The sequence below is a fragment of the Rhipicephalus sanguineus genome, chromosome 1 (assembly GCF_013339695.2).
Source record: "Rhipicephalus sanguineus isolate Rsan-2018 chromosome 1, BIME_Rsan_1.4, whole genome shotgun sequence".
In the NCBI taxonomy this organism is placed as follows: Eukaryota; Metazoa; Arthropoda; class Arachnida; order Ixodida; family Ixodidae; genus Rhipicephalus; species Rhipicephalus sanguineus.
In genome coordinates, this window is record NC_051176.1 from 23,815,309 (window position 1) to 24,103,666 (window position 288,358).

The 288,358-nt window shown below is 47.7% G+C and overlaps 1 protein-coding gene across 1 annotated transcript; it reads right to left on the bottom strand.

Moving 5' to 3' along the window:
- Positions 1-26,067: 26,067 nt before the first annotated feature.
- On the bottom strand, positions 26,068-162,258 carry LOC119389835 (luciferin 4-monooxygenase-like). The gene is made up of 10 exons (XM_037657236.2): positions 162,114-162,258; positions 160,399-160,606; positions 160,148-160,254; positions 135,591-135,790; positions 67,146-67,314; positions 64,290-64,461; positions 40,609-40,709; positions 39,459-39,603; positions 32,135-32,392; positions 26,068-26,335 (listed from the first exon to the last, which is right to left on the bottom strand). Exons 1-10 carry the CDS (start codon positions 162,222-162,224, stop codon positions 26,196-26,198), a joined length of 1,611 nt encoding a protein of 536 aa, XP_037513164.2. The 5' UTR covers positions 162,225-162,258; the 3' UTR covers positions 26,068-26,195.
- Positions 162,259-288,358: the final 126,100 nt, after the last annotated feature.

Consider the following 288,358-nt stretch of genomic DNA (forward strand, 5'->3'; position numbering starts at 1 on the left):
TACTGCTGGAGGATGTGCTTGGGTGTCGGAATATGCTGGCGCAAAGCCGTGCTTACTCTGAAACCAAATTTGGAAGCGATTTCTCAGAAAAGAAGTGCTTTCATTCGTGCATAGCCAGTGCCTATTGCGAAAAGAGGTTCCCGCTGCCATTTACGTGAAAATTTGTTTGCGTTGCGAAATTATTTCGAACGAAACACTTGCGTCAGATGTGTGTACAATAACAGTGTGGTGAACAAAGGGTGGTTTTAAATACAAATAATCAGTGTCTATGTTTTGGTTATTCCCAGAATCCCGGATCATTTCTCCCGCCTCTGCACTCCAGTTGACAGCCACACTCGGAGGAACGAAGGTGTCGTTATGGTCTGGCGCATCACTGCTCGTGAAGGGACAATCAACAGCAGTGTTCGGCCTGTCACCGAGGCAGTCGGCCCTACATTTTCTTTGGTTGGACACGACGACTTAGGCAAAGAAGTGAGTGGAACCCACGCAAAGGAGCCTAACCCAATTTCGTTTGTTGTTTAAAGAGGCTCACACCATCTTGTGCTGCAAGCTTGTCGCCAAGTGACGCATTACAAAAGCTACTATTTGCAAGTTGTGTTTTACACGATAACGGCAAAAACCTTGGTTCCTTACCACGGTTGCTTGCACTTGTTGTTTGTTGTGAGCCTTCATTATGTCTGTGTGAACCACTTATTGTGAAGGTTTTGCAAACTTTTACTGCAATTCCATTTTCTCACCATACTATCACGTTCTGCTTTTCAGATACCGTTTATCATGGTGCTCCCGCTGAACAGGAGCGCCAACGTAACAAGTCACAAGTCTGATGCCTCCAGCCGTCACCACGTTTTCATTTATTGATAATCTTAAGGAATAAATATGGAAACAAGATGCCGATTTCTGCAGCTTATTTTGCACCATATGACACTATGCACATCACTGTCACACATTTTAATTGGCTATACTCATACAAGCCTGTAAATAAGGAGTACCTCAACGGCTTAATTGAAAATCACAGACCATGTTTTCACGCTTTCTAGATTACTCTGCTTGAAAAGGTGTGTTGTTTTGACGAGTTTGACTGAAATATTGCTAAAATTGAAATTTTTTTTTTGCAGTCGCTGGGCACAACGGCAAGTATTACTGGACTTGGTTAAAATGAATACTTCACTATTTCCAACAGTAGTCGCGCAAAAATAGAGATTGGGTCAATTGAGTAACCTAAAATAGTTGTGTAGTCGCTGGACGCTTCGGTGTGGGTCATCTGACCCACGTAGGAGTGTTACCGGCACGAGTCGTCTGACTCCCTCATAAGTGGTAATGTGATCTTTGGGATCCTTCGACTCTTCCTAGAGGGTCAGGGTACCCTCCTAGAGCGCGACGACTCTGACCCACCAGGAAAGTCTCTTTAAAGAGAGTCGTATACGTGGCAAGTCAGAACTCTCCGAAAAGAGTCACGCATACTCTTTTTTTTCTTAGAGTGTGCGCTGCCTTGTGTATGAGCCCCCAAGCACCTTCAAGCTGCATTTCGCCGCTTTTCGCCTGGGGTGACCCCCATCTGTTACGTTGGAAATAAACTTTCTTGATTCTTGAAGGAGGCAATTTTATGTCACACCGAAAATTTTTGACGGATAGCGAAGAACAAATAACCAACAATATGCCGTATTGAAAATAGTTTTTTTTTTGACGTAGTCGTGCGTAATTGGTCATTACGCAGTGGATACCTTACGCGTCATTCGTTGCGTCGTGTTACGAGCAGGTGCTGTGAGTATCACCAGAAAGTTTCGACCGACCATTAACGGCTAACGGCGTATACGGGCGGAAGGAAACAAATGCGGGGTAGTGTAACGTTACAATCGGCCACATTTTTCCAAAGAAAATTTGAGCTTACGCAGTTCACGTTGGCGTATTTGCTTGGAGGTGCCGGACGGGACGAGTAAAGGACCACTTCCCCTCTTTTCCCTCCAAGCTGGGAAAACGAGGGCAAGGAACGACACCTACTATATAAATTCGCAGTCACTAAAATTCTTATATACACAACAAGTTCAATGTGGCTCCCATAAAAATGAATCTACTGAACTTGGTGTTCTTCTTCAGCAAGGCTTGATATTTAGGGCTCTTTCTGTAAAAAAATCGCACTCGGCTTATTATGAAGACTTCTGCGAAGTACCTTGCTTTTAAAGCCGCATGTTTTGTTTAATAATAATAATATATTGGGTTTTACGTGCCAAAACCACGATATGATTATGATGCACACCGCAGTGGCGGGCTCCAGAAATTTTGACCGTCTGGTGTTCTTTAGCGTGCACTGACATCGCACAGCACACGAGCCTCTGTCACTTCGCCTCCATCGAAATGCGAGCGCCGAGACCGGGATCGAACCCGCGACCTTCGGGTCAGCAGCCGAGAACCGTAGCCGCTACATCACCGTGGCGGACTTATTGTTTAATAAGTGAGAATTTAAGGTACTAGGGTCATAGCAGGTTCTTCACACTCATCGTATTTACAACGCCGAACCGAGTCTGTGAACTTTGCAGATGGAAGGCACAGGCGCTTTTTTTAAAAAGCGCCTGGAAGGCGCTTTTTAAAATTGACAGTAATTTTTCCATAATGTCATCAAACACTGCTGTGATGTCGCGTTGCAGGGCGGCCCAGCTTACACAATCTGGTTGTGCAGCTGCCTTGAAAAGCAAAATATCTCTCTGTATATAAACAATCACCTCAAATTGAGACCAAATGTAGTTCTCCCTCTCTCTCTCTCTCTCTCTCTCTCTCTCTCTCTCTCTCTCTATATATATATATATATATATATATATATATATATATATATATGCACACACTACACACACGGCGGACAGAGTGAGTGACGCTTGCCCCCCCCCCCCCCCACACACACACACACACAACCCCCACACAACTCGCGAGCGAACGAGTTGGTACGCCACTGTACGCCACTGGTGGTGGGAACGTTTATGACCAGTGATGACTCTGGGAAGTGGGCGTGAAGTTTTGATGACTTTCTTAATGTGGTCGGAAATCGAACACTTGTTGTGCCTCGAAGTCTTCCAATACAAGCGACGAGACCGGCTGTCAAGACATGGCCTGCTGAAAATCGACAGGATGAACAGAGGACAATTCCGCATGTATTTTCGATTTGAAAGAGATGGTGCGCGAAGGCTGGGCCGTGCACTCCAAGTGCCGGAAATTGTGTCAACGCCGCGGGGCATGAAAATTTCAGGAGTTGAGGGACTTTGCCTAACGCTACGGTGGCTGGCTTATTCAAGTAGGCTGCGGGAACGGGAGCCTCTTCTGTTGGGCTGGTTGTGCTGTTGTTGCCTGCAGTTGCTTCTCGTCTCGCATAAGTTGACGGCTGAGTGTGCTCGTTCTCTTAGATAGACAACAGCAAGTCGGATGCAGTTGGCTCATTTGCACAGAAGAAACGAGAAACATGGATCCCAATGTTATTAGCACTATCAAAGGATCTCTAAAGTAGAAATTCATAAGCACTATAAACTAACTTCTTTCACCACACCTGTCAAGCTAGTTTTTTATGTTTTCAAAGTAATGAGCTTAATGCACAAATTTACATGCTGAAGTTATGTAAGAAAATCGGCAAGTTGAAATAGAGCGCTAGATTGCGTTTAAATCCCATCATTTCTAACTCTCTGTGAGCAGAATAATACGTCACACATCCATAACATGGGACTAAATATTGGGGTTCGGGATTTCGGCCGCTTGACGATCAGTGTCATGTAATGAGTAGGCACAACTGCCAGCACGTTACTGAATAATGTAATATTTATAGTGGAAATTTCCAAGCTAAGTCTGACTGCTCTGTCAGAAAAATTCATTCTGTGAGCACTACCTATGAACGGCATGCCGTCGATTCGGAAATCGCTACGTTGCTAAACTCCATGTGTGGAAGCGGCTTTCACAGTGAAAACACAGGTTGTGGGTTACTGCTAGCGCCCACTCCAGATTACTTGCCATTATTCTGCGCCTGGGCTACGGGCATAGACGCCATGGCCGAGTCTCTAATGTACATCACCACGTCTTTTCGCGCTTTAGCCGATGGCAACAATCCTGCAGCTCGCCGCGACCCGAAGCCGTTTTCCTTCCGCGGCGCGGTCCTTGGCACATAATCGGCCTCCCTTATAAGTCTCGATATATCTTGTAGCAGCTGCGCACGCTCCCCATACGGCTTCTCGGTGCCGGACGTACGGAGGAATTGAGCACGTTACGTTGCGTTTCATTTACAGCACTTGAACGGCGTTTAGTAGTCGAGAAGGCGCTTTCTCAGCTTCACCGCGTCTTGCTGCCTGATGTAGCCAAGAAGAAGGTCGACGCGCTCTTTCATACCGCGTATTGTGAGCGCACACCGGACAGCTCGCGTCACACCTCCTTCGGCAGGCAGTCAGGGCTGGGCAGTATCGCGATACAAGAGTATCGCGATAGTATTTCAGAGATACTTTTGAGTATCTGTATTTCTGTATCGAGATACATTTGAAAAATGTATTTGTATCTCAGTAGTGAAATACATTTACGATGTATCGCCTGTATCGCGATACTATGCAGGACACGGGTATCTCGTTACATTGTTTTTTTGTGTCGGAAATGAGTTGAGGCGTGTTTCCAATGGGGGAATGACGTTTTCTTTTTCTTTTTTGTGCCAAGACAAGCAAAGGCGCGCCGCCGGTCGCCGACAGATAGGGCGGCGATGGTTTCCCCTCAAGCACAGAATGGTCCATGTGGTAAAGCGCGACGCCGCGGACGGCAGAATCGCGGGGGCAGTGTTGTCGGCCTCTGCCTACGAAAGTCGCTGTCTCTCAAGGTCAGTGCAGCACGCCTAACTTTTTTCGGGTGGCAAGCCATTACTTCGCGACCCCCCGCGCGGATACCGCCTTGGAACAGGCTTTGCAATGCTTCGCGTGCGTTCAGTTTCCAAAGCGGCGGCACTTCCAAAAAGCAGTTCCCGAAGTCGCGGCGGAAGTGACTAGAAGATGGCTATCTTTGACGCGCTTTCAGCCACCTCTCCAATGTCAGGGTGCGTTCCTAATTGATTACATGCGTGAAACGGTCTTTTGTGGTAGCAGGCTCCCCCACCGCCGGAGCCGGCTTCGCCTGTTGCGGCTTTTTGAAATGGGTGCTGGTAGCGTCGGTGGTGGTGAAAGCTTCATTGAAGCCGACAGTGTCAGACGGCTGAGGATTCCGAAGATGGGGACCAACTTCGGATTCTGAACAGTCAGAACAACCCAAATGAGGGCGGAAGTGTTTCGGTAGTCTTGTGCTGAGGCTGAACCGACGCTGTTAGAAGACAGCCCATTTGAGAAGCCTACAAAGCAACCTTCTGAGCAAAGCAGATCTTCAAAATAAATGTGTGCTCTTTCTCAATTCACTGGTGTTCATTAGTGATTCGAGTGATTTGCTTAAAGTGTGCTATTTCTAGCATAGCTTAGTTTGTTCGCCAAGTATGTCGATTTCGGTGTCCAATCCTTGTTATTGTTGATGTGAAATAGTGTATTTTTATTGGAATTGATACTTGTAATTATGTCATTATTACTAATTATGTATTTTGTCCGCCCCCCCCCCTCCCCTGCAATGTCTTAATGGCGCTGAGGGTACTGTAATAAATAAATAAATGAACTTAACGTTTCGATGCGCTGTAAGTTTAAATACAACATTATGCTGCACTAATAGGTGTCTTTTGCGTAGTATGAGCATCCTTGAAATAAAAAAAGTATTCCAGTATCTGTATCGCTGTAACTGTATTCCGGAATACTTTTTTCTTCTTATTGCAAAAGTATCTCCGAAATATCCCGTTACGTTAAAGGCAAATGTATCTCAGTATCTGTATTTTAGGCTTCCAATTCATGTATTTCCATATCTGTATTCCGGAATACTTTTCTGAGTATCTCTGCCCAGCCCTGGGCAGGTTTCGTCTCTTCGTTCGTGCAGGGATGTGCATCCCTGCACCGCACGAGAGAGGGCGCGCGCTTCGTGCCTCTTCTAGAGTGGTGTCAGCTTTTGAAAGGGCAGGTGCCGCCTCCTCGTCCTTCGCGGCAGCGGGGCCGCCATTTTGAATCCCTTGCCCGGTGACGTGGCGTGCGTGCTGCTGTTAGGTCGGTGATCGTTTCCCTCCAGTTTTCTGCGCTCGCTACCGTCACCATGTGACGGTAGTGCGTGCCGGTATTGCGTGCCACAGTGCACCAATGATTCCAGGAACGCTGGAAGCTGTATAGTTCTCCAAGAGACCCGAAAAGAAGGCTTTTTGGACAGTAAAAATCAAACGTGACAAGTGGCATCCGAGGAAGGCAGCGTAAGTTACCAGCCGGTATTTCGAATGGACATGGAAGCAAAACTTGTGCCGGTGTCAACCTTGCGTAAGAAATGGATACAATGATATCAGCTGTATGCTTAAAAGATGTTGGTTATCGTTTGCATGAATCCTCCAATTTACTTCGTAAACATTCCTTACTGCGCTTGGTTGGTCCTGTATCTGCCTTTGATTTGGGGTTTCGCTTTTTTTGTGATGGAGATATACCATATACCATATTATATGCGTGTCTGTCTGCAGATGATAACCTTCTTTTCTTTCTAATAATAATTATTTTTGGGAATTTACGTCTCAAAATCGCAATATGATTAGGAGAAACGCCGTAGTGGAGGGCTGTGTTGTTCTCTAACCCGCACCTAAATACAAGTACACGGGCCTCTGGCATTTGCCTCCATGGAAATGGGGCCGCTGCGGCCGGGATTAGATCCCGCGACCGTTGGGTCAGCGGTCGAGCGCCATAACTACTAGAAAACTACGGCGGGTTCTTGTTTTCTATATTCCTTTCCGTGGTTTAAGTACGCCTTCTGTGCTGGTCTGAAGCCCATGTGTGTATGTGGGCAGTAAAATCTTTTTTATTCTTCACTGTTTCTGGGGATCAAGCTTACCTTTTCGTCCTGTCTAAATCATTACGCAGTTCTTGTTTTTTTTAATCATTCACGATTACTGTGAAGCGACTAGGGGCAGTCCTCAGCAAATTCTGCCGTGGAGCGTTTTATTTGTGCAATTGCTTCTGTCAGCGCAGCATTAATGCGCGCAAATAAATTACTTCTACCCTGGATATTAATAAGGGAACGGCAGGCGTTCACAGAGAGAGTGGTTCGAGAAAGAAGAAATGAAAAGGGAGCGCTATTTTCTGCCTCCCGTCGTGGGGGCACGGCTCAGCGCCCTTAGGGATGGGGAAGGGGAAGTAAAGATGATAGCAGAAAGGAAGATAGAAGGGAGTGAGTAGCGTGGTAAGAGTGTCTTGTATGCACACACACACACGCACACAAACACACAAATTCAGTACTTAAATTTTTGAGCTAGCAGAATTTATTTATTTATTTATTAATAATGTAAGCCCTGAAGGCTCATACAGGATTGCGCATACAAACGGTGCTCCCTAAGCGACTATACAACAAGACGGGGCAGCATTGTGTACAGTAGACACGCTACGTCACTAAAAATATACAAGAAACAAAGTTAAGTTGTGCAATGAGTACCCCATGGAAAACCAGTCAATACAATAAAAAGACACTTCCGCCTCGGTCGTATAGTGCTTGTGGTGCTCGGCTGCTCACCTGAAAGTCGCGGGTTCGATCCCAGCCACGGCGGTCGCATTTCGGTGGAGGCGAAATGCTAGAGGCCCGTGTACTGTGCGATGTCAGTGCAGGTTAAAGAACCCCGGGTGGTCGAAATTTCCGGAGCCCTCCCTACGGCGTGCCTCATAATCATATTGTGCTTTTGGCACATAAAACCCCTAATATTAGTATTAATAAAAAAGACAAATAAACGATGCAGTGGATCTGCCGCACAAAATTCAAAACAGTATTAGAAACACTCAATGACATGTGCGTGCAATTGGCCATGCAGAAAAAATAGCTGCAGATACAGAAAAGGAAAGTGCAGATACAAAAAAAAGGAAAAATTCACAGATGTTGCGCATATGCAAATTTTTATGGCATACTACATACAACCTACTCATCGTTCTGATAAGGACTCAAGGTTCAACTCGAGTACCGATACAAATGCGGCCACAGATTGTGAGCAAGAAATGTTAGCAATAGTTAGCAAAACAAGCTCTCATTTCATCTTAGCAGAATATTCGCACTATACTGCCCCTCGACCCTTTATTCTGTGTACAATATATATGATGCCATTATTAATGAATGGGCAAATTGTTTGTAAACTTTACAAAATTTATGTAGCTTCGCTGCGCTAAAATGTACATATATAAAGATACACATATTACTGACATTTATATAAATACTTTAAACAATTTTTTTGTGTATTTGGAATGCAGGGTTTACGAGAAAATTAAGTAAGGCGTTAGACGTCCGGCGTAAGGAAGATTCGTTTTGAACATAAGAGAGTCTTCGCCTACCTCTAGCGCAAAACACATGCACAGGCCGTCAGCTGACATGAATTGCATGCTCCCATAAAAAACATTTAGGCAGGAACAACACTAAAAGCTGTCCACGCTTCAAGAAAGAAAAGAAAAATAAAAAGCCCGCTAGCGTGCACTTATTTCCCGACGTATCCGTGCACCACAAGCGTGTTGTGTAGTGCGTTTCGCATGCTGCCTAGCTGCGGCGGGAGGCGCAATGGCGGCCGTCGTAGCAGACGACGCGGCTGTCCTCACCCTCCGCGGAGCGCGGAGCATCAAGGCACCCTAGCCCCTTCTGCTTGTGAAAAGGGCAGCATTAGGGCTCAACCCTAATGGGCGAGACACAAGGTAGAGAGAGAGAAAAAGGAATTCTAGGCTAAGGTATTCGTTCGAGACGCGAGATTCGAACCTGTGTACCCACGATCCCAAGGCGAGCGTCTTAACCGCTCGGCTATCCAGGCACGGTAGCAGATTATTGCATAACCTTGTATAGCATAGTGAAGCAAGAGGGTGGGAAAGGGAAGTTAGGGCGTGGAGAACAGATGTGAGGGTGAGGAGGAGAGACAATAGGCGAGAGTAAAGCATGGCATAGAAAGAAAGAGAGAAATAAAAATAACAATAGGCAGAAAGAGAAAGGCGGAGGGAAAGAGAGCGAAAAATACACAGAGAAAGGCTAGAAAGAGAAAGACAGCGAAGTAGATAGAAATAAATAGAGACAAAAAGAAAGAAAGAAATAGAGAAAGACTTAGCAAAACAGCCCGGACTATCGAGGTGCCCGTCAGCTCCGCAGTATGTTTAGCATTGCGCCTCCAGTGTGTAGCACGGCTGGGTGTGCAGCCGTCACCTAACACCTGTAATCACGTGACATGTTACGTCACGCTTCTTCTCTTTATATAGCACTAACCAAACGGCAATAAAGTTGTTCCAAGGTATATGTAAACTGGTAGCGTAACTTCGTAGAAGCCCACGTGCAAGCCGGTGGCTAGTTGTTGCAACAGTCGCCATCTATGTGAGGAGGGGACAAACAGAATTAAAAAAAAAGAAAAAGATGACGTCACAACCGGAAGCGGAAATGACGTCACGTTTTACCGCGATGGGTGCGAAATTATGAAATTTTTTGACAGGGCGCCGCTTCTTACTTTTTTTTTATAGCTGCACGTTCTTTTTCTTATCACTATGACGGCTCCATAATGGAAGCCTGCAAGATAACGGGAAGACGAAAAAGACAGATTTGATAAATAAGGTGTATTTTATTAGCGAAATATTGCAGTTGAACAGGATATTACCCCAAAATATATAACACCGAAATCAGAAGTAGCATAACAATTCAACGTGCACACAAACCTTGCACACGTGTTGCTCTTGCATCCGTAGACAGCGCAGCGTTTCTTCGCGTAGCGTGGCGGACTCATCGTCCCGAAAGGCGACAGCACGCCGGCCGTGCGCTGGCAAAACACAGCCACTGAAACGGTTCCCGATGGCTGCGATGGGCTATATTACCTTCTGCCAAGTACCACGACTAGAAAACAACGCTTATGCGGGGAAATCACCTACGGACGACAGGCACAAACCTACTGCGCAAAAATGAGCGACGCCATTTGCATCTGAAAATGCTCAAAACCGTTGGTCCATGTTACCAGACTGCTTGCATGTGCCCGCTGTTTCTGATAATAAACGAAAAAAATTGGCCACTCAACCATATACCTAACACTAAAGTTTGATTAAAGTAATCTACTAATTTAATTCGTGACAAATAAAATTAAAACTAATGAAAATAAACGTTTAATTTATTTTGTTTTCATTACTTGTCCCCCCCTCACCTAGTAGCGCTTTAATCGTCACGCGGGTGTTGATGTTTGTCGCAATAGGTTTCCGACCACTTTTCGTTCCGACTTTCGCGACCTATATTTAGATTTACCTTGGTTGTTCTTCACCCGACTGCCGGCCTCGCATGGTGGCAGCGAAACCCAGCGGATGCGTCGATGGCGTCCGCATTACTACCTCCCCCGAAGCCCATGGAGGCGTCACAGGACCCTTGGGTTGCCTGGAAAACTTGGAAAAGTGAGTTTCTGCTCTTTTCCATTGCTACAAAATTAAACGATCAGCCAAAGGATCTTCAAGCAGTCACGTTGCTAGTCGCCACAGGCGAAGAAGCTCGAAAGGCCTACAGTATACTTCAAGTTCGAGGAGGCGGAAGACAGAAATGACGTTGAAGTTCTAATTAAGAAATTTGAGGAGCACTACACGCCCGCAACCAACTTAACATATCAAGAATTTCTTTTTGGTTCAAGAAACCAAAAGGCAGGGGAAAACGTTTAACGAGTGGCTAATAGAAGTGCGTGTGTTAGCGAAGATTTGGGAATCTTGAAGACCGCATGTTGGGCAGCCGAATCATTTTGGGCACAACGGATAAGAGCCTGCAGCAAAGACTGATAGCCGAAAACCCGACGTGCGAAAAGACTATCGACATATGCCGTGCGCATGAACAAGGCAAAGAGCATTTTTTAGAGATAAGTGGAGCTACAGGATCCAGTGAAGGTACCTTTGTAAACGCAGTCGCAAGAGGAAGAAATGTTTGCTACAAATGCGGGGGTCAAATGCATCGCAGTGACAGCAAGAGGAAAAACCTGCCGAAAGTGCGGACGGCTGAACCATTTCGCTAGAGTATGCAGGTCGCCGCGAAACGTCAGTCAACAAATGCGAGAGCAGAAGACACTGATTTTTTTTTTACAAACGTTGACTGTCGGTGCAATCGCCACCGATGACTGGAGCGCAACTGTGTACATTGAGGGTCATCCCATCACATGCAAGCTAGATACTGGCGCCAACTGTTGTGTCATTTCAAGAAGCGATGTTGCAAAACTGACAGATAAACCCCAGCAAGCTTGCAATGTTAAGCTCACAGCATTTTTTGGGCACACAACAGCCGCGCATGCGCAAGTTCACTTGACACTTTCGGCCAATGCCACAACCAAAGAACAAATGTTTTTTATTGTCGAACAAGACTTTCCTGCCACTTTGAGTGGTGCAGCAGCTGAAAGCCTTGGCTTCATCTACCGTATGCCAGACATACAGCAAGAACTGTACCCGCCAGTGCAGCCTTTTGCAGACGCCTTCGAAGGACTCGGGCAGCTAAAAGACTTCGAGTACGACATGACGCTCAAGCCAGGCGCAGTGGGCGTCGTCGTTCCAGCGAGGAGAGTCCCCGTGGCTCTTCAGGACAAGGTCAAGGCCCAGCTGCAGCGCATAGAAACCCAAGGCGTCATAACAAAGGTAACGAAGCCAACCGAGTGGGCTAGCCATATGGTTACAGTCGTTAAGAAGGACAAGGTTAGAATTTGCCTGGATCCTACGGCGCTAAACAAAGTGCTGCTGCGGTAACATTACCCAATGCCAACCCTAGAAGACGCAGCGTCACAGATATCTGGTGCGAGGTCACTTCTCAACACTCGACGCGGCGTCAGGTTTCTGGCAAATTAAGCTAACAGAATCAAGCTCAAAACTGTGCACGATGAGCACGCCGTATGGGCGCTATCGGTTTCTTCGAATGCCATTTGGCATCACGTCAGCTCCAGAAATCTTTCAAGCAGCTATGCATCGCATTCTGGAAGGCTTGCCGTGCGTAGTCGTGATAATGGACGACATACTGCTTTGGGCCCGCACAAAAGAGGAGCACAACCGCAACCTGTCACTTTTGTTGTTACGCTTTCGCGAAAACAACCTCAAGCTTAATCTAAAAAAAATGCACTTTTTTGCAGCCTGAAGTCCGCTACCTCGGGCACATTCTTAGCACTGAAGGCCTCCGCCTGGATCCAGGTCGAGTGAAGGAGATACTGGAAATGGAAGCGCCAAAGAACTGTAAGGAACGCCAAGTCTTTTTAGGCATGATGAATTATGTACAACGTTCCATTCCTAACATGTCCGACGTGACTGCCCCTCTAAAAACATTGTTGCACAAAGACATTGTGTGTTTTTGGACTGACGCACAGCAGCGTGGTTATGAAACATTGCGTGAAAGCTTAGCAAATGCACGAGTTCTTGCTTTCTTCGACGCAAATAAGCCAGTCATCCTGTCAGTTGATGCCAGCCAAATGGGCGTTGGCGCTGTGCTCATTCAAGACGGCCGTCCCGTCGCATTTTCGTCACGTTCACTAACAGAGGCACAGCAGCGCTACGCTCAAATTGAAAAGGAAACATTAGCTATTGTGCATGGTTGCGTCAAGTTCCATGATTATATCTTCGGTCAAGAAACTGTGCTTGTTGAGACCGATCACCGCCCGTTGGTGCCCATATTCAGCAAACCACTTCATCAATGTCCACTTCGCCTGCAGCACATGCGTTTGATTTTGCAGCGATATCCCATTAACTTAATCTACAAGCCAGGGAAAGAGCTTTTCCTAGCTGACGCCTTATCTAGGTTTCCCAGCAAACAGCTCATGCAAGAAGAAACGGAGCAATTTCACGTGAATGTGCTTGAATACATTTCAGCTTCGCAGCAGCGCCTGAGGGACCTTCGTGCGGCAACGAATGACGATCCTGCCCTGGTCAAGCTTCGAGGTTATGCCGAAACAATCTGACCTGAAAAGAGCGAGGTGCCCGAAAGTGTTCGTCAGTACTGGTCCTACAAAGAGGAACTGCACACACAGGATGGTCTTGTTTTTCGCAGCAACAAGGTAGTTATACCAACTTCACAGAAACACGGAATTATGTTGCTGCTTCATGCTGCGTACCTGGGAGTTGAAAGGATGAAGGCGCGGGCTAGAGACATCATGTACTGGCCAAATATGTCGCGCGAGGTAGAGCAATTTTGCAAAAACTGTAGGGTCTGTCAGAAGTATCAACCGCGGAACGCCAAAATGCCTCTTCATAGCCGCGACATCCCAAAGCTTCCCTGGGAATTTGTTGGCATGGACCTGTTTTTCCATGAGGGCCGCGAATTTGCCATAATAGTGGGCTACTATTCTTTCTTTTTTGAAATCTGTGAACCCCGGCAGAGCACTGCTAGCGCTCTGACATCATGGTGCACAGAATTGTTCGCCACACATGGCTTACCGTTGCAGCTCTACAGTGATAACGGCCCGCAATTCAATAGCCAGCTTTTCAAAGAGTTCCTGCAACAACTAGGCGTTACCCATATTACGACAAGCCCTTATCATCCCTGCTCCAATGGTATGACTGAAGTAGCCGTACAAGAGGCAAAAAAGCTTCTAAAGAAATGTTCACGCAGCAGGGTTGAATTTTATATGGCGTTGCTGGAATGGCGCAACATCACCAGAGATGATGTTCTTAGGTCCCCTGTGCAGAGACTCATGGGACGGCAGACCAGGGCCCTATTGCCTGTACCAACCAGCCACCTGGAACCAGAGGGAGCAAAGCCGTTCACAGCAGGCTCCAGGAGATCCGTCAAAGCCAGAAGGCGTATTACAACCGTGGAACGAACGATCTACCGCCCCTTTCTCCAGGCCAGCCAGTGTCCACATACGACACCCTCCAGCGAACGTGGTCGCCTGCGGTTCTTCTGAGGCCAGCAAACACGCCCCGGTCAGCAATCGTAAGAACAGAAGATGGTCGAGAATTCAGGCGCACAAGAGAACACCTGAGGGAGAGGACGACGCACAGCGACGATGGCGCCAGAGAAGACCACTTTCCTCAAGAGCTACGCCGAAGCACCAGAACTCGCCGCCAGCCCTGTCGATACCCGCAGCCGGAAAGGCATAATTAATTTGTTTCCCAATTGAAGGAAGATGTAGCACGGCTGGGTGTGCAGCCGTCACCTAACACCTGTAATCACGTGACATGTTACGTCAAGCTTCTTCTCTTTATATAGCACTAACCAAACGGCAATAAAGTTGTTCTTCACCCGACTGCCGGCCTCGCTACACAGTGCACTAATTTTTTTAAAAGTGTGAGACGCTTCTGCCACGCTCATGAGAACCGAAATGCTCAGCAAATTGGACATAAATTTTTAATATGCAAGAAGGTTCCTTACCGACACCCAATAAGGCAGTGCACCCTTCGCATGACTTGTAGTCTACAAATAGGAAGGTTTGCAAGCATGCAGGTCTGGCAGGGAACGAAACCGAGCTGGTGGATGCTGCCGATCTGTGGCAGTGCCATGCTTTCGGGGTTGTGACACAGTCAGAGCTGCGATGTGATTGATCGCCAACGGCATTCGTCCCGCCGCCACCCGAGCGCATTACTGAGAACACCTTTAACCTTCCGAAGAACACGCCGCTGCAAGATGGAGACGGAACGTAGCCCTATATAACCAATAGACAGTTATAACGTAGCGTTAGCGTGATAGCGGGGGTTAAGGGAATAGTGTTACCGTGCCGCAAACGCTGGTTGCGGAAAGCGTGTTTTAGTTTAGCGGGATAGCGTTTACGTGCCCAAGCCGGGACGGTGGCACCACCTAGCGAAGGGTGAATGCTTTAAAAAAAGTGAAAAGAACAAAACCGAGAATGCTCGCCTGTATCCCCGCACGCAGCAGTATTACTCCTTTTTTAGTGGACATAAAAGTAAATAAATATGAACTAAGCACCAAAAGCGAAAATTTTCATGTTGCAGACTTGTTTACACCGATCTTTTAGATAGGCCTAGGGACGTTCGAAACGGGAAGCGATCTCAAAAACTACGCTAAGTTATCTCTATTACGGTGTCGTCGAAGCTACCCGAAGGCAAGCGAACCCATTTCGTACAGTCGTTTGCTACGAAAGAAGTGGATCCGCCCACATCAACGCTAAATTGAGTTCGAAGCGGGCGTCCAAAACGGCAGCAATGTTTTACGTGCACTACGTTAACCACGCAAACACGCTAACGCTAAATCTGAAAAATAGCGCGAGTAGGGTAAACGCTACGTGTCGATTACGATACTGCGCATGCGCACTTCGATCCCGCTATTCCGCTAAGCCCGCTATTCCGCTAAACCCGCTAAACTATAACTGTCTAATGATTGCCTCTGAATAGCGCTGGCGACCGTTCAAAGCAACAACTGGTGCATTTGTTTACATTTGGAGGTAAAGCGACCGTTAATCGCTCGCTGGGTATTTAAAAGAAGCCGTGCCTCAGTAACGTTCAGTGACGCCAGAACGTAGCAAAACAAGCATCTATTACGCACGTGAGCACCATTGCATTCCTGAAGAGCGACTTTACACGATGACGCATTTCTGAGGCGATCATGCTGGCGGCATGATTTTTTACTTGTGTCGCAGTGTTCGGTCGATAATCTGGACATGCAGTACCACTTTCCACAATGATTGCTCGTTTCTAGACCGTGTAGTTACATGGCGCAATCGTGGATATCAGTACTGACACGGATGACAACGAGCCTAGCTGGTTGTTTACGCTACTTTATCGAAGGGACCACCACTTGACATAACAACCAATGAATGTATCACGAATTGAATAATTAGTCAGTATAATTAAAAATATGCAAAAGCAGCTTCATGTGTGTAGTCGCCGTCTCTAACGCGCATATCACGTAAGGTGCCGAGCGCGGGGGATCGAGGGCGTGGGTTTCATTTTCGGCCACGTCGACTGCATTTCGATGGGGGCAAAGTGCAAAGAACACCCGCGTGCTGAGACTTCGGTGCACGTTAAGGAACGCTGGTGGTCAAAACTAATCCATCTAAAGCATCTCGCGTAAGCAGGCAACCAGAATACGCGAGGCCAGGTGAAGACACTGGTGGCACTGTCTGGCTGGCGTTGTCAAGCATAACGGACAGCAGATTGGGCTCCGCAATTCGAAGGTGTGCGAAAAACGCTTGAAGCCCCAGAAAAGTATTTTCTAACAAAAAAGAAATGTGGAGGCGACCTGAATTCTTGACAGTGGCATTCGTGTGCCCTTGTCCTTGACCGAGCGAAGGTAAATTTGAAGGGCCTCTTTTCTTTGTTAGACACATAATTAATCAAAACCAACAGAAAATAAACCCAAGGAAAGTATAGGGGACGTCATTCGTATTATCGTGATATTCATGTGAATAAATTAAAGTGTCCAAAAAAACAACTTGACGCCAGGAGGGATCAAATCTGCAACCTTCGAATAATGCATCCGATGCTCTACCGTGTGCTCCGGTGTATTCTTTCGTACCCAACGATACATCGGCAGCGTCATGCCAGTAAGCCCATTACCCCTCTTCTAGTTCGCAGTACCGCGGCACACCCAGAAGATCAACTGCTCACCTAACCAGGCAAACCGCCGCTGTCGTAGAAGTCGGAGCAGCGCACGCACAGATGTCCTTTCCACGGGTACAGTGAACTAGAAGTGGGCTAGTGGGCTCACTGCGCGGCAGCGGCAACGGGTAGGTGAAGCCGCTGATGCTATCCGTGGTCACAGACGCTACATTTATCACGACGGCCGCGACAGCTGGTGCGCAGCAGTGCTAGACGGGAGACGCGACGCGAAGGAATGAAGGGTGCTTCACTGCTGCGCACCACGTGTCACGACCAACCGAGTTAATTGTAGCGTCTGTGACCAACTCTTGCGCCGAAGCATACATCGCCGGCATCACGCGTTTGACGCCAGTGAGCCCGCTACCCCTCTTCTAGTTCACGATATCACGGCACACAGGCGCGCGCTTTTATGTGGGGGAGGAGGCACCCTACGCGAGCCCTGTCCTGTGATGCAACGTGAAGCGAACCTGTCGCACAGCTGGCGCAACGGGAGGGAGGACCGGGAGAGAGCGTGTGGCGAGGAAGATGTGACACAACAAATTTTCGCCTTTCTTTGTCGTACTTAAAGTTTTGTAATACGTTAATGTCTACTCTGTCACGTACATGTACAGCCAGTAGCTGTATCCATTTTATATACGTTTCGTGTGCTCAAGTGTATTCCTCAAGCGAACTTGGTTTCTCACGCTGCCAAAGCCACGTAGAGAGAAGCGCGTCGAGGAGCCCAATTCCATGGGGGCCCCTGAATAGGTGTTTATACGGCTCTAATCTCAATTCATCACATACCTTAGTGTCGATTCTATCGTATAGACAGCCCTTTGAGACATTTTTAACGGCGAGCTGTTTAAGTGCAGCGGCGTTCGCAGAAACATGTGCTTTCATCGCCGAGCGATGAAGGCACCCGTTGGAGGAGGAGCAAATTTCTTGGCGAGGAGGCACGGTCCGAAGGCGAGCGTCGTAACCGCTCGGCTATCCAGGCACGCCAGCAGGACAAGCAATTATGGTAACCACATGATTGCGTTGCTGTGGGCAAGAGAACGAGAGAGAAACATAACGGAGATAAAGACCGACACTCAAAGAAATGGAGGGAAAGAAAACACAGCAGGAGAGAGAGAAAGAATGGCCATTTGTTGTATAGTATGGGGTGGGAAAGGGAAGTGACGGTGAGGAGAACGCAGCACGGCCGTGCATCAAGGGAAAGGGTAGTGAGCGAATGAAGCAGGGAAAGGCTTCCGTCTTCACACCACTAGCACGTTTATCGGGGTTTCGGGCAACCGGCGCATGACAGGGTGGTCTGGCAAAAAGTGTCATGAGGTACTCGTTCCAAGATAAATGTAGCTGGTAGCGAAGCTTCCATAGAAGCCCATACGTTCACAAAATGGTGGCTCATCAGCTGCCCGTGGGGCTTAGCGCCATCTCTGTGAGGAGACTCCTTGTCTTTCCGCTTGTCTCTTCTTCTGTGAGGAGGGAACACTTGAGGCGGAACAAAAATAAAACGGATGTCACACAATATTTCACAAACAAGTGACGCCATTTTGTTGGTACTAGCGCGAAATTTGATATAAAAGTAGTTTTAGCAGGCCCCTGGTCGCTAAGGGCTCACGCTAAGGCAAGCCGAAATGTCCTTGACCAGCGCGCTTCAAGTCAATGCCAGCTAAACTAATATAGACAGTGGTGTTTAAGTGTACTGCCGTTTAATTCGCCTTGGTTTTACTATGAAACTTATTGTTGGAACTTTTATTTGGCGTTTGTGGCATCTTCGCAGATGAATTAAAGGAAGCAGCATAGTAGCTCTCATATATGCAGCATTCCTTATTTGCTTCGCGCATACGCAGGTTACCTAAAGTGCACAATTATTGTGTACTTGTGTTCTAAAAAAAGAAATGATGCCTAGTCAATTAGGACATTTCAGTTTTATTCAATGGCCACAATAGCGCGATTTTATTACCCTGCACACAATGCGCAACGTTTCCAAGTGTGGTAATAAGTACAAAATGTGCGCGGAGACAACGTCCACTATATTTTGGCTTATTCTCCGATAAATTACCGTACGTGTAACGTATACAGGTATGCGAATTTTAGCGTCATTCTGCCCACCGATAACAGGAATAACATTAGGCCCGGCGTGTTCACGAAGGAAACCGGACTGCGGAAGACATGATTCATGAAAATCCAGCGAGCACAGTAGTCCTTACCGCTGCCCAAGTTTCCTATCTAGAAGACAGGCGTACTTGTGATGCTATTGCATCCTGGCACAGCCCATTCGTTCCGCGGACACTGAGGCAAGCGCTCGGCATTCAATGTTGGCCGCATCGTCGCGTTGCCCGTTGGACACTGTACTAAACACATTCACCAATGATGAACAGACCTCACAAGCCCGCGCACAGCAGACGAGGTATATATGTAAACTGGTAGCGTAACTTCCGTAGAAGCCCACGTGTCAAGCCGGTGGCTAGTTGTTGCAACAGTCGCCATCATGTATGTGAGGAGGGGACAAACAGAATTAAAAAAAAGAGAAAAAGATGACGTCACAACAGGAAGCGGAAATGACGTCACGTATTAACGCGATGGGCGCGAAATTATGAAATTTTTTGACAGGGCGCCGCTTCTTACTTTTTTTTATAGCTGCACGTTCTTTTTCTTATCACTATGACGGCTCCATAATGGAAGCCTGCAAGATAACGGGAAGACGAAAAAGACAGATTTGATAAATAAGGTGTATTTTATTGGCGAAATATTGCAGTTGAACAGGATATTACCCCAAAATATATATAACACAGAAATCAGAAGTAGCATAACAATTCAACGTGCACACAAACCTTGCACACGTGTTGCTCTTGCATCCGTAGACAGCGCAGCGTTTCTTTGCGTAGCGTGGCGGACTCATCGTCCCGAAGGGCGACAGCACGCCGGCCGTGCGCTGGCAAAACACAGCCACTGAAACGGTTCCCGATGGCTGCGATGGGCTATATTACCTTCTGCCAAGTACCACGACTAGAAAACAACGCTTATGCGAGGAAATCACCTACGGACGACAGACACAAACCATCTGCGCAAAAACGAGCGACGCCATTTGCATCTGAAAATGCGCAAAACCGTTGGCCCATATTACCAGACTGCTTGCATGTGCCCGCTGTTTCAGAAAATAAACGAAAAAAATTGGCCACTCAACCACATACCCAAGACTAAAGTTTGATTAAAGTAATCTACTAATTTAATTCGTGACAAATAAAATCAAAACTAATGAAAATAAGCGTTTAATTTATTTTTTGTTTTCATTATTTGTCCCCCCCTCACCTAGTAGCGCTTTAATCGTCACGCGGGTGTTTGTCGCAATAGGTTTCCGACCACTTTTCGTTCCGACTTTCGCAACCTATTTAGATTGACCTTGCAGCAGAAATGAAAATGCTCACCACAACAATTCAGAGAACGCATGGAAGTGCGCAAGACCAATACACGTGAAGGGGCGTGTCGTCGCCGACGAACTTTACGAACGCTACTTTCCAGCACCGCAAGTGCTGCACTGAATAGTAATGGCTTGCGCCTCTCTTCAGAGGGCGCAAAGAAAGGAGTTTTTCGTAATAATTAAGCACTATCATAAATTCTTTGCACATTGCACCTACGTAATATTGTAGGGGAAATATAGATGTGATTTGTAAAACATAAGTATTGCTTCGCCCTTGAATGAAACTTGGTTTTTCACTCTTACTGTTTGTTCCCTGCACATCTAGAGACGCTTCAATTGCGCCACTAGATGTGGAGGGAACAACACATGTGTGACATAATGCGTATACCTTATGTGTCAGTAAACATGATAATCCTAGACAACCAGGAGAGCTAAGAATAATCAGCTAAGCCACCGCGGTTTTTTTATCGCTTCCAAGTTGTAGCCGGTCACTCCCCAGGAAGCAACCACGGACGATCACACCAGCTTGAGTTTGTTACTGTTGGGCGTGTTCTCCGTAGCTCTTCGCGATTCGGCACGGAAGCGATGTATCCGCGGCGTCCAGGCTCGGAGGCTTGTGCTCGTACACGCACGGCCGCTCGATGATAGAAGACACATGTGAGATCTAGCCCACTGTGCGCTGCCGGCGCGAGTTGAACTTGCCATCAGCGCAACCAGACACCCACAACGCAAGCTTCTTACACGCGCCTGTCTCCAGGGCCACTAGACCAACGATTTGCGAAAATGCGGCTTCCCAACAGGTTCTCTTTTTCTTCGAGTCACCCTTTCGTTCGCAGGCTGCTTTTCTCGCTCGTTGTGCTTCTGCAGCTCCCAGGGAATGTGCGTAGGCTGAGGGTCAACCACGAGGCGCGACGATGACATACCATTCATACTGAAGAACCAAAAAGACGCGTACCATCAAGGAAAAAGTAAGGACAGGACAGAAAGGGCGTCACTCGCAACTAACTTTATTCCCAGAACATCAGCGTCATATATAACCACAGCGACCCTGCGCGCGCACATCGCCTCACACGCTCGTCAAAAACCCGCGATAACAAGATTAACTAATCGAAAAATGAATCGAAACTAAAATCACCCCCACGCAGAGCAACAGATGTGTCACTAACACAGCATTGTTTTTTCTTTATAATATAGTATGCTTCCATAATTTCACGCGCTGAGACATCGTTACTCTTTCCAAGAACGGAAAAACTGGCAAACCCAGGCTCACACTTGCAGGAACCACAATGCACAGGCAAATGTGCTGAAAGTTTATTTTTCACCGAAAGTTCGTGCTCCCTCATCCTGTCGTTTAATCACCGGCCTGTTTGGCCGATATATACCCTACCGCAACTAAGCGGGATCTCGTACACCACGCCAACCGAGCAGGCGAAAAAGGGCCTTGCGTGCCTCTTCCCACACGGGGAGGGCCTCGGTGCAGAAGAAATTCGTGGGCACAGGCTAGCCAACTTGTGGGGCGCCGAGAACACCAAGGGTACCTTGTACCTGTTGGCCACATTCTTAAGGTTGTGAGCAACCTTGTGCACATATGCCATAACCATGGGCCTTTTTTCCATCGGCTGCCTATTTCTTCTCGATCCCTTCAGTTTCTGAAGGAGGGTTTCCGAGTCTGCAACAACGACATGACCAGGGTAGCCGGCAGAATACAGCCTCGTGACCTGATTATTGAAACTTTCCTGCATTCGATGAGGACAAGATTTCACCAGCGCTCCTTCCAGGCACATGGAAGCAACGGCCCTCTTGACAAGTTTCGAATGCGAGGCATCATAAGGAAGAAGTGCCTTGCGTGAACGTGGGCAATATGCCCAACATATGTGCGTCTCCGAGAAAGTGAGATTCAGGTCTAAAAATTGCAGCACACCACCAACAGGAAGCTCATGCGTGAATAAAAGACCCTTGGCGTGTTGTCTAAAAACAGCTAAAACCTCATCCACTGAGTTAGTGGTTGTCAAAGAAGGGTTAGCTTTAAAAATGATTAAAAAGTCATCAACATACCTAAAAATCTTCACTTCAGCATCGTCAATAACCTGAGCCACTTCTCTGTCAAAATCCGCTAAAAATATGTTACATAACACAGGTGCCACGCATGAACCTATGCAGATTCCTTTTCTTTGAATATAAAACTGATTATCGTGACACACAAACGTGGAACATAGATAAAATTCGAGAGCGCGGCTTCCCTTTGGTGTGCTGAGCGTCGTCCCTTGCTGGCCGTATTCGCCTGTCTCGCGCGCCTCGAGCCACTGCCGCTTTTGCCGAGGCCGGCTCGATTTCCTCGTGGGTACGAGCCAGTTTTTTGGAACAACCGTCGACGAGTCTGGAGGACCCTGCAGTTCGCGCCGCCGAAAGAGAAGCTCGTCGCAGCCGCCGAGATCAGCCAGAGATATCTTCTTTTCACTAATGAAAATTGATTGCTTTGTTGCAGACCCTAAACAAGCTGCCTCCGCCGTCAGAGTTGCGTGCCGCTAAACCAGGGCCGAGAAGAACGCGCAGTAGAAGCAGTTCAAGATTAGCGCCTGGATCTCTCAAATTATTTGCCGCAAAATGCAAACACGGGTGCAGCTGCACTTACATTTGGCATTAAGGAGTATCGTAATTTTTAAAGACGATAGTCTTTCTTGGGATACTTAAACGGAGAAATTTTGGTGTGTCTGTCTTTCTATTTGTCGGCACGTCACTCGATTCAGCCACTCGGCCAAAGCTGAACCACTTGCCCAAGGGCCAGCCATCTTGAACTGGTACGGCTGTTCCTACTTGTGAACGTTGTCGATCAAAAAGTAAATATCACGCATATCTGAGGCGCAACATCACTAGGTAAGTATTAGGTGGTGTGTTCCTTTAATAGAAAATGCATACATACGTAATTCTAAAGACCCTAGTTTCTTAAGCTGCGCAGAAAATGCGACTGCGCTGAAACTTGCCTTCCTCCGTGCCCTCTGCACGAGCTCATTGTTGTGTTTCGGTTTCGGTTCTGTATTGCACTGCACGAATGTCATGGGGCGCCGCTCTGGCATTGCTGTTTTACCCAGGCGACGTGTAAATAAAAGAGTGTGTGGAGAGTACTCGTTGAGTGCGGACGTTTCTTCTGCTTCAGCGCTTCGCGCCAAACCACGTGTTCGGGCTGGCTGGCGTCCCCGCCGGTCGCGTTGGTCACCGCCGGTCTTTGCCTGCTGCTGCGTCGGGACGACCAGCCCGCAACACAGCACTCATGTTTCCCGACGTAATGCCAGATGGCGTCCATATCTCACGCAGCGCCTCTTCTATCGTCTTTAGACGACATTTGCAGCGAAGCACGCAGATACGCGGCCAATTTTTTCTTCTGTGTTCAGTTATATACCAACCAGACCACTTTAGACGCTAATACCCCTTATTTTGCATCCTTGTTTTCGCAATACTAAAAGTATTTAGTAGAGTGTTCGACAAAGACTTGCTGTGCGGAACACGCTAATGGTTTTTACAGCCCAGTTGTTCATGGAGGCCAAAAAACTACCATCATCATGAACGGGTATGTGTAAGAGAAATTGGGCAAATTCCACTGCTCACCGCTGGTTCAATAAAGATGAGGAAGGCAAGAGACGGGCGGCAAACACCAATTAACATTTTTAGTCAGACGTAACCGGTAATTCAAAAAAGCTTTATTAAACCATCGGGATTAACCCAGTGATAAACACCGCGGCCGCACTTTTAAGCTTCGCTGAAGCATCTGTACGGAGTGCTTCAGCGGTACGTGCAACGAGAGAATACTAGGGAACGGGAAAGGCAATGACGGCTGCGAGAAGACCCCGAGGCGATGGAAGCCCTGCGCGAACGACGACGTGCCCGTAGATCTGTGGGAGGTGCGAAGGCTCGGTTTATAGCGCCAGTTTCTGACTTTGGACTGTGATTGTCTCTGGTTTAACTGCAACCTCTCTGCGCTGAGAAGCAAGACATGTTAAATATTATGCTTCCCAAGAGCAGAGTAGACCAAGAAGCGAGCGTGGACCCGAGCGCGCACCCACATTACGTTTTTAGTTTTCTACCCGCGTAAAATAAACAAGATGTTCTCTACTTGGGCTCCGCTTCCTGCTTTTCAGCAACCTAGCGTCGCCTAGCTAAAGCCTAGCATCGACCCGGAAGCAACCTAACATCACCTAGCTGAAGCAACCTAGAAAATTCAGAACCGTCCAGCTTCGCCGTGTCAAGCCTTGCGCGACTTAGTGGAAGCATTTTACGTCACGTGGGGGATAAAGGAAGCGCTATGTTGCGAAGGCCGGAAAAACAAAAGTAAACAAGGATGATCAAATGCCGACGACATCGGACAATCTGCTGCCTTATGTAATAGCATCACTTTGGAGAATTAAGCCTAGTTGTGTGTTGCGACGTGGCCAAATACTTCCGGGAGAACGCCTTTGTTTCCCACCGTGAACTTGAAGGGAAATAAATACATGTTCAACACAATCTGGTTATAAAAAAACATGTTTGATCCCTCCGTCATAGGAATCGGAATAACACGAAAGTAAAACGTGCCCTTATAGAAGTAACTGAATGTTTACTGTACATTGATATGAGAGAGTTGTATATTGACGTCTAGCAGCTATAGCACCGTTTAACGTGGATGCACCCACTTTGATGATGGTGGTACATCTCCATTCCGACGACTAACGTCCATGTTAAATGATTAAACAGACCCTTGTGGTAGTTATGGTAATTAACGGTGAAAGCGTAATCAGAGAACCAGGTGTGATAGCCAGAAAAGCGTCGCATATTAGACGCAGAACTTGGTCGCCATCCTGCGGCATGTTAAAATGTGATTGCACACCACGGCCGCACTAGGGGGAAACGCAAAGCGCGTCGTGCCACCTCGGTAGCCTGGCCGCAATTTTTCTCGGAGCGAGCGCGTTCGGGGAACGCGATGTGTGAGCCAGGTGAGGCAGGCGCGCGTCGCAGAGCTATTTTTGTTTTCATTAGCGTGATGCTATGAGCGAGGCCGACGCTTTTACGACGCTTGGGTTAAGGTCGCCACCTCGCGGTGTGTTAAAGCACTGACAAAATTGCATGTCTATCGAAAACGCGCCGAATCGGACGAACGTGTAACGCGTTGCAGGTGCTAATCGCGGAGGCCACAGTAATAATGAATTCCTTTACTTTGCCGCTTCCAGAGGGCAACACCACCCCGCCGACCACACACACACACACACACACACACACACACACACACACACACACACACACACACACACACACACACACACACACACACACACACGCACACACACACACACACACACACACACACACACACACACACACACACACGCACGCACGCACGCACGCACGCACGCACGCACGCACGCACGCACACACACACACACACACACACACACACACACACACACACACACACACACACACACACACACACACACACACACACACACACAGAAATGCTTATAAACGGGTGGCCAGATCTGTTTGGTCCATAAAGGTCAGCAGAGCTCGATGGGCCTGGTCGCGTCGAGATACACAACCTTTCGGAAAGAGGTAATTGTCAGTGGTCGCGTATTTAAATCCGAGGAATTTACATTCCTTAATCAGCAAAGCCCGCTGCGTAACAAACGCGGGGCAGTATATTATAGATGCTCAAGTGTTTCACAGGAGTGGTAGATGTAAAAGGCGCGTTTGTAAAGCCTCTGGAGTCTGTGACCGTGGCGCAGTGTATAGCGCGCCAGGCATCTGTTGTTGCGGACGGAGCGGTCATGGGTTCGAGGCCCGTTGACGGAACTTTTTTTCATTGCCATCTGATCGTGTACATTTTTTCGACGTTATTTCCGTGACGGAAGTTTGTCACTAAAGTCTTGGTGGAGCCCGGCATAAAACACTTTCGTGTTAAAAATGTCTGCCCGTTCGGACACTGGTGACTGCATACGCTTTCCACATCATGAACGCGTGTACTACACGTTTGCTTTATCTCTGTCAGAGATTGCAACCGCAAAAGCAGCAGCGTTTTAAAGAACTGACAGTCGTATTGATCGCAGTAACTTTATTACATGACGGAATGACATTGAATGCAAAGGATTCAAGGAGGCCTCGGTAGCTCGCCTTTAATCTGCCTCGTTACGGCAGTGGGCGGTAGACCAGTTCTCCAAGTAACCTTCGTTTGCTATTCAAGAGGACGTGGTCGCAGCAATGCGTTTGAGGTAAGCGTCGCGCAGTTCTCGACGGAGAGCCTTTCCTGTCTCGGTTGCCGGTAGCTCGTCGAGAAACTCAAGGCCACCGTGAAGTTGCTTGTGATAAGCAACCAGATCTGTAAGTCAGAAATAAACACCACTGACAATAAATTGACACTGTGGCCTACGTAAGATTATGTGGCCTTACTACTAAACATTTTAACGGTGAAGCTGCTGAAGCAAGCCGTAGTTTGTGCGCCAGAAAAACATGAACGCGCTCTCTTCGTCGTCTGCTTCGCTCCCAAAACACAAGCGCCGATATCTCCGGCGCGGTGTGCAATCAATCTGATGGGCGAGGCGGCGAGTACAGAGAGAGAAATCCTAGAGAAAAAAAAAATTTCTTAGCGAGGCGAGATTCGAACCCGCGTACACAACATCCGAGGCGACCGGCCAGCATATCACATCATAGCTTTGTACAGTATAGGATAGCAAGGGGGTGGGAGAGGGAGAGAGCGTGGAAAGAAAGAAATGAAAGAGAGAGAAAGGTATACAGAGATAGAAAGAGGAACTGAGAAGCACGGAGAGGTGGAGAAGTAGCTAGGTGAGGAGGGGCTCAGCCTTCACACCGCTAGTCTTTTTGTTTCGTATTACTGAATATAACGTGTGAATGATAAGCATGTGCTTACGGCTGTCATTCTGGTCATTATTTATTTTCACAGAGCACTTTCTTTAAAGGGACACTAAGAAAATTACACCATTATTTATTTGTTTGATTTGCATACATAGACACACAAGGATACAGAGAAAAGAGGGAGAGAGCAAGCCGACAACTGCCACCAAGAGGGGCACAACGCCTGCATGCTTTTTCGGGAGGAGGCAGAGGAAAGGAAGTTAGGAGGAGAAAAAATAGCAAAGAAGCTAGGAAAGTAAAGAAAAAAAATGACGAAGACTTGGACAAAAATAGGTAAACACACACGCACGCACGCACGCACGCACGCGCACACACACACACACACACACACACACACAGAGAGAGAAAGAAATGCTTATAAACGGGTGACCAGATCTGTTCGGTTCATAAAGGTCACCAGAGCTCGATGGGCCTGGTCGCGTCGAGATACACAACGTTTCGGAAAGAGGTAATCGTCAGTGGTCGCGCATTTAAATCCGAGGAATTTATATTCCTTAACAGCAAAGCCCGCTGCGTAACAAACGCGGGACAGTGTATTATAAGATGCTCAAGTGTTGAAGAAGCCACAAGAATAAGAAGAATAAGAAGCCACAAGATGCACACCACCTCCCGCTAAAGGGAACCATGTGTGGATGCAAAGCAACGGGGAGATGGTTCGCTTGAGCGGGAGATGGTGTAGTTTTGTTCAGGAGCTGGCTCGCCAGGTTTTTAAGCTGGGGTGAAGTCCCACGCCGTAAGCTGCATCCATCCATTCAAAGCATCGTGGAACGCGAAGAGGAACGCTACGCGCGTCGTGTGTTCCCTATAGCCTGGCCGTTAATTCTCACAGGGCGAGCGGGCAACGCGGTCGACAGGCGCGCTAGAGGGGGGAGCGTAGGAGAGGAGAGAGAGGGGGAGGGGACACGCATGCGCTGGCGCTCATCGCGGCGTTGCTCAGGAGCGAATGAGGCGCGCGAGAGGGGGAGCGTAGGAGAGTAGAGGAGAGAGAGTAGGCGCATGCGCAGTGGAGCGCCGACGCCACTGCCGGACACAGCCCCGAGCAAAAGCTGCTTCGCATCTAAAAGGAAAACAATTTTTCTCATATTATTAAAGTACCCTTTCACGATTCCAAAAACACTACGCTTGCTGCGAGAAGGCGCTTAGTAAGCGAGAAAACGCGCCACAACAAAATGTTGGTGGCGACGCCACCTTGAAGTTTCCGCACCATTCGCCGTGATGTCACGTGTTTGACGGCGCCTACTAGAGACTACGCAGTTCCTAACCGGTAAAAATGAAGTACATTGGCCTCTGAGAGGGCCATAGACTTAACATACCAAGTTTGGGGTTATTTTGTTGAGCCAATGGCGCCAAAATACGATAAGTACACTTTGAAATCCGTGAGGTCACGCGGGAGATTTCGGCGCAAAATTTCAAAATAAAACTTTGAACTTGATTTTCTTCTATATTAATAAACCTATGATGGCGAAATTAACGACATTAGAGTTCACAGAGCACAATTTATCGATCTAATGCGATTCATTGTTTCTCTTTAGTGTGCTTTTAAGGCATAGGATCTCTGTTCAGTGTACGCCTGTGTAGATCAAATAAGTGCCAGGGTGATCAACTTTCGGAAGGAAAATCATCGTAATTCAATAAATGAAAATAAATTCAATTCACTAAATAAATTCAATTTTATTTTGCCCATTTTGGGAAACAGACAGAGGAGCGGCGAATGAAAGCGGTCTCTCGAGACGAGCCCGCTGCACGCTTTCGAAAGGCTCACACAGACCCCATTACCGACTAATCACTAAGGTAGCAAAAGAGCTACATTATTGTGAACACGTAAATAGATCTAACATCGGTAAGATGGGGAATGTAATCACTAAGTTCGAAATATTATTGCGTTTACAAATGTCAAGCGTAATTTGCTTGATGCACAAGAGAACAAATCGAACAAGTATGTTTATCATGATCGGGAAGGCATGGCAAGTTATAGCACAGGCGTTGAAGTGACTAGTTTAAAGGCACGGCTAGTGCAATCCCGTGCTTCGCCTCCTCTTGTCTCATAAATGTTTCTTTAAAACAAGCAATCGCTCTTAAACATCAAGTTTTCTTTAATTTCAAATTTCAATGGCGCACTTAACCTATAGAGATACAGTAGATGAATCCTGATAATAGGAACAGCGGCACATAACTAAGCGGTTCGTGTCAAAAAAGGGGAATTATAAGCAAACCGAATGAACCTTGTTTTTGCATTGTTCATATTTATTTGCAGGTTGGAAAACCTTGTTGCACCCCATACTAGTACAGAACATATTAAGTGAGATTACAAGAAGGAATTGAACAATTTCTCCTGCGTGGAGAGAAGGTTTTATACTCCTGCGTGAAGAGAAGCAATATTTTGGAATACTACATTTACATGGCTATCCTGGGAGACTTTTGCAGGCACCACTCTTAGGCTCTTAAAATTATCAACAGGTTCAATGTTGCGACCGTTTAACATAATATCTGCATGTAGGGGATGTTCTTTGTTCTAAAATATACAGCCTTTGTTTTGCTCTTATTAATTTTCATGCCATTAGATAATGACCATAGCGCTAATTTTTGTAGTGTGTCATTACAGATGTCTATAAGGTCATCTAACTCTCAGAAAAGAAAATGCTGGCATCATCGACATATGCAATAAACATTGATCTACAAATAATAAGCACCACATTATTAATGCATAAAAGGAACAATAGCAGACCTAGTACACTCCCCTGCGGAGCCTCGCAAGTTATATTCATAGCCTAGATTTTGACTTATCTATTTCAACGATTTGTTGGAGATGGCACAGGTATTATTTTATTAGTTCAAGTGCGACAGTGAATATAAGCTTATTTATTAAACAAATAAATCAAATAATTGTTTTAATTGTGAATTTGCAAAGTGGACGCGATATGCTTATATCAGAAAGTTATAGCGCCACGGCGTTAATTCCTTCAGCATCTCAAAATGCCAGAGCGTGAATTTGTTACGTTACACGTCATTTGAGCTGCTTTAGGTTAATAGCCGGGGAGCCACTGCATATTCAGTTGAACGTTGAGAAAGGTCTAGAATTACTAATTCGCGTTGTGGCAAAATATGATCGACGTGACAAAAACACGTTTGCTGATAAAGACTTTCGTACTTCTTGGTATTGAAATGTTTCGACTTTTTAAAGCATTTTATATTATATATTTCTACTTCTATAGTTCAGGCTTACTGAATTCCCCTCCTTCCCTCTTCTACAATAAAGAGGAAGCGATTGGCCACTTCTTTATATCCTGTCGCCGACATTGAGGAAGAGAATAATTGTACCACCTCTTCGAAAGCTGGGCCTGGAAGTATCGGAACCAGTTGTTTTTTCTTTTGGGAACACTACTCTGGGCTAAAGCCACAGTGATCTTTTCTCCGCCAATGAGGCTAAAATCACTGACACTAAAAGAATATTTTGCTGAATTCTTCCGCTTTTATTATTTCATTGCTGATAATTGGTACTTCAAATCAATATAATAATTACTATAGCATGAATGACACGCTACCGAACATAATCGAGAAATCACCCACTATTCGGCCATGCACTGATCATGAAGCACGCTCAGAGGACAACAACAACAAAGTTCCGAAATGGAACAGATGAAATCGTACGCTATTTAACCTGCTGTTTCTAGTGTATTTCTTCTCTGTTTTCTTTTTCTTGCGCTTTGGTCACTGCCCCTTTATAATGCCTGTGGCCCTGATGGGTATAATAGGTGAAACAAAATACCGGATAGCAAACCTGACTGCATGCGCTGCCTTGCCTGGCCCCATCGCTTCCCTGCAGAAGTGGTGCCAACTCAAACTTGCTTTGACGAGATCTAGGCCAGTGTGGTGGAAAACAATTCAGTTTTGTTTTTATAATTTAAGCACCATTAGCTGTGTATTACTGATTGAAATCGTCGGGGTCATGCGCTCAGCGCCAGTGTGTAATGCGGTGCAACAAACACCGTAAAGACATCTCATGGCCCTGCTCATCCGGTTAGGAAGAGCGAATGATGAGGATAAATTATTTCCAAATGAATTATATCTTTTTCGCCATAATATCACTTTCTATGGTCACGTAATTTCCTTCCGCGCCTAAGTCGCCTTTCATTCATGCGAAATCACAACGTCAAATGACGTGTGCGAACTAAACAGAGCATTAATAGACAGAGGAACTACTAAAGGTCTCCGCAATCGCTGACAGTGCCTTGTGATTAGAAGATGGCAGGTCACTGATCATTTTGCAGCGGCTACTCGTAGCAGCTAGCAATAGTTTATTTATTTACGTATAATAAATATTTTTCGGTGGGGGTTCAATTCGTTTATGCGCGTGCACGAAAACGCTATACGAACTGGGCATTTCTGAAATAGCGTTTCTTTTATGCTTCTTCGCAAGCCGCCGCTACATTTTCTAGCCATCGCATTATTTTCAAGGCGAAATTTCGGTAAGGATTTTCTGCAAAGACGCAGAGTTTGTGAGCATATAATAATATTATCGGCGGTTTAACGTCCCATAACCACGATATGATTATGAGGGACGCCGTAGTGGAGGGCTCCGGAAATTTCGACCACCTGGGGTTCTTTAAAACGTGCACCTAAATTTAAGTACACGGACCTCAAACATTTTCGCCTCCATCGCAAATGCAGCCGCCGCGGCCGGGATTCGATCCCGCGACTTTCGGCTCAAGTGTTTGTGAGCAATATTCATGAAACTTTGCTCGGTCCTGCGAATGTACGCGTTGCCAGTGACGTAAATTTGACGTCAGGCAGAACACAATAAAAAGAAGACACAAAATAGTGTTACGATTATAGAGCACTTGCAGCGGCGGCCTCCTCGGCACTTCAGTGAGCTGCCGAAGATGATCGTTCCCCCCCTTACTTTTAACGGGGGGGGGGGGGGGAGGAGTTCGAGTGTCCCCCTTTCAGCCCGCACAGGAAGAACTTTCAACAGCTTTGGAGTCTGGAACACCTTGAGAATCGCCCTTTTCTGTTTTTTCTTTGTTTCGATGTGTGTCCTGTATTTTATTCCCTTTACCTTCTTGCCCACTACGATGGTACCCAGCCGACTGGCTAACATCCTAGTATGAACGTCCATTTGTTAGTCCTTTTGGACGGAATGGAGCGTAAAGGACGCTCTGCTAATAAGGTCGATCTGTAGCCTTACAGCAGAGTGGATCTACACTGACGACGTAAAAGATAAGGTCAAAGAAATCGGGAGCCATACCTTTCACAAACGTCTTTAGGCTTTCCTCCACGACTTTGCCTCCTTGACAGTCTTTTCGCAAAACAACAAACGCTCTAGCAGCTTCGCCATGTTCGGAATGTGGTACTCCAGTCACAACCACCTCTCTGACGTCGGGGTGTGAGAGGAGGAGCGTCTCAAGCTCTGCAGGTGCTACCTGCTGGTCCATGCACTTAATAAGGTCCTTGATGCGGCCAGCGACGTGGAAGTGACCGTCCGCCGTGAAATAGCCCGTGTCTCCTGCCAGAAGGCAACATAAAAATAGTCACCGCTTCTCTATGATATTCTTTGTAAAAACAACCCACCCCCATGGATCGAGCATTACGTGATTCCGGCAAGGCCGCAATGTAAGGCCAAACGTGCTCCATTTGCACATAACATGCGGATTGTTACGTTGTCACACAGTCATGAATAGGTATGGAACACAGCAACAATTTTCGCCTTTCTGTGGCGTGGTAGTACCCAGGTAGCACACATGTAAAACGTTTTTTTAGGGATAAAACGGATAAAACGGATTCTAAACCAATTTCGACGTTTTAAAAACGTCACAGAAAATCCGTATTATATCCGTTTTTGATAACGTCCAGAAAACGCATTTTCTAAGACCATTTTGGTCGGGAAGGTATATTTCAAGACGTTTGTTGGATTCTAAACCAATTTCGACGTTTTAAAAACGTCACAGAAAATCCGTATTATATCTGTTTTTGATAGCGTCTAGAAAACGCATTTTTAAAGACAATTTTGGCCTGGAACGTATATTTCAAGACGTTTGTTCGATCCTAAACCAATTTCAACGTTTTAAAAACGTCTTGTTCGTGACGTCTAGAAGACGCACTTTATAAGACGTTTTGTCGCCCAGCAGCGAAGCGCGCCACTTGGCCCATGCATGCGTGGGCATGCATGAACCACCGCGAATTGAAATTTGAACTCGAGCCTGCGCACGCCATCTTTCATTGCGATAAAGAAAGTAACGCGCAAAAGTATAAAGGCGTAGGGTGTCTACATTGCATCAGCAACAATGAAGACTTCAAAGTTCGTTAACCAGTAAACTTTACGTAATTTACTGTAATTCACTCGCAGCTATAACCATCTAACTTCCACACGAAGGCCTTGGCGCTGACTGTATCCATACGCGCGGCCGTTGCTCCTGCAAGGTCTAAGCTCGCCGATTTCGCATGGGCGGTCGAGCTGACCGGTCATGCACTCTTTTGCTATATTTCGTGCTTGTGTCGTGGTTCGTGGAGGCTATAAACGCAGCTGTGAAGAAACGATACTTCGCTGCGTGTTAAACTTGTGGACCCAAATGCAAGTATGTCTCTGTGGAGCGACTGTTACGCTGACTGACGGTTAGAGTCCCGTAAGATTGTCCGCAGAAAAATTCACTCATCAGCTTGCGCGCGGGACGCTCTCGCAACTTTCTTCTATGCTCGAGGGACGGGCGTGGTTACTTTGATGTGCGAATAGTTTTCTGTGGATTTGCGGATACTGTAGACCACGGGCTTCTGTCATTTTTGAAGGTAATTTCATTTTTACTGCATTTGCACTCACTATTTGAGAACTATGGCAAATGAAAAAAATTGGCAGATCCCACGTACCGTGGGAATCGATGTTATGCGAAGCATGCGTGGGATGGTGACTAATTGAGCGAAACGTTACGGAAGGACGCTAGAGGAATATGGAAGTGGTATACGCAGACTCATATGTTGAAGAGTCGCATATCTATTATATAACCAGTTGTTTACAGTTGCGTAGCGATGGCAACAGCCACATGGGTGTTACGTAGTGCTTATATTCATCAATACTGGATAGCGCAAATCCGAACAGGACAAAGAAGGAACGCAGACGCACAGGACAGGCGTAAGTCACAACTAAGCTTCATTCAGGAAAGTTTCCTTGTATATATATATATATATATATATATATATATATATATATATATATATATACGGCCGAATGGCACGCGCAGTCTCACTGCACGTACGTTACATGCACAGTTACAGTTGTAATGCTTATACTTGTCCGTTATGACGGAGAACGCGCGCACGTTTCGCGAACCCGTGTGTATGTGTAGAAGGGGTTTTTGACAGTTCTCGAACAAGGTCATCATCACTGTGATTAGTGAGCACCAGCAGCTCGACAGGACTTGTTAATCGGATCCGTTCGTGATTGCGGTTACGAGGGGTCTAAGTGTAGTTAAGTGCGAGGTATAGTACAGCTGGTGGAAACCCTGGATGCCTTTTACTATGAAATGATCCATGATGCCTCCTGTCGTGGGCGCGGCATCGAGGTCTTTTGATGCCCCCTCCACATCCAATCCGTCTTTCACGCAATATAAGGACCAAGCATTTTTGGGTCTTGATAAATAAATGTTCAAGACATGGGTAATGATGAGAGGCCTGGTTCTCTCAGCAGATTTATTGCAGGAAGCAGCGACGCCGGTTTTTTCGTAATCCCCGTGGTCCACGTTGCGGACCATGTAGACGAGTGGATGGTACTTGAGCGTCTTCCAGGGTGTTCTGTCTTCTGTTTCCTCACTTTCCCTGCGTTCGCCGCGGTGGTGTAGCGGTTAAGGTGCTGGGGGGCTGACCCGAAGGTCGCGGGTTCGATCCCGGCCGCGGTGGTCGCATTTGGATAGAGGCAAAATGCTAGATGCCCGTGTTCTGTGCGATCTCGGTACACGTTAAAGAATACGCAATGGTCAAAATTTCCGGAGCCATTCGCTACGGCGTCTCATATCACATCATGGTTTTCGGACATAAAGCCCCAACAATTATTATTATTATCACTTTCCTTGCGTGCCAATGTGTGTGTTCGCGGTTACTTCGTTGGTTGAGACTCTGTATTTCATGACGTACGCGACAGGTATTTTGCGTTATTCATGTCATGACCAGTGAATCGTGTTCCTCATACACTGACCCCCTGTTAGGTCAATTTTGGTATATTACAAATTATGGAGACGACCAGGAGAGCACCCACACGTAGGCGGCTAGATAGATAGATAGATAGATAGAAACGGCCGAAGTGACCGAGGTTCGCTAAGAGATGCTTCGCATTTAAAAGCCTGTTCCATTGCATCAAGGGCTGCATGTGCGACATCTTTCAGCAGTAGGTTACTGCGGAATTTATTCAGCATACATGATAAAGCTGTCTAAACGTAAATGCACGTCATGGTTTCCGTTCGTGCTCGAACGAACATGAGCGAAAACCATATTTATATTTGTTAACCTAATTTCAGTAAAATGACTGTCTTTTCTTGGCCGCTTGATGAGGCAGTTTCAAGAAACATTAGCTTAAGCTACGTGTGCCGTGTAAGAAGCAGTTTTAGAATAGGGTACGCAAAGATAGCGTTCGTTGAGCGCATATGCTATTTCCGCCACTTAACGTGAGTACGCAAGAGGATGGCGTACGACGCATGCGGAGTAGCCAGTTTTACAATGGGATACGCAGATAGCGTTTGTTGCGCACGTAGCGTATAATGCATGCGCAATGGTGATGAACGAACGCAAAGCTTCGCGCACCCAATTTTAAAACTGCATTGTTGGAATGCTACGGCATGTGTCATCTGTTTTATTGTGTCACTGAAGTTTGTGGATGAGAGAATCTTTGCAGCGACAGCGTACTGGTTCATGGTTTCTTCCACAGTACTACCTGCATATAACGAGAGGCTGGGCACGCTTTTCTGTTAGATGCGAATTTCTGAGGGCATGAGAGTCAAAGACGCGTTTCACGGGGAGGAGTTCGGCATATTTTCTCAGTGCTGCCTTGACTATCTCGATGCGCTTCCGGACTTGTGATTTATGTTTCCCCTACTATGTTAACCTCCTCCTTTCTCGGTAAAGCTTCAGCTCATAGCAGAACCAAGAGGTTCTCTTGCGCTTCTCTTGTGCCTGGTTAAATATAGCAGGCTCGCTCTCTGTCGCCGTACGACGTGTTATCGAGTTTTCAAATTTTCACAGCGTCCTATTTTAGATATAATATCAAATAATGAAATGATATTTTCTCCTATTTATTTCTGGTGGTACTTGCCCTAGATGTTTAGAAACAAAGGCTACACCAACTAAATTATTACTTTCTTCTTTTTGATGGGTGACTGACAGGTTTTAGTATGAAAAAAGATGGATGTCAGGAGATTGACATTTTTCTCTTTTCCTTGGAAACTTTCAAAAAGAAAAGGTCACAGTTTGTGAAACAGTTAACTTTTTTGAGCGTCTTTGTTTGTCGGCATCTTCAAGAAACCGTACTAGGGCTATTGCGCTAAAATATATTTGACGTGGAACGCTGCACCATGCTGCTAATGGCACAACAACTTTCTTGTGTATGCTATTTGTAGTGTTCTTTGCAGACCTGTGCCTAGTGATTTCCATCAAGTACCTGTCATGAAGCCATGTGTTCAGACTGACTAGCCACACATTGTGATATTTTGACACTGAGCAATGTGATGTACTAAGTGCAATACCCTGATCTCCCTCTGGCAATCCTGAGTTTACAGCTGTGTGCTTATTGAGTAAAAAATGAGGAAGAGTCCCAATTTCTTTAGCTGATCTGTCTTATCATTATATTAATTTGTTCTTTTAGCCTGACATTTTCTAATACTGGGCATCATAAAAGAAAGATGTTTTTTTTTATCAGGCTGGTATTTTCATATTCCTAAGTTTTATTTATTCATTTTAGTAAGTGGCTCATTCATTGTAATTTTAGTAGTCGTTTCGATTAGCTTTCTATTCAAACATTTTGTTTTCGCGCTACAGTTGGTTTAGTTGTACTTTTTGTTATATGTCACTATTATTTACAGCGTTCATATTTTCTGCTAGCCATTGCACATTTAAGCTTAACTGTGTGCTCTCTAGGGATGTCAGACCATAATTTCCGTGATAAGTTTTGTACGCTGCATTTCGAAGCCTGAAACCGTTACTTTTTTAGTGGGCGCCGTTTGAAACACGGATGCTGCATCCACAAATATTTTTAGCTAACGTCTAAAATGGCGCCTTTTGTTCCCAACGCCTAGTCTTACTTCTGTAATGATGCCAGAGTTTTTTGCCAACATTTTTTCAGTGAGAAATGTTCCAACAGAGGCGTGTTGTAAGAACGTTCCTAAAAGTTTCATTTTGTGAGCAATACACATCAGCAACAGTGATTTTGCAAGCTCTTTACGTCCTTTTTTCATTACGCATTCTTAGCTGGGTGGGCCAAATATAATTTTGCAGTTTTGTTTTGTTACTAGTGATTTCAACACATTGGAGTCGATTTACACTAACTGTGGTCTTAAGTAGCGACACTGAAGGATTGTTTTGAAACGAAGGGAGACACACACCAGGTGCTTGACGCATGCCTCCTTTCCTGCTTAGAATGCTGTGTTGGAGCAAGATGGCGAGTTGGGCCTGTTGGTTTACGTTCATGTTTGGAAAATTATGTTGAAGCACACTGAAAAAAAAAAAAACGTGGACAGTAGAAGTGGACAGGAGTAAGCGCTGTCCTGTCCACTTCTACTGTCCACGTCTTTTTGTTGTGATGCTGTGCTGGCTGTGGCTCGTTGTAGCGTCTTCTAACTCATTCACCTATCGGATTGGTAGGGCAGATTCATCAATGTGCGATAACTGCAACTGCATAGAGACTATCGATCATCATTTGTGCCGCTGTATGCTATTTCAAACACATCGCCGGACTCTCCAGTGTGCCTTTAGGAGACTTGACGGTCGGCCTTTTCCCGAAGGAAAGATCTTGGGAGTCTCTCTTCATAGCACATCAGCCCAGAAAACCACACGAGCCCTCCTGCAGTACTTCAAGGCAACAATGTTGAGTGACCACCTGTGATACACTCCTCTGTGTGTGTGTTGTGAAATGTGTCTCTCTCTATTTTTACTCCCTCATTCTCCTCCCATGAGTAGGGTAGCAAACTGGACGCTAGTTAACCTCCCTGCCTATCCTCTGTTCCTTCTCTCTCTCTCCTTCCTACAAGAAAAAAGTTCAGCGGATGATGAAGCGTTGAGGAAACGCTTCATCATGAATGCTTGTCTTCGTCAGGGCCCTGACGGCAGAGGCGTAGCCAAGGGGGGGGGGGGTCAACCCCGCTCCGAAAATTTTCAATTTTGCTCGCGTTTATATTCACTCACGCATGCAAATGCACGCACGAACATACATAAAGTATGGTTGAACCCCCCCTCCCCCGAAAAATATTTCTGGCTACGCCCCTGCCTGACGGAAACTAGTCCCCTTGTCGAGTCGTTGGCTTTAGCGACAGTCCCTTTTCGACAATTTCTCTTCACTTCATCCTTGCGTTTGATTAAGTAAAGCTAATGAGACGACGCTTACATATTGCAGAATAGCTGTGCCAGATCCCATATTTTGTCATATTGCACTGTTAGTTGTTTGACAACAATTGTGCGAATGATGAATCGTGCAACAAAAAGTGTTCTTGAAGGTTGGATACTATATAGCTGCATTTTAATTACCGCGATATTTTGTGATCTTTTGCCGCTTTAGAATAATGTTATAGAGTCGCATGCTATATCTCATTTCGTGGTTTTTACGTTTCTATGCTGTACAGGAATCGTTACTGTTTTACATAATAAGTTATGACATGACCACTTTTTTCTGTGAATCTACTGAGCTCTCACTCTGTAATAATAATTACAGAATAAAGTAACTGTAATTACTATAACAGAGAGGGCTTCCTAAAAACGTGCACTATTATAATAGCATGCGCAAAAACAAAACAGCTAAAAGAAAAGAGATCCTGCATGACGTCTTAAAAACGTTTAGAAAACGTCTTTTCAAAGAAGATGCAATGGGATATTTTTATTTTAAAAATGAGATTTTTTGGGACGTTTTTAAAACGTTTTCTAGATCGTCTTAAAAACATTTAGAAAACGTCTTTTGAAAGACGATGCAATGGGATATTTTTATGTGTTTTAAAAATGGGATTTTTTCGACGTTTTTAAAACGTTTTTAAAACGTTTCCTAGATCGTCCTTAAAAACGTTTTCTAGATGGTCTTAAAAACGGATTCTAGCCGGACATTAGATGAGATATAAAACGTTTTCTAGACCTTTAGCTTCTATTCCGTGACGTTTTCTAAACATTTTTATCGTCTCGGATAAGCGTTTATAAAACGTCAATTATCCGTTTTGTGCTACCTGGGTAGCGCACTAAACAATGGTTCCTGTACGTAAGCTGTCCAAGATCTTGATACCATGTATGGTCTGTGAGAAAATAAACCGATCTGTGAAGACGTATACTTTTTTGACAAAAGTTCTTTTCGATAACGGCAAATGTGCTGCCTATATCACCGCATTTGCTTTCCTTCTTACCAGTGCGGAAGAATCCTTCCTCGTCGAACGCCTTCGCCGTCGCTTCCGGCATGTTGAGGTAAGCCTTAAATACAGTTGGCCCTCGTATGCATATCTCGCCGCACTCCCGCGGGCCAAGTACTTGGTTCGTGATCACGTCAACCACCTTGAAGCGAGAGAGATTAACACAAAGAACTTAAACGGTGCAGGCGTTTCCTCTGATTCGTAAGAGTCAAATATACAAGGAGGAAATGCGTCCACGGAACAAATAAGGTTCAGCCACCACCTACAGCAGCGATGTGACCAGGTGTAATTATTTCGTTCTTCATAGCTTTGGTGAGAACACGCTAGCTTACTAATGAGACGACACAGTTGTACCGACAGGTGAGTCTGACTGCAAGTGAGATTGACTCAGTTTTAGAAGTGTGACACATTTTTAGAAGTGTGAGATTTTGGTGAACGTAGATGCATCAGCCGGCTGATCAAAATTTCTCAAGTCCTGTATCAGCCTTGAGGACAAAATATGTCAGCTGGGTAGAATGAACTTCGTTTAAATACCACTCTAACTCCATAAATGACTGGCAATTCGAAAGTTATTCAACTTCTTCCATAAAATACACAAGGTTTAGCTAACAAACGTTTAACTAAATATGGTAGCTAGTTCGCAAACAGCAATAGTTTTACTGCTTTTGTAATCGTCAAGAGCGAGCGAAACTATAATTTCTTATAGCAGCCACCAGGAACGTGAGACTGAAATTCAATTGCCTTGTTCCGTTCAAAGGTGCATCCAAGTTACATCACATTTTTTGTTCACATCCTTTAAATAGTTTCCATATGGTACAGTGTCTACAAAGCGTCGGTGCTATGGCATCAATACATTTTACCAGCGAGAATAGGACAGGGATGAAGAAAGATGCACACCTTTCTTCGTCCCTGTCTGGTGCAGTCGGCGCCAGCTCATTATGTGAGCTAGACAGCCGCGAGGAGACATTCTGGTGCTGCCCTATCGGCATTTACTCGGGTCGGCGGTGTCTGAATACACCTAACGCTTCCGCAGCAGACACCCCCGTACGGGGACAAGTACAACACTACAGGAAAGAACCGACGCCTGCTTGCTCACGTCCCCTTATGATGAAGCACTTGTCACTAGGCTACATCTGAAAGTTCTCACCTTCATCTCGAGAAACGGCACAGGCGGGCCGAGGCAGCTAGAGTCGTCGCAGGGCCGCCGACAGTATACAGCAGCGGCTGATACTTCCGTGAGACCATACCCTGATGGCAAGAAAGCACAACAATAGATACCGAGGATATCACCACTAGCTGGCTCTGTCAGACAGTTTAATGATAGAATCGTGAGTTTACCCCCGCTTGTTTAGGGAAACGCTGCTTTTAGCTTTCCGAAATGGCACAGTGGAATAATATGGGAGGACGTAATGGAAAGTACGTCGCAAGTTTTTAACACCTACAATTCCTTAACGAATGCGCACTCGTAAATATAAATACGAAAGCATTCTTCCACCATAAAAATGAAATGTGGCTGGTGCTGATGGCCATGGAGGCCACGACAACGTGCGACCCGCACGGTGGCTCCACGAAAGCAGCGGCTTCGATGCCATGGAGTGCGTTGAATCCAATAATATTCCAAGTTGGTGATTCCCGATTGGGAAGGCCGCGTCATAATAGGCAAACAGTATTCTATAAATAAGGCCACTCGCACAATCATATAAGAATTACTACAAAGCGGACACAATATTAACGAGAACTAACAGACAATAATGCCAAGGAAAGTATAGGAGATGTTATTTGTAATAAGTGGAATATAATTGTGAAGAAAGTAAAGTGGGCAAAAAGTTAACTTCCCTCCGGCAGGGACCGAACCTGCGACCTTCGAATAACGCGTCCGATGCTCTACCACTGAGCTACGGCTGCGGTCAACCCCCGTCCACTTTATAGGGTACATATGTGCATTTAAACCTAGCAGTGTTAGTCAGCGCCGATCGCAGCCATGGTGACTAGTGTGGAACACTTTTTTCGGCCTTTTTGGCGTCACGTAGCACGTGATCTTTTTACGAGCTGGAAGCTGACCAAGGAAAGTATAGGAGATGTTATTTGTAATAGGTGGAATATAATTGTGAAGAAAGTAAAGTGGACGAAAAGATAACTTGCCGCCGGCAGGGACCGCCATGGCTGCGATCGGCGCTGACTAACACTCCTGGGTTTAAATGCACATATATACCCTATAAAATGGACGGGGGATGACCGCCGCCGTAGCTGAGTGGTAGAGCATCGGACGCGTTATTCGAAGGTCGCAGGTTCGGTCCCTGCCGGCGGCAAGTTATCTTTTCGTCCACTTTACCTTCTTCACAAATACATTCAACTTATTAGAAATAACATCTATATTTTCCTTGGCATTATTGTCTGTTAGTTCTCGTTAATATTGTGTCTAACAAAGAAAAACGAGCGCTTAAAAGCCATCTTCTTTCCTACAGAACGGACAAGGAACATGCGAACTTTACTTTGAGTTATTTTATGAACGCCATCACGCTGCGTTCGTCACGAATATGGCTGGAAATAAGCATTTGCCTTTGAGCGGGGTTCGACGCTTCGACGAATGATTCAGACTGCATTGTTAGTTTTCGAGCAAAGGGAGAACAACGGAAGGGTGCTACATTTTAAAATGCAGTGTCACCGCATCATATTTTCATCATTTGTCGTAGAGAATAAGCTTGGTGTCACTAGTGCTCAAAGATGGTGTAAACGTGCGCCCGCTACCATGGCTCCAGGGTACTGTGTTTCAACCAATTAACAGTCCACAATGAACGGATGTCTGCACCGATATAGCAAGGATTGAAACGAAAAGGAGTTGTCGGTATATTGTGGAGGACAAGCTAAGCACGCGTCAGCGAGACTCTGTCAACAGAGTAATTTATTTTTTTCCTTCAGGGCGCTTTGCGATGTTTTATGAAGGGGTACTTGAGAAGTAACCAAGCTGAAATGTCGTAAAGCCAGTGCAATAATTGAGAGCATAGTATTTTTAGAAACAACTGCAACCCAAAATAGCTTCGTCTCTGTCAATGATATTTCATGTTACAAAAACATTTGGCGAAAATTTGTAGGAAACAGGTACTGACGATACACTTGGAACTTTTTTGAGAAATATTACCTATCTCAACCTTTGTTGTTCTTCGTTTTCCCTTTTCTAGCTGATTTTCCGTTATATAACATAGCATAATTATTTTCTACAGGCACCAGAACGTTAAGGTATGGAGGTATGTGGCGTATTTAAACGTTATACAAAGTTTAAACACGTGTTCCACTTTAACACTCGCTCCATTTTGGTTTAACACATGTGGGTTTGAAACAATGGTGATGGGATAAATAAACTGCGTCTGTACTATGTTTTAGCACAAACCTATGTATGCTGGAATGGTGTGAGTGCATGTATCCAGGCGTCCGTGCCTGTACGTATAGTTGATTGGTTGTTTTATAAAGTTCCAAAAACAACTGAGCTAGGCTATGAGAGACGCCCTAAGAGAGCGCTCCGGAGAATGTTAGACCACCGAGGGTTTTTGATGTCACATCGACGCTAGCCAACGTTACTAGAGCAGGCCATTGCAGTACACTCTACATGCTGAAAGGGTACAAGAGCAGAGATAATGTATGCCCCATCACGCAGTAGTTCGTTGGGACGCCGTAACAACGAAGCTTCGAGTGGTGTTTGATGCCTCAGCACATGAAGGTCTTTTCCTTAACGATGTCCTACCGAAGAGCATAAAACTTGGTGCCGACATCATCGAGCTACTACTGAACTTTCGCTGCCACCCCGCAGTTATCGCGGCTGCCATAAAGAAAGCATACTTCCAGCTTTTGATTAGGCTCGAAAATTGCGACTTATGCGGCTTTTGTGGCTGAAAAAACGGCACATCAAGGAAGAGCCCATACCACAAATTACAACTCGGAGGATGACCAGAGTCCCGTTTGGAGCTGCAGCGAGCCTGTTTCTTTTGGCCGCTACAATTCGTCATCGCCTGTTATCCTGTCAGCAGAACTATCCAGGCACTGATATTGAAGAAACCGAGCGCAACTTGACATTCCCTAATTCGCCATGGCCGTGCCGGAGAAACTGAAGAATGATCAAAGATTGTCCACAGGATCTGCGCCTGTTTGTTCATCCGCCATTAGTGTTCGCCAAGGCGTCGTGCCCCTGGAAAACTACAGAACTCTAACAAGACTATTGAGAGTAACTTCATGGATCCAGCGTTCCAGCCGCAACGCTAGACGCTTCTCGTCAGCTTCTGGACCTCTTACAGCGGAAGCATTACTGCAAGCTGAGCAATATTGGTTGCACATATTGCACGAAGACTCGTTCCGGATAGAAGTTCATGCGCTCAAGAAAGGTCGGCCGTTACCTTCCACATCCCTTCTGCTTCGTTTGGGCCCGCTTATGGATGAGAACGGCCTAATTCGCGTGGGTCGGCGACTGCAAGAGCTGCATGCTGAAAAGGACGTTCGTCACCCCATTTTACTATCTAGCGACCATAAGCTCGCCAGCCTACTTGTTTCAGCAGCACATTTGCGCACGATCAATGGTGAAGAAACTCTCGCGGAGCTTCGACAGCGTTTCTTAAGAGGGCACCAAACAGTGAAGAGGATCATTCTTCAGTGTAGAATATGCAAACGAAGGAAAACAACAGTGCAGACAGCACAAATGGCCCAACTTCTACGCGAAAGAATTTCGAAAAGCAGCCCTTCACAGTTGCAGGGATAGACTACTGTGGGCCGCTGTACGCCACGTCAGCAAGCAGTTCAACAAAGGCTTACATACTTCAGTGTTCCTGTGCCGTTACGCGTGCCGTTCACCGTGAGCTTACGGCGGACATGACCACTGCCACGACCTTGCTCCCTTTTCGTCGTTTCGTCGCACGCCGCGGAGTGCCCTCTGTAGTCTACTCTGACAACGCCCACACGTTCCGAGTTGTGTTAGGTCATTTGGATCTGCGCTACCCGCTCCTCCAGAGTTCGCCGCGGAGCTCAGGATACAAGTGTGTCGCAGAACGATCTTCTTGGTGGGGCGGATGGTGGAAGGGGTACGATAAAAATTGCTCTCAAGAAGTCACTGGGACGCTACAGTCTTAACATGGAAGGCCTCACAACGGTACTGTGTGAGCTGGAAGCAGTTATCAACACCAGACCGCTAACCCATCTCGACAGTGAGCCTAACGAGCTACAGCCCTACACACCATAGCATTTCTTGTTGGGTAAACGCAGCATATCATTATCGCAACAGGTCTGCACATCAGAACCTCGTACATCGGTTGATCTGCAACAAAAAAGCTCGTCATCGCTAGCGCCTAGCAGCAAAACTTTGGTAGAGCTGGAAACGAACGTACCTGCTATTGCTGCGGTCAGCGCGCAATCGCCCGACGAGCCCGACAACAAAACTACGAGTTGGTGATGTAGTACTCTTGCAAGAAGACATGGCACCGGCGACATCATGAAAATTGGGCAGAGTGCTCGAGTCACTGTCAGGGAGAGACAATCTAGTGCGCACTTGCTCCGTGTGTCTCGCCGATGGTTCAGTTGTGATTCCGCCCGGTACAAAGGCTCTCCGCGCTCGAAGCCTCTGATTCACCTTGACCCGCCCCGGATGATGTCGAAGGCGGAACGGAGCAACAAGGGGCACCCGAGAGAAGAGGAGAGAGCCGAAGTTGGGCAGAGCTCGTGATGGGACTGCGCGGCGGACCGTTCGCCATGATTGTCAGTTAAAGAAGCGTCTCTCTCTTTGGGAGTCACTCATTTCGCGATAGCCGACATCGCACAGTACACGGCCATTTCGTCTCCACCGATATGCGCCCGCCGGGGCCGGAACCCGCGCGTTTACGAAAGAGCAGCCGAGCACCGCAATCACCGCGGCGCCTTTACGAATTTACATTTCCTAAAATAGTTGGGATATTGTTGTAAAAAAAGCATGCGAGCCTTTATACGCAGTAATTCAAATATGAAGAATCTAGGTGAACCAGGTACAACGAATACCGGCATTATTCCGACAAAGAAGACTTCACGGTGAATGGCGACGCATTAGTAGAAATACCCGAAATTGTCGGGAAAAATGCACACTCTCATAACGAAATTCTGTCAGCAGGGTGCAGCGCAAGTATACGTGAATACAATAAAAGCGTGAAAATCTTAAGAGCTGCTCAATATTAAGGAGCGTTAAGATACTCAGATGGCGCTGCGGCAAGCTCGGTTTAGCGGAGGCTAGAAACAAGCATGTTCAAAGCACAGAATAGACTCACGTTTATTGTGCCACTAAAAACAGGTCCCTGGACAGCGAAAGGTGCTCTGCGAGAGCGAGGGAGGGGAAACAAAGCGAGAGGGAATGAAGCGAGGGAAGTTGCATGTCGGATTATCGCCTTGTTGCGACCAATAGACGGGCGAAAGGCTCTCTCCCAGAGTGGGGGAGCTGCATAGAAGAAAGGAGGAAGAAAAGGAAGAGCTAATCTTCAAGACAGGCTGACTTTATGGGGCTCACGTTTGCTCAATGCTTGCTCTGAACACGGAACCGCACAAAAGGCACCTCCATAGGAAAAAGTGAGCGGTTGTTTGACAAACTCACGTCGTACGAAAACTTTCGTGGCTGTGTTCATTGACGTTAATGATGCTAGTCGCGGGCCACACGAGCGGCGTAGATCGAAGCTAGTCGAGCCTAAAGTCACTGTAACGGGAAAAGTACCGCGTTCCTTTTCTCTTTGCCGCCGCGCCCTTTCGGCGGCTTCGCCACATAAATGGTCCAGCTCGCTCGCCTCGCTAGTGTCTCCCGGCCGCAGACGCACGGCGCTTTGGAGGGTGATTGTTTTTATAGGCTCAGGAAAGCGTGCAGGAACATTACGGCATCCCGTATCGTTTTGAGACTTCATCGAAAGCCTATCGAGGCATCGAAGAATGCCTGGGTGTTGCGCTTTTGGGTGCAGCAACCGGCGGGAAACGAGCAAGGCCCTCTTTGCCATTTCCAGCGGGAAAAAGGATGCCAAGCGACGGGCTATGTGGCTGCACAGAATAAGGCGGGAAAATTTTGTTCCCACGAGTGATACCCGCCTTTGTGAGGTAAACGCTTCATTGAGAATGCGCGAATGTTCTTCGGGGAATGCTTGCGCCTACCCTGCACTAGTGCAGCTTGTTTCGCGTGGTTGTCGCAGGAGGTTCATGCACAATACCATTGCCAGGCGGCTCTTTATTATGTTTGGCGTAAAGCTGACGCCTTTGGGCTCACATATAATTATCAGCGCACCATGCTAAATGACTGCTACAGATTGGTACTGCCTGACGTGACTGTATGACGAACACAAATAACAGGTGGTAGCATGAAAATAATGGCTGATGCTCTCGCAGCCGGTTCGCTTGTTTGATATGCACGAAAATCGGTATTGCGTGACGTGACTGTATGACGAACGTAAATACCCTGCGGTAACATGAAAATAATGGTATGCATGTCATGTAAGGCATGATTTACATGCCATGCTCATGATGCTCTTGCAGCCGGTTCGCTTGCTTGATACTCACCAAAATCGGTATTGCGTGACGTGACTGTATGACGAACATGAATACCCAGCGGTAACATGAAAATAATGGTACGCATGTCATGTAAATCATGTTTTACGTGTCATGTCTGTCATGATTTGCACGTTATAACCAGTCACTTATGTTCGTCATACACTCTTGTCACGCCATACCTATTTTGTTGTGTATCAAGCTATCGAAGCGGCCGCAAGCGCACCATGAGCGTGGCATGTAAATCATGCCGTACATGGCATGCATGTCATTATTTTCATGTTATCACCTGTAATTTATATTCGTCATACAGTCATGTTATGCCGTACCAAATTTGGTGTACATCCCATTAACGACGCGGCCAGGACAGCACAAAGTCGGGGGCGGCTAGATAGATAGATAGATAGATAGATAGATAGATAGATAGATAGATAGATAGATAGATAGATAGATAGATAGATAGATAGATAGATAGATAGATAGATAGATACGTACAAAGTCGCAGAAATTCGCTAATAAATGCTTCGCATTTAATAAATGCAGACAGCCGAGCGCGTAAATGCCGCGCAGTTCGCATTTCTTTATCGCGTTAGTACGCGTGCGTGCGCATCTAGGCAAGCGCTATTTCTTTCCTAATCAGTCAGAGAACAACGGTATGCTTCTCTCGGGGCTCCAAAAGCGCACGCAATGCGTAAAACATGCGTTACTCCACGTGAAATCAACACCGCACCGCCGCCGCTTCGGCCGCGCTGGACCAAATTAGGCGGCGCCCAGGACGGTCGCGGTACTTTTCCCGTTCCAGTGACTTTAGTCGAGCCATGGATGTAGCTCCTCTATGCGCTGCGAGAACGCCGACGGAGTGCCTTCCTGGGTGCCGAAGAACTCGCATGGGACGCGAATTGGTCTCTAGGTCAGCTCGGCTGCGCTGTCTGCGAGCTGAACCTAGAGTGGTGTAAGGAGCCCCTGTAGTAGTACAGACGCCTTGTCAACACAGTGCGTTCTGTCGAACGTGGCGGCAAACGGCGCCTTCAGTGTCGGTAGAGGCACCCGACCATGACGTTGCTCTCTGGGTGGTAAGCCACAGCGTTATGGAGGCGCATGCGGAGCAGTCGTGCCAGGGTAGAAAAAACCTACCTCTGGAACTTCCGGGCTCGGCCAGCTGTGATGCGGAGAGGGCAGCGTAGCTCGACCGCCACATAGCAACAAATGCTTCCCGCACGGTTTCCTCCGCGGTGTCTCGAAAAGAAGCTGCTTGCGACAACCTTTGGAGCCATTCGACGGAGGGGCGGATGCAGGCTGTTTCCCACTGAGGGGAAAACGTGCTCCGAGTTTTCCCCTAAGTGTGAAACAGCCTGTACATGAGTGTGTGGCAGGGAGGGAGAAGCCTCGTGGTGAAACGCCTCTTTGGCGGCCGGAATGGCTACACTGCTCTGCGCGGGTGCTGGACCACTTTCACGGCTCTAAGGGTTCTTGTCCAGCTTCGAACACCTTTGTCGATCCTAGCCAAACCTAGCGGTCTGTTATAAGCCCATGTGTCGCTGTAATGCCCACATCACGTGGATCCCTTCCCTCGTTGTTTCATTGCGCGAAAACAGCCATGCTCTTGTGGCTTGTAGTTGAGCAAATCGAATATTGGCCGCCTGAACTGATGGTGCACGAACGGGCGAGAAGCTGCCTGTGATGTGTTTAAGCGACCATGGTTGCGATACAAGGAAGCGGCACTCAAGACGCTGGAGTAACAAGCCTTCTTCCCGCGAATGGCGCATATCGCAGTCATTTTGCTGCGCTGCGGCTAGGGCTTGGAATTTAAAGAACTAAGAGGCAGTTCATCATCTCCCTCATTATCTGTCCTGGAGATGTGGCGCACACCCTTAGAAAATTCGCTCTTAAAAGAAAGTTGCCGGTGCTCACATTCTGAGTAAGAGAGACTATTGTTCTTAAAGACAGAGGTTAACGGCTTCTAGTTAGTCGCAATGTAAAAGATGCAGCCCTCATGTAATCTTCGCACACAGCGCGAACAAAACATCAAGGACACATAAGAAGCAACCACGTAACACGAAGGAAACGGAAGAATTGAAAATGCTCGACAACGCAGTAGATCGCTAGCGTCTCTCTCCCAAAGGTGTTGTAGCGAGCCTCTATACTTTTCATATGCTTTTAGAAGGAGCACAGCCGCCTACAATTTGTGTCATTGTGTTGCTGCAGTAGCGCAGGCGATGTCATGGTCGATGCGTCTGCCGTAAGGCGGGTCCTGACATTAGGCAGCGGATGAAAATGAGCAGTACTTCAGTCGCCAACATTCTGTATTGCTGAGTTTATGTTCCGCGCCAATAGAAGCCGCGTGATTTCATTGAGTCCACAAGGGATGCGATGTGGGCTTGTTGGTAGCACATCTTTTGTAGGTTCCTTGTAACACACATACAAGACAGGACAACATAAGGGCACATGTAGGCACACTTGAGTCCAGTGGCGTACCAACTCGTTCGCGAGTGGGGGGGCTGGCGTCGCGCACTCTGTCCGCCATATATACATACATATATATATATATATATATATATATATATATATATATATATATATATATATATATATATATATACTGAAGAAGCTTTTCCAATGGACAAACGTACTTGGGAAGAGAAGAGACACAACCGCTTAGTTGTGTATATATATATATATATATATATATATATATATATATATATATATATATATATAGTGAGAGAGAGAGCTAGCGACAGAGAACTGCATTTGCACTCAATTTGACGTGGTTTTTTATATTCATACAGATATCTGAAATCAAGGAAAGAGTCTGCACAAAGAGATTGTCCAGGCCGGGCCGCCCGATACCGCGACAACACAACAGTGTTTATTAACATTTCGGAAATATTTCCGCCAAGTTTAAAAAGTAGAGCCACCTTTAACCTGTTCTTCATCTGACCATTCCATCTGCAACATTCACAGTCTCAGTTTGGCGTTGTAAATATGGTGAGTATGAAGAACCTGCTATGACTCTAGTACCTTAAATTCTCACTTATTAAACAAAACAAGTGGCTGACAAAGCAAGGTATTTTGCAGAAGTCTTCAGAATAAGCCGCGTGCCAATTTCTTTACTGTTAGAGCCCTTTAATATAAAGTCTTTCTAAAGAAGACCAAGTTCAATCGATTAATATTTAGAGACACCACGTTTCGCTGGTTGTGTATACTGTGAGATTGTAAATGACTACGAATCTATATGCCAGGTGTCGTTCCTTCCCTCCTACTTTTCCCAGTTTGGGTGGGGGATGAACGGGAAAGCGGTGAAGTGGCTCTTTACTGCTCCCCTGCGGCTAGTCCAAGTTCAGTGTACTAGAATAGGGGTAGTGGGCTCAGATACATGCGCCGCCTGAGGCACCTCATGTTGCCTCCTAGTGATGGCGCCACTATCATTTCCTCTTGAAAGGTTATGCGGCTTTACAAGTTTCGCGGCTACGCTAGATGGGCGTTGCGAGTTATTTTAGCGGACTGTGTGTTTATAAACAAGTGCTTGCTATCCATACGGTCGAATTCCGTCCACACGCATTCGCTTTTCTCGTTAAGAAATACAAAAGAAACACGCTGCCGCTATGATTGCAGCGCAGGCTGGAGAGATCTCCGACAGAGCCACTATTAAGTGATGGCTTGTCAACGAATTAGCGCGATGTTTGCACTTGTTGACGCATAGCTCTATCAGCCATTTTCGAACGTTGCATGCGCCTTGAACGCATGCTCAACGCCTGCCAAGCGTTGGCGGTGACCGAAGTCGACCGAACTCGCCAGTCAAGTTACGAAAGACGGTGTGCTTTTCGCATAAGAAACCGCTTCACATGCACGTGAAAGTGCATGTTGTCAGAAAGATAATAAAAGGCACCCACAACATCCGGTTTATTTGTGGAAAATTACTACCCTGAAATTTCAAACAAGCGCAATTCCAGCTGTTAGAGTAAAAATGGATACATTCGAACGAAACATTCTTGTGGGGGCGCATTGCTAAACGACTTTATTTTCAAATCTGAATTTTACTTTATGAAATTTAAATTGTTTATGAACAGCATTGGCGTAAAGATTACACACAAGGCATCCACAAAACGCAAAAGCAGTCTAAAAGTTTAGATTCCAGAAATATCACAAATTTGCGTTCTAAAACGGTGTGGCAGTACATAATGTCAACTTTTCTTTCAATAACAACATTTACATAACAAGAACGTATCTGCTGCGAAGGCATATCTGTAATGTTTCGAGCAGGCCTTCGGCTTCTTACTAGCAACTCAAACAATGTTGTTCAACAAACCTCCACCTGATATACACCTTGGAGTGGGCATCGTGAGGCTTAAAGAAATACATGCCAACTTTTTTCGGTCGCTTCTTCGCATGATGTCCAAGTGCAATAAAGTACCGGAAAAAAGTGGAAAACAAAATTAGTGCTTCGTGTAGCACTAGAAAGGTGTTGAGGTGAAAAAAAAAGTTCAACTAGTTCCGTACCTCATTTGGGCAGGCTGCTTTTTGTGCTTCTTCGCTAGCGTAAAATGTATATGCGTTATTCGATGGCGACTGGTCGTTCGGGTCATTTTTGGCGGACGGCGCGTATTCTGCGATTCGAATTTTTGTTGCTGCTGGTCGTTTGGTCACCTTCTTGTCGCTTTGTTTTGATCCAGGGTTTGGGAGTCCTTTTGCTAAGGTACGCGGGGTGATTCGGAAGGATGGTCGGAACAGCGTCTGCTGACAGCGCTGGTCTAGCGCGAGGAATGCCATCTCTTTTGTAGTCCCTGATTACTTAAGGCAACTCAAAATGCAATTCGCAAACTGCACACGTTTCGTCAAGCTTCTTATCCTCGCGGTGCAGGTTCCTCACCGCTGTATTCTTCTTTCTTAGTCTTGAGGGACGTTGATAAAGGCGCCTTCGGCGCGCCCTTAACACGGCTGTAACCAGTTTGGCACCCAGGCACAATACAGTGATTGTGCCGCTAGTAGGCATACTTGCTTAGCATATCTTAGCATGAACACGTCAGCGGAAAACGAATACCGCGATCGTTGTTGATGCAAACCACTGAACCTCTTAATAGCACCAAAACCAATCGACTTGCCGCCTCGTTTAGCAAGTGTGCAGCAAGAGAGCGGCAGCGGCAGAAGGATACGAGCGCGAGAAACTTCAAGAGGAAACTGCTGCAGCACCCCTAGCGGCTCCCAGTACCGGCGACATGAGCGGCTTCAGAGCGCCACCTGCGTAGCATAGGCCGGAGAGCACACTGCCCCCTTCTAGCGCATTGTAGTCCAAGTAAATAGCCTATACGTAAACTGTGCAAGCTCAAACCTTCATAGAAAAATTGTGGGCGAATATAACGCTAAACTACCCCGCATTGCTTCCTTCCGTATAGGCCGTTAGCTGTTAATGATTGCTCAAACTTTTCTGGGTCATGCTCGCAGCACCTGCTCGTAACACGACGCAACAAAAGGCGCGTAAGTGATCTACCGCGTAATTACCACTTACGCATGAATACGTAAAAAATAATAAACTATTTTCAGTGCGGCTTATTGTTCGACATTGGTTGGTTCTTGGCTATTCGTCAAAAATTTTCGGTGTGCCACAAAATCGCCTTCTCATTAGGCGACGTCACAAGTCTGCGAAAACTTGTCAAACGGTTCACGGAAAAATGAACGGGTCACAGTAAAATGCTGAGACAATCCGTGAGCCACATAAACTCACACAAATACTCGCTATTTCCAGCCGCCATCGACTATTGGAATAAACTACCCGAAAGTGCAGTTTCCTCTGCTTCAGCAGATGCATTTGTTAACGTTATTGCAAATATCAACTTTGGTGTGTAAAGTGTTCACAATACAATATCGCACTATTTACTTTGTATCATTTTGAACTCATGTGTGCGGAAAGCAACGTTGTGTGATTATTATTTTTTTGTACTTTTACTTATTTTCTTTTTCAATGACCATGTACCATGTTTGCCACTTATGTATATGAAGATTTTTTCGTTACCACTCCTGCTTGGGTCCGAATGTGGCCTGCAGTATGTCCAGGCTGGGCATACTGCAGGCCACTGCAGGCATAAAAAAAACTCGCGGCGTTAAAATGAAGTGTGCACACTAAGCAGCGCATTACTGAGCTGAACAATAACTATTATTAAATGCGAAGCATTTCTTAGCGAACCTCAGGCACTTGGCCGTTTCTATCTACGTATCTATCTATCTATCTATCTATCTATCTAGCCGCTTACGTCTGGGCGCTCTCCAGGTCGTCTCCGTAACTTGTATTACACCAAAACTGGCATAGCAGGGGATCAATGTATGGCGAACAGGATGCACAGGTCATGAGAGGAATAACGCAAAATACCTGTCGCGTACGTCATGGAACCCTTTCTCTCAGTCACGTGTGGCACATACCCGCATACCAGAGTTCATGTTTTGCGGGTATGTGCCACAGGTGATAGTCTCAACCAACACAGTAACCGCGAACACACACACACTGACACTCAAGTAAAGTGATAATAATAATAATAATAATACGTGTTGGGGTTTTCTGTCCCAAAACAACGATATGATTATGAGAGACGCTGTAACGAAGGGCTCCGGAAATTTTGACCATCTGGTATTCTTGAACGTGTACCGAGATCGCACAGTACGCGGGCATATACATTTTGCCTCCATCGAAATTCGACTGCTGCGGCCGGGATCGAACCCGCGACCTTCGGGTCAGCAGCCGAGCACCGTAACCTCTACGCCACAGCGACGGACGCAAGGAAGGTGAGGAAGCTGAAGATAGAACAGCCCTGGAAGACGCTCAACTACCATCCACTCGTAAACGTGGTCCGCAACGTGGATTACTCAAAAACCTGGATCAATGCTTCCTAAAATAAACCTGTCGAGAGAACCAGGCATCTGATCATTACCGGTGACTTCAACATTGATTTATCAAGACCTAACAACGCCTGGTCTTTATACTGCGTGAAAGACGGCTTAGATGTGGACAGGGCATCAAAAGACCTCGCTGCCGCGTCCAGGGCAGGAGGCATCATAGAGCATTTCATCGTAAGAGACACACGATTTCCCCCAGCTGTACTATACCTCGCACTTAACTGCCCTTAGACCCCTCGTAGCCGCGATCACGAACGGATGCGAAGAACAAGTCCGGTCCAGCTGCTGGGGCTCACTGATCACGGTGATGATGACCTTCTTCAAAAACTATCAAGAACCCCTTCTACGCATACACACGGGTTCGTGCGTGCTTGCGTGCGTTCGTTCTCCGTGAGTGCGTTCTCCGTCCATAACGGACAAATGCAAGCATAACAAATTTAACAACTGCAACTGTGGCTGTAACGTACGTGCAGTGCGCCTGCGGGTGCTACTTGGCTGTGTATATATCTAGGAAAACTTTCTTGAATAAAGCTTAGTTGCGAGTAACGGCTGTCCTGCGCATCTGTGTTCCTTCTTTGTCTTGTTCGGATTCAAGCTATCCAGTATTGAAGAATATAAGCACTACATATCAGCTTACCACGTATGGTGTTGATAACATTCATGTTGCTGTTGGCATCGTTACGCAACAGTAAACAACTGGTTATATAATACATATGCAAGTCTTCAACATATGAGTGTGCGTATACCACTTACACATTTCTCTAGCGTCATTCCGTAACGTTTCGGTCAATGTGAAAAATTACGCCACAGTCACCGTCCCGCGCATGCTTCACATAACATAGATTCCCACGGTACGTGGGATCTGCCGAATTTTTTTTTTGGAATAGCCACACGGTGTCTCATTCTGAACGCAATTCAAAAAGGCTGCCCACCAATCACATTGGCAGCGGCTACTTGTTAGGTGGGCGAGATGGATTCATATGTGTATAACAGATACTTTCAGTCGTAGTATAAGGAGGTTGAGCTGTTTTTGCGCGTATACAGCTCTCTGTGAGCTCATCGTTGCCGACAGAGAGGTAGAGAGAGAAATAAACATTATTAGGAACAGACACAATCGTTCACAGGTGGAATGCCTTCTTAGTCCAGAAAACCGTGGACGCTGATCATCTCCCTGGTGAGGTAGATCAAGCTACGGGGCAAAATTGAAAGCTGGGCTTCTCATTGTGCTGAGTCCACTGCCTTGTTACAAGCCGCCGCGATCGCTGCAGGCTACCATATGATAAGCAACTTATGATGCAGGCTAATCGGAGACTAATGTTCCCGGGAATATTGTGGCCGGTAAGTTGGTGCCGTCTCGGATGTTGCAGTTGGGGATGGAGAGTGGCGGGGCGGCGGAGCGTAAGGTCGGTGTTGAAACGTGGCCCCGGCGGCACCATCATCCCGTTCGTATAGGCGTCGAATCCACGGCGCTCGTCCTGCTGGCGCTTACGACAAAAACGTGCAATGTGGCCACGATACCCGCAGTAATAGCAGACCGGACGAGGCGATCGCCATGGTGGGTGAAGGGCTGGCTAGGCGCACTCGGTGTCATCGAAACCAGGTGGACAGGCGTCGAATGTGCAGACATCGAATGCACGACGCCCGCTGAACCAGCGATGACTTGTGCGTACGCTGGCTGGAGTCGAGTGGTCAGAGAGTCCACATACGCTGGAGCGACCATGGACGCCAACTCCTCATTGATCACGTCGCGCAAAAGAGTGCTGGAGGCGTGAGGTGGACTCGGGGTCGCTGATGGGCCAAGAGATTGCAGCTCTTCCCGTATAATCGCGCGGATCCTAACACGCAACGAGGGATCGGCGGTGGCCGTGTTGTCAGGGCTGTCCGGCGGCAACCTCTGGGACTCGAGTTCCTCTAGGCGTTGGCACTTGGCAAGAACGTCGGCGACTGTTGTCGGGTTCTGTATGGCCAACGTATTGAAGGCGATAGTGCCGATGCCTTTCAGTAGATGGCGAACCCTCTCCGATTCGGTCATGGAGCTGTTGAAATGGCGACAAAGAGCAAGCACATCCTCGATGTATGAGGTGTAAGATTCGCCAAGTTGTTGCTTGCAAGGTCTTCTTTGCGAGGGCAGAACGAACTGCCGGAGTACCGAAAATTTGGCGAAGCTGTTGCTTGAAATGGGTCCAGTCCGTGAAAACAATTTCATGATTGAAATACCTCGTTTTCGCTACGTCCGTGAGGTAGAAAGAAACACGGCGAAGCTTGGCCGGATGATCCCAGTTTGTTGAACTCACTCGGTCGTAGTGATCCAACCAATCCTCCACATCTTCATCTCGAAGTCCGGCGAACATGGGGGGATCCCGCTGGTGCCCACTGATAATCCAGCGTGGATAGGCCGCGGTAGTCGGGGCCGTGGAGGCAGATGCAGGTGCGCCGGTTTGCTCGTCCTGAGGCATGTTAGCGGACACCTGGCACAGACGGCGACCTGAGCGGAATTCCAGGAGGTAGAGCAGGTTGGGAGAGGAAGGAAGATCGCCGAGCAGCCTCTACCACTTGTGACGCAACGGTTAACGTGACCTTTATTAGGCCCCACAGGCACGGTGAAGCAACCACACTTGAGGCACAGATCACACTCCAGCCGAGTTCCCACCACCGATGAAGACGACGAACACCCATGATCATGAACATTTATGAAGAAGGTAGATGTGTCTAATGAACTCCCACAATATTTTTTAACTGTCCTGGATCGGCATAACTATAGTACTCGACACTTCTGCACACTCATCAACTCATAGCAGCTTGGATATGAAGCAGTAGCGATGCTATTCGTTTTGAAAGAAACTAACTTTCCTGAAAAAGGAGAGCGTTTGATCGGGCATTAAAACGTTTACTGGTTCCCGCCCGTATTCGCGTCGCCGATTACATAATTTCAGGCAAGGCCGAACAAAATAAATCTTGACAAATTGCTGTAATCTTATAGAGCCCTTGCTGAACGATAGCCTCCTGTGCAATGCTCGAGCGCAAGGCGCGAAAGCGTGGAATAGGCAGCTTGCACCGCAGAGAGCCTACAATGCATGGTCATGACACACGGAGGACAGTCGTCACAGCAGAATTGTAGGTAACTTTTGTTTTTTACATAATTACCTTATTGCTGCGTTCAAGCAAAACTTTGCCTCACTTGTTAAATTCCCAGTCTGTAGCCGACAGTGACCACTGTCGAAAGATGGGGGGGGGGGCTCCGCCCCCTAACTTTTCTGAGTGGGGGGGCTAGCGCCCCCCTTGCCCCCCCGGTAGATACGCCTATGCTTGAGTCGCCCCGGAGTAGGGCGCTAAGCGGATCCAGAAATTGGGACAGGATGCTTCGAAGCGCCTGTGAAGAGCCCCACAATCTCGCTCAACTTTTTACAGCGAAAGCTGTTATGAGATCACAAAGGCAATTGCCTGCCGCCGCTGCCGCCGGTGTCCGTAACCACTATCGCGTGAAATAAAATAAAAATGAAATAAATGAAAAGCATCCAGGCTCGGACAGGATTTCAACCTGGGCCCACTGCGTAGCAGTCGAGTACTGCCACCACAGAGCTACGCTGGTGCTTTTTTTCTCTTTCATGATATTTATTACAAATGTGCGTAATTAGCATACATAGCGAAGAAAATACTCAAGGCGGCCTCTGAAAGCGTACAACAAGCGTTACATAGAAAGAAGTATAACATAACTCTGTGTCCAGAAAGGGCATTAAAGCAGTGCATTTCATGAAGAGTGGATACCAGTCCGGTTGAAACAGTAATTGTTGACAAAAGTCTTTTAGCTGTAGAGCCATTTGAATGAAATGCAACCGCGATGATACCATGCGTTCCGCATGCCTGTCTAACATGCGAGTTTCCATAAACTGTGCATACCCATTAGTAAGAGCATGTCAACAGGCATAGAATGGCTTTTGAGTGGCACGAGATAACATATGTTATACGAATTTAAATCGAGTTGTTTCTTAAAAGGCCCTTTGTAGAACGTCCCAAAAGTGTATAGCGTCTTTACAGCTGAGGAAGCAACGTTCTATAGATTCCAGAACTTCACAGAGGCGACAATTAACTGAAGATACAAAGATGCCTTTGCTGCTTAAGCAAGTCTTTACAGGCAGCGTCTGCGTATGCACTTTGTAGAAGAATGTCTTGAATATCGGTCCTCGAAACTCCATGGCAAATAGACCCTATACAGGCGTCATCTGGGGCAAAGAATCTCGTTGCCACGTGTTGTTTAGCGTGGCAGAAGAGGAAAATAACAACCAGGCAATTCTAGTCGCGCAACGAGCGTGTGGTTTAAAGCTGCGACAAAGTGGTCAACCATAATTCTTCATCGTCATCAGCCACATTTAGCATAAACAAAGTGCACATAATGCCTTACAGATGTGTAGTGGGTACCTCGATTATGCGCAGAAAGACGAATTATGGCATAGTGGGTGCTTCCATACTTGGCAGAAAAATTATGATTTGTGGCGTAGTGGATACCTTGCATGTCTATTTGCATTAGTTTCTGCAAGATAGTTTACAAGGGGCTTCAGAAAGGCCTCTCTTCCAGCTTTCGCTGTGACTGTGCTGCGCGCTCCGCGAAGGCCTGGCGTTTTCTGAGGGACGTTGGAGAGGGGAAGTCTTCTACTGCCCGTAACCCTGATCCCAGTGGTTTGGTGCATTTAGGTGATTGGCGATGTCCCAGAAAATTCAGGGGCTCCAAGAATCTGCTTCTGGGGCTTTAGGAATAGGCGGGGTTCACCAATTAGGTCAAAGCGGAATGAAAATATGCGCTGTATAATCTTCGGCTCGCAAAGACGTGAGAACATACAAAAACGAACGGGAGTCCGCGCGTTACCTCGTCCACGAAAATTTGAAATGTTTGTGCCGCAATCCCAGGCCGTAAGGCATGTGAACAAACTCAAACCGGGTGCAACCTGGTTAACCTCCCTGCCTTTCCTTCGCTTTTATCTCAAATAAGTAGGCAAATGAGTGTAGCAATGGCTATGTACTGAGAGCCATTGGGGTCGACAGGAATTTCGTCATATTCGGGGATCAAATCGATCTTTGAGCAGCTTTTATTTCCTGCGAGACGACCGCCAAAGTCATGTATGCGGGCAGGGGGACATTGATGCGGAACATTCAATGCCTGATCATCATGATAAGGTCACGCTTGTCCTCTTTAGCACAAGTATAACCGATTACTAGAGCAACGCCGAGCTGTAGCATGTGTTCAAACTCATGGCTGGTGACTTCCAACCAATTGCCAGCGAACCTGCGTGGGCGGACGACAGGTGGCGCGGCAATAGTGATATTGCCAGGCGCGCTTGTGTTGTTATTTTTATGTAACTAGTCCGTTCCACGCGTAGCCGCTGCCTTGCGCCAGGCGGGCCCTAATGTCTGGGAACCTTGCAGGTTATGTTAGAATCTTCTCATAGGGTTGAGCGCGAAAACACGAACAGTTTAAGTTATTCTGGATCTAACGCGGCGACCAGCGATAAGGCTGGAATGTTCGATGCCGCATGTATAAAAGCCGACGCGCCTTGCTGCAGAGAGTTTATCGACGGCCGATGCTCTGTTCGCCGCTGTCACTGTACAGTGTGTATACCTGTAGGTTGACTTTCCGCTTCGCGGCCACAAGTTCGGCCAAATTTAGTCTAACACGCAGACTGCTGCCTTCGTCGACGTCACGACCCGTGACAATATGACACGTCACCTCATGTTGCGCGGCTAGTCAATCATTTCGGGGCTTCCAGAGTTGCGGGTGCTCAGCAAGTACCTTGTCTTAGCAAGGTGCGGGTTCGCGCTAGTTGGTACTCCATGCTGTACTACTTCTTGTGCGAAAAAATTTTCTTATCCAAAGGGCGAAACAGACCAGGACAGGTGAAAACGTCCAACTGAATTGATTATCAAGGTGAGACATATCTGTATGTGACAGAACAGAAGAACCCATGACACAGGTGCGCAGTGCGGCTCAGCTCACCCACATATAGTACGCCCTCGAAGCATACTTTGGCAACAATATCGAGGTCATGCTTACGCAACTACTATCTTCACGCTGCAGCCCCGCCACGGTGGTCTAGTGGTTATGGCGCTCGGCTGCTGACCCGAAGGTCGCGGGATCGAATCCCGGCCGCGCCGGCTGCATTTTTGATGGAGGCGAAAATGTTTGAGGCCCGTGTACTTAGATTTAGGTGCACGTTAAAGAACCCCAGGTGGTCGAAATTTCCGGAGCCCTCCACTACGGTGTCTCTCATAATCATATCGTGGTTTTGGGACGTTAAACCCCAGATATTATTATTATGTTCACGTTGCATTTGGGCTGCCTCCACAATATGTGTCGTCCTTTGTGTAAGAAAGTGTTTTCGCTGAAGAAGTAGTAGAGCACAGTATCTTGTCGTGCGTTGAGACCAGCCGAAATGTACACACAAGGAGAGGTGTTGGACTTCAGGCAAGCACACAGAGGGATGTGGCGTGATCAATCAGGATCCTATCACAAACACTCACATCCTGGTTAAAATAAGCTCACCACCAGTGTGGAAAACCTGACGCCGGCAATCGCGAACAGGCATCTGCGCAGGCGCGTGAGTCCGATGTCCACCCTCATGGATTGGAGTCCGTATGTGACGCGATGACAGCGTTCATTACATGGAGAACGGATGGGGCCTTGCCGGCTAGGCACTCACCGGCCGCAGAGAGCTCGACTCCGATGTTGGCGATAAGACGCGTGCCGGTGATGCGGTCGACGATGATGAGCGGGGACGCGACGTCCGGTCCATGTCAAATGCCGCCGTTGGCGAATTGCCGGTGCGTTTACCCTTCGCGAATGTTTGTGCGAAGTGAGTGTTTGACATGTGAATGTTTGGATGAGTGCAGCGACTGGCTTCGCGAAATCGACGCTGTTACCCGCACAATCGCCGCGGCAGGTGTATAGATTCAGTTCGAGACTGCGAAAGCGAGCGATTTCGCCGATGCGTGATGGCGAGCTTAAGTGCGCAGGTCGGCTGTTTCTTCCAGACACGAGGCTCCATCTACCTTCTCTGAGAATCGAGTAGCGGTTATCGGTAGCGGTGTCCAATGCGATAAGCCGCAAATGCGGATGGCGAGTGTAGCTAGACGCTCGATACACGTAACGTGGGAGCCCGCGAGTACCCTGTGTACAGACAGTAGGAAGCGTTGCGAAAACTGTTCACGCAAAGGGATAGCTGACTCTCATTTCACGAGTGCTCATGAACTAAGTGTCGCATCCTGTGCAACTGTTCTGATGGTCGTGCATGCTACTGTGTTGCGATAACTCGAGGCGCTGCAGGTCGTCGTATATTGTCACAGAAGTGAACCCGGAGTCTACGGCGTCCGCGATGTCGCATGGTAGCGCAGCGACGACGCGTAGGTACCTAACGAATTGAAATCGATCCTTACTTGCATAAAAAAATTTGGGTATTCTTGAGCCAAAAGCTAGAGCGCCGTGGCCATGACAGGAGATGTGAGCATGGCGTCGCCAACACGTGTAGTGGCACCGTTATGATCAGTATTCAAGAAAAAAAAATCACACTATCTCCGGCTAAAGGGGACCATGAGGCGATGCGAACCAGCGTTTCGGCATGTCGAGCCCGCGTTTCAGAGAGGGAGTGGAGAGGGGGAGTGGTGGAGTGGAGAGGCGGTGTGTGGAGAGGGTATGCGCATGCGCAGTAAGGGTGGTCACGCCGCACACCACCACCGGTATGAACTCCGCCATAAGATGCTTCGCATTTAAAAGCAAACGTATTGGGTCATCACTAGTAAGGAGCTCAGTTTCGCAGAGGTTTGAAAAACGCACAATGTCAGCTTAAGGGTACAGTGCAGACTAGCGTTTACAGTTCTTGTAAAAACAGCTTCGTGCATTACGTGGAAAAGCAATGGGCATGCTCCACTCCGTGAGAGCCATCGAAAGAGCTTCGTGAGGCTGTCTATGTTTTTTGCAAGTCTTTCTTTCTGTTTTGCAACTATTATCTAATTATATGTTAAGCTATGGCTATGTTAGCTATGTTAACTATGTTAAGCTAGGGGGCGATTCATTCCACTCGACCAAAACGCCTCTCACGGCTTCACCGGAACACAAGCGGCGTTGCTGCTGTGAATGACATGCCTGTCTCGCCAAGGAGGTTGCCGAGACGTCGTCGCATGTGTCAAACGACGCTCATCACCTTCTCCCTCTTTCAGCGAGCCTGTCCCTCGCCACTCTCGGTGAGGCGCAGACCTTTTCCCTTCCTACTAAGCCTTACTCTCGCCACACCGCAAGGTCACGTGGCCAGCTGACCTCTCTCCCTACCAGCACCACTCTGAGGCAACTCGCCACACTAACGAGCTCTGCTAAGCGATACGACGGCTCACGGCGAAGGGTCGACTACGAAGAGCTTGGCTGTTAAAAGCGAGAGGAAAGACGGATAGGTGTGACGACACCGAATGCAAGAGGAAACCAAGTGTGGTAAAACGGCGGAAAAATCTGCTGAAAGCCTATGGGTTGGCTGCCTTGTTGAGACCAAGAGCTGTCATTTAGACGCGCGGTCGCTAAAACGCCGTTGAATGAAACACGGCCGTAGCAATAATATCTAACGAATCTTCAGGCTGGTTTCCGGCTCACATGGGAGAGGTATCAGAGACTCAACGCAACCTAAACGAGACGGCACACGCCAAGGCGCGCGAGCTCACAAACCGCACCGGCGACCGTCGTCTATGGGGCAACATCAAAGACCGCTTGACGAGCTATAATGAAATTACGAAGGCCTGGCCCGCCGAACCTTTCCTCCGACCAGCGACAAGCTGAACAGGACGCAGACGGCGGCCCTGAGACGACTGCAGACGCACACGTACCCCAACCCCGCACAGTGTAACAGACTCTACCCGTATACATACCCGACAAATATATGCAAGGTATGCCGCACTGAGGTCGCCACATTAAATCACATGCTCTGGGACTGTTACAAAAACCCGCTAGGTGCTAACTCCGGAACCCTTCCGCCGTGGTGGGCCGCTGCCTTGCGCAGACCCAGCCTCGGCGACGAACTTTGGACTGTCCAGCAGGCCCGCGAGGCGGCGGTGAGGCAAGGCCTCGACGTCCCCACGTGGGAGACCTAAAGGCCAGTCGGCGAAAGCTCTGCCGGACCATCAATAAAGTTGTTACCAACCAACCAACTCTCACATGGCGTTTTGTTGTTGTTATGCAGGAACCATTAGGGGTGAGATTTCAACGAAAAACATCTGAGGCCCGTGAAGCTGTACGTTACATTGTTGAAGCTGTCCAACAAGAATCGATGGAAGTGTACTTTCATTCAGGTTGAATAGAATCTGCGGAGTAATAAAATCAGGACGAATAAATGCAATGAGGACGAAGAATTGCATCTAGACACGGCGTATATATTGCGTAGGGCAGATAATTTGTCCTCTATGATGAGTTAAAAGATGGCTGACAAATGAAGAGAAGCAAATTCTCGGTTAAACGAAAATCTGGTCGTTTAGCGGAAATCGACAGCAAAGGACGTCTTTGTGAGGCATGAAATCACCAGCGGCCGCTGCACCTACTTCAGCTTCTGTTGCTGACGTATATAAGCAAATGTATATTGTCACGTGGTTGTGACGATGAAGAAGGCCCCGGCTAGAGTCGGAAATACGCAACACTTTATTCGGGTGAACTTGTGCCCAGGAATTGAACGGTCGAAGCGCGAGCTATTCGCGTTGTACACTGATAGCGGTGAGAACAGTCGTCGGCCGTCGAGTAATCTGAGGAGCAGGAAAGCGCGTCGGCATTTCATACCTGTGGCATCGAACGTTAGCGTTGGTGGCCACGTCAGTTCCAGAATAAACTCTAGTGTACTCATTCCGTGCTCAAGCGTATCTGAGGGCCCCCTATGCCTAAGCCGACTGGGAGGCGAAAGTCATCTTTTTCATCTCAGTCGATCCTCCGAAAGCTTTCTGCACCTAACGTGGTTGTCCACTGCCTCCAGGATCGGAGGCCCCTCACCTGGTTTTGTATTGCCTCTATGACCGGCCCACCTTTCACCAAGCTACGGTCTCATGTGACGTTACGCCACTGGGACGTCACGATGAAGCTATAATGACGTCACAAGTTTTGCCTCTATGTGACGTCGTGATGACGTCATATGTCGGCGTCATCACGTGATGATGATTTTTTGCATCACTCGTGTCGACGCGAGACGCCGGTCAATTTTCGCGTATGATGAGGCATCTAATATTCTTCCCAGACACTCACGCGCGAAGGGAGTGGTTATGTACGTGCTGATATTTTGAAGCAATGGATCAGCTGCATCGAAATATAAAAAGAAGCGAGCATGTCAGCATGCACATGTATACAATATGCATATGAAAATATTACGCGCACCGCAGAAACGGCTAGTCAGTAGCAGTGTTTCCGATACTCACCACAAACTACATTTGCGCGAGGGAACATCTTCGACAGCTTCTTCAGGTACATCGCGGGGGTCGTGCTGCCACCGATAAGGATGGCCCGCACGTCACTTAAGTCCAACTTCTTCGGTATTGGTGCCTCAATAAGGTAGCGAATATAAGTCGGGTACAGCAACAGCATCGAATTCTGAAATAAGAATATGTGTGGACTGTCACCAGCTCAAAAAATCGCACTCAAGCTTGTACACAACTCCGCACTGTATCCCTGTTTACCACACTGTGCCTTTTAGGGAACCCAAGCTCAAGTTTGCAGCGTGACGACAGCGCCACGCTGCGGCTCTGGAGAGAAGCTCCAGTGCAACTGGGTGCAAGCACAGCCGGCTCAACCTGTTTGTCGGCAGCTGGAACACGCGCGCGCGCGCGCTGTTCAGTCGGTGCGGGGAACTGGGGCGCCGTGCCGACAGCTTGGCACGCTGAACCGAGAGGTTTGCTGTGCGAAGCTGCATTTCCACGTTGGCAGAAGCGACCCCGCGGAAGCGCAAGCGAGGTCCGAAGTATTGCGGTGTCGTGGCCTGCCACAACAGTGCAGACAACACCAAGGCACGCGATTCACGTGTGATACTGTATCGGTTCCCGGGCGTGTCGCACGAGGAGTAAAGGCGGCAAGCGTGGATTTCTGACGGCGCTCTCTCGCCTTCTATTTTGGCTTCTGAGTTCATCGCTTTCATTCGTTTCGACTACATGAATCAGTACGTAACGCGGCGCATGCACGCAGCGACTACAGTAATGATTACTCGCTATGTTCTTGCATTGTAAAAGTCCTTTGTGTTTTGATTCCCCGTGTTCGTGATACCTAACCGTCGTTGTTGAACGTTCACACTCGCGTTATACCGTTAGCGTTGCGCGGTTAGTTGAATTCAACTGAGCTAGGCACATCGTCAGAAGTTCGGCGCCTGCAATTCACGCGTCGGGAAGGCTCCTTTACGACGCCGGAACGGACGTCTGTGTATTTTAAGCAAGCTTTGACATCGTTCTGCAGGTTTGCTTTGTTTTTGTCACTTGATTAGCGTGATATATATTTAAGCCTCTAAATATAACTGGCACTTAATATATGCTTTGCAATTGCAACCTTGAATTAACCACCTTCTGACTTTGTGCGATTTTCTAGCCACGTTGGCGCAGAAGGTTTTATACGCCTGCCAAGTCAATATCCCCATAAAAAGAGAGTGCAAGCATGACGCGAAAGCCGAGAAAACGAGGCGAGCAGTTCATCTTGCTTCACAGTGGTTAAAGCGTTAAAGCTCTGCTAGCTGCCTCGCGTCTTAATCGGCGGATGATTCTCCAGCGGCACGGAGGACTTGACTCTAACCTTCTCAGGAAACAGTGCCATGGCCGTATAATTTCTTTTTTTCGCACGCCGTTTCGTGAACTCATATGTTCACGAAAGTACACGGCTGCTACTGTAAGCATGCCATATCAAAACAACAGTCATATGATTCGTAGTCCCCACCGCAGGACATCGATATCGTGTTCGGCTTCATTTCGGAGTGCATCTTTAACATGACAGAATGAGACTTACCTCGAGGTATACGTCCTACACGGTGTGATCGCGACTTGGGAAATGCATTTCGCTTTGAGCCGGGCGTCGTTGTCGTCAATCGTCTGCTCTTCACCGTAAACGTGATTGACGAGCCTTTCTCCTTTTATCAAGTTCGCTTTACGGGAGTGCCAGTCAAGCTTGAAGATCCTTTTGAAGCCGCACTGCAAGCGGTACATTGTGAGGCGCCGCAAGTGCACCGCGAAAGCTCTGCACGTGCACGGAAGCGAGCGGCAGCGCGTTGGAGAGAAGGGAAAGCACGCGTTGCTTGCACCCAGTTTGTATTTTTACGCCAGAGATGGCGCTGCCTGTCAACAGCAGCAGCAGCACTGAGCATGCTTGGGGAGCCTATAGCAGCGCACATGGCGGATATGTCACGAGCCTGCCATCGTGTGGGCAAAGATGACGAGGCATTGCTTTTGGTGCAATGACCACAGGCGCGGACCCCCTCCCCCACCAAACTTTTGAATGGCTCAGTGAGTCATTGCCAAACTTTTGTGACTTGTGTCTAAAGTTTCTTTTCAGTTGACGCAAACCTTTAATTTCCATTTTTCTATATCTGAAAGGTCGTTTATCATTGTCGGCGCGATCTCGCTCACATTTTATGAAATGCTTTCACTAATACTTGGCGGAATCATGCATGTCTACGTCAAGGCAAACTTCAATGTACGTATTTACTAGGAGGAACCTGATGTCCTTTCCTAGACTAAATTTTCTGTGTGGAGCATGAAAATTCCAACATTTCCATGAATGCTTTTTACTGATGAAAAGCACGTACAATTCAGTGATCACAATAGCAGAGGTGCTTTGCACGCGCCGTGTACGTTTTATTTGCATACACAAGTCGCTTAGGTCCACAAAACAGACAAATGTTTAGCAAATTGAAAACATGACCAGTTCACTAACTATTAAATACATTATAAGGTCCAGTAAACTCTGGCTAAAGTTACAAGATGCAACCTGTATGTGTTCTTTCCTAAGACTATGAATGCTCAAACCATTTGCCTACGAACGCAGTTGAAAGCACTGCTGGGGCTCGTGAAATAAGTAAGTTTAATAGCCAGTTGATTTGTTTAGTCACATTTTATTTCTCGGTGTATTCACTCCCTGTTTGAACACCCTTTGCTCAAGCATCTTCAAAAGCATAAATAATAGATACAGCAAAAATAGCCTTTAGTTTGAAATGGCGTGTTGCGGCCTTTTACACCATGCCTCTTTCACAATAAAAGATAGGAGCGCATTGACTATATCAGATGATGGTACTTGCACTTTACCTTGTACTTCTGTGCTGCCATGAGCAAGCGCTCGATTGCCAGCGTGCGCAGTGCGACAGTCTTGGCTCCGAAGGCGAGCATGGTGCAGAACACACAGAAGCCCAACGGATGAGAGAACGGCAGCATGCCAATGTAAGCGTCCATCACAGTGAACATCGAGGTCTCCGACCTGTGTGTGCAATAAGACAGAATGTCTCAGTGCAGTGTAGTAAGGATCTCATAATATGAAATTCAGAAGACAGTAAATGAAGCCGAAGGAACAGGTTAAGTGTAGTAGTTCCTGCGAATCGCAAGATAATATAGAGCATTTTCCAAAATTATCTGTAGAAAGCTCGGTGCCACCTGTGACCATTGTATTTGTTATGAATGCCATTAAGCGATGAGTAGCATCGAAAGCATTCACTCTATAACGAAAAACTACCACTACTATCACTCGTAGCCATCGGGAGAGATTTTAGAAAGATACCTTTGTGGGCGTGTATTCGAATATAGCACTCACGTGACACAGAGAAATTTGACAGACACGAACGACGCCGAGGGGGCTTCTACTACAGACTGTTGATATTTAAAGGGATACTGACACGAAAATTGTCATTTGCCGTTTTGTTGCATCAAATGAAAGGCCAAGCCCTCAAGAGCCTAGAAAATGTACCGCTAAGCGTGAGCGCATCATGAAAAAGTAATTACAGTAGGTTTTTAAAAGCTGATTTTCGTTCCCTGACGTCACAACCCGGTATGAGCTTCTCGTCACGTGCTCGCGCAAGATATCGTGACGTTCCCACGGTCGTTCCGCACAAGCGGCCATTTTGGAAGTTTTGGTACTTGACATCATAAAAACTAGCCAGACTGCTGCGTGAAGCCAGAATTAGCACTGTAGCCTGGCGTCAAGCTAGTGCCGATGTCGGTAGGTGCTCCATGAAAAAGCTGACTTTAAAAAAACTTGGAGGACGCTTGAGCTTCACCTTCGAGAATAGAACGCGATAGCCTAATCGGGCCCCGTGCGGACCACCTTCTCCATCGCTAGCCTCGCTTCTCGGTGCATGCCTCAACCGTGCCGTAAGGAAACGAACGACTGTGCGCGTAACATTGGCCGTTTCAAAGTATCCTTGAATGCCCACTGCAAATGAAGTTGTTTAGTGCCCACTACGCCATAAGTATTCCTTTTGCGAATCAGTGAAATACCCAATACGCGTCCGTAAGGCAACACGTGATCCTACGCAGATGTTCACTTTGTTGATGCTTTTGTTGCTAATGATGATTAAACATGTCTGACAGCTTTGCAATGGGTGGGCGCCCATTCGTTGCGAATTCACATGTTTTGACGCCAGGCGCGACTCTACGCTTCTGTCACGCAATATTGCATGCGTTAAGGAGACTCCTTCCACTACATGAGTTTCATATAGTGTTTTTTCCGAAGCAGTTTCAAGAAAGAGCGTGGCTCTGTGGTAGAACACCTGCTTGCCACGCAGACGCCATTCGAACCTGAATATTTTTTATTATTTATTTACATCTTTCTCGATTTTTCGGTCATGGACAAGATGATGATTTTTTGCTCACAACCAACGACGCCGAGGCCAACACCGGAGTTACTGCGAAACGAACTCTGAAATATATTATCAGTATTTGCTGAGCTTCACACTTGCTCAGAGCCTTCTCTGTATACAGGAAATTAGTATGGCAGTGTAAACTCGCTTTCGAAAAATGGTGTCAGTACCCCTTTAAGGACCTTTGAGTAATAGGGAAAATGCACAAACGGTGCATCATATAAAGCCTGCGATAATACAGGTGCTAGGCATAGGATCGAAGTACGTGTTTGCTGTTCGTAGCACGATTCCAGCCAGTCAGGAATATACGGCCTTCGCACCATTCATTTTCAAGTATTGAGAAAATTTGTAGTTTTCATAATCGAAATAGTATTCTATTGTCCCATGTGTGGTCTCCAGCCAGTCGCAGTAAATTATTCGTTTACGAGACCTCGATTCCTTTGCGAACCAATCGACAGATGCCGCAGGGAAAGTCTCCGCGATTCCTTTTTTGCCTTGGAGTTATATTAGCGTGCACCAAATCCTTCGTACACACAGCGCAAGTAAACAACAGGGACACAGGAACTACACGACCCCACAAGGGCATCAGAATTGACCCAAACACTCCGTCACTCACCCTTTCAAAATCATTAACATTAATGCTAGAAGTATTTTAAATAAGTCGGATGAAATTGAAAGTGTCATCCTTGCACAAGACCCAGACATCATGGTAATAACCGAAATTGGCTTCATAGTGACATTCCAGATTCTGATGTTTTGCCCACCGGGTACTCTATTGTTAGAAAGGACCGTAGAGGGAGAGGTGGCGGTATAGCCCTTTGTTCAAAGAAAATATATTTGCCGAGTATTACCAAATCAAAGTGATATTGAGGCTATTTGGATCGAGACTGAACTTAGGAAAAGCAAAGCTTTCGTAGGTGGCATTTACAGGCCACCAAATTCACCAGCAGATGTGTCAGTAAAACTTGCAACCTACATTGAATCTAATTTTAGACACCATGATAACATTATATTAGTAGGCCATTTGAACTTACCGGGCATTGACTGACTTTCTTATTCCCCAGGTAACACTGAAGTGACGAGTAGCGAGCATCTTTTAGAGCTTGCGTTCTGCCACAATTTAAGTCAACTTCTTTCACAACCAACCAGGCAATCTGAGACCCGTGCGACGCTTCTAGACCTTATCTTTATGTCTGATCACATGATGCCCTTCGTTCAAAGCTGCGAAGTAGCTGGTGGCATATCTGATCACGAGCCTACCATACTCGCACTGAACTTGATATCTAATCTCTCGGCAAGTAATTCCGTCAAAACTGTTCCGAAATTTCAGGCGGCCGATGACGTGGGCGTTTTGGAATATCTCGAAAATTCGTATGACCTGATCTGTTCACTTTATCAGTCCGGGGCAACCGCGGACAATCTATGGGCGTATTTTTCGAACGTGGTCTCTCATTGCATGGAAGAATTTATTCCGGTGCGAAAAGTATCGAAAAAGAGAAACCATTGGATCACGAGAAAATCAATCCACGTGAAGCGGAAATTAAAGCGAAAAAGAAAAGCCCTTTCAACTAATCCTTCTCCAGTAAACAAACGCGCTATTCACAGCTTAAGCAAACAACTACGAAACATACTTACTCAATCTAAGTTCCGATTTTACAAAGTTACACTTGCCAAATTCCTGAAAGAGGCTCCGGCAAAGTTTTGGCGCTATGTCAATCTGCCCACAAGGTCAACAGCGTCACTGGCTTCCCAGAAAAACTCTGCGCGTACCGAAAAATTTAATTCTTTTTTTGCGTCTGTTTTCACCCGAGATAATGGTATGGCGGTTTCTTTTGCTGATACGTCGGTACGTTCTCCTCTCGAGGACTTAGAAATTGCAGAAGGAATTCTAAACATTTTGTTGCACATCGACATCAAGAAAAGTCCTGGGCCCGATCAGATCCCCAACGAATTTTTGTACAGATACGCAAGTTGGGTCGCGAAATAGTGAAGCTCATTTTTCAGACATCGCTCAACACAGGATGCTTTCTGTGTCAGTGGAAGCATGCGCAGATCATACCTATACACAAGTCTGCCTGCAAATCTGATGTTAAAAACTACAGGCCAATATCCCTGATTTCTACCTGCTCAAAAGTACTCGAACACATTGTTGCTAATCATCTGATGACCTATCTCGACTATCACAATCTGCTACACCCACATCAACACGGTTTCCGAAAAGGCCTATCAACCATTAGTCAGTTAATCGAACTAGTGCACAACTTCGCCCTAACCATAAATTCTCGAGGCCAAACAGATATAATAAGCTTAGATTTTTCTAAAGCTTTCGATAAGGTGTCACATCCTAAACTACTACAGAAAATGGCTGTCATTTTCAAAAACGCTTCCATAACCCAGTGGTTTCATTCATACCTCTATGGGCGCCATCAATTCGTCCGTTTTGGGAGTTCAAAATCAACCATGCGCCCTGTCCTCTCAGGAGTCCCTCAGGGGAGCGTCTTGGGGCCTGGTTTGTTTTTAATTTTCATAAATGACCTACCCCGCGATCTCACAGTGCCATTCAGGCTATATGCTGATGACTGCACATTGTATAAAGAAATGCGAACTCCTTCAGACCAAGTTGAACTGAATGCAAATCTGCAAAAAATAAACACTGGCGTGATAGCTGGCAAATGGAATTAAATTTAAATAAAACAGTATACATGTGCGTCTCTCCAAAAAAAAAATGTCTTCAACTTTCAATGCTCTATTGGCAACCACATTCTAATGAACGTCAAAGAATTTAAATATCTTGGTTTGACAATTACGCATGACCTCCGTTGTGATACTCACATCGATAATGTATCTTCTAAAGCCAATAAGGCTCTCTGGGCGCTCAGGCGAAATCTAAGATATGCCACTACAGATATTAAAAGCCTAGCATACAAAACATTGATACGCCCCACTCTTGAGTACGCCAGAATAGTATGGGACCCTTATACACAATCAAACAAAATCAAACTGGACAGAGTGCAAAGGCTTGCTTCGAGGTTTATTTTTAACAAGTACCAACGATGCCATTCGCCTTCTGAGCTGTGAAAACGTGCTGACCTTTCCTCGCTCGAGTTCCGATGCTCTTACGAACGATTGAAGTACCTCTATGAAATTATACACAAGATAAAAATAAATCACGACCAATACTTTGAAATTAAACACAATGATGTTTCTCGACATCGTCATAGTATGTTTATTCCCCCGCCGTTTGCTCGAAATAAATGCTTCAAGTTTAGCTTTTTCCCTAAAGCCATTGCTCAATGAAGCTTGCTACCCGACGACCTCGCCTACCTTAGACATCGTTTTGGACAGAATTAATGACTACCTGAAACCATGACCCCACTTCCTCTTGTGTATGCTTTCTGTATGTGTGTGTGTGTTTTCCTTAATTATTGCTCTACCATTTTGAACTGTTTCCAAGTGTCTGCAATATTCGTTACTGTTAGTACTTTAGTGTTATAAAATATGTTATAGATCATCAAAAGTGTGATATACCTTATTGTACCTTATTTTCTGAAAACTTTTTTTTTCTTTCTGTCTCTGTACGCACATTGCGAGAATGTTTACGTTGTACCTTCCACTTCTGTAATAGCCCTACAACAGGGCTGACAGTATTAATAAATGAAATGAAATGAAAAATGAAATGAAAAATGTATCAATGAAAGGTTCCGAGAGCATGCCAACAATGTCATGAAAGGATAGGGAGGCCTTCTCGCTCTGCATTGAAATGACTGCACGTGGAAACCAGTCTTTCAGGAAGCTGACGTGCTTTGTTAACATAGAAATAAGGATGTCCGAGAAATAATTGAAGCAGAGACGATTCAAAGGTTGGGGGACAAATGTTTCAGTTCGGCGTCATCTTTTTCCCGAATAAGGAATTGCAGGTTCTTCGTTCTGGTTCTCCAAGTTGATCAGAAGGTTATCTGCTATCACATGCGCAGTGGTTGGCTCATCTCCTGTATATATGTGAAGTGTTGCTTCAATAAATATTTGTTGTAAGTGAGCGCTGTGTGTGTTCCCTTCCTGTGTCTCCGTTGTTTAATTGCGCTGTGTGTTTCATCATGCTTAACCAACACGCCCAAGTGCGCTCCATTCTGCATTGCGCGTTCTGTATGAGTTCTTTTTATTACGCTGTACTACAGCGTATTAAAAAGAAAGGACTTCATGCTCCCTAAGCAAGCACAACCGGTCACTATTCACAAAAATCACTAATGTCTTACTTAGTGTCCGTACTAACACTTGTGGACAAGAAGAGGTTTACACCTACTTGGTTCATACATGGAAGGTCTATTACAATATCAAGTTGATTCTGCTACAAAAGCATTTATGACATGAAATTAAAGAAAAAAAAATCCAGCCAGCTTCTCTTCGCGAACACTGTCGAAACAGGAAAGCTGATGCGCCTCCTTCATCGGGCTATCGTATTTTTATGTTTGAAAAACATAAAAATACGTTTTTCAAACCTTCACTTCGTTGGCGCTTAGCTGCCTCTATTGCACGAACATCGCGGTTGGCTCGCCGAAGACATGCGCGTTCCCGCGTCAGCTCTCGCTGACGCTCACGCCGGGCGTCTTAATGCTTAGGAGCAGCCTTGGCCATTATGAAAGTGCATACTCACGAAGAACCAACGCCCTCCTTGATACTCCACCGAGACACTCACTGAGCGACTTCTGGCAGAACGGCTGGATTCATCCGCAGAGCCTCACTGTCGCCCCTCTTGACGCGCTTCTCACTGGCTCAGCTACCTACGGAACCTCATTCTCGCCACACTGCGATGCTACGGGATCAGCGCTACGCCATCGGAGCCTCGACTGAGAGCATTAAAGGGGTCATGAAGCACCCCTTGGGCTTGTTGAAAAAACACATCCTGCGGAAAGATGACACGGCTATGAACTGCTCAGCGAAATATTGTAGTCGTGCGCGCCGCGTAAAGGCTACAAGCGGAACGCGAAGTTGCTGTTTTCTCAGGCGCCCTCTTTTCAAACAGAGGCCGGTTCTCACTCTCGTCGGTGGGCGGGGCGTCTGCCGATTGACGTCGCGATCTGCATCGCTGCGTCGCAAAAAGCATAGCATCCTCATTGGCCGATAGCCGACGTAAATCGAGAGGGGCGCTCGGATCAGATGCGCTTCTTGCCACGGGGTGCCGCCACTTGCCGGCGCCGCACTCCTCAGTACACGGTAGCCGCGCTCGTGCACGCGAATCACAGCGGGAGAGCGATCGCGTTTCATGACGCGCGCTGACGTAACTTCTTACCCCCGTGCCATCCCTCCCTGTCTGGCTTCCAGTGCGCTCGTCGGTACGACAAAAGAGAGAAAGCGCTGAGAGCGTGCGCCCAAACCACGTAACTCCGCTCATTCTTGACGGATTCGAGAAATTTTTGCGGCAATCGATTCGGGAGGCAGTAAACTCCGATACTGAGGTCATTAAATCATTACTAGGAAAAGTGGTTCATGACCCCTTTAAAACTAAAGGCATTGTCCCGTTACACTAATTAATAACCGCTAATTACGTTCAGTAATTAACATGGTAAGTAGTGTGGTGCGCTGGCGCATGCCAGGAAGGGAAGGCAACGAAGAGCGCGCTCGGCTTGAAATGGCGGACGCTCTGGCGAAATGGCGGACGCTCTTTCAGTGGTCCGATACTCTCAATTGTTGCCACATCAGCACTCATAATCTGTGACAGATTTAGAAGGCGTGCCATAATTCAAGACTCTGTTAAAACACTAATCACTAATCTAAACGAATATCGAGACCTCTTGTTCCCTGGGCGTAGGAAGCTGTGTTCAACAAGAAAAGATAAAGTTATTTTGACATAGTTACGCTGTCGCGTTCCAAAACAAAACTTTTACATGCATAGCGCTGGTCTGGCTCGTTCCCCTCTTTGCCCGTTTTGCAACAAGGACGATATAGTCGACCGTCATTTTTATCATGCAACCGCTTCAATGTACTGAAGAAAAACATTCTAAAAGCAGTGTTTAATTGAATTAGATTGGACTTCATTGCTTTCCATATTCTATCCTTGGGAGCCTCCTCATGAGGTCAGTGTTACCCGGATGTCTGTGCCGCTGTAGAAGAATTATCAATTGAATCAGGGCGGTTTTGATTTGAAATTTCTAAATTAGCATTATTCATTCATTCTAACTAATATGTAATTCAATAGTAATACAATTCATACGTGACCACGTTTATGTACAAATTATTCGTTTCCTGACCAATCCCCCAGAGCGTGTGTGAGCCATTCATAAAGGCAATCATAATCGTCAGCTTCGCTCGTCGGAAGACTGGGCAGCCCGAGGCTCGGCCACTAAAGCTTTTCTCGCTCCACCTGGCTCCTTGCACCCCTCCTCCCACAGTACACTTAGAACAACGTGCACTGAGGCATGAACGGACCGCCAACGAGAAGACTCACACACGCAACACAGCATATCAAGGTTTCTACGTACGCGACAACTACTCTAACAGCAGCTTGACGGCGATTTATGCGCGTGCATTAGAATAGGACACCTTCAACCCGTTGAAAGGCATAGCAGTGGAATAGTGGATGTTTTCGATCCAGTATCGCGTACCCTATTTCTTGCATACATGTGTGCCATCATGTAGCATGAAACTGTTATGTCAACATATTCAAGAAAATTAGGCTTGTCAAAATTTTGCGCAATCCAGGCATAATATGCTACGGCATCTAAGAAGCATGCAGCACCGGCAGTGACAATGGTGAGGGGGCCCGTCAGCGCAATTGTGTGGTCGTTCGCGCTACTGCCGTTTGGCTTCGGTGGCTTAGTGGGCTGGCGAGCTCTCCAAGACGCGGTAGTGCTGCAGATCGTCAGTTAAAATCCCTTTTTGTCAACTTTTTTTTCAAGGTGTTGCATCAACAATTACGTTACCGCTCTGAAGGAGCCGTAATATTGGCCTTTTAAAAGGAAATCATGCCGGTGGTTGTTCGACACCCCCACCCTTCGGATTTCGCGGCGCAGTAGGGCTGTGCGATCTCGGTTCGAATCCCGCTGTCACAGCACACTTTTTTAAAGTATTGTTTGACGCAATATTTCGAACCACTAGCACGTAACCTCTCCTCTTCATTAGACATTGCACAGAGTTATATAGGCGCCCACTTTCCTTCAGGTGGACACAAACAGATGCCATCTACAAGTAGCACGCCTGCTGCAGCTCCGTCACTTGCATGTAAGCCACTAGCACGTAACCTCATCTCTTCATTAGAGATTGTACACAGTTACACATGCGCAAATTTTCCTTCAGGTGGACACCAACAGCTGCCATCTCAATGTAGCATGCCTGCTGCAGCCCCGTCACTTGTAGGTAAGCCACTAGCACGTAACATGATCTCTTCATTAGAGATTGCACACAGTTATACATGCGTCCATTTTCCTTCAGGTGGACACCAACCGCTCCCATCTGAAAGCAGCACGCCTGCTGCAGCTCCGTCACTTGCAGGTAAGCCACCAGCACGTAACATCATCTCTTCATTGGAGATTGCACACAGTTATACATACGTCCATTTTCCTTCAGGTGGACACCAACAGCTCCCACCTCAAAGCAGCACGCCTGCTGCAGCTCCGTCACTTGCAGGCAAGTCACTAGCACGTAACATCATCTTTTCATTAGCGATGGCACATAGTTATACGTGTGCCTATTTTCCTTCAGGTGGACGCTGACAGCTGCCATCTCAAAGTAACACGCGTGCTGCAGCTCCGTCGCATGCAGGCAAGCCACGGGCACGTAAGCTCATCTCTTCATTACAGATTTTACACAGTTACACATGCGCAAATTTCCCTTCAGGTGGACACCAACAGCCGCCATCTCAATGTAGCATGCCTGCTGCAGCTCATTCACTTGCAGGTAAGACAGTAGCACGTAACCTCATATGCTCATTAGATTTTGCACAGAGTTATACATGTGCCAATTTTAACGCGATAGCATTAAAGAGCTCGTTGTGCAGAAATTCCGCTGTCGGCGTCGTTGGTTGTGAGCGAAAAATCATCATCTTGCCCGTGACCGAAAAATCGAGAGCTGCAAATGAAATAAGTAATAAAAGTTTTGGGTCCGAGTGAGAATCGAACCCAGGGCGTCTGCGGGGCAAGCAGGTGTTCTATTACACACCCACGCCTCTGCTTGGAACTGTACTGAAAGTAACTTCCATGCTTCGCAAACATAGGCATCCTTTATACCAGTGTCACGGTACGAGATGTAATATCGCAGTAATATTGCGTGGTACAAGCGCACATTGCTAGTCGGGCGTCACACCATGTGAATATCTTAATGATTTGGTGGTTTAAAGCCAACTACCATTTACAATAGGCACACACATTACTGCGCATATTCCCTCAAGACCACGTAGTGGGTGCATCGCAACTTCGAAAAAGTTTCTCGCGCATAATTGCTCCTGGTTTTAAGCATGCTACCCATCACATAAGGAACACACCTTAGTGTGCGCATTCTGTTAAACAGACGTAGTGGGTGCACTAATACGTCTACAGAAATGTCACGCGCACAGACGTTCTCACACGCCACCGGGCACTTGACACGCTTGTGATGGATTCTGTGTAGTATACAAGCGCCAACCACAATGGGGTGTCTTCCTCATCGAGTTTTGGTTAGGCATCAGTGTCAAGTGGCGCGCGACAACGAGGGCGGCCACGCAAGACGGAGGCAGAGAAGGCAGATACCAAAGCTCGGTGTGCTGCGGCTATGCGACCACATTGTACTTCGTTAATTACATTGCAGTAATGCACAATGTGAACTTCTCGAGTAACAGCATACATTAAGAAGTATGCACTAAGTGGTCGAAGCACGCCCTAGGGGCAGGATATCGCTATCGCATTTAAATCTAAAAGGCGAAGCTTAGGCGTTCCCCAATTTTTCTTTCAGGCGGACACCAACAGCTGCCATCTCAAAGTAGCACGCCTGCTGCAGCTCCGTCACGTGCAGGTGAGCCACTGGCATGTAACCTCGTTTCTTCATTAGCGATCGCACATACATGTACATGTGCCTATTTTCCTTTAGGTGGACGCTGACAGGTGCCATCTGAAAGTAGCACGCCTGTTGCAGCTCCGTCACTTGTAGGTAAGCCAGTAGCATGTAACCTCATCTCTTCATTAGCTATGGCACATAATTATATATGTGCCTATTTTCCTTCAGGTGGACGCTGACAGCTGCCATCTCAAAGTAGCACGCCTGTAGCAGCTCCGTCACTTGCACGTAAGCCACTTGATGTAGCCTCATCTCTTCATTAGCGATGGCACATAATTATACATGTGCCTATTTTCCTTCACGTGGACACCAACAGGTACCATCTCAAAGTGGCGCGTCTGTAGCAGCTCCGTCACTTGCAGGTAAGAAACTAGCACGTAACCTCAACTCTTACTTAGAGATGGCACACAATTATACATGCGCCCATTTTCCTTCAAGTGGACACCAACAGCTGCCATCTCAAAGTAGCACGCCTGCTGTAGCTCCGTCACTTGCAGGTAAGCCACTAGCACGTAACCTCATCTCTTCATTAGAGATTCCACACAGTTGTACATGTGCACATTTTAACATGATAGCGCTAAAGAGCTCGTTTCGCAGAAATTCGGGTGTCGGCAGCGTTTGTTGTGAGCAAAAAATCATCATCCTTTTCTTGACCCAAAATTGAGAACGATGCAAATAAAATAAATAATAAAAATCTTAGGTTCGGGTGAGAATCGAACCCAGGCGTTCTGCCCGTCAAGGAGGTGTTCTTCAGTTTTTCCTTCAGGTGGACACCAACAGCTGCCATCTCAATGTAGCATGCCTGCTCCGTCACTTGCAGGTAAGCCGCTTGCACATAACATTAAAGGTTCCAAACACTTACACATGCACCCGTTTTCCTTCAGCTGCAATTCAAGGTGTTATCGTTCCCACAAGAATAAAACATCGTGGTTCACCAAAAGGGAGAGGTAAGGCAGAGGGAGAGATGGTCCTCCAAATAAGCAAAAGTATCTAAAACTAACAACGTTTTTAATAAAGGCGCCCCTTGTACTTGCCAGAACGCTGCTGCAGTGGATTGGCGAATGAGATGTAGGAGAAAATTCGTGCAGCAGAAATCGAAGTCGCCCCATGATAAAGTTCCTTCGGCATTTCCGGATGACAGACTGAAGATGGATGAAATCCGCGACTATTTTACCAATCTTAGCTCATAGACGTGTAGTGCATGCATTCCATGAGGATGCCACAGGGTGTGATGCAAGCCTGGAGGGGATGCACTTTAAGTGTGCATCTGTGACATCTGCACCAAGAAGTAAGCTGTGGTTTTCTTCAGATTGTTATGTGTAAAATCCTTCTGTGAAAACATGCAGACGTCTCCTTTGACATATGCATATATACGTTCATATTTTTGTCATATTTCTAGTGCACTAAAACTCTAATGTCATAGATATATTTCAACTCTCGTCCTGTCTAATGCCCTAGCACCATGGTACGGTTTCCAGTATGAGTGCAATATTGTCACGTGGTCGTGACGCTGACAAAGGCAGCAGTCGGCGTGTCCAAAATGAAACTCTATTTGGCCGAACTTGTGGCCGTGAAACGGAAAGTCAATCTACAGCAATACCCACTGCGCACTGATAGCGGCGAACAGAGCGTCGGCCGTCGATACACTGGTCATGGCTGGGACGCGCCGTCATTTATACATCACGCATCGAACTTTCCAATCTTATTACTGGTGGTCGCGCAAGCTCTGGAATAATCTAGGCTATTCGCGTCCTGCGCGCAATCTGAACAAAACGTACTACTACAATCGCGAAGCTTCTCGAACGCTGCGGCGCGGTCAGCGTCGAGCGTTGATAACCCTCCTTGCTGGTCAAACCCGAATACATCAAAATAAAACAAGAAGCGCGCGTGGCAATATAATATTTCTATCACGATTGCTTTCTCGGTGTAAACGCAGGAGGAAGCCCCAGTTATGGTAAGTTCCGGCTCAATCAAAAGTGTATTGTGTCACTTTTATATAAGCATAATGCATTGCAGCTTCCTCTTGATGCATGTGAACGTTTCACAATATTGAACACTAGCTGTACCCTCCTGTAATCTATCATCTGTAGAAAAATGGCTGCAAATTATTCTCTCTGCATTGAACCATTCATTACCTTCATGAGCCAAACTTATGAGGTGTGCTTTTGAAACATACTCTGCCAGGAGGACTACACAGGCAAGGGAATAAAAGCCCCTATAAACTTCCATAGACATGAAAAGTCCGTTTGCCACTAGCAAGGGTTAAATCAAGACAAACGCATATATGTGCAGTGAGACACCCTTTGTCTTGAAATCCACGACCGCACTGCAAGAAAACACGTGCAGTGTGCTGCAGCATAAACAGCGTTTATTTGTCGATCATAACCATCAGCCTTTTTGATGTCCAGGGTAGGATGAAGACCTTCATTTCTCACTTACACTGCGCTTTGCGAGTACACTACATTCTATGTCTCCTGATTTTATTATCCCACCCTCGGCTCCGTTTTCCTACTCCTTGGCATTCGTTCGTTGCTCCATCTAATCATTCACTATCTGTCCTACAATAATGTGATATCCATCGGTTCCACGCATTTTTCGTGTCGGTGCATAGACATGGGCTGATGCAAAACGCAGTGGAGGTCACCATAAAATGTGTTCGAACCCTGAGGGCAGTGGAGTTGGACGTTTCATTAAGTCCCACGACTACAATATACATGTGACTGATTTCGGGACTACTTCGTCTGCAATCATACATACAGACGTCATGTGATCAAATCGGCTGCTTTAAACAAGGGCGTATGCACATTGCTTCGTTTCGCCAATGTGTGGCTTTGCGATACAAATGTTCTTAGATATGCAAACTCTCCAAGGCGTGGTATATACCCGTGCTACGTATCGTGTGTACGTATAGGTGCCTTCCCACGGAAGCGAGGCGTGTCACGTATCGTCCTCGGCGATTCAAATGCGAACGCGTCGAAGAAGCGGGAGTGCCCCGTGGTCTGGCGGCTTTTAAGGGCGGAACGCGAGGATCATTTGTACCTTTTTAGTTTCTTAACCTAGGTTGATGACATTTGTCACACGCACTGAAAATTACGCGAAAAAGGCAAATTGATAATTTCATAAAGCTATCTTTACTAGTTTTCTATTTATAAAAATCCACAAGTTCCTTGCTCATGGAAAGCCTGGCACGGTGATGAAATAAGCTAGAAGGCTGGAACTACTTTGCATCTTTGCTAACATACTGTTTGCACTTGAACAAAGTTTTAGATTTTTTTTACAGCCCTAATAATTTTTTGCTGAACATTGCATGCAAACGGTTGTGTCTCAGGTAATCATGCCATGTAGTAATTGTAAAATAAGAAAAGAATAACAGCTTAAACGAAAATTCCAAGACTGTGTTGAAGTACAGCACTAGTCTATGGATTATAATAAATCAAATAGCATAAAATTCGGTCTAGCATTAGTTCTGCTATGCTTTCCACAAGCGAAGTGGCAGGCACAAAACACTCTTTTCAGACAATGGACAACAAAGCTTTGGTTGCAGTTGACCCTGTGCTAAAGTGTGCCAGGATAGTAATGGTGTCCTTGCCAGGAGGCAATCTTTCGGGCGTCTACTTCTTTCTCCGAAGTAAAGCCGGTAAAGCGGCACTTATGCGACATCTAATAAGTAGCAAGCATTTTGATGGTGAAGCGCTATGGTTTACATCGCTGTCGCTGTATTACCGTCCCAGCAAGGGATGACACTATTATGACTGTCCGTCGTTGGCGACGCGGTGACTATGAGAAGGGACGGGCGATGCGCTCTCACAATACTGGTGCACCAGCATCCATCCCAGAAACGGACTGCCCGCGACGGGAGGCGCGCCACAATGGGAAGAGCCTCGTACGAGTTCCGTTGGGCGGCAGAGATACAATGAACTAGCAGAGAGACGTCAAAGTTGGCGACGTCTTCACAATGGGCCACTTTGACATGGTTTGGTATGCTGCGGTGCCGACCGGTCCTGTATGTTTTGACAGGAGCCATTAGGTCGCCGTAAACCCGTTCCTGCCCTTCTGAGGAGAGGCAGGGGAACTTGCCCGAGTATCCTGTTCTCCCGGCTGACTCCACAAGGCGTGTCGTTGACCGCAGAAACTTTGTTGCTTCAGTGAGTGCAACGACCCCTCAGCGACAGTGTTATTGGCTGGTGCCATGGTGGGTGGTGTCGTGTGTGTGATTGGTTACAATCAAGAAGGAGGAGCCAGCCTGAGGGGTTATAACGACGGTGCTGAGTGAGAAAAAGGGCTCTGAGCCCTGGGTGAAAGGCTCATCCAGGTCGCTCGTCGCTGAATTCTTACCTTTTCACTATGTAAATACGTGTACAAAAAGTGCCTGTAACGCTGTTCTCATTTTCCCAACTTGCTAGCATCAGTTCCTCAACCCGGAGGCTCTGTCACGCTACCAAACGGAGTCTGGGTACGACGCAACCCTAACGTCGCAACAACTGGTTGCAGCGGTAGGACTGATCTAAAACCCGGTCGCAACAAGCGGTGATCAGCGGTGGGATCTGAAGCTACAAGCGGCAACAACAGTCGGCCTGCGGAAAAGCAGCTGTCTCGAGACATCGATCACGCGTGGGCGAGTGCTTGGCGTTTCCTTTGATGTGGACCAGGTTGTAAAAGAGTGCCCCGCCACAGTGGTCTAGTGGTTATGGCGCTCGACTGCTGACCCGAAGGTAGCGGGATCGAATCCCGGCCGCGGCGGCTGCATTTTCGATGAAGGCGAAAATGTTTGAGGCCCGTGTACTTAGATTTAGGTGCACGTTAAAGAACCCCAGGTGGTCGAAATTTCCGGAGTCCTTCACTACGGCGTCTCTCATAATCATATCTTGGTTTTGGGACGTTAAACCCCAGATATTATTACAGTTGTAAAAGATGGTTAAATTTTAGAACTGGTAAGATAACTTTGCCGAAAATTTCGAAGTTATGTACTTTCGGATAGTTGCTTTGGAAGTAGCGAGCACTCAGAACGATCATAGACTTAAAGAAGCTGCAGGAGCCGGACTTGTTGCTGTTGTGTGAGAAATTGGGGATCGATACGAAGGGTTTGGTACGAAAAGCCCTAATCATACAAGCAATCAATGATTTGTGGGCGGATGATCAGGAGCTCTGTGAAGAATGGGACCCTTATCATTCAAAAAAACGAAGAGCAACTCAGACAGCAGGAAGAGAAGAGGCGTGAGCGTGAAAGAAAGGAACGCCGCCTAAGATGCGAGAGCGAAATAAAAAGACTGGAGCGCGGGCTTGAGTTCCTTAGGTTGGAACTCCAGGAGTTGAATAAAAGTTCGGGAAGTTGTAAGTTGTCCCCAGCAAGTGGCACCTTTTTTCAACATGTAGGCAGAGTTCTGGATGTCTAGGTACATGCAGCGATATACGGTATCAGGGAATATTGGCCTGTATCTTAGGATGTTTGAACGAAAGTGTGAGGAAAGGTGATTTGAGCGAGACACTTGGACTCGGAGGCTGTTGATGATGTTGCGCGACTCAGTGAGCAGGACGCGAACTACGTGGTAGTTAAGGCAGCTGTATTCCGGAGGTTTGGAAGTTCAGTGTGGAGAAAGGAAAACAAGAGTAGCATGCTGACGGATCCTTCTCCTGAGAACAACGTGCAGCAGGTCGCCCTAAGGTGCGTATTTGGGCCGGTTGGTACATTGGTTGTAAGTGAGCGCTTGGTCCGTCTCATTCACTGTCCCGTGTTTCGAGCTGTTTCTCGTACTGTTGGACAGATCGCCATTTGCGAGATCGCGCCAGAGAAAGGCCGCGGTTTCAAGAGTGCATGAAGGTAGAGCATGTCGAGAACGAGGCCTAGGCCAGTCTGGAGTTAGGGACAATTCTGAAAGACGTTCCTTGAGGGGACGAGGTTGGTACCAGAAGCCCTAATGGGGTCAATGAGGAGCTGGAAGCCTTCCTCGTGCCTCGAAAGGGCGTTTCAGAATCGTCAAACGTACGCACGGATAGCGTGGTGGCTGACCATAGCAAGGACGTGACGCTTCAAGTGTTCGGCGATACCATCGGTGAGGGCCCAGCTTTAGATTTGATCAGCGCTGACGCAGATAATTTGGCCCGACAGTCCGACGTGGCGGAGAATTCAAAAAGTGTGAGCGGGATAGAAGGTGTAGCACAAGCACCAACGAGCTGCACAACTCCGCAAGTCATGACCCAAAGTAATGATCGAAGCATCGTGGGAAAGGACTTGCCGAAATCGCAGAAAAAGAAAGGCGAAAGCGTTCGGCACAGCGTAAGCTTAAGAAAGGTCGCACCTCGTCACGAAAAAGACGAAAGTGTAGGCCAACGGACAGTTTGCGGAAACCTCATTTGGGGCGGTCCTTAAGGCGCAAACAGCGAGAGAGGCGCAGTGGGGGAAATCAAGGTGCGCTCCCACGACAGAAGGCGAGGTTGAGACTGACAGCTTCGGGGAAGCAGCCGTGTGCGCGTCGTCAAAGTCGAAAGGCCAGAGTACGGCGAGTAGCTGAGCACCGCGCGCAGGGGCGAGCACAAATAGAGAATGGCCCTGTTTCCCCTACGTTTCTCGCGTTCCATTTACCTTGCTGAGGGGAGCCGGCCGAAGGGCCAAATGAGGTGTGAATGTAGAATGCAGCTGAGATCTCGTGCATGTTGTAGCCTCTGGCGAGCTAGAAAGCTGGCAGGACCGCGACCCCATCGGGTACGATTCAAGCGAATCTAATTGAGAAAAGGGGAACGGTCAGTTCGAGTAATTTTGCATGCGTGCAAACTAGGGTTATTCATGATTCATGATTGTGTTGGAGTGCACACGTTAGTCATATTAATTTTGTAAGTTAGGAGATGCGGTGTAAAGTTGTAAGGAGAAAAACGGAGCAGCACTGAGGGTTAAAAAGAGAGCATCGAAGTTCTTGAATCATTAGGATGAACTTCTCAACATGGTGTTTTAGCGCGAAAACTGTAATTTTTCTAGTTTTGAAAGGTTTAGTGCGATATCGTAGGAGTTCACTTTCATCTTGATCTGGGGTGAATAGGAATTTGAGGAGAGATATCAGCATAAGACCAAATCAGTTTGCGAAATGAGTTTGGCACTAAGCGGTGCAGTTTTCGTTACGCGCTATTAGGATTGCAAGGTTTTAGCATAAAACCTCGCAATTAGGTGCAAGGTTTTAGCATAAAACCAATGTAAACGTTTGAGGTGCCTTTGAAGTGTATTGCACCTGGGGTTATTTTTTGTTGTACAATGTGTGTTGTAACGTAACGTAAGGATAAGCTTTCAGAAGAACTTAGACGGATTAGGTGAGTGGTTAGTACTACTTTGTATTTTGCAACGCTATAGGAATGAGAGTAACTGAAGCGCTCAGGAGAGAACTTCTTTCTCCGAAGTAAAGCCGGTAAAGCGGCACTTATGCGACATCTAATAAGTAGCAAGCATTTTGATGGTGAAGCGCTATGGTTTACATCGCTGTCGCTGTATTACCGTCCCAGCAAGGGATGACACTATTATGACTGTCCGTCGTTGGCGACGCGGTGACTATGAGAAGGGACGGGCGATGCGCTCTCACAATACTGGTGCACCAGCATCCATCCCAGAAACGGACTGCCCGCGACGGGAGGCGCGCCACAATGGGAAGAGCCTCGTACGAGTTCCGTTGGGCGGCAGAGATACAATGAACTAGCAGAGAGACGTCAAAGTTGGCGACGTCTTCACAATGGGCCACTTTGACATGGTTTGGTATGCTGCGGTGCCGACCGGTCCTGTATGTTTTGACAGGAGCCATTAGGTCGCCGTAAACCCGTTCCTGCCCTTCTGAGGAGAGGCAGGTGAACTTGCCCGAGTATCCTGTTCTCCCGGCTGACCCCACAAGGCGTGTCGTTGACCGCAGAAACTTTGTTGCTTCAGTGAGTGCAACGACCCCTCAGCGACAGTGTTATTGGCTGGTGCCATGGTGGGTGGTGTCGTGTGTGTGATTGGTTACAATCAAGAAGGAGGAGCCAGCCTGAGGGGTTATAACGACGGTGCTGAGTGAGACAAGAGGCTCTGAGCCCTGGGTGAAAGGCTCATCCAGGTCGCTCGTCGCTGAATTCTTACCTTTTCACTATGTAAATACGTGTACAAAAAGTGCCTGTAACGCTGTTCTCATTTTCCCAACTTGCTAGCATCAGTTCCTCAACCCGGAGGCTCTGTCACGCTACCAAACGGAGTCTGGGTACGACGCAACCCTAACGTCGCAACAACTGGTTGCAGCTGTAGGACGGATCTAAAACCCGGTCGCAACAACACGACTTGCCGACAACCCAGTTGGTACGCCCCACTCGAGTCACTGGCTCGCCTGATCCATGCGATACCGTCCCCCGTTTTACTCCGTACGAAACTGAAGAGGCTTGCACTTTGCCTCCCGTACACGCGTCACCTTTCGAACAGCGGCGATTCACGTGCTTACGGCCGTGGAGTGATCAAGCAGCGAGCACTCCGCTCGTAAACACAGCGGCCGTCGCCGTGCCAACAACCAATAGAAAAGCCCCTCTCAACGGTGTCTTGCGTTCCGCCAATAGGAGCGCTGCCTACATTGCAAGGTTTGTGAGAACGCCTTCCGATTTTTTTGCTTGTTTGCGCTCTTTCTATGTAGTGATCGTAAGCGAGAAAGGCGGGAACGTAAAGGCGGCACATTGAGCTTTGAAACGACGACATGATGGCGGCGCTCTGTTGCAGGAACGACGAGATACGATACCGTGAATCGCGACGTATTAGCGCGTATTTGGGCTTCTTTTGCACCGACCTCACTTACGCAATTATTTTTTTTTCATGCACTAAGAGTGCGTTTTCAGTGTAATCGTTTAGATACTGCGTAAATAAGAGACCACAGATGCCAAAACGACCAAAAATTGTTTTTTTTTGGCTATTTTCGCGATTTGATAGCCGCGTCCCCCCTTAAGTTGCAAGCGCCAGCAGATGTGGCCGCGGGCTTGGGCAAACTGCAAGGTGTGACCGAATCGTGGAAACGAATACGCGAGAATGAACGTGCTTCTCGCAGCGTGGCCATATCCTACCCTGTGAGGAGGGAGCTTGAACTCCGTCACCTCTCGCAGCAGTAAATAATAAAAAAATGCGGCTAGCTCCACTTCGCTAACACTGTCGAAACACCGAAGGTGATGCCCTTCCTTCGTTAGGGTATGTCGTACATCTGCGTTTTTCCAGTATTCCCTTCGTTGGAACTTAGCTTCGGCCAGCCTTGCGCGAACATCGCGGTTGGCTCGGCGACGACATGCCCGTTCTCGCGTCGGGTGGCTTCTACATCGGGAGAACGAGAAATGCTCGCCATTCTGAAAGCGCGAACTCCTAAAAACTCACACGCGCACCGACACGCTTTTTTTTGTACACCAACTTCACAAGGAGGCCGCCATTTTTAATGCGCTTCACCGCCGCAGTGCCGTCTAGCGTTGGCGACGTTTCGCCGTCATTCCCTTGTGTGGGGTTCCGCAGCAGTGTATGCAGCGTGTACGCTCAGTTCACAAGGTATTGCTGTTCTTCGCGGTACACGGGCAAAACACAGCAACGTCTCTCGAGTGTAAAGGCGCTAGTAAGTAATCGCTAAGCTGTCAGCTTCAAAATGGCTGAAACAGCAAGCAGCGGCGGCCCACGAGACGTTCCCGCAGCAGCGCCGACGATGAGTAGAGAGGGAGAGAGCTCTTTATTGAAAAGCAGAGAATTCAGCCGGCGTATGCAAATAGCTGACTTCATACTCTGCGTGGGGAAGGTGATTGGGGACTGAAAGACAGGAAAAGAGAGAGAGAAATAAATGACAAAATATTTAAACTGTCAATGCAGTTCTTAAGCAGCACGTGTAAATTGGTAATTGCTTCGTATGTTTTGTTATAGCTGGCCATGCGGGGTTCTTGGAATATGCAATATAAAATAGCGTTAACTTTTAGGACAACTCTCGAAGTAATCGGTGAAACGTAAATGGAGACGAACGAACACGTACGCCATTGTCCGGCTGCACGCTAGGTGCGCGCATTAGTTTAGGTGTCTCTCGGGTTTCTTTGCCGTGATTATTCAAGTTCAACGTAACTCTAATCTCTAAGAGACGATTTGGTTCCGCTTGGCACGTTGCAATACAAACGTCGTGGAACGAAGTTAGCACGAACACCAATGCCTGTGTTGATTCGTGTCGTCGTCGTCGTAGTTAAAATCTTGTGGCCTCTCGTCGTTGTGCAGGATAAGAAACAGATAAACTGCATAAGAATGGAAGCTTGAGCGAGTTGGTATGCGTTCATCTTTGTGGAACAGCGCTCACGAGACGACGACGAAGTAAAAGAAGGCACAGGACAGGCGCTGACTCGCAACTAAAGTTTAATAGGAAAGACACGCATATATATAGGTGATGTGCAACAACAAAACAACAACTAAAAAACACCAAAAGCGAAAAAGACCCAAACAAGTCTCAGGCAAGTAAAAGCAAACAAAGCAGGTATCATACTCTGCAGGTGCTGCAAAGGTATGAAAATACTGAGTCACTCAGCGAAATCGATGGCATGCTAACACACATATCTCCTTTTCTTCTAATGTGGAACGCCTCGATCACTTCCCTTGCTACCTGTTCTTTATGATGCGATAAAATCATTGTGTCACAGAAGAAGGGTGCGCAGCCGCATTCGTGGCAAGGAGCGGCGAGAGAAAATGGCTTTGTTTCTGTCAATGATCGTTCGTGTTCACGAAGACGAACGTTAACGCATCTTCCGCTTTGGCCAATGTAAGTTTTTCCGCATGATAACGGTATTTGGTACACTATGGCCTCCTTGCAATCTGTATAGTGGTAGGTGTGGTTAATTGCACAGTTGCCAGGAACACTTTCCCTGTCGTTCCTCTGCCTGTCAATGTTTTGCTGTACCTTTGCGCAAATGGACACCAGCTTATGAGGAGATGAGAAAACTACGTCAACGCCATATCTTTTGGCCACGTTTCTTAAACCGTGTGCCACTCGGTGAGTGTACGGTATCACCGTGTACTTTCTTGCTCTGGCGGTCCGCTCATCATTCCCAGGCTGCGTTCCATTTGTTTTTAGGTGTTTGCGCATCTTCTCGCACGCTTGCGCAATTACGTGTTCCGGAAAACCCGCTTGCCTAAGTCTAACTACCTGTTCATCAAAGCTTAGTTGCAATCTATCCTGGCAGGACTTCTGCAATGCAGGACGGACACAAGAAAAGGCTAAACCGTGCTTTGTTATTTTTGAATGATTTGAAGTGAAGTTATGAAGTGGTTTCAGTGAGCGAGGATGGTAGCGCCAACAAACATGAGTGGGTAAAAATTCTAACTGCAGGCCTAGGAACTGGAGGGCTCCGTCCTTCATCATCTCAACCGTGAAGTTCAAGCCACTGCCGTTCTCGCGGAACACCTTCAGGATATTGACTGAATATCGACAATAATCACCAGCTTCGAACAGCACTAAATAATCATCAACATAGCGGAAAATATGTTGTGCCATTCCATCTAAACTTTATGCCAGCTTCCTGTCCACAAAGCTCAGAAATATTTCACACAGAATGGGCGCCACTGTAGAACCAATACAAATTCCTTTCTTTTGGATGTAGAGATCTTCTTCGTGTTTAACAAATGTGGACTTCAGGTAGAATGATACTAACTCTAGAAAGGATTCCAGAGGAACTTGACAACCACTAAAAAAGGCGTGTTCATCGTTGAAATCACATACGCACATTTTCACACTTCTCATTAATTCATCATGCGGTATTGAGTAGAATAAGTCTTCTACGTCAACACTAACAGCCTGACATTTACCAGGGTTATTTTGCTGCAGGAGCTCTACGAGGGCAGAAGAATTGGGAACACGAAACGGATCATCTACATTTAAGGTAGCTAAATGCCGCTGCAAGTATCCCGACACAGCATCTGGCCAAGCGCCCCTCTCTGTCACAATTGACCTAAACGGTATATCAGGTTTGTGCGTTTTCGCGGCAAAGAATACATGCAAGAAACTGTTTTTGGCCCTTTTGACTTCGGTGACAATTCTGTCTAGCTTCATGGCATTCAGCAACTTCACGGCAGTTTGTTTAACTTTAGTCATCTTATCTCTCGCTTTTTCGAAGTTCTTTTCAATAGCCTCATTGGCCTTTTCTCGGTACATCGCTTCAGGAAGCACGACAAAAAAAGCTTCTTTATCGGCAGTAACAAGTCTGAGCTGTTTTTTGCACAAGGAAGTGACTACAGATTTGGTGTTTTCGGACTTACGTTTTGGTTCACCTGTCCTCGCAACAACGTCCACGCACTCAGTCACACATCTAGCCCGAAACTCGTCAACCACCTTGGCGCCAATTTCTCTGGAGTGAACGACATTGTCCACCGGCGTAAGCAAAGGTGCTGTCGCGTACTTCGGTCCTTTGACCAACAGTCTTTTGCATTCCTCCGGCACAGTCACATCGCCCAGGACGAGTACCTTTCCCTCTTGGGTAGGCACCTTCTTTCTTTTTGGAGGAAGGCTCGGTCGTACTTGGTCCCAGATGAAATCCGTCGTTTTGTCGATGATGCGGCGCCACTCATGGTACGCACTTTGTCGGTGGTGCTTGTTGTGGCGTTGTGGCCATGTTGCCGTACGCCCGTACGGCAACATGGTACAAAAGACAAGGGTCTTGCCCACCAAATGCGCGGGGAGCCTTCGGACCCCTACAACCCTCTGCGACGCATGCCAAACGGGTATGCAGCATTTTGCGCACAGAATGGTGGCGTAACGCTCGGTTTTATCAGGAGCAACTACGATTGGTCTGCGAAAGGGAAGATGGCTTTCGCCACAACAAGCACCACCGACAAAGTGCGTACCATGAGTGGCGCCGCATCATCGACAAAACGACGGATTTCATCTGGGACCAAGTACGACCGAGCCTTCCTCCAAAAAGAAAGAAGGTGCCTACCCAAGAGGGAAAGGTACTCGTCCTGGGCGATGTGACTGTGCCGGAGGAATGCAAAAGACTGTTGGTCAAAGGACCGAAGTACGCGACAGCACCTTTGCTTACGCCGGTGGACAATGTCGTTCACTCCAGAGAAATTGGCGCCAAGGTGGTTGACGAGTTTCGGGCTAGATGTGTGACTGAGTGCGTGGACGTTGTTGCGAGGACAGGTGAACCAAAACGTAAGTCCGAAAACACCAAATCTGTAGTCACTTCCTTGTGCAAAAAACAGCTCAGACTTGTTACTGCCGATAAAGAAGCTTTTTTTGTCGTGCTTCCTGAAGCGATGTACCGAGAAAAGGCCAATGAGGCTATTGAAAAGAACTTCGAAAAAGCGAGAGATAAGATGACTAAAGTTAAACAAACTGCCGTGAAGTTGCTGAATGCCATGAAGCTAGACAGAATTGTCACCGAAGTCAAAAGGGCCAAAAACAGTTTCTTGCATGTATTCTTTGCCGCGAAAACGCACAAACCTGATATACCGTTTAGGTCAATTGTGACAGAGAGGGGCGCTTGGCCAGATGCTGTGTCGGGATACTTGCAGCGGCATTTAGCTACCTTAAATGTAGATGATCCGTTTCGTGTTCCCAATTCTTCTGCCCTCGTAGAGCTCCTGCAGCAAAATAACCCTGGTAAATGTCAGGCTGTTAGTGTTGACGTAGAAGACTTATTCTACTCAATACCGCATGATGAATTAATGAGAAGTGTGAAAATGTGCGTATGTGATTTCAACGATGAACACGCCTTTTTTAGTGGTTGTCAAGTTCTTCTGGAATCCTTTCTAGAGTTAGTATCATTCTACCTGAAGTCCACATTTGTTAAACACGAAGAAGATCTCTACATCCAAAAGAAAGGAATTTGTATAGGTTCTAGAGTGGCGCCCATTCTGTGTGAAATATTTCTGAGCTTTGTGGACAGGAAGCTGGCACAAAGTTTAGATGGAATGGCACAACATATTTTCCGCTATGTTGATGATTATTTAGTGCTGTTCGAAGCTGGTGATTATTGTCGATATTCAGTCAATATCCTGAAGGTGTTCCGCGAGAACGGCAGTGGCTTGAACTTCACGGTTGAGATGATGAAGGACGGAGCCCTCCAGTTCCTAGACCTGCAGTTAGAATTTTTACCCACTCATGTTTGTTGGCGCTACCATCCTCGCTCACTGAAACCACTTCTTAACTTCACTTCAAATCATTCAAAAATAATAAAGCACGGCTTAGCCTTTTCTTGTGTCCGTGCTGCATTGCAGAAGTCCTGCCAGGATAGATTGCAACTAAGCTTTGATGAACAGGTAGTTAGACTTAGGCAAGCGGGTTTTCCGGAACACGTAATTGCGCAAACACCTAAAAACAAATGGAACGCAGCCTGGGAATGATGAGCGGACCGCCAGAGCAAGAAAGTACACGGTGATACCGTACACTCACCGAGTGGCACACGGTTTAAAAAACGTGGCCAAAAGATATGGCGTTGACGTAGGTTTCTCATCTCCTCATAAGCTGGTGTCCATTTGCGCAAAGGTACAGCAAAACATTGACAGGCAGAGGAACGACAGGGAAAGTGTTCCTGGCAACTGTGCAATTAACCACACCTACCACTATACAGATTGCAAGGAGGCCATGGTGTACCAAATACCGTTATCATGCGAAAAAACTTACATTGGCCAAAGCGGAAGATGCGTTAACGTTCGTCTTCGTGAACACGAACGATCATTGACAGAAACAAAGCCATTTTCTCTCGCCACTCATTGCCACGAATGCGGCTGCGCACCCTTCTTCTGTGACACAATGATTTTATCGCATCATAAAGAACAGGTAGCAAGGGAAGTGATCGAGGCGTTCCACATTAGAAGAAAATGAGATATGTGTGTTAGCATGCCATCGATTTCGCTGAGTGACTCAGAATTTTCATACCTTTGCAGCACCTGCAGAGTATGATACCTGCTTTGTTTGCTCTTACTTGCCTGAGACTTGTTTGGGTCTTTTTCGCTTTTGGTGTTTTTTAGTTGTTGTTTTGTTGTTGCACATCACCTATATATATGCGCGTCTTTCCTAATAAACTTTAGTTGCGAGTCAGCGCCTGTCCTGTGCCTTCTTTTACTTCGTCGTCGTCTCGTGAGCGCTGTTCCACAAAGATAAGAAACAGATGTACGACGGGTGAGCTCAAAATTCGGAGTAGAAAGAACATGATTATAAAAGGAAAATAAGCCTGTTGCACACCTGGAAGCACGGCATGGTGTAAGTCTGCTTTGGCGCGAGCAGCCGTCACTAGAGGTACGCCGAAAGGGCGTCTGTTTTCGGTAACATTATTGTTAGTTTGTTTTATGGCGACCATTTGAAAAACATTACGACAAACGCACGTGTTCAGGTAACGACCTGGCTTTAACGAACGTGGGTCGAATATTCACGACACCCAGGTTGCCGCGCGAAAAAAATGTACGGTTGTCATAACGCTACCCCAGTTATCGTCAGAAAATTGACAAGTCGAGAAAGAACGTGCTCTCGACGAAACGTTAGAGGCGCGTACCTGCCCCAAAGAACACATGTCGTGCGGGCCCTTCTGTCATGTTGACTGGAAAGTGCTAATTCGATAATCTCGTAATTGCACGCACTAAGATGGAACATTTTCTAGCCGGAGGCATTGCAAATCATGTGCTGTAGCATAGAAATTAGATATGTTTATGTTATGAGAAAACAGCTCTTGACCAAACATTTTGTGTATTAATCGTCAGCTTTGACATCGGTTCTTCTTGGTGCAGATGACAAAGTGCACCAGCACCCAAGCACAATCACAAGCTGGTGTGACGACTTAAAGAAATGGCCATAGGTGCCGACACCACATATACTATACTATTTATTGGAGCAGAAGGCGTGCGACCTAAGAGATGCGAAGTCATTTTCAAGCTTGGTGCACTTCGCATGCCTCGGCTGCCAGTCTTTTACGCTTCCGATGGTTGTTGTCGCAGCGAAACACAGCGCAGTGGTAGCGTGTCGACCGGTTTCGATTTTCAGCAGCACAACGGCTTTACCGCGTCGAAAAATGGAAACACACTGACCTCTCACGCGCTACGCAATGCAAAGCGCGGGAATCCGCACACACTAGCGGCAGTGGCCGGACGGTCGAACACGCGGTGGAGAGAGAGAGAGAGTGGTGAAAATGCACCGGTTCGAGGCTACGCTCCTCCTCTCCGTGAAAACGGTCTATACTACGCTCAGCCTCACCATCGAAAATCTTGGCGCGTTTCTCGAAGATTCACGCCTCCTCCGAGCTTCGACATCGTCCACCCTCGCCCTAGCCTCTCGCAGCACGGCACAGCCCTCCTCTTCCTGCCGAGCCTCACTCTCGCCCCACTGCGAGGCCACGTGATCCCGCTACGCCTACCCCGGGCATGAAAGCCTCGACTGAGAAGAGCTTCGCTGTTCAAACTGCTCCAGTCACTTCCATAAGCGCACCGAGAGCACCACTGTGACAGACGTCATCACTTTCGCGGCGGCACCGCGAACTACGGGCACTACTGTACTTCCGACGACATCCCGTTTACATCACAGCGGGCCGTTGTTGCGGATGCCCTCACATGTTCAACAGTATACTAGAGTGCACTAGAAGGGGGGAGTGGGTACATACAGGGCTCCGCACTGCGGCGTTTATTTTTTTCTGAAAATCCAGACGGCTCCACCGTCGCCTTCATCTGAAGGTTACCATGGTTACCACTGTTGCCATGGTTACGTCCGCGCGTGGCTGTCGGCGGCGGCGGCAGCTTGGAAGTCGCTTCTAAAGCGTAGCCCGCAGCATTTGTGCAAGGCCGTGGACGGCGTGGTACCGCGTCTCAGGAATAATCCAACTAAATGACAGAGGAAAACGAAGTGAGGAGCACGAGCAGCAACCACCGTCTCTCTCTGAGGAAGACGACGTTCAAGCGTCTGCTCTTTTGATCTGTCTATACAGACCTTGTTTTTCCTTGGCGCACCGTGGTCCTGTGTCCTGTTATTTCCGCGTTGCGACATTGGTGGAGGTGCTGCGCTTGAACGCCTGATGCTCAACACTCCTCCCCGGAGTGGCACTGTCAATCCAATCCCGCAACCCGTTCCTGCAGTGGACACCCCTGTCCACCGCTACGAGTGCGAGGCCTAAGTCCCGAGGCAATCCCCCTGGAACTCCGTGTGGAGAAATGACAACCGCCGGCGCTCCACAGGTGACTGTTGAGCAGCCTCGGATTCCTGAGACCTTCTACGGTGAAGTTTATGAGCACGTCGAAGATTGGCTCGAACAGTATGAGCTAGTCGCCAAAGCAAATCATTGGACCGTAGAGCAGAAGCTGTCACGCGTGTACTTTGCCCTGGCAGGCAGCGGTCGTACGTGGTACGAGAACCGGGAAGCCACATTGTCATCCTGGGACGCATTTCGGCAGCAACTTCTCGGAACCTTTGCAAACAGCGACCGTCGCGATTCCGTTCAGCGACTCATCGAGTCGCGCATACAAAAGTCGAATGAGAGTGTCGCCATGTTTGCGGAGGATATGACCCGCCTGTTTCGCCAAGCTGACCCCGAGATGCCTGAAGCTAAGAAACTCCGCTATTTGAAGAGAGGCGTCAAAGAACAGATTTTTGCCGGTCTCCTTTGCAACCCCCCAACAACCGTAGCGGAATCCACCAAGGAGGCTAAAACCATCGAGCGAGCACTCCAGCAAATGTGCCGCTACCATGACCGATCAAACAGCGCATCGATAAACGTCTCTTGCTTTGACTGCTGGCAGCGAGTGTTCTTTGCGTGAGCTCATTCGCGAGGTCGTTCGTGAGGAGATCCGCAACCTCCATGTGACTCCGGAAGAACCTGCGATGGCTTCTGTCGCAGAAGTTGTGCGGCAAGAAATCCGCTAGGCATTGTCATTGCCCGAATCCCCATCACACCAGCGGTCTGTAGACTACGCATCTGCCGTCCGTCGTCAAGCTCCAGTGACACACAACTCGTCAACACTGCATTACTACAATGTCACCACTGGGCCTTACAACGAGTCATTGACACCAGCGTACAATCCGCCGCCGCTGACTCCACAGCCTAAGGTGCCTATGGAAGCATCACCGCTCTACCCTTCGCCGACATCTGCAACTTCGTTGCCAAGGATGCCCACCATTCGACCATTCGTTCGTAAGACAGACTTGTGGCGCACCGTCGACCGGCGTCCACTTTGCTTCCATTGCGGATGAGCTGGCATTGTTTACTGCATTAGCCCGTTTCGTGACCATAGATAAGAGACCTTTGCACCCACCTTCTCTAGTACTCGTTTTGATAACCGACGTGACAGCAATGCATGCCCGCAAGCACAGCCACTCGATACGCCGTATCGTCGATCCCGCTCTCCGTCTCCTGCACGAAACTCACCGCACCACCGCAGTTACGCCGATGCTGTCCGGGACAGATCGCCAAGCCCTCGTCGGGGAAACTAACAGCAGCGACCTTTGGGGGGGAGGTTGCCGCCCGTCGAGATGCTACAACACCCGCAATGTCTTCAGTACGACACAAAACGACGGACGATACGACGGATGATATGACGGACGATACGACGTTGCCGCAAGCAAAGGAAATCGTAAGCGCCAACTTAGACGTTCGAATAGACGGACGCCCAGTAACAGCGCTGATAGATAATGGTGCGGACTTCTCTATTATTAGCCGGAAATTTGCCGACTGTCTAAAGAAAGTAAAAACTTTATGAACGGGCCCCAACATTAGAGCCGCGGGGGGTCAATTGGTGACGCCAATAGGCAAATGTACCGCTCGAATTAATATCGGCAGTTCAGATTTAGTAGGGAATGGATTTCCTGTGTGAATACGGCGCCGTTATAAACATTCCTGACAGATCGGTTACGTTTTGGATGGCCCCTGGTAAGTTTTCGGATTGGCCCTGTACAGATCAACGACGTAAACCTCTGCGTGTCTTCGACGATGACGTCACCATCCGACCGCGGTAAAGCGCACTTGTGGCTGTGACATGTGACATGCCAAGCAACTCTGCCAACATCGCCGAGCAAATTTCGACGCTGCTATTCAGTCATGGATTGTCTATTGCAATAGTAATAATAATAATAATAATAATAATATCTGGGGTTTTACGTCCCAAAACGACGATATGATTATGAGAGACGCCGTAGTGGAGGGCTCCGGAAATTTCGGCCATCTGGTGTTCTTTAACGTGCACCTAAATCTAACTACACGGGCCTCTACCACCTATTGCAAGAGGCGTCGTTAACGTAAACTACGGACACACGCAAGTCCTTGTTACGAACTTCAGCTTCCACCGCCGACGCCTTACGAGAGGTGTGGCAGTCGCGTACGTGGAAGAGCTCGCTGAGGTGACCGACTGCTTGACTCTTCAGCAAGGTGATTCAACTGACCCGCCGCCCGGACCTCTATTCGCTGATGTGGGCCCAAGTTTGCCCAAGATGCTGTATGAAGTGAGGCTCGCCAATGGATACTCTCAGTTTGAACAGCGCAAAGGCGGGCGAAGCAGCGAAGGAAACTAGCGTGCTTCAAGTGTCGAGCTGTGACACTTGATAGTTCGCGCTCATCTTCTGTTTGTTCGTTTAGCGGCGTCCCTTGAGCTCGAGTGGCTTTCGTACGCTCCGTAACATGAGCGCGGACATCACCGTGAAAGCGTGAAACATCCCTCTTCCCCTCAGCACAAGAAAACCGCGTGAGCAGACAGCGGAAGGGCAAGGTTCTCCCTGCGCAAATATATGAAGAAGCGAGCGAGCTCGCCGACGACTTTTAAATGCGCCTGTCGCGCTCCTAACGCCATCTCGCTGGTAATGAAGAAACGCTTATAAGCGCAGCCGTCTCTGAGTCCGTCCAGCGTTGAAGGGTGTGTATATAACGCTCGCCGTTACACACGTGGAGGATCTGCCTTTCGTGGCGTAGTGGCTAGCGCCACTCGCTGCGGAGGAACAGGCCCCTGGTTCGATTCCGCGCTTCGGAAACATTTTTCTGAATTATTTTTCTTTGGGGCTTTTATATATATACATACTTATACATATACGGTGCATGACGGCGGCGACGGCGACGGCAAAATCCAGCAGAGACTGTCCATATAATTGCTATCGCAATAAAACGTTGCCGAGAGGAGCGATAAACATCGTAAGTACACGGAGGCACGATATCTGCCTGCGACGAGCGCCCCAATACGTATGATTTATTGCTGGCGTATCTCCGACGTGCAGCGCTGTTGGCGATCATGTAACCGTACATTTTCAATACTATGCGGCTGTAACGTGCCGCACTACCACTCGTTCACTATGCGGAACCACTTCTGAGGAAAGACAGTGAGCCACGTGACTGGTGGCGGACTGTAAGCACCTCCAGATACCCCAGTCTGGCAAAGCTTTGCCCAATGTAACTTCCTATACCAGCCACTTCTGTTCCAAGCGAGCGTGCCTTTTCAGTGGCAGGGGGGGCGGGGGGAGTTGTCTCTGTTAGAAGGGAGCGCCTGCTGCCTGATCATGTGGAGCAACTCATATTTCTTCACGATAACATCTAGTCATTACTTTCATTGTGCCGTGATATTTGCTTGTGTTGTGATGTGCATTGTGCTAGCCTGGACATTGTGTTCTGGAGATAGCAGTGTATGTTGTGTTGCCAGTCAGGCTGTTAATGTTTTTTTCTCCAAATAGCTACATATTAAATAAAATATTGTTACTGTGGAGGCATTTTTCCTTTGATATTCGATATTCGATTCGATATTCGAAGGTGGATATTCGTATTCGATTCGTATTCGAAAAATTTGATATTCGCACACCCCTAGTTTTTACACTTAGTGGCACATCTCACCGGTGAACAACGGCGTATCATCCGCAAACGAATGGTCTGACAGAGCGCCTCAACAGGACACTTGCGGATATGCTTTGCATGTACGTCGATGTGTGACATGCAAACTGGGACGAGATCTTGCCGTATGTCACGTTCGCATATAACACGGCTCACCAAGAAACAACACAAATGACACCATTCCGCCTTCTCCATGGTAGTGAAGTCAAAATTAGGCTAGATGCTATGCTGCCGCATGAGTGCACAGGAGCCGAAACGGATGCCGATTACATCACCCAGCTTGCTGACGCAGCCCGACAACTTGCGCGCATACGTATTCGTCGCCAGCAGGACTACGATTCAAGGCGATATAATCTTCGTCACCGACCAGTCTCATACACGCTGGGAGAGAAAGTTTGGGTCTGGACTCCAATTCGATGTCGGGGCCTCTCGCAAAAGCTGTTAAGACGGTACTTCGGGCCGTATAAAGTTCTCGGACGTCTCACTGACGTCAACTATGAGGTTGTTCTCGATTGTGTTCATGGCTCAAGGCGTCAAAGGCATGCACCAGAAGTCGTGCACGTGGTTCGGATGAAGCCCTATTTGTCCGAATGAAATCATACGCTGCCAGTGAGTACAAACCCCTATGGTTATGAAGCATCGGGACATGCTTTCTTGGAAGAGAGGCTGATGTCACGACTAAAAGCCGGCAGATTGACAGAGGACAACGAAGTGAGGAGCACGAGCAGCAACCACCGTCTCGCTACGAAGAAGACGACGTTGAAGCGTCAGCTTTTTTGATCTGTCAATACAGACTTTGTTTTTCCTTGTCGCACCGTGGTCCTGTGTCCTGTTATTTCCGCGTTGCGACAATATTACTTCTCTGACGGGCCCGCTTACCGTAGTCACTAGCATTGGCTACATAGGTGGCTTAGTAATTACCGAGTTAAAAACACTAAACGAAAGACTACCTGATTAGTAACGGCAAAATTTATTAGCTTTACTAGGTGCCGGCTCGAAAAGATATTGCCACGTGCGTTTCTTCTTATCACTTTTGCTGTATTAAGTTTTTGCCCACAAAGACTGTCAGCAACGCTCAGCGCAAACCGCACCTGATCGTTCGAGAAGCTTCGCGATTACTGTAGATCATTTTGTTAAGATTGCGCGCAAGACGCGAGCACTCGAGCTTATTCTAGAGATTGCACAACAAGTAGCGATACCGGTGGAAATTTCGATAGCAACCTGTATATAAGCCTACGCGCTTCACCTCTTGTCAGTTGAACGACGGTCGACGCTCTGTTTGCCGCTATCAGTGTATTGCTTTTCAGTTTCCCGGCCACAAGTTCGGTCAAATAAAAAGTTTCATCTCTGACGCGCTGACTGCTGCCTTCGTCGACGTCACGACCACGTGACATCTGGTGGAGGTGCTCGGTAGGTTCATGTTCCGGACGCCCCCATCAAGCCGTGAACCCAGCCCCGCTCGTGAAGAAGACACCGACACCATCAGGGACAGTCGAGAAAGCCGGAGACTCAAAGGACTACCCCCTCAATTTGGACTCCTACCGGACAAGCCAAGAGCCACGGTGACGAAGACAACGGGCACGATGACAGCCGCAGTGTCCCCTGCAGCTGTCGTGATGCAGCCGCCCAGAGAGCCGCCTATCTTCCATGGATCGCCAAGCGATGACCCCGAAACCTGGCTGGAGACGTTCGAAAGGGTCTCAGCATTCAACAACTGGAACACCGAGGACAAGCTGCGCCACGTGTATTTTACCTGGAAGACGCGGCAAGAACTTGGTTCGAGAATCAGGAATCCAATCTTCGAACCTGGGTAATCTTTCGCAGCGCTTTCCTGGAAACGTTCACAAGCGTCGTGCGACAGGAACGGGCCGCCGCATTACTGGAAACTCGGGTGCAGCTCCCGAATGAAAAGGTGACAATCTTCGCGGAAGAGATGAACCGACTGTTCCGCCATGCTGACCCTGACATGCCCGAAGAGAAGAACGTTCGTTTCCTCATGCGAGGAGTAAAGGAAAAGCTCTTCGCTGGACTTATGAGGAATCCACCGACTACCGTCCAGGAATTCGTCTCAGAAGCCACGGCCACCGAATAGACGCTGGAGATGCGCACCCGGCAGTACAATCGCCGCGCATTTCAAGACAGCGCAGCTGTTGATGCCCTCGGATTCGACGACTTGCGCGAAACGATCTGAGCCATCGTGCGAGAGGAGCTGCGAAAGTTCGCACCTTTTGCACCGCCCGAAGTGACGTCGCTTGCTGACGTTGTACGCGAGGAAATCCAACAGTCACTGTGTGTTCCTCAGCCGACACCGCCGCAGCTGCAAGCAATGAGCTATGCTGCTGCAGCCCGACGCAACGCCCCCCCTCCTCGCCCACGTCAAGACGCTGCGCTGCCCCAGCAGTTCCGCCACCAGGCACCAGCGCCGCCACCACCGACGTTATACCGCCCGCCAGACGGCCAGCGATACACGCCTAGGAAGACCGACGTTTGGCGCGCCCCTGACAACCGCCCGCTCTGCTACCACTGCGGGGAGGCCGGCCACACGTACCGCCGCTGCCAGTACCGACAGAGGGGGCTACGCGGATTCGCCGTCAACGCGCCGAGCCCGCAGCCGGGCGAACGGCCTCGCGACATCGACGACTACCTCACAGGCACACAGTGCCAAGAACGACGACCTTCCCGCTCGCCGTCGCCCGGCCGCTACATGTCCCCGCACCGACGGCAGTACACTGGCCCAAACCGGGGCCGGTCGCCTAGCCCATATCCGGAAAACTAAGGGCAGCAACCGATGGAGGTGCGGTTGCTGAACGACGAAATGCTGAAGATCCTCCGCCGTCGACGACGACACCGCGACGAAGTTCCGAGCCCCCGCCGCACGCCGAACGACATCGACGTCCTGAAGACAAAATCTTTGCGACCGAAAGCAGACCTGAAGACGCAACGCGGAAGCAGCAGTGCAAACCGACGTAGCCGTGATCCGACGCCGCGACGTAACCGCAACGCAAGACGGTGGACTAGCGACCTCGACGTTCTGATCGACGGCCACAACGTCACCGCTCTCGTCGATACTGGAGCCGACTATTCCGTCATCAGTGGGCCGTTCGCAGCAAAGTTGAAGAAAGTTAGGACTGCTTGGGAAGGCCCCGAGATCCGGACCGCTGGAGGCCACCTCATAACGCCGATTGGTGTCTGCACGGCGAGAGTCGCCATCAACAACCGGACTTATCCTGCGAGCTTCGTAATCCTACAAAACTAATCCAGGGATGTGATACTTGGAATGGACTTCCTAAGTGATCACGGCGCCGTTATCGACTTAAGAACCAAGTCGATAACCCTATCGTCGGAGAAAGCGACACCGCCGGATACGAACCCATGTCAACATGCCCTGAACGTGCTCGAGGATCAAATCACCATTCCTCCTAGATCCAGCATCATAATTCCCGTCGGCACCGAAACGGCTGAATACATCGAAGGTGTCATGGAGAGCGATCAGCGTTTGCTGCTAGACCGTGACATTTGCGTCGCAAGAGGCCTTGCTCGGCTGTATGAAGGAAAAGGGAGCGTGATGCCAACGAATTTCAGCCAAGAATACAGACACCTGAGCAGGGGCACGACGATTGCGTACATCGAAGAAGAAATCTTGGCTGTCAGCGATGCGTTTGCCTTTTCAGATTCTGACGAAGCTACAACGACAAGCGCAATGCCTGAGCCATCCTTCGACGTAAACCCAAGCCTTCCCGCCCGCCAACAACAATAGCTACGATGCCTTCTGAAGAAATACAAGGACTGTTTCTTGTCGTCATTACGGGTCCGGCAAACGCCCCTTGCTAAACACCGTATCGTAACGGAAGAAAATGCTCGACCACTCCGTAAGAGTCCCTACCGGGTTTCGACGCGAGAAAGGGACGACGTTAAGAAACAAGTCGACGAAATGCTACGCGACGACATCATCCAGCCGTCCAAGAGTCCTGTGGGCGTTTCCCGTAGTGTTAGTGCGGAAGAGGGATGGAACCCTACGTTTCTGCGTCGATTATCGTCGCCTGAACAAAATCACGAAGAAGGACGTGTACCCTCTTCCACGGATAGACGACGCCCTGGATCGACTCCACAACGCGAATTACTTTTCGTCGATGGACCTCAAGACCGGCTACTGGCAAATCGAAGTCGACGAGAGAGACCGAGAAAAGACGTCCTTTATAACACCAGACGGCCTCTTCGAGTTCAAGGTCATGCCTTTCGGTCTTTGTTCGGCACCTGCGACATTCCAACGTGTTATGGACATAATGATGGCTGGCTTGAAGTGGCAGACGTGCCTCGTGTACTTGGACGACGTCGTTGTGTTTGCCTCAAGCTTCGACGAACACCTCCGGAGCCTTGTAGCTGTACTTGAAGCAATCAAGACCTCCGGGCTCACCTTGAAGCCTGAAAAGTGCCAATTCGCGTACGAGGAGCTCTTGTTTTTAGGTCACGTTATCAGCAGGGATGGTGTTCGCCCAGTCCCACGGAAAACAGCTGCCATCGCTGCCTTCCCGCCACCCACCGACGCCAAAGCCGTGCGCCGTTTTCTCGGCTTGTGCGCCTACTACAGGTGCTTCGTCAAGAAATTTTCACGAATCACCGAGTCGCTAACTCACCTCACAAAGACCGACGTGCCATTCAAGTGGGAAACGGCGCAAATTGAAGCATTTGAAGAACTGAAACGACGCCTTCAGATGCCTCCAATACTAGCGCATTTCGATGAATACGCCGATACGGAAATCCACACCGACGCAAGCAGCGTAGGACTCGGCGCCGTCCTTGTGCAGAAGACTGACGGGCAGGAAAGGGTCATCAGTTATGCTAGCCGGTCGCTATCAAAGGCAGAAACGGACTATTTTACAACGGAAAAGGAGTGCCTAGCGATCATCTGGGCTACATCCATGTTTCGTCCCTACCTCTACGGCAGGCCCTTCAAAGTTGTGAGCGATCAGCACGCATTGTGTTGACTAGCTAACTTGAAGGACCCTTCAGGTCGGCTCGCACGGTGGAGCCTACGACTTCAAAAATTCGACATTACCGTCGTTTACAAGTTCGGAAGAAAACATTTCGGCGCTGACTGCCTGTCTCGCGCCCCCGTCGACCCACCGCCGCAGGACGACAAGGAGGACGACTGCTTATTGGGAACAATAAGTGCCGACGACTTCGCCGAACGACAGCGAGCGGACCCAGAACCCAGGGGCCTTGTAGAATACCTCGAGGGCAGGACCACCGTTGTTCCGAAGGTATTCACGCGGAGACTGACGTCGTTTTTCTTGCGCAACGGTGTTCTCCTAAAGAAGAACTTCTCACCGCTTCGAGCCGATTGCCTTCTCGTGGTACCCTCGATATTGCGGCCAGAGGTCCTCCAGGCTCTGCACGACGACCCGACGTCTGGACAGCTGGGTGTTTCTCGCACGCTAGCAAGAATACAGGAGAAGTACTACTGGCCGCGCCTTTCCACCGACGTCACCCGTTACGTAAAGACCTGCCGGGACTGTCAGCGACGCAAGACACCGCCCACTAGGCCAGCCGGACTTCTGCAGCCTCTGGAGCCACCTCGGCGGCCGTTCCAGCAAATAGGGATGGACTTACTGGGGCCGTTCCCGACGTCCAATACCGGAAACAAGTGGATCGTCGTGGCAACTGACTACCTCACCCGCTACGCCGAAAGAAAGGCCTTGCCCAAAGGCAGTGCCGCCGAGGTGGCCAAGTTCTTCGTGGAGCACATCGTCTTGCGTAATGCGCCCCAGAGGTTCGCATCACCGACAGAGGTACGGCGTTTACGGCTGTCCTAACTCAAGCGATCTTGGAATACAGCCACACAAGCCACCGCCGGACCACCGCGTACCACCCCAGACCAACGGCCTGACCGAGCGTCTCAATAAGACCATCGCCGACATGCTGGCCATGTACGTCGACGTCGAACACAAGACGTGGGACGCCATCATTCCATACGTGACCTTCGCGTACAACACGGCCGTACAAGAAACGACGCAGATGACGCCATACAAGTTGGTCTAGGGACGAAGACCGGCAACGACGCTCGACGCCTTGTTACCAAACGTGACCCACGAGGAAAATATCGACGTGACCACCTACCTACAGCGCGCCGAAGAAGCACGGCAGCTCGCCATCCTACGGATCAAGAACCAGCAGACGACTGACAGCCGCCGCTACAACCTTCGACGACGCCACATGGAATACCAACCCGGTGACCGTGTATGGGTATGGACGCCAATACGCCTTAGTGAGAAGCTTCTTCGACTTTACTTCGGACCGTACAGGGTACTTCGACGCCTCGGCGCACTCGACTACGAGGTTGTCTCTGACGGCATTACGAACTCTCAGCGGCACCGTGCGCGACCTGAAGTCGTCCATGTCGTGCGCCTCAAGCCATATTACGCGCGTTAGTTAATCTGAGGACTGTACTTTTGCTTTAGTATTGTACTTTAGTGCATGTGCTTATTGTTTATTGTACTATCTTGCTTTTTCATTGTACTTTCTTGCTTTATTGAGTTATTTATTGTTGCAGGCATTGGCCACCTCCCCCCCCCCCCCGGCCGTTCTGTTTTAGGCATCGGGACGGTGCTTTTTTTCAGAGGGGGGCATTGCCACGTGCGTTTATTATCACTTCTGCTGTATTCGGTTTTTGCCCACAAAGACTGTCAGCAACGCTCAGCGCAAACCGCACCTGATCGTTCATGAAGCTTCGCGATTATTGCAGATCATTTTGTTAAGATTGCGCGCAAGACGCGAACACTGGAGCTTATTCTAGAGATTGCGCAACAAGCAGCGATATCGCTGGAAATTTCGATAGCGCCTGTATAAAAGCCGACGCGCTTCACCGCTTCACCGCACGCTCTGTTCGCCGCTATCAGTGTATTGCTTTTCAGTTTCCCGGCCACAAGTTCGGCCAAATAAAGAGTTTCATCTCTGACGCGCTGACTGCTGCCTTCATCGACGTCACGACCACGTGACAATATGCCGTGAAGTAATAAAGTACGCTCAATACTAGTAAGTACATACCAGTTAGTAAGTCACTAACTGTTCAGTAACTTTATTTTTTGAATAGTGTGTAATTGTAGCCACGGCCTATGTCACAACACTAAAATGCTGAAGCAACTAAGACAACCCGTCGGGTTAATAAAGTCTAAACAGTTCGCTTGAAATAGTTCGCGAACATCTCTGACGCCAATTATAGCCTAAAGACCATTCTTGCCTAAAGCAGCGGCCTGCAGTTAACAACAGAATGCAAAAATGCTCCCATTTTGCCTATTTCACCAATATCACCCATTTTATTGGCGCGTCTTGGAATTTGAAGTTGCTGTAATGAACGCGGACGGAAATCTTAAGAGTGTTGTCCGAGTTGATATCAGATCTTTAACGAGTGCAATTTTTCTGATGAAATTTCCCGCTTTAAACCACACAAATTTCGCTACAGTAATGTCTAAAGCACTGTAAATTCAAATTTTCGATGACGTACCACCACTCGAGCGTGAGTGCCCACAAAGTTATATCACAGACCTTCAATACCTTTACTGGTCATGAAGCTTCGCCGTAACTCTATGGGGGAACTTTGTGCGCTGCAAGCGGCGGCCGCGGCGCGGCGCTGCGTCCAGTCTGTTGGACATAACACCAAAGAAACACTGCTGAAAGCCGTAGAAAAGTGCTTACAGGAGAGGGAAATACTAGACAGTTGGCGAAGAAGTAGAATGAACTTAATCTATAAAGGCAGGGGAGAAAAGGATAACATTCACTCGTATAGACCGCTAACCATTACATCGGTGCTATACAGGTTGGCGATGCAGGCAGTAAAATTAAGAATAGAAGCGTGGGTAGAACAAAATGATATTTTGGGAGAACCTCAGAATGGATTTCGAATCGACAGGCGGTTAGACGATAATCTGTTTGTTTTTACCCAATGTATAGAAATATTGAAAATAGAAAACAGGCCCTTATACGTAGCTTATCTAGATATCACCGGGGCGTATGGCAACGTTAATCAGGAAGTTTTGTGGGATATATTGAAAGAAGTGGGCATAGGTGACGACTGTATACAGCTTTTGAGGGAAATATACCGAGACAATACAGTTTGTATAGAATGGGAAGGAATAAGTAGCAAAGACCGCGTTGAAATTAGCAAGGGGCTGAGACAGGGCTGTCCTTTGTCCCCGCTGTTATTCATGCTGTACATGGGGAGGATGGAAAAAGCGCTAGAAGGTAGCAACATTGGATTTTATTTGTCACACAAACAGGTCGGCACGATGGTTGAGCAGAAGCTTCCAGGTCTATTTTATGCAGATGATATTGTCTTATTTGCGGACAGTCAAGATGATATACAGCGACAGGCAGATATATGCGGAAGGGAATGTGAGGCTCTAGGACTAGGATTTAGTGCAACAAAGTGTGGATTGATGGTATTCAATGATCACGAAGACCATGCGGTCTTAATACAGGGCCAAAAAATACCGAGGGTAATCGAGTACAAGTACCTCGGAGTCTGGGTAAATGAAGGGGATAGATATATGGAGGTACAAGAGAAAGCATCGGTAGCAAAGGGAAAGAGGAATGCTGCAATTATGAAGCACAGAGCTTTATGGGGATACAATAGATGCGAGGCGCTTCGAGGGCTGTGGAAGGGTGTGATGGTCCCGGGGCTTACATTTGGGAACTCAGTGGTGTGCATGAAGTCAGAGGTACAATCAGGAATGGATGTAAATCAAAGGACGGTGAGTCGCCTCGCGTTGGGTGCTCACGGGAAGACGACAAATGAGACTGTAAAGGGTGATATGGGATGGACAGGCTTTGAAGTGAGGGAAGCTCAGAGCCAAATGAGATTCGAAGAGAGGCTGAGGAAAATGAAGAAGAGTAGATGGGCAGAGAAGGTTTTCAGGTATTTGTATAGAAAAAGCGTTGACACGCAGTGGAGAAAAAGAACGAGGCTCACGAGTAAATATACGGCTAGCAGTGCGGGCGATATGGCAACAAGGAGCATTAAGCGGAAGGTCAGAGAGGCGGAGAGGACTTATTGGATGGCAGCGATGGAAAAGAAGCCGGCTCTGATTAACTACCGAGAGGGAAAAAAACGAAATAAGGAGGGAAAGGTGTTATGATAATTCAAGGGGAAGCGCTTTACTGTTTGAAGCAATGTCGGGCTGCCTTAGAACGCGTAGTTATAAAGCGAGATTCAGTAACCAAGAAGAACAATGTACAGGTGCTCCCAAAATAATTCGGAGCGCCGGAGCGGTGGCCGCTCGTTGGCGGAGCATACGCGCGGAAATATACAGCCATGGTCTGCGCATGCGTAGCGTCCCTGGCAAGCAAGATTCGTTCCCTAGTTTATGTATATAGGCGTTGCCTTGCGTTAAAAGCATATCGTTTGTCCCTGTTAGCGCTGCGACAACACATCCCATGCAGCCGCCCATCCGTTCTTCCTTGTCTCGCATGACTATCGTGTGCGATCAACTGATTTTACTTCAGTTTGTGTGTTTCCGCCTGCGCAATCTGCGTTCAAAAGCACTGATGCCCATTAACGCGCATGCACGCGCACGTATGCACCACGGCGTGCATACGCGCGCACAGAGCGTTGAGACCGCATCCGCAAAACGCTAAAAAGCACCAAGCTCTATTCTTCTGGAGCAAACCAACACATATTTAGATGCTTTGGGGAACGAGGCGCGCTTGCTAGGGAAACCGCGCACGCGCAGGCACTGGCACTACTTTTTCACCGGCGCGCTCCGCCAACGAGCGGCCACCGCTCCGGCGCTCCGAATTATTTTGGGAGCACCTGTACATGCTGCGGGGGAACTAAGGAAACGATGGAACATGTACTGATTGAATGTGGCGATATTCACCCAGGTATACGTGTGGGCACGAGTCTACATGAAGCCTTGGGTTTTAGGGACAACAATGGAAAGCTGAACACGCCCGCGATAGAAATAAGTAAGAGACGGTTAGAGTATTGGTGGCAGAAATGTAGAGATGAAGTACAAAAATAAATAATGGGGAAAAATGAGGTCTTTCTGCCTTAAGAGGCAGAGAGATGGACCGTGAATTTATATTTTTTGTATAGTGACATAGATTTAATCAATGTAGATAAGGTATTAGGCCAACATGAGCCTGGTGGCAGACATGTCACCGCCCCGTTGTAAAGGGGACGCTCATAGCATCCATCCATCCGGCATCGGGCAGACGGCAGCGAAGGCGGCTGCCGGTGTCATTGCAAAATATCGTGGCGAGTCAGCGCGCAGTTTTCACCTTATGTCCTGTATTGTGTCTAATATGTTGTGCCTGAGGGTCGGAAAGGATGCCGCGTACCTGCTGCGTACCCTGGATTAGATCAGGATACAAGGGAAATGACGAAAACATGTCGGAGCTCTGACCGCCTAGAGACAGCGAACTGCGGGAAATGTGGAAGCGCCCCATACCACGACGAGAAACCGGTAATTTGACATTTGACTGCCCTCATCAATGTGCGTGTCTGCGAAAAGCACTTCGATAAGAGTGACATTGGTCGCGTGCATCAATGGCAAGTCGGAGGTGCTGTTGTGACGTCGAAGCGAGATGTTCCGAAACTGTTGCCGGACGCTGTGCCGAGGATTTTGGACGGCCTCCCGGCGTATTTGTCTAGTGCAAAAAGGTCCAGAGCTTGCCCGTCTACACAACAAAAACGTAAAAGATACACACAAGGTATGTGCTGTGCATGTGTATCAGAGCAAACATCTGAACTAAAGAAAAATATTTGGTGGCGAGTGCAGGTATTATAAGGTTAGACTCTGGTAAGAATTCCTAACCGCCGTGCAAAACGAGCCTGGTTCTGACAGGCTAACTGTATGTAATCGACACCTCATGAAGACCGCGACGATTACGAATGCCGGAAACAAAGAAAAATAATTTAGTGCAAGTCGCAACTGAAGAGGGAAATAAACTCGCAGGGTCTCTTAAGCATTCGCCTTAGACTAATCGAATGTTTAAGACAATCTTCTTTTTTTTTCAGTCGATGTATTGATCCTCCCCCGCCCCCCTCCGAAAGCTGTGCGTAGGGTGATTTCGCACTGCCTCCAGGATAGGAGGCATGGCAAGGTTTCTGCATCTCGCCTGTTTTTGTACTGCCTCCGTGATCGGTCCAGCGATCACGGAGGCAATGCAAAGCGACGATGTCGTGTGATGACGTCATCGTGTGACGCCACGTTACGTGACGTCACACTGGACAACCTGCTAATGTTAGATTAAACGGGCATCACGCGGACACAGCGAAGAAGTTACCCAAAGCAGTGGCGCAGCATTTTAATGTAGCAGGACACAATTTCGAAGATCTCAAACTTGACACACTTCAGACAAACCTCCGGTCCCCAAGGGACAGAAAATATACAGTCATACCTTATTCACAAGTTCAATACACTCCAGCCAGCAGGTATATACACACAACGGAAACAGCAGGTACATACACAACGGAAACCAACGCAACACACAACAGCAGGTACATACACAACGGAAACCAACGAGGGTTAAGCCCTTCTTCTAGAAATTTCGAACCTACTATTGTTAAAATGCCACGTACTTCCACTGACAATCATTCAGCGAAACGTACACTCTTCTCTCTCCCCCCCGCTTTTTGTTCTTCTTTTTCGCCTTCCTTATGACTCACACAGTTCGTCACGGCGGCCTCTCCGCCCCCGTCCCCCACCCACACTCTGGAGAGGGCACGAAGCATATACACACGACAGCTAAGGAAATCAGTTCCAGCCTTGAAGAAGACAAGTCCACTTGTCGAAACATCAGCTCGAGCACCCACCCCCTGTTTACGGATTTTTTTATTGACTTATGTCTCACTATTAGGCAGAAGTTTGTTGCCTTCAAAATGAACATCGTAGTTATACATTTATATCATAAAATATTTTTTCAGTCCCCATTGTTGGTGGCTCGATGTTCAGACCTCTTTTTCTTGTTTTTTATTATTTCTTCATACTTGTCATCGGCTTCTGAAAATACGAGCGCTGGAGTTTTTAGCACATATCAGCTGTCCATTTTTACACGTAGCACGGTTGTAACAATCATCTGTATTTTTGTATGTTCCAGCAGTATCACGGGGTCAGGTGCCCCGCTGTCATATAATAGTACAGTGTATCTCGGACAAAACGCACAAGGCCGAAAAGTAGACAGCGACTGCCAGTGACTGTGTCCCGCTGTTCTAATTGCACGTCAACAGACAGAATGCATTGTGACGGCTGGAGCAGTTTGAATTGTATGGTGAGAATCTACACAGCTGCAGTTTAATTGTTGAGCAGTGCATTATTCAGCAATTCCTTGCACTTGAGGATTCAAAATTAATTAAATTCTGCATTTAATATAGCAACCATTGACATTATTGTAAAGCACACTGTAGTGGTAATGTGCAAATTAATTTCGGCTACCTTGAATTTTTTACATGCACGTAAATGAAATTGCATATGTGTCTCTGCATTTCACTGCCATTAGAAACAGCAGCCATGGTCGGCAACCAAAACCGTGTTTTCATGTTTGGTAGTGCAAGAATGAAATCACTGAAGCGGGTAATTTTGAACTTGGTCGATATTGTCGTTCAGCGTACAGGCATTAGTATAGCACAAATGATTTTATGTTTATATAAGCTCTGGAAAGTCCTTCTCCAGGGATTATTTAGATGCAAGAGGAGCGTCACTATTCCTAGTATGTCCAACAGGCTTTAGCACCTGTGTAATGTCATCCCATCGCCTGTCTGTCATCTTCAACAGTCGACCTTTCTGCATGTACTGTGTAAGTTTTAATTTTTTTTCATATAGTGTTTGCTGTCAAAGGTTTCTCCATAATGTAACTGTATAATCTGCAAAATAGTTTATCATCTATGCAGCTTTGCTCATATGACTGCTGAAAGTATTTATTGCTTTTTGTAGGGTGACTATAGCATGCATTTACTGATACCTTTTGATGCGTCTGTACAATGGTTTAGCCTGAAGAGGGCTGCTGGTGTGCTCTAATCTTGAAACTGTCGACTTCAAAGAAATTTGAAGGCTGATAACCATTACTACTATTTTATTACCATTACTACTACGTTATTACTACTAACCATTACTACTAGCTGTGATAGCTCCACGAAAATGTATTTAAGATTCTGTAAACTGTGCCAGGTAAACGTTCTTAAATTCTTTTATTATTGTCCATGTTTTATGTGCCTGAAACATAATTACTTGGAGTGGTACATTATAAAATGTTATTCTGCACATTTCTGCTGATAAACATTGCAGCTGAGGCCAGCAACAAGATATACATGCAATTGCTTGTGAGTGGGCAGCAGCAGAAACTATGCATCAAATAGTTCCAAGAGGGTTCGAGAAATGCCTAGTTGGCACATAAGAGTGGTGAGAGATTTCTCTCGTAAGTTACTGCCTTGAAACCTCATGTGCTCAAGACTTAGTGTATCGGCATTGTTGTTTTATAGCAGTTCATCCTATTAACTATACACTTCAATGTATGTATGTACGTACGTATGTATGTATGTGTATGCATGTATCATTTAGACAAAAACTTACGTTATTTTGTTTACTGTAACTGTTATAAGAATTTTGCTATTTGCTTTCTAGTTCTCCTTTTTCTATCTCATTTTCATTTCTCAAGTATGTTTCCTACTGCGCAAAAATAAATGTAACCTTACATAAAATGTGTACATTCAAACAAGATCTTTCATATTACAACGTACAGTTCTGAGCAAGAAGTTGGAAACTACGCAAACAACCAACAAAAATAAGCTTATAGGAGAGCTCATCTGTGTAACATTGCTTCTACACAATGCGTTAGTCGAATATACACAACAGACTAGTCGACTTCAACCAGCATAACCAAGCTTTCGCCCGTGGCTGTACATACTTTTACATATGTGCGTGGTATTTCTACGTATTGTCATACGTGTTGCCAATTACTATTAAGGGCACAAAACTAGTCAAGCTGAATACGCGGATTTTTGTCTGTCCACCTGTCATCTATACTGTAACTGCTGTTGATAAAGAATAAACTGGGGATTAAAGTTTTCAAGTACTTACCAAGGGAAGAGTAGCCCTTAATGACGCAAATGAATTTGCCGTAATCTCTTCCCAGGCCTACTGTTTTGCTCTGTCCTCAGAACTCGATAGCCTGCTGGAGTTCTTTAGAACCATTGACAGAGGCATTACACGGAGCTGCGCAACACGACAGAGACCGAGAGAGAAGACGCGTGTGTGTGTCTTTTCTCTCTGTCCCTGTCGTTTTGCGCTGCTGCGTGGAATGAATCCCACCCAACTAGCACGGAAACGTGTCCCGACAACGGCAGTCTTCTTGGCCGCAAGCAGTTGGGCCGCCGCGTGTCTCTTGATGCTCTTGAAAACACCGTGATGTCTGACCGGCGCTCGAATAGCCAGAGTCGTGACAGGTAATGCCTAGGTATGATAATTGGTTTTCGGGACTGGGCGCTCTTGCGACAGTAGTGGTTAGAGCAAAAAAATAAGATACTCTTATTTCTGTGATCCGTGAGGGAGCACGGCGCAGCGTTTTTGGGTCTAAAGGGTAGTGAAAGAAGAGAGCGGAAAGGCAACCTTCTCAAAAAAAAAAAAAAGAGTGCCCGCAACACATAACCTCAGGCCGTGGTATCCCGTTTTTCCATAAAAAAATACGTGGGTGCTGGGCGACACTGCGAATCGAACCCAGTACCTCCCGCATTGTAGTCGTACGCTGTAACAACTCGACCACCGCTGAAGTGTTCCAGAAGAGAGCTGGCCACTGTAACACTTACCTCATTGGATATATATTATCTTTCCCTCGAAAGATAATATATCTTTCCCTCGAAAGATCATCGACTTTCACTTCCGGTGAAAGTCGATAAAAAAAAGAAAGAGTAAAAACTCGGGATCCTAATGCATTTGCATAAGGTGACTCGAAGTTTAAATCCATCAAGTGTGGCTATATTACCGTGCACTTTGTATCGAGTACGACATCACTGAATAACTATCGCTAATTGGCTGTCACTAATGTCACTTTCATTAATTGAATATTCAATTTGTTTCGATTAGCGTCATTTAAATAAACTTTTACTAAGCAGATCACTACTCACTTAATTTGGTTCGATTTTCATATATAAGCACAATCACACTTTCGCTCGCTTTTGTATGGCTTTCGCTCCCATACACGTTAGTAAGTAACGAGAACGCCGTCTCCTTTTTTCTAAAGGGCGAAGCTCCTAAAGCCGTGGGTCTGTCCCTCCTAGCTCGTACGTGACCGTCGATGCCGCGCGTATGTGCCAGTGGTGATGGCAACGAAGCACCGCGAGTGTTCTTGGCCCAGCGCAGGGACGAAGAAGACGTTGCAGTTCTTTCTCTGATCGATAAAGCGTGTTTGTTTGTCGTGCTCCGTGTCCTCGTCGATCCCACGTCGTTACACTGGTGGAGGTGCGGGGTGAGCTTCATGCTTGGCACTCCATCACGGAGCTGACAATCGAGCCCGAAATCGCCACCACGCGTCGAAACACCGGTCCACCGATTCAGTCGCCGTCTGCTAGTCGCCGTCATGACCGTGTATCTTGCACCCAACCTGTCTATCGGAGACGTGAAGTCGTTTATAGACGCTGCGTTACGTGACTACGACAACAAGTACAAGAACCGTCCGCTTGTGCTGGTTGGGGACGTCAACGTGGACCTCATTACCAATGACTGGATCGTGCAGCACATGCTTTCCAAATACGCACTCAGATGTATCCATATGCAACCTACCACGATCCCAGGGACGTGCATAGACTAAGGCCCGTATTCACAAACACTCCTCGACTCGAAACTCGACTTCAAGGGATCCTTGAAGACTGTCTCGCGTTGCAGAAATCACTCTCGACTCGAAACGCTCCTCGAATGGAGAGAATCCTCAGTGTGGTCCTCGAGAATCTCGAGGTAGGTCAGAAGCTTTCTTGAGCGCTCCTCAGAACAGTTTGCAGGCAAACATGGCAGACGTACCATCCCTTGACTGCTTTTTGGAATTCGCTTTTCATGTTCATGATGTTTCCGACGAATTTGCAACTGTTGCAACCGACTGTTGTGTCGTCTGCCATACACAGGGGCCCTTGCACAGCATCGAGCACGCAAGAACGTTGCTAGTTAAAATAAACATTTGTATTATAATAACTACGTCGTGTAAATCAAGACTTTTCTCTTTTGTTGCTGTTAAAATTAACCAAAATCAACTACAGGTGCGAACGAATCATTTACAAACAGACGGCGCTTGCAGAGAAATGTGGTCGTCTGCAAAATTTGGTCGTCTGCTACATTTCGTTCGTCTGCGAAGCAATCGTTGCATCACATTTTCTGTGCGATGGGATCTATGCCGTTAGATATAAGTTGAGCAGGTCAAGGTAAGATTCAGTTGTTTTCGTCTTCTGTTTTACACAATTTTATACTTGTTTGCCACCTGACAGCAGAATATTTCTAGCAAGAACTAAAATAAGAGCACACTGCGTGTGTCTCCTTTCCAAATGGGTGTCGTTTCGGGCGAGCAATTACTGAACCCATTGCCCACAGAATAATATGCGGACGGCACGTACACGTGTTGGGATCTTCGATGCGTGTAAAGAAGTAATATCGTAACCTGCTATCGCTCGATCGCATACTAGGCTGTTATGTTGCCAGACACAACAACGTCAGGAACTCAGTCGCCACAACACACGATAACATCTCCTCCGCTGTATCACCGACTCAAGAAAAAAAAAAAAAACGTACAGCAATTGTTTAGAATGGAAAATAAAAAGAAACATTGTTGTTTTGAGGCTCAAGGCATGCTTTAGAGAGCATATTTTGCATATTCTCTTCTCCGTGCGTCCCTCAGGTGCGTTGAGGTGGAGCACGCCTTCGTGAAGGGCTCCTTGTCAGAGAAAACGTTGAGGGACATCCTTGAATGTCCCTCGCCCCTCGAGTTGAGGAGCAACATTTTCCTCAACTCCACGGAGTTGAGGTGGAGGGTCGAGTCGAGGAGCGTTTGTGAATACGGGCCTTAGTGTTCGCAAACTTCCCACTGCAGCCAGTACAAGAACCTCTCTCGCTTCATTTCACGGACCATAAAGCCGTCATAATGAAGGGACCTCGCAATCCAGCCGCCATGACAACGACGAAATGAAAAGAACAAACGAAGAAACGAAACAACAAACGAACAAGAACAAAATGAAAGTTGATTTTGTATAATATACGCACAGTCTTACGTCTTTCTAATGATGTAATTGGCTAACTTTCACGGGAGAGTTGCGGTTTACCGATGATCTCCCCCTCTCGAGCTTCGCTCACTTATCATCGTTCATTCCGTAGATAAGGCGTGATTTTTTTTTGTTAATCGTGCAAACGCGCAGCACGCGCGCCCTGTGAATACAGGCGCACGTGTAGTCATGTCACTTCAGGCCGAGACAACTGAACGCCGCTTCTTTTATGTTTGCTCACGCAAACTCCGCAAGGACGAAGTGACTGCGCCGTGTTTTCTGAAAAGCATTAGCTCGTAGAAACCTCCTGACGAATCTTCCTTGTTTTACGCGTTCACACACATAAGCGTATACGATTGCTCTGGCATTCCGGCCCTGTCAAAATGTTGCGGTTAATTGAACCTGTGGCATTACGCGCATGGTGTCTTTCTTACTGCTGCTTTATATTTCTGTACAGTTATCCGTAGGCTCAAAAGCCGCTCCTATGTCTTGTAGTGAGATCTTTGTAAGAAATGCAACATTTTACGTCTAGCTAGAAAACACCCTAATTGCAACAACCATACCGTGCTCGAACATGCCTAATTAGTTGCGTGGCAGCGCAGCTTCATGAAAATGTAACTGGTGTAGGTAAACAGGGGGAGACGTTCCGGTCGCATCTTCAAACCTTCAATGTTTCAATTTATGCGCGGTTTATAGATGCGGTGCATCTGGAGCGTTGTTCGCCTGCACTTGACGAGATAGCGCACGGATTATTAACGCCATCGAACAACTAGATTTTTGTTAGCTATGGTCATCGATGAAACAGGAGCACTTGGCTTCGCGCAAGACCCCAGGACGTCTGCTGCAACGCGGCAACGCGTAAGCGCTGTAGCAGACGCCCGGAAATGGAAGCTGAGATGCAGCAAAAATACATTCGCTATCATCGTATACCCTCGATGCTAGACGCTTCGCGTGCTGCCTTGCTATCACTTGTTTCTTTCCGTGTCGTTTCATCGGCTTTCGCGTTGCCTCCTTGCTCTCAAAAGTGGCGAGTAAGTTAAATTCGTACCTTTTCTATCGTACTCCCTCGAGATACGAGAATTATTGGCTAAGAAATTGCGTGGACAAGAGAAAGCTTTGTGAATTCGGTCCCAGGTGTATAGATTGAAAGATTTGATACGCGCGTTCAAGAGTTGCAGTCACTGCACTTCCGCGAGGCATTAAGATCCGCCAGAGCCCTTGAAGGACTCTGGATTGTCCACAGATTTCCACTAGATGCTTTGAGAAAATGGAAGAAACATGCTTTTATAGCGGTAGTATATCACACAGCGGAGGCAGCATGCGTTTGTTGCCGACTAATTTTGTGCTATAAGACCTCATTCGACGCTAAATTGCACGGTATTAGAACTTCCCCGAATGTACCTGAAGGTAATATTGCTCTGAATATGTGATCAACGTTCACGGGTACATTTAATCACGTTTTTCACTTCCGATGCGTGCCGTAGAACTGCAGCACCGGCTGCGCACGGATGCCCCCACAAGGGCGAGGGCGCACCTAGTGGCTGCTCCTGTCCCTATATCAAACTTTCGCGGAAGCTTCATGACCAGTAAAAGTATTGAAGGACTCTGGTTATACTGTGTTGATTTCGCGAGTTATTTACATAAGAAAACTGGTTTGCCATAGAACGCTGCTCTATTGCATAAATTAAAAAAAATGAAGTAGTTCTAATGCCATTAGTGCAGCGCAAACAAAAAAAGCTAAATGCCAGGAACACGTTGAGGTGACAGGCTGCAGTACGGCGAATCAATACGCAGGTAGTCAAGTAGATTTACGTGCACTAGTGCGCCAAATGTAGCTTGATAGGTTTACTGTACGTACTATCGCTTTCAGTATGAGCTGCTTTTGCGAATGGTTCATCACGACGATGCAGATATAGAAAGAGAGGATGCAGGAACACATCTACAAATTTAAACTGCACATGATAGCGCGCTCCTTTGTGATCCATAATATTAGACTGATTGCGCGCAATTCAAAAATACACAACAGGACCGAAAGCCTAACAGCGGGAACGTTAAACTTTAGTTGGAAGCTAGCGCTTATCTATGTCCGTCCTGTCTTTTTTGTTTTCATTCGCGCTTGAAATGTGTGAGTTACGAAGCTAAATGAACGGTGCACTTTGACCGAGCGCGCTCCGCCAAAGCCTAGAGGGACTTCGCGCAGCAGGGCGGTACGGTGTGTGAATGTTTTGCGAACTAAGCAGACGGCGGCAGCACGTGTCCGACAGCTTTCTGCCATTGCTGCAATAGCAGAATGCCAGAGCTTTGGGTAAGAAAGCTCTACGTTCTCTGTTTGCAACTCATATGATAATGACAATAATTGCTCGGCTGTCCGGAGCCAAAACCACGATACGATTATGAGGCACACCGTCTCTGGAATAATTTTGACGACCCGGGCTTCTATAAAGTGCACCTAAATGTTAGCACGCGCCTAAATCTAAGCATGCATGTAGCAGCGTACGTTCGGTCACTGATTCCAACTCATATAGAAACCAGCAGTGCAGAATTCTGCAACACTGCTGGTTAAAATTTGCAGCTGTGGCACAATAAAGAGAGTCGAATAAAAATCCAGCCAGTTCCACTTTGTGAACGCTGTCGAAACATTGAAGCCTACGCCCATCAGGCTATATCGTGCTTGTATGTTTTTCAAGTCTTCCCTTCGCTTCGGCCTGCCTTGCGCGAACATCGCGATTGGCTCGGCGACGACATGCCCGTTCTCGCGTCGGGTGGCTTCTACACCGGGAGAACGAGAGATGCTCCCCATTCTGAAAGCTCCCGAACACTGACACGCTATTTTACACTCCAGTGCGCCCCACCTTCTCCCTATCTTGGCGCGTTTGTCCAAGGTTCACGCCTCGACATCCTCCGGCCCCGCCTCTCGCAGCACGGCGCAGCCCTTCCCTTCCCAGCGAATCTGACTCTCGCCAGACTGCAAGGCCACGTGATCACTTCTACGACGACCCTCGACATGAAAGCCTCGACAAAAAACAGCTCCGCTGTTAAGAAGTTGTGCCAGTTCATACCACCCAGTTATATCGTTTTCCAAACTCGGCTATATTCCGGCTTCGTTTTTCTCTTTTTATAGGATTTTCTTTTGCCTAGCCGCCAACACCCCTCTCACAAATTAGCGCTGAATAAAGCACGCGCTTACGGTGCTCGGCTGCTGACCCGAAGGTCGCGGATTCGATCCCGGCCGCGGCGGTCGCATTTCGATGGAGGCGAAATGGTAGAGGCCCGTGTACTTAGATTTAGGTGCACGTTAAAGAACACCAGATGGTCGAAATTTCCGGAGCCCTCCACTACGGCGTCTCTCATAATCATATCGTGGTTTTGGGACGTTAAACCCCAGATATTATTATTATTATTATTATTATTATTATTATTATTATTATTATTATTATTATTATTATTATTATTATTATTATAAAGCACGCACGCGGCCGCTTTCAAACGGCTGCGCGACAGAACGGCGCGAGTCGCGCGCCCAAGAAGCGCGAACGACGAAAAAATAAGCAGCAAAAGACGCCGGCGCGCCGCATCCTCCTCACCCACTCGAGCCAGACGGAGACAACGCGATCAAACGCCCAGCAATGCCTGGAAACATCTGGAAGATAAGGGTGACGCATCGCCGATGACGCCGCCGCGATTCGAACCTACGACAAAGCTTTCGCCCTTTCCCCAGGCTTAGCTGTACTACGCGCCGGAGAACACTCCCAACGCTTCTAGAAACCGGGGAGAAGGGATAAAAGCGCGGTCAGTGAAGAAGTCGAGAGGTCAGTGAAGGAGTGAAGTGAAGGAGACAGGAGTGTGTCAGTCGACCCGGTGATGGTGAAGTTATGCTACGTGTGGCTCCGTTAGCCAAAGAAGACGTGTTTATGATGGTGTGCGGTCAGTCGATCGTCGATCTCGAAGAATCCGATGACGACACCGTGTGAGCCGTGACAAGTCACGACGACGGTTGAGCTGCGACGATCAACGCTGGAGCTGGCGTGAGTGTTTCCTTGAAGAGAAGCATTCGATTACCGTCCAAGTACTGTGGACTGGATACGCCATTGTTTATTCAGGACTTTAACTGTCGTTGAATAGTTGCAATGCATGCGATTGCATTCGTAGCGTGTGATCTGTTTGTTTAGCTCCCGTTGTGTAAACACCATCTGAATTATATTGTTAAGTTGTGACTGGTACCAGCCGAGTGTGCATGTGTTTGTGATATTTGTATTGCCTTAACCGAGAATATATTTCGTTTTCGTTTGTGTTATCGACTCTCGGCTCTCACTCGGTCTTTGGACCACAACCGGCGTTCGCTGTTGCACCAAAGGACCAACTCTAAATTGTCCGCGCTTTCGTGGTGCGTTTTCGGAGGGCCGTGACGCCAGCCCTTAGAATCCGCCCGGCGATTGCCAACCCGATTAACGGGACAAGTGACAATTATTCTGGCGTCCGCGACACAGGACCTTTTTGGTGCAAAAGTGTGTCCAAAGTAGGGAGGAAGAGCCTTGAGACGTTGATAGTGCTTGCGAACGATTTTTGAGTGTTGCACCGCGTTCTCGCTAACCTGTGTGCAGAGAGTGTTTTGGTATTCGAAGTTAGGCAGATATTTCGTGCACCCGGCTAGGTTTTGTTGACGGGCATTATTGATCTTGAGAAGTTAGTTGTTCTTGGCGAGAAGATGGGTCTTTCTGGGGCCGAACTACGAAAGTGGGTTAGCCAAAAGGAAAAAGAAGAAAGAGAAAGAGTTAAGGAAGAAAGAGAGGTGAAGGAACAACAGCTGAAAGCAGAGCTTGAAAGAGAGAGGTTGGCGGCTGAGAGGGAGAAAGAAGAAAGAGAGGCGCAAGAGAGACAGATGCAAGCTGAGATGGCTGAGAGAGAAAGGCAACGGCAGCACGAGTTGGAACTCGAACGGCTCCGTTTGCAGCAGCGCGCAGAAACTCCCGTCCAGGCTAGAGCGGAGAGCAGTGAAAGGGAAGATCATAGCTTCCGTTTGAACCCAAGCAATCTGCTTGTGGCGTTTGATGAGAGGAAAGATGACCTTGATGCATACCTGCACAGGTTTGAGACGATAGCTAGAAGCCAAGATTGGCCGGAGCAGCAATGGGCAACTGCTTTGTGCACTTGCTTGAGTGGCCAAGCGCTCAGTGTGTACGGTAGGCTCACACCTACCGATGGAGCTAATTACACGAAAGTGAAAGCTGCTTTGCTGAAGCGATTTAGATTCACAGTGGAAGGCTTCCGAGATCGGTTCCGTACGGGAAAGCCAGCTGATGGCGAGACGGCAACGCAGTATGCCGCGCGGCTCAGCCATCATTTTGACAGGTGGATCGAACTTTCAGAGACGGCACAGGAGTACGGTGAGCTTAGAGAGCTTTTATTAAAGAGCAATTTCTCACCAGTTGCCACCCGAGCCTGTCGCTGTATGTGAAAGAGAGGAGTGCTAAATAGCTTGAGGACATGCTTGAATTGGCCGATCAATTCTTGGAAGCGCAAGGTGGCACGAATCTGGCCAAAGTAAAAAAAGAGGTTCCTACTGATTCGAAGAAATCGGCACCCGAAGAAAAGAATTCTCAGGATGGTGCTGCGAGATGTTACTTGTGTAACCGAGTGGGCCGTCGCGCTAACAGCTGTCGGACCAACTTCTCACGCCTCAGTGTGATGAAGTGTTTTAAATGTGGTCAGACTGGGCACAAAGCAGACGCATGTCGAAACGATGCAAGTAAGGCCCACCAAGCAGGTTGTGCGTATGCCCCGCCAAACGAGGATGCAAAAGCGACCAATGATGAATTGGCCGAGCTGAAAAGCGGGAAGAAGGTGCATTTCATTGGTGCCGCGATGACAACAGACACAACGAAAGGAATGCCGACACTTAAGGGGAAGGTTAGTGGAAAAGAAGTCACAGTACTAAGAGATAGTGGATGCACCACTGTTATCGTACGTAAGAAATTGGTCCGAGAGAGTGAGTTCACAGGCAATACCCAACCGGTTTGCCTGCTTGATTGTTCGATCCGAATGCTTCCTGAAGCCAAGATTGAGGTTGAGACCCCTTACCTCAGCGGGAGAGTTACTGCCCTGTGCATGGACAATCCATTGTACGACCTAACCGTGGGAAACGTCGAGGGAGCCGGATCAGCAGATCACCCTGACCCTCAGGAATTGAATATTGATCCACCACGATGAAACGGTGACGGTCGAAGAGAATACCGCGGCAGTTGTAACCCGAGCTCAATCTAAAGCCCAGTCTGGGCCATTCCAGCCTCTTCTCACGCCCGAGGAGGATCCGGCCCAGAATTACGCTGAGGAACAAAAGCAGGACGGATCCTTAAAAATGTGCTACGCACAAATTGGAAAGGACTTGAAATGCTGCAACAGTAATTGCGCGATAGAGTTCAAGCAAGACGGTGGCCTACTCTACAGGTATTATACGGAGAAAAATGGACGACAGATACGACAACTTGTGGTGCCAAAGAACCGCCGGGAAACTGTGATGAAGCTGGCACACGATGGAATTATGGCAGGACACTTGGGAGCCGAGAAAACTAGGGACCGGATTCAAAAAGAATTCTTCTGGCCCGGAGTCACAGCCGACGTCAAACGCTTCGTGGCTTCATGCGATATTTGCCAACGAACAGTGCCGAAAGGAAGGGTGCCACACGTTTTCTTTGGCAAATCTCCTGTGATCGACATACCCTTCAAGCGAGTGGCCATTGATATAGTAGGCCCTATCCACCCACCATCCGGACGAGGGAACCGCTATATCTTAACACTCATGGATTGCTCATGGATTGCGCCACGCGCTACCCAGACGCCGTGGCACTGCCGAGCATAGAGACGGAACGAGTAGCAGAGGCTCTCGTCGAAATGTTCTCCCGTGTCGGCGTACCGAGAGAAATCCTCAGTGATAGGGGTACCAACTTTACGTCGGAGCTAATGAAGCAAGTGGCACGCCTTCTGTCAGTGCGACAGCTTCATACCACCCCCTATCACCCGATGGCGAACGGGATGGTAGAAAAATTTAATGACACACTAAAAATGATGCTGAAGCGAATGTGTGCGGAAAAACCGAAAAACTGGGATCGATTTCTAGGTCCGTTGCTATTTGCATATAGGGAAGTACCGCAAGCGAGCCTCGGTTTCTCACCGTTTGAACTACTATACGGGCGACACGTCCGAGGACCTCTGGCGATCCTAAAAGAAGTATGGACAAACCAAGAGCTGGATGACAACCTGAAGACAACCTACCAGTACGTATTGGATTTGCGAAATCGCTTGGAAGAAACGTGTCGTCTAGCTCACGCCGAAAGACGGGAGCACGGTATGCTAAAAACTACAATCGGAAGGCAAAAGATCGAACATTCAAACCAGGAGATAAAGTTCTCATCTTGCTCCCGACCGACAACAACAAGCTCTTGTTGCATTGGAAGGGACCGTTCGAAATCCAGGCGACCGTCGGAGACCTCGATTACGCCGTAAGGACACCAAGCGGGTCGAGGATTTTCCACGCCAACCTACTGAAAAGGTACGCGGAGCGAGAAGCGAACCAAGACACACCCAATCAATGCCATGCCATTGTAGGGGTCATCGACACGGGCGAAGAGCAAGAGATTCCCGTCCCGGAATTCGTGAAAACAGAAGGGATCGAGGACGTTAAAATCTCCCCCAAGTTGACTGTCCAACAAAAGGAGGAGTTGGAGGAAACCATGTCAGCGTACTCCCGAATATTTTCCAACGTCCCGGGCAAGACAGACTGGGTAGAGTGCCACCTCGAACTCACGACGGACACCCCGGTTCACGTCAAACAATACCCGTTACCATTTGCTACGTCAAAGGACATAGAGGCCGAGGTGCAACAAATGAAGGCTCTTGAGATAATCGAAGTCTCAAAGTCGCCCTATAATTCCCCAGTGTTGCTCGTGGACAAACCGGACAAAACCAAGCGTTTCGTGGTTGATTTCCGGCGCCTGAATAACGTCGTAATCGCAGACTCAGAACCCATGCCCAGGGCGGACGCCGTTTTTGCCAGTGCCGCGAACAAGAATTATTTCTCTAAGCTGGATTTTGTAAAGGGATACTGGCAAATCCCGCTTTCCCAACAATCCAAACCCAAGACTGCTTTTTCAACGAAGTCCGGCCTATACCAGTTTCGCTACATGTCCTTCGGCATCAAAACGGCACCCGCCGTTTTCGCCCGGCTGATGCGACTAATTACCGATGGAATACCCGGCGTCGAGCACTACTACGATGACGTGCTCATAACAAGCGCAACCTGGGAGGAACACCTGTCGTCCCTGAGACAGCTCTTCGTCCGAATTGAAGCAGCAGGATTGACAGCGAGGCCTAGCAAGTGCGAATTCGGAACGGACGAGATTGATTTCCTCGGACACCGCATTGGGCAAAACAAACTTGCACCACTTGGGAAAACCCTCAACAAAATCCAAGCCGCACCCGCACCGAAGACGAAGCGGCAGGTACGATCCTTCCTTGGGTTAACTAGTTCCTACAGGGAGTTCATTCCAAATTCCAAATCTGATGCAACCGTGAACATATCGGTGGCCAGATTGATAAGGAGATACGAATATATTTGGAACACGGTGTAAGAATATTCAGGTGTTGACACTGCGCGCGCCTAAGCGGCCAGAAAATGTTCGGTCGTCGGTCCGTTCAGCGGTGCGCCATCTAATGGCTTGAGGCGGAGAGCGCCCGCGAGTAGCCGAATCACGGTGGTGCTGCGTCATCGCCGCCGCGCTCGCCTTGTGATAATGCTAAAGCCGCTCATGTGCACACCGTGCGTGCATTTATCCGCCGGTGCGCTCCGCCGGCGAGCGGCTGCATGCTCGGCGTTCCGAAGTATTCTGGGAGCACCTGTACCTATACGGGGTGCCTTTCTTGGTACAGACAGACCACCAGCCGATCCGTTACATCAAGCAAGCTAAACAACTTAACGGCAGGGTTTTGAGGTGGAGTTTGCTTCTCCAGGAGTATCATTTCAGAGTCGAACATATCAAGGGAAGCGAGAACGTCGGGGCCGATTACCTTAGCCGAATTCGAATTTGAAAGCGTTTGAAGTGTTATACACTGTGGCATGTGTGTATGGCCAGTGAGACAAGTGTCGCTTGCGTAACATTATGTGTACGATGCTATTGATATATCTGTATAAGCGTTGTAAATGAAGAGCTTTGTTTTGTGCGTTCGCATTGTTTTATATGAAATGTGTGATGGTGTTTTGTACTTACGTACTTGAGTTTATCTTTCATATGTCGTGACATTGAAATGCCCTGTGGATTTTATTGATATTTCTCTTGTGAATGTGACGCGCATTGTGTGATGGACTGAGTTATGGACTCTGTATGTGGGACATTTTTGGTTGTATGTGTGCGCGCTCACTTGTGTTGTTCGAATATTATGTGATAATATTCTTGAAGTGGGGGGCAGTGTCACAAATTAGCGCTGAATAAAGCACGCGCGCGGCCGCTTTCAAACGGCTGCGCGACAGAACGGCGCCCAAGGAGCGCGAACGACGAAAAAACAAGCAGCAAAAGACGCCGGCGCGCCGCATCCTCCTCACCGACTCGAGCCAGACGGAGACAACGCGATCAAACACCCAGCAATGCCTGGAAACGTCTGGAAGATAAGGGTGACGCATCGCCGATGACGACGCCGCGATTCGAACCTACCAGAAAGCTCTCGCCCTTTCCCCAGGCTTAGCTGTTCTACGCGCCGGAGAACACTCCCGACGCTTCTAGAAACCGGGGGAGAAGGGATAAAAGCGTGGTCAGTGAAGAAGTCGAGAGGTCAGTGAAGGAGTGAAGTGAAGGAGACAGGAGTGTGTCAGTCGGCCCGGTGATGGTGAAGTTATGCTACGTGTGGCTCCGTTAGCCAAAGAAGACGTGTTTATGATGGTGTGCGGTCAGTCGATCGTCGATCTCGAAGAATCCGATGACGACACCGTGTGAGCCGTGACAAGTCACGACGACGGTTGAGCTGCGACGATCAACGCTGGAGCTGGCGTGAGTGTTTCCTTGAAGAGAAGCATTCGATTACCGTCCAAGTATTGTGGACTGGATACGCCATTGCTTATTCAGGACTTTAACTGTCGTTGAATAGTTGTAATGCATGCGATTGCATTCGTAGCGTGTGATCTGTTTGTTTAGCTCCCGTTGTGTAAACACCACCTGAATTATATTGTGAAGTTGTAACTCGTACCAGCCGAGTGTGCATGTGTTTGTGATATTTGTATTGCCTTAACCGAGAATATATTTCGTTTTCGTTTGTGTTATCGACTCTCGGCTCTGACTCGGTCTTTGGACCACAACCGGCGTTCGCTGGCGCACCAAAGGACCAACTCTAAATTGTCCGCGCTTTCGTGGTGCGTTTTCGGAGGGCCGAGACGCCAGCCCTTAGAATCCGCCCGGCGATTGCCAACCCGATTAACGGGACAAGTGACAATTATTCTGGCGTCCGCGACACAGGACCTTTTTGGTGCAAAAGTGTGTCCAAAGTAGGGAGGAAGAGCCTTGAGACGTTGATAGTGCTTGCGAACGATTTTTGAGTGTTGCACCGCGTTCTCGCTAACCTGTGTGCAGAGAGTGTTTTGGTATTCGAAGTTAGGCAGATATTTCGTGCACCCGGCTAGGTTTTGTTGACGGGCATTATTGATCTTGAGAAGTTAGTTGTTCTTGGCGAGAAGATGGGTCTTTCTGGGGCCGAACTACGAAAGTGGGTTAGCCAAAAGGAAAAAGAAGAAAGAGAAAGAGTTAAGGAAGAAAGAGAGGTGAAGGCACAACAGCTGAAAGCAGAGCTTGAAAGAGAGAGGTTGGCGGCTGAGAGGGAGAAAGAAGAAAGAGAGGCGCAAGAGAGACAGATGCAAGCTGAGATGGCTGAGAGAGAAAGGCAACGGCAGCACGAGTTGGAACTCGAACGGCTCCGTTGCAGCAGCGCGCAGAAACTCCCGTCCAGGCTAGAGCGGAGAGCAGTGAAAGGGAAGATCATAGCTTCCGTTTGAACCCAAGCAATCTGCTTGTGGCGTTTGATGAGAGGAAAGATGACCTTGATGCATACCTGCACAGGTTTGAGACGATAGCTAGAAGCCAAGATTGGCCGGAGCAGCAATGGGCAACTGCTTTGTGCACTTGCTTGAGTGGCCAAGCGCTCAGTGTGTACGGTAGGCTCACACCTACCGATGGAGCTAATTACACGAAAGTGAAAGCTGCTTTGCTGAAGCGATTTAGATTCACAGTGGAAGGCTTCCGAGATCGGTTCCGTACGGGAAAGCCAGCTGATGGCGAGACGGCAACGCAGTATGCCGCGCGGCTCAGCCATCATTTTGACAGGTGGATCGAACTTTCAGAGACGGCACAGGAGTACGGTGAGCTTGGAGAGCTTTTATTAAAGAGCAATTTCTCACCAGTTGCCACCCGAGCCTGTCGCTGTATGTGAAAGAGAGGAGTGCTAAATAGCTTGAGGACATGCTTGAATTGGCCGATCAATTCTTGGAAGCGCAAGGTGGCACGAATCTGGCCAAAGTAAAAAAGAGGTTCCTACTGATTCGAAGAAATCGGCACCCGAAGAAAAGAATTCTCAGGATGGTGCTGCGAGATGTTACTTGTGTAACCGAGTGGGCCGTCGCGCTAACAGCTGTCGGACCAACTTCTCACGCCTCAGTGTGATGAAGTGTTTTAAATGTGGTCAGACTGGGCACAAAGCAGACGCATGTCGAAACGATGCAAGTAAGGCCCACCAAGCAGGTTGTGCGTATGCCCCGCCAAACGAGGATGCAAAAGCGACCAATGATGAATTGGCCGAGCTGAAAAGCGGGAAGAAGGTGCATTTCATTGGTGCCGCGATGACAACAGACACAACGAAAGGAATGCCGACACTTAAGGGGAAGGTTAGTGGAAAGAAGTCACAGTACTAAGAGATAGTGGATGCACCACTGTTATCGTACGTAAGAAATTGGTCCGAGAGAGTGAGTTCACAGGCAATACCCAACCGGTTTGCCTGCTTGATTGTTCGATCCGAATGCTTCCTGAAGCCAAGATTGAGGTTGAGACCCCTTACCTCAGCGGGAGAGTTACTGCCCTGTGCATGGACAATCCATTGTACGACCTAACCGTGGGAAACGTCGAGGGAGCCGGATCAGCAGATCACCCTGACCCTCAGGAATTGAATATTGATCCACCACGATGAAACGGTGACGGTCGAAGAGAATACCGCGGCAGTTGTAACCCGAGCTCAATCTAAAGCCCAGTCTGGGCCATTCCAGCCTCTTCTCACGCCCGAGGAGGATCCGGCCCAGAATTACGCTGAGGAACAAAAGCAGGACGGATCCTTAAAAATGTGCTACGCACAAATTGGAAAGGACTTGAAATGCTGCAACAGTAATTGCGCGATAGAGTTCAAGCAAGACGGTGGCCTACTCTACAGGTATTATACGGAGAAAAATGGACGACAGATACGACAACTTGTGGTGCCAAAGAACCGCCGGGAAACTGTGATGAAGCTGGCACACGATGGAATTATGGCAGGACACTTGGGAGCCGAGAAAACTAGGGACCGGATTCAAAAAGAATTCTTCTGGCCCGGAGTCACAGCCGACGTCAAACGCTTCGTGGCTTCATGCGATATTTGCCAACGAACAGTGCCGAAAGGAAGGGTGCCACACGTTTTCCTTTGGCAAATCTCCTGTGATCGACATACCCTTCAAGCGAGTGGCCATTGATATAGTAGGCCCTATCCACCCACCATCCGGACGAGGGAACCGCTATATCTTAACACTCATGGATTGCTCATGGATTGCGCCACGCGCTACCCAGACGCCGTGGCACTGCCGAGCATAGAGACGGAACGAGTAGCAGAGGCTCTCGTCGAAATGTTCTCCCGTGTCGGCCGTACCGAGAGAAATCCTCAGTGATAGGGGTACCAACTTTACGTCGGAGCTAATGAAGCAAGTGGCACGCCTTCTGTCAGTGCGACAGCTTCATACCACCCCCTATCACCCGATGGCGAACGGGATGGTAGAAAAATTTAATGACACACTAAAAATGATGCTGAAGCGAATGTGTGCGGAAAAACCGAAAAACTGGGATCGATTTCTAGGTCCGTTGCTATTTGCATATAGGGAAGTACCGCAAGCGAGCCTCGGTTTCTCACCGTTTGAACTACTATACGGGCGACACGTCCGAGGACCTCTGGCGATCCTAAAGAAGTATGGACAAACCAAGAGCTGGATGACAACCTGAAGACAACCTACCAGTACGTATTGGATTTGCGAAATCGCTTGGAAGAAACGTGTCGTCTAGCTCACGCCGAAAGGCGGGAGCACGGTATGCTAAAAACTACAATCGGAAGGCAAAGGATCGAACATTCAAACCAGGAGATAAAGTTCTCATCTTGCTCCCGACCGACAACAACAAGCTCTTGTTGCATTGGAAGGGACCGTTCGAATCCAGGCGACCGTCGGAGACCTCGATTACGCCGTAAGGACACCAAGCGGGTCGAGGATTTTCCACGCCAACCTACTGAAAAGGTACTCGGAGCGAGAAGCGAAGCAAGACACACCCAATCAATGCCAAGCCATTGTAGGGGTCATCGACACGGGCGAAGAGCAAGAGATTCCCGTCCCGGAATTCGTGAAAACAGAAGGGATCGAGGACGTTAAAATCTCCCCCAAGTTGACTGTCCAACAAAAGGAGGAGTTGGAGGAAACCATGTCAGCGTACTCCCGAATATTTTCCAACGTCCCGGGCAAGACAGACTGGGTAGAGTGCCACCTCGAACTCACGACGGACACCCCGGTTCACGTCAAACAATACCCGTTACCATTTGCTACGTCAAAGGACATAGAGGCCGAGGTGCAACAAATGAAGGCTCTTGAGATAATCGAAGTCTCAAAGTCGCCCTATAATTCCCCAGTGTTGCTCGTGGACAAACCGGACAAAACCAAGCGTTTCGTGGTTGATTTCCGGCGCCTGAATAACGTCGTAATCGCAGACTCAGAACCCATGCCCAGGGCGGACGCCGTTTTTGCCAGTGCCGCGAACAAGAATTATTTCTCTAAGCTGGATTTTGTAAAGGGATACTGGCAAATCCCGCTTTCCCAACAATCCAAACCCAAGACTGCTTTTTCAACGAAGTCCGGCCTATACCAGTTTCGCTACATGTCCTTCGGCATCAAAACGGCACCCGCCGTTTTCGCCCGGCTGATGCGACTAATTACCGATGGAATACCCGGCGTCGAGCACTACTACGATGACGTGCTCATAACAAGCGCAACCTGGGAGGAACACCTGTCGTCCCTGAGACAGCTCTTCGTCCGAATTGAAGCAGCAGGATTGACAGCGAGGCCTAGCAAGTGCGAATTCGGAACGGACGAGATTGATTTCCTCGGACACCGCATTGGGCAAAACAAACTTGCACCACTTGGGAAAACCCTCAACAAAATCCAAGCCGCACCCGCACCGAAGACGAAGCGGCAGGTACGATCCTTCCTTGGGTTAACTAGTTCCTACAGGGAGTTCATTCCAAATTCCAAATCTGATGCAACCGTGAACATATCGGTGGCCAGATTGATAAGGAGATACGAATATATTTGGAACACGGTGTAAGAATATTCAGGTGTTGACACTGCGCGCGCCTAAGCGGCCAGAAAATGTTCGGTCGTCGGTCCGTTCAGCGGTGCGCCATCTAATGGCTTGAGGCGGAGAGCGCCCGCGAGTAGCCGAATCACGGTGGTGCTGCGTCATCGCCGCCGCGCTCGCCTTGTGATAATGCTAAAGCCGCTCATGTGCACACCGTGCGTGCATTTATCCGCCGGTGCGCTCCGCCGGCGAGCGGCTGCATGCTCGGCGTTCCGAAGTATTCTGGGAGCACCTGTACCTATACGGGGTGCCTTTCTTGGTACAGACAGACCACCAGCCGATCCGTTACATCAAGCAAGCTAAACAACTTAACGGCAGGGTTTTGAGGTGGAGTTTGCTTCTCCAGGAGTATCATTTCAGAGTCGAACATATCAAGGGAAGCGAGAACGTCGGGGCCGATTACCTTAGCCGAATTCGAATTTGAAAGCGTTTGAAGTGTTATACACTGTGGCATGTGTGTATGGCCAGTGAGACAAGTGTCGCTTGCGTAACATTATGTGTACGATGCTATTGATATATCTGTATAAGCGTTGTAAATGAAGAGCTTTGTTTTGTGCGTTCGCATTGTTTTATATGAAATGTGTGATGGTGTTTTGTACTTACGTACTTGAGTTTATCTTTCATATGTCGTGACATTGAAATGCCCTGTGGATTTTATTGATATTCTCTTGTGAATGTGACGCGCATTGTGTGATGGACTGAGTTATGGACTCTGTATGTGGGACATTTTTGGTTGTATGTGTGCGCGCTCACTTGTGTTGTTCGAATATTATGTGATAATATTCTTGAAGTGGGGGGCAGTGTCACGAATTAGCGCTGATAAAGCACGCGCGCGGCCGCTTTCAAACGGCTGCGCGACAGAACGGCGCCCAAGGAGCGCGAACGACGAAAAAACAAGCAGCAAAAGACGCCGGCGCGCCGCATCCTCCTCACCGACTCGAGCCAGACGGAGACAACGCGATCAAACACCCAGCAATGCCTGGAAACGTCTGGAAGATAAGGGTGACGCATCGCCGATGACGACGCCGCGATTCGAACCTACCAGAAAGCTCTCGCCCTTTCCCCAGGCTTAGCTGTTCTACGCGCCGGAGAACACTCCCGACGCTTCTAGAAACCGGGGGAGAAGGGATAAAAGCGTGGTCAGTGAAGAAGTCGAGAGGTCAGTGAAGGAGTGAAGTGAAGGAGACAGGAGTGTGTCAGTCGGCCCGGTGATGGTGAAGTTATGCTACGTGTGGCTCCGTTAGCCAAAGAAGACGTGTTTATGATGGTGTGCGGTCAGTCGATCGTCGATCTCGAAGAATCCGATGACGACACCGTGTGAGCCGTGACAAGTCACGACGACGGTTGAGCTGCGACGATCAACGCTGGAGCTGGCGTGAGTGTTTCCTTGAAGAGAAGCATTCGATTACCGTCCAAGTATTGTGGACTGGATACGCCATTGCTTATTCAGGACTTTAACTGTCGTTGAATAGTTGTAATGCATGCGATTGCATTCGTAGCGTGTGATCTGTTTGTTTAGCTCCCGTTGTGTAAACACCACCTGAATTATATTGTGAAGTTGTAACTCGTACCAGCCGAGTGTGCATGTGTTTGTGATATTTGTATTGCCTTAACCGAGAATATATTTCGTTTTCGTTTGTGTTATTGACTCTCGGCTCTGACTCGGTCTTTGGACCACAACCGGCGTTCGCTGGCGCACCAAAGGACCAACTCTAAATTGTCCGCGCTTTCGTGGTGCGTTTTCGGAGGGCCGAGACGCCAGCCCTTAGAATCCGCCCGGCGATTGCCAACCCGATTAACGGGACAAGTGACAACCCCGGACCAACGTTTCGCGCCACCATGTACCCCAAAAAACGTTCTGCTGTAGCGGAAGATTTCTGTAGCGGCAACAACTGCAAATTTCCTGTTATTAGCACAAAATTTCTCCGAACGCGATATACATATTTAAGGAATAGACAAACAACACGGTATCGTGCTTAGGGAATGCGCCTCTTTGTTTTTTTATGGCTCATTTTAAAGGGCTCGCGATTTGTGAGAAACATCCTGCAAAAAACAGACACTGCTCTAAGCAGCCAAATCTTGCAGCCTTAAGCGGCAAGGAAAGCATAGAAGCGTAGCCATTTTGTCAAGCACTCTCTCTTTATACAGAGGCCCATCGTCACTCTCTTCAATGGGCGTGGCGTTTGCTGTCTGATGTAGACCAACAGATAGCTCGCTATTGGCGAGCTATCTGTTGGCCCACGTCAGTCTCCAACATAGTCTCAGTCGCCAACATAAATCAAGAGCGGTGTTTGGATTAGGTGCGCTTCTTGCCGGGGGTCGCGCTCAGTGGAGTACTAACACTACACAGTGAGCCACCCTCGTGGAATTGAATCACAGCGCGAGAGAACGATCGCGCTCGATCGTTCTCACACCGCCATCCCTCACTGTGCAGCTTCCAGAAGACTCGTCGGGACGAGAGAATAGAGAAAGTGATGAAAGCGTGCCACAAATTCTTGTACCTCCGCTTGTTCTTGACGCATTCGAGAGATTTTTTGCGGCAATCGATTAGTGAGACAATAAATTCCTAGCTCCTTCGATGATTACTGGAAAAAGTGGTTGAGGACCTTTTAAGGCCTTGCAGTGCCGTCTTTCTATGGCATTACTCGCACAGTGGACGGTGTCAGTTGATGTCCGACTAGATTCTTGCATCCTGCGAATTCACAGCTGCGAGGACAGCAGTTACGAAGAACGAGCCGCAAAATTGGCTTATTGGTATTACCTGATGCATAGAGTAGTGGCGAAGCTAATGGAGGACACGGGAACGAAGCATACTGAAAATGGTTCTTTCGACCAGACTAAAAGCTGTCAAGCGCTGCTACAACTAAATAAGCTGTACAAGGAAGCATGGCATGCGGCCAGGCCGGATTCCTATATTTTGTATGTATTGGAACGCCACTACCGCGAATCTGCCTCTTTAACGAAGCAATTCGTACGTGCGCAGTCGCTGAATTGTTATTTGATAACGTGAACGATAAGCTGCCCACTTAATGCGCAGTGGCCAAAAGGAACGAAGTGGGACTGCAAAGTACAGTGGCGCTGCGTTGTGATTTAGCCTGGGACGTACCTACCACACCTCACACCCTGCCTCGCGCCGGTGGTGGTTTCGCATTCAGTAAGTGATTCTACTGTGTTACATTCAACGCTGCCCTGCTCGGCGAATCCGTGAAATTGGAGGGCAGGTTCGTGTGGAGCTGAGCCGAAAGACCAGCCTCGGCCAAATAATTTCCTGTTTGATCTTCGGAAGGGATATCCAGTCAATAATCTGAGACTTACCGAAGTACACGATGCCAAACGAAACAATTGCCTCCATTTGTATCCTGAGCTACCCTATATTACAGGAAAATGGGCGTGTTAGTCGGCTGCTGACCTCGCTGCGCTGATGTGGGGCTGCTATCACCCCCTGTAAAGCTGTTTGCGCCTCATGGCGCACGCGCGTCTCGCGGATAGACCGCAGTTAGGTTAAACGGCCGCCGAGCGAGCAGTGGCGCTGTGCTCGCGCGGGTTAGGGTTAGCGCGGTGGCACCGGCAGCGCAACCTGTGGGAGAAGCTAGGCCGGCGGACAGAAAATAGCAGCGAGTGTTTTTGGTTGTTTTGGTAGCGCCGTGGGTGGACGTCTCCCGCGGTGGGTCCGTGGGGGACGATACCGTGGCTCGTTTCCCGCGGGCCCGCCGTGGTGAGTCGAACACTGGCGACGCAGCATCCGCGGTGCATTGTATGTCTTGTGTTGTCTTGGTGTGCGTTATGTTGTCCGGGTAGTGTATTGGAATTGTATAAGGTTATTTAGCGTGGTACTAGTTGTGTATTCGTGTGTTTAGTTGCTCGACGGCGTGAAGTGTCTCGGTGCGTTCCGAGAGCGGCGATATCTTCGGAGCCCACAAAGTGTGCTCAGTCGCGGTCACTACAAAATAGTGACGAGCAGGCGCTCCTAAAGGTGCCATTTGTTTTTCAATGCTGCTCTGCAAATGCCTTAGCGCTGTGGGAGCGGGGCAAACGCGGCCGCCAGAAAGTGTTCCGTGACGACCTTGCTGGGCGTAAGCGATGGTCTCTCCGACCGGCTTAAACGACCGCTTGTAGGCATTCTAGTGGACAGGTGCATATGTACCCTGACAGTGTCTTCTTCCCTCTTCTTTTAATCCCTTCATCCCTTCCCCCCAGCGTAGGGTAGCAAACCGGACGCGCGTCTGGTTAACATCCCTGCCTTTCCTTCATTTCCTTCCTCCTCCTCCTCCTCTCCGACCGTTCGGAAGTTCAGTTTTGGGGCAGCTGAGGGTGGACCCAAGACCCGAATTCGCGAGAAAGTGTTTAAAAGAATTTTGGAAAGTGGGTAGAGTATCACATGAATTGTAACCGTGTTCAACGGCCGGAAGCGAATGACTGTAGGAAAAGTATGATTCAACATCACCGTAGTCAATTTCAGGCTGGCTCGCAATTTGCTGTATGAAAGGTGTAAGGCGTCGTATTTTGTTGTTGCCTTGTCAACGTCGCTAGAGCAGTTGACAATGCACATAAACGTAGATAATCCTTTGGCTCGTTCCTGTGCAGTTATTCACAGTGCACCGAAATGCCTGCGTGATCTTCAATCATGTATATTGTGTGCTTTTCTTTAGCTGAAGTGACTTGTCGCATGCAGTGTGACTCAAATCTGTAAAAACTGTTAGATTATACTGCAGTTTGCGCAGCGCAATTTCCTACATGTTTTTCCTTGGAGGTATTCCTTATAAAATTTAGGTTACCCACTGCTTGTAGGCGGCTGCAATATTATATTCCCTGTAAGGTAATAACAAAGTTCTATTTCGGAACGTGGGCTGTTGCAATTTTCGCATAGCTGATTCGTTACAACAATATGAAGAAAACCCACAGGAAGTCGGAGGGTTGTAACTTATGTAACAATTAGTGAAAAAAAATGGAGTCTTCCGAATGCCGATCTCTTGGTGGCTGAATACACAAGTGTAGTAGTTCGTAACACCGCTTACGTAATGCATGGCCACAGTGGGCGTTAACATACTTCATTACATATTAACATATTTCGATTGAGCTTTAACATATTTCAAAATTCTAGCAAGGTGCGTTGCCTGAGCATTATTTCGTTAGTCTGCCTCTGTGGCATGTCATGAAATCAATAATGAGAAAACGTTTTCTTTGTACTTATGTTAAGGGTCACCAATACTGCGCTCACATGAATCCAAACAGCTGGGCAATGTAGTTTCTGTTAGTGATTAAAGCCCCCTTTGGATGTCCCGTGGTGCCACTCGTGTAGAAGATGAACAGGTCGTCGTCCGGTTTTCTAGGTGCCGGGCATTGGAATTGGTCGGATGGCGCGCTGCGAAGGATTTCGAACTGCACCATGCCATTGAACTCGCCGAACACCACGAAAGCCTGTAAAAAATATACGCAACTGGTAGTCACCAAACCAGAGAACACGAACGGAAGCCGGGAATAATAAGAAATTACATTATGTCATAAAAAGTCTCAGTCTCTTCCGAAGACCGCATTACGGTATTATTTCTGATAGGAATGTGTCAGGGAACTGCACAAAATCAGGCCCGTCGATTCATCGGTCATTTAAGTTTATACAAAAATTCGCTTTGTAAATGAGCTGTGACGAGATGTGACGCGCGCACAGACGGACTGGACGTCACAAAACGAAAACGTCCATAAGCGGGCGTGATGAAGAGCGCGGGCTAGTCAGAACAAATGTTTCAGCGCGTCTTTGAAACTGGATAAAAAGATGGCTAATCCCTCCGTCATAGGAATCGGTATAACACGAAAGTGAAACCTGTCGTCACAGAAGTAGTTTATTGTTTATCGTGCATTGGTATATGAGAGCTTGTACAATGTTTACAGTTGTTTGGCAGATATAGCACCGCCTGATGTGGACGCATCGCACTCACGTTGACGCCTAGTGGCACATCTACGTACCGACGACTAACGCCAATGATCATGATTTAACCCTTGCGGTAGCTGAAGTTTTAAGATATACGTGGACACCGCCTATGGTGAATCCCGCGCAGATGGCATCAACAGGCACATTAATAAATACTGACACTCGATATGCACTCCTTCAAAGCGTCGTGAAAGGCGAAGAGAAACGCTAGGCGTGTCGTGTCTGCCCTCTAGCCTAGCCGTTACTTCTCAAAGGGCGAGCGTCGGAGAGCTATTTTTTGATATGGATGGATGCTATGAGCGAGGCTTGGGCTAAAGCCGCCATCTCACGGTGTGTTAAAGTGTTGACGAAATTAAACTTGTACTGGAAACGCGCCGAATGGGACGGTCTCAGCAACGGCGCGTTCTTTTTTTTTTCGAGCCTGGTGGCACAGATGTCACCGCCCCATTATAAAGGGGACGCTCATAGCATCCATTCATCCATCCATCCATCCATCCATCCACCCGTCCGTCCAAGAGCCCTGTGAGAGGAAAATGTGAATGATAAAAGGAGCGTTCATGTAGCATCCCGAATGTGTTTGGCGGTAGCTCAGTGGGCTCGCGGACGGAGAGGTCATGGGTTCGGCTCCCGTCAACGAAACTTTTTCTTATAGCTTCTTTTTCTTTGCCATCTGATAGCGCTCATTTTGCTGACGTACTTCCGCGATGGAAATGCGTCATGAAATTCTTGGTGGACCCCGGCACTTTTCGTGTTGAAATGTTAGCAGCCGCGGGGGAAAGCAACGCAAACAGCGGTGTGAGCTAGCTCTACCGCCCCGTGAGAGCGGGCCTCGTAGGCGCTCTACCACTGTGGTTGCAGCCAGCCGAACCGCCAGGTGCGCCCACACTTTTTCCCCAAACATCCGGATCGGCGACAAGTGAAGAACGATATTGCCACGCGCGTTTATAAACTTTATTTTGATGTATTCGGGTGTCGGCTACAAAAACTGTTCGCAACGCTCGGTGCAGTCGGCGCCGCATTGCTTAAGAAGCTTCGCGATAATTTGGGATCATTCTGTTAAGATTACGCGCAGGAAGCGAATGGCCAAGTTTATTCTAGAGCCTACACGAGCGCCAGCGATAACGCTGGAATGTTCTACGAGTTCCCTATACAAGACAACACGCTCCGCCGATGATCAGATTACTCGACAGCTGACGACTGTTCACGCCGCTATCAGTTCACAGTGTCAATCGCTTGCACGCTGCATTTTTATTTTCCGGGCAGAAGTTCACCGAAATAAAAAAGTTTTTCTTTTTGCAGCGAAGAACATGTTTAGGGCCAATTTTTTTTTTGCTTTTATACGGACTGGGCTAGGGCATCCAGATTAAGCTTAGTTAACAGAGAAATATCTGTTTTCTTGGCATCTTTCAGTTTTTTCTCTGACTCGGCATTAAATACACCTTCAATGGCAGCTTCAGGTTTGCAATTGAACGATGGTTTGTGAGCAACAAGAAACCCGCTTTTCTTGTCTGAGGCCGAAAGACAAAGGCTGTTTTGGTGAGGTAAGACACAACTTTTCCTACAGGAACACTTGCGTCACGCTGGGAATACTCATGAGTGGTACGCCTTTGCGAGTAATTATTTCTGAAAAGAAAACGTGGCAAAAGTCTATTGCCTGTTGGTTATAGTATCCCCTAAAAATGTTACAGGCCAGTGATTCTTTCTTAGTAAATTGTTCTTCTGATGTCATAGAGTATCTTAGTGAGCCTAACACTGTATTGTACAAAGGCATATCTATGAACGTTAAGGATCTTTATTATTCTATTCCCCATCGCGCTCTCATGAGTGTCATTGAACAAGCGATCCTTGATTTTGGCGCCGTTGCTTTCCAAAGTGAGTGCGGTGTTACGATAGCAGGCTTTCTTGATATACTCAAAGTGTACCTCACCTCTACCTTCGCTCAATAGAATGGTCGTGTTTATTTGCAGAAAAACGGTGTATGTATCGATTTGTGCATCGCTCCCAAACTTAGTGACTTGTTTCTAGCCCTTGTAGATAAGAAGATTGAAGCGAGATTGGAAGGAATCAATGCGGCAGAATGCTTCTGGTTTGTGCACGATTACCTAGCTTTGTTTGAATGTAACGATGGACACTTTTGGGTCCTTGTGTCAGCGCACTTTGTCAATTCTTGAGGAATGCCTTGACGCGCTCGTTATCACACGAGTTCGCTGCAGATGAAGTGCCCAAATATCTCGTCTTAAAACTGTTCTTTTTAACTGGCATGTGTGTTGTAGGTACGAGCCCCGCGCCAAAAAACCTCTCCTGCCTTACACTTCTGCACATAGTAAACTAGTCAAGCGGGGAATCATTCAAGCATGCTTGCATAACATGCATTCAAGCATGCTTGCCATTGTTAAGTCGTGTCATTACTCTATACAGGATAGCTTCTTCTCGCAGTTAGGTAGATTGAGGGGAGCCGGCTATCCCCGTCACCTTCTCGTCTCTGTTGCTGACAAGCTGAAGTTGAAGCAATCCAGTAGTTCTCCTGATCTTCAAGCAACAGCGAGAAGTAAGGTGGCGGCTATCCCGTATGAAGATGCCATTTCTCACAAGATCAAAAAGATATGTGAGAAGGCGGGCACCTTAGTCGTATTTTCGGCCCCGCACAAGCTATCTGAGCTGAGTGTCAGGAGCAACCCTATAAAACGGGATGAAAGCTCATGGAAAATTAAGCACAAGAATAAATTCGTTGACTGCTCTAGTAGCGTTGTGTATATGATACTACTTTCATGCGGACCGACTTATATCGGCCAGACGGGCAGGTGCCTTATACCCCTGTCACACGGCACGTGTAATGTCATTCGCTGCGAATGACATTCAAAACGAATGTCATTGCGTGCTTGCGTTCCGGGTCTACACGGCCATATGAAATGACATTCGCAATTGATGTCAATGTTTATTGGCAGGCGGCTGTGATAACAAAAAGTTACAAATTGTGCTTTTAATTTACATATTCTTTTCTTGATTCCAGGGTTCGCATCCATGGCGTGCAACTATCGGTACGGCTACTGCGGCGTCGCTTCACCAAAACAACAGCGAGCGTTTGTAAACATGGCCACATGGCTGAGAGGAGGTGGCGCTAGCGTCAAATCAGAGTATGGGAAAGAGAGTATAGCTGCACAAATTGCTTCCAACATCGCGTTGTACATAAAAAAGTTACCGAAAAGTTAACAACAACCTTTAACAAGAACGCTAACATCGTTTACATATTGCTTTAACATGCTTTAAGATATCGATGTCGCAATCTTTTGCCAAGCGCCTGTTGACGAGCGTACACATGTGGCGCCTGAATGAGTTCACCGAACTCATTCAACGGGCGAATGCCATTAGGTGTGAATGTCATTCGCTATGCCCGTGTAGCGGCAACAAAAATGGCATTAACGCCTAATGACATTCGCTGGGAATGACATTACATGTGCCGTGTGACAGGGGTGTTACTGTACGTTTGCAGGAGCACAACCAAAAGGTACGCAGAAGGACAGAAGGTTTTCTTGCAATTCACTGTTCACAATGCGGGTGCGCTCCAGCATTCGATAACACACAGATTTAGCTATATCGTCAGGATAGCGCGCGCATCATCATTGAAACCGCAGCTATCGCTAAAGGCAATTGCATCAGCAAACCTTCATCGGTCTTACTGACAAAGAAATAGATTACCTTAGTTAATCCGGGCCCAGAGATACGCCGGTTGCTTTTCCTGATGTCTTTTCGCGGTTTCCCATGGTTTCTGCCGTATTACTTCTTTGTGTCTCTAGGTTCCCTTTCCACGTCCCCCTTCATGCGCAATTGAATGAGCGGTGATCACGTGTGCTCTCTTGTTCTCGTTTTCCATGTTCGTGTTAATAAATTTCAGTTGGAAGTCAGCGCTTGTCCTCGTCGGTTATTCGTCCTTGTGTGTTTCACGAGCTGTTCACGTCGCCATGGAATACTAACTAGCCCGGTCACATGCCTTGTTTCGCAGACCGAAAGTGATACAGTTATCATAACAGCAGTCCAGCTTGAAGTAGCGAAAGGTAGCTTAAGATGACCGGCCAACTCCATTTTGTAGCCTATACAGTCGAACCCCATTATATCGATTATATCTGCGTAGCAATGAGCTACGCTGATGCAGTGCGTCGTAACGCTCCCCCTGCGCGCCCACGTGGAGACGCCGCACAGCCGCAGTTCCGTGGCCAGACACCGCCACCGATGTCATACCGTCCGCCTGTTGGCCAGCACTACGCCCTTATGAAAACCGACCTTTGGCGCGCCCTTGACAACCGCCCGCTCCCCTACCACTGCGGGGAAGCCAGTCACACCTACCGCCGCTGCCAGTACCGCCAGATGGACTACGCGGTCCGCCGTCAGAGTGCCGCGTCCGCCGCGTGGTGAGCGGCCGCGGACATCGCGGACTACCTGACCGACACTGAATGGACATCTCGACGTCCGTCGCGTTCCCCTAGCGTTCCCCCTAGCGACGATCCCCCTAGCGATGCGAATCCCTCGCGTTCCCCCTAGCGACGATCCCCCTAGCGAAGACCGCAGTAGAGCGGCCCTACGGGTGCCGTTCCGCGAGCCCATATTCGAAAAACTAAGGTCAGCAACCGATGGAGGTGCGGTTGCTGTACGACGAACTACCGAAGATCCTCCGCCGCCGGACTTATATCAAGATCCGGATTTAGACCGAGAGCTTTGTAATCCTACAAAATTGATCCAGGGATGTGATACTTGGGATGGACTTCCTAAGTAACCACGGTGCCGTCATCGACCTGAGATCTGAGTCGATAACACTAACCCTAGAAGAAGCGCTGCCGCCCCACATGACGTCAGGCAACCACGCCTTGAATGTGCTTGACGAGCAGATCACTGTTCCGCCTCTCTGCAGCGTCATAATTTCTATCGGCACCAACGAAACCACACAGTCAGAAGGCGTCATCGAGGGTGACCAGCACCTGTTGGTCGCTCGCGACGTATGCATTGCAAGAGGAACAGCCGAGCTTCGTGGACAGAAAACAGAGGTGATGCTCACAAATTTCCACAACGAATTCAAGCACGTCCACAAAGGCACGACAGTCGCCTTTATGGAGCGCATTGTGGAAGCCCCCAATTATTTAGCCCTCGTATATTTTACCGAGCCCTTTGCAACGACGCAATGGCCAGAAACCGCTTTTGACTTCAACCCGAGTCTCCCTCACCACGGGCAAGAGCAGATGAAAGTCCTGACAGGGGGATGAAACTTTGCGGTTTTTCTGTCCCGTGACCGCAGCGATCCTAATGTTTGGGGGCTGTACTACCTACGAGCATAAATGAACGTTGTTGTTCCATTTTATACTTATTACGAGGTTACTTATTAAACCCGGAGTTTTTAATACGCAAGTGAACCGAAAGGTTGCAGTTCGAAAATGCGAAAATACGAGCGCCACCCGGAGTGGAAAACGGGAACTGCGCCGTCATATCTCTCACGGTGAAAAAGGGGCGTTTCTAGTGGCGTTCCCATGTATGCTACGGCCTACGGTGTCCCAAAGGCCTCTTTTACCACTGTAAAGTTTGTTTCAGCGAAAGCCTTGCAAGCTTCAGCGAAACAGACGCATGGATGGATTCGCGCCGTTATCACAAATCGTGCTGTGCTGAGTGGTGTCGAAATACTTCACGCCACACGGGCATAAAATTCTTTCGGATCCCGGCGGACGAAAGGTACGATCTGCATGCTGCTCGTTTTGTTTTTCTACGCTTGCACGGCATATCAGCATCTGGTTGCAGCAGTAGCGTAAAATATTCAAGTTGTGTTTTTACTGTATAGATGGTACGTTTAGGCAATAAAACATTGAAACAAACTCTGCTCTTTATTCTTGTTTATTTATGTGTACACGTAAACAAAAACAATATCTTACTTAGAATAGCCCCGCCACGGTGGTCTAGTGGTTATGGCGCTCGGCTGCTAACCCGCAGGTCGCGGGATCGAATCCCGGCCGCGGCGGCTGCATTTTCGATGGAGGCGAAAATGTTTGAGGCCCGTGTACTTAGCTTTAGGTGCACGTTAAAGAACCCCAGGTGGTCGAAATTTCCGGAGCCCTCCACTACGGCGTCTCCCATAATCATATCGTGGTTTTGGGACGTTAAACCCCAGATATTATTATCTTACTTAGAATAAGTGGTGCAAGAATAGGTGGATGGGCAAACCTTCATCAATCAGAACGCAACGATTGCTGTTTTGATCATGTGGCGGGTTGCGCAACAGGAAGAAGGTCGCGCGCTCGCCATCTGAATGCCTTCCACTCGCTCAATTTGGCTTGCTGGTGCATCCCTATTGAGCTTGGCACTAAATCGCCCCCCGCCCCCCCTCCTCGGATCCTCAGTCCTCATCAAGATGGCGTCCTCCAGTGCGCGTGTGCAATGCGCCGCCATGTTTTTAGTACCGCCCCCAAACACCAGGCGTTCGTCCGGCGCTGCGAGCAAATATCGCGTTCCATGGATGGTATAGGAAGTTTCACTCCCCTGGTTATACTAGCTGGTCGCTATCCAAAGCGGAAGCCAACTACAAAGTCCATCCAAATAGGTCGCGAAACTTCCGGCGAAAAGCGGTTCAGAACCTAATGCCAGGGACCTCAGCAAGGGGAGTTATGGGTGCTGCGATTGAAGCGCGACTAGGTGTGGAGGGAACAAACACTAATAGCGAAAAACTAAGTTTGATTCAAGGGCGACGAAATTTTTATGTTTTAGAAATCAGATATTTATTTCCTCAACAATATTATGTAAGTGCAATGTGCAATGAATTTATAATAGTGTTTAATTATTACGAAACACCTTTTTCTTAGCGCCCTCTGAAGAGAGGGGCAAGCTATTATTCAGTGCAGCCCATGCGTGTGCATCGAAAGGCGCGCTCGTAATGTTTATCTGAGGCGACACGCCCCTTCACATGTTTTGCTGTTGCGCACGTGCATGCGTTCTCGGAATTATTGTGGTAAGAATTTAGTTTTTGCTGTGTGTGGGCTTGTGAGGTGCGTTTCATCGTTGGTGAACGTGTTGAGTATAGTGTCCAACGGGCAGCAGCACGATGCGGATGACACTTAACGCCAAGCGCTTGCCTCGGTATCCCCGGAAACGATGTGCTGTGCAAGGATGCAATAGCTACACACGAACGCCTGGCGACCCATGCCTTCTAGATGAGAAACCGGCACAACGGTTCGGAGTACTGTGCTCGCTGTATTTTCGTGAATCAGTATTCCTGCGGCCCGGTTTCCTTCGGGAACATGCAGGGCCTAGTGTTATTCCTGTTATCGGTGAGCAGAGCGCTAATTTATCTATCGTGCTACAAGTCGCATGTCTGTATACTTTACACGTAGCGGTAATTTATAGGAGCATAAGGCAAAAAATATTGCACGTTTTGTACTTATTACCACACTTGGAAACGATGCTCATTGTGTGCAGTACAATAAAATGGCGTTATTTTGACCATTGAATAAAATTGAAATGTCCTAATTTTGGCGTGACTAGACGTCATTTCTTCATGTGAGAACTGAAGCGCACAAGTAATATGCTTAAAGGAAAGTGCGCATGTGCAAAGCAAATCAGCAACGCCGCATGTATGAGAGCTACGCTGCTGCTTGCTTTAATCCGTCTGTGAATATGCCACGAACGCCAAATAAAAGTTCCAAGAATAAGTTTCATAGTATAACCAAGGCGAATTAAACGGCCGTACGCTTAAACACCACTTTCTATTCATGAGTCGTTATTAGTTTAGCTGGCGTTTACTTGAAGCGCAATCGACAAGGACTCGCCGGCTCGCCTTAGCGCGAGTCCTTTGTGATCAGGGGCCTACGAAAACAGCACATTGCAGAAATTACAACATTTCTGTGACAACAGCACATTGCAGAAATGTAATGAATGCATGCAACACTTGAAACGAAGTAATACGCGAGACAAAGATACTATTTCAATGAGAAAGAGAAAGTATGTATACATACATATTTATGCATACACACATTTCCCTAGCCCATACACAAGTATGGTATGATACAGATCGACATACACGCATGTACACGTTCTTTGCTAACATGGAGCACGCGATTTTAACACAAGTGACAAAAATAATTCATATAGAACATCAGTGATCTCTCTGGTACGACTAACAGAATATTCTTATTGCATGATTAGAATTGCGCAGAGGATCAAACTCTTCTTTTGCGAGTTTATTAAGTAAGATGGGCACATTGCGTGTTAATGATTGTCATATTTACTTCGAGGAGTAATGTGGGAATGAACATTTCACTGCGACTGCTATTGCGTACGAGTGCATCAATTTCTGAAAGTATTAAAGGGATGGCGGACAAAAAGTTTCTTAAAGGGATCGTGACACGGTTTGCGCAATTTGGTCAGCGTTTAGTTTATAGCATGATCACATGATTCGCACCATAAATAGGCGACGCACCATGTTTCAATGGGGCTACGGGCTATTATATATGTATATATTCAGTGAGAAAGTTCAGTGGGTCCGGTACGTATAAAAATACAAGCGGTTGCACGTACCGGAAAGCAACACTCTATGTCCAACGTTTCGGCCGTGGCACGGCCTTCGTCAGAGAATGAACATTCATTGCATGAATGAAGTGCATGTGAATGAAGTTCGTTCTTTGTCGAAGGCCGTGCGACGGCCGAAGCGGAAAGTCAAACAACAGCAATACACACTGTACACTGATATCGGTGATCAGAGCGTCGACCGTCGAAAAAACTGCTCATGACTGGGACGCGCCGTCTTTTATACATCACGCATCGAACTTTCCAGTCTTATCACTGGTGGTCGCGCAAGACCTTGAATAATCTAGACAATTCGCGTCCTGCGCGCAATCTTAAAAAAGTGAGCTACTGCAATCGCGAAGCTTCTCTACAGTTTAGCGCGGTCAGCGTCGAGCGTTGATAACCGCCCTTGCGGGTCAAACTCCAATACATCAAAATAAAACAAGAAGCGGGCGTGGCAATGCAACCCTCTGAAAAAGGATCGTCCCGATGCGTGAAACAGAACATGGAAGTAAAAAAAATCTGCATGTAAGTCGAAACAACAACAATGAAGCAAGCGAAAGCGCAGTCCTCAGGTTCCTCAACCCGCACAAAATGGCTTGAGGCGCACGACGTGAACGACTTCAGGTCGTGCGCTGCGCCGCTGAGAGTTTATGATGCCGTCCGGAACAACCTCGTAGTCCAGTGCACCGAGACCTCGTAGCACCTGGTATGGCCCGAAGTATCGCCGAAGAAGCTTTTCACCGAGTCCACGTCGGCGTATCGGCGTGCAGATCCAAACACGGCCGCCGTGCTGGTATTCCACGAAGCGTCGTCGAAGATTGTAACGGGGACTTTACGGTGACCTGCTGATTCTTCATGCGTTCGCGGCCAAGCTGTCAGGCTTCTTCGGCGCGCTGAAGGTAAACAGTGAAGCCGATGTTTTCTTCGTCAGGGACGTTGGGTAACATGGCGTCGAGCGTCGTGGCCGGGTTCCTTCCGTAGACCAACTTGTAGGGTGTCATCTGCGTCGTTTCTTGTGCGGCCGTGCTGTATGCGAAGGTCACGTACGGAAGGATGACATCCCAGGTCTTGTGTTCGACGTCGACTTACATGGCCGGCATGTCAGTGATGGTCTTATTTAGGCGCTCGGTGAGGCTGTGGGTGGTAGGCGGTAGTCCGGCGGTGGCATGTCTGGCTCTATCTCAGAATTGCGGGCGTTAGGTCTGCAGTAATGGCGATAGCTCAGTCCGTGATGAGGACCTCTGGGGCGCCATGACTTAGGACGATGTTCTGAACTAAGAACTTGCTAAATCGGCCACACTTCCTTTGGGCAAGGCCCATCTTTTGGCGTAGCGGGTCAGGTAGTCGATAGCTACGACGGTCCACTTATTACCGCAAGTCGACGTTTGGAATGGCCCCAGGAGGTCCATGCCGATATGCTGGAATGGTCGTCCAGGTGGCTCGATCGGCTGAAGAAAGCCTGCTGGTCTTATTGGAGGTGTCTTGCTTAGCTGACAGTCTCTGCATGTCCTTACGTAGCCGGTGACGTCGGCGGCCGGTAGTACTTTTCCTGTATTCTTGTCAGCGTTCGGGAAACACCGAGGTGCCCTGCTGTCGGTTCGTCGTGCAGGGCCTGTAGGACTTCTTGGCGCAATGCTGAAGGCACCACGAGAATATACTTGACTCGAAGTGGTGAGAAGGTCTTCTGTTGGAGAACGCCACTGCGTAAGAAAACGACGCCAGTGCTCGCTTGAATACTTTCGGAACGACGGCGGTCTTGCCCTCGACGTATTTCATAAGGCCTCTGAGTTCAGGATCGGATCGTTGTTGTTCAGCGAAGTCGCCGGCACTTATGGTTCCCAAGAAGTAGTCATCATCCTGGTCGTCTTGCGGCGGCGGGTCCACGGTGGCACGAGACAGGCAGTCGGCGTCAGAGTGTTTTCTTCCAGACTTGTAAACGACGGTAATGTCGAATTCTTGAAGTCTCAAGCTCCATCGTGCGAGACGACCTGAAGGTTCCTTCAAGTTAGCTAGCCAACACAAGGCGTGGTGGTCTGTGACAACTTTGAAGGGCCGGACGTAGAGATAGGGGCGAAACTTTGATGTAACCCAGATGATGGCAAGGCACTCCTTTTCTGTTGTGCAATAGTTTGCTTCCGCCTTAGATAGCGTCCGAGCACTACGCTGCTTGCGTCGGTGTGGATTTTCGTATCGGCGTATTCGTCTAAGTGCGCAAGTATCGGCGCGCGTGTGCAGGCGTCGTTTCGGTTCTTGAAATACTTCGATTTTGTGCCGTTTCCCACTTGAATTCCGCCTCTGTCTTCGTGAGTTGCGTCAGTGGCTCGGCGATCCGTGAAAAATCCTTGATAAAACGTCTGTAATACGCGCACAAGCCCAGAATTCGGTGTACGGTCTTCTTGTCGGTGGGCGGCGGGAAGGCAGCAATGACAACGGTTTTCCGCGGGTCTGGGCGAACTCCAGACCTCTAATGACATGACCCAAGAACAAGAGTTCGTCGTCCGCGAAGCGGCACTTTTCTGGCTTTAGGGTGAGTCTGGAGGTCTTGATTGATTGAAGTACTGCTTCAAGGCGCCAGAGGTATTCGTCGAAGTTTGAGGCATACACAACGATGTCGTCCAAGTACACAAGGCGCACGAATGCCACTTCAATCCAACCAGTACCGTGTCCATAACGCGCTCGAACGTCGCAGGTGCCGAGCAAAGACCAAAGGGCATTACCTTAACTCGAAGAGGCCGTCTGGTGTTCTAAAGGTAGTTTTCTCGAGGTCTCTCTAGTCGACATCGATTTGCCAGTAGCAGGTCTTGAGGTCCATCGAAGAAAAGTACCTCGCGTTGCAGAGCCGATCCAGGGTATCGTATATCTGTGGGAGAGTGTAGATGTCCTTCTTCGTGATTTTTTTAGGCGGCGATAATCGAAGCAGATGCGTAGGGTTCGGTCTTTCTTCTTCACTAACACCACGGATGACGCCCACGGACTCTTCGAAGGCTGGATGATGTCGTCGCATAGCATTTCGTGGACTTATTTCTTTAAGGCCTAGCGTTCTCGCGTCAATATTATGTACTGGCTCTGGCGGTGTGGCCTGGCATTTTCCTGTTATGATGGGGTGTTTTGGGACTGGGGTCTGCCGAATTCTTGATGACGAAAAGTAGTCCTTGTACTGCAGGAGCAGAGTTCTAAGCTGCTATTGCTTATGGTTCAGAAGGCTCGGGCTGATGTCTAAAGCTGGTTGAAGAGCTCAGTTCGTTGGAGTAGATTCGGCAGAATCGGTAAGGGCGAAAGCACTGGTGGCTTATTGGACAATTTATTCGATGTAGGCAACCGTCGTGCCTCTGTTCACGTGCTTGTACTCGTTGCTGAAATTCGTCAGCACCACTGTTGCTTTCTCTCCACGCAGCTCGGCTATTCCTGTTGCGACGCAAATCTCGCGGTTGATCTACAAGTGCTGGCCTCCTTCTAAGACGCCTTCAAGGTTTGCTGATTTTTTAGTGTCGATGGAAATGATGACTCTGGCGCGAAGGGGGAGCTTGACATGGTCTTCCAGCACATTCAATGCGCGTTTTGATGGTGGCGTGTGTGGTGGTAATGCTTTTTCTGCAGAGAGTGTTATCGATTCGGATCTCAGGTCGATGACTGCACCATGTAAGCTTAAGAAGTCCATACCTGGGATGACTTCTCTCGAGCAGAGCTGTAGCACTAGGAAGCTCGCGGGATAAATGCAGTTGTTAATGGTGACTCTCGCTGTGCAGATTCCGGCCAGCGTCACTAGGTGTGCTCCAGTGGTCCGAATTTCGGGGCCTTCCTAAGCTGTGCTGACTTTCATCAACTTCGCGGTGAACGGCCCACTGATGACGGAATAGTCGGCTCCAGTATCTACGAGAGCGGCGACGTTGTGACCGTCGATGAGAACGCCGAGGTCGCTAGTTCGTCGCCATGCGTTCCGGTTAGGTCGCGGCGTCAGATCACGGTCACGTCGGTTTGCTCCGCTCTTTCCACGTTGCATCGTCAGGTCTACCTCGGGCCTCGAAGTTTCGACGTCAGGGCTCCGTTCGGCTTGCGGCGTGTTCTTTAAATATCGTCCCGGCGTCGTCGGCGGCGGCGTAGAATCTTCGGTATTTCGTCGTACAGCAACCGCACCTCCATCGGTTGCTGCCCTTAGTTTTCCGGATACGGGCTAGGTGACGGGCCCCGGGTTGGGCCAGTGTATGGTCGGCGTTGGGGAGAGACGTGGCGGCCTGGCGACGGTGATCGGGAACGTCCTCGGGGTGTCCACTGCGCTCCTGCGAGGTAGTCGGCGATGTCGCGTGCTCGTTCACCCCGCTGTGGAGGCGGCGCGTCAATGGTACTGGTAGTGGCGGTAGGTGTGGCCAGCTCCTCCGCAATAGTAGCAGAGTGGGCGGTGGTCGGGGGCGCGCCAAACGTCGGTCTTCCTCGGGGTGTAACGCTGGCCGGTTGGCGGGCGGTATGGCGTCGGTGGTGGCGGCGGCGTCTGGCGACGGTACTGTGGCTCTGCGGCGTCTTGATGTGGGCGTGAAGGGGGGGGGGGTGCGTCGGGCTGCAGCTGCGTAGCTCAAGGCTTGCGGCTGTGGCGGCGCTTGCTGAAAAACACCCAGTGACTGTTGAATTTCCTCCCTCACAACGTCAGCAATCGAAGTCACTTCAGGCTGCGGAAAAGGTGCAGGCTTTAGCAGCTCTTCTCGCACGGTTGATCGGCTCAATTGGCGCAAATCGTGAGAGCCGAGGCCATGAACAGCTGTGCTGTCTTGGATTGAGCGGCGATTGCACTGCCCGGTGCGCATTTCCAGAGTCTTCTCGATCGTCGTTGCCTCCGACAGGAATTCCTGAACAGTCTTGGGTGGGTTGCGCATCAGCCCAAGCGAAGAGCTCCTGCTTGACTCCTCGCCTGAGAATGCGAACTTCTTTCACTTCGGGCATGTAAGGGTCTGCGTGGCAGAACAGCCTAGTCATCTCTTCCGTGAACAGCACGATGTTTTCGTTCGGCATCTGCACGCGGGTCTCGAACAGAGCCTCAGCCATCTCCTTGCGGACGACGCTCTTGAATGTGGCGAGGAACCTGGCGCGAAAAATGTCCCACGTTCTCAGGCTTCGCTCTTGGTTTTCGAACCAGGTACGAGCGGCGTCATCCAAAGCAAAATAGACACGCCCTAGCTTGTCTTCGCTGGTCCAGTCATTGAAAACGGCGACTCGGTCGTAGGCTTCGAGCCAGCTTTCCGGTTCTTCGAATGACGATCCGCGGAAGGTTGGCGGCTCCTTGGGCTGCCGGAGAAATATCGGTGCAGGCAGCACAGTGGCTGTCATCGTCGCTGTGGTCGAGGTCAGGGTCTGGTTTACCGGGTCTTTTCAGGTAGAGGCCCCTATTCTGGCGGTAGACCTTGTTGCCTGCGGCTTGCTGGCTGCTCGGCGTTTGCGTCGATGTCTTCTTTGGCGTCGATGTCTTGTAGATGGGGGCGTCCAGAACATGGTCGAACAGCACTCTACCAGATGTCACGTGATCGTGACGTCGACGAAGGCAGCAGTCAGCATGTCCGAGATGAAACTCTTTATTTGGCCGAACATGTGGCCGGGAAATCGAAAGTCAAACGACAGCAATACACACTGTAATATGATAGTGGAGGAGAAAGCGTCGGCCGTTGAAAAAAACGCTTATAGCTGGGACACGCCGTTTTTTATACATCACGCATCGAACATTCCAGTTTTATCATTGGTGGTAGCGCAAGCTCTGTAATAATATAGACCATTCGTGCCCTGCGCGCAATCTTAACAAAGTGATCTACTACAATCGCGAAGCTTCTCGAACACTGCGGCGCGGTCAGCGTCGAGTGTTGCTGACTGCCCTTCCGGGTCAATCCCGAATACATCAAAATGAAACATGAAGCGGGCGTGGCAATTTATATATACCGGGTGTCCCAGCTATCTTTAGCCAAGGGTTAAACATTACAATATTAGAGGCAGGCGACTGAAATCAGTTGCAAATTGCTGACAGCCACCTTGCGCGCTACAGACAATTTTTTGTTTTGTAATTAACTAATTTGTTAATTAGGACGATTTAACTAATTTGCTAAATATTGACTTTAGGCAACAAATGCTGCTTGCAAAGTTCGAGAGCGTCCTCAGAAACCCCAACTGCATTATTTGTGATAAAGAAAGTCTCACGTGTACCATTTTTTCCAAGCTGCAAAGAAAGCCCGCGAAATACAAAAAGAACCACGTGACTAGCGCGCTAGCGCGCCGCGAGAATGCTGCCCTCAGCCGAGGTTTGAACGAACGAACATCACCTGCGGCCGGGACTCGCCGGCTCCGTTGCAGCGGTAGGCCTATAAGTGGGCGGTGGTTTCTTGGCCCGTTGCCAGCCAGCTGCGCGCCTGACGGTGCAAGTTGTAGCGAGCGCGAGCCAAGAAACCACCTTTAACTTATCGGCCTATCGCTGCAACGGAGACGCCGAGTCGCGGCCGCAGCTGATTTCGTTCGCTCAAACCACGGCTGAGGGCAGCATTCTTGCGGCGCGCGAGCGCGCTAGTCACGTGGTTCTTTTTGTATTTCGCGGGCTTTCTTTGAAGCTTGGAAAAAATGGTACACGTGAGACTTTCTTTATCGCAAATGATGCGATTGGGGTTTCTGAGGACGCTCTCGAACTTTGCAAGCAGCATTTCTTGCCTAAAGTCAATATTTAGCAAATTAATTAAATCGTCCTAATTAACAAATTAGTTAATTACAAAACAAAAAATTGTCTGTAGCGCGCAAGGTGGCTGTCAGCAATTTGCAAGTCATTTCACTCGCCTGCCTCTAATATTGTATTTTTTAACCCTTGGCTAAAGATAGCTGGGACACCCTGTATATATTGAATGAACTTGCAGATAGCACATTATGAAAAGGAAAAATGCCTTTACTAACGTTTGGGCCGTGGCACGGCCTTCGTCAGAGCAAGTAGGTCTGTTACAATGCAACCGCTTTTATGAGCTCACGTGTTGAACTATCGGTACAGCATCAAGGACAATCGAAAAAAAATAATTAAAAACAACTGGTAATCTGTCAAAGAGATTGTGTTAACATGACTGACGTACGATGGGCACATGAACATACAAATTTCGAACTTTCCTTGCGCATCAACACGTGGGACACAGTGTGGTGGGCAGGACATGTAAAAAGAGCTCTGAAGTAAAGAAACCACGAATGGGACTAATATATATACATTAAAACATTTTACTAATCTAAGAAGCCGTTTTGTTAAGGTGCGAGGCAGGTGAGCTTTACTACGTTTTCATTGATGCCTGAACGAATGATGTTAAATTTGTGGATCAAGAAGTATTCCCTCACTTCCCTATCGTGATTTGTCTTGAAACCGGACTGAATAATGGTGGCCCTAATTTTGTCGAAACCGTGGCCAGGCATACTGACGTGCTTCGACAGTGGTAGATTGGGGAGGCTTACGGCGTGTGCACGATGATTATTAACACGAACTCTGAAACTTGTCTCTGTTTGACCTACGTATTGAACTTTACATGTTGAACACTCGAGAAGATAGACGATGTTGGTACTGTCACATGTGTAGTCGCCATTTATTTTTAATGAACAGCTGGATGAGCTACTTGAAACTGTTTTAGATGTCGTCATGTGCGCGCACACTTTGCAACGTGGTTCGTTGCAGGGATGACAGCCTTCATGACGTAAGCACGTGGTTTTAGATGAGGCTAGTAAATCACGAAGCTTCCGCTATCGTCGGTAGACCACGCGTGGTTGTTCCGTAAAGATTCCTTTGAGCCGCTCACTCTGTATTAAAATGTCGAAATGTTTCTTTAAAATAGGGTTGACATTTCGAGCTCAGTGATGAGCTCAGTGAGAGCTCAGTGAGCTCAGTGAGAGCTAAGTGATGCATCATATTACAAGCGACAAGATCATGACCCAACAAACGAGTTCGAAGCTGTTGTCCGTGATACTCTGACTGCCCTCTTTCATGATAAAAAATCAGCTACAGCACTCTAAAATCTTTATTACCGTTAAGCCCAGTAGCTGGCAGGTTTTACCTTCTTCCCAAAATTCATAAGAAAGACAATCGCGGTAGACTAATAATTTCTGGAATTGGAACAGTGACTGAGAACCTTTCCCGTTATGTAGATAGACCCAATCAACACCATTCCGTCCAGATTTCCTTCTTACATCAAAGATACGAATCACTTTCTAACCGATATTCTTACCTACAGGTTCCTCAAAATTCGTTTCTCGTTACGTTATATGTCACGTCACTATATACTAATATACCTCCCTCAGATGGCATCGAGACAGTTATCTGCGCGTACAACGATTACGACGCCGACAAACCAGTTTCCGCATCTACGTTAGCAACGTTGCTTAAGCTCCTTCTAGAACAGCTATGGACACAAGAATCGGACCAAACTATTCAAATATATTTATGGAGCTCCTTGAAAACCAATTTCTTGCAAACCATGCATATATACCCCATTTTACTATAAGCGGTTCATCGACGACATTTTCCTAATGTGGCATCATAGTCAACCGGAACGTCTTTCTTTCATAGCAGATTTTAACAACGCTCATCCGACGATTTCTTTTTCGTACCTGTGAAAATAAATTTCCTTGATGTCATAGTCACTCTACGTAATGGAAAGCTGATAACTAATTTTTACAGGAGACCCATGGATAGGCAGCAATATCTTCGCTTTAGTAGTAGTCACGTGAAGCACAATAAAACTAGTATTCCCTACTGCCAAGCAGTCCGATTTAAAAGAAAATGCTCTGATAGCACCGAATTTTCCCGTAACTGCGAACAAGTTCGGAGCGCGCTCGAAAAATAGAGTCCAGCATAATCACAGACGCCATCAAACGCGCAGAAGAGCTCGATCATTCAGATCCGCTGAGTACTAACAAAAGATCCAAAGATAGTTCGCGGACTAACCTAATTTTGACACATGCGGCCACAGCGCCAAATGTCAACCACATTTTAAAGAAACATTTCAACATTTTAATACAGAGCGAGCGGCTCAATGGTATCTTTACGGAACAAGCACGCGTGGTCTACCGACGATCGCGGAACCTTCGTGATTTACTAACCTCATCTAAAACCACGTGTTTGCGTGATGAAGGCTGTCATCCCTGCAACAAACCACGTTGCAAAGTGTGCGCGCACATGACGACATCTAAAATAGTTTCAAGTAGCTCATCCAGCTTTTCATTAAAAATAAATGGCGACTACACATGTGACAGTACCAACGTCGTCTATCTTCTCGAGTGTTCAACATGTAAAGTTCAATACGTAGGTCAAACAGAGACAAGTTTCAGAGTTCGTGTTAATTATCATCGTGCACACGCCGTAAGCCTCCCCAATCTACCACTTCGAAGCACGCCAGTACGCCTGGCCACGGTTTCGACAAAATTAGGGCCGCCATTATTCAGTCCGGTTTCAAGACAAATCACGATAGGAAAGTGAGAGAATCCTTCTTGATCCACAAATTTAACACCATTCGTTCAGGCATCAATGACAACGTAGGAAAGCTCACCTGCCTCGCACTATAACAAAACGGCTTCTTAGATTAGTAAAATGTTTTAATGTATAGCTATTAGTCCCCCATTCGTGGTTTCTTTACTTCAGAGCTCTTTTTACATGTTCTGCCAACCACCCTGTGTCCCACGTGTTGATGCGCAAGGAAAATTTGAAATTTGTATGTTCGTGTGCCCATCGCATGTCAGTTATGTTAACACAATCTTTTTGACAGATTACCAGTTGTTTATTATTATTGTTTTTTTCGATGGTCCTTGATGCTGTACCGATAGTTCAACACGTGAGCCCATAAAAGCGGCTGCATTGTAACAGACCTACTTTGACGAAGGCCTTGCCACGGCCGAAACGTTCGTGAAGGCAATTTTCCTTTTCAAAATGTACTATCTGCAAGTTCATTCAATATAGAAAATACGCGGACCTGTCGTGCCTTCCCTTCATTTAGTGTATATATATATATATATATATGTTTCTTCTCATGTAACATCCATACCGTTCCTCATTTAATCTAAAACCCTGCCGTCGCTGGTGACAGCAGCACACTCGGTGGGTTGGGCTGCGCTGCCGTGTCGGTAGCTTTCGCGTGCTACACCGGCAGACTGTATCCCCATAGAGAAATATACTTTTGTAAAGAGCAGCCGCTCGAGCCGTTTCGTGACCACCGAGCAAGTAATGATCTGAGCACCGGCCAGTCGGCGTAGGTAGACGCGCTTCGGCTCGTTAGTCAGCACCTCTAACAGCCGCCTCAGGAGGACAACTTGAACGCGAGTGTACAATCATCCATGATGGCTCGATGTCGTGTCCTGCAGAGGTCTTTCAATGCACTGCCACAGAATTAAGTGAAGCTGGCAGTGAAATTTCTCTTCCTACATTTGTTTTGCACCGTGGATACAAGGCATACTGATGGTTTACATATGCACGTATTCACATTCATCAGGCATGAGTGCGTAGCCCGGTGGTGAAGACACCCGCCTTCGGAGCATGACTGCGTGGGTTCAAATCCCAGCCCCGAAAAGAAAATCGTTCTTGTTTTATTCATTTATGACGATTATTGTCCCAAATTTCATTATCAGTCAGACCAGCCGCTCGTGGCGCTGACAGCAGTGCAGTAGCTCGGCCTACAGGAGTGTTCGCTCTTGTTGGAAGTCAATGGTTTCCTTACGGGCGTCGCCAAGTGCCGCCACACTACCAGCCGTTCTTATCTTATTCCGCTCTACGGCGGCAATCTGCGATGACCACCAAGTATGCAGACAAGCAAAACGTATTTGAAAACGATCACCGATAAGCGTAAACTAGGGCAGTGTGGTTGTGTCTTCAGGGTTGAACTTACAGCCGTAGACGCATTGATCCTGACGTTGGTCGATTAGGGAATGCGACACTTACTGCGGCGACCAGCACTCCTCTCGCCAGGTGTCTTACATGCTTTACACGATATCGCAGCTTTACAAATCACCAATTTGCGGCACACATCGGAGGCAATTCATGGTGTCCTAGAACCGAAACCTCGGGATGAACACGGTCGGGCTCCGCGCATGCGCGGAGCACGTTGTAACACAGGCAGACGATGCTCGCTTTTCACCGGAGTTTCAGTGACATAGACTGAACACATACAATCAGATCGGTCGCCGGTGCTACGTGCGATGGAACAATGCTGCGTAAGGACGCGGAACTCGTTCGGTTGAGCCGCCGTGATCTGTAGCGATTCTGACGTTTAATGTCTTGTAATAAATTACACAGTTGAAGCAGAGAGCATAAATCGGTCTGCAAATGATTCTTAGGACTTGCTTTACCGGCTGAATGCGTTTATAGAAATTCGTCAAAAGCGTTTCAGGGTCCCTTTTACATTTCCTGTTGTAGGACGGTGTTCTCGCATAGGGACACTCTAGACGCATGTTTGCCGTCGCCGCCAAGTTCTGTATAAATTCCAAATCAACAACATCGTCTTGCGTGCGAGTGAAAACGTGCGAGGCCTGCCGGCTCAAGCAGACGACGTGAAAATAGTTTGCAGGGTTGCCGACGGGAAATGAGCGTTTTAATAATAATAAGTGCAATGTTTGCGTTGAAGCCACAGAGAGCACGAAGGCCACTTTATTAACTGCAGCGGCCCCATTTCCTAACGCGAGCGTTTCATTTGCACCAGGTATCATGCTAACGGTAAGAACTGATAGTATGGCTTCCTATACCGTTCTAATTTGTTGCTATCGCATTCCTTGCTTCGCCATTATGGCAAAACTGTGGCTTTTTTTTTTCGCTTGCTAACAGCTATCACGGCTGCGTAAAGTAAACACTTAGGAGGAGTCGAGGTGTTTTCAAAAGGGTGATCATTCCTGAGCCTGTGACTTTGCTGGTGTATTTGCCGCCTTTCTCCAAATCCGCTCGCACTGACCCGCATAGCACTTTGTTTTCAGTAATTTCCGAGTGCAGCCTAGCCCTGGCTAGGTGACCGATCATTTTCGTGGGTGAAATAGTGCAATAGAAAGCACCGCGAAGGCATTGCGGAGTGAAACTTGCCACGTGTGTGCCAGCCGTTGTTAATCGCTCTTGAGGTTTTCAGTTTAGGGAGCCCGTTTCTGCAGCGAATGGGACGTGCTCTTACCATCACGCGCCGGCATGCTCCGCGTATGAAGCCCCAATTATGATCGCCTCACTCGCTTTCTTTCATCGCGAGAGGACATTTTTCATGTAAACGTAATCACTTAGCATCCGCAATCAAAGTTAAAAAAATTTCACTGGCTTAGCTCGGCTATGCCAGGATATACGTAGCGTTAGCTAAGGTTCAGCTGAATATTCTTAGCTTTCGTGGTTGTCAAGCTTCTCCGCTTCTCTGCGCCGCTTCGCAGCATTTGCGCTCTCTTTCTCCATGGCTATACCACACTGGAAAACGCCAGCCAGTCGGTCTGACAACTGGGGCGCGATCGCTTGTTCGTTCTCCTGGGGAAGAACAAGCGCGCTGATTGGCTGAAGTGGGAGATGCCACTCAAGGCCGGGAGGTGTCGAGATTTCTTTTTTTTTTGCTTGATCTTTTCTTTTTTGGTGACGTCATATCGCGTCATAACGAGTAGGGTGATCGGAGATCTCTGTTCTGCGCCGTTCGTTCTGCACCCATTCTGGCGGCGCACGCGATTAGCCGAAGCCGGAAAAAACCACGTCTCTGAGGGGCGTAGCCATTTTTCTTTTCGCTTGATCTTTTATTTTTTGGTGGCGTCATACCGCGTCATAACGAGCATGTCGTCTGCTACAAACGAACGGATCGCGAGGCCGTTCGCACGCGTTCTCTCGCGAACAAACCGCTTCGCACGGCATGATGCGGCGGTTGCGGCTGCCGCAAGAGCTGATTTTCAGAAAATGGCACTTGCGACGTGTGCTTCTTTTGCGGTTGGAGGTGCGAGATGCGTTTGAAGCCATGAGCGAGTGCGGCGTCGCTTTCAGTTCTCGAAACAAACAGTGCGAACGAAATGAATGGGCCTGCCACTGGGCTGTGGTCTTACGCGCAGGGACTTCTTAGTTCAAAAGCGCTACCAGCTCTTGCCAGGTGTCGTCCCGTTCCTCACTCGTGAACGACGGCCCCAGCGGGCGCGACGGCGTAGCTATCTGTGGGTGCTCTTTTATAAAAGCCAGCAGAAGCTCCTTTTGACGATTCGACACCCGGGAGCCAAGCCAGACATTCTGGTGGGACGACATTTTGAAAAACTGTGCCAACCGCTACTTTTCTTTTTTTTTTTTTTTCGCGTGCGCGACTTAACATAGCAAGCACGTTAGAAAATCTAACACATATAAATATCAGCACTCAAAGCTATTGCTGTTTCAGAAACTGCTTGAGCTTGAAAAGAAAAACAATATCTTTTCGTATAACAACTGTATTTATTAGAAGGCGAGAAACACTTCGTTTTGAAATATTCGGTCCCTTTGCCGAGGACAAAAGATGCGCGTCTACTTCCGGAAAGCTCGCCGCTCACCGCTTGACGATTGGCTGTCCTCTTCCTCTCGGCGGAAGAGAGCTGCGAACCGCCCACTTTTGTGACGTAACACCGCCAGAACGAACGCGGAACGAACAGAGATCTCCGATCCCCCCCTGGCTAACCTCCCTGTCCTTCCGTTTTTCTTTTCTTTCTCCCCGCTATATGTATACACGCACTGATACGTCTGCGCATGCGCGCATAATGAGAGGCGCTATGAAGCGGCTCCGGCGCAGCGTCAGGCGGCCACTGCGCAACGGAGGCGCACAGCTGGGCGCGCGCCGGCGCCAATGCGTCTGCGGCAGCTATGACGTCACCTCTCTAGAATGCGCAGACTGGCGAGGCGCGCGCGGTGGCTCCGGTGCGCCATCTGCGCGCCGTGGGACAGCACGGCTCTCGAACTGGCACGCGAAACTGCCAGTGTAGCTAATGCTAAAAAAGCGTGGCATGGACAGTTCTTCATGATTAGATCTGTGGACTCGCTAATATATAATAATAATAATATCTGGGGTTTAACGTCCCAAAACCACGATATGAGTATGAGAGACGCCGTAGTGGAGGGCTCCGGAAATTTCGACCACCTGGGGTTCTTTAACGTGCACCTAAATCTAAGCACACGGGCCTCAAACATTTTCGCCTCCACCGAAAATGCAGCCGCCGCGGCCGGGATTCGATCCCGCGACCTTCGGGTCAGCAGGATCTGTGGACTCGCAGCGTAACAGAAATGAACAAAGCCACTGACGATGTTTACCTTGACATGGCTTACTTTTCTAAATGCATAATCTTACTCGCTTTTATTCACGCTCGTCAGTTCCCTTAGAAAATGCAACTTGTCTGACGTGGGACCGAGTACCGCGCTGCGAACTCAACTCCAGTTGCACCAGCTAAAGTTCAGGCTAGAATCACTGCTTGACCATCACTTTGCTGAGGCTCGAATTGACTGTTCTCGAGGAATGATGACTACCAATTACAACTACTTTTTCTATCGTTTATCATTCAACATTAGGAAAGGAAGCTAATCGACGCGATTCAGGCACCGAACTTCTATACGTGAATAAGCGGCATTTCAGGCCGTTTTGTAAAGAAAGCAGAATTTCGGGACCCCGTTGGAAACTGTTTACCTCGACTAATTACGCCGCGTTGTATTCCAGTCATTCCGTTTTAGTCATACCTTATTACAAAAAGAATGATATTTTTAGCTGACAATTACGCGTATTATTTAAAGCATTTGTCGCTCAACACATTATCTTCTTTTGCAATCTGTAAGCTTGTTTTCTTGTAGTATCGTGCAGATAAACCCAATTATGCTTGAATAGAAAATTTTTACGTTTATAGAAATTAACATCATTAAATTACTTCTATTCGGCGTAGATGCAAATCATTCGGGAGAAGCAGCCTTATCAATGTAAGAAATAAATGAAATGTAAGAATAACAATATTTTCGCCCGAACGGCGATACGTAGATAGTAAGATAGCACAATTTCGTTCTCAATAATACATGGCCTTTCTAATAAGCAGGGCAACGCGAACGCAGACATAAGAGGGACAAACGCTGGTTGTTGTTTTATCGCCTGTGCTACGCAATACGAAGCTAAGTGTTTTGACAAGAACATGACGTAAGATTCACTTTTTTATCGGCCCATCAATGCTCCAGCACACGTTCGGTCACTAGTTCGAAACTAATTCACACTGCACAGTTAGGTATAAAATGCATGTATATGCACTCTGCTGGATGTGTGTTATGCACTATACACAGCGGTTTAAACCTGCAAAGATCGTGAGAATGTAGTAAAAAGTAAGTAAAACAGGTCTACAGCGCTCCGACTTACTTTCACTGATGTGAGCTTCTTAGTCGCGGCGGCCACTTTTGCAGCGTTTTGCGTGTCAGCAAAAAGTATCATTGGAGAAACCTTGGAGAGTTGTTCCTCCACTTCCCCTGTAAATAGGAGAGTTTGTTGCGATGTAATGATGGGTTTGAAAATGCTTCATTGGAGAACGCTTCGCTCCAGATCACATCTCGCGTATGTAGTAAAGAATAAGAGATATTAAAGTTGGTCAAATATGTGTGGCAGCAGCTCACTTTCTGTGAGGTTAGTCTTGACGAATGTAACCTTTCCTCCGGCAAAGATGGCACCGAACACCGCCACCACCAAGTCGAGGCTATTCGCACTGGCAAATGCGGCCACGTCTCCCGGCACGAAGCCGAGGCTGTGCATTCCCGCCGCCACGCTCCAGCACTGCCGCTCGAGCTCGACGTAGGTACAGCTGGTTCCCGTGGCATCGTCTACCTGTAATTTGTCGAAGATTCATTCTTGCAGTGAATGACCACAGGCAGAGGACGTCCGCGATCGCCTAATGCTCACATAAAAGTAGGCTTGCTGAAAGGCACACGTTTGTAGCGCCAAGCCACGTTCGAAATACATGTCGATTTCTCAGAAACTCTCCTTGTTGACGAAAAAAATCTTCGCTGTCCGGTATTTGAACCGTCGAGCAATGCCTCTCTAAGCCGGTCGCTCAACCATATGTGACCAGAAGAAAGCCAGCACACTTCAGCGCTAGGCGATGTGAAATTGTTGCTCGGGAGTCTGACATGTTCAGGAAAAAAAATGTTTACACCATATTTCATTATTTCGCGAAGTAGCGAGGTACCGACTACGCGTCTGAAAGTCAATACGCTAACCTACCTACGTACGCACACGTTGATGTTGATGAAGAATTATTGCTCAGCGCTTTGTTATGGTAGGAAGAGCGAGTTCAAGAACGCATGCCTTGTCTCTCTGCGTCGTTTTCCAGCTATTAGTGCTCAGTTCACTCAGTTACGAAGAGATTTGTGATCATGCGCTTCAGACTAACACGCCTCGTTTCTTTTAATTATCTGCAGCATGCTGCGGAGAGTATGCGTTCGTACATGTGCAGCAAAATCACGAACGCTGATTCTGATGGTGGCAAGAAAATCAGCAGCATACTCTGAGATTCCTATGACAGCGTTGTTTACATTTTCAAGACGAAACCCTTCACAATGAGCACAATGTATCCTTTGGTGTCTCTCCAGTGGCTATTTATAGAACCAGCTTGTGCTAAGACGCCACTGCATCAAGTTTTAAAGAAGGCAATGCAAGGCCACTGAACCGATGTAGGCTGCAAGAGACGCAGACAATCTTTTCTTGCGCAGGTCGATGTGTAAATCTGCGGTTTCGATTACATATTGCACACGGACGCCCGAACTACTGTTTACGAAGGCATTGGTGCACATTGTTGTATGTTGTTGCATTCTGTATTAGTTAGAAGCGATTGCAGCTCGTACTGCTCTTTAAACAGACTCAACGATTGCTAACGTCAGTCATTTAGATCCTGTGTATTAAATTCTTCAGGAGTAAACATGTCCTAACTAAATATTGAAACGTTCCTGTGCTCTGAAAAGCGTTCAGGACACAAAAATATACAGTTCATTTCGCATTTAGTCCTTACCGAGAAGGTAAAGTGCCAGGATTGGAGCAAGAACCAAGTACATTGACAAGGGCTGCATTTGGCAGACTGCATAAACAGACGAACGCTGCGCTTACACAGCGAAATTAGAATGGCTTTGTCATGCTGACGAGTGCGCACATTTATTGCTTGACATAAAGTGCACTCTTTGCTTTTGTTTAAACTGGGATTGTGTAAAGCGGGGCAAAAACTGTGGACTTCCTAATGCATTTTAAACCTGGAGCAATCCTTTTGATTTGCTCCTTTGATGACCACTTTAGTGCACTACAATTCCCGCCGCGACGTTCTTCCTAATTTTCTCCTACTTACCACAGCCGTTTTTTCTCCGTGTCGGATCCACGATTTTCTTATAAAAGCTCCAAAGTCGAGATCGGGAATTTCGAGGCCTTGCAGCGCAGCTTTGACGAGCCCCTTTTCCATAAAACCGTTACAGGGGTCGAACGTCGCAGTCTCGTTTTCCTACAAAGATCACATGAAATGTTGAGGGTGTCTCGGAATTCTTATTGTTACACACAGTGTTAACGATTATATTTGGAGTTTTTATTGTAATAGGAATTATATGGAGACTTTCGGCGGGTTTTTGCCGTCGGCGCCGACACGTCGTTTCGAATATGTATAGGCATGTATACATAAAACTCACAAAAAAAGCACTTCAGACGAAAATTTTTCCGAAGCGCGTGACCGGGGATTCCAAACTGCGACCACTCATCCGCGGCATGACGCGTTTGGCCACTCGGCCACAAGGCGTCATACCAATAGCATACCAATGGCGAGCCGTTTACACAAACCATTTGCCGTTGGTCGTACGCGCACCTCCGAGGTGCGTCAGCGTGGCAGAGGCGTGTTCACTATCAACCACGAGATGGCGCAAGAAGCCAAATGGCGCACTTTGAAGGGCATTGCCCGCTAGCCTTTCGCGGGAGTGGGGCTGCGCGCTTCGGCACCGACTTCGGCGAGCACAGGCGTGGCCGCCTGTGGTCGCCTGTGCTCGCTGATCGTCAAGCTAAGAATGGGAATGCGCCCCACGCCTTCATCGACCGTGTGCAGCAATCACTTCGCGGACAGCGACTTCTGCTACCCACCGTAGGCGCCGCTCTTAGGTAAGCTTGTGACTACGTTTAAGCGCCTCGCCAATACTTAAGCCGTTTATTGCACGCGGGCTATAAGCATAGGCGACTTACACCAGGAGCGGTGCCGTCCCACAGCCTGCCGCGAAGGCCCCTAGAGGAGGAGCCGAGGACGCGGCCTCAGAATCGCTTTGCAGGAAAGCGCGCCTCGTGAGCTCAGCTGAGCGGCGCAGGATATCAGACTACGGCTGCATTTGGATGGTGTACATACGTATTTTACTTATAAAGACAAGCGCGCACCTAGCAGAGTGCTTATCATAAAGTCATAAGCGAAACCTGTTGCTGCTGTGTAGTGCACATTCTCTAAAAGTTTTCACCTGAGGCAGTGCAGACACTTTTTTAAAAGCGGAGCTCTTTAAGCTTTTCGTTAGGCTACGTTGCGTGAAACTGGACCCAGCTTGCCTTTGCCACGTTAATCTCTGTGGCCCTGTGCATGGTACAATCAGCTATTAACTATTTGTTATATTATAATACCCATGCGACGGCCCTGTGCGGTATTAATTATATGAACTACGACGTAATATCGTTCTCACTGAACCAACATTACGGGTCAAACTGCGATCATGGTCATCGGCAGGAAGGTGTGCAACAAGGCGGCACTTGCGCACTTGTTTGCAGGACGAGAGCTGCGATGGTGATGCGATCTCCGTTGACGGCCTCGACCGCGCATTCAACAACGTGGCCTGCGTCGTACACCGCCTCGCCCTCGATGAGGCACCGCGACCTTTCACAAGCTTTATCTACATACTTGTAGATGCTGGAGAACGGCACGCTTACTGAAATATCGAAAGAAACACCCAAACTAATTAGTATCGTACGGCAGAAACACGATAACGAGCGAGAACACCCACACATGGTTTCACTTTCTTACCAGCAATGCGGTCGGTGGCATCGGCGCACTCGTCGGCCATCCGGGGGATTTCTTGGCCCTGCCGATTGGGCCGCAACTAAAACAAGTTCAAGATTACACTCGAAAACATTCGTTGTAAGCGTTAGTTGACCGTCGCGAGGCTGTTCGTTCGACAATGTTCCCGCCTGAAGCAGACGATCCGCACACAGGAACAGCGGCTGCTGCAGCGCGGTTGAGAGCGGAGTCCTCGCTCTGACGTCACACGCGAGAGGGCGCCACTCCAAGATCTCGAGGCCAACAGACGACGGACTCTCAAGTTTTGAAGACGCGTAGTGCCACCTGTCGGAGCAGTATTCTGTAGTGCGAAGTTCGACCTCCTTGCAAAATTTGCTGCGGAACCAGGTGCAACTAGCGAGTGTGAAACCACGATTGAGCTTACTATTGCGTGTGTTTCCGCATTTAACACTCAGGAGGATAGCTCTGAATTTTAGTTGGACGCGCCACCGAACCGCCAATAACTGCTTGTGGGATCACTCGCAGAACGCTGTGGGATCACATGTAGACGCGACAGCTCCGCGCGGCGACGAAGAAACGCCGCAATCGACGCCACTGTTGCGTCGTGAGTTGCCATGGGCGTAAATGACTCTATAAAAACGTTCAGTTTTAGCGATTTCCGTAGCTGCCGTACGAATCAGAAAGGCGAGAGCGCTGGATACGCGCCGTTTTTTGCGAACGTGCTGGGTAAGCGAATTACTTGCGTTCTCCACAGCAGGTCGCATGAGAAAGTGTAATAATGCCGCTCTGCTTTTAGTTGTGCGTAGCCATCACGGAGAACCGTGGCAACCTTGAATTGAAGCGCAGCAGAGCCTCTGACCACGGAGTGAGCAGCTAGAGGCAGACTGAAGACGCGTGATGAAGATCACGCACACCGCGACCTCCCATAAACTCAACGTACGTTTTGAAGGCTCAGAGTTCCGGTTTCAACTGGCAAACGTGTGCGTCATACAAGTAAATCGCAATATATTGACCGTGGCCACCTTCAGGTTTGGTTAGCTACGCCATTGACCGTGACCACCTTCGGAGAAGCTCCGCGATTGCCGGAGCCAATCTCGGAGGCCACGGCTTTGCCTTTCGTTGTACCCCGCGAAAGCGGACGCGCACGTATCCCAATTTGCAGCACATACAAACGGAAGACAACCGTCAATAGAACACTCGAGCATGCGTAATAAAACAGTCCAAGGTACAGGAAGCGAGAGATGGAGGGAGAATGGAACTGAAAAGGCCATAATTGTCGGGGTCATTCGCCCCCGATAGAGCGAGCATTACCCCACTGATCGTAAGATACATAGCTAAGTAAATTGATCGTGTATGTACTTCATCGCTTTGACATTATCCGAATTTAATGCATTTAGGCGCTACAGAACGGACGTCGGAGGGTTTCCCTCGAGCTCGATGTCGTGCGATGCTCGCTTGTACATGGCGAGTTGCAGCGCGCCGAAATAACTGAAACTTCTTTTGCATTGTACCCGCAGCTCGCTTTGATGACCTTCCTACTTTTATGAAGCGTGGATTGGGGGAAGAAGCTTTATAGGTCCTTGATTTTCCGTGCCTCGACACTGACTTCGAGGGGGTTCTAATGTGGCCTATGCACATTCGCTCGCGGATTCGCTCGCGGACGCCTCTCTTTGCACTACCCAGTTCGCGCCAGGGCGGCGATGAGGGCGCTGGTGGCGGGTTTTTTTGCAGCGCCACCTGGGCAGAGTCTGACGTTTATCTCTTTAATCGCAATGTTTGCGTTGATGCAATAGACCGCACGAAGGTCACTTGGCTTGATTTTGCGGCAGCTTTTGTTAAAGGAGTGAGTTGCTAGCCTTTCTTTGCATGACGTTGCAATTTTATGCTTCAACCTGAAGGCGAAACGGTGACTTTTTTTAATGGTATGGTTTAAAGGGACTTTCGCCCCAGTATGAAATAAAGTACGTATTAATAGAAACGTTTTTGTAGGAGGAGCAAACTCTATTTCTCAACCGAATAAAGCCAACAGCCAAGGAAGGGGTTGGCACCTTATTCGTATTATTTAGCTGTAGTATAAGGAAGTCAGAGTAAAGATATCAGGAGTGTGAAGAACTCAAATGTAAGCCTATCAAAATAGACGAAAAGACAACTTGTAGGGACCGAACCTACAACCTTGGGATAACGCGTCCGATGTAATTGAGCTACAGCGGCGGTAGTCCTCCTGTGCACCTAATTGTGTGCATGTAAACCTGGGAGCGGCTCGTAGCCAGCGTGGTGAGTGCTCTTTTTTGTCAGCTGGCATCACGTAGAGTGTGGTCTGTTTACAAGCTGACTACTACACCCTCGCGTACTACCTGACGGAACGAGATGAATGAAGAAGGGAACGAACGAAGCGCTCGTTTCTTTGTAGAGAAAACCTACAGAAGTTACATATTAGAGAAATTTTAGGTTAAGAAGTGGCAGCTCTAGATTATATGTAGCTCTACCACCTGACGTGGACCCTTGGGACCAAAGACCGGAGACTAGTGCAAAAATAAATCAAGGCCGCAGCAGCCCTTATAATAGGCTACGCTACGCACCTATTGGGCAATAAGATGCAATAACCCTGTCTCATTAATGAAAACCTCATATCGATGTATTGTCGAAGAGCGGTTCTTATGTGAGAACTGGTGCTGGGCGTACTGGCATGTTCTAGTGTTGTGCGAAAGAAAAGTGTTTTTTTTTATTCAGCACCTCTTTGATGACCTTCCACCGTTCCAAAAGACATTTCGGACTGTTATAATCTCGCCACATTTATCCACGCACGCGGTTAGCCACTAAACAGTCGATAAGTGTATGTGTGCCACACGCGCGGCCTATTCTTGGACCGGTAAAAATGACCCAATTTGCGTTACGGCAAATTGGGATTGCCAAAGTACTACAATTCGTGGTTTATTAAGGTGACGCTTGATGTTTTAGCGTCCTACAAGTGCTGCCAATAGCTTCTCATTTTGCTGCGCACAAGAGTTCTAGAGGTCGTGCAGCAGTGGAAGAAGTGTACGCTTTCTTAGCTAAGGCGCTCCGCCAAGGTGGTCTAGTGGTTATGGCGCTCGACTGTTGACCTGCAGGTCGCGGGATCGAATCCCGGCCACGGCGGCTGCATTTTCGATGGAGGCGAAAATGTTTGAGGCCCGTGTACTTGGATTTAGGTGCACGTTAACGATCCCCAGGTGGTCGAAATTTCCGGAGCCCTCCACTACGGCGTCTCTCATAATCATATCTTGGCTTTGGGACGTTAAACCCCAGATATTATTATTATTATTCTTAGCTAAGGCGTATTCAGCGATATTGTCAGAAAGCGTATTGCCCCTTCAATGTCTCTGTGCCCAGGAACGCGGCATAGGGTGATTAGTTAAGTAGGTACCTATATACATACGTGACAAATGGCATGTACACACACACACACACACACACACACACATATATATATATATATATATATATATATATATATATATATATATATATATATATATATATATATATACGGCACACAAACGCGACAATTTGCAAGGCGCTGAAAAAACCATATCGACCCCGTATCTTCTCGCCACCTTTTTAATGCCGTGCGACACCTTGTGTATGTACGGCATCACTTCATACTTGCGCCTTTCATTCTTCTCCGATTCGTTTCCTTCATTTACTTCTGCATTTCCGTCAGCGGCCGTGGTACGGTGGCAAATGACCCTTAAAAGTGATTCTGCTACAGCCCGAAGCAGCGTCTGCGGGAAACCTGCAATTCGGAGACGACTCACTTGTGAAGAGAAACTATCATTGACATAGTGGTGACATGACTTGGTTGAAGAAGACCTTAAGCATGACACCGCCATGCCCCTCTTCACAAAGTTCGAGTGCGAGGAATCGAAAGGCAATAGGGCCTTGTTCGTGCGTGGCGAGTATGACCAGCACAACCGTTTGCTGTCCTTAAAAAAACAACTTTAAATCTAAGAACTGCGCATTGTCAGGCAATTCAAAAGTAAAATTCAACTTAGTTGCTGTGGATTTAAAATACTGAAGAATGCGCTTAGCTTTGTCTTCAAGGTCATCGTTAAAGTCAGTTTTTATAAGTATCAAAAAGTCATCTACGTATCTACAGACACGAACAACGTAATCGTCGGTAAGGACACGGGACAACGAACAATCTATATCAGCTAAAAATATCTCAGCGAGCACTGGCGCTACGCAAGACCCTATGCATATGCCTCGTTTTTGTACGTAAAAGCTCTCCTGGAAAATCACAATCGTAGAGGTAAGGTAGGTCTCCAGCAGTTCCAGGAATCCCCCTACCGAGACACCACTCGAGTTCTGGAACGCCACCGCACCAGAACGTTCAATACAATTGCGAACTGCCTTGAAAAGGTGCTCGTGGGGAATCGAGTAGAAAAGCTCCTCAATGTCAATAAAAAAGCCGGAGTTCGCTCCTGGTATACTATCTTGGAGCAGCCCCACTAGTCGGTCTGAACTCGCGATCTTGTACGGGTCCTCAAGGGCCAGCCCCGTAAGCTGCCTCTGCAGGTATCGGCTGACAGTAGCCTGCCATGCCCAACGCGAGCAAAGTGCACAATGGAGGATGTGATGTTAAGCACAGACGTGCGTATGTACCCTGTACATCTGAAGTGGTCTACGAATTCCCCCTGACCTGTGGAATGGTTTATGTGGGGCAGACCGGAAGGTGTATTGACAAGCTTTTGATGGAGCATGCTAATTCATTAGGAGACGGGAGTGGGAAGCACCTACCAGTTCATTGTGGCGCATGCGCGCAGGGATGCAAGCCCATCTTCAGTAGCACCAAGATGATAGGGCGAGCTAGAAGTCTAAGAGCAAGAGAAATCTTGGAGGCATCTTGGAGGCATCTTGGGTAGCTAGACACGGGCCTGATAAGTGCGTCAGCGACACATCCGTGTATCTTTCCAGAAAAGAGCGTGATTTCCTTTGTAGTAGACAGGAGTCTTGGGGGTGGTGAAACCTGTCACGTGGTCATGAATATCATTGCGCACGCGCTTAGTTTGTTTCATAAGGGTGGTATATGTTTCAATAAACCAGTTTTCAGTCTGCGATCGTCCTGTCCCCTTCGTTTCTGGTGTCCCGTCCTTAGCGCAGTTATAAATTTTTTCAATTATGTCACAGTTGTTACTTCTTTGTGTTTGAGGGGCGCGCTCCTTTAGCAAACGCGGCCGCTGCAGCGAGCGAAGTGACCTTCGTGCACTCTGTAACTTGAACGCAAACTTGCGGTATAAGCACAAAACGTACAAAGCGCCCCCATCACGAGATAGGCGCGCGCGCACGGGCGACCACGCCCTGTAGGGCAGTACAGGTGGGGGCGCTCGCGCATGGCAACGAACGGAGCGACGACCTCTAAAGCGCGCCCTTCGCGCCATCTTGCTGGTGATAACGAAGACAAGTGCCTTCGAGCTCTACGTACCGCCAGCGGTAAATAGTATGTATAAATCATCATCATCATCATCATCAGCCTGTCTACGCCCACTGCAGGGCAAAGGCCTCTCCCATGTTCCGCCAATCAACCCGGTCCTGTGCTTTCTGTTGCCACGTTATACCTACAAACTTCTTAATCTCATCTACCCACCTAATTTTCTGTCTTCCCCTCACGCGTTTACCCTCTCTTGGAATCCAGTCAGTTACCCTTAATGTATAAATAGCTCGCCGTTAAATGCTGATGAACGTAGGGTTTGTGGCCGAGTCGTTTCGCACCTCCCACTGCGGACCGAGGGTTTGGCCATATCTATCTATCTATCTATCTATCTATCTATCTATCTATCTATCTATCTATCTATCTATCTATCTATCTATCTATCTATCTATCTATCTATCTATCTATCTATCTATCTATCTATCTATCTATCTATCTATCTATCTAGCCGCCTACGTCTGGGTGCTCTCCTGGTCGTCTCCATAAATTGTAATATACCAAAACTGACATAGCAGGGGATCAGCGTATGAAGAACATGTCATAGTCTCAATCAACACAGTCACAACGAACATACACATTGAAAATTCTGGCAGATCCAGATCTCACGCATTGTCAGAATCGATATCATGACCACTCAGCGAGTATCACAGCTGTGCATGGAGCAACGTCGCTTGTGGTTGTAGCGTTGCCTACCCGCTCTTACAATTCATAATTAGCTATCTTGATCAATAAATTAATAATGAAATATACAGATAAATAAAAAAATTACTACATAAATCATGTTCACGACGTACAATAGCCGGTCGGTCGGAGCTGGCGCGTGACCTGCCGACATTCCGACTCATTGATGCCCTACACACGGTCCGCCAGAACGACGCAGTGTTCTCTTCATTTCTTACGAGGCTGGGCAATGGCCTCATGCCGACTAAGGATGACGTCATATTGATTGACAGCTGATTTGTAGACTAGACTGCCTGGGCCACATACGCCCAGCTAGTCTACGAACACGATAAGCGCCATCCATTGATGTTGGTCTACGTAGCACTATCCAGGGCTACCAGCCTCAATGGCCTATACCTCACCAACGCAAATGGTGACTTCAGGGTCCGACATGCCGTCTGCTCTATCAAACAATTTGTCGACGAAACGACCGAGGCGTCCACGATTTGCAACAGCTGTACTTTAACTCCTACTTACTACACATAGACCCTCGTTGCCGCGATCGCGAACGGATCTGAAACAAGTCCTGTCCAGCTGCTGGCGCTCACTGATCACGGTGATGATGACATTGTTCAAGAAGCGTCAAGAACCCCTTCCACACACGCACACGGGTTCGTAAAACGTGCGTGCGTTCTCCGTCATAACGGAAAAGTATGAGCACTACATATGAGCTTACCGCTCCTATTGTTGTTAATAACCACGTTGCTGTTGGCAGCGTTACCCAACTGTAAAGAACTGATTGTATAACGCATATACGGCTCTTTAGCATATGTGTGTGCCTAGAAAATTTGTACATATCTTTAGCGTCATTTCGTAACGTTTCGCTCAGTAAAAAACGCGGAAACAGCGCTGTGTCCTCGTCGCTCTTCGTCCTTGTTCGTTTGTGCGCGAAATAAGTGAAACACGAATGACCAACATGCCCAAGCATACGCTCTTTCCAATAAAACGAATACGCCACAGTCACCTTCCCGCGCCATGCTTCGCATAGCATTGATTTAACATTGAATTGTTTATTCTAGTTTTTTTTGTCATCTGTTTATATTTTAAAACGTCATAACCGTGACGGAAATACGTCAGTGAAGTCTTAGTGGACCCCGGCATAAAACACTTTCGTGTTTAAATGTGCTGTTATGCCTTACGAGCATAAGATATTGCCATGTGCGTTTCTTATTATCACTTTTGCTGTATTCGACTTTTGACCGCAAAGGCTGTCAGCATCGCTCAGCGCAAACCGCGCCTCATTGTTCGAGAAGCTTCGCGATTATTGTAGATCGTTTTGTTAAGATTGCGCGCAAGACGCGAACACTCGAGCTTATTCTAGAGCTTTCGTGACAACCAGCGATAACGCTGGAATATTCGACGGCACATGTATAAATGCCGACGCGCTTCACCGCTTGTCAGATTATCGACGGCCGACGCTCTGTTCGAAACTATCGGTGTACAGCGTGTATTGCTGTAGGTTGACTTTCCGTTTCACGGCCACAAGTTCGGCCAAATAAAAAGTTTCATTTTTAACACGCCGCCTGCTTCCTTCGTCAGCGTCACGACCACGTGACAATATCACACAACATGAAGAACGTTGCGGAACGATATGATGTAAACGTCGTGTCCCCCCCTCCCCCCCAAAAGAATCCCCGTTTATATGCGCGTGTAATGAGCATAATAATAATATCTGGTGTTTAACATCCCAAACCCACGATATGATTATGAGAGACGCCGTAGTGGAGGGCTCCGGAAATTTCGACCACCTGGGGGTTCTTTAACGTGCACCTAAATCTAAGTACACGGGCCTCAAACATTTTGGCCTCCATCGAAAATGCAGCCGCCGCGGCCGGGATTCGATCCCGCGACCTTCGGGTCAGCAGTCGAGCGCCATAACCACTAGACCACCGTGGCGGGGCGCGTGTAATGAGCAAACAAACTGACAAGTCACCTAGCAGTATTCCTTTTGTTTGCCTTGTTCACCACAGGTCTGTCCCCGGCGCTTGTCCAGTAGTATACGAGTTCCCTTGAACTTGTGACCATGTGTATATCGGCCAAACGGGCCGTTGCATTAATATTCATTTAAAAGAATAGTTCAAGAATTATTCATCTGATGGTTATTCCCACGTAGCAAAGCACTGCAGGGACTGCGAAAAGCAGACAAAGCCTTATTGAAAGAGCTAGGTTTTTGTAGCGACATAAGGAGCGCAATATACGAGAGCTGTGCGAGGCTTATGCGATAAAGAAAACACGTGGATGCGTCAGCGATCCGTCGGCGGTGCTTGCTGACTGTGAGCTGCACTGTCTAGATTGTGTTGGAGTGATTGAAGCGTTAATTTTTGGCCAATGAGACCAAGCTGCCTTTTCATGCTCACTGTATATCTTTCGCTCAATAAAAGGTGTGCGCACGTGCTGTCTTCTCTTCTGCTGTTATCCTTCTTCGCGTAGTTAAATCATTATAGAATGAACATCAACGCCCATTCTGGTGCTCCTCTGCTATAAATAACCTTCCCAAGCGGGGGGGGGGGGGTGCATTTTGATACTACGTGTGTGTACTGACCAGCCGTCGTCAATAAACCTGCTCCGCAACTGTTGTCTCGTTAATATTCACAACTTGACAGTCATGATTCATACCGAGCAGTTTTCATCCACCTCGATTTTTGGCCCCCAGGTTTGCACGTCAACGCTTAGCTTGCTCAGTTTCGCCCTCTAAGTGAGCACCGTCGTTGGGCGAGAGGAGGACGAATGCAATAACTTATCTCCGACGACCCTTGCAAGTCATGCGAAACCTTCGCAGGTGAGGCATCCTGTTCTTGGCTCACACAGAAAACGTTCTTAGTCGCTGTTCGAATTTATTTGCTGTCAATCGAAAGCGCATTTTTGCCACAGCGCACAGCTGCAACAGAAGCTATGGAAGGAAAAAAGCTTTCACTTCCGTGTACAGCCTCCTTAGAGATGTTTGGAATTGCAGTGAATTGGTTAAATCTATGTCTCCATGTGTTTTAAAACTTGACATCTGAGCAGTAAATATTGTGATCAGTGGCACCTTGAATACATAATAACATATATAAGGAACATTAAATTGGATGTGCGTGATAACCGAACTGCAGAACATTATTGATCACGCGTGCACAGGAACGACGGACGACGTTCGAAAATAATGATCTGCTCGTATATTTCGTGGTTATTACTATTATTATTATTATCATCAGGTTTGGATACACAAAGACGCAAAAGAAATAGGGAGGATACACTCTGACGACTGTAAGGGGCACACCGCCTGCCTGCTCCTTCGGGAAGGGGAAAAGGTAGAGACAAAGGAAGATAGAAGGAAATGAAGAAAAAAGAAACAAATTGCACAGGCGGCGACACAGATAAATAGTCACATGAATAATATGTCAGGGGAGATACATTATCGTGCAAGAATCCGCTGCATTTGGTAAATATAGTTAGAGATACTCTGCTACCAAAGCTCATCCATGCAAAAACACATCCGATCAGATGTACAGTCTTGGGTATATGGAGTTTATTGGCTTACTCAAGCTCTGTTAAATATGGTGTGTTTCTTGTAAACGCTTTATAAATGCGCCCATGCTTTTTGTTTACCTCGAATACATTAACTTTCTTTTGCACGTATGCTGTTGGGTAGCAAATGTTCCTAAAAATATTTTATTTAACATTGCCGCTTTGTGTTGTTCATTCGGACACATGCGTTCAGCTGTGTCAAGCATATTGTGAAGAGTTATCCGTCGCAGTTTCTCATCAGTTAACCGACCTTTAAATGAAGCCTCATCATAGTATAATTCGATTTGTGCAATTGTGAGACTAAAATGCTTCCTACAAGCTAAATTGTGCTTTGGGGGCGCGAAAATGCAATTAACTCGCGGAATTGCGACAAATTTGCGCAACCTGTTTCCCCGAATGGCGAGCAGCCGCTGCGCCAGCATCGCGCAGCTCAGGTGATTAGTCATCACAAGCGTGCAGCTGCGCTGAGCGCTGCTGTGGCCCACCAATGCGCAGACTGCTTGCGAAGGAACGAGCCTGTGCAAGCCAGCGCGCATCATTTCGAAAATGGCGTACAAGGTGCTGCGATAGATAAGAACCACAAAAACGAAATGGGAAATGACATGAAAGTGAATCGAGGAAAATGACAGAAAAGCTGCGGTTTTCGCTGAAGGCAAGGGCGCGTCATTTTCCCGTGGAGAATGACATGGCTGAAAAAGTGGCACGACCATTTTCAAATACGGAAAGAGTCGGTATGGCGACATGCTGCGTATCTGCGAATGGAGACGCCGCGCTAGCTGCAAAATAAAGCTCACAGCGCCTTTTGTCGGAACATTCGTAACACTAGTAACAGAGCAACCGCTTTCTATGAACTCTATCCATCAAAGGGGCAGTCTTTCTCGACTGTTAAGGAAGGAACCTTTGTTCCGGTATGGTTCACTGTGATTCTGCGCAGACGATGAGAGAAAGCGACTTCGTCAAAACTCAGTTCGAGCGCTGTTTACAGGCCACGCGAAACGCCTTTACTTCTGCCAGGCAGGTTCACACTGAGGACGGAACGTGGGTGACACTGGGCCCCTTTTACGCTTACGCAGTTGGATCATGGACCATTCCATTGAGGAGTGTGCTTATCAGTGATCTTGGCACGGCGAGTACACGGCCCTTTTGAGATTGTCTTCGGGCTGTACTGACTTTTCTACAAAGAGTGCACTGTGTCCTTATCTACTTTTCCTATTAACTTTCACAAGAATATTGGCTACTGAAAATCTTTTTTTCCGCGTCAATCAAGCGTCATTTGTGTGAGTAAAAAGGAAACAATGACCTGCTATTGACCGTGTCTACGGAGTTTCAATTGAAACACTTTTGGGGACTGGTTATTCAACCATTATTGCCTTGCATGAAACGCAGCTAGTGTGCAAGCGTGTTTCGCAGTCGTAAAAAAAAAAAAAACATGGTGGCCAAGTCCATGCGCGCTTAGGAACGGAGGCTATTGGCGACGCTTCTTGAAAAGCAGCCCCTTAAATGTCAAGTTTTAGAAACCGTACGCAATCTCTTTGTATTAACTGCTATTAATACACTCTTTTAAGCAGTGGTAAGCGCTAACGCTGATCAGTGGAATTTACTTTGCTGACCTGGATTGAAATTATATATACCGCCTTCAGCACCTGTCCTAGCAAGAATATATCGCTGCGTGCCCTGAGGCGTCTATAGTTCAAGTACGTTTAAGCGTAAGAACAAGGTAAACATTTGGCTAGAAGTGGCAAATTGGGACATAAGCACGTAAGTCACGCGAACGACACACACACACACACACACACACACACACGCACACACACACACACACACACACGCACGCACACACGCACACACGCACAGTGTGATGCAAATTCCCAACGGTTATGATTTCTTCATTGGTTAAGTTGCAGCTGACCTTCGGTGTTCTATCAAGTGTCCAAGCAAAAAAAAAAGAAACACGAAATAATTAACATCTTTCTTTATTTTTACGAAAAGAACACACGAAACTAAAGCCATAATTCAGTTGGTGTAGCGCTTGTGTCCGTATAACTATGATGATACCTAATCTGGAAGAAGCACGCAAAACGAGAACTTGTTATAAAAACAAAATAGCTAGAAGAGGACGGCTTTATCACGTATACCACAATAACTACACAGTCGCACACTCACGAAACCGGCAACGCGCAACGCGTTTTCAGTTTTCATAATTTTCGAATACGACGTGCGTATGCAGTGAAAATTATAAGCATACCTTCGAAGATAACAGAGGCACGTCGTGTCCTCCACAGTGAGCAAATCAAAGAAATTCCATCGTCCGTGCAGCCCTGCAGAAAGGAAGCTGCGAGGGAACGTCGCATGCTAGAGGGGTCCCTCTCTCCGCAGGAGAGTTGCGATGCTGGTCAGCCGTTTTACAGAAACAAACACGTGCGACCACTCTTGCAGCGCATGCAGAGGAGTAGGTTCTTCACAGCTGCATTAATAGTCTGTGTAAATCACGCCACTCGCTGAACACGAAATAAGAGCAAGTGAGATCACAATTGACGAACACGAGCCGCACTGTCGACTCCTAGGAGCGGTTCTGATGAAGCATTAGTGTCACGGATGGATGCAAAATACGAGCCAAAATGTCCGTCAGAAATTTACACGGTTGCCACTGCCAGTAAATTTAGTGAAGCTTATTTAGTGAAGCTTTAGTGAACAAAGCTTCAACTGTGCCCGACTGCAAGATTTGGCTGAGCTGTTCATAGCAGTGTCTGCTTTCCGCAGGATGTGTTTTCACATCAAGCCCCAGGAGTGGTTCATGACCCCTTCAAGCGCGCATTATGAAGCGCGCTCGCCCTCTACCGTTGTGATTCCAGTGCGCGCTAAACTCGGCGACAACTTTTGTCGGCACTACTGTGGAAGCTACAGAGATAAAGTGCCTGCATGCGCGCGCGCCAAGAAATAGTACGTATATTTATTTTCTAATTCGAAAAGTTACGTAGCTCCCATAAATAAAGATTTCTTCATTATAAAAAGCAAACGAGTATGCGAAGCCGTTTGTGAAAAAAAGTTATTGTAAACATCAATGTTGTTTCTGTCTTTTTTATTTCTTAGACAGCACCTCGTTTTCCTCACGCCTGCTCTCTGAGTAAACATGGCATCCGCGATGCCGCCTGAACCGTGTGCGGCCGCAAACTCGCCGTCTCGTTCTCCGAAGAAGATGTACACTAAATGTGACAGAAAGTGGCTATCAAAACCGACAAAGCAAGTTGTCTGCAATGTCATCGCCGGAGTGAGGCGCGGTCAGCGTGACTTGTCTCCAAATGCAGTGTGCCGGACTGTCGCCGTGCGCACCGGAGTGAGCGAGCGAACAGTTAAGCGTATTAAGGCTGAAGTTCTGCGGGCCCTACTTGCCTCCCCGAAGCGCAAGAAATTGAATTTCTCGGGCCAAGCTGAGAAGCGCAACACCGGCAAGACGCGGCTGCTGCGCTATGACACGTTTGCGTTGGCAGCACTGCGGCGCAAAGTGCACAGCTACTTCATGCGCAGTGAAATGCCTACGGCCGAGAAGATACGCAACGACGTGATCAGCGACCCTGACATGGACATGCCGACCATCAGCACTCGTACGATCCAAAGAATGCTGAACGAATTGGGGTTCGCCTTCCGAAAAAGAACAAGGAATTCCGCGTTGCTCGAGAGAGACGCCATCGTTGCTTGGCGTCGAAAGTACCTCCGGAGCATCCGAGAAATGCGGAGGCAGCGGCGGTAAGTTCTTACGTTCTTTTTATTTCTGCAAACTTTCTGTTCACTACGCGTGATTGTTGGTAAAAAAGTTGACGCGAATGGCGAGCATGTGTGCGTACCTACTGATTAGCGAAAACGATAGGTGTGCTTTGCATTTGTGATCGCCAAACGTGTGCTATTGACGTGAGTGATCGAAAGCCTTACATAATCCTGTCTTAAGTCGCAGCAAAATTCTCCTTTAAGATAGGGTGGCTGTTCAGGCTTGCGCTTGTACGGTAAATAATAGCATTCGCCGAGGATTCCGTTGCATGTGGTGTAGGTTTAATTCAGCGTTGTATATTGCAGGATTTCCGGTAGCATCCTTTGAGAAGACTTACTGCCGTTTTTCCGCGTAGGAGCGAGAAATCTCAATGGCTTGGAGAAAGGAATAGCTAGTGATGGCCCTCTGAAATGAAGATTTCATTGAGCGAATACACGCGCACGTAACTGAGGATTGGGGACGTGGTTGCATCAGCATTGATATACAGCCTGCAGGGGCGTAGGCAGAAATTTTTTTAGGGGGGGGGCACCACTTTCGTCTGAGTGGGGGCCGGGTCGAACTGTGTGGTCGAGTGTCATTTTGTGCTCTCTATTCCACGGAAGAAAAAAATTTCGGGAGGGGGTGCGGAAGGAGGGCACAGGTTCGGAGTGCCGCCCTCTGGCCACGCTTCTTGCAGCCTCAAACAAGTTTCCTAAATATTGGTTTCAGTCTTTCACAGAGAGAGTTTTGCCAGCTAATCTATGTTATATGTGTTCACATAGGTTTTGTCAGTGCACTTTTTTTTTGCCCTTAAACACAGGCATAACCTCGGATGAAGGCTGTCTGCTTTGTTAATGGGCTCTTGCCAGTGAAAGTGCGCTGTTAATAATAAGAGTGCTTTCTATTTTACAGGACCATCTACTACCTTGATGAGACCTGGGTAAACGCCGGCCATACAAAGGGGAGAGTTTGGACAGACACTTGCGTGATGACTCGGCAAGACGCATTTCGTCAAGGGCTCTCAACTGGCCTCCGTGCACCGAGCGGTAAAGGAGGACGCCTAATCGTTTCCTTGCTGGAAGTGCAGAAGGCTTTGTTGATGGAGACGCCCTTTCCGTGCCAAGAAGGGCGCTGGTGATTACCACGCAGAAATGGATGCTTCGCGTCTCCAGAAATGGTTTGTTGAACAGCTGCTACCGAACATCAAGCCACGCAGTGTGATTTTGATGGATAAGGCGTCATGTCACAGTGCTCAGGTTGAGAAGCTACCAAGCTCATCATCCAGTAAAGCGGAAATCCAGTCCTGGTTGATATCGAAAAATATTCCTTTTCGGATGACCAACTGAAAATTGAGCTGCTGCAGCTCGTTAAGGAGAATAAGCATCTTTTCCTCGCTTACCAGGTTGACAAACTTGCCAGTGCTGCCGGGCATGACGTTGTGCGCTTCCCTCCTTACCACTGCGAGCTAAATTCTATAGAGCTTGTATGGAGCCAAGCCAAAGGCTACGTTGCTTCAAGGAACACAGATTTCAAGATTGAATCTGTCGAGAAGCTGCTGCAGGAAGGAATCGCAAGTGTGACCCAACAGAACTGGCTCCATGACTGCACTCACGTGATGAGGCTTGAGGATGAGGCATGGGAGCGTGATGGCATTATAGACAGCCAAACAGACAGTCTCATCATTTCTTTGTGCACAGACTCGAGTTCTTCAGATGAGTCGAGCAGCTCCGACTTGAGTGGAATTGATGAACTGCCGTGACATCTCCATGTGTGCCTTGCCAATGCTTGGAGTAAATGATTGCACATTTAGTACCTAACCAGAAACTGTGACATTGTTTTTGAGGACTATCGGTCACTGCTGTTCCTTTACATTTGTATCGCTTATTCACTTCATTGTGATTTTATCTGCAGATCTCTTCTGTTGCACTTCGTGCATGTTCTGGTTACATTATCGTGATGTGATAAGGAATGCTGGGATTTTGTGTGCCAAAACCACGTTGTGATTATGAGGCATGCTGTGCATGAGGTTCTACAGATTCTGACCTCTCGGGGTTGTTTAATGTGCACCCAAATATAAGTACACGGCATCTGGCATTTCCCGTTCATTGAAATGCGACACGCTCAAACATGAGCCTTTTGTGTCAGCAGCCGCGTAATGTAAGCACTGTACCGTCACGGTGACTAGAATGTGATTGTCTTGGTCGTGAATGTTAACATTATATGCTGCATCAGCGAGAACCACATCGGTTAGTTGAGACCTGAAATGTTCAAAATAAGGTTCCCTTTTCTTTTTGATCTCATGTCAATGGCGTTTTCTGCCTTGTTTCATTTCTGTCGCAATGGGACCTGGAATTGTGATACCACTTGTCATTTTTGTGTTTTCTTTACTCATTTACTGAGTTATGGTACCCTGGCCTTCCTTGTTATCAATGTGTTCCTACTCTTGCGTGTTAAGATTTGTTTATTAGAAATGGTTATTCTGCCGAGCAACACCAGCCACCATTGTGATAATTCTGATGCATCAGTGGAGAATCTCCTTATGAAATGCCCGAAATATGAAAAACAGCGTGTTCGACTTAGTGATCGACTCAAGAGACTTGGCAAACGACCACTCTCAATTTGCAAGGTTTGGACCTTGGCCAAATCCTGACAATCAAAGACTCGCTATGAGTGCTCTTTGGGATTTTTTAATTGATACAGACTTAATGAACTGCCTACAATTATCATGGTTCTTTACTTTCATAGCATTGTATTATTGAGAATACTTTCTAGTCATGTCATATGTCCTTGTATGGGAGACTGGCTGTGTGCACTGCATCCGAGGTGTTACGCGACACAACCCTCTATGTGCTAGACTCTGCCCGTGGACTCTGCAAGCGCTAAGTTGTACGACGCATGTTGTATATGTGCATAGTTCAGCTCATTGCTTTTCTTTTTCTAATTTTTTTGTTTCCATTTTTCTTGTTATGGCCTCTTTCTTCTTGTTATTGAGATAGACGGCTCTAATGTAGCCTATCTTCTCATGTTTTTTTTTCTATTTAAATGAAACAAGTTTGAGCTCGAGTCAGTGTGGTCCAGAAAAGGCTTAGGTAGTCCGGATGAGGGAAATTTGGAGAGTCTGAGTCACAGTGAGCTCTCGGAGCAAAATATTTTTCTTGAGTAAGTGAGCTCCCTTTTCTTTTTTGCCGACCTATGGTCACAAGTGCAAAATCTCAGTTGCCATAGATTTCCAGCGGAACGTTGTTATGGTTATGTACTGTGTCATGACTTACACGTGTAAAATGTGATGCTGACATCGAGTGCCAGCGAAAGGTTGTAATGGTTATCATGTTCTTTGTCACAAGTACATTATGTTATGAGGGTCAGCAAAAAGTTATGGTCATCACGCTCTGTGCGATAAGTGCAAATCAGTGTGTTGACACAGAGTGCCCAAAAATATTGTATTCCCCACTGCGGAAAAGCTTTCTCTTTTGCGCTTGAAAGCCTATGTGGAAATGCTTTTGTTGTCGGACAGAATGATTAATTTGAAAAAATGTAATGTGATTTGTGAATCAGGCAAGACTGATTTGTTAACGAAGCGTCTGGAAAATCCTGATTTAGAGCAGCAAGAACTTTTGGTCTTTTTGTTCGCAATGTGCCTTCTTGTGCTGTAAAATATAATTACTTGCCTTTTGCTTTCGTGCTCTTTCAAATCACGCCTGGATGCAATGCAATAAAATATATGAATGGTTTTTTAAGCTTTTTTTTCCTACCAGTGACAATCGGTATTATGGGCAATACCCGTTACATACTGCATGAACAGATGGAAAAACATCGGTGGCCGTTACGCTCCGTGAAGGTGTGTGACCAGCGAAGCTTGATAAAATAATCTGCGTAAGTCTCCTTATAATTAATAGTGAGCTCTCTTTGAACCTAAACCCAATTCAGCGGCATCATGGTACTTGCATTCCGTATTTATTCGAATGCAATGCGAGCTTTTTCTACAAATTTTTGCGGCTAAAGTCGCCCCTCGCGTTACAATCGTGATCGCGTTACAGTCCAGCAAAGACTGCGGATTCAGGCTGCGGTGTGTGCTTGGCGGCGTTCATCATATTGCCATGTGTCTTATTTCGTGGTCTTCGGGCTTCACCTGCAAAGACTGTTTAGAATGCTCCGCGCAGACCGCGATGCGACGTTCCAGAAAGCGTCACGATTGTTTCAGGTCTTTCCGTTAAGATTGCGCGCGGTACGTGAATAGAGATTACTTGGCCACCAGCGATAACGCTGGAACATTCGATAGAACATGTATAAAAGCCGACACGCTTTACCACTTGTCAGAATTATTGACAGACGACGCTCTGACTGGCTCGTTTCCCGGCCACAAGTTCGGCCAAATAAAGTTTCATCTTCGACACGCGCACTGCCGCCTTCGTCATCAACGTAACAACCCCGTGACAATATACAGTACAGTAGGTAGATGCATCTACGCACACTGATCACAATTTCACTATGTTCCTGTTCTGCATGTATACGTAGTGCTAAACGCTCTAGAGATGCGAGCAAGCGAAACCGAAACTGGAACTGAAATCGGCTGCAAGATGCCGAACCACTTGCGTAGTAACACAAATGTGCGGATGCCCCGCCTCCGTAGCCTTCGCTCCAATGCCAAGATAAGTTGTCACCGAGTATAGTTTTGCTGCGCTGGTACATGGCGACACCCCCGGCACAAAACGTCACTCCACGTTTCTGCCTTCGGTCAGCCACCAGCAGCAATCTCTTGTTTGACGGCATACAGCTGGCACTCTGCCCACCGATGCGAGCGAGTACTGTATGTAGAGAGCACTAGAAAAAATGGCACATTGGCGCTCCGCTCATAAACTCTACGTGCCCTGCATGACTATGGCTGAAAGGTTCATAGCAGTGTTTGCTGTTCGTAGGATGTGTTTTGTCATGAAACCTCAGGGGTGGTTCAGGAGCGCTCCAAGGGCGCAGGAATGCCAATGTGCCGGGTCTTTCGATAAGCCCCAAAACTATTCGTTTTGATTCTGTGGATGAGATTCCATTTGCGAACTTCTCTGTCATGACTAGACCTGAAGCATGACTCCAGAAGTGTAGCCTTTACTTCGTTAGAGAAATGACTAGGAAGCCCTAGGTGTCTCGATAATGGCAGAATAGAGCGACAAAAAGCATGCCCTTGTCACTATTAAAACGCACATGGAATACAGTTTCGTGTTTGCCTATGCATTGTTTAATGGAGACGGAACACTGTAAAAGATAGATTACTTTGTATGTGTCTCAGCAAATGTTGCCTTTTATTTGCAACAGGCTGAAACCTGAGATTGTGTCTCACTCGTCAATGATACACAAAATGCCTTTGTTTACAGCTCTACTATCCATGAGTGTTTGGGTTGTTTGCTGTGTGTATCCAGAAAAGAGACGCATGGTATTTCTATTTTTTTTCTTACATTCAAGAGCTCACAGAAGCAGTTCCTGTTGCACGAAATTCTCGGGACGGGGCAGCCATTGTGGTATCTGCTGAATACCCTCATACCTAATCCGAAAACTACTGACAAAAAACCAAAACTTTAACGAACATTTATATTTCCTTGTTTAAATCTACTGCCGCACCAAAAAAAAAAAAGGAAACTCAACATTACAGAAAAACTTGCTAAAAGAGGGGAGACTACCGTAGGGCTTTGCGGCCGAGCTACTGCACTGATGTTAGCACCACGAACGCCTGATCTGACCGGTAGTGTCTTCCAAAATTTGGGACGTCATCGCCTTAAAAAATAATTAAACAAATCAAGGAATATTTTCATTCCGGTGTTGCGGTTTTAACATAGGCCCTCATGCTCCTAAGGCGAGTCTCTTTGCGACTGGGCTAAACACTTACGCTTAATGATTGTGAATACGTCCATACTTAAACCACGGCAATATGTTGTACACGCGGTGGAAAAGAAGTGTAGAAAGATAACATTTTCTCTGCAGGCTTCACTGAATTCTGTGGTAGTGCATTAAAAGTCATCTGCAGGACACGTTGTAGAGCCGACATGGAGGATTGTACATATCAGTAAAATATTTCCTTTGCAAAAATTTAATGCCAAACTGGCGTTTCGGCGGTCCTCCTGAAGCGAACAGGCTGGAGTTGGCGCTCTTGCGAAAGTAGATTTCTGTATGACTGAAATCCATCCAGTGATGACATTGCATGTGTTTGCTTTAACATTCATTAATGACCACACAGATCACAAGTCAGAGGTTGACTATTATTTGCATGAGCACTCCGCGTTGTCCTTCAACGCAAAATATTTAGCTGTGCCAAAATAGTAATGTGTACTGTGTCACTTCAGAAGCCCGTAATAACTAATGTTTATCTAGATTGACTTCAACTAAAAGCCAGCACGGTCTGCTCGTTGATTACCTTTTGTACTGTTCGCTAGCTCTGACTGTTGCCGCTGTCAGTCGCGTAACAACGAAGCCAGCAACGAGGACAACACAAGCCATTCATCTGTCAACGGAGTTTGTACGCATGAATTCTTGCCATGGCGTGAGAGAAAATGAGATGATGGCGAAGGCATAAAAAATGTGAAAGAATGGATATAGAAAGGAAACGTTGTGCATTTCGTAATGGAACGGCTAATAATAATTGCTGGGGTTTTACGTCCCAAAACCTCGATATGATCATGAGGGCTCCGGAAATGTGGGGTTCTTTAACGCGCACTTGAATGCAAGTACACACGGGCCTCTAGCATTTTCGCCTTCATCAAAAATGTGGCCGCCGCGGCCGGGATTCGCTCCCGCGGTCAGCACTCTAGCACCGTAACCACTAGAGCTGACATATTTAGCTTGGTTTCATTTGTGCGTATGTCGCTATTGTTTTTTCGTTGGACTTGAAACTTTGTTGCCGTCTGATGTTTACGTTTGGTAATGCATGCAAGCCAATTTTACCAGCAGGCAGTATAATTTATCACATAAAGTCAAGAGTTGAACTCTATGCTGTCAGGTGGGGTAATAGGGTGAACGAGGAAACACGCAGTGCCTACCAGAGTAAAAGAGTGTGAATGCATTTTCACTTTGGTCGGCGCTGTGTTTCCTCGTCCACTTTAGCACATAATATAAACTTTTGTTGAGAATATTGCGTAGGAAGAGTGCCTACTATCTCTAGATAAGTTTGGCTTATGTCTTTTTGACCTTCAACGTAGATTTTCTTAGAACACACCTGCGCAGGAACGTGTTGTTGTTCCACGCCCGATGATAGGAAACAGCCGGAGATGGAGTATATTGAATTTACAAACTTGCCCAGTTGCATGCGAAACTTTAAGAATTCTAACAAAAAACTAGAGGAAGCTCAAGCGTAATACGCGAGAACGTGATCGGTGCCCGTTCGCATCGTCTTCTAATTCGCTTGCTAGACTTAGCTGTGGAACCGATGCCGCGAGCAAAGGAACCTTGTGCGCTTAACATTGGCTGTTTGAAGCTCTCCTAGAATGCATGCCTGCTGCAAATTCACTTGCGAAATTCCCACTACATAATAATATAATTGTTGTGGTCTTACGTCCCAAAGCCAAGATATGATTATGAGGAACGCCGTAGTGGATGGTTCAGGAAATTTCGACCACGTGGTGTTCGTTAACGTGCACTTAAATCTATGTACACGAACCCCTAGCGTTTTGCCTCCATCGAAATGCGGCCGCTGTGGCCAGGATTCGATCCCGCGACCTTCGGGTCAGCAGTCTAACACCATAACCACTAGACCACCATGGCGGGAAGTTCTCACTACGCCATATTTGAATCAGCAAGTACCCATTACGTGTCCGTAAGGCAATACGCGCAGCCACACTCTTTGTTGATGCTGTTGCTGACGATGATGAGTACTTATAACTGAGCGCTTTGTGGTGGGCCTCTAAACCACCCACTTGTTGCGAAATGCACATTTATTTATTTATTTATTTATTTTCAAATACTGCCAATCCCTCAAAGGGATTATTACAGGGGTGGGAGTTAATTCATACATGAATGTACAGAAGTAATGCGAATAGCGAATTATGCGCTCTGTAAGAAATAGACATTTACACGTATAAACAAAAACAAAAATGCACACTCTAAATTTACACACAGTAAGCAATTACATCAAGCACACCACAGCAATAACAATAAAACAACAATAATAAACAGAGTGACATGTGTCCGCGTCAAACAGCTTCATCCAAGAGTTCAGAGAATAATTCTAGCGTAGGCTGAGTAACAAGATGTGACGGCTGGTCTATCCTTCTGCCACGCAGTATTACGTGGACTGCTGGCACTGCATGACGCCTGTATTCGGTGCGAGATAGGAATACAGGCGGCAGCACCGTCGCTGGGTTAGTGTGGATAGGTGGTCGGCGATCCCAATGTACAGAGCGGCGCTTCGTCGGGACAAGTTGGAGCCGATTGTCGGCAAAGAGAACGCGTTGTATACAGCGTAATGGTTATATTATAGGCATCTATTATGCACTTCTTCATCATCTCCGCGTTATTGTAATCATCATTACGCGTTTGTCTTTCATCATCATCGGGCTTTACTCTACTACTCGTTTTCGGGTGTGGGCTCTTCATCATCGTGTCCGTGGCGCTTGTTCGCTCCCGAGTTCGCAACGAAATAAAGGTCGTTCCGACTGAGACGTCATACGTGATGAAGGTTCGGGGTACACTGTCCAGTGCCATATGAAAGGGGTTGTGCACCACTTTATCGGTCATAAGATTGCAACCGAGCAATGTGTCGAAGGCTTTTGGACATTTGTGTGTATTCCAAATATCCTCGACCACAACCAACCACAGCTGATACTTCATGATGCGACAGATATCGGTCATAAGATTGCAACCGAGCATGTGTAGAAGGCTTTCGCACGTTGTCTGTAGTCAATATACTCTCTAATGGGATAAATCTTGCCTGAAACTTCATGATGAAACATATATCGGTCATAGAATTGCACCAGAGCACTGTATAGAAGTCTTTGGCAAGTTGTCTGACTTACCTGAACTGAATGTCTTCATGTTTCAAATATGCTTACGTGCATGCATAGTCTAAATTAGTGAATATACAAAAAACGGAACAGATATGAAATAGTCCTTGCAATACATCCAAGGATTTGGCGTTTGAAGCCATCGAATAATTATTTCAGCTCAAATCAGTCTGAAGGAAGAGATAAATATGTGCCCAGTTTAGAATGGTGTCACAAGTGTCTGCGGTTGCAGATGAGGCGCCGTTTGGATTCCTTCTAAACAAAGTGTAGTACAGTGATATTGCACTTTCATTCTTTCTGAACGTACATGTGGTGACGTGCTCTTCTCTTCTTACTATCCTGTCATTGTGCAGAGTTCGAAGGAGGTGCTTGCCACTTACAAGTTTTTCAGTTAAATAGCTGTCCAGCTGTAAACAAAACATGTGTTATATTTAGGTAAACTGTAAAACGATGGAGAAGCACCATTGTTCGCATTATCCCGTATATGAGTATCCGAATAGACAAGGGAGAATGTGTGAGTCAGAACAGACAACCTTCAAAACAAGGCTTGTTCAACTGGGCATGTGCTAATGTGTAGTTGCACGGCAGAGAAGCAGACAAAGAGTCAAGAAGTGAAATGGCAGGCAACACAAGCAGCACTTAATCATGCAGCTTTCTTTTTCGATCACAACACTCGCGCACGTTCGAGCTTCTATTTTATACATGAATGTAAATGAGACCGCTGACAACTGAATGTGTCGGCGTCGCTGGTAGCCGGAACGAAATCATGTCACACTGCTACCAACAAGCGCGCGCTTGTTGTTAACTTGGCAACACACGCAAGCGATTTGCACCGAAGTCAACCGATGTTTCAGTGTCGTAAAATTTGCAAATCCACTCATGTACGTCGTCACATCACCGAAATCTGTTGGCAAGTGCGATGTTCGCTTTCGGTAATGATGAGGCGAATGCCGATATTGAAAACAAACACACTGCGGATAAAAACGCATGCGTAAGCGCCACGCCATGTCTCGGACGTCATATATAGTGTATATGTTGTGACCGAGACAACTACCATCAATTTCCTTCAACCAAAGTTCCTCACATGAGCTGGTTCACACGAACTCGACGGTAGAGGCTTACGCTGAATGCAGACGACACCGCTTCGCGGTAGGCGAGGGCTCCCGCTCAAGACTTGAAACCTCCGAAGCATGTTTACACTAGTTCCGAGTACAAATACGCGCAGATCAAAGCACAGGAGCAGCGACATGCTGCAGTAGTCGGTACGATGCTTTCACTCGGTCGACAATCGCACTCAAAACCGGGGCAAGGACTAGCCGGCAGGCAATCTCTGGATTTGTCGGCGTCGCTTGAACTCGGCACGAAACCTTCTCCCACTAATAAAACTCGCGGTCGTTCGCCGTGTCGTTGTCGTACTGGATGACGACACGGTCACTCGGGAGCGTTTGCGACCGTAGTTGTCGTGCTTGCCCAGCACTCAGAGATGCCTTCGAAGTGACGGCCATGAGGCATAGCGGTCAGAGGTATCGCGGCCTCTTATTGGTTGGCACCGCCGTACGCGTGGCGACGTAGGCAAAAATATCAGACCGCTTGACCTCTCGCGCTTCGAGGCGTATCGACGCGTACACCCCTCCACGACCGATGCTGAGAGGCGTATTGACGCGGAGGCGCGTGTAACGCGTGCCGGCGCCCCTGGTTGGGCCTCTCCTTGCCGCTCACCGGTGGCGAGACTACAAAGCTTGTCAAGCTTTGCCGAGGGCTGTAATTTGTTTCGGTAAAAATTGTGTTGTTGGCGGAGTGGCTGGATGGGAATAAATATCTGCTGCACGACTGCAATATTTGGCTGATATGCTCACAGCAGTGTCTGCTATCCGGAGGATGTGCTTTCTCACCAAGCCCGAGGAGTGCATTATGACCCCTTTAACGCACGAATTTCGCCGAACGTTCCTGTTACGTGTGAGATAAGCGCAATCTACCAATGAATGTGGCGCTGGCCCTCGGCGACAGTCGTGTGCTTTCGCATTATGTTCGATGTTTTTCTTGTTTTAATTATACGTGTTTAGATTATGTTTTGCCTATCCTACGCTGGTGTTGCACGACTGAAGTAATTAAATATTTACTTCTTGCTTGTCTGGCAGCAAAAAAATTCCGCCATATCGACGAAGTGAATGATGATTAGTGGGCGAAGCTCCGGAGGTATATCTGGCTAAACCATGAATCCTCCGTACATTTGAGGTTGGTGGCGCATCGACGCCAGGTGGCTTGTTGTTGCCGGCGCTGGCGTCTCGCTTCGGCTTCTCGTGCTCTCACCTTAAGCTCGCCTTTAAGAGTTGAACGCGATAGCGATATCCGGCCCCATCCTCATCGTGCTCTGTTTCGCTTGCCACCATGTTCAGCCGCCCGTCTCTCTCTCACACACACACACACACACACACACACACACACACACACACACACACACACACACACACACACACACACACCACACCACACACGCACACGCACGCACGCACACACACACACTCGACAATACCTATAGTAAAGGTAAAGGTTTCCGCCCTCTTCAACAGCACTTTATGGCAACAGTGTAGCCACTACGTGTGTGTAAGAGAATACGCGCGCTAATGTGTATGCCCTTTGTAATGGGTGGCATGCTTTAATCCAGCAGCAATTACGCGCGTGATACTTTTTTCGAAGTTGCAATGCACCCACTACGTGTTCGTAAGGTAATACGCGCAGTAATGTGCGTGCCTTTTGGGATGGGTGGCCGGCTTTAATCCCAACTCGCTATGCTGCTCACATGGTGTGACGCTCGATGACAAATATGCGCTTCTACCCGTTTTACTGCGATATTACATCTCGTACTGTGACACCTGTACACAGGACGCGTTTGTGAAGCATTAAAGTTAATTTCAGTGCACTTTGTGGGAGCCGACCCGCGCCCTCCCCTTTGGCGCCTCGTTTCCCAGCTAGCGTGTGCTGGCCCCGCGCGGCTCGAGTGCCGGGAACCACCGGTAATCGGCGACATGGCTACCGTGGCTACGCAGCCAGGCATTTTTGCCTGATGCTAGCCGTGCATCGGTCTTCTCCGCACAATGCCACATGTCCGGAAAATGCTCGCGCCACCACGCTAGCCTACGTCACTGCGCAACGCCTGTCCTCATTGGCCGCCAGTGACAATCCCCTCTCCCATGAGCTCGCTTCTGTCCGGCTCTGGCAGAGGCACTATTATTACTTATTTCTTTTATTTCATCCTTATCCCCATTTACCCATCCCGGTGCTGACTTGTTGAGGTGTCCTCGTAAGGAGAGACAGTTACGAGTCGGCACTTTTCTCTTCATTCTATCTTCAATAACCGCTAAGAGGCGCTGGCTCGCCGCGGCAGATGCTCTCAGGCCTACACGAGAGGTTGACATGCTGCTCTGGCAGGCGGCTTCTCGTCCGTGTGCTCGACGGCTGCCCTTTGCGTGATAGTCCAGCGCCGCTGGCAAGCGTACTCAGTCGGTCTCGCGGAGGTACCCTGACGGCCCGCAACCCGTGACTGTCGCACTGTGCTGCATTTTGGTTAATAAACCCGTGTTTGTTGACAACCTGCCTCGAGTGCCTTTTCTGCGCCGTGTCGGAGAGTCGACGAACCCAGCCGTAGCGACTTTGTTCGCTGCGGCAGTGGATAACGTCGCATCTCTTCCCGCTCGCCTCGTAGGGTAAGCTTCCTGCAAACCTATCTCCACAAGTTCCAGGCAATGGAGTGGCTCTGTGGTAGAACACCTGCTTGACACGCAGACGGCCTGGGTCTGATTCTCACTCGAAACTAAGATTTCTTTATTATTTATTTATATAATTTGTTATTTATTTTATACAAGATTGATGATACTAGCGGCTGACTACGGTGCAAGGGCGGGCAAGCCTGGACCTTAAGGAGCTTCGCCCCCGAAAAGAAAAAGACCGTATTCCTGCTAAATGAGTTAAAGTAGAACGTGTGCTTCTCTGCTATATTGTTTGCACGAATACGTATCCGCCAATTTTCTTTTTAAATTCTTCATAAAAGGGTACAGTAATGAGTTTAGTCCGCCAAACCAGGTGGCTGACAACGCGTTAGCGCTCTGGAGATGTTTCACACGCGATCGTTCTTATTCCAGTAACTGCACAAAAAAAGAACGGCGAAAGCTTGGCCGCGCAAGGCTTGAGAGACAGGGAAGCTGGCCGAGCACGGCGCCGCTCGTGCTCGGTTTTCCGGTAGCTGGATCCTGGCGTAGAGCTTGCACGCGCGCAGCATTCCACTCACGGTGATCGGCAGTATCTTCTCCTCGTCTCGTGTTCTCCCTTTCCCTGGCCGCGTATTCTGGGTATGCTCATCGCTAGCGTTGCCGTTGTCGTACAGCGACAAGCCTCGCTTCACGATGCGCTTCTTAATAGAATATGTTGCAGGGCTAGTTGGTTCATAATCTTCAAAACTGGATAGCGCGAAATCGACCAGGACTACGAAGGAACACAGATGAAGAGGACAGGCGCTACTCGCAACTCAGCTTTACTCAGAGAAGTCTCCCTAGGTATATACACAGCCGAGTGGCGCGCGCAGGCGCAGTGCACATGACAGTCGACAACGCTAATCAGGATCGGAAGAGCAAGACTCATTCATATCACAGCCGAGTCTCTAAGAAAGGTTTTTCTTACTGCGCAGCACGACAGAAGTGTCACTGATACAATCACTGTCTTTGTTTTTATTGTGATAAGCCTCCATTAGGTCTCTCGCCAGCGCTTTCCCTCAGAAAATGAAGGGCAAGAAGAGGCCTCACTCTGCTCGCGCAGAAAAAAAGGCCGGAAGTGGTGCCGTATATGCACAAAGTGGCACAAAATTTTAAAAATGTGGCAAGAGGTACAATGCATGTATATTTTCTTCAGCGCCGTGTAAACTGGTTGGGCCATGCTCTCGCATTTCGGGAACACTTAAAAAAACCAACGTGCGAAAAAAAGCCCGTTCGGCCCTACGTCACATGCGCCGTAGGCGTCGTGTACGAAATCCCACTCACTTGTGGCAAGGTTTACATCGGACAGACTGCTCGTTGCGTTAACTATCGAGCACCGGAACACAAGCGATGTGTTAAAAATAATTTGACTTTCCATCTACCTATGCATATAGAATCTGGTGCCTGTGAGCCAGTGCTGAGTACAGTAAAACTTTCTTGGGCCTAGTTGGTACATAGCATTGGAGGTACAGAAATTCAGCGCAAATGAAGACAGACCACGAAGACAAGAAAGACAAGGACTGGCCCCAGTCCTTGTCTTTCTTGTCTTCGCGGTCTGTCTTCATTTGCGCTGAAGTTCTGTTCCTAAATACAGTGCTGACTAGCATTCGAATTCTGGGCAGAAGTGGGAATACGCTGGCGAGAGAAATAATGGAGGCGTATCACATTGAAAACAAAGTGGTTGTATCAATGACACTTCTGTTGTGCTGCGCAGTAAAGAAGAACTGTTCTCAGAAACTCGGCTGTGATGTGAATGAGTCTTGCTCTTCCGATCCTGATTAGCGTTGTTGACTGTCATGTGCACTGCGTCTGCGCGCGTCACTTGGCTGTGTATATATCTAGGGAGACTTTTCTGATAAAGCTGAGTTGCGAGTAGCACCTGTCCTGCGCATCTCTGTCCTTAGTAGTCATGGTCGATTTCGCGCTATGAAATTTTGAACATGGTTTCTTTGTTGCGCTGCAGATGACGAGACGAGGACAATAGGACCATACAGGGACGCACCTCTAGTCCTGTGTCCCTCTATCGTCCTCGTCTCGTCATCTGCAGCGCAACAAAGAAACCATGAACGACCACCAACTAGCACAATTCGTTTGTTTGTTTCTTTGCCCTAAGGAGACTGTCTAATACCTACGAGGGGGATTGGCCACACTGACAATTATATATGAAACTTCAAAAAGAAAAAAATAAGCACGAAACGCGATGTAAATAAAAAAGGAAAGAGTTAAGAAGTTAACAAAGCCACAGAATAACGATTGAAAAAAATATATATATAATAATAAATAAAAAAGAAAAAAAAGTTGGTTTCCGTGGTCGGTATCACTAGCAGCGTACTCTTCCTGTTGCTTGAATGAACTTGTGTAGCGCAGTTATAATAGCACTGCGGCTTGCCCAAGCTGATTCGCTCCAAACGACAACAGGCTAGAGTAGTAAATTGTAAACCCAGCCTACCAGTCGGCATTTCCAGAAACATTCTACGGAGTGAGGCGAAACGGCGGCATGATAGAAAAAAGTGATCTATTGTTTCTGGTTCATTGCAACTGCACATAGATTGTTAAGGAAAAGCCAGATTTATGCAGGTAATAATTTAATTGGGGAACTCTACAGCGAAAACTTGTGAGAGTCACCTCGCATTGACGTGAAAGACATTTGGTGGTGTTCCATGGGAACTGTAATTGCTGGTAATCCGCTGATTGTGTGAGAGCTGTTTCGGTGTTTTTTAAGTATAACAGTCGTTTGAATCTCTCTCCGGTAATGAAAGAAAAAAGGGGTGCAACATTTAGCACTGGACCATCTAAAGATGCCGTGGCGAGGTGCGTCAGCTGCTTCATTTAGAGAGATTCCAACATGCCCGGGGACCCATACTAACCGAACCTCTGATAGGTACAGGATACAAGGCTCGAAAATATTCGAAGAAGCTGTGATTGTTTTGGCGGACGTTAAATGCATACAAACCGATAGGCATCTGTAATAATAATAACTTCGGTTTTTGAGAACTTAGTTTCTAACCGCCAATGTGAATGCCATAAATTCGGCAAGAAATATTGGGGTGAAGTCAGGTAGTCTGAGAGCAAAAGACCAATTGAGCTGCTGGGAGAAAATGCCCACTCCGGCCTTCTGAAGATTTGCGTGGCGTCCGTAGAAATTACAAGGTGATCAGGAAATTGACCGAGGTGATCATGAAGCAGACCTTCTAGAATACGCTTTGGAAGCAATTCAGCATTTTTTGGGGAAATTGTCGAAAACTAAATTAAGCTTCAGCGAACACAGTTTTGGGCAAGCTAAGGACGGCAGAGAAACATGTAGGTCTGATAACAGCGACTCGACGAAAATTACTTGAGGCCTTCGATAACGTTGCCACGGATGCTTAAAGAATGAATCGGGAGACGTGATAAAAACTATTTGGGAACGGAAGAGAGGTGCATCATAGAGCTTTAAAAACGTCTGCACGGTAAGCTGCTTAAATCTTGCATCAAGTGGCATGAGTCGAGCTTCCAAATACAGCACGCTAATAGCAACCACATCTCGGTAGTCCAAGACACAGACGTAGCGCTTGCCTTTCTAATAATAATAGCGGTCTTAATTTGTAAGCAGCAGATCCGGAAAAAAGTACGCAACCGAATTCCAAAATGGGGGCGCACATAAAGTTTATATATCATGAGCAAAGTCTCTCTGCGCATTCCTGATTTTTTATTACAAAAGCGGCGCAACAGCCACATGGCGCGTTCTGCTTTACGCGTGTTTACTTCAATTTGCTGTTGCCAATTTAAATCGTGAACATAGACAATCCCCAAATATTTTAATGATGTTACTTGCGGGATCTGTTTGTTTCGATAATGAAGTGAAATAAAACGGGATCTGCCAAAGGGATACGAGCACTGCGCATTTATTAACGTTGAGCGAGAAAGCAGTCCGTCAAGCCATACCTCAAGTTCAGTCAAATAAGACTGCAAAATTTGGTATAAAGTATAGATATCATAGGATGACGAGAAAAAAGCAATATCATCGGCATAGACGTAAAGGTGAACTTCTCGATTAACTGGGATAGATGACAATAAAATATTAACTAAAAGTGAGGAAAGAACCGATCCTTGCGGGACACCTCTCGTTTGCTTATGAGACCCAGACGTCACCCCTCGTGGCAACAAAAGAACTGTCTCTCGGAGAGAAACTCCTTTACCCAGGATACGATGTAATTTGGCACGTCACGCCTCACTAATCTAGAAATCAATATACCTGTTTCAACACTATCATAGGCTTTTGCGAAATCTAATGTAATTAATGCAGAAATCTGCGCAGATACACCTGCAAGTCGAATGCGGCTTTCCAAATCAACTTGTGCGGACCATATTGAGCATCCCCGTCGAAAAGCTATTTGTCTTGAAGAAGGATACTCTGACGAGAAATGAATTCGCTAAGCCGAATATGAATAATTTTTTCAATTATTTTAACTAAATTTGAAGTAAGCGAGATAGGCCGAATGTTATCCAGGACATATCCGAGGCTCTGATTTTTTCGTAGCAGCATAATTTTAGCAATTTTTCCATGAACTCGGAATCCATGTGGACTGTAAAGAGCAGTTAACTATGTTCAAAAGTTCATCTGGATAGGAATTAAACATTAATTTAATCATAGAGTTTGTAATCCGGTCCGGTCCAGGAGCCGATTCATTCACAGTTAATATGACATCCGCCAATTCTGCCATAGTGACTTTCTGAAAGTCCGACTCGAACTTTGCCGAATATCATAGGTCTAAAACACGTAGACGCAAACCGCGCTTCGAGTCCTTTCGCGATGTCCTTCTAACATGTCAGATGCTTCTTTAGGGAATAGCACTATGGAAGGAGAATATGACGATATCTGTGACGATTTCTTGTTGCGTAAAAACCTTTACAGTGCAGATCTTTTATCCGGTTTTGATAAATAAGAATGCAAATACGCTTTGTGGTTATCTTTAGCTACTGCTACTGTTCGTTTAAATATTGCAGCGTAGAATTTATAGTCAATCCAATTTTTCGGGCTATGGTTATGACGTAGACGCTTCCATGCAGCTTTCCGGCGCCTGTAATCAATCGTACATGCATCCTTCCCCCAAGTAGAGTTTGACGGTGTACTCCCAGACCCAGCGGAAAACTCTGCCGGTTGAACAGCAGTGCTTATAGATGCTACTACTGAGTCAGCTCTTTGTTGCTCATTACATGCTGTCAGTGACAAGATCGCAGAATTTAAAGCAGCTTTATAGATTTTATAGTTGATAAACCGTCGCTGCCGTATAACAGCCTGACGCGATAGCATGATTTCGAAGGTGATCGGAATATGGTCGCTACTCGTCCCATTGTCAAATGCTTCCCAAGAAGAGATGACAAGTTGGCCAGACGAAAAAGTCAGGTCTAATGTCGATGAGCATTGGCCACGTAAAAAGGTAGTTTGACCTGAATTATGGCAACGAAAATTATTATCCTGCATCCAATTCCACAATCTTTTCCCACAACCGTCCGTTTTTAACCCCCAAGAAATGTGGTGTGAGTTGAAATCTCCTGGCAATAGAATCTCATTTGAACTGGAATTCCTGATGACGCAATCTAGGTGATCTTCATGCTTGTAGTGCGCTGCCGGTGGACACGGACCAAGAAACAAGCATGAATACGTACCAAGCATGAATACGTACCAACTAGCCCCTGTTGCTGCCCCTACTAGGTGATCTGTACTTCTTACTCCATTCGGAAAGTACGCATTGACCAGTGTAAATCTAGATCCAGGTAACAAACAATCCACCCCTAACAGTTCGCAGTCAGAACAAATATGTTCGAAAGATACGGTGACATTGCGATACATTTTTGCTGAGACTAGGGCCAATAATCCACCTCCTCTACCTGGTCGATCTAACCTATGTGTACGAAAATTCTTAATGTAAATTTTTTGTTTACTGAAGCCAAGATTCTTGAAGTAAGATATTATCAGGAATTGTTTTGTGTATGAGGTAAAGAAGATATGTAACCAGAAGATACAGAACGGCAGTTCCACTGAAGAACTTTTACAGACGCTATGATGGACTTAATATAGTTGACTCCACGGCAGAACGCAATGCGTCCTGCTCGTTGCTGTCAGTGGTAGTACCTTTTTTGGTTTTGACCGGGAAGAATGGGTCGGAGATAATGGGGAATTCCGTCGCTTATTAGAGATATTTCCGAGCCTCATCTCATCAAAAGATCCGCTGGGTCCCGCAGTGACAGGCAACTGAGAGCTGACAAGCTGCTCCGGAGTAGCATGTGTGACTCTGAGGGTTTAATTCATTCCCGTGGTGTTCAGACTCACTATTAGAAGTGACAGTGGGAACAGGGTAGGATTGAACAAGGCTGTTTAACCTGGCGGCTAGCATCTCAGTCAGCCCTTCTGCAAATGTGTTAAAGAGCCGTTCCATAACAATTGGGATGGCTTTTTCAATCGCTGCAGCAACTGCAGATGAGACTGTCGCTTCTAGGGAACCACACTGACGAGATGTGACCGCGGCATACCCTACATAACGCTCTTTAACCAAGGATGTAGCCTCTGCCCGGGAACAACGTCGTTTCTCTACAATCTCAAGGATCTGTGTCTCACGGTAACGGGCGGGACAGTTAGGGTCCGTGGCTGTGTGAGAGCCATCACATAAACAACACTTGAGATCTTCAACCTCACAGTCCACTGCGGAATGTGACCCACCGCATTTAAGACATCTTACTGAGGACCTGCAAGCATTAGCGCTATGGCCAAATCGCCAGCAGTTACGGCACTGCAGTGGCCGAGGTGTCAACGCCTCTAGACGGAATAAGTAGGGCCAGGCCTTCAGTTCAGAGGGGCGCGTTAGACCGGCAAAAGAACGATTACACTTTCAGTTGGTACTCGCGTATCACCTACAGGCCTGTTGCATCTGTACACTGACACGACTCCAGCAGGAGAGACCATCTTTAAGAAGGCTTCGGGAGTAATATTGGTGGGAACACCACGAACAATGCCCTTCACGCAAGCGAGGTGAGGTGGTACAAAAGCGCGAACTGCAATGCACGCGAATCTCGTGCAGGCAAGCAAGTCAGTCAAGCATTCAATATTTGATGACACATAATATGCCAGTCTTGCCGAAGCGCCTCACCTCCGAGATGTCAAGAAAATGTCCTGTAATACTGCGCAGCTCTTTTTCGAAAACCTCCGATTCGCTCAACCGAATGGCTCCTCCATCGGTAGGCACAAGCGCGACAGGCAAACTGCTTGCTCCGTTGCGGAGAAAACACTCCAATGGTACCGACTCAGTAGGGCGGCTTGCCGACCAGGGCGAACCCTGGCCGGGTCCGGAGACCGGCATTGACGGCTCCTGAAACAACGGCAGAAAAAAAAACTGAAGCAGTAAAAAGAACTAGGAACGCTAAAATGTGGCCAAGCCCCTCTCACAAGACAGCACCAGTCCCTTCGGGCGTCCGCGCTGCGAGACCGGACACGACTCGTGGCAGCCAACCGCCAGAATTCGTCGCTCTGCCAGTTTTGAAGAATGCGCTTCTTCTTCTTCGGGAGTACGTACTTTATTTGCGCGTCCCACGGCTGTATCTGATCGAGAGGTGGAAGTGCGGTGGAACTTGGTTGCGCGAGTTGTCTCCGTCGCTGGGCGTGGCTTTGCGATAGCAGCTGCATGGTTGTCGCTGCTGCGCATGCGCGGCTTGGCATGACGTCACGAGGTTATGCCAGGTCTTCTAGCAGCTGCGGTGTCGCTGGTTGCTATGGCTATGATGCGGTTGGCTTTTCCGGAAACACGCACGTGTTAACCACTGCGTAAAGAGCTTCGCTCTTAAAAGCGCCGGCCGCAGCTTGCACTAGTGGCGCAAGGCTAAAGGCACAGCAGAGCTGATCGGTTCCTAGCTGGCCCTGGCCATACGAAGTGATACCAAGTTATACGAAGTAATGCTAAGTGATGCAAAGTTCCACTCGAGTCCAGCACAGTCGGCTCTCGCCATTTTTGCCGTACTACGTCGTGGACTACTTTAAACCAGTCGAGTCCAGCAGTCTCGCTTGACAGCACACCGCGATTCCCGGCAATGGTGCACTGAGACAACGGACCGAATCCGGATTTGCCCTGGACGCGGACGGCTAATCCGCCAATGATCCGCCTGCAGGTGCATACACACGACGGACGGGGTCCTAGCATACATGATCAGTAAGCCGGATTACTCTCGACCGCAGCCCCTGCGCTCACCTACGCTCGCTTCCAGCAGACCGTTTAAGAGTATGCGACAACATGGAGGCCGACAGAACGCGAAGCTCGCCAAGCTTTGTCGAGGGCTGTAATTTGTTTCGGTGAAAGTGGTCTCGTTGGCGGATTTGCTGGATGGGAAGAAAAATGTGCTCCACAGAGAGCTGCTGAAGGCGGACCTCGCTGCTGTCGCGCGTGGGGCCCCGCATACGAAGGGAGGATACAGTGATACGCTGATGTCACAGTTTGTTTTATTTTGTGAATAACAGGTACCGACAGTGCACGTTGCACTGCTGCACATTGTTTCCATCTCTTGGTTTGCATATTGACCTTATATCAGAACATGGGCCGTGTACTGACACAACCGCTTCTGGGGACAGCGCCCCTTTGGCTGCCGCAGAATGCCTCGCGTGCAATGATTAAAACGACAACTTACCCCGCTATTGTCCAAGCCGCCAATCAGCGCGCGTTGAAAGTGATAGATATTTCAAAGGTCATCGCCTTAGAATATGGCGCTAGAACTAAACTGAACCAAGCGCCAGCAAGCGAGGAGCAGAGGTCGACTGTGAGGACAGCCGTTAGGTTCGATCAGAAGAAAAGTGTACTGGCTGCCAGAGACTGCTGGTTTGTCAGCTATTGCGTTCCGCCGCCAGAATCCTGATGTGAAAAACAGGCTGGGATTATCCGTCCGCGAGCTGCGCGGGCTAGGCGCGGATGAGGAGAATCGCTGATGTGATGTCACGCCACGCGTCGTCCGCCTCTCCAAATTCGGATTCCGTCCATCGTCTGAATGTAAGCGACTTGTTCGTCGGTAGTGCGAACCTTTTTCGGTGTCCGCATGTCTGTGTCTGGCGCCGTGCGCCGGCTTTATACAGAACGAAGGAGCGCATGCGCAGTAGGCCATGACATCACGTCTGGCGCGACCGAGTGGTTGTGCGTAGTGTCCAGGCAGGTGGGCTAGTGGCGGAGCAGTGTATGGACTAGCGAAGCAGGCGCACAGCTGTGCAAGCGGTTGCTTGGCAACGCGCGATGATGTCTGTTGTTGTTTGCGTTGGACAGACGACAGCCGGCTAAAACAGCTCCGCTGTTAAAACATGCATGTAACACCATTAAGCTTTCTTTGACTGCCTGCAGGACACACCAACGTTTCGGTTTCTCTTCAAGCAGCGCGCAACTTTCACTCGTTCTACAACAGAAGCTCAAATCATAATACATACAAAAAAACCAGAGAGGTTTTGCGCTTGAACCACAATATTATTGAAGGGCACGCAGTCAGGATTACTTTTGTTCACCTAGGGTCCTTTAAAGCGTGCCTCAATCGGGGTATACCGTATACGGACATTTTTTAGAGAGTTAGTGCTGGGGACCTCTAGCAATTGGCTCCCCATATTTTAGGGGCGTAGCTCCTCTTAGTCTAACTGTGTCACGTCTCCGTTGTCCGGCGTATCTCCCAGCAGCCGGCAGTAAACGGCAGTATCTGTCCGGTGGTGGTGGTTTGCGGCGTGACCACCGTTACTGCGCATGCGCATACCCTCTCCACACACCTCCTCTCCACTCCCCCTCACCATTCCCCATGTCCTCTACCACCTCCCCTTTCCCTCTCCCCTTCCCCTCTCTACTTTCCCTCTCCCCTTCCACTTCCCCTCTCCCATAACCAGTCTTAAAAACGGAGGGGGCGTGCACAGATGAAGGCTCCTTAAAGACAATGGGCTGCGACAGTACGTGATATGTATCACCCTCTCCTCTCCTACGGTCCCCCCCCCTATCTTGCCTCGCGGCGCAGCGGCGCCGACGCAGGCAGCGTCGCGAGGCAGCGTCTTGATTGAAAAAAACCGACCGCTCGGGCTGCACAACCGTTCACTGACCACCCCGTATATATAGGCACTGGATTTTGACCTCCAAGGTAGTGCGTGTGTGCGATTGCTCCTGTGCGTGATTAAACAACGAAAATTCACAGCGTACATGTAAAATTAAAGTGAGCTGCAAGTCGTCATAACTGTCATCGGACCTTTAGTATAAACGCGCCCGATCTCACGTCGGTGATGATGTACTGGGCAGAATACACGGAAGATTCACGGTTTACCGATGAACCTCCGCAGCTTCGCCCACTCATCATCATTCACTCCGAGGATATGCTGTGATTTTTGTTTACGTTCTTCTGTGCCCCTACCCGCTTTCGTAGGTTCGCCAGCCGCACCTAGAAAGAGTACAAAGAAACGCAACGGCTTGCCCACGTAGTCCCCTTGGGGCCTCCGGCACTATATCTCTCGTGTTTATTCAGTGCTGCCCCCCCTTAAAATACCCACACCGGTCAGCCAGCTTTATTACTTCTTTGTCATGCATGATCCGAATGTGGTACTGTATTCCATTTTCTGTTCTTTTTAGCGAACTATGGATGGACCAAAGCGGCAGACTTCACTTGCGAAGAGAAATCTCGTTGGCAGTGGTAAAGGCGCGTACAATAAAAGGACATCCTGTGCACAGGCAAAGCTCATCGCGTTACCGGTAAACGCTAGTCACGAAATTGTACTCCCAACAGCAAGTGTGACGCGAGACAAGAGCATGGCTTAAAGTATTGTCTGTGTAACCGCTAACCGGCCTTGCAGATATTAGTTCAGGTTTGGCGTCATTACAAATATTTCGAAATCGCAAACGCTTTGCGAAGTGGTGTAGCTAAAACTCCGAATTTAGACCTCGATATTTATTGCTGCGTCTGTTTAGAACGACACCAAGTGCAGTATGTGATGTGCTTGAGCCACAAAGCGGCACCCACATTGAAGTAATTTTGGCGAATGGAGGGTACTATGATCCCACATAATGCTCTGGACACATGCATGCAATCACTCATCTTATTGCATGTATATAGGCCTAGAAACGTCACATGCTTGTGTATATCGTAATAGGCATACGTGAAGCGTTTAGACAGTGCTAACACAACGGAATACGCTCTCTGAGCACGTGCATGACGTTCGCACACTTGCGAACACGTTGCTAGCAGATTACGCAAAGAGCCATCCACAGCCGGCGATTTTGACCGTTGTCGCTAGATGCCCACTCTATTCGATCTTGAGGGCAATATGGTTTTTTTCTTCCGAAGCAGTTTCAAGCCCCAGCGTGGCTCTGTGTTAAAACGCCTGACTTCATTTGCATGATAATGGATTTTTCGCTCACTGACAGCGTCGATTATTCGCTCACAAGCAACGACACCAACTCTACGACGACCGGAATTCCTGTGACAAGGGCTCTTTAACGCTATCGTGTTGAAGCTTTTGACTGTATAAATAACAGCAGTCTGGAAGCCAAACTTAAGACTACTGGCATTGCTGGACCTGCTAAACATTAATTAAAAGTCACCTTTCTGATCGACAACAGGTTGTTCATGCTAGATTTACGCTATAAAACTTTTTTACTACTAATCAAGGCTTTTTTCAAGGATCCATACTAGGTCCTCTTTTAATTTTATTCATGAATTTCCTCAAACAGTTACTAACTCTGAACTTTATGATGATGACACAACCATAGTTGCCTCTGATAAATCCATCCACACTTTGACCCTAAATTACAGAAAGTTCTAAATATATTTTAACCTGGTACCGTTGTAACTCCCTCAGTAAAAATGCTACCAAAAGTATGTTCGTGATATTTCACTGAAATGACGAAGTTATTCCATTCCAAGCCGTTGTCGAACTGAATAGTATGGCCATTGCTCCTGTCAATAACTGCTCTTCTTAGGAGTCATTCTTCAGATCGACCTAAAATGTTCTAACCATGTCACTCACGAAAAAAACTAGCCTACGGTATTAGAATTGTAATCAAAGCACGTAACTATTTTAACACTCCGAGTTTAATTAGATTACACTGTACTTTTATTCACAGTCATATTGTTCGTTGCATGACTACATGGGGCAACTGTTGAAAATCGAACCCTTAATGATAATTTACAGCTCATATCACAGGGGTGCGTCGTCATTACTTTATGACTTCGACGTGCTCCCTATTGCTAGTTTATTTAAATATCATCTCAGTGATATATCTTTGACCATCAAGTGTATGATGCTGTCTATAATTATAACTCAACTAGATTTGCGTCAAATGGAAATTTTTTACTACCTGCTATCCGAACTTATTAAAACCGACACACTTCTTATTTTTGCGTTATCTATATGGAATTCATTACCATCCAATATCAAACGTCGTTCTTCGATTAGTTACTTAAAAATAATTGAATTACTAGGCGTATATTTTTCTTTCCATAATATTGTTTGTTGTATCATTTTTGTTTACCTGTAACTGCTTTTTTCTTGTTCTATCACAATGAAAGCTTTCTCGTAACATTGCTCTTTCTGCTGAACAAGTTTTTAAAATTTGTTTCTTAGACTGGGTCTCCCCACAGTGCAGTGTTTTCGGACGTGCTTCTGTATACTTATTTTGCATGATGGTCTGCACTTATCTGTGAAATAAATTTGAAACTTGACTATCCTAGGTACAACGCAACAGATCCAGTAGGAAGACAAAGAGGGAACAAATAGCGCTCTTTGTTCGATACAGATGACCATCTAGATAATCATTTGACGGTTCCTGGCGCATAATTCCCGAAAGGCGTATTTTTGTAAATATTGTTTAAGTGTCGAATAAACGCCAGAGAAGCGCATTTTCTCTTCCAGGGCTAAATAAATGAGCTTGCACATCTCCATAAAAAGTTTGGATTGTTGACACCATGACATGATTGAGGCACACTGGAGTGAGGGTCTACAGATTATTGTGGACTCTCGGACGTTTTTATCATGCACCTCAACCTAAATAGCGAGGTAGCACACATGGTCTAGAAAACCTCAGTTTTAGGGATAAGTGGGATAAAATGGATTCTAAACCAATTTCGATGTTTTGAAAACGTCAGAGAAAAGCGTATATACATGTTTTTGGTTACATCTAGAAAACGCACTTTTTAAGAGCATTTCTGTCTGCAACGTCTTGTAAAGAGATATTTCAAGACGTTTGTTGGATTCTAAACCGTTTTCGACGTTTTAAAAACGTCTTGTTTGTGACCTCTAGAAGACGCACTTTATAAGACGTTTTCTCACCGAGGAGCGGATTACGCGCCATTTGGCCCATGCATGCATGGGCATGCATGGGACACCGCGAATTGAAATTTGAACTTGAGTCTGCGCACGCCATCTCTCATTGAATTAAAGAAAATAAGGAGCGAAAGGATCAAGGCGTGTGGTGTCCACATTGCATCGGCAATCATAAAAACGGCAAAGTTCGTTAACCAGTAAACTCTAGGTAATTTACTGTAATTTACTCGCAGCAATAACCGTCTAACTTCCTCACGAAGGTCTTATCGCTGACTTTATCCATCCGCGTGTCTGTTGCTTCTGCAATGTCAGTTAAGCCTGCCGATTTCGCATGGGCGGTCACCCTCGCCGGTCTAGCCCTCTTTTGCTATATTTCGTGCTTGTGTCCTGAAGGAAAGAAGATGACTTTTTAGGGGCTAGTTTTTCTTTGTTAGACACAATATTAATGAGAACTAACAGACAATAATGCCAAGGAAAGTATAGGGGACGTAATTTGTAATAATTGGGATATAAATGTGAAGAAAGTAAAGTGGACTAAAAGATAACTTGCCGCCGGCAGGGACCGAACCTGCGACCTTCGAATAACGCATCCGATGCTCTACCACTGAGCTACGACGGCGGTCATCCCCCCGTCCACTTTATAGGGTACATATGTGCATTTAGACCTAGGAGTGTTAGTCAGCGCCGATAGCAGCCATGGCAGCGAGTGTGGAACACTTTTTTTTTCTGACTTTTGGCGTAACGTAGCACGTGATCTTTTTAGGAGCTGGCAGCTGACCAATAATCGCTCGCATACTACCTGAAGGCACCAAGTCTGCCAGAACGAGACCCTCGCTGTGAATGAAAGACAAAAGATCACTTTTAAGGGCTCGTTTTTATTTGTGATTGATTTAGGGGCTTGTGATTTATGTTTCGCCTTTTCTGTAAACCTCCTCTTTTCTCCGTTAAGCCGACAGCTCTTAGCAGAACGAAAAGTTTATCTTGCTAGTCTCTTGTGCGTCTCTTGTGCCTGGTTAAATATAGCACCCTCGCTCTCTGCCGCCATACGGTGTTATCGAGTTTTCAACTCTTCACGCCGTCCAATTTTATGTATCATAGGATATAATGAATTGATCTTTTCTCCTATTCATTGATGGTAGCTCTCGCCCTAGATGTTTAGAAACAAAGGCTTCGCCATCTAAATTATGACTATTTGTTCTTTTTGATGGGGTGACTGGCAGGTTTAAGAATGAAAAAAGATGAATGTCAAGAGATTTGCATTTTTCTTTTCCTTGGGAACTAAAAAAACAACAGAAGGTCACAGTTTATATAGCACTTCACTTTTCTGAGCGTCTGTGTCGATATTTTCAAGAAATCGCACTAGGGGTATGGTGCTAAAATAGTTTCACCTAGAACGCTGCCCCATGCTACTAATTACTCAACTTTCATGTCATCTGTAGTGTTCTTAGCAGAGTTCCAGAAGTGCCTAGTGATTTCCACCAGGTGTCTGTAATCCCGAGTTTATAGCTGTGTGCTCATTCAGTAAAAAATGGGGAAGAGTCGCAATTTGTTTAGCTGATGTGTCTTATCGTTATATTTGTTCTTTTGGCCTGACATTTTAATACTGGGAATCAAAAAACAAAGTTGGTTTTTTGATCAGGCTGGTATTTTCATATTCATAAACTTTATTTGTTCATTTTAGTAAGTGGCCCATTCATTGTAATTTTTGTGGTCGTTTTCATTAGTTTTCTGTTCATGCATTTTGGTTTTGCGCTACACTTAGTTTAGTTCTGCTGTTTTTATATGCTGCTGTAATTTACAGTGTTAATATTGCTACGTAGCTAACCCATCAAGAGCCAGACATTCTGCGTACAGAAGACGACAAAGAAGACAGGTCTGTCTGCTGTGGGTACTGTCCTCCGTCTTGATCGATGCTGTGCACATCAGTGTAAATACACCTGCAAATAGTCACGCCTCGTATCATTTTACGTACATCTTTGTGGTGGAGGCGCTGGTTGTTCCCTGTAGCCATCACAAAGCTCCGCAACGGCCGTATCATCGCGGGTCCGACCATGTCACAAGTTGAAGGAACATCGTCTTCACCGCCTGCCCCTCCCGTGGCTTCTACCTATGTAGTCCTACCTGCTGCTCGTGATCCTGGCGTATTTTCCGGACAGGATGGCGTTGACATTGACAAGTGGATCAATCTCTATGAACGGATAAGCGCCAGCTATTGGTGGGACCCGACCCTTACGCTCGCCAACGTACTTTTCTACCTTGATGGCCCACCGCGGGTGTGGTTCGAGACACAAGAAGATGACATTACGAGCTGGGAATCTTTCAAAGAGAAGATTCGGGAACTTTTTGGCAACACCGCTGGATGGAAGATGGCTGCGCGGAATCAACTGGCAACTCGAGCACAGACCTCTACCAAATCGTACGTTGCGTACATTCACGACGTCATCGCCCTTTGCCGCCAGGTTGATGAGTACATGCCTGAGTCTGAGAAGGTATCGCATGTGCTGAAAGGCATCGCAGACGATGCCTTCAACCTGCTCGTTTATACCAACGTTGTCACCGTCGACTCAATCATCAAAGAGTGCCGATGGTTTGAACAAGCCAAGAGCCGCCGTATAACCCAGAGATTTCCGCTGCTTCCCAACACGGCCGCAACCTCATCGTATGAAGCCGCTCGCCAGCCGCCCACCTATGACAACGTCACACGCATTGTTCGTCGGGAGATCGAAGCTGCCTGTCCTGCTCCCACTCAACCACCCGTTTTTACAACACACACTACGGACCCATCACAGCCATCGGTAGCCTTCATTCAAGTTGTGGTCAGGCAGGAATTTTCAAACCTCGGTTTTCCATCAGCATGTCCCCTGAGTTGCCCTGCAGCATGGCCTTACTCCCCAGGCAACGCTCGCTGATCCTCTCCTACATTGCCCTCCTGCCACCCTACGGAACGGCGAACACCCGATGACCTGCTTATCTGCTTTTCCTGTCACCAGCCAGGGCACGTTTCTCGCTATTGCCGTCGCTGTTAGTCAAACCCACCACGCCAGACCTACCCTACCTACATGCGCCCTACCACTTCTACACGTTCAGCCGCTGTACCCTCCAATTTCTACTCGTCCTCTCACGAGCCTCTCACCAATGACGCCAATTCGCCGCTACTCCCGCTCCCGTAGCCGCAACGCCGCCAATCCCGCTCTCCACATCCTCGACGCTTTCCCTCGCCGACCTTTTCTGGACGCTCGCCGCAGGAAAACTAGATATTGCAGCTTATGGAGGTGAAGCTGCTATACCATCGACGCCTGCAAATCCTCTGCTGACGCTCCCGACACACCACAGCCTGCTTAAAGTAAAAGTCGACAATGTTCGTGTGACCGCCCTCGTTGACACAGGCGCGCACCTGTCTATTATGAGCGCTCTTCTACGCCGCCGTTTGGAGAAGTTTATGACGCCGTCCACGACACAGGCTATACGTGTTGCCGATGGCGGTACTGTGGAAGTCATCGGAATGTGCACTGCTCGTGTCAGCATTGCCGGTCGTCACACCGTCGTCCTTTTCGCCGTTCTAGCTCGTTGCCCTCCGCCTTAACTTTCTTTCGGCACACTCGGCCTTAATTGACTGTTCTGGTACACTCAGCCTCGATCTTCCTCTTCTCGCCGATAACTGTGAAAAGCCGTCAGCCGCTTGAGCCCAAACACTTTTGTTCGCCTATCACCTCAAGCAGTGACGTACGTCGTTTCTCATCGACCCCTCCAGTTCCCGACGGCGACTACATCGTTACACCTATAACTGACGCACGACTTACGCGCAATATTAGTGTGCCGCATACCATCGCCACCATAGTGAATAACTCCGTCTTCCTTCCGCTCCTCAATTTGGCCTCATTCCCCAATGTTGCCCTACCAGACGTCGCTCGCCCAACTCACTGCTATAACCGACGATGATATCAACGTTGTCGCCGTAACTGCTCCGGACCAAGCTGAAGTCTCACGGTTACCCGGTTCTGACGACGCCATTTTTCGAAGTATGATTGTACCAGACCTTTCGCCTGATCAGGCCGACGCTCCCCCAGGTTTTGGCGTCCTATAGTGACATCTTCGATATCCATGATCGTCCCTTAGGCAGACTAAGATTGTCACTCACCGAATTAACACAGGAGACTCTGCGCATCCACCGTCGGCCTTACCGCGTGTCTGCATCAAAGCGAGCAGTGATTCAAAAAGAAGTGGCCAAAATGCTAGCGAAAAACATAATCGAACCATCGTCTAGCTCTTGGGCCTCCCCCGTTGTATTATTAAAGAAGAAAGACGGCTCCTGGCATTTCTGCATTGACTATCGGCACCTCAACAAAATTAACAAGAAAGACGGGTACCCTCTTCCATTTGACGACGCGCTCGACTGTCTCCATGGCGCCACCTTCTTTTTATCTCTTGACCTCCGATCTGGCTACTGGCAAGTTGCTGTAGATGACATGGATCGTGATAAAACCGCCTTCATTACCCCTGACGGCCTTTACCAATTCAAGGTCATGCCCCACGGTCTTTGCAACGCTCCAGCAACCTTCGAGAGAATGACGGACACGCTGCTTCAAGGATTTAAATGGTCGACGTGCTTGTGTTACTTGGACGACGTGATAATCTCCTCACCCACCTTCGCAACACACCTCGAACGCCTTTCCACCATTTTGTCAATATTCCAACAAGCTGGCCTCCAGCTCAATTCTTCGAAGTGCCAATTCGCTCTTAGTCAAATGACGGTGTTGGGCCACCTCGTTGACGCTTCCGGCGTACGACCAGACCCGGCAAAAGTCCCTGCTGTAACGAACTTCCCCGTTCTTCGCTCTGTCCATGATGTTCGCAGTTTCGTGGGCCTGTGCTCGTACTTTCGCCGTTTCGTGAAAAACTTTGCGGCACTCGCACGCCCACTCACTGACCTTCTCAAACAAGACGTCCCGTTTTGTTGTGGTCCTCTACAAGCTGGCGCCTTTTCTCAGCTAATTATCGCTCTAACGACTACACCTATTCTTGCACATTTTGACCCAGATGCTCCTACAGAAGTGCGCACAGACGCTAGTGGTCAGGGCACCGGCGCAGTTTTGGCCCAAACTCAGCGGGGCACTGATCGTGTTATTGCATACGCAAGTCGGCTCCTCTCGACGTCTGAACGCAACTACTCTATAACAGAACGAGAATGCCTTGCCCTTGTCTGGGCGGTTTCAAAATTCCGCCCTTACTTGTGTGGCCGCCCTTTCCGTGTTGTAACAGATCATCACGTGCTCTGTTGGCTCTCTTCACTGAAGGACCCTACTGGACGACTTGGTCGGTGGGCACTGCGTCTTCAGGAGTACTCCTACTCAGTTGCCTACAAGTCTGGACGCCTCCTCCTGGACGCCGATTGCTTGTGCCTTTACCCTGTTGAAAAGCCAGGCGGAATGGGTCATGGAGCCTAGCCCCAGCGTCAAGTCCGTGTCTCAGTTTTTTCAGATTGGTGACGAACAACGTCAAGGATGCTTCCTTGCGATCACTCATTGAACGTCTCGTATCTGCCCCTAACGACGCGTCACTCCGCATGTTTGCGCTCTTGAATGGCACGCTGTACCGTCGTAGCGTTCTGCCAGGTGGCCCTGAGCTCCTTCTCGTCGTGGCTAAACATCTGCGTTCAACGGTCCTGCATGAGCTTCACGACGAGCCCACTGCCGGCCACCTGGGCGTATCTCGCACGTACGACCGTGTCCGGCGCCGCTTCTTTTGGTGCGGTCTCGCTCGGTCCGTTCGACATTACGTGGCCTCCTGCGATAAATGCCAACGTCGGAAGCGACCTGCCGCACCCCCTGCTGGACTCCTTCACACGATCTCCACCCCTACCGAACCTCTCTACCGTGGTGTAGACCTTCTCGGCCCTTTTCCTGAGTCCAACTCTGGCAACAAGTGGGTCGCCGTTGCTATAGACCATGCGACCAGGTATGCCACCACTCGAGCGCTCCCCACCAGCACACTCTGGCAACAAGTGGGTCGCCGTTGCTATAGACCATGCGACCATGTATGCCATCACTCGAGCGCTCCCCACCAGCACTGCCGCTGACGTTGCCGACTTTTTGGTCCACGACTTTATTCTACACCATGGCGCCCCTCGCCAACTGCTCACCAATCGTGGCCACGCATTTTTGTCACGAGTAATTGACGATATCTTACGCTCTTCCTCAACGCAGCACAAATTGACCACGTCCTACCATCCCCACTCTCACGGACATGCTCTCCATGTATATCTCATCTGACCACTATGACTGGGACCTGGCGCTGCCTCACGTGACCTTCGCTTACAATTCATCGCGTCATGATACCGCCGGTTACTCACATTTTCTATATGCTCTATGACCGTGATCCGACATTACCACTGGACACCCTACTTCCGCTACTACATCTCCGTCGAGCGAATACGCACGTGATGCTATCGCTCGTGCCGACCACGCGCGTCAGATCGCCCGCTCTAGGCTGTCGGCTTCACAAGCAACCCAGAAGACCCTCTACGACAGCAGGTATGTGGACGTTTGTTTCTCACCTAGTTCCTAGTTCTCCTGTGGTACCCGGTTCGTCATGTTGGCCTGTCCGAGAATTTGTTATCCCGCTACATGGGTCCCTACCGTATCGTCCGCCAGGAAACGGACGTCACCTACGAGATCGTTCCCGCCGAACATCAACGTCGGCGCCAGTTGCAGTAATACCTTAACGCCTGCCGAGATCGTGGAGCAGCGGGTGGAGCAGCGGAAGGCTCGACGCGCCGAAGCGCAACGTAAACGTCGGCAAGCGGACCCCGAGCTCCGGGCTAGGGAAGCCCAGCGCAAACGGCAACGTCGGCGGAAAACTGCTACGGATAAAACGCGGGCTCGACATGCCGAAACGCTGCTTCGCATCGCCTCATGGTCCCCTTTAGCGGAAGATGGTGTAATTTTTTTGTGTTCTTTTGCCGCTTCTGCATAATGTTATCTAGTCGTATGCTATATCTCGTTTTGTTGTTTTTATGTTTCTATGCTGTACAGGAATCGTTGCCGTCTTACATAATAAATTAAGACATGACCACTTTTGTCCGTGAATCGACCGAGCTCTGACTCTGTATTAGTAGGTACAGAATAAAGTAACTGTAACTACTATAACAGAGAGTGCTTCCTATAAACGTGCACTAAGTGCATGCACAAAAACAAAACAGCAAAAAGAAAGATTCTGCATGACGTCTTCAAAACATCTAGAAAAGGTCTTTTCAATGCAATGGGATATTTAGGTATCCAGCAATCCCTTTTATAGAATAGATTTCTTGCGACGTTTTTAAAATGTTTTTCAGATGGTCTTAAAACGAATTCTAGCCGTACATTAGACGAGATATACGACGTTTTCTAGACCTTTAGCTTCTATTCTGTGACGTCTTCTACACGATTTTGTTGTCTCGGATAAATAAAACTTCAATTATCCGTTTTGTGCGAGCTGGGTACGTCGGCGCATTTGTATCCCGGCCAAATTGGTGTGGTCACCATGTCGTGACATCAGTTCAGGCGATCCTGTGCAAATTGCACAGTGATAACTAGTTGTTTGGTGCTGTGCAGCAGGGCACTCGTTAACAAAAGAGTACCTACGTCGGTGAAGTCTTGCGAGCCACGGTTCTGCCATTTTGTGCTAGTAGGCTCTCGCTTGATCATGTTGGGGTAGTTAAGCTATTTGTCTGGCATGGAATTTCATTACTGGTGCACGTGTCGTTGCTATTGAGGTTGGCAGTATATGAACCGCGGTCAGCGTGACCGCCTCTGGTTTCGACAAACACCTGGGTTGTTCCACTGTTAGGGGTAGGAAGAAGATGTGTAGAGAGCCAAGGAGCATGCGCACACTTCGCCGTCCCATGGGGCTTTTTACATATTAAAAAATACACGCAAGTAGCCGATTATTAAGCTACTGGAATACCGGGTTGGTGACAAGAATTCTACACGAGTCCTCTTTGCATACGTATCTCCCGAAGCGCAAGCGCAGTTACTTGGCAGATGCTCGAAGGGCAGCAACGTTCTTGTGCGTGCCGTTTTCCTTGCACCGTCCCAAACCTTCCCCTAGTGAATGCCAACTGCTCTCATCTGCTTTAGTTTAACTATCCGAAAGGGAATTAATTTAGCTGTCGAAAATCAGCCCAGACACAGATCCGTCCACGCTGAAGCTACTCAAATGAATTATGTGCAGCACTAAGATCTGCACGGAGTACTCGGAATTTCGGGAAATGCAGTCGCACTTGGAACGCGGTGCATGTTACGCAACATGTGTTCGTGTGGAGCGGCTTTCACGCACGTCGCAGCGAAATCAGATCTGGATAAGTAAGAGCCAAGGATATTAACAGTTAAGCAGTATTTTCGTTAGGATGGTCATGGAGAGAGACATTAAACGAACATTTAAAAACAGTCATACCATGGTGCGATTTAGATTTCAAAAAGAGGCCAACTGATTCTCGAGCATGTACAAAGCCGAAACTTAAGTCAAATGCTCAGTAAGGCTTATGTTGTTTTCACGTAGACGTCTGTCACTGAAGAACCACAGGTACCACATTCGAAATCAGACGCAGCTTTCCAATGCCTCACCAATGCTCATGGACATAAATTCAAGCCGTATGGGTTTATAGCCTAAGGTGAAATAAAAGTTTGTTAACTTAGCTAAAAGCAAACCATTTAAGATTAAAAAGTACTATCCTAATAGAAAACAATCTCATTCATGCAGCTCAGTTTAGATTTCAAATAAGAAGAATATCTGCATACTTCGAGCTAGAAGAACCGCATGCATATGGTGAAACAAACACTGCTTTCTTTGTTTGTCTTTACTATTTATGAACTAAATCATAAATACGCCTATTTGCCTTCCCTCGGAATGGCAAAGTTTGCCTTTTATGAGTGTTATTTTTCTTCACTGCGTTTACTATCCATATTGTTCCCGCTGTAGAATGACGTGCTGCCGACTTTACCCATTGAAAGAAGAATATGCATAGTAAACCCAAATTTACGACAGAAACGGACAGTGATATATTCATTTCTAGTTTTTACATCGACTTCCGGTTCCACGCCACAAGCGAATGCGACAAGGATCGTCTGACTGCCGATGCCCTTCCCAAGCGTCTTTCCTGTCTTCTTCATTGGGCATCCTGTAACGCAGAATTCTAGGGCTGTTCTAAGTATGCAATGTCTGTGCATACTGAATCAGTTCATCAAGCAGAACGGCAGCGTCGAAATTCATGCGCCAAAATTATACGCAATGCTTCCTAACTTCAAATGTACCATATATTTGGAGAAATGTTAACGCGCTAGTTCTACAAAAAGAGTGTTAAGAATGAAAAAATGCGAAAAATGCCCCATCTTCACAAAAAACGTCTTAGAACATAGTTCAACCAGTCATGATGCAAGGCATTTATTAACGAAGCCGGTTGAGCAATGGGAAAACACATTCAAGTTATCGTGCCATGGGTAAAAGCCCACACGAAAGAGAAGTTTTGTGAATTTGACGCAAGCTTACCTTACTGTTTCGTAAAATGTTCGGTATGGTATTATTGAGTTGAAAGATGCGACACGGAAGAGAACTGCAATCAACTGTGACGATCGACTCCCTTGAGACGGAAAAATCCAAGGCGCTATTATTCAAAATGTACAGTGCCATCTGTTGACAATCCCATAAGCTCAATCCGCCATGTTTTTTGTTGGGCGCGAAAGCGAAACGAGCCGCATATCGCAGCCTTTCAGGTGCTATCTACTGTTTTTCTATGTTCGTTCTGCGATGACTTCCCAATACTTCGTGCGCTGTTCAGGCAACGAGGGAGCCATGACAATGCCGGGAACAAGGTAACCCTATTTTTAATTGAACTTATCAGTTACCTCAACGAAGAAAAATAATGTACCGAGGTGAACTTGTTTCGTCAGCAAGATCGGCACTGTGCTTAGGTTCGAAAATGACCGGCGCGCGCAAAAGCGCTCTTCAGCCTCAGTTCTCATTTCTCCGTGCAGTTTAGTTGCTCGCCCGCAACATAAGCTACACTTGCAGAACAATATATTAAAGGGGTCATGAACCACTTTTCCAAGTAATGATCTAATGGCCTCAGTATCGGAGTGTACTGCCTCCCGAATCGATTGCCGCAAAAATTTCTCGAATCCGTCAAGAATCAGCGGAGTTACGGGGGTTTGGCGCACGCTCCCAGCGCTTTCTCTCTTTTCTCGTGCCGACGAGCGCACTGGAAGCTAGACAGGGAGGGATGGCATGGGGGAAAGAAGTTACGCCAGCGCGCGTCATGAAACGCGATCGCTCTCCCGCTGTGATTCGCTTGCGCGAGTGCGGCGCCGGCAAGTGGCGGCATTCCGCGGCAAGAAGCGCATCTGATCCGAACGCCGCTCTCGATTTACGTCGGCTATCGGCCAATAAGCATGCTATGTCTTTGCGACGTACAGCGGACAGACGCCCCGCCCACCGACGAGAGTGAGAACCGGCCTCTGTTTGAAAAGAGGGTGCCTGGGGAAACGGCAACTTCGCGCTCCGCTTGTGGCCATTACGCGGCGCGCACGACTGTAATATTTGGCAGAGCAGTTCATAGCCGTGTCAGCTTGCCGCAGGATGTGTTTTTTCAATCAGCCCAAGGGGTGCTTCATGACCCCTTTAAGATACATTCATTTTAAAAGAGACGGCCGATGTCGCACACGCGCGACAGAGCATGGTTGACCAACATTAGCTTGTCGGTGTTGCATATCGACCGAATCAATGATTGACGTATATAAACGTGTAGGCAGTGTTACAAGTGCTGCTGCGCGCGTCCGTGCTAAATCAGTGCCGCCACGCGAGACTCGATCGGCGCAAAGATGCCAACAGGCATCTTTGCAAGCTTCACATAGTCCGCATGCCGAGTCTGCGCCCTTCGCTTTGCATCTCTCTTTTTCTTTTAGATGTGAAGCAGCTTTTGCTCGGGGCTGTGTCCGACCTTCCCTCACGCGTCCGCTCCCCACTGCGCATGCGCCAACTCTCCCCACTCTCCTGGAGGTGGAGGAGATGGCGTGAGCGCTGTCTCCGCTTAGTTTCTCCTCTCCCGTTTCTCTCTCTCCACCACAGCTGTGCGCTCGTGTGTAATGCGGCGCGCGCTAGCTCCCGTTCACTCTCCTTCGCACGGCGCTATGGACGGCTCGCGAAGCTGAAGTAAACCGCAACGCCGGCAAGCGAATCTCAAAGCTGCGAGGCAACGCGAAGCCGAAGCACAACGAAACATCGAGCTGGGGGGGGGGGGGAGGGGGTAACATACGCGGTACCAACATATACACAACTGCAGATGACTACAAAGTTTATATGTTTCTGTTCCTTTTTTTGTGATGTTCTTCCGAATAAAATCAGTTGCGAGTTAGCGCCCGTGTTGTGCACATTCTTTTTCTCTGTCCTCGTCCGTCAGTGCGCTACTTAAATCATGAAGATATACACAACTGCACACACAAGTGAAACATACATGGAAACATACAAATGGAACAACAATGGAAACAGAAGAGAACACCCATCGCTCCTTTGCATCCCCACATGGTTCCCTTTAGTGGGAAATTGTGTAATTTTTTTTCTTTTGCTTGCTTCGGTCGGCGTGCGCTGGGAACAAGGAGCAAAGAGCTACGGAGCCGTACAGGAGGATGGAGCTGTTTGTTCGGTAGATCCTCGCACTTGATCAACTTTTCGCTGATCGCGAGCATGCGGTTATGCACGCCTCCGTGGCACGCGAAAGCAAAGAGCGCGATATTCTAACAAGATATGTCAATAAACGCACACGTATAGCGTTCAAGAAAACCAGAAGTACAATGATAAATCTGCGCGCTACATTACCACCACGAAACATTATAACAACCAGTGTGCATTAAAATATCATTACTCGGGCCGCTCTCTCTGTATACAGTTGAAAAGCGCGATCAGTATTTTTGTTTAGTTTGCGGCGTACTGGTCATGCGCGTGTACACGCCTTATTTATTTAAAAAAAACTACGACGCACGCTACTGCGGAGGGTGTAGAGATAGTTGTGGCTAAAGAAATGCAGCCGAGGGAAGCAGCACAGCGTTTCACAGGCCACGCAGAAACAACGTGGTTTCAATATTCTGGCGAGTGTTAGCGACGCGTGTATAAAATAACAGTGGGAAATACAATGGAGATGTATTGCAGTGCAAATTACCTTAGAAGTTTGACAGTCACACCTCCTCTGCAACGAACACTTATCTGAACGCCTACCCTAGATCGGAAGCGATCTAGGGTAGGCTTTCAACAACAGTTCTGCTTGCGAAGCGATGCGCCTCTTCCAGCTGCCGTCCGGATGAGTTTTTTAAGCGCGCAGAGCTCCGATATTGAGTTCTCGTCGATTTGTGGCAGCATAGTGAGCTCCACTGACCGGTCGTTCGGCGCTGGATAGCAAAAGAAACAGCCGCATTTTCTTGGTCCGAAGCTTCACCAACGACTGCGGCTCAGCCTCTCCCTATGGAGACGCTAGCAGACGATTACGCGTCGGCGCCCAACAAAAAATGGTGGATGCGCCCATTGTTGCCGGAGCAGCAAGCATTATGAATATCACTCTTGCAGTTGGCACGCACGGCAATCTGCTTTTTTAACGCGAAAGTGTTTTGTGCCGAGTTCCACCGAGACTTCACATTTCCAACACGGAAGTGACGTGCGTAAAATGCGCACGAACAGATAACAAAGAGAAACCAGAAACTTCGTTCACTTGGAATGACCTGGGAGTCGAACACACTATCTCTCGGTCCGCGGCAGTAGGTGCCGGGCATCAACCCACTGCTCTACCGACGATCATGCACGAGGATTCAAAAGTGCGTCTTATATATCTGACACCTTCTGCCGGAAAAAGTGATCTTTGTTGGTGTCGCCGTCTGAGAGCGGTGAAGTGACGTGCTGCATCATGACAATAACGAGCGCCGACAGAGACTTCTTCGGTAACATCAGCGCAACAGAGGCTTTCGGTGCAATAATTAAGGAAATTTTACAGTCGGTGCAACGCACCGTTTGCTGTGATTCGGTTGAGTGACGACGCAGTACGTGCTTTTGCCTTTGGCGCCGTGTTAGCGTGTGAAGCCTCCTCGCCAGAGTAGCGCAGCTTCCACATGCACCAACGCTGTCTACTGCCGCGCCTACTGCTCGAGTGCGATAGCACCCACTAATAAAACTGCTACAAGAAGCGGCACGGAGAGGCATTGAGTCGACGGGCGAATGTGCGAATGTCACGCAGTGGGGGCTTTGGTGCATCCAGAGACACGCGAGAGATAAGCCGAACGCCTTCCCGCGTTGGCAACTCAAGCTACAATGATATTTGATAAGCAGCGCACAAAAGGACAAATTCACGCACACATAAAATGACACAAACACAAGCGCTGTATATCATGGCTCAACAACTAGCCCATCAGTACATAACAAGTTACAGCTCTGCCTCTCGCGTTGCTATGGCGCTGTGGAATATGTACGAGCACAGCGTAGGTTACTCTATTATCGGGAAGCGCTCACCTTCGCGTTTCTCTCGTCAAATAACAATGCTTTGAATGAGTGCAGATTGAGTACCAGTGTCGATTGAGTACCAGTGCTTGTCACTTTCGCTGATGACACTTTCGCTTTCGCATTATATCAATTCTTATGACAGAGGGATCAACCATGTTTTTTTTTATCATAACCTAAATAAGCTGGTTTAAAGGACGTTTGAAAATATTGTCCGGTACTAAAAACACTCCAGGTGTATGAATGCACGCTTACGTTTGTGAAGCAGCTGCAGTGCAGGCTTCGCACATGCGTCATTTGAGCATGTCATTCGTGTTTTTATTTGTTGAAGTACTTAGACGCGAAGTGGATCGGCAACTTCCTTCATGGAGGCACATAATTCACAAATTGTCAGGCCAATTATCTAGCAATGAATGCTGTGTCGGCTTTGCGGCTTTGGAGGTGAGAACGATGTTCTTTTTCGGCTGTACAAACGCAGCTCGTAACGATGGAACCAGATACGCATGCACTAACCGCGTAGAGTAAAAAAAAATTGCAGTGGCTTAGCTCGGCTATGTCAGGATATACGCAGCGTTAGCAAAGGATCAGCTGAATATTTTTAGCTTTCCAGATTGTCTAGGATCATTTCCCTTCTTCTGTTCATTCTTCGTACGCTGAACCCGCTAACTGCCAGGCAACTACTCGGGATTCGATGAGATGAGCTTCTGGGCTCTTCTGCGCCGTTGAGCAGCATTTGCGCTCTCCTGCCTCCCTGGCGTTACCACCCTGCAAACGCCAGTCAGAGGCGCAATTAAGCGGCTCCAGCGCAGTGTCAGACGGCGACTGCACAGCGAAGGTGAATGGCTGCGCGCGCGCCGGCGCCAGTGTGTCTCCATGGCTACGACTTCAATCCTCTCGAATGCGCAGACCAGCAGCGGCGAGTCGCGCGCGGTGGTGGCGGAGTCTGCGCGCGCGCCGGCGCCAGTTGTCTGCCGCGGGCTACGACGCCACTCCTCCCGACCGCGCAGACCAGCAGCGGCAAGCCGCGCGCGGCGGTGGCGGAGAGCGCGTGAGATGCCGGCTTCCGGTGAGCCAGCTGTGTGACATCACTGATCCTCGCGCAATGCGCAGCACGGCTCATGAGGATCCACGCGAAATCGGCTCCGCCTAGGCCAGTGTAGCTAACGCTACAAAAAGCAAATACTGGTACAATAGAAAAAGCAAGCGTGCCGTTTTATCAAATTTCATTAGGACCATACGAGCGGGGAGGATGCAAAGTAAAACAGGCATTTCTTTAATTTCTTGTCTTGCACAGTAATGACAAAAACACAAACTGATGTTTGACACATCCGGAATCACATGAGCACAGCTCGTACCATACCACATAGGATGTTTTTGTTGTTATAACAACACCGTTTTCATCGCCGTAGTACATGAATACATAGCGTGTCCTTGCAGCGTAAATTGAAAGTACATGCATGTAACATAGACATGTTTACCAACAATACGACAGTAGGACATTTTCTTCTAAATCAACATTGCACTTTCATGCAAGGGATTAGTCTAACGAAATAACGATGTGAACTTGTTGCGGAAGAATTGCTGGAGGCGTATACTGTACACATGATCCGTTGACTGCACAAGTGCCCTGAGTCAAGAAATTCTCAAACGTGTAGGGAGTTCGATTTGGCGGAGGGCACGTGGACAACTTCAGATCAGGGAGTAGACTCTAGATTATTCGCAAGTGAACGAAGTGAATGTTCGCAAGTGAATTCGAAGTAAATGTTTGCCGTTTCGCGGCGGATGCATGTCGTTGTTGTGATCATTCCCTCGATACAAAGGAACAGCCGCGGGAGTTCATACATTGGGACCTGACGGCAAAGAACAAGTGCGCCGAGAAAGGAGGACAAGTTCCTCTTAAATTAATAAGGGAACGCGTGTTCGTCGTGGTCGAGGTGATGGGACCATTCGAGGCGAGAGATAAAGGAGCCACAGATGTCACTACAACTGCCTAGGAATGGGATGAGAGCAGTTACATAGGGGCCCAGAAAGGCTGTCCTAAAGCGTACAATTTTTTCATTTCTTTATTTATGTATTGATACTGTGGCTATTACAGGAGTCGATTAAAATCATATTAAAAAGAAATGTGCATTAATGAAACACACGGAAAGGAACTAGCACTGCTGAAACACATATCATTTCACAGCGCACTTCAAGCCCCATATAACAGATAACATATCATAAAACAAGGCACGTAATTAACAGAAAAGTGCATCAATCAACATAAGGAAGGAAGCATCACTGCGGAAACACATATCATTTTAGAGTACATATCTAAAAACATATAATAAATATAACAACGTAATTACAAAGCATGTAATTTACGCGCGTTGTGATTGATTCAAGCGGGAGTCATACATTACAGAAGTTATATAACTGGGCATGTTCCAATGGGCTATAATAAATGCCGAAAAACCAATGGCTTATTTTTTGAGCACAAGGCAAAGAGGTACAAGTAACTTCTTCGCTCTGTCTCAATAATAGTCTTTTCCAAATTGTGGATAACGTTAAAACATTAGGTGCCATATTTGAAATACCACGTTATGGGACACACAAGAAGAGCAGGTAGTAACAGAAACGGCACATGTACTTGGTATAATTGATCGCAACAATTATCTACTTCTGTTGAAAACAATACGTATTATTTATCATTCCTTGTTTATGTCCTGTGTTCAACACAATCAATATGGAGTGACACAGCACAAACAAACATTCAGAAGCTCACTAGGCTGCAAAATCGATTCCTTAAAATAATTGCTAACACAAGAGCCGTACCATTCGGTGATTTATATGCAACAAAAATATCCGTTAATAGGTCTTCAAAATCTATACAGTTACATTTGAAGGCAATACAACAAAAAATTCGGCAGATCGAACGCGTTGTGAGAATCGGTTTCATGCGAACAAGGCAGTGAGTACTTCTATACCGTACTTTATGGTTTTGAGCCAAGCGTTACGAGGTGGATCGAAGTGTGTGGATAAGTGTAGTAGCTGTGTGCACATCGTGGGCTTACCAGGTACGTTAACAACACTGGCGTTTAAAGGGCAACTTATGGTGCGACGCAACGACAGCCCTCATATTAGAGTAGCACATACGTCTTACTGCAATACATACGTCAGTATTACCGAAACTAAGTGTACTTTATGGTGCAATCATGTGAATATCATACGTAACTTTGGGTAATATATTCCTCCGGGGTCGAGCAACGCTTCAATAAAGCTTGCTGAATCATAGGAATAACAATGTCATATTTATTAGAGTGCTATAAAAGCGGAGCCAACACTGGCACTACAGACGTTAATCTGATATGACGCCTGCATCGTAGGAGTACAGTACTCACGGATTGAAACAGGACAATTTAGGGCTAAGTAATGCACATACTTTTTTTCCCACCGTCTTCAGTTCGGATCATGTGGGTGCAATATCGACTCGAATGCGTAGATGAAAGCCAACATTATCTTTAGAGACCCGATTCGACGCGACACTACGTGGTTACCTCGAGCAATTGCGAATACCAGTCATCATGCTAAAAAATTTGATGTCGCATTTGAATCCGTGAGTACTATACATATGTAGTGTTTATTGCTTTCGTGTAAATTTAGATAGCCAACCACAACCACAATTCACGTTGCACCGACAATACGCCTGCATAGGCTGTTTTTGCAAACCAGTTTACAGACCTGGCGCGGCTTTTTGGTAGAATGCCTGATTGCCACGCAGAATGCTTTGGTTCGATTCCTGCTGGGATCCCAATTTTTATTCTTTCCATTCGTCAGGCCGACGCTGCCGCTATCGGTTTTTCTGGAACGCTCTCGCATTTAAATTACCGATGTGTGTTCTCACCATTCCTGGGTAAATATAAACTGTCAATCACCTGTGGCGCTTACCCGTACACCGCGGTCCGTGGTAAACGTGTCTGCGCCACACGTGTCTGGAGGAAAGGGTTTGATGGCGTACGCGACAGGATTTCACGGTATTCATGTCATGACCCCCACAGTCATATTCGTCGAATTCTCTTACCCTCCCATGCCAATTTTGGCCTGCACCAAGTTAAGGAGGCGATCATGAGAGTACCCAGACGTAGGCGGCTAGATAGATAGATAGATAGATAGATAGATAGATACGTAGATAGAAATACACGAAATACGAAGGTTCGCTAATAAATACTTCGCATTTGAAAGAACTTAAGCAAAAAAACTGTAATATATGATTTAGCCAACCTGCAACAAAATAGGTATGATAGCATAACCTCTGGTTAATACGTCGATCACGCACAAAGTACGGTGACCAATTGGTACGGGATGTTATTCCCAAAATGTTAAATTATCTAACCAGCATTGATGTCAACATAGAAAGAGTGACCTCAATAGATGCTACATCATTGTTTTAATCAAATGTATTGCGCACATAAGTTACCCTTTTGTATTAGTGTAACCTACTTGAACATTTTTGTGACACACATATACATATACATAGTCATTTCCAGCTTGTGATGTTTTTCATAATAACTATTGTATCCTGTTTACGTTTCGATCATGTAATAATTATGATTTCACAGTGTAATGTTTTAGTATATCATGCATTTCAGTTCTTATCACTGATTCTGACCGATTTCTTTTTAGGTAGCGGGAGCTAGTCAAGCTGCCTTAGTGCAGCTTTTACTCCCGCCATCCTTCATGTCCTATACATGAACATAAAGATTCCAGTCAATGCATTATCACATCACAGTGTTAGTGCAGAGCATCGGGGTAGACAGTGGCTTCTGAAAATGCAGCAATCGACTTAATTTTCACAAACGAATCTGGTAAAAAATACCGCTGCTGAATCGCTCTAGGAAAGAAGCTATGCATGAAACAGGCATCATGAAGTTTGTAAGGCGGAATGTATTCGTACTGCGTCTGTGCCTTGACGTTTCTTGCGTCTTGATTTCAAAGTACTACGTAGTAGCTTACTTTTACGTGATTATGAATTGTTAAGAAAAAAATAATTTGAGCCTTTCATACGCGGTTCGTTTTTGCAGTGGTTGGAGCTCTGAAAGTTTACATATTTCTATAGGGGGGGTGAAAACGGCGGCATTTATTAAATATAAACCTACCAATAAGGCGCTGAGTTTCTAGACCTTCGAACCGTTTGGGTATAGGGATCCCACACCACTTTAGCTTATACAGTTATGGTTCTTAGCAATGTTTTATAAGCTAAAATTTTACTTTCGGGAGAGGCACCGTGCAAGTTACGACTCAGGCCCCACAACACATTGTTAGTATTTGAACAAACTTCCTCTACATGAAGATAACGGAAGTCGGGTGCAAATATGAGACCTCGGTATGTATATTTTTGAACTTGAGTAAGTTCGTGACCGCTGAAACTATTTGGATGACTAAGAATATTCTTCTTTCTAGAAAGCGACACAAAAACCGTTTTAGTTGGGTTAAGCTGCATTTGCGACTGCCCCGCCACGGTGGTCTAGTGGTTATGGCGCTCGACTGCTGACCCGAAGGTCGCGGGATCGAATCCCGGCCGCGGCGGCTGCATTATCGATGGAGGCGAAAATGTTCGAGGCCCGTGTACTTAGATTTAGGTGCACGTTAAAGAACCCCAGGTGGTCGAAATTTCCGGAGCCCTCCACTACGGCGTCTCTCATAATCATATGGTGGTTTTGGGACGTTAAACCCCAGATATTATTATTATTATTGCATTTGCGACTGATTGCACCGGTTTTTAATTCTCTTTAAGCTAAGGATAAGTTCGACCTGATCGCTGGGTGACTCTGTATTTTCTTATATTATGCAATCGTCGGCACACATCATTATTTCGGTTGTAATGTTTTTTGCTAGGTCATTTAAAAGCACGAGGGGCAAGAAGAGCCCCGAGACACTTCCCTGAGGCACCCCAGATCCCACGGGAGCTAAACCGGATTCCTGATGTCCCAGATGGACATATTGTTCTCTGAGTGCAAGATAGCAAGTGAACCAGCGGGTAAGGGCAGAATTTTGAAAGGCAACATCGATTTTAAGTAAGAGCTTCTTGTGTGACAATTTATCGAAAGCCTTTGCGAAGTCTAAGAATGTTATTTCACTTTGGCCACTATATATATATATATATATATATATATATATATATATATATATATATATATATATATATAAATATATACATACATATATATATATATATATATATATATATATATATAGATATATATATATACATATATATATATATATATATATATATATATCTTGTATGTGTTGCTGCCTAGCTTTCTCCGACGCAGGGAAGATGTCATAGCCTCGGGAATAATCGATTGCCATTATGTCGCTAATTATCATAAAGACGAAGTACAAAACCAATACTACGATCGCCAGTCGGTCACGGTACCGCCTTCGGGAAATGTCAACTACTCAGATTCATCCTCGCCTTTACCTACAAACTTGGTGTCAGAGCTGCCGCTCCAGTACTCCTGCTAGCATCTGTTGCGAGTACATCGCTATTTTCCGCCGATTGTAAGCGCTTTTGCGCCACTCTATTCAAGACCTTTCTGAGCGTCTCAAATACTCAATCTGCGCACCATTTCTCGTCCTAAAAACTGCTTACGGTAGTGCTCCTACGTTCAACAGAGTCAGCGCTACTTCCCTCATTTCCCACACCAGTCGTGAACGGACTCCCTCGCAGCATTCAGTTAACACTTCTGCCGTTACATCACTATAGAAACTTTCTGGGTGAGGAGTGACCGGACGGACGCGTAAAGAAACAACAAAGTTCTCTCTGTTACTGTCGTTGAATTAGTCATCCAATAGGTAGTATGTAGTAGTTCTACAAGAGTATAACACGAATAAGTCTCCTGCTTACTCATATAGCACGAAACCTGATGCGAAGCATAAGACATGGTAGGAAGGAAACGAGAATTTCTCTAAAATACGGCACGCGCATGCATTAACGTGCCTCTGCTAGAACACTGCTTTTGGATGTTCACCGCGCTCTGTTAAAAAATTGCGAAAAAAGGGGCAAGAAACAAAAGGAAAACCGGGTATTGCGAAAAGCCCTGATCTGTGGCCGCACGTCACGAGAATTTCCGCAGGAAGGAAGGCGTAATGCGGGCAGAACGATCCCACGCATGATAGTGAAGAAACAATGCAAGATCAAGGAACGCTGGAGCGTTTTCAGGTACTTCACTGTGCCTTCACTTATTGTGCGTCGAAGGTTACGGGGCACACTGAAACCTCTGCAGATTTTTCGGCAATCGAGAATCAACTAATAAACTTACCATGGTGGGCTGGTGAACGTACGCGGGAAACCAAATGGTATTTGCTGAGAAAGACTTCTTTTGCAGACAGCTGTGAGGCTCGCCGGGAACAGCCGCCGAATGGCGTCAATATTTCCTGGAGCGTAGGGAACGATGCCGGTGTTAAAACGAGGCCGAATCAGGCTAGCGCTCAAATAGCAGCTGGCGCCGTTGATGCACAGCTGAAGCGGTCATCAGTGAGGGAGGGCCGCAGAAGTGAGACTGACAACTATGACGCGTTCACATGTTTCCCTCGCGAGTGAATAAAACGAAAAGATAGAATGTAATCAGCAGAACACACCATCATTACAGCATGCAGTTGTAAGAAAAGCCGGTTTCTGTGTCATGGTGAACTCCTAAAGATGCCTACATTAAAGGCCTCAAAACGTTGACCCGCAATTGAAGGCCTCTTTTCTGCGCTACTATTCCATCGCAACTTCAACTATTTAGCGAAAAGTTGTGTTCTAGTGTGACGGCTATTCCAGAATCCAAGATTCGTGAAAAAATACTCTCATAAGAAGTTTTTCCAGCCGTTTTATGCCATTACTTTTCTGCATTTTGACAATTTATAATATTGCGTCAGGAGTACACTATTTAAAAAAAAGTAGTGGCATTCACAAAATTTTAGGTACTGAATGCCTGTCATGACATTTACGAGTTATGCAGTAAGCGCACGTAGTGACTACTAAATTCAGTAACGTCACTGCCAGAACAGTCACAGTCTTTATTGTACGGTTGCGAACACTCTGAAAATGAATTACCCAACAAAAGGTTCATACCTATTTCGTTCATGTGTGTCGTTGGCATTTTGATATTAAGTCTAATTTATTAAAGAGCACAAGTCCCAATGAAAACGTGAAACGATACGGTTGCTTAGTTTAACGTCACGAAGCGACTCAGGCTGTGAGAGGCACTGTAGTGGAAACTGCAGCGCCATGGTATACTAATTATTAATCGCTTATTCATGTGATGACGCAAGTGAATACGAACCACAATGACATATTCACGTAACTATGCGCACACAGTGGCAGAAGAGTTCCCCGAGGCTGTCTCAGACAGCCTGGGGAACATGACAGAGAAACATGATTAAAAATTGGAGAATAAATTCGATAAGCAACTTACTTGAGAACCGGCAGCGCATATTTAATGGAGACTGTCTGAGAAATTAATAAAGAAAGCATGAAAAAAAGGAAAAATACATGAAACAGTTATGATGAAGGCTACAAAAAGTAATACAGTTCAAACTCGATTTAACGACTGCGCTCGAATTATTTCGTTAAATCGGAAAGCTCGTAAAACCGATAGGGGTTTTCCGGTCCTTCCAAATATAAAATTGCAACTTAGCGATGCCGGAAAGCCACCGCGTCATTATATTTGCCACTAACACACGCCTGCGCGTATGAAGAGTCCGCGAGGGCAACCCGGACATCGATCCTCCCATGTGCGTTATAGGCCACGTGAAGCTATGCAAAGATGGGAAATGCAGTGATTGTGTGAGTGGGTAAAGCAAGAATGTTGCCAGCAGGGAGTCCGTGTCCTCTGTCGCATGAACCATTAAATAACGAAAGTAACCACCGCGTCCCTTTGGGAGCATTTACAGGGCAAGAAACCACCCTCAGAGCCATTTGATACGTAGGAGCGCGGCCGACTGTTACGTCGGTTGTTCCGCTCATGTTCACGATGTGCAGCCTGGTCGACATAAAGGTAAGTTCATGACTAGGGCTAGGTGTTTCAACGCGACAGCGTTACCGCGCCCGACGCCGAACCCGTATGTGTCAAAATCAGGAAGAAATGAGCGCCTTTTTTTACTCATTTATTTCCAGGAAAACATCGTTAAATCGGGTTTAGTGCCATGGCAGCTTCGATCATTTGAGTTGGCGAAGTACTAAAACCTATGGGTACCTGCCGGGGAAAAGCATTTTCTTCGTTAGTTGGGGAAACTGGTGAAATCGGGTTTCGTTAGATCGAGTTTTAATTGTGTGTATATGAAATTTTACAAAATCTTACCAAGGAACGAAAAGAAGGATATGGAGGAGTCATGAGAAGGTAAAGAAAATCCTTGTTTGTTCAAGTTGTCACATCCTTCTGATTTAAATGTGTTGAGTGCGGCTTTGAAGTTAACTTACGTTAGTTATAGTGTTGGTATGTGATATTCACGACTAGGCCTTCCATAATTCTTGCGTGTGCACCGCACAGGCGTACACATGCGTCTGCTACACATGCTGTAGTCATGCAGAGCATGTTTTAGATCTTTCGGAAGTTTATATTTGTAAATTTAAATAGACAGTTTATAATCTTATAACTTGGATGCTTTCAGCATGGCATGTTTAATTAATAGGGGACCAGTGAGTAGAAGGTTGGGGTGTCCACTAAAGTTCTTAACACCTTCTTTTGCAGCCGCTCCAATTTGATATCGTTAGTAGTTGTTGTAGTAGCCCAAATATGAATGGCGTGAGCATAGTATATCGCGCTGTTTAGTCTAACCGCAATTAATTCTTTCAGTTCATAACAGCAATTCAATGCCTCGATTAATTCCCTCACGAGGTTATTAACGTGCATTTTTGAAGACATTGTTTCTTAAAACCAAACCCCTAAAGCTTTTCTGATGCAACGCGTTGGGAGGTCGTTCCTTGAAAGTTTAGAGTGAGTTCATAATCGCATTGTTTGTTAACCTGTTTACAACTAATGTATTTTGCTTTTTTAACGTTTAAAGCTGGTTTCCTGGGCTGGAACGTTTGTTCCAGATTGATTGATCGTACTAAACTGTTTATATTGTTAATGTAGGTGCGGAAAATGAAACATTGGTATTATCAGCATAGATGACCAGTTTTGGGGAACTAGGTACATGAAATGGGTCGTTAGTGTATAGCATAAACTATAAAGCCCCTATAATGGACCCCTGAGACAATATATTTTACGATAGTAGTCCGAGATGAACGTTCAGCGACTTTCATGCAATCTTTACTGTTCTACAGATAGTCTTCTACGAGGTCAAGGGCGACGCCTCGTATGCCCTAATCGTCCATCTTTGTGGTTCGTTCATATCATAGGCATGAACGAACCATAAACAGGAGCACACACACACAGAGAGAATATCAAGGCTCATATATTCTAACAGCTACATTAAGGCTGTGTGGCCCTCATTTGTTTCAGCGCACGTTGTACTTATGAACAACAGCCATGAACTTAGACATATAATACTAGATGTTTTGAAGCAGACCTTACTACTTGCATATACGTGTGTAATGACATTTCGCAGCACTGTTATTTGAACATAACGAAGAAAAGTACAGTTTGCCTGAATTTCTCATAATACTGTCACAATTGCACCATAATATACTACGGACAGATGAGCTAGCAACGCTTACTAATCCGTCGCGTAAGCAAGCAGCAACATTTACTGCACCTGATACGCTTAATAGTAATGACAACGTTGACTACATGCCATATATCTCTATTAGCGCCGAGAAGTTGAGGTGGCGCCGCCTAGCGGGAGACCTCGATGATGTCACGGTACGGACTATTAGACACCCGCCGTGTTGCACCAAGATAACGCGCTCGCTTCGCACGCTGTTTGAGTTCTTGTGTTCTATTTTTGCTTGTCTTAAGCTTCAGATGAAGGACGAAAACGGCAACGATGTCGTTTCAGGCAAAAAAAAGGGCCTGGCGTAGCTTGCACTAGTGGCGGAAGGCATAAGGCACAGCTGAGCTGATCGGTGCCTAGCTGGTCCTGGCCATACGAAGTGATGCTAAGTTATGCGAAGTAATGCCAAGTGATGCAAAGCTCGAGTCGAGTCCAGCACAGTCACCTCTCGCCGTTTCGGCCGTACTAAGTCATGGACTACAATAAACGAGCCGAGTCCAGCAGTCTCACTTGACAGCGCGCCGCGATTCACGGTAAGCGGCTTTCTTATCGGCTATACGAATCTCCTTCGGCCTCCCCATGTCTGCGTCCGGCGCCGCGCGCCACCGCCACGCGCGGGTTTTACAAAGAACGAAGTAGCGCATGAGCAGTTGGCCGTGACGTCATGTATGGCATTACCAAGCGGTTGCGCACAGTGTCCAGGCAGGCGGGCTGGTGGCGGAGCAGTGCATGGGCTAGCGAAGCAGGCGCACAGTTGTGCAACCGGTTGCTAGGCGGCGCCTGGTGACGTCATCGCGGCGTGGAGTTTTTTGTTCGCGTTGGACAGATTACGGCCGGCTTAAAGAGCCCCGCTGTTAAACACGAAAATTTTCAGTTCTCGTTTTTTTTACGTCAACGAAAGGGAAAGCCCTGAAGAGCCTATAAAAGGTAGTGCTAAGCGCGAGTACACCCTGAAAAAGTAATCACAGTATGGTTTTAAAAGCTATAGTTTCGGTTCCTACTGTAATTATAATAATTGTTGGGGTTTAACGTCCCAAAACCACGATATCATTATGAGAGACACCGTTGTGGAAAGCTCTGGAAATTTCGACCATCTGGGGTTCTTGAACGTGCACCTAAAGCTAAGTACACGGGCTTCATGTATTTTCGCCTGCATTGAAAATGCGGTGGCCGCGGCCGGCATTCGATACCGCAACCTGCGGCTCAGCAGTCGAGCACCTTAACCACTAGACCACGATGGCGGGGTTGTGTTCCTACTGTACCCTGTCCTCACGTCAAGGCATGAGCTCGCCACGTGCTCGCACAATATATAGTGACGTTTACAGGGCCACTCCGCACCATGGCTCCGTTGGGGACGCACAAGCGGCCGTCTTGAAAGTTTCGGTACCTGACGCCCTCACAGCTAGCCAAACTGCTGGGTGAAGCCACCAGAATTAGTACTGTAGCGTGACGTCAAACTAGTGTCGATGTCGGCAGGTGCACCATGGAAAATTTGACTTGAATATCAAACAAATATATCAGTTTGGTTGAGCTTCACATCTGCTCAGAGCCATCTCTGCATAGAGGAGATCTGTAGGGCAGAGTAAACTCGCCTTCGAAAAAAGGTGTCAGTACCCTTTTAAAGAAAGAACTACATATTTGTGCATATTGTTGTCAACCGTGCTCGCGCTCCGCCGTACGTACTTTGAAAGTGGCGATCAGGTTGCGTTGTTGTGTCACGCTGCTAAGCTCGATGATGCTAATTTGAATTCACAGCACCCGCTTTCCGATGTGGTCAATATGCAAGAATATTCGTGTACTTATATATAAGTGCACGTCCGAGAGTCCTATGCGATCAAAATTAACGCGGAGTTCCTCATTACCATATATTGTGTTTTCGCACGTAAACCACCCTATTTACTTTATTGGGTTGTTCTCGGGCGATTCCTTTGGGAGATATAATGGTTTCGCCTCTACAAGTTTTATTGTGCATCGGCTGCGCCCGCGTATCTGCTGGCATCTTTGCTAGCGGTGTACCGAGCCTGACGTCAGCACACAGTCGCAAAAACGCATGACATGTCGTATCTAGCAAAATATCTCGTAAGCGCCCGAGAGTAGCACCCCAGCGATAGTGTCGGTTTTTCTTGTCGATTCATTCGCTTACTTTGTGGTGGAGTTTCACGTTTCTAATATTAGCTTTAGTGCTTCTTTTTACTACAAAAACAAATTGATGTTAATTGCTGAACCTTCTTGCTGTCAGCTTGTCGCTTTGAGGAGCATCATAGCAGCTGTGCTGTCAGACCTCTATTGCAGTTTAGACAAGCAGCTCGTAAATTAATTTTGCATGCAGTCCATGGCCCCTGAGCAGCGTCAACCGACAAGGCGTGTGATACAAGTTTGTCACTCATTGAGGCGCCTGACGTTTTGTTGCGCGGGCCACGTCGCTGAATTCGCCGTCGAAACAGCTGAGAATGCCAACTTCAACTTTCTGGCGTTAGTTTCGCAAACGAGTGCTGCTAGTGATCCACATGAAGTTAACATTATCACTTTCTAGGCGGCGGTAGATCGGACCAGCTGATCATGCAAAGCATGGTACGACTGCGCAATCGCTTACGACTGTTGAGAAGAAATCTGTACTTGCTCCAAGTACCAAGATTTCTGTATTTCCGAAAGCCCTTCTTGACTGGCATTATTGTTACTTTGTTGAATTTTTCAAATATTCTAAGCGATATTCTAAGAAACATCTAAAGTCTCCTGTAGCATAAAGCGCAATTTTATCAAGTCGCCTAGAATAATTATTTGCAAAGGCGGACGGAACATTCACGATAAACTGCATAGTTGGTCAGTTATTGAATGAGAAAGGCCCTAATTTCATTTGTAATACTTCGGGACATGTGTTGCAGTTGCGGAGTTTAAGGCAAGGTATAATAAAGTTCAATCCATTTAGCAGAAATATGTGCTTAGCGCCAATAACTTGGATTAGCGGTGTAAACAAGGAATGTTTTGCAGTTCTGCATTATCTTTTTACAGTGAAGTTCCCGTTTAGACAGTAGTTTTCCCATTCTAAGCTTTGATATCCAAACGTCCTACAGTTTAGTTAGTTTGGGGCACTTCTACCGTGCGAGTTTGGCATTGCGGAACTGAGGAGTAATCGCTATCGTATCGCGAAAGAGCGGGTACGCGGGCGGCGCAGGAAAACGCAATCGTCGGCGGCCGAGCAGACGCCTCCTTGCCGTGACGTCACATTGGTGCGCCTGCAGCGACGGCAGTGTTCGTTCTCTGGGCTGGTAGCAGAGAAACGTAGTGACACTATTCAAAGTTGACTTGGCGGCCGTAAACGCTGCAGTAAGCCAGTTTTCGCTACATTTCCTAAAGAGTGCACGCGATGTCCATTGTGTTTGTGTTTATTATTTCTTTTGTTTCTTCGTTTCTATGGCATACATTCTGGCTGCCATAGATCAAACTCGAGAAGTAACGCACATTGAAACATTCCGTTTAATGTACCACTGTCTATGGTATTATCTTTTATGCGTATGTGCTTCACAGGAAAGATGGTATTCATGCAACGTGTAAGTATTGCCATAAAGGGTTGGAAGTATTGAAGAAACAGGTTGCAAACGTAATATCAGATAGCCGGAGGGCGGAGCAAAATAGAGTGATAAAGAAGAGCGCAGCGAAGGTACTTTTTTCACAAAATGGTACCCAGAAGTTGAATCATTTGCGGCTTCGTGAGCACAAAGGCTGACACTCTGCTCACGACGACCGTTCGTGCAGCAAGCGAGGTAATGCGAGAAAGGCGAGGGAAAATACTGATTTTTCGATAGAGTGATGCTGCAGACGAGAAACATATACGCATTAAATTTTCCATGAGTACATGCTTGGATGTTAACGACAGGAAGAAACACTACTGCTACATACATTAGGAAGTGCGCGAGGCAGCCGTAAATGTTAGCGTAACACTACACTCTAAAAACTGGTAAGCGTATCGCAAGAGTAAGAAAGCCGAGTTACTCTTCAGAGCGTTCTCTTACTCTCGCAAAGCATCGCATAGAGTGAAATGCATAGGCGGAGAGTACGGGGGGGCTGGAGGGCTTGGGCCCCCCCCCCCCCGGACTGCCTCATGGGGGGGCAGAGCCCCCCCTGGCGCCGGCCCAAGGTATTTTTTAAGAGCTTGGCTTAGGTCCCCGGATCGTCCTCTCTCGCAGCTATTTCACAGGATGCTGTTTATGCCCGCTTCTTTTTCATTTCAGCCATTTAAAGTTTGGCACATGGGCCAGTGACAAGTCAAACATTCAATGGAAAAGTGCCCCTCAAGCGGATTTTTACGTGCACAATATGTTGTGCTGATGAACTGAAGCGGCGTAAGCTATGACAAATTAAAAAATTCACCGGCGATTACGATACTGCCTAATTCGCTGAGCGCAGCCTCGTGTTCGGGCAATGCCAGCTGTGTTGAAGTTTTGACTATCCGCAGTTGTAGCAATGTAACATTCGTTACATATTGCCACAGAAACTGCCAGCGCTCGAGTGCTATGCACACTATATACTCTGTGCATTGCAGCTGTCGCGAACCAAGTGAAACGCCCTCAGCCCCGTTACGACAAGCGAAGCCAGCCGCAGTGCACGTGCCAGCCCTGCATGCGCACGAGCGACAGAGGAAGAAAGCGAGGTTAGAGGTCAGTATCTCGTGATATCGACAGACTCCGCGATCGCTCTGTTTCATCCTCGTTCGCGCTATCGGTTACGCCGCCGACGCCAACGGCGATGCCGTTCAACGCAGGAACGGACGCCTAAGACCTGCGCTCTAATTGTCTTGAACCCCGTAGTGAATGGTTTTGAGGACACAAAAATGATACTGAGAATACAAAGCAATCGCGACAGTCAGTCAGTGAACGCTTTCGCACAAACTTACTCGCCAATAAAAAAAACGCGTAATTTCTTGGTTGCCTACATATTGGTACTCTTCGACATGCCTGCTTATAAAAGTGCCGAGAAAAGATTGTGCGCATTTTTGATTTATCAGTAAAGGGTTTTACTAAAAGTTCGGCCACCAATGAGCAACTCCATTACTCGTCCAGATTCATAACCGAAGCTTCGCACAAGGTGTAGTGGTAGCAAATGGTATTTGCTACCATCTCAGAATTACTTTCGGCCATCTTGAATTGAACTCACTGGCATATAATTAAAGCTTCCCGTGATAGCGTTAGCCTACTCTCTCCTGTGTGGCGCATGTTTTTAACAAAGTAGAGCCTAACCCCACGCATTGCATGAATCGATTTTACGCGGCGCAGTCAACGAGTCAACGAAAAAGGTCGCCTACGCGACCTTTTTCGCTTCGAGCCAAGAGTTACGAGGTGGATCGATGTCTTTGTGTACACTGAAAAATAAATCTAGGGTCTTCCACTTACAGATCTTCATCATGATATCGCGGGCACCTAAGAGGCTAAAGTTACATTAAATTCTTTAATTTGGAAGTTGGACTCCTCTCTCTCTATCTTTCTCTCTCTCTCTCTCTCTATATATATATATATAGAGAGAGAGAGAGCGAGTGAGAGAGAAAGGTGGAAGAGCAAGTCGGGCCCCCGCCCCCTCCGGTAAAATGAAAACTCTCCGCCTATGGTGAAATGCACGTTCACTCTGTACGAAAGCAGAGAGTGAAATGTGCTTATACTCTACCTCCATCTGAGAGAGTGGAATGCCCGTATACTCTTCTGGCATGACAGAGTAGAACGCAGTTATACTCCTGCTCCTCATAGTATATGTCGATGTGCCGGCGTACCGCGAGCGATGACCACTCATTATTAAGCACACGCATATACAGTAGAGAGCACTGCATTCGCCGCGGGGCTGGATACAATTAATAAAAAAAAGCAGCGTTTCCAGCGCCTCCCAGTGCTTTTCAGTGTACTGGAATGCACTGGAATCCAGCGCCTCCCAGTGCTTTTCAGTGTACAGGAAGACACTGGAATAAAGCCTAATATCCGCGTTTTTAGCTTTGGATTTGTGCAGTTAAATAAGCGAATATCACCTCATCGAGTCGGTCGACGATCGAAACTACATTCGAAAGGTTTTCAAGTTCTTCGTATTTCAGTATCCACGTTTTTCGCTACGAACGTCGCGCACGGAATACACTGCCCTAAGCCAAATGGTCCGTACGGCTAGAGTGCGCTATTACGGCTGTAGTCACGGAACGTCAACAATAATGACCGAAAATATGTCCAAGGGCGTGACGAAAACTGAAGTGTTCAATGTGCAGTTCAGAAGTACAGCGTTTCTACACAGAAATGACTAACCGCTTAGCTGGTCAATGCGAATGCCGCACATATCCTCGGTTACGCTAATCTTGTTTGCTGAGAAACAGGCCGGATTGATGTTCTGATACCGGGAAGCACAAAACAAAGAAATGAACTATCTTGTGTTTGGTTGTCGCATGTACGGAGATACTCAAACCGGCGTTTCTAAACAAGAAAATGAAGCCAGATCACCGATATGGTCAGTGCAATCAGTAACAACATGGAAGAAAAAGGACGTGTTCGTCGTCTCCGAGTGTGGCGTTGTGGTAGCGCGTCGGACTCACAATCTGAGGGTCGCTGGTTCGAATCTCACTTGCGCGTATTTTTTTTTCTCATGGCTTTTTTTGTCACAGTGCTCGTTATTATGTCATCATTACGATCTACGCATAAATAAATTCTCAAATGCAATATTAAGGCCCTATTTCGACCGGGTTCTGCTATTTCTTTCTTGAGGTGTACTACTACTCCTTTCGGAGGGGTCCGGCTACTCTGCTTCGGCAAGAGTTATGTTACTCTGTTGAGGTGGAGTACTATAACCCTCTCAGGGGGCATTACTATACTCTGCCTCAAGAAGAGGTGATTTACTCTGGAAAAGAGAGTTAAATATGGGACAAGAATATACTCTCCCAAAGAGAGTTCCCAGCACTCTCTTAGTTCTTAGAGTGTACGGAAACTGGCAAATATGGGCTCGTAACAGTTATTATTGACTTAATGCAAAGTGTGATAAAATTATTACATTTTATTACATAACTTTAACAAGCAAATGTACTTGGAAAAATTCTGCGGCACTCCTGGGTTGATTCGCGTATCATCGAGCTCGATGGCAGGGGGCCGCATGCGAGTACCTTACGAGCTTCTACGATATTGACCGATCTGCTATTCTTAAACATGCAATACGCCACAAGTGAAGATCATCTTCGCTGATGCTCTCTGTGGTGTAGAGGTATTTCCAGACGCAGTGCGAGAGCTCAGCTGTCGGCTGTAAGTACACCTCGTTATAACAAAAAATTCACATATTTTTCAAGTACTCCGTGACAATTCACTGTCTACAAAACTGCTCGTACCTGTACGGAGTCGAGTGTTTAATTGTGTACTGTCGAAGCCACGTACATGGGTCTGTCGTGCATCGCATATATCTAATTTTCCGGGTAGAGCACATCGTTGCGACTCAGTTTCGAGTAAGCCCTCATGAAGCGAGCTTCTCCTCCATTCTAAAAAAGACAGGTGGTGCAAACACGGACACAAGAAAGAAGCCAGGACACCACAAACGCCGACTAACAACTGAAGAGACGCACAACGGCTGAAAAGAAAGAAGGCACGAAAACTTATCTGCGCATGCCCATGCAACAGGCGAACCTATCAATCCGGCACGCGTGGCGGTCTACGTGGAAGATAACTGTTAAGGCATTTGATTTCATCTTTATGCAAGTTAATCGACGGTTGGCTCCCGCATGCGCTACCACTATTCTCGATATGCCATGCTTCAATCATCAGGCGCGTTTCTTCATTTCTATGCCAGTACGACACTGCGCATTCATCGAATTTTGGCGTGCACTTACAATCTCGACAATGTAACGATAGATTAGAAGGTGAGCCTCCTGTTAGCGATCTCTTATGTTCCAACAATCTCTGGTTGATGCATCGGCCCGTCTGTCCTACGTAGAAGCGGCCGCAGCTGAAAGGGACCTTATACGCCACACTTGTACGGCAATCAGTGAATTTGTTGGTGTGTTTTACGAAACAAATAACAGGGAATCCCCATCAAGATGAAAAAGCGAGCACAGCTTGCGAACTTCCACTATTATGCACTTCAAAGAAACTGGAAGGCCCTCGAAGGTCCAGTACAGTTACTGCTTCCGGACGCTCATCGAGCCCTTCCTTTATATTTTAGCTTTCTTTTATGCTTTGTGCAGATGCTTGCCGATTTGCAGCAGCATAGTTTCGACCGTTCACTAGAGCTGCATTGTACAGCTTTGTCAATTCATATATATATATATATATATATATATATACTGCAGTGCCAGAAGCGCCATGGCCGAAGTGGGGTTGCAGAGGTCACGCAAGAACACATAGTAATATACGGCGATAAACAAACAAATCAACAAGCAAATAGATCCACTTGGAAACCAGACGAAGATGGGTTGTGGATAGACGTCTCGGATGCCGGCTAAAGCAACGATCTAGCTAAGCAAGTTGTTAGGATCGTTGTTATCGCTGCTCGTTAGTTCTGGAAAAACGTGGCTGTCACAACGAGCGATATGGCACATATAAATGCACTGGTAAAGGCAATAAAGTTCAGTTGTAAGTCAGTGCCCGTGACGTTTATACGATGTGTCTTTGTCCATGTGTTCCTTAGCGCTGCCCCACAAGTTCGCCTATATTTCAGCATCGGTGTCCAGATTTTAGTCATTTCGGGGATACGTATCGATATGTTGTTGGAATCCTGCCGTCAAACACCCTTCAGAAATGGCACATATATGAGATATGGAAAATGTATTTCAAATGGCAATGCTAGCTGACATTTGATACAACTTCTTCCCCCCACCCCACCTCTCCCCCGCTCCTACCTTCGTCACCGTCCAGAGCCTTGCTGGAGTAAATTTTCGTGAATGCGGCCGGTTAGCTGAGGAGAGTTTGAGACTCCTGATATAGCGGAACAAGATGAAAGGTCAGATGTTAACAATGTGGGCACACAATAAGCAGGCTATGCATGTCCATCTCGCGTCACAAGTCCACTTGGAGCCGTGAAGGGGCCACAGAAAAAGAATCTGCCATTATAGGGATTTTATGTAACGAGTCTCTGTGCAGTCATTTCATTTTAGTGGAGTGCTGCAACTTTCAGGAATGTTTTCCCACTTTGGATCTCCGAGATTGCTATTACGATGAAAGGTATAGGTATAAATTTATTATATAACATTTATTACTGTGGTTACAGAATTACATTTCGGATATAAAATAATAAGATATCCAAATAAAGGACAGAATAGCGAGGCGTTAACTACATAAGCACCTGGTGTATTTCTTTTAGCTCGTCCGTTTTAGATAAATGAAGTAGCACCATACGCAAGCAGCAAACGAAGTTGAGTACATGTCTCTCATAAAACTTCTCCAAATAGCTTTCCCGGCATAAAAAAACGTGTTTTTTCAAGATAAAATGTGAAACATATATGTACGCACAACCTATGTGAGAGAAACTTAGAAGGACACGAAAGAGAAAAATGATTTTTCTATCATCAGTAAATTACTCTTTTAGAATTCCAAAATCACCATGCTCTCCACGTCAAGACTCTTGGTAACGCGAGGACGCGCAAAAGGAAAATACGGGTCCAACTTCATATTTGCGCAGCAATCGCCGTGACGTCATAGATTTTTATGGCGTATACTGGGGCTTGCGTAGTTTCTAATCGGTAAAAATGAAGTATATTGACGTCTGAGACTTAACATGCCAAGTTTCAGGAAATTTTCTTGAGCCAATGTCCCGAAAATACGACAAATACAGTTTGAAATCCGTGACGTCACGCGCGGAGATTTCAGCGCGAACTTTTAAAAACGGAACTTTAACCTTGATTTCGCCTCCATTCATAAACTTGTGGTGGTGAAATGAATGACATTCGAGTTTTCCGAATACAGTTTATCAGTCTAAACCGATCCGGTCTTTCACTTCAGTGTCCCTTTGTGGTGCATTCAGACGACAGGCCGAATCCGGATTTGGAGGGGCGGACGGCGCGTCATGTGACCTCACATCAGCGATTCACCTCGTCCGCGCGGCTCGCGGACGGATGACACGAACCTGTTTTTCACATCGGGATTCATATCGGAAAACATGCTGGCAACCAGTACACTTTGCTTTTGCTCTTCTCCTCGAGTCGTAAGGCTGTCCTAGCAGTTGATTTCAGCTCTGCTGGCGCTTATTTCAGTTTATTTCTGGGGTCGGATGCAAAGACGATCACTTTTAATGCGCGATCATTGGCAGGTTGGAGAGTAGCGGGTAAGTTGTCGCTTTAATCATTGCCCTCGCAGGATTCTACGGCCGGCAAAGTGGCGTTGTCGCCGAACGTGTTGTCTCAGAACACGTTGGTTGGTTGGTTTGTCATGTGCAATATTGTACTAAAATATTTTTTATTTTAATTGTTATATGTTGTTATAATTGAATTTTTCACTATGTTTGGCGTCTTATCGCAGAAATGTTACCAACAATATTGACTTCCTATGTATACCCCCCTGCAGTAATGCACTACGGCGTTGCAGGAACTATGTAAATAAAAAATAAAAAAATAACACGGCCCGCGTTTGAACACTGATATTAAGGTCAAGATGCAAACAAAGAGAAGGAAACATAATGGGCAGCAGTGGATTGTGCACTGTCGGTACCTGTTATCTGCAAAAGGAAAAAAAAACTGCCGATATCGGCGCATCACCGTATCCTCCCTTCGTATGCGGGGTCCCACGTGCGACAGCAGCGAGGTCAGCTCTGAGCAGCTCTCAGTAAAGCAGATTTTTCTTCGCATCCAGCCATTCCACCAACAAAACCGCTGTCACCGAAACAAATTGATCCTCCGTAATGCTTGACGTTCGACAAAGCTCGGCGAGCTTCGCGTTCGGGTCGACCTCCATGTTTTTCAATACTCTCAAACCGGTCTGCTGGCAGCGGGGCTCAGGTGAGCGCAGAGGCTGCTGCGGTTCGAGAGTAATCCGGCTAGCACCGTCCGTCGTGTGGATGCGCCTGCTGGCGTATGATCTGCGGATTAGCCGTCCGCGTCCACGACATATCCGGATTCGGTCAGTCGTCTGAATGTACCACTAGGGACTGAGCGAAGTGCAAGTCCAACCCGACCCGAACCCGTCGCCTCAAACTCGGGTCTGACCGTAAGCCCGGAGCTCCAGGCTCGCGCCCGGCACGAGCCCACCATGAAAGCACTTTACCCGGCCCGGCCCGGGCCGGGACCGGGTTTTCGGTAGGCCCGAGCCCGTGCAGTGCTCTATTTCACAAAACGTCATGCTACGGCACAGGTCACCACGTCAGCTGCTTAGCGACTGAGGACATCTATCGCTGGTCGGACGTCCGTCGAGAGAATTCTTGAGGAATGCAACGTCTTCACCCAAACCACCAAGGCCTACGGTCCTGAAACGAATGGTTCACAGAACACGAAATCGAAACATTGGGCAATACACTGGCAGTGTACGTCACTTCCGATCCCTGAGACTGGGACTGTGTCCTTCCCTTTGCGACATACGATAATACTGTCATGCAGGCCACGACTGGATTCTATCCTTACTTCCTGCTGTGTGGATCTGAGCCATCTTGCACGCTAAACACAATAGTTCTTCGCAATTCTGATGTAAGTTAGTCGACGACGATTGCCAGGTGCAAAACGTGCTAAAGAATGTCTCCAGATTTCCCGACCTCTGATCAGAAGCTCACGACTGCTGATCAGAAGCGCTAAAAAGACCATCGAGACGTCTAGAAATTTTAGCGTCGTATACCCGTGACGGACTTGTGGGGCTCTGTATTCGTTCAGCTAGCCCAGGTGAGTCAACCATACATCTTTCGAAGTACCATAGCCGTGCCACGTGGTCAGGCAAACCTCACAGGTGAACTACGTCATCGAGGCGCTTGAGCCTACTGATCAACGACGTCCAGGGCATGACATTGTGCATAAAACTTTACTATTACTGGGTAGTAGCGTTCTGCCAATAAGTCGCCAGCATGGTTCTATTTCGGGGGTTGGGGGTGCAGAAGTAACCGTAATAAAGAAGACCCGGCACTACTACCATAATTAAAGAGCGCCACTCACGTACAAAGTAGATGGCGATTCAGCAGCTTGCACTGGTTCCAGCATTGCTGGCTAAAGTGCTGCGTCTGTCTTCTTTAGTAGACTGCTTATAATAAACGCTCCATTCATCTATAAATACCTTGCCTTTAGCTTATCTTCGCTTCATTTTCAGCTGCCTCCTTATGGTTGCGATTGGCTAAAATCAGGTACCCTTCTCCTCGTTAATTTAATATAGGTTGTGTGAGAAGAAATAAAAAATAATACGACTCGCCATGGTGGTGTAGTGCTATGGTGCTCGACTGCTGACCGGAAGGTTGCGGGATGGATGTGCGGCCACGGCAGCCGCATTTTCAGTGGAGGCGAAAATGCTTGAGGCCCGTTACTTGTAGTGCACGTTAACGAACCCCAGGTGGTGGAAATTTGCGGAGCCCTCCACTACGGAGTCCCTTATAATCATATCGTGGTTTTGGGACGTTAAACTCCAACAATTATTAGTATAAGAAATAATAAATCTTGATAAGTTCACTGGCATCATTTCTGCAATCGAAAACGAAACTGCAGCGAAGACTTTGGGTGCTGGGCTCTAGCAACAAATGGCAACCATGTGTTGAGTGTTGCTGAAAAAAGTGCCACAATACGTTGCGCGAGACTAACTAGGGCCATAGCAATTACGCGCGAGCTACCGTCATGACAGATTAGACCAATCGACCACAGCGCACGTCGTTCGCGGCGGGATAGGATGCGTATTATAAAGATATTACGGTTATTAAAGATATAACGTAACTTTGGAACGTATTTTTCTTCACGCGCCAGTATGATGGCAGGCAAAAATGACAGCTATGTGATCGTAGTTTTTGCATCTCTGGGAGGTTTCCAAGTTTCTGCCTGAATATTTTTGAGGGCCCGCTCTTTTGTAGAAAAAACGAGTGGTCATTCCGGTAGGTTTCATAGGACACCACCCAGGTCGCACGCAATGTCGGGACTATAACGGTTTTACGGCGGCTATACGAGGCCCAATCAAGGCCCAATGTTGCCGGCTGTGAGCCATATTGGCTGAGCCGTTGAATTTGGCTGGCAATACTGGGCCGGCTTTGCTGCCCTTGATCGAATATTGGGTTTTCACCGGCAATATTGGGCCTGGTTCGCCGACGTCCAGCCGATATCGGCTGAGCCAATGGCCTTCATCGGAAAATATTGGGCCGGTTTTTGCCGTTCTTCAGCCTATGATGGCTGAGCCGTTGGCTTTGAGCGGCTAATATTGGGCCCGTTTTGCCGTCCTTGACACAGTGTAGAGCTGAGTCAGTCTTTTGTCGGGAATATTCGCCCGCCGCTCGTCTGCGATCGACCTGATAATTGATCCGATCGGTATAAGCATTACCGAAATTCCATTCATTTATTCTAGACGTCGAGCGTTAAGTCTACGTACGCGTTTCATTGCCGCAACATCACGCGTGCGCGCTTCTTAGTAGTTTTGTTCATGTGCTTTTTTTTTCTTAAACACGGGATACACTTGCAATGCAATAGAGCATTAGGTGCTTGAATGTTTGTCGCCTAAGCTGCAGAAAGCCGCTACATGGATTGGTGTACTAGCAGAAATAAGAAAGTGGATGTATCGTATCGTGCTAATGCCGCGCGAAGTATCGCCGACTGAATTGCCTGCATTCTCTTTGTTATTTTCTGCTATAACAATGACTAAAAGTCATCAATAGCACATTCACTTTCCTACCTAAAAAGGTGGCCTTCAGAAGAATGACTGACTCACATTAGATGGCCACTTCGTTGACCAATTGTTCAACGCTATCAAATGTTCAAACGTTTATAACACATACCATTTAACTTCATGGGCCAAATTCAAAGTACTTCTCTGTAGTAAATATTTTGCCATTGGTCGGCGGACTTCAATAATATATCCGGCATCACAATTCGGTCAAACATTTCGCACGAATGCTTTTAGCGGAATAGGTTTTATGTGAATGCTTATTAAGCCGAATGTGACATCAACCTACGATTCGCTGATGACATTGCATTGATGAGTAACGCGGGAGACGAATTGCAGCTCATGATTACTGAACTGGATACGGAAAGTAGAAGAGTAGGTCTGAAAATTAATATGCATAAAACTAAAGTAATGTGGAACAATCTTGGTAGAGAACAGCGCTTTGCGATAGGTGGCGAGACACTGGAAGTTGTAAAGGAGTACGTCTACTTAGGACAGGTAGTAACCGCGGAGCCGAACCATGAGAGTGAAATAACTAGAAGAATAAGGATGGGTTGGGGCTCATTCGGCAAGCATTATCAAATCATGAATGGTAACCTACCACTATCCCTCAAGAGGAAGGTATATAACAGCTGCATCTTACCGGTACTTACCTACGGAGCAGAAACCTGGAGACTTACAAAGAGGGTTCAACTTAAATTGAGGACGACACAGCGAGCGATGGAAAGGAAAATGATAGGTGTAACCTTAAGAGACAGGAAGAGAGCAGAGTGGGTCAGGGAACAAACGGGGGTTAATGACATCATAGTTGAAATCAAGAAGAAGAAATGGATATGGGCCGGGCACGTAGCACGTCGGCAGGATAACCGGTGGTCATTAAGGGTAACTGACTGGATTCCAAGAGATGGCAAACGCGTGAGGGGGAGACAGAAAATTAGGTGGGTAGATGAGATTAAGAAGTTTGCAGGTATTACGTGGCAGCAGAAAGCACAGGACCGGGTTGATTGGCGGAACATGGGAGAGGCCTTTGCCCTGCAGTGGGCGTAGACAGGCTGATGATGATGACATCATATTTATAGCGCTATATCTTTTACATCCTTTCAGCCACTGACTGTGGCGCGAGTGCTCATAAAGTACACGAATAGTTCCCTGTCTGTGTGTGTACGCGTATTTACACACGCGCATGTTGTTGTCAAGCGTAACAAGCGCGTTTTCTTTAGCGGTGTCGCATATTAAAGACGATAGTCTTTCTTGGGGAACTTAAACGCAGAAATTTTGGTCTGTCTTTCTGTCTGTCTGTCTTTCTGTTTGTCGGCACGTCCCTCGATTCAGCCACTCGGCCAAAGTTGAACCACTTGCCCAAGGGCCAGCCGTCTTGAACTGGTACGGCTGTTCATACTTGTGAACGTTGTCGATCAAAAAGTAAATATTATGCATATCTGAGGTGCAACATCACTAGGTAAGTTTAGGTGGCGTGTTCCTTTAATAGAAAATGCATACATACGTAATTTTAAGGACCCTAGTTGCTTAAGCTGCGCTGAAAATGCATAACAATGGAAGCTTGAGCGAGTTGGTATGCGTTCATCTTTGTTGAAACAGCGCTCACTAGACGACGACGAAGTAAAACAAGGCACAGGACAGGCGCTGCCTGTCGTGTGCCTTCTTTTACTTCGTCGTCGTCTAGTGAGCGCTGTTTCAACAAAGCTGAAAATGCGACTGCGCTGAAAATTGCCTTCCTCCGTGCCCTTCGCACGGGCTCATTGTTGTGTTTCGGTTTCGGTTCTGTATTGCACTGTACGAATGCCATGGGTTGGGTGTTGAAAAAACTTAGTTTTGAGAAGGCCAAGAAGGTGAAAAAAAATATTTAAAAAATGAAAAGCAGCGTTGTGGGCGGCCTTCAGGCTGCCGGTTGTGGGCGCCGCTCTGGCGTTCCTGTTTTACCCAGGCGACGTGTAAATAAAAGAGTGTGGGGAGAGTACTCGTTGAGTGCGGACGTTTCTCTGCTTCAGCGCTTCGCGCCAAACCGCGTGTTCGGGCTGGCTGGCGTCCCCGCCGGTCGCGTTGGTCACCGCCGGTCTTCGCCTGCGGCTGCACCGGGACTACCAGCAACGCAACACAGCACTCATGTTTCCCGACGTATTGCCAGATGGCGTCCATATCTCACACAGCGCCTCTTCTATCGTCTTTACACGACATTTGCAGCGAAGCACGCAGATACGCGGCCAATTTGTTACCTTGTGAAAGTAGTAAAAAAAGCTCAAGAAGGCGTGCTCCTCAGCTAGTTGGTTCATCACTTGAGAAAAAAATAGGTATGGCGCAAGAAAGACCGGGGCGAAGTGAAGACACCTTTTTCGTTAGAATGCTTCCAAACCAACTAGCTCACCGATAATCTTCAACGAACTGACAAACACGTGTTTATGAGTTTGTGTTTTCACTTCGTCGCCATCCCTTTTGTGCCATACGTATCTTTGCCAAGTAAAAATCTCGTTCACGATTGCTTCCGACGTGCTTTTAGAAACGTCGTGTTTAATATAATTATATTGCACGTGAAAACACGATATAAAAATGCTGTTCTAAAGAGGTGTACGCAAAGTTTTCATGTAGCGGACACGTTGCAACAAGCGGTTACATTTGAAAATTCGAGGGAACGCCTTTCTCAAACGGCATGCCCATAGACGACATGGTGGGGGGAGACGCACACCATTTGCCGGAGGTTGAGTCGTGCTCCGAAGTAGGGAGCATTCGTCACCCCATATGTCATTATCGCTCAACTCGCTTGACCAGGCCGGGTAGGGTAGCCGTCCCGACGGAGGGTAGTCCTTGCTGCGGGAGCAGGTTTTCTCGCTCCGGCCAGCAGAATTCTTCAAGAAGTGTCGGTGTGTGGACATCTGTAGGCGGAAAGTCACAATCGTGTGCGAGACGGATACGTGGCAGAATTCTGGCACAGTTTTCGGCAGATATCACCGCAGCGAGCACCCAATGGTCCCGTGCTCCTATATTGGCCTCGCTCGCCTCATATAAGGCCACATGTTGACTCCTCCTACGCCTCATCAGATTTTTGTTGTGTTCTTATTGCGCATTTTCTATTGACTATCCTTTTTTGTGAATTCTGTTACTATGGTGCGTTTGAATTTTTTATTCGCTCGTGTTCTTACCGATCCAACGGGCACATGTAAGAGGTTTCATGCACGATTCCTTTCCGTCACAATCTTACCTTGAGATTTGTATTGCCATCGTGCATGTCTACATGTTCAGATGTAGAGTTCATGTAACCTTGTGGTACCACTCGCAATGTTTTTTCACGTCGGGTGCAGCAGTTATTCATCTTTCTGGCCAGTAAGTTACACTGAAAAATTTTAATGAGAACTCAACAGACAATAATGCCAAAGGGAGTATAGGGGATGTTATTCGTTGTAATTATGATGAAGTGTGAGGAAAGTAAAGTGGACGAAAGATAACTTGCCCTCGGCAGGGACCGAACCTGCGACCTTGAATAACGCATCCGATGCTCCTAACGGTCCGTGATACCAACAGGCAGAAAAAAGAGTGTTCCACACTCGCCGCCATGGCTTCGACTGGCGCTGACTAACACTCCAGGTTTAAATGAACATATACACTCCATAAAGTGGACGGGAGGATGACCGCCGCCGTAGCTCAGTGGTAGAGCATCGGACGCGTTATTCGAAGGTCGCAGGTTCGGTACTGGCGGCAAGTTATCTTTTCGTCCACTTTACTTTCTTCACACTTCATCCTAATTACAACGAATAACATCCCTATACTTCTTTGGCATTATTTCCTGTTAGTTCTGAATAATATTGTTTCTAACTAAGAAACGAGCCCTTAAAAAGTAATCGTCTTTCCTTCACTGAAAAAATTGTAATTTCCGCTTAAAGGACAGCGGTAATTCTATTGCCAGTAATGTGTTGTGAATGCCTAACGCTTTCAAACCAACCCAACCTTATTTTTTTGGTGAATTTAACAAACATGGGGAGCGGAGCTTCTCTGCTAGTAATTAGCCCACGCGTACACATAATCGTCTAGTCTGGTTGCCACTCTTAACCTCGCTTTTTCGCTGGGCCTCCTAACATTATCTTTGTTTTCTTCGGGCTCATCTTTAATCCTACTTTAACGCTTCTTTCGTTTACATCTCCAGTATTTTATTCGTGCTTCGTCACCGTCACTGCTGAAACGAGCAATATCGTACACAAGACGAAGTTGCTAAGATAGTCCCCGTTATTCCTATTCCTATTTTTTTCCGGTTGTAGTTCTGTAAAATTTATTGTGAACGTGCCGTGAATAACATTGAAGATAGTAACTCTTCGCCTGATCCCATTCTCGATCAAGAATTTCTTGCCTTTCTTGAGGATACGACGGCTGTGGGATCGTTTTAGGGTTGGCCATGGTATCTACAGATGTTAAGTATTCCTTTATGGCATGATTATTCCGCAAGTGATGGCGTGTGTTCATATGTGTGAATAAATTTGCGTTTATTACCATGCAAACGCGTTGCTCCTTCATTACCCTGACGCATGCATAGTTGGTGCAGCAGACCTTCCTTCCGTTTTGTTGTGCGGAGACAATATTGATTTTCCTTCTCGGCCTTGCACGGTTCCACAGAATTTTGGGTCTCAATGGCACACTAAGACCCCAGTGGAGCTGTCGTTGTAATTACGAAGTATTTTGCGAATACGGCGCCAATTGTTGTCGATGAATGCCGTTCGGCTGCGAATAGACTATTTTGACACTGCTGACTTATAGTAGCGTAACTACAGTAATACCAAAATACCGTTGTCGACACGCAGCGTTTACTTTATAACACGTGTATCAGCCTTTCTAATCAAGTTATTGTATGCATCGAGCAACTACCGCCAGTGTCCCCCTTTAAACTAGCTACAAGCAAACCACGACGGTACAGTATTACCGCATGGTTAACCACCACTGCTAACACCATAATGACTGGTGCAAATGGTCAAATCGGCGGCTTCCCGACGCCGGCAGGGCTGACACCACGCCAGCATCGGCTAGCTTACATAGGCCCAATGACGGCTTGCCATCATCGACTGAATAACGGCAGGCCCTCCTCGGTACGACGCCGGCTAGCCCACATCGGCCCAACGCCGGCTTGCCGACATCGGCCGATGTGGGTGAAAGTAGCGCAAGCGTGATTTGCCGACGTTCGGCCGAGATCTGTCCAATGCCGGCGTGCTGCCTGGGCTCTGTTTAGCCTTTTCACCTCCTGGAGACAGAATCTGAGGCCTCGATGTTAATTAGAACGTTTAACCGGGCACGTTGGTGTCTTGGGCAAGCTGGGCGAGTTGGTGAGTTGCGAGTCAGCGCCGTGGTCTGGTTTCTTCTGTTCGTCGTCGTTCTTTCGCGCGTTTTATCATTGAAGGTTCTCAATGTTAACACTGCTGCATTTGTGAAGTGTGGTTAAGCTCCTAGAACGTGCTGTATACGTGCCTTTATACGGTTTTTTATGTGTAAAAATGAGCCTGTACCATGGCAGCCATGGCGGCTAGGTGCACTGATTATCCAATACCCTGGTGGCATTGGCACTGGAGTTTCATTGCTTTGGAGTGTAGGCCTTCACTCTAAAGTTCGAGGCCATGGAGCTGAATTTTTCAAAGCGTCAGGGTTTAGGGGTAGTGAAAGCAAAATGGACTTTACGCAGGTAGAAATAACCACGAGTAGGTTATCTGATCGGTGGTTGAAATCAAGGCAGTAGAAATGTCGTTCACTACATAGAGTTAGTATTTCATTATGAGTTGCGCTAGGGTCGTGAGCCACCGTCCGATTACAAAGGTACAGGCCATCCATATCCCTGAAAGTCCTGTCTTCCTACATAGAACTTTTTGAATTTCTGCATACTTTAGTCCTGCTGGATCAGAAAATTATTTAGTTTTACTGTATGGCTGGCTACTGAATCTCAGCTGTGTCGGAACATCTCAATTAACAGGAGAAAGGACGTATCTGTAACATACCTGCTACATGTTCGTCACAGAATCCAGGAATGAAGACCAAGAGTGAGCGCTGCTGGAGCAGCAAGTAGCTGAGCTTGATTGCTGAAGGCGCCTAAAGCGCAGTGTCGGTATTCCCGTAGCTCCTGGTAGAGCTGGGGCGGGGACGTTTGCAGATGGCCGTGGTGCCACAGTGGTAGCGTCCGCACGTACAAACGAAGCAGAACTAGTGCCCACCAGGCATGTCATACAATTAGTAGGGCCTTAGTACCTTGTAGCTTTACTGTGGATAAACATTTATTCGTGCGTATTCACACTTTTATGTATACCAGAGGAGCGGCAATAAATTAGTTATTGGCATCAGTAATAAAACAAATAACAAGTGTTTGCGGGATGCAATGCTCACACCATGCCAACGCACAAGCATCTCAACAAGAATAACAGATGAAAACGCCTTGTTCACCTACATAAGTGGTGTCAGACAAAATGATCTTAGAGAAAGGAACCTGCATTAATGAAATGGTCTTTCAACGGCAGCACAATGCTGAGTTGATAGGTAGATTGAGGCACTATAGCCATGGCAGATACAAGTACTAGCTTGTTGCAGGCCAGCCTCTTGCTGAGCTGGAAGTGGTGCTGGCACTTGCACTAACAGAACAACTTCAATTACAGGGTCAACGGTGTGCATGGCTAGTAAATTATTCATTATTCAAACATGTAGGCTATTTACATATGAGAAGCAAACCCACGGTAAACCTAACAAAAGCACGTTAGGAAGAATAACTTTGAAGCGATAGCAACAGGGTGCTTACACAACGTGGTATGCTGCTGAGAAGAAATAATAACTGCCATGTAAATTGTAGTTAAACGGACGCGCTCACTGTCGGACGAACTCCTGCGTTGTGACAAATATAAATGGCACTTAAACGTAGCTACTCACAAAGAACATACATGCATGCAGGCATAGCACATGGCTTGCAATCATCCAACCATCAAAAAATTCCAACTATCCAAACATCCAACTATAGCACATGGTTTCCAAAATTCAGGCACATGATAGCCAAGATGACTTAGATAACTGGTCACGAAGGAACAATTTGATAGTCTATGGCCTCCCGGATACTGCAAACGAAACATGGGCGGGAACTGAAGAGAAAGGTCTTTCATTTTTTTCTGATAAACTAAACATTCCACTTAGTACAACATCTATTGAAAGAGTGCACCGATTGGGTCAATACGCAGCAAGAACAGCGAGGCCATTGATTGTCAAATTCTTGTCGTTTAAAGATAAAGAACAAGTACGTGCGGCCGCTCCAAAATTAAAAGAAACTGACTTTTCGGTTAGGCAAGATTATTCGAGGACTGTTAGAACCGCACGCATAAAGTTGGCTCAATTCGCCGGCGACCGAGGTGGCTCCTTTAGACTAAATTTCAGTAAGCTAATTATGGGAAATAAAGTCTTTGTTTATGACAATAACAATGGTACCGTAATCGCGGCTCGCCAGTAGCCATCACCGTGTGCTCCTAAAAAGAGATTGCGGCAAATAAATGACTTAAAGGTTATTGTCGTTAATTGCCGCAGTATTCATAACAAGAAGGATGAATTTACTTTAGTCTTGGACTTGTTTAACCACACTTAGTGATTGGTACAGAACCTTGGTTAGGTAGCGCTATAAGTAACAAGGAGATATTTCCACCCAATTAACAGAATCTATCGTAAAGACCGTAACTACACGGCGTGGTGTTTTATCATGCTACACAACAGTTGAATAGTACACTATTAACCTTGAAAGCGCATCGTGTGAGACAGTATTGTAGGATCATCCTCACCAATGGCACTTCGATAGCAGTAGGGTCGTTTTATAGGCCTCCTGGTTCCAACTCTCCTCAACCTGTATGTGAGGTAAATAATGTATTATTAACCTCAGATGCAACATATATTGTTATCGGGGGTGATTTCAACTTGCCTAACGTCAAGTGGTTTTGTGTCCAACCGAATATCAGTAACCCGTCACCTATTTACTCTGAGTTTCGAGAATGATAAATGCACAATCTCTGTTCCAACGTGTGCAAAACTCCTACCAGAATAGCTGCCAACGCTGCAAATGTTAGCATTATGTTTTGTTCTGATCGCACCCTCATTTCGTCTGTTGATTTATTACCTGGCATAAGCGCTGATGAAATCGTTTTTGCGCACGTATCTTGCCCTGCAACGCATTGCCGTATTCCATCTTCGAGACTGGTGTTCTGCTATGATATGGCAGACTACGCTTCAGTATCCCGCGAACTTGACGAATTTTTGCCCGTTTCCAACAGCTTACGTCTGCGCTTGACGTAGAATCGCGTGGAATCAACTTAAAACCAAACTTTTACAGCTAACACCTTCATTTGTTCAGTCCCGAGTTATAACACCCAAGCGTCGAGCCGATAAACAATGGATGAGCAGAAATCTTCGCGCTTTGAATAATAAACGACACCGCTTGTACCGCCTAAACTGCAAGTTGCCGAAACCTTACCTTTACAGTCACATGAAAGAGCTCAGTAAAGAAAGTTCGTCACATAAGGCAGTTTTATCAGGTGTCCCCCAAAGATCGGTTCTTGGGCAGCTTCTTTTTTAATATTTATAATGATATTGGTGAAGAAATACCAGCCATCTCAAATTTTATGCCGACGACTGTTGTCGTTATTGTGAAATTCATTCCTTAATGTTAGTGTCCAATTGCAAAGTGACCTTCACAAGATATTACGGTGCAATACACGGAAAATGATGCTGAATTCTGCTAAGTGTAAGGTGGTCCAGTTTACTAACAAACGTCACATTTTTAATAATACATACCCTCTTGGCACACGCCGGCTCCGCAGTTTTCGGCGCTCACGCCGGTTCTTAGGCCGTATCCAGATAATTTTCTTACGAGTGGGTAGAGCCAATTGTCAGGATCATTTCGACACCAATACTGTCTCGATACTCTCCTGGGGCGGCCCAGGAAGCCTTCGGAAGTCTTGACCACGCCGTGCGCCGACCTAGGCCTACTCAAGCCTAGCTCGAGTGCGGCCTCCCCCCGCTTTATCGCCGCCCGTCTCCTGGCTGCCCACCACCATGGAGCACGTTGAAGGACAGGAAGTGTCTCCCGAAGAACTATCGGACGGTTCGTGGCATCACCAGGCCTTCGCGCCCAAAAGAAACGCCGCGCCGGTGCCGCCAAAACTACGCCCACCACCATGCCAGCCTCGCCGCCGCCACCTAGGCCGCCATCGAAGCAGACCATTGCTTCGCCATCTCGGCCCGGGTCGCGCGCCGATTACTGGCCTCTCGGCCGACACCATTCACGTCGTCGGTCGTCCTAAAACTTCCGTCGACCTTAATAACCTTAGGCCATGGCACTTATACTCCGCCTTACTGCAAGCAGCGAACTTGCATGACCTCCCGCCCGCATCCCGTGATACGGTACGGATCCACCCGGTTAACAATACTTTCACACAGAGCGTCGCCGACTCGGCTCGCGCGCAAGCCTACCTTCGCATCACATCCCTCACGGTGTCGGCACTACCTTCACCATGCATCTTTACGCTCCGCCACCGGACGACGCCCTGCGAGGCATTCTATACCATGCATTTGACGACTTCACTGACGAATCCTCGAAGATCTCCAGGCTAGTAACCCTACTCTTTTCTATCGTGGGAGGCCGCCGTATGGACAAGACTCCTCACATGCTGGTCACCCTCACCGAACCCAAGGTCCCCGGTGGATTGTCTACCATGGTGTCCACCTTCGCCTTCTTCCTTTCCACAATAAGGTAGAGGCTTGTTTCAATTGCCGCTCGACCGGCCACCGCACCGACGTGTGCCCCAAGCCACGACAGGATCTCGCCTCCCGAGGGCTCGCGCCCACATGCACACCTTGCTGCATCGTGTGTAACGGGAAGCACTCGACGCCAGCTCTAAATTGCGAGCATCACTATATGCACAGCGCCCCCAACGCCGGAAGACTCTCCCAACGGCGAATCGCTCCTCGTCACAGCAACCCCAGACGCTGCGCCGACCCCTAAGAAGCAATGGCACGCGGCACTGCGCCGCCACCGAAGTTGCCCCTTCATCCCGCCAAGAAGACAACAGTTTTCCCATCCTTCGCCGAGACGGCGCCCAAAAGCAGCTTCTGAGCCGACCCACTCAGCGTGGTCCTCCCCCGCGCTCCACCAGCGCTCCTTTCGCCGCAGGTCGCCGCACTGCAGCAGGAAAGCGCCTCTACGACGACAACTCGCCACACAAGGTTCACTGCTAGAGGCACAGAAGACTGAAATGACGTCCCTCCAAGCCCAGCTGAAGAGGCTTGAACAGAAGCTCGAGCAGCCCTCGACCGCTTATCTACTTTCTCTCATTCACCGCCTCCGCGTCGGACATGGATACTCAACCCGCCGACGGGTGCGTTGGCAAGCGCAATAGGCACACCACGCCTCTTAAGTCTGTACACCTTTCTGAGGAAATCCAAGCAGCCATCAAACGGCCCAAGCGGATTTGAGAGGCGGCTAGATAGCCGCTTCAACTCTGTTCACCAGCTCCTAACGACGCAGCACGAGGCTCTAAACTCCTTGCGCACGGACCTTGCTGCTTTGCCCTCGATAAAGCCCCTTGAAGGGACACTAAAGGCAAATATTAAGTCGACGTGATTGTTTCAATAGCGGTCCAAAACCTCGTAGTGCTACTTTTATGCCAAGGAAGTGCTCATTTTGAAATAAAATCACGTTTTAATGGTCGCATCGCGTTAGCGCACTTCAAATCACCCGCCTGAAATCAGTCTTTCACACGTCATGCTGCCGTGCCCAACGTTGCCCGCCTTTACTGCGCGGCGGCGTTTACTGGCGGCGTGCGCCATTCGGGCATCCGACAACATCAGATGCATGCGGCATTTTGCCGAACTTTCTGTCAGAGCGACTTTCACGAGCGCGCAAAACACATGCAGCAGTACGCGATACCGAAACTACCACTGAGACGCGACCGCGTGAGCGCAGCAGGGCGCCGGGCAAAGCGCAGTTCGGCGAAAACGGAAACCTCTGACCACGCGTGCGGTTACCCACGGCAACGCCAAAGCGGTCTTTTTTCCATGAATGAAGCAGAAACGAACACAACAGCATTTTATTACGTCTCTGATACACGGAAGGGTCGTTTTATTGCTGCTAGTTTGATTACTAGTGATTAATTGTAGGCAGACTCTCATACGTCATCGAAATTGTTTTCAAAATGTGCCGCTCGTGGTGCCCATCGTGTGATACATTTAGCTTAATTTCTTTGTAAGTAGGGCAGTGCTGTATAATATTGCCGTTTTAGACGTTGTCATACATTGAGTTTTCACTCTGACATAAACTGTTATTGCCTTGTGGCGAAGCAATTGGTACTGTTTAACGGTTGCGCTCTCCAGCGGCTCCTATTGGGTCGTCCTCTTCTAAAGGCCGCTCGCGCTCGGAGCCCGTTCCTTTGCCTTGACTATCGCCATAGCTCATTGTCGCCGAGTGCTGTCCAATAAACAGCTTCACAAATTGGTGAGGTGCTGTGCTCCCATTCGATGCCCCTGGAGCTTCGTTCCCGTACTCTGCCCTACCATGCCCCAAGACGCCGCTCAGCAAACGCCGCCTCCCACACCGACCACATGTCCCGGTGTCCCGGGGCGGGACCTGCCCCGGCGAACCGATGGCGCACACCCGACAATCGGCCCATCTGTTTTGCATGCGGTTATGCCGGTCACGTGGCACGTTACTGCCATCGCGTGCAGCCGCCTCGAGTCGCGTCACCCACCACCAGCCAGTCCACCGTGCATTCTACGACCCGCTATGTCACCGACGTCACCACCAGCTCCATCCACTCGCCGCTCTCCGTCTCCACGGCGTCGCTCACTCTCACCAATGCGCCACATTCTGTCGCACGAGAGCAGGAAAACTAGTCGTCGCAGTCCACGAGGCAAGGGCTGCGACGCTATCGAACTGTAAAAGCCCTCAGCGAAGTCCATCGAATGTCATAGACGTGTTTGTGGACGGTGTGCGCGCATCTGCCCTTATCGACACTGGAGCCGCCGTATCCGTTATGGACGCAAAATTTAGCCGCTTACTCCGAAAAGTGACGACGCCACTTTCTGGGATGTCCCTCCGTACCGCCAGCTCCCAGAGTATTAGGCCTACAGCAATATGCACTTCTCGCGTCGTCATCCAGGATGTTCTGTACGACGTCGAGTTCATCATAATTGCTGCATGCTCCCACGACGTCATCCTGGGATGGTATTTCTCTCCCCGACGCCATAATTCACTGCGCACCAGCCGCCCTCGAACTATGACCGTTTCTCACATTTGACGCCAGCAGACAGTCCATCGGCATGCACCAAAATCCTCGTCAAAGACGATACCAAAGTTTCCCAAGCTCGTCGACGGCCGTGCCAGTTTACTGCGCCGGTCTCTGCGACACCATTGCAGTCCTTTCGCCATCTGACCGCGTTAGCACTAGGAAAGAGTTGCTGGTACCTTTCGCGACCGACCGTGCAAGACACTCAGGGTAGCACCGCTATTTTTGTTACAACCCATCCCCGCACATTGTTACGTTGGTGCGAGGGGAATGTCTCGGCAGAGTGGAGCCCCTCGAAGACGCACAAGTTCTGGACGCACCCGATGACTCGCCCTGCACCAGTTCCCGTACCATCAGTGCCGTTTTCACGTCGATTCATCACCCGCGGATGTATTTGGTCCCGCCATTGCTGACAACCTTACGTCGGTCCAGCGTTCCCAGCTTCTGTGCCTGTTGGAAGAATTTCGTTCTTCTTTCGATGTCGGGCACACTTCTCTCGGCCGCACGTCCGCTGTTACGCATCGCATCGACCGGCGCCCAACCGCCACTGCGGCAACGTCCATATCGCGTGTCTCCCAGAACGACGGTTAATTAATGAGCAAGTCGACGATATGCTTCGACGCGACGTTATTCGACCCTCGGACAGCCCATGGGCGTCTCCTGTTGTTCTCGTTGCCAAGAAGGACGGTTCTGTGCGGTTCTGTGTGGACTATCGAAGGCTCAACAAGATCACTCGGAAGGATGTCTATCCGCTGCCGCGCATCGACGACGCGATTGACAGCCTCCAAGGGCAGAATACTTTTCATCTCTCGATTTGCGCTCGGGGTACTGGCAAGTACCCATGGCTGATAATGCTCGACCGAAGACTGCCTGCCTTTGTCACGACGCCCGACGGCTTGTACGAGTTCAACGTCATGCCGTTTGGTCTGTGCAATGCGCCCGCGACCTTCGAGCGCATGATGGACACCGTTCTGCGCAACTTGAAATGGCACACGTGCTTGTGTTACCTGGACGACGTCGTCGTTTTTGCTCCGGACTTCTCCACGCATCTTCAACGTCTGCGGCATGTTCTGACGCGTTTGAGCAACGCCGGCCTCCAACTGAATCTGAAGAAGTGCCGATTGCAGCACGGCAGCTGACAATCCTAGGCTACGTCTTGTCCAAGGACGGAATCCTTCCCGATCCGGCCAAGCTTCGGGCCATGGCCGAATTTCCCAAACCCACGTTCGTCAAGGAACTGCGCAGTTTCGTCGGACTGTGCTCATATTTTCGACGTTTCATACGCAACTTTGCCACCATCATATCGCCGCTGACGAGCTCCTTGGGAGTAACGGGCCCCTACATTCGTGGTCGTCCGAATGCGACGACGCGTTCGCCAAGCTCCGTCGTTTGTTGACGTCTCCTCCCATACTACGTCACTACGACCCTACGGCCCCAACGGAGGTGCACACGGACGCGAGCGGTGTAGGCCTCAGCGCTGTTCTTGCGCAGCGCAAACCAGGGTTCCCCGAATATGTCGTAGCATACGCAAGTCGTACGCTTACTAGAGCCGAGACCAATTACACCGTCACGGAAAAAGAGTGCCTGGCGATCATCTGGGCTCTTGCAAAATTCCGACCTTATTTGTATGGTCGCCCATTTGATGTCGTCACCGATCATCATGCACTATGCTGGCTGTCGTCATTGAAGGATCCCTCGGGCCGTCTCGCCCGCTGGGCACTTCGCCTGCAACTACGACATCCGCGTGCTGTACCGCAACGGACGCCAGCATGCTGACGCCGACGCCCTCTCGCGCTCCCCCTTGCCTGACGACAATGCCCCTGCTCAGTATCTCACAGTATTGCTGTTTCTTCTATCGATGTTCACACCATCGCTACCGAGCAGCGCAAGGATAAGTGGATCGCCTCGCTGATAGACTTGCTCACTGATCCGTCGGCAACACCAACCACTCGCACGTTGCGTCGTCAAGCCCACCATTTCGCCATTCGTGACGACCTACTGCACCGACGCAATTACAACGCCGACGGCCGCCAGTGGCTACTTGTGATACCTCGAAGTCTGCGTGCTGAAATATGCGAGTCCTTCCTCTGATCCGCAATGCGCGCACTCTGGGGTATCCAAACTTACAGCGCATTCGACAACGATACTTCTGGCGAGGGATGTACCGCTACGTGCAGAAATTCGTCGCTCCTGCCTCGATTGCCAACGCCGAAAACCTTCAACGCACGTTCACCAGTCGGTCTACAACCATTACCTTGCCCTAACCGTCCGTTTGGGCGCGTGGGCATCGATTATATGGACCACTTCCTCTGACGTCGGCTGGTAACCGTTGGGCCATCGTCGCCGTCGACCATCTAACGCGATACGCCGAAACCGCAGCCCTCCCAGCGGCTACAGCGCGCGATGTTGCCTCCTTCCTGCTACACCGATTCATGCTGCGTCACGGTCCACCCCAGGAGCTTCTCAGCGATCGAGGCCGTGTCTTCTTGTCGGAGGTCGTCGAAGCCATTCTCAAAGAGTGCCATGCTGTTCACCGCAAAACTACTGCCTACCACCCGCAGACGAATGGCCTAACCGAACGCTTTAACCGCACGCTCGGCGACATGCTCTCAATGTACGTCGCCGCCGATCACACAAATTGGGATGCTATTCTGCCCTTCGTCACCTACGCCTATAATACCGCCCCTCAAAGCACTACTGGTTTTTCACCCTTTTTCCTGTTACGGAAGGCACCCGTCGCACACCATTGACACGATACTACCCTACAAGCCGGATCCATCTGAGTGTGCGCCTATTTCTGACACAGCCAGGCTTGCTGAAGAGTGTCGCGAGCTTGCAAAGTCCTTTACAACGCACGAACAAGAGCGGCAGAAGAGCCTTCGCGGTGGCACCACCACTTCTGAGTCCACGTTCCTCCCCGGCGCTCGTATAGCTCTCGGTCCCTACCACTGCAACTGGTCTCTCGTCAAAACTACTGCCGAAATACGAAGGCCCCTACCGGGTCGTCGAGCGAACATCCCCGGTCAACTACCTGATCGAACCCATCGAACCAGCTTCGGACATGCGCCGTCGAGGGGCGACATAGTCAACGTGGAGCGCCTCAAAGCCTACTATGACCCACTCATAGTGACGAGCTGTTAGGTCGCCGGACGGCTCCCTTTTCGTACCCGGGGTAATTGTAGCGAAGCAATTGGTACTGTTTAACGGTTGCGCTCTCCAGCGGCTCCTAGTGGTCGTCCTCTTCTAAAGGCCGCTCGCGCTCGGAGCCCGTGCCTTTGCCTTGACTATCGCCATAGCTCATTGTCGCCGAGTGCTGTCCAATAAACAGCTTAACAGCCTTTAGTGTCCATTTAAATGACTTCAGGAGACGGTCGATACCTACACGCTTCATGCTCGATAGAGTCCGAGCAAAGCCACCCTTCCCACCCCGCTTCTAACACCACCCCCGCTGCCCGACCGTCGCAATCGCAAGCCAAGGAGACGTCTTCTGCTAACGCTAATCATGGCTGACAGGTCTACTGTAACTATTTGGCAGTGGAACTGCTGTAGCTATCGCCCCAAGCGCAGCCATATTTTCTTACACCTCCAACAACTGACCCTCCGGATACCCTGACGTCCTCGTGCTCCAGGGAACTAACACCGTTGTTTCCCTGTCGGGCTACATTGCCCACAGTCAAGTGGCTCATCATCCCGCACCCCGTCCGTCACGGCCATCCACCGGCGGACGCTCACTGTCAACTTGGTCGATTTACCCTTCCTGTGGTCCACCACGTTTTTATCGAAATTCTATTCAGAAATGGGGAGATCCTTCTCTCTTTGTACTGAATGTCTACAAACCCCCCCGGGTCACCGATGATTCATCTGCTCGCCCTACTCCGCGCCGCAGCAGTAAGAGCGGACCCGGACTGGGGCTACCCAAAGGCCGGCGGTCCGGGCACGAGGCTGTGGAAACTTGCTCATGATCTTCGCCACACTGCTCACTGGCCCCACGCAACCTACGCGTCGGCAACAGCGTGTGCCGCGACGCCACCCCAGATCTCAGCCATTGCCATTATGTCCGCGATGCACGCTGGTCCAACACACATCTATCGCTGGTCAGAGACCATTATGTCCTCACCATGCAAGTCTGCACGTGCCCGTGCAAGCCGCGTCCACACGTTATCCGTCACACGGACTGGAACGCGTTTCCTGCGCGTCGTCAACACTCCGCCACTGCCGACATCGAAGACCTTTCGCAGTAGACTGACCTGCTGCTGGCGACCTCGACGGTGTCACGGCCTCGATCCACACTACGGCAAGCCATCCGGCGCTTAACTCCCGCCTTGCTCACCTGCAGGCCGTTCATACAAGCCTCACCAATCGGTGGAATAAGCAACGACACAACAGTCGTCTTCGCCGCCGAATAGCAGCCCTCGGCCGGGAAATCGAACGCACACCACCACTCTTGCCCGCCAGCAGTGGGAACAGCTGTGCTCAGGACTTTCCAATCAGCTGGGCTGCAAGCAATCGTGGTATCTGCTACGCCATCTTCTCGACCGTACGTCCGCGAAGTCGGTCACCCGGCAGCAACTGCAGCGCGTAATTCAGGCCTATCCCGGCGACACATCATCGCTGATGGCAGACCTGGCTGCCAAATACCTCCATCTCCTGCCCTCTCATGGTCTCTCCCTCCCTCTCGCGTTCTATTCCGGGTCCCCCAACACCGAACTAGACGCCGACATCACGGAAGCGGAGGTTTATGCGGCGCTTCACAAGCTCCGCACCACCTCTGCCCTGGCCCAGACCAAGTCCCCAACAAGCTCCATCGCAATCTCGACGCCCCTTCGGTCGCCGCACTTACTTCTTTCCTCAATGACTGCTGGCGCTCCGGCAATATCCCCCAGTCGTGGAAGCATGCGCACGTAGCTTTCATTCCAAAACCAGGCAAGAAACTCACGAATGAGAATTTCCGGCCTATCTCCCTTACCTCGTGCGTCGGCAAGCTCATGGAACACGCCGTTCTTGCTCGCTTGAAAACGCACGTTGATGCCCAGGCTCCTTCCTCACACAATGCTCGGTTTCCGCCCTGGCTTCTCAACGCAAGACGTTCTCTTGCAGCTTCACCACGACCTCCTCAGCTCATCCGCTTTCTCAGAGACGAAGGCTCTCCTCAGGCTTGATCTTCATAAGGCCTTCATAAGGCAGGTCTCTCATTCGGCTATCCTCACTGAACTTGGATATCTCAACCCCAGCGCTCGAATCTTCAACTACATTCGCTCCTTCCTTACCGGTCGCACTGCCGAACTCATCGTGGGGGATCTTCCGTCTCCCACGTACGCTCTCGGCTCTCGCGGTACACCCCAAGGCGTAGTCTTGTCGCCTTTTCTTTTTAACCTCGCCCTCCGCTCGCTGCCCGGAAAGCTCGACCGCATCCCTGGCCTAAAACGCACCCTGTATGCGGACGACATGACTTTTAGATGCGAAGCATCTTATGGCGGAGTTCAATCCTGTGGTGGTGTGCGGCGTGACCACCCTTACTGCCCACGCGCAAACCATCTCCACACACCTCCTCTCCACTATCCTCCCCTCCTCCTCTCCATAGCCTTCCCCTCTCCTGTGCAACGCCACGATGAGCGCCAGCGCATGCGCGTCCCTCTCTCTCCTCTCCTACACCCCCCCTCGCCCGCCTGTCGACCGCGTTCCCCGCTAGCCGTGTAGGAATTAACGGCCAAGCTAGAGGGAAGACACGACGCGCGTAGCGTTCCTCTTCGCGTTCCACGACGCGAGGTCGGTAGATTGCCCACGAACGCCAAGGGAACGCGATCGTGCAAGTGCTCCGGCTTTGCGTCGCCTCATGGTCCCATTTAGCGGGATGGTGTAATTTTTTGGGGGTCACGTCTGGTTGCGACGGGCACATTGAGCACACTTTGCAACGCGCCACCGACGTTGTCATGGACCATGTGCACGCGGCTGGCCTCACCTGCTCAGCGGCCAAATCAGCCCTCATTCTCATACGGCCCCCCGACCGGCGCCGCTCAAGACACCCCATCCCACCATCATGGTTCAAGCCATCTCCACCCCCGTTCCCGTTGTCTCGCATCTCCGCGTGCTGCGGTTGGTCTTGCAATCCAACCGTCGCAACACTCACACCATCGGCCAGCTCTCGCTTTCGGTTCAGCAGACTGCGCGCTTGCTAGCTCGTGTTCAAGCGCTGCGCGAGGGTATGCGCGAACGCGATCGGCTCCGCCCAGTTTACGCGTTCGTCATTTCCCGCCTCACCTACGGCCTGCCTTACACTCACCTTCTTAAATCCGAACACGACAAGATCGACGTGCTCATCCGTCGTGCATACAAGACTGCCCTCGGTCTTCCCCCCTAACGCGTCAACGGAACGCCTCCTCCGCCTGGGGGTACACAATACCATCGACGAGTTGATTGAAGCTCACCGTACCGCTCAAGTGCAAAGCCTTTGTCGTTCGCGGACTGGTCGCTCGATCCTCTCTTCCATCGGCCATGATACCTGCTGTCATCCGCCGGACCTGGTCTCACTACCGCATGCCCTTCGGTGGTCTTCTACATCAAGCCACTACACAAAACATGCTCGCGAGCTACCATGACGCCCGCCGTCAATCCTGCGTGGCCATGCTTCGTAACAAGTACGCCAACCACCCAGCCGTCGTTTGCGTGGACGCGGCTCGTTACACCTCGCCCGGCGACGCCTTTGCCGTCGTCTGTGCCTCGCCCTCCTCGCCGGTGCCCGCGAAGTCGACAGTCATAGCCGGCACCATGCCACAACCCTACGCCGTCGAGGCGGAGGAGGCTGCCATTGCCTTGACTACGATGTCTACCGAAGCTAGTGTAGTACTCAGCGATTCTAAGCCCGTCATCTCGAACTTTGCCCGAGGCCTTGTCTCGCCTATCACCCTGCGGCTCCTTCGCCCGCTCTTGCTGCGGGACGAACCGCGCCACATTGAACTGGTCTCAGTTCCCGCCCTCGAGTCGACCCACCAACACGCTCGAGGATTCGTCAACCGAGCCTTGGGCCCCTTGCAGTCGGACGCCCTAATGCCGGAGCCGCTATATAGCACGACCACATTAACTATATAGCAGCTAAGGCTGGTCGAGTCCTGAACTTCCTAAAGTGCAACTTCAAGAAAGCTCCTGCTAAGTTGAAGGAAACTCTTTATTTCTCAAACGTGCGCACTATTTACAATACGGATGCTCCGCTTGGGACCGAGGTACGAAAACATGCATTTCCGAATTAGAACGCATTCAAAACCGTGCAGCACCATTTGTCTCCTCGAACTACGACTTTACGATAAGTTCCTAAAACATAAGACTTGATCTTGGATGGTCATCCTTGCAAGATAGACGGAAATACATGCGTTTAAAATTGCTTCACAAAATTTTTATTGGAGCAAGAGGCATAAGGTCATAAGAATTGATCTTGGATGGCCACCCTGGCAAGATAGACGGAAATAAATGCGTTTAAAATTGTCTCACAAGATATTTAATGGAGCAAGAGGCCTAAGGAAAAAAACACATATTCTTGATCCTACGTACAGGTCAGCCCGTCTGGATCATTCTTTAAAGGTTAAGAGTACAGTTCTCGTATCAACGTATTAAACATTCGTTTTTCCCCAGAACATACCATGATTGGAATGGTCTACCAGAGGATGTTGTCTTGTCGCCTGCCAATTCATTTCATGGTGCCCTTGCTGAATTTTGTTTCAATAATAGATATCGCACGACCTTTATGCAGCATTCCACAATTGTCTATTCCATCTGTAATTATTTTTTTGTTTATTTTTTTCACCTTTATAGCGATGTCCTGTTCATGGCATCCTCCTTTTTATTAACGTTTGGAGTATTATGTTTTGTGCAGCGTGTAGATATGTCATGTTATCTGTTATCTTAAGCGTATTATTCATATTGATGCTGTTGCTCTTGATGTTGTATTATACTACCTGTATGTATTCCTTTATTTTTGTTTCCCCCTACAATAATGCCCATTGGGCGCTGTAGGTATCTGAATAAATAAAAAAAATAAAAGTGGGGCACAACAGCTGCGACATAGTTTGCCAATTATGCCTTCACCTTTGCCAATGATGCCTTGACCGCCATTCACCATTGCCTCAAAGATGCGCGGTGTTGGTAGTGACATCACTGGCTAGACGATGTGGGCTAGATCGTTGCTGTAAAGGTTTCGAAGGCGCGTGCCAATGCGTGCAGCAGCCACACCGACAAGTGCCTGTGATGAGCTTGTTGGCCGACAGGCAGATGACTCGCCACCTGAGTATAACAATGTAATCCTCTGTGCGCATTTAAGCGGTCAAGTTACAAAACGCGTACAGATATGCGACCCGGAACCTATTTACACTGTAAAATAGTTGACATACTCTAATAACTACGGCTTGCTCCGTGGTGTCCGTTCATATATCAAATATCGATGTTCCAGCCCTGGATACTTTCACGCCGTTTCTTCGCACCCGCCGCGTCGGTCATTACACAGACCGCGGCTCTCCCCTCGAGTCGTTGCGGGAAGCGAGGTTTATTTGCCCTTCATCGCACCTCTTGCATTCGAACCGACCGCGGCTGCGCTTCTAGCTCCGGCAGCCAACGAGAGAAGTTGCTCGGAAAAATCGCTTGTATCCTCAAACGGCCCTGGGGTCCTTTGTTTCGGGTCGCGTAGTAATATCAATACCCTTGAATAACGTTCCCCGAGACCCAAGACTGATACGTCCTCAACAGGCTCCTCAATCGCCGTTGGCTGATATCCGTCGGTAAATGGGCGAGCAAAGTTGCTTGGCGCTAGCATTAGTTGCCAATGCACTGCCACCGCCATTTGATGGAAGCTGCGTGAGCGTCCGTCAGGCGGCCGTGGTAATGTATTGCATTACACTATTCGGGTTCCTGTTGCGTACAAATCGGGCTTTTGTTCCAAACCTCCCTTCATTCATTTGTTCTCCTGGTTGTCTCATAGATTCTGCAGCTGCATCACACCAACGCGACGAAAGCATTGTGTAAAAAAGCTTGAAATTCGGTGAGATGGTGCATTGTCGGCTGGTGTACTCAACTTCTCCTCGCTTTGGCGCACTTTGACACGTTATCGGTCTTGCACTTTTCAATAACTCTGCGCCGCACCACCGCATTTCGAACAGCTCGAGCTCTTCGCGCGTGCGAAAAACCGCGACGCGCCTCTCTTTCAGCCACGGCCATTGACGCCGCCGTCGCTACTGATTATTACTTGTGTGAAGATCAATCTTGATGGCATGGAACAAATCTGCACAGAGAGAGAGAGAACAACTTTATGAAATGCCTGCAGAGATGATGAGGCTCCCTCCACGCAGGGAGGACGAGCTTTCATCGCGACGGCGGCCATTACGCCCCGGCAGCAAGTTTTTGTTTTGCACTCTGTGTAGACTCGTGCGAAGGCCTCGAAGAGCACAACGCACACGTCTACACAGAGTGCAAAAAAAAAACTTGCTGCCGGCTTTAGTGAGCGACGAAACTGATTTAATCGGATCAGTTATTGGACAAGGCTGTCAGGCTTGGTTTGCAGCCAGCGCCTCATCAAATTAAATTGAAATTGTCAGACAACTCTTATTCATGGAAATGTTGAAGACTGCGCTATCAATTACAAAAATTAAACAAGTTCACGATATGACTTGTGCTATTTTTGTTGGCTTTTGTGGGGAATTAATAATTGAATGAGACGTATAACCCCAACAATATAATTAATCATTATCCGCTCTGCGTAGCTTCCGGCGCACTTGCCGGGAAAAAATGAGAGAAAAAGTACTTACAGCTCGCGCGAAATCCCTCTAACTCCACTCGCACTTCACAGACTAGAAACTTGTTGGCTGCTATGGATCCGGGAGGCAATCAATCCCGTTACTTATGTGAGCCAATTATTGCTTGAAAAAAATTGGGGAAGCTTGCACTAAGTCGCGCAAGAATTGAAACAGCGAAACTGGACGAGTCTAATCTGGTTGTTTCTAGGTTGTTGCCAAGCTTTAGCTAAGTTATCCACCACATGGATATTCAAACTCAAGAACCGAGCATTAGCACCTCTCATAGATTGTCATGAGTAAAGGAGCACGAGGCACGTGCCGAACGTCGAAATGTGGCGACGGTGTGCGGAACATCGAAAATTTTACGATGGTATTCACCGCTGCCACGTCCACGCACGCGATTGGTCGTAGGAGGGCTCGAGGCACGCGACCCGGGCCGTGGTGAAGAACCCAGGAAAGAGAACGGGCATGTCCGTTGGGGCACCATTCGAAGCAGCACGAAGAAGCCAGCGCCTGAAGGGTGAAGAGCGGCGGGTGCCGGGCCCGGAGGTGCAGCACGATTAGTCTAGGTCGACCTCGGCGATGACCGAGAGAGGCTAACACGGACTTGAATGAGTTGAGCGCATACGAGGACACGGACAGAAGGAAGAGACGTAAAATGGTCTCAAAAATGCCCTCAGTAAGTCCTGTGTGCACATGCTTGACGAGAGCTTTAGGAAGCAAGCTTCACGTTTACAAACAGCAGGGTACCCGACCTACCTCATAGTTGCAGTAGCCGAGTGTTTGCTTAAAGAATGTAAAGGTATGCACTGTAATGCCAGCACCAATGATCGCCCCTCGCCTGAAAATAGAAACGTGGCAGTCGTTCCGTATATCCATCAAGTATCGCACAATCTCAAAAAATAGCCGCCAGAGTTAACACCCGTGTAGTCTTTTCCGCCCCGTTTAAACTCAGTAAGTTGTGCAAGAAAACTAATCCAGATAAGACATCTCAGTCTGAATGCTCCATTAAGCACAGAAAACCTTTTGTGCAGTGTGTGACTAACGTTGTATACCGCATTCCTCTGTCTTGTGGCCGTGCTTACATTGGGCAGACTGGCCGCTGCCTAAATGTCCGGCTTGGTGAGCACTGTAATAAAGTGGGCAACTTCCCACCTGACGGCTTCCTGGCGCAACACTGCCATGGTTGTGCGTGCAAACCGAACTTTCAGGGAACCGTTGTCGTCAGCAGGAACCGGTCCGAAATTACTAGGCTGATCATTGAAGCCGAACAAATCGATTATCTTGGAGACGCTTGTGTTAGCAATCCCTCAATGTCCCTGAGTGCTAAGAATTACACTTTCTGCGCATGAATCATTAAATTTGCTTGTCATTGCCTGTGCACCCTGTTTATCTTCTCGTGAGGTGAATTCCCTGGTTGTTATCAATTGTTGTTTTTTATGAAAGAGTGGTCACGTGACTGTCGTGCGCAAAACTGGTATATGAATCGGCAGGAGAATGAATAAACCATTGTTGTTAGTAGCGCCAGTGTGTGTACGTCTCTTCCTTCTGTCCGTGTCCTCGTATGCGCTCAACTCATTCAAGTATGACCAACCAACAAGCCCGCATCGCCACCCTCGTCAACACGGACTTGCCGCATCCTCGTCACAGCGGGTCCCGGAGCGCCTGCAACGCTCGCCTACGTTGGCTGAACGGCTCGGACCCACAGGACAGTCCCCACAGGACAGTCACTTAAGCTGCAGACTCACGTGGAACAAGGACCGAGGAGCAGCTGGCCTAACCCGTTCGCTTTCACTGATGGTCCGACGAAGAGTGGGAAACTGACAACAAGGGGTTCGCCGAGGTGCTGAGGAGCAATGGGACCAGGGACCTCATCGAGAGAATCCATGGCGAGCGCGACGCAACATGTCACGATGGTTCGACTTTGACGCGTGCCGACCGTCGTACAAGTAAAGAGGCTCCATTTTGGACGCTACCGAGAGGCAGTGTGGCCGGACTATTAGAATAGCCGAGACTCGCTTTTACTAAGTTAACAATTCTGTAGATGAATTTTATTGACGTGTTTTTTGATTAGTTCATTTTTGTGTGTTGTTCATTTTGCTGTGTTGTTTGATAAAGTTGTTTGCCATGCCACCGCTGTCTCCCGTCTCTCTCTCCCAACGCTACCCACATTGCAAGCGCTCCCGAGATACGGGATAATAAGTGGCTAGCCTGCTAGGATTTTTCCATCATTGGCCCAGTCACGCATCGTCGGGGGTTGCAGATATGGATGGGGAAGTTGGTGGCCGTGGCCAAAGACCTGGGAATGAATTAGGAGACGAGAAGTGTTCCAGAACGCTGAGAAAGAGCACTAAAAGCAGTAGAGGCTGAACGCAAGGAGCGTGAAGTGAGTACGAGAGGGAAAGAGTGTGCGCGTGAACAACACGAGCGCGAGAAGGGGATCATCGAGCTCAAGTTGAGGTAGCTGAAAAAATGATTGTCCACGCAATGACCCAGTAACGCCACCACCCCTACGACGGCGTCGGCCAACTGGCCTATCCAGCCTGGACAAATTTGCCCTCGTAAGCTGATGGCATCCTTCGATGGGCGAAGGGACGACCTCGATGCATGCTTGCGTCGATTCGAAAGGATCGTCATTGGGCAAGGCTGGGAGGGGAGCGAGTGGGCAAACGCTTTGAGCCTTTGTCGGGTGAGAAAGGCAGAAGAGTCACTAAATTATGATTTGGTGAAGAAGACTTCATTAGAAAGATTTAGCCTGACTGCCGAAGGGTTTCGCGAGAAGTTCCGCTCTTGTAAGCCCGAGAATTCTGAAACTGGTAAACAGTTTGCGTGCCGCATCGCCAACTATTCTGATCGTTGGATGGAGTTGTCGGAGACGGAAAAAACGTACGAAGGAGTCCGTGACAGAATGGTTGGTGAGCAGTTCGTAAACCGTTGCAGTAATAAGCTAGCTGTTTTTGAAGGAAAGGAAGTTGTGCACGGTGGAAGAGATGGACAAGCAGGCGGACCAGTTCATGGAGGCACAAAGGAAAAAACTAGGAAAGGGGAACTGTGACAACCACATGACAACAGAGGGTGGGACTAGTCATCGGATCCCAATAAGTAAGCCAAGGGCACAAAAGCGACGGTTCTTGCGTAACCGGCTTGGACATATAGCGCTGAAGTGCTGTACAAGGAATAGTCGCAGCGAGTACCTGTGACCAGTCACCATGCCAGAAAAGGGGCATAGGGCCGATGAATGCAGAACTAAGACGGCAGAAAAACTGCATGTGTAATGCGATCCAGAGAAGAAGGACAAAACGAAGAAGAGATGCCGGTAGTAGAAGAAGTAGAAGGGCGCAAGGCAACAGTGTGGAGGGATACAGGTGCCAATACGGTATTAGTAAGAAGTTTAGTGTCACCCGAGAACATGACCGGATAGGTAAACCGGTGATGTTTGTAGATATCCACTAAGTATCTGTCAGAACTAAGGATACAAGTCTCCACCCCTTTTATAGAGGGCTCGCAACAGCTAGGTGTGGAGGACGCCATTTACGATTAATCGTAGGAAACGTACTTGGGGTGAGAAAGGTGGATGATCCCGATCCGTCTTGGAGAGGGGCTGAGAAAATACCAGAAGAGAAGCAAGGTTCAAAGCCGGAGGATGGGAAATAAGCTACGGTAGATATAGCAGCAGCGGTACAAACCAGGCCAGCGAGTAACAGAACTGAGACTGAAACCGCTGCATGTCACAGATAATAATGGGTTAAACATGACAGCGGCCGAAAAGGAAGAAAGAAAGGAGGGGGCTACCGGTGTATGGTAACTGCGGAGGGAATGAGGAGGGGGTACCCATACGGTGAGGAAGACAATGGGGGCAAGAAAGTGGCGATTAATCCTTCCCTGGAGGCTAGCCAAGCAAATGAATTCAGTGGTCTAATTAGGAAATTCAGTGCGTTATTTGCAGATATACTGGGGCGTACAAAGGTAGTAAAGTGCGAGTTGCAGTGCTCAGTGGAGGAACCGGTACACGTGCAGCACTATCCCTACCTATTGCTATGCAGGAAGCAATTGAAAGAGAAGTGGACGAGATGTTAAGGCAGGGTATAATTGAACAGGCCAGTTCGGCGTATAATGCCCCTAGAAGTAGTAAAGAAACCGGGCGGTTCGAATAGAGGATGCGTACATTTCAGGAAATTGAGCAACATTCTCAAGACAACCCATTCGGAGAATCGATGTGGTGGTATCAAAAGCCGCAAGCAAGAGATACTTCTCCAAACTAGACCTGTCGAAAGGATACTGGCAGAAGGAAGAATCATTGAAGGAAAAGGCAGCTTCTGCTTGGTCCTGAAGGTTATTCCAATTTAAGTATATGCCATTTGGACTGAAAACAACTGCCGCAGTATTTACGAGGTTGATGACGAAGGTTTTGCATGATGTGCCTCATGTAGAGCACTACAGTGAGGATATCTTGGTCGCAGCGGATACGTGGGAACATCTGCAGGCGTTAGAGACGCTGTTTGAGAAAATAAGAAGTGCCGGGCTCACGGTTAAGCCTACCAAATGTGAGTCAGGTTATAACGAAATGGATGTTTTGGGACACAAGCTAGGGTCAGGTCAAGTGAGTCCCAAAGACGACTACGCGTATAATATGCAAGCTGTTACGCAACCGAAAACAAAAAAAACAAGTGCAGTCGTTCTTAGGCTTAACCGGATTTGATCGAGTTTATTCTGCCCTATGTGGAAATTGCCGAGCCCCTGATTGAGTTAATGAGGAAGGGAGCGAGTAATAAAATACTAAAATGGGAGGACGCGCACGATGTAGCATTCGAGAAGTTAAAGAAGGTGCTATAATGTCCCCTCATACTATGGCTCTGAGACTCCGAAGGAGTTTGTGCTAAGAACAGATGCCTCATAAGGCATTTGGAGCAGTTCTACTACAAGAGAAAGATGGAACGCTCTACCCGGTATTTGTTGCCAGCCGGAAGCTGAATAGTGCGGAAAAAATTATGCTACCATTGAAAATGAATGTATAGCACTGGTATGGGCCATAAAAAATTCTCTATATTTGTTGGCAAGCCCTTTTCTGTACATACAGACTATCAACCTCTCGAATTTCTGAGTAGAGGTAAGCTAACAAATGGGGGTGATTAGATGGAGTTTAATGTTGCAAGCGTACTGTTTCCACATAGAGGATATAAAAGAAAGACAAAACGTGGGAGCAGATTTCATGAGTAGAGCGGTATGAAGTTGGTGAAGTAGTGAACTGAACGTGAACTATGGAACCAAGGATTGTGGTGATGTGCATATTTTGGAAGAGTGGGTGTTGCGTACTGTAGGTAGTTATCTCTGTGAGTGTAGCCGTATAGTGTTACGGAGGATGAACTCGTGGACATCGGGAACGGTTCATTGTAATGTTTGATGACGTGTCCGCGAAAGTGCGCGGTGATGATCAGTGTGCAGTGAAAGTAAATGCGAACACAAGACAAGGCGATGCAAGGTAAAGCTACAGAACAAGGCTACGAGAAACCCAAGACAGTGAAAAGAAGCAATTTTTTTAGGAAAAAAAAATTCTTAAATTGGGGCCCAATGTCATGAGTAAAGGGACACGGGGCACATGTCGAACGTCGGAATGTGGCGATGGTGTGCGGGGCATGGAAAATTCCCCGATGGTATCCACCGCTGCTACGTCCACGCACGCGATTGGTCGGAGGAGGGCTCGAGACTCGCGACTCGACCCGTGGTGAAGAACCCAGGAAGAGAGAACGGGCATTGTTGGGGCACCGTTCGAAGCAGGACGAAGAAGCCAGTGTCTGAAGGGTGAAGACAGCAGCGCGTGCCGGGTTCGGAGGTGCAGCACGATGAGTCTAGGTCGACCTCGGCGATGACCGAGAAAGGCTAAAGCGGAGTTGCTGCATCCAAGTCACAGCAGGTCCCGGAGCGCCTGCAACGCTCAACCTACGTTGGCTGAACGGCTCAGACCCACAGGACAGTCCCTAGGGTGCAGGGCTTAAAGTCAGGGGGAGCCGGGGGGCTCGGCCCACCTCCATTTTTTAAGGAGAGGCCCGGCCCCCCCCTCGGCAGTCCGACGGTGGCACTGCGGCACCCATTTGAGAAGTGCTGGAGTTGTATTTTTTGGCAGTAGTGCTTCGTGCGGGGAAATTATACTCTGCAATTTTCCGAATAATGATTTAATCGCGCATGTTTGGTTGACGGGGTGTCAGCAAAACAGAAGAAAACAGGTATTGTCGTACTGCTGAATGCAATTCACTGAGACACTGAACACCACGGGCAACGCCTCCTGAAAGCACGGGTCACCACCCTGTTCGACAGAGCGTCTTGGCACAGCATACTGTTTCACGAGGCACATGAGTGTGAAGCTACCTGCTCGTGAATCAGAATGGTTCACCTTGGTCTGGTTAACTTGCCACTCAATTTCATTTTAGTTGAGCATCACAAGTATGCTATAATTGCAAAGACGCATGTATTTTGCCTACTTTGTTAGGCAAGTGGTAGTGAAAATAAAATATATCAATGTCGTGCCTGAGGTTCTGAATCCAGTGAGTCAACTAATGCTACTTACTTTGAGCTCCACTACTTTAAGCCTTTACATCACGAGTTTTTAAATGCGAAGCATTTCTTAGCGAACCTTTGGCACTTTGAGCGTTCTATCTACGTATCTATCTATCTATCTATCTATCTATCTATCTATCTATCTATCTATCTATCTATCTATCTATCTATCTATCTATCTATCTATCTAGCCGCCTACGTCTGGGTGCTCTCATGATCGCCTCCTTAACTTGGTGTAGACCAAAATTGGCACGGGGGGTAAGAGGATTCGACGTATATGATTGTCGGGTCATGACATGAATACGTCAAAATCCTGTCGTGCACGTCGTCAAAACCCTTTCCACTAGACACGTGTGGCACATACCCGTTTACTACGGGCCGCGCCGTAGGGTATGCGCCGCAGGTGATCGACAGTTTATATCTACCCAGGAACGGCGAGAACAGACATTGGTAACTTAAATGCTAGAGCGTTAAGCAAAACCAACATCGGCAGCGTTGACTCGACGAATGGAAAGAATGGTAAATTAGGACCCCAAAAGGAATAGAACCCAAGCATTCTGCGTGGCAATCACGTATTCTACCATTGAGCCTGGCCAGGTCTACAAACTGGTTTGGAAAAACAGCCTGCGCAGGCGTCATATCGGTGCAACGTCAGTCGTGGTTGTGGTGCTTGCTATCTAATTTTACAAGAGAGCAATAAACACTACTTGATACTCCTACGATGTGTACTCCTACGATACAGGCGTCATACAAGATTAACGTCTGTGGTTCCAGTTTTAGTTCCGCTTTTTAGCGGTCTAATAAACATTAGGTTTGTATTCCTATGATTCAGCAAGCTATATTGAAGCATTGCTCGACCCCGGAGGAATACATTAACAAAATTTACATATGACATCCACATCACCGCACCGTAAAGTACACTTCGTGCGCCAGAACGGCGCAGTGTCCTCTTCATTTCTTACGAGGCTGGACGATGGCCTCATACTGACCGTGGATGATGCCAGACTGATTGACAGCCGCTTTGTAGACTAGGCTAAGTAGGCCACATACACCCAGGTAGTCTACGAATACGACAAGCGCCATCGACTGATGGTCTACGTAGCACTATCCAGGCCTACCAGCCTCGACAGCCTATACCTCAGCAACGCGAAGGGTGGCTTGAGGTTCCGACATGTCACCGGCTCTATCGACAGACAATTTGTCGACGACATGACGAGGTATCCACGAATTCCAGCAGCGCTACTACACCACATACTTCACTACACATGGACCCCTCGCCACCACGATCACGATCGGATCCTATAACAAGTCATGAGCAGCTGCTGGTGCTCACTGATCACGGTGATGATGCTCTTGTTCAAGAACTGTCAAGAACTTCCACACATGTACACGGGTTCGTGAACCATGCGTGCGTTCTCGGTACACGTATAAGCACTACATATCAGGTTACCGCTTCTGGTGTTGGTAATACCCACGTTGCCATCGGCAGCGTTACCCAACCGCAAAAACTGGTTATAAAACATATGCGGCTCTTCAACATATATGTGTGCGTATAAAATTTATACAATCTTTAGCGTCATTTTGTAACGTGTCGCTTAGTGAAAAAAATTCGGCAGATCCCACGTACCGTGGCAATAGATGTTATGCGAAGCATGCGCGGGATGGTGACTGTGGCGTAAGTTTTCACATTGAGCGAAACGTTACGGAATGACGCGATAGAAATGTGGAAGTGGCATGCGCACACTCATATGTTGAAGAATCGCATATCTGTTATATAACCAGTTGTTTACATGCAGTTGCGTAACGAGGCAAAGAGCGGAGTGGGTGTTAACAACACCAGACGCGGTAAGCTGATATGTAGTATTTATATTCTTCAATACCGGATAGAGCGAATCCGAACAAAACAAAGAAGGAACACAGATGCGCAGGATAGGCGCTACTCACAACTAAGCTTCATTCAGGAAAGTTTCCCTATATATATACACAGCCGAGTGGCACGCGCAGGCGCAGTGCTCGTACGTTACAGTCACAGTTGCAGTTGTTGCAGTTGTTATGCTTATACTTGTCCGTTGTGACGGAGAACGCACGCACGCACGGAGAATGAACACACGCACGCACGCACGAACCCGTGTGCATGTGTGGAAGGGGTTCTCGGCAGTCTTGAACAAGGTCATCGTGACCATGATCAGTGAGCTCTAGCAGCTGGACCGGACTTGTTTCGGATCCGTTCATGATCGTGGCTACGAGGGGTCCAAGTGCAGTGAAGTGCGAGGTATAGTACAGCTGGTGGAAATCTTGGATGCCTCTTACGATGAAAGGATCTATGATGCCTCCTGCCCTGGACGTGGCAGCGAGGTCTTTTAATGCCCTGCCCACATCTAAGCCATCTTCACGCAGTATAAGGACCAGCCGTTGTTCGGTCTTGATAAGGCAATGTTGAAGGCACCGGTAATAATGAGAGGCGTGGTTCTCTCGGCAAATTTATTGTAGGAAGCGTTGATCCTGGTTTTTGCGTAATCCACGTGGTCCAAGTTGCGGACCACGTGGACGAGTGGGTGTAGTTGAGCGTCTTCCAGGCTGTTCTGTCTTCAGCTTCCTCACTTGCGTCCGCCGCGGTGGTATAGCGGTTACGGTGCTCGGCTGCTGACCCAAAGGTCGCGGGTTCGATCCCAGCCGCGGCGGTCGAATTTCGATGGAGGCAAAATGCTAGATGCCCATGTACTGTGCGATATCGTACACGTTAAAGATACCAGATAGTCAAAATTTCCGAAGCCCTTAGCTACGGGCGTCTCTCATAATGATATCGTGGTTTTAGCCTTAAAAAACTACAATTATTATATTACTTTCCTTGCGTGTCAATGTGTGTGTGTTCGCGGTTACTGTGTTGGTTGAGACTCTGTATGACCTGTGGGCACATACCCGCAAAACATGAACTCTGTTATGCGGGTATGTGCCACACGTGACTGAGAGAAGGGTTCATGACGTACGCGACAGGTATTTTGCGTTATTAATGTCATAACCAGCGGATCGTGTTCGTCATACACTGATCCCCTGCTATGCGAATTTCGATATACTACAATTTACGGAGACGACCTGGAGAGCGCCCAGACGCAGGCGGCTAGATAGATAGAGAGATAGATACGTGGATAGAAACGGCCAAAGTGCCTGAGGTTCGCTAAGAAATGCTTCGCATTTAAATAATTACGCCGCAGCCACCTGCCTGCCGCATGCTTCGCATAACATCGACTCCCACGGTACATGGGATCTGCCGAATTTTACAGCGAAAGCTGTTATGAGATCATTTCACCGGCCGTTTTTGGCGCCGTAGTTGTCCGCCGCCGCCGCCGCCGCCGGTGTCCGTAACCAGTATCGCTCGAAATAAAAAAAAAACTAAATAAGACAAAAATTCTAGGATGGAACGAGGTTCGAACCTGGGTCCTCTGCGTGGGAGCCCAGTATTCAACCTCTGAGCCATGCCGATGCTGAAACTGCTTTGCAAAAAGGTCCTATACAGGCTTCATGTCCGGAAGCAACCACATTAGCATATGCACTATAGCGTGGTAGAAGAGTAAAATAAGCACCAAGCGTCGCACAACGCGAATTCTGTAACCAGGCGTCACACAATGCGAATTGCGCAACGAGTAGGTTGTTGAATGCTTCCAACCCATTACGAAGGGCCCTGCCACAATTCTTCATCGTCGCCAGGCACAGCATCAACAAAGTGCGCATAATGCCTTACATGCGTTTAGCAGGTACCACGGCTCTCCGTAGAATGACGAAAGATGGCACAGTGCCTGCTGCCCTACTTCTCAAAAATTACAATGATTTATAGCGTAGTGGGTTCCTCGCAAGTGCACTTGTATTGGTTGCCAAGGAAGCCCATAAGCGCATGATCCATTTCCTCGGGGTCTTAGTAAAATTACAATGATTTATAGCGTAGTGGGTTTCTCGCAAATGCACATGTATTGGCTGCCAAGGAAGCCCATAAGCACGTGATCCATTTTCTCGGGGTCTCAGTAAAATTACAATGATTATAGCGTAGTGGGTTCCTCGCAAGTGCACTTGTGTTGGTTGCCAAGGCAGCCCATAAGCGCATGATCCATTTCCTCGGGGTCTCAGTAAAGTTCTTCGCCCCCCCCCCCCCGTCTCTCTCCCGCGTCAACGTATGTTATACAGCATGACGGGAGAGGGACATAGCGACCGAGCGTCACCTAATGCAAATTACATAACTGGTGGGCCGTTTAAAGCTTCCAACCCATTAGAAAGGGTTGAGCCATAATTCTTCATCGTCATCGGTCGTCGCGTCAACAAAGTGCACATAATGCTTACAGACGTGTAGGTGGTGCGTCGCTTCTCCGCAGAATGACGGATAATGGCTTAGTAGGTGCTTTCGAACTACACAAAAATTGTGATTTATGGCGTAGTGGGTACCTTGCTAGTGTACTTGTATTAGTAGCCCCAAGAGAGCTTACAATGTGCTTTAGAAACGCCGCTCTTCCAGCTTTCGCTGTGACTGTGCTGCGGGTTCAGCGCAGGTCTGGCGTTTTTTTTTGGAAGAATCGTTCCCGAAATAATTTCATTGAATGCTTGATTGTATTGACACGTTGAATAAATGTCCGAAATACATTCGGAATAATAGATGTACTTGTATAGCATTCATAGCGATTTGTTCAGTTCGAGAGACAGTTGCTTCACTGCACTGTGATCATCGCAAACATATATATATATATATATATATTGCGGCTCTATGAGCCCCCCCCCCCCCCCCTCCAATCAAGGGAGACTTTAAGCCCTGCTAGGGTGCCACCTCATCACTTAAGCCGCAGACTGACGTGGAACATGGGAACGAGGAGGCAGGTAGGCCTAACCCGTCCGCTTCCACTGATGGTCACGACGACGGCCGGAAAACCGCAACAAGGGGTTCGCCGAGTTGCTGAGGAACCACGGCGACCGGGGACCTCATCGAGACCATCGATGGCGAGTGCGACGCAACATGTACGACGAGGGTTCGACTTTTACACTGCGCCGACCGTCGTACAAGTAAGGAGGCTCCATTTTGGACGCTACCGACAGGCCAGTGTGGCCGGACTATTAGGACTCGGTTTAACTAAGTTAAGGATTCTGTAGATTAATTTTATTGACATGTATTTTTGATTATGTTCATTGTTGTGTGTTTGTTCATTTTTCTATGTGTTCTTTGACAAGGTTTGCCGTGCCACCGCCGTCTCCCGTCTTTCTCTCCCAGCTCCATCCCACATTGCAAGCGCTGCAGAGATACGTGACGTAGATCTACGGGCACATCGTCTATGGTCTTCCATCGCTTCGGGCTCTTCTCGCAGCCGCTATTGCCCTTCCCGTTTCTTAAAATGGCAGCGTCGCACTAGTCGTGCCAAGCCTGAAGGAAGAGCGCAGCTGGGTGGCCTTCTATGTTTCTCGCAATTTTTTTGTCTTCTCTTTCTTTCTTGTATCTCTATTGTGTATGTGTTTCTTTCTGTTTCTTCCTTTCTATTTCTTTCTCTTACCTCGCCCTTTTTATCTTTATTTCTCTTTCTTCCCTTTATTTATCTCTGCTGTTCTCGCTATCTTTCTGTGCTTCTTTCTCTCTATTTCTGTCTTTCTCTTTCTATATCTTTCTCTGTCTTTCCATATTTCTATGTCTTTATTCCCACTCTTTCTCTCAATTGTTCTCTCTCTCTTTCTGTAGCTTTCTCTGTCTTAGTGAACCAGTGATGAGTAGTGGGATTTGCCCAATTTCAGTGGCACATGCCCGTGATGATAGCCATTTGTAGGGCTAATTGCTGCCTTCTTCATTTTTATTGGACCAGTGGTCAGTTGTGGGAGTTGCCCAATTTCTGTGGCACATACCCGATCATGATGATGATACTTTTCCGATAGGTCGCACAAATTACGGCTGCTTAAACAGCTTCGCTCTTAAAAGTGCTCCAGGTCCTTTTAAAGCGAAATATAGAAGAAGGATGTGTAACTTGTTGACTTTTTCACCAGTGCTCAAACATGAGAACGAACAGTCTTGCGCCCGCAGCATCAGTGAAAGTCTATGGGGATTCACTTTTTTTGTTTTTTCCGATAATCGAGAACACAGTGCCCAAGAACGCGCTGGCAGTGGCCTAGAACATATGTCGTTGTGCTGTTCAGCACAAGGTCCCCATGCAAATCTGGGCAGTCGCCCGACTAACATGCCTAGCTTGAAACACAGGTGGTCAAATTAGATTTAAATCCCGAGCAATGGCGCGCCTCCTAGACAGTTGTTTCTTTTAGTAATGTGAATGTCTCTAATTTTAACGCTCCAGCCGCAACTGCCCATGATAGCTGAAGCAAAAAGAAAAACGCTATTGCGTTTGTTGCGTATTTCGTTCGAATGTGTGATTTTAAACGTGAAAAAAAAGGATATCGGAAAGAAATGCGATGAAGCAACCCGTACTTCAGAAGTCACAGTAGTCAATATTTTGTCTTCTAGCTCACATCACAAAGTTGACCACGCTGAGATCGATTCCAATGACTTGCGATTTGGCAGTGTGCGCAAAGCCCACCGAGGATGAAATGGCTTCGAAAGGCACCGACACGCGGAAAAGATTGAGCACCGCAGTTTTTAAACATCGACTAGACTCGCAAGCCTAAATTTGTTTGGGATTTCTGCACTGGCAGGTTGGCAACCGGGGCGTGATACCCCACATTCATGTCTTCAATAGATCGCTTCACTGTGGGCGCATATTTAGGAAAGCTGACCTCGTAGAAGCTCACCACCACATCCTTCTGGACCCTGCCGGCGTTCCCAGAAGTGATGACATTCTTGTCACGTTCGAACATATGGGCATGCTGCTCGGTCGAAGAAATGCTTCTGAAACATCTCAGAGGTTTGTCTGTCAAGTGCTCCGAGGAGTGAATTTTGAGTTATGCATTCTAGAATTCAGAATTCATTCTAGAACTACATTCTAAAATTCATTCGCTCTGCTCCGAAACAAGAATCGTATCTACGTAAGGCCATCGTGCGCCTTCGTTCATATGGTCTCCGTGTCAAAGTCTCAAATAGTGAGTTTGGTATTGCTGCTCTCAAATTGGTGCAGAGTAGACAACCATGACATTAAGCTTGTCTCACCCCGTGTGTAAATCATTAAAGATTTCTCACGAAAGACAACCACAAAGAAATTGCGGGGATAGACCTGGGTCTCGTCGATTAGTATCGCCGTTTCATTCGTCGCTGTTCATCCATTTTGCACAAGTCTCGTTGGCAAACAACAAGCGAACGCACGTTTATCATTGACGAACGCTGCTTAACTAGGTTTTAAATTAGTCAAGACTGCTCTAGCTTGCATTAACAAGTTACAAGACCATGGTAATATTTTCTCACCTCCTCCGATCCCATGAAGAATATCGAGCAGAGACGACAAGTTAGAGAAGCATAAAGTGCTTTAAGTTCTGCAGCAAGTACAGGTACAGTGCAGGGGTGCTGTGCAGGATGACCCGAACTTCTCGGGCGCACGACTTTGCTCCGAGCTCGAACTAAGTCAACACTCAGTCAACATTTCAACAGTGCAGCGAGGTCAGTATGATTGTTGCGCTATGGTTCTGCCAATCGAACATCGCGCCTCTCACAGGCACGTTCGTGGGCGTTTGACCTCTTTCGGGCAAGTCTTTCGTTCCATCTGCAGCGTGGAAATTTCCACTTTCCAAGGCAACAAGGGCGCACACTCAGCACTCTGGTGGAGCTCGTTTCGCTTCTCTCGAATATTACAGACAAATAAGTGGACAGGTTACTGCTACTTACATTACACGCCTCAAGATTTTTCTGTAGTAACAAATCGGTAGAAGCAATGTCTCCACCAACATGTAAATATAACATTTCTCGGCGCAGATGCCACCAAGGGCGCTTGCTTCATGGCTGTGAGTGGGACGTCGTGAGTGCGGTGAAAATGAATGTGACACATCGTAGCCACGTGATATAACCTTGAGTTCTTCGTGCGTGTGTGCATTGTCTATGCGAATATGCGCATAGATTAATCGTGCCGCTCGCTGGCGTTGCGGCGTGAGCACTGCTCCTCGGCACGAGCAAACGCTGTGGGCGGACCAAATCTTCGCCGCGGGCGTCTGTCAATCAAACTGATTGACGCGGGAACACCGGGCACAAACTCGTTGATACTGAAAGGCCCACTTCAACTCGTGACTGTCATATTGCCGGTGTTCCTGTCAGGCGGTTCGTGCGGTGGACGCTAAGCGACGCTAAGCAGCAGCTTCTTTGCATATGAAATAATTTGGTCATCTTGCACCTAGCTTCTTTCAGCTTTTTACGTGGCTCGTCTACTCAGTCTGCTTTGGAGTGAAGACCCCGTCAGTTCGGTCCAAATTGTATGGTATTAATTAGCCAGGTCTTAATTAAAATGATATTGAATACCTTTGTCTTAATTCGTAATGTTCAAATCAACACATTATTACTCAGGTATAAATTGGCAATGTTTTAATTAGTATGGGTTAACGAGCATAATCCTTATTAGCACAATTTTAGTTAGTGAGTAAGGTCCTAATTAGCTGGGTTTTCGTTAGCGCACCCCTAATTAGCGTCGCGTAAATACATGCCTTGATTAGCGCGGTCTTAAATCTACACGGCTTCATTAGCATGGTCTTAGTAAGATGGGGCCTAAACAGCTCGGTCTTAGCATGACCTGGCTTATTAGCTTGATCATAGCAATGTCCTGACTTAATTATCTAGGTATACCGTCCAGCCAACTAGCTGATCAGTCGGGCACACGTGCTTTGGGAGCGAGCAGACGATGAGTAACAGGGCGCGCACCGTACCTAGCAACGCGCTAGAATGTACAGACCGGCCATGGTGATTATACAGGTGGCCTCGGCGGTTAGTTCCGGCCGCGGTGTTGTAAAGCACTCGGCCGGAGCTAATATAAGAGGACAGGGTGCCGATTATTCTAAATGATACTTAATACAAACATTAAACGCCTGAAAAGGAATTTAAGCATCCCGTACCTCTAAAAATAGCGTTCGTAAAAGTTTGACACATTTCTTGCATGTGCGCACTTCTGCACTCATTGGAACGAGAAACAAATGAAGAAGATGCCACTGGTTTATCGACCGCCTTGACGTGAGGCCGCGTTTCATCGTAACCAATGGAACGCAGCGCGCGCTCAGGGATGGATTTGACCTTTTCGTACCGTTAGCTCGTTCAAAAAGGGGTGCCGCCAGAGCTCGGAAAGAACTCGGGCCGTCCTGTATGGCTCCCCAGGTGGATATTGCCGAGAAATTGAAATGCAGTCGTTCATGTCTTTTAGAGGGCACACTGTTGCGTGCGTCGCCGTGTGGTTTGCCTGATACCGAGCAGCCTGCTGCCTCTACGAGAATGAAAGAACGCAAGCTCACACATGTGTAGCGCAACGTACAGCCGAGCGCGATACGAAGGTAATCGCGCAAGCGTCGACCAAGAACTACAACAGGATTACAACAAGAACTACAAAGAGGATTCTGGGCCGTGGCCCAGAATCCTCTTTCGAGGAGAGGGAGGTATCAGGCAAGCTTCCCTCACTCTTTTTGCTGTTCCTTAGCTGCGACCCCTCCTGTCCGATGAAGGCGCATTTACATTTCTTTTTTATGAAAATGCGAGAGATTCCGTGTAACTTAGCAAGTAGTTCTAATGAAGCAGAGCCAAGCATCAGCTTCACCATATTTTCCCCATGAATTTTGTTATCGCCCGCGGCGATTAGAGCCAACGAAGTATACGCTTGATCGCAACGAATGGAAAGCTTAAAATGGAGAGAGAGAGGGCGCAGCATTTGTCGTAGGAGTGATTATTGTGTCATGAAACAGCCAACAAGGGAGAGATGGTTTCGTAATCTCGATTTTCACTCTTTCAAAACGTGCCGCTAGCACCCTCATACGCTGGGCCGGTCGACGCGATAACATTCAAATTGCGCTCGACTGCAGTACACTGTCATCATCGGAGCAATAAACTCTGGCCTTGCGCGCGCGCCAGGAAAGGTGAATAGAGCGAAAACAATCATGATAAAGTTTTTCAGTTATGCAACACGTAAGAGTAATCGCTCACTGAGAGACTGGAAAATGTGGCTTTGTGAAACAAAAGAAAGTGGCCACCAGGAATCAAGGGACGAGACACATAAATGAAGAAGCTGATGTTCATTGATCGAATCCTTGCACCAGGGGTGCAATTCTGCACTACCGCCATTTTCCGTCGAATTTGACGTAGGCGTGACGTGTACACAGTGGTGATGCAAACACATCAATTTCTTGCGCAACGTGACGCAAACATGACATAAAGTACAAGGAAACGTGCAACTAAGTAACATTTTGTTTCTGTAATTGTAAATACAAGAACAAGAAATGCAAGGAAAGTGAAGCGTTTAGTTTTAAAGTGGGGAAGCACAGGATATCGTCTGCAATTTAGCACCAATTTTGGAGATGAGCGACGAAGCCATAGTAACTTTTCTAGCCAATAAGCGAGCCAGCCAAGCCAGCGTCGACATTGCCGGCATCGTTATTTCTCTGGTTATTTTGTGTAGGTGTTCTGTGCACGACCTACTCTACTCCTGACCTGCCCAGATAGCGGGGGTCCTATGGGAGCGCGTGTCCCCGCTCTCGTTCAACCGCTCGCCGTTGGTGGCGCTACCTATAACCTGTTCGTCTGCTACTCTGCGACCGTTTGGACGGCGCTAGAGTATGAACGTCTGCAATCTGTGACGAACTGCCGGCATTATGTGACTGTTTCTGCAACCTTAGATGGAGGGTCAAGTAAGCTATACAGTGCGGTTAAGTATTTACTGCACACTGGTTGACTAACGTGAGAAGCCGTAGTCTTGCATAGCGCAGAACGGCTGTGCCCTTTTAAATGCAAAAAAAAAAATTCTAAATCACTTTTCGTATTTTATTTCCCAAGTATTTTGCATTTATGCACAATAATTACGCGATATGAGCGCTCTGCGCTGGCGAAACACCACCACTAGCGTTAAAGCTGACGCCAGCGAACAGCTGCTGACTAGCGCCACAACGCTCGTAGGTTATATCCCTAGGCAGGAAATATGAACTAGAATATGGGCGCTGGAGAGGGGACATTGGACAGGTCAGGAGTAGAGTAGGTCCTGGTTCTGTTGTTATGTCGGCAGATCGCCGAACAGTGGGTCGCGATGTTGGATATTTTTACCGATCGTCCCCGTATGGGAGGGTGCTATGCAACTTACTACCGAAGGTACGACGAGAGCCGTGACAGACGATGACAGAGCGCCTTTACTGGCTGGGCCCCAGCAGCAGGCCGCCGCGGCAGTGACGGCGGCTATGGCGAAACAAGGTGGCGGCAGCGCGAGCCCGAGGCGCGGAATCACAGCGCAATCAGGTAAACTTGCGTTTCACTCGGGTGTTGTTGACGTTTCAGCTATGCACATGCTTATTGCAGGAGAACAGGCGGAGGGCCGTTTGATTTCGCGACGCACGCTTCGGTGGACGACGTGCACATCGTTACAATTATGCCCGTCGACTCCGTGTTGGGCTGCGGCGGCCCTTCGTTCACAAGCCCCTCGGCGTCCAGAAGCAGGTGCCGATAGTATATAGATAAGGACCTTCACAGCATTGCAAGTATTAATAATGCCCCTTCTGTTTCTTCTCTTTTTTTGTTGCGGTGGCGGTTCCGTGTCTAGTTTATCTGAAGTAATGCACCAACTAGCCCAACAGCCAGTTGTGCAATTTATAACGTCTCCGATGCGCGAAGTATGTTCCTGAACTGTCGTAATCATTAAGATTATGCTATATGTCTTGCAAAGGATGCGTAAGGACTACTGTAAATAAAAGTCACAATCACGTAAATATACAGAAGCAGAAGCAATAAGAGTTAAGTTTCAGGACCTCACGTTATGCACGATCAAATAAATCTGAAAGATAAAGTATAGGCGACTCTCAATCCACAGAGGTGATGCATCCCCGAAGGTGTTAACGATGGAAGGTACTTCTACGTTGCTTACAACATACGGATAAGAAGTGCATAATGCCCACAGTTAAAGAAGAGGAATTGTATTATTTCACGCAGCTCATGTTACATTGGACAGGCAGCACTAAGAAGTGCGTAAACTGCATGCAAAGAGATGTCTTTTTCTGATTGTCCTTGTTTCAAAGATGGCTGGCACAATATTAGAGGTATCCTTTGTTGTTGGCAGCAGTGAATGATAAGACAATGATGTAAACAATGAGGACAACTTGACTGTTTTTTATTATTGCAAGGATGAACCATATATGGTTGCTCAAGAGCTATGAAAAAACAAGGCAATTTCTGCAAAGCAGTTGGAAAATCATTACAGAAGATGATGAATTGACTCTCAATACATCCTGAAATATCACGTATTACTCTTGCATGTAAACTTCTACAGTCCACCAGAGAAACCAGGACAGAAAGGAGCAACACAGCACTGTGTCCACGTTGCCCCTTTCGGTACTGGTTCGTTTTGTGCACTGTAAGCGTTTACATAGATTACCAACCACATCAAGCTTGTGCTCTTGCATGTACGAGTGGCTACTACATGAATAGAGCTTTTGTACAGCACCTGCCAGACTCGTACAGTCATCACACAATGTGAAATGTCCTTCACTGGGTTCGCATTGTGAATAAAGTGCTGAAAACAGTGCTCTGGAGGTTGCATGCACTGCTGCAAGATAACACAGGCTGTTCCAGAGTTACTATGGTCTCAACAAACTAGTCCTGCTATGATTCGCGGCAGAAGCTGAGCACACTTTTGCCTAACTGCCTGGTGCAATTAACATGTTCTCAATGAACGAACACAATGAAGCTTTTGTCCGAATACAATTCCTGCAAGAACACAAGTACAGGGGATAGGTATAGGATCGAACACAATGCAAGTGGCTACTTTGCCATGAGAAAAAAAAGAGCTTCTTGTGTTTCATGTTTCTGTGCACATCTCGCAGGAATGTAAACCCCATTACATCGAGTGGTGCCCAGCTGTGAGCCATTGCAGAGCGTGATCCCGCCTTTGCCTACCCGCCTGGTACATGTCTACTGTTGCCAGATCGTCGCTATTGTTGTTGCAAAGGTCCGCATCTTCTCGTTCGAGCTCTTCAGTGCAAGGGATGTCGTCTGGCTTAGCCAGCTGCTGACGAACACCGAAGCTGTGAAGCACCACGCGAACTGCGGCGATCTTCGACGTGAAGAGTACAGTGCTCTGTACCTCTGCAGGCACTGAAAGCGGGCCTTGAGGAAGCCAATGCACAGTTATACGACGCACCGCAGTGACGAGTGGGTGCGGTTGAATCGGGCAACAGGGGATCCTGCAGGATGTACTCCAGGAATGGGGTTAGGCAGTGAAGGTTGCAGCGGGTGGGCACTATCACCTGCGAAGGACAGTGTTCCAATTAGCATAATATTAACATATGCATGAATATGTACTGTTCTTTCCTCACTTCTTTGAACTTATTCGAAGACATCGTGTCACTGATATGCAATGCTTTCCTTTTTTACAGCTAGACATATTGACGGAATTGTTTTTCTGGTTAGGTTACCCAATTACGACTTTTGAAAGGCTCCAACGAAAAAAATGGGTTTATTGCCACGTGGTTTGGAACCAAGTCAATGCCTTCGTCAGGGGGAATGAAAACAAAGATATTGAACAGCAATCTTTAACTTCTTTCATTGAAAAGATGGGGCGAGTGACAGAAGGCGCGCCTTCTTTGGTGGTGAGGGTGTTGTGCTTTCTTTGTTTGCATGGGACTGATGTGCGGGGTGCGGCTGCAGACGGTCAGTACACTCAAGGCTTGGTTTCCCTTAGTTTTTTGTGATTAGGCCGTCAATGTAAAGTGACAGCAGGTTTCTTTTGCAATCGTTTCCAGGTTGTTTTTTAGTGCTTTTTTTGAACCATGACTGAAATACCATTGAGTTGCCAGTTGCATTATTTTATTGCTATGTAGCACTTGGCTGTGCTTGCTTATTTGTATTTATTTTTTATACGAGTTGTCCTTTCTATACATAATTGAATTTATGAATGTAGCAACATTTAGGGCAAGTTGCATTTGATGTATTCTTTTCATTAACATAGCCTCAGAGTGTAGCATTTTCTGTATCAACGCATGCTTACTATTTATTATTTCACCAGTTGACAGTAAAGGATTATACAATGTCTTCGTGAAAGTTTCTTTCATGCTTGCCCTTTCTATTGCACTAGTAGTATTTTACATGAACATAGAAATTCAAGTTGCAATTATACACTGAGAGCAAGTCTGATTATAAAATGAGAGCGTGCTGCCTCGGGTCTCAGTATGGCTTGTTTTATCAGATGTGTGCATGAGAGAATTTTCATTCAATATAATAATATCTCGGGTTTAACGTCCCAAAACCACGATATGATCATGAGAGACGCCGTAGTGGAGGGCTCCGGAAATTTCGACCACCTGGGGTTCTTTAACGTGCACCTAAATCTAAGTACACGGGCCTCAAACATTTTCGCCCCCATCGAAAATGCAGCCGCCGCAATTTTCATTCAAGGGAACACCAGTGCCACTAAAGTAGATAGTGTTGAACCAAGGTATGCTGCCAGTAATAAAATATGGGGCAAAAATTTGGACAAAGAGACTTGAGTAGTGAAGAACTATGGAGCGTGTAATAAAATTACCATGAATAATGTCTTTGCTACACTAAGGCACCGCACAAGCATTCTCACGCCTGCATACCAAGCAGCTATTCACCACCCTGGCCACGGAGTCCACTGCCCAAGTCGTGGCTCACGGTGGATATGCTCCGCATAAAGGCGTCGTGCACAGGCCCCGGGTGCGAGGGCAGTGATCGGCAGGGTTGGCCGCATACCTGCAGAGTGTTTGCATGGGAAGGAAGTCGGCAACAGAAGTACAACCAGCTGCATGCAGTACAACTGAAACTGTGTGGTGCGACGTGCTTTTTTCTCTGGAGTTGCTTTTGAAGCATGGCTTCGATAGCTTTATCTTTCAATTTATATGTGGCAGTTACTGTATGTCTGCATATCACTGCTTATGAAATTAGAGCGCAATCAGTACGTTTGAATTCCTTTCATATATTACTTTTCTTAAAAGCTACCACGATCAAATGTGAAGCTCCATGAACTTTTTATGGTGTCGTCAAGTCACCCTGCCGAAACTAAATATTGACGGAAACTTCATTTACCGCTACTACTGCGTTATTTTTTAGCACTGCAGTTGGAGCCACTGCAAATGTTAAAATATTGGGGAGTGGCGAAAAGCTGTCTTTCACGTTCCTCCTCTGCATTCTACTAGCGGCATGCGCGAGATTGAATAAGTTGAAATTTGTTCCCACCACCACAACGCTGAGGGCGTAAAAGTTCCTTGCGGCAAAAGTAGGCAGCCTTGTTGCCGTAGTCCTTTTCATACGCACACTTATGCTCAAAAACGTGTCGTCGACCACCTCGACGCAGCCTTCAAATCTTGCATCCATGTGGACAAAGCCTTCCTTTTGGCAGGCAGGGCGATACGCGCACTGCCGAGGCGCTCTAAGATCGCTTCCATGACAGCATGAATCGTGAGACCCACATTGGTCTGGCTCGTCGCCACGTTCTCGTTCTTTGCGATCGCGCCCTGGTAACTACCGGTGGCGATAAAGCGAAGGGCGCAAAGTACTTGTACCTCAACAAGAACAACAACAACAACGGTAGGGGCTGTTCTCGTGCCTGTACGCCGCTTCTCCAGGTCCTGGCGAAGCTCCCCACACAGCCATCGCACAATGGCCTTCATCAGCCGGCACCGCAGTTGAAACAATTTATCGGTCATTGCAAAAGCATCGCGGTACTCGCGGAATTCTCTTTCTTCCTAAAGCTCCAGTAGGGTTAGGGACCGTAGTGGAGCTGCAGCCACTACGCAACAAAGGGCAGTGCCATTTTTCTTCGCTTATCTAGCGTTCTCTTGCGGCGAGAACCGCAACTTCGAACAAGCCAAATTAAATAACAATCTTTTATTTTTACAAGGAAGCTTCATGTACAACACTTTATAATATTACTGACCAAAAGCGTACTTGTAAAGTAACTCACGGAATGACATCGATACATACGTATGTGAGGCTGCACATCGAACAAGCAACTCATTTTACAATAATATGGCGGCAAATTGTGGGCATTTCATCGTTCTCACAATTTAAGCTGCAAATTTTGCAGGATGCAACGTCACGCAACGTCATATTGGCGCTACAAAGAGTGAGGTCCTGTGACGCAATGGACGCCATCAGTGCAATGTCCAATCGTGTTGCAGACATGGCGGCTCTTCTTCAAGCGAGCAGTAGTTTCGATAAACCGGAAGTTTACCGTAGGCACAGCTTAGTACCATATTTCGGTTTCATTGTTCAACCCAAACCTTTATTTCTACATGACAGAGTACGGCGAAGCGTTACTTCGGAAAAAATTAACTTTTTTTGTCACGTTACGTCATCGCGGATTCCTGTGTCGTAACGCCATTGCAGCGCCACAATGCGAACGACCTCGCGTGAGCAATCAAATCAGCAACACGGCGGAATTTGACAACATGGCGGAATTCGACAACGTCCAGAATAGCACCCCAGGTTGCTGAGGGATAAGGGACCACCCAATGCCTTATCTAGGCTATTTCTAGATACAGTTGCCGCAGAGGAGAGGTTGCTGCAAATATTTGCTGAATTAAGTTTATAGACGCATTCATTGGAAGGAAAATACTAAGATTATGTGGTCGGCAACAATGCTGTATTGAGAACATCGCTGTGCTCTACCAAATGCGTCAGTTCCATGTCTGTGAAGTCGTCCATAAAAGTAAACTTAAGAATTTTCCGCGGAAGTTATCGCTATTTCTGTGAACACGTGGTCGGTTGGAAATATGTGAGGCAAACCAACTTTGATATACGCACCAGTTCGGTTATGCTGGATGCAATGAACCCAGTTTATATTTACTTATCGTACTTGTGTGAAACTAGGGAAATGAAGTTGAAAGCTCAGGAGCAGGTCAGAAGGAACAAATAGAAGACACTCAAATGCTACGCGCCGTTATTTAAAAATAATACAGATTTGACTTCGTCCTCAGCGATTTGTTCCGTATAGCTTTAATAAAAAACAAACAACCTAGTTTTATTGAGTGGGGGAATGATTTTATAAGACATTTTGAAAAACCGCAGTTAAGAAAGACAAATCTAGAGAAAAGAATAAAAAAATACAAGTGCGTACTGCGTACTTATCCGGAACGCATCGCTTGTCTATGCACTTGATTTTCGCGCTCGGTTACAGCTGCTTTGATAGCAAGCCAGCGTTTTCACGCGGCCGATGACCCGCTTAGATAGAACACAGCTGTGACTGCGCTATAATTCTCCATCTGGTAACATCATTCGTTAATTTGGGAACATTGGCCTTTTATTTCCGGTGGCTGTAAATGTCACTCTTCATTCATGCGAGTGCTAAATCGCTCATGTTGCACCTGACAAGGGCCAGGTACAGAACTGCCTCCATTATTCCTAATAATTTCCTGTGCAGCGATTTCATTTTTTCAAACGCTATACGCACTTTGTCTTCGCATGAAATAAGTTCACTCGAAGGCGTGTTATTCCTTTCAAATAATTTATATAAAACTACACGAAGCGCTATTCCGGCCTGTAATAGTATAAGTGTCGGTTACATTGTGCGCGCAAAGTGCTTGTGACCTGCAGGAACTTAACGATGCAGAGATAAATTCTGTGCGCTTGATATATGCACGTATCTTCATTTACTCATTGAACTCATCAGCGTGCTAGGTGCTGTCCTCGAAACGTTGCTTCCATGAAGTTCATACACAATATCACTAAAACAGCTTCTTGTTTTTCAAATTGTCAATACTTATTTCTTGATAAAGAGGCTTCGCTTCACATATTTATCATGAGCGCACTCTGAAAGCGCTTCTACCCGTGTCCATTAAATTGCTTTTGCCAGAACATATTTATATATTGGGATTCGTTAGATAAACGTATTCGTTCTTTCATTCTTTTTAAGCGTACTCAGCTGCGCTTGCCCAGTGAGCCTGGTTGCACATTTTAAACCTTGGCAATATCCATGGAGGGGAGCCTGCTGCGGCAGGCGTTTTATTAACACCGAACCCGTTGTTAGGCGACCCTTCGCCGCGGGCCGCTGGTAATTCTGTTGAGTAAGAAGAAGGGGGTTCGATGTGCACAATAACTGTTTCTCCAAGAGGACACTTCAGCCGATACACACACGGGGGAAGGGAAGGAAAAGGGGACAAATAGAAAAAAAGACAAAAAGAAAGAGCTCGCGGTAAGGCAGAAACAGGGTCGCTCTAGTTTCCGGGGCAAGCCGCTCGCCGAGGACGGCAGCGTCGATGAAGGGCAGCAAGGGCGTTGCGGCGACGATCATCGCAGACGATGATCGTCGCCGCAAAAAATTAGAATAATAAGGGACTACGACAGAGCTGACACAAGTTGAATAATAGCTGAATTGGAATTATTTGCAGACGGCTGTATGACCAACTTTGGCAATCACTCCGTAGAAGAAAACTGGACTCTGTATAAGGAAAACATTCCATGTCTGGTCGAGCG

Bases quoted from the DNA above. Each gene is read 5' to 3' on its own strand.
- LOC119389835 (XM_037657236.2), bottom strand. From the start codon at position 162,224: ATGGAAAAGGGGCTCGTCAAAGCTGCGCTGCAAGGCCTCGAAATTCCC. The intron at 160,255-160,398 runs GTGAGCTGCTGC...TCCTATTTACAG, and splicing joins CAAGACTAACCTCACAGAAA to GGGAAGTGGAGGAACAACTC. The intron at 40,710-64,289 runs GTGAGTATCGGA...TCTTGCCATCAG, and splicing joins TCGCGCAAATGTAGTTTGTG to GGTATGGTCTCACGGAAGTA.